The sequence below is a fragment of the Lynx rufus genome, unplaced genomic scaffold, assembly GCF_022079265.1.
Source record: "Lynx rufus isolate CCGP_SWC_20201006 ecotype Redwood Valley unplaced genomic scaffold, mLynRuf1.p SCAF_36, whole genome shotgun sequence".
Lineage (NCBI taxonomy): Eukaryota > Metazoa > Chordata > Mammalia > Carnivora > Felidae > Lynx > Lynx rufus.
This window is the reverse complement of record NW_025814852.1, coordinates 410815-659067: the sequence shown is the minus strand read 5'-3', so window position 1 is coordinate 659067 and position 248253 is coordinate 410815. Positions and strand designations below refer to the sequence as shown.

At 56.5% G+C, this 248253-nt stretch overlaps 10 protein-coding genes and 1 long non-coding RNA gene across 32 annotated transcripts; 4 read left to right on the top strand and 7 right to left on the bottom strand.

Moving 5' to 3' along the window:
* Positions 1-661: 661 nt before the first annotated feature.
* TOR4A (torsin family 4 member A) lies at positions 662-3364 on the top strand. Its single transcript, XM_047093862.1, has 2 exons — positions 662-1224; positions 1953-3364. The coding sequence occupies exon 2, from the start codon at positions 1990-1992 to the stop codon at positions 3238-3240; it is 1251 nt and encodes a 416-aa protein (XP_046949818.1). The 5' UTR covers positions 662-1224; positions 1953-1989; the 3' UTR covers positions 3241-3364.
* Positions 3365-20540: 17176 nt separating this feature from the next.
* On the top strand, positions 20541-22454 carry LOC124522351 (uncharacterized). The gene is made up of 2 exons (XR_006964761.1): positions 20541-20645; positions 22359-22454. It is a non-coding gene; the product is annotated as an uncharacterized LOC124522351 (long non-coding RNA).
* A 7314-nt stretch (positions 22455-29768) lies between these two features.
* On the bottom strand, positions 29769-30242 carry NRARP (NOTCH regulated ankyrin repeat protein). The gene has a single exon (XM_047093905.1). It carries the CDS (start codon positions 30229-30231, stop codon positions 29887-29889), a length of 345 nt encoding a protein of 114 aa, XP_046949861.1. The 5' UTR covers positions 30232-30242; the 3' UTR covers positions 29769-29886.
* A 5507-nt stretch (positions 30243-35749) lies between these two features.
* EXD3 (exonuclease 3'-5' domain containing 3) lies at positions 35750-121971 on the bottom strand. 6 transcript variants are annotated; one of them, XM_047093747.1, is made up of 23 exons: positions 121862-121971; positions 118067-118415; positions 101629-101744; positions 89309-89373; positions 83865-84038; positions 83354-83521; positions 77803-77856; positions 76749-76888; positions 74010-74107; positions 69367-69440; positions 69208-69246; positions 67230-67396; positions 66592-66715; positions 65950-66160; positions 65745-65854; positions 65117-65279; positions 64869-65035; positions 64249-64410; positions 52574-52627; positions 52206-52337; positions 38163-38256; positions 36402-36440; positions 35750-36096 (listed from the first exon to the last, which is right to left on the bottom strand). In XM_047093747.1, exons 3-23 carry the CDS (start codon positions 101729-101731, stop codon positions 35813-35815), a joined length of 2622 nt encoding a protein of 873 aa, XP_046949703.1. In that variant the 5' UTR covers positions 101732-101744; positions 118067-118415; positions 121862-121971; the 3' UTR covers positions 35750-35812. The 6 variants fall into 6 exon arrangements, with proteins under 6 accessions (XP_046949703.1, XP_046949702.1, XP_046949705.1 ...); XM_047093746.1 differs by lacking the exon at positions 121862-121971 and adding an exon at positions 120681-120802; XM_047093749.1 differs by lacking the exon at positions 121862-121971 and adding an exon at positions 120681-120802 and having other exon boundaries at positions 118067-118304.
* LOC124522325 (tigger transposable element-derived protein 1-like) lies at positions 111878-115273 on the bottom strand. Its single transcript, XM_047093701.1, has 2 exons — positions 113833-115273; positions 111878-111987 (listed from the first exon to the last, which is right to left on the bottom strand). Exons 1-2 carry the CDS (start codon positions 115271-115273, stop codon positions 111878-111880), a joined length of 1551 nt encoding a protein of 516 aa, XP_046949657.1.
* NOXA1 (NADPH oxidase activator 1) lies at positions 120953-132068 on the top strand. 2 transcript variants are annotated; one of them, XM_047093754.1, is made up of 14 exons: positions 120954-121412; positions 124350-124432; positions 125396-125504; positions 127071-127205; positions 127453-127560; positions 128513-128572; positions 128850-128893; positions 129398-129530; positions 130411-130639; positions 130835-130893; positions 131134-131288; positions 131445-131559; positions 131664-131778; positions 131867-132068. In XM_047093754.1, the coding sequence occupies exons 1-14, from the start codon at positions 121236-121238 to the stop codon at positions 131953-131955; spliced, it is 1611 nt and encodes a 536-aa protein (XP_046949710.1). In that variant the 5' UTR covers positions 120954-121235; the 3' UTR covers positions 131956-132068. The 2 variants fall into 2 exon arrangements, with proteins under 2 accessions (XP_046949709.1, XP_046949710.1); XM_047093753.1 differs by having other exon boundaries at positions 120953-121412; positions 131445-131960.
* Positions 132069-132547: 479 nt separating this feature from the next.
* Positions 132548-135710, bottom strand: ENTPD8 (ectonucleoside triphosphate diphosphohydrolase 8). Its single transcript, XM_047093682.1, is given in 10 exon segments — positions 132548-132739; positions 132823-132957; positions 133103-133213; positions 133461-133724; positions 133814-134044; positions 134140-134299; positions 134445-134595; positions 135223-135340; positions 135476-135593; positions 135685-135710. Coding segments are annotated over 10 exon segments (1506 nt in total).
* A 15960-nt stretch (positions 135711-151670) lies between these two features.
* Positions 151671-161220, bottom strand: NSMF (NMDA receptor synaptonuclear signaling and neuronal migration factor). Of its 13 annotated transcripts, XM_047093729.1 has the most exons (16): positions 161112-161220; positions 160609-160670; positions 159397-159903; positions 158138-158213; positions 157248-157253; positions 156857-156925; positions 155864-155916; positions 154991-155080; positions 154368-154492; positions 154071-154154; positions 153952-153985; positions 153778-153848; positions 153553-153632; positions 153259-153361; positions 152954-153029; positions 151671-152865 (listed from the first exon to the last, which is right to left on the bottom strand). In XM_047093729.1, the coding sequence occupies exons 1-16, from the start codon at positions 161180-161182 to the stop codon at positions 152768-152770; spliced, it is 1605 nt and encodes a 534-aa protein (XP_046949685.1). In that variant the 5' UTR covers positions 161183-161220; the 3' UTR covers positions 151671-152767. The 13 variants fall into 13 exon arrangements, with proteins under 13 accessions (XP_046949685.1, XP_046949691.1, XP_046949684.1 ...); XM_047093735.1 differs by lacking the exon at positions 154991-155080; XM_047093728.1 differs by lacking the exon at positions 157248-157253 and having other exon boundaries at positions 156857-156949.
* Positions 161221-162022: 802 nt separating this feature from the next.
* Positions 162023-226435, bottom strand: PNPLA7 (patatin like phospholipase domain containing 7). Of its 4 annotated transcripts, XM_047093721.1 has the most exons (36): positions 226348-226435; positions 224929-224960; positions 223185-223259; positions 222931-223018; positions 222405-222484; positions 221346-221437; positions 221025-221165; positions 220290-220449; positions 218203-218283; positions 215621-215749; positions 215139-215219; positions 213795-213921; positions 213129-213269; positions 208585-208685; positions 208321-208467; positions 199035-199112; positions 197992-198197; positions 196519-196650; positions 195345-195468; positions 194728-194841; positions 190641-190710; positions 186480-186629; positions 177834-177897; positions 177468-177636; positions 176252-176434; positions 175296-175414; positions 168510-168666; positions 166036-166152; positions 165781-165850; positions 164862-164978; positions 164184-164332; positions 163600-163752; positions 163372-163482; positions 162948-163032; positions 162625-162728; positions 162023-162453 (listed from the first exon to the last, which is right to left on the bottom strand). In XM_047093721.1, the coding sequence occupies exons 2-36, from the start codon at positions 224956-224958 to the stop codon at positions 162343-162345; spliced, it is 4056 nt and encodes a 1351-aa protein (XP_046949677.1). In that variant the 5' UTR covers positions 224959-224960; positions 226348-226435; the 3' UTR covers positions 162023-162342. The 4 variants fall into 4 exon arrangements, with proteins under 4 accessions (XP_046949677.1, XP_046949678.1, XP_046949679.1 ...); XM_047093723.1 differs by lacking the exons at positions 162023-162453; positions 162625-162728; positions 162948-163032 and having other exon boundaries at positions 163393-163482; positions 163668-163752; XM_047093722.1 differs by lacking the exons at positions 221346-221437; positions 222405-222484; positions 222931-223018; positions 223185-223259.
* A 199-nt stretch (positions 226436-226634) lies between these two features.
* On the top strand, positions 226635-227291 carry MRPL41 (mitochondrial ribosomal protein L41). The gene has a single exon (XM_047093812.1). It carries the CDS (start codon positions 226751-226753, stop codon positions 227156-227158), a length of 408 nt encoding a protein of 135 aa, XP_046949768.1. The 5' UTR covers positions 226635-226750; the 3' UTR covers positions 227159-227291.
* Positions 227292-228344: 1053 nt separating this feature from the next.
* On the bottom strand, positions 228345-247772 carry DPH7 (diphthamide biosynthesis 7). The gene is made up of 13 exons (XM_047093700.1): positions 247704-247772; positions 246069-246088; positions 245714-245882; positions 245329-245664; positions 244081-244214; positions 243613-243700; positions 241782-241873; positions 241202-241374; positions 236181-236285; positions 236008-236077; positions 235817-235882; positions 235167-235339; positions 228345-229020 (listed from the first exon to the last, which is right to left on the bottom strand). The coding sequence occupies exons 1-13, from the start codon at positions 247770-247772 to the stop codon at positions 228566-228568; spliced, it is 1950 nt and encodes a 649-aa protein (XP_046949656.1). The 3' UTR covers positions 228345-228565.
* Positions 247773-248253: the final 481 nt, after the last annotated feature.

Below are 248253 nucleotides of genomic sequence, written 5' to 3'. Positions count from 1 at the left end.
TGCCCCGCACGGAGGAGGGCAGCCGGTCCTGGGAGCCGGGCCCCAGGGCTGGATGGGCGGATGTAGAGAAGCAGTGACCCTGCCCGAGGGCACCAGACTGAAGGGCAGGCAGGAACATGCATCACCAGAGGCCTGGGAATCCCATATTCTGGAGACCATGGGAACTCTCCGGCCCATGACCAACACTTAGGGAGGGCTGCAGACGGGTCTGGGCCCAGGAGAGGTGCTTCTGGGCCTGGAAGGGCCCAGCTCCGCCCGTCAGAATGAGAAGAGCAGAAGGTCATTCAGGAAGGCCGACTGTGCAGAGATGGGACTAGGGCGGGGGGCAGGGCCACACAAGCCCCCACCTGCCACTTCTTTGCCTAAGTCCTTTGTTCTTGGTAAATTGTTGTTGGTAAATTTGCTCCCTGACCAGGACCCTGAGCTACACATGGGGGTCTAACCCCAGGGCTAGAATTTCTGTTCCAGTGTGTTATCCTTGGGATGGGAGGGCTCTAGGCTGGGGGGGGGGGTTGCAGGGGAAGAGGAGAGGGAGATGGGATGGAGCCCTAGTCCCTGGGAGGGGAGGAGGGGAGAACGAAATGACCCCAGGTTGGGGTCGGGAGGGGAGGGGAGGGGAGGGAGGTGGGGGAGAGGGGAATAGGAAGGGACTGGGGGCACCCAGCTGGGCAGAGGGGCCCGGCCCACCCTCTCTGCTCTTGCCCTACTCCGCTCCATGTGGGGGATCAGGTGCCAGTGCCCCTGGGGAGGCAGGGGTTCCTTGGAAGCTAGACTGAGATGCAGGAGTCCGTGGGATCTCTGGGGAGGGGATGCCCCAAGCCTTGCCAGGTGACCTGGGCCTGGACAGCCAGGAGGGCTGCAGGGCTGAGGAGGGTAGGTGACCTGATGGCCAGCCAGGGGACCTGGGCCAGCCAGCCAGGCTCTCCGTCTGGCGCCTCCATCCAGCCTAAGTCCCGCCCACTTGCCACACCCCTGACTCACTTCCTTTGCACAGAAGCGGAAACCTCCCCAGAGTTTCCTCCCGACCTAAGGCTCCCGGGACCTGCAGGTGCTGCTACCCCTCCAGGCCTGAACTTGCCAGCCAGGCCCCTGACCCCATCGGGACCCTCGACAGGAAGCTGGTATTTTCTGTGTCCTGAGTTGCGGCCTCAGCATCTGGCCTCTGCAGGGGGCTGCCCTTGGTGGGCTGGGGGCCAGCAGGAACTTAACCTGACTCAGCTGCAGGTATGGGGTGGGTTGGAGACCAGGGCATCAGTCCTTTCTTCAGCTCTGTCTCCTCAATGGCCCTTTTCCTCCTCTGGCTCTTGTCTCTGCACCCCACCCTACTAGTGTCTGGGGGTTCTCTGCTGCCACTCCATGTGTGTTCACTGGGGTGCAGGGAGGATCCCTGTTTTGGGGGTGTGGGGGGTGGGAGGCCTGGGCCCATTCTCAAAAGCAGAAGTTCCTGATCGACCCCCCCCCCCCAAGTGTTCTTAAGTGCACGGGGGAATGTCTCTGGATTCTGGCGGTGCCAGGGTCCCTGCTCCCCTTGGTTCCCACTTGGGATTCAGAGAGCCTCTGGCGCCTGGCAGGCCGAGCTGCGGGCGGGGCGGGCGGGCGGGAGGGAGGGAGGGATGGGCAGCGGGGCCGGGCCTTGACCCTTCTTTACCCCTAATCGGCGCCAGCTAGCACCGACTTCTCCAGGAAGCCGGGTGGTTGCCCGATAAGCTGCGCCCTCCCCGCGCCGCCACTTCCTCAAGGCCCGCGGCTGTTCCTGGGAGGACCCGAGAGATTTGCATGGGGCCCTGCGGGGAGCCGCTTCCTGGTCAGCCGGGCGAGGCCGGCACGAGGAGTCACCCTTCCCCCGCGCTCCGCACTCCCTGGGGACCTCCCAGAGGAGGGACGTCGCTCCAGGGAAGGGTCCCAGTCGGCCATGCCGACGTCTGGAGACCCTCCCCATCTTCCTGTTGCAGGGAGGGCGACCTGCATGCGGAGCGCCGCCCCTGCGCCATGGACAGCGGCCAGCCCAGTCTGGAGGCCGCGGGCCCCGGCGTCCCCCGCCCGAGCGTGATCGCGCCGCTGCGCGCAGTGGTCCGTCTGCGCCGCCGCGTGTGCCTCCTGCGCAAGCGGCGCCCCCAGCCGCCCGGCTCGGGGTCGGCTTCCGCGCCCGGGGCGCCGCACGCTGACCCGGACCAGCCCCGGTTCTTCACCTTCGACGGCCCGGAGCCGCCGTCCAGGACGCCGCGCAAGAGGCGCCGACGCAGTCGTGTGGTGCTCTACCCGGAGACCTCGCGCAAGTACCGGCCTCACGCAGAGCGCCGCAGCCGCGCGCAGCGCTGCCTCCTGCTGCTCGTGGCCATCGTGGGCTTCCAGGTGCTCAACGCCATCGAGAACCTGGACGATAACGCGCAGCGCTACGACCTCGACGGGCTGGAGAAGGCGCTGCAGCGCGCCGTGTTCGGGCAGCCGGCCGCCGTGGGGCGCATCGTGGCGCTGCTGCGGGACTACCTGGCCACGCACGTGCACAGCCGCCCGCTGCTTCTGGCGCTGCACGGGCCCAGCGGCGTGGGCAAGAGCCACGTGGGCCGCCTGCTGGCGCGCCACTTCCGCGCGGTGCTTGAGGACGGCGCGCTCGTGCTGCAGTACCACGCGCGGCACCACTGCCCCAAGGCGCGCGCTGCGCAGGACTGCCGTGAGGAGCTGGCCCGGCTGGTGGCCGGCGTGGTGGAGCGGGCCGAAGCGGAGGAGAAGACCCCGCTCGTGGTGCTGGATGAGGCGGAGCTCCTGCCCCTGGCGCTGCTGGACGAGCTGCACGGCTTCCTGCAGCCGCAGCGCGCCCACCACTTCCACAACGCCATCTACGTGCTCCTCAGCAGCGCGGGCGGCGCGGAAATCACGCGCTTCGTGCTGCAGAACGCGTCCCGCGCGCTGCCCCCGCGCCCCGACGGCGCCCGCGGTGTTCACGGCGACTGGGATGCGGTGGCCGCCGTGCGGGCCGAGGAGGAGCTGCGCGCCGGCCTGCGGGCGCTCCTGGTCCGCGAGCACCCGCTGTGGCAGGCCGCGGCCATCGTGCCCCTGCTGCTGCTGGACAAGAGGGCCGTGGTCAACTGCTTCCGGGACGAGATGGCCGGGGAGGGCTTCTTCCCGGAGCAGGCCCGGGCCGAGCTCCTGGCCGCGCAGCTCAAGTACTACCGCGTGGCTGGCCGCGAGTTCGCCGTCACTGGATGCAAGCAGGTGGTGGCCACCGTGAACCTCTTGTAGCAGGGGCCCGGCTGGACACGGCGGACGCTTGTGGGCACGAGGGGACATCTTGGGGACATCTCGGTCCCCAAGGGGACCCTGTGGATTTGCCTGAGGCCCCTAATAAATCTGTTTATAGCCCCCACCGCCCTCCCTAACCCGTGGTTCACGCTGGGAGGCTGGTGGGGGTGGCTCCGCTCCGAGCCCCCACTTCGAGTCACAGTTCCCCCATCAGTGCCCCCAGTCTGCCACCTCCCGGCCCTAGCCCACATTCCTAAGCACCTGCTGTGTGCCCCTCATCGCAGGCATCGGTACCGAGGCTGTATGGCCTCAGAGAAAGTAGCTCCCAGGGTCACCTAGTTGGTCCTCTGCGGCTGGATATGGCTGCCGCAGCCATCAGACACACACACACACACTCTCTCTCTCTCTCAGTCCGCGCGGCACCCCCCTCCCCACCCTGTGGGACCAAAGTCCTGGGTGCTTCTCCAGCCAGGAGAATGGCATGGACTCCCCGGATTTCTCCCGGACTCTGGGGCCCAGGAGCTCCCTGGGAGGCAATAGGGGGGATGGGAGTCCACACACAATGAATTGATCCATTGGAATCCCCTGAACGCTCTGGAAGGTGGGGGGGGATCTCGCGGTGCCAGCGGTAGATGGCAGGGCCCAAGTTGGGGGGGGGGCGCTGACTTCTCCGATCCCCCTGCCCTGGCCACCAACTGGCTTCAGGTCGGTGACTGGGGGAGGCCTGTAGGTAGAGATCCTTTAGACTCGACCGCAGAGGTTTCCAGACCCCTGTCGCTTTTCGGGCGCGGTGGGCGTTGTTTGTGCGCGCGGGGGGGGGGGTGCTCCTGGAGGGCGGCGGTCGCGTCCAAGCGACCCCCACTCGGTCTCGCAGCCCCGCGTCCCCCGCGCCCTGGGATGGCCTCAGTGCTGCCGCCCAGTGGCCGCTTGTGTCCGCCCGGGCCGCGGAGGTCGCGGGGGCGTGTCCCGCGTCTCCCTGTCGCCCGGGTCCCCGCAGCAGGCCCAGCTCATCCTGGAGGAGGGCACACACAGCCTGAGGGCCGGGGACACGTGCACACACGTCATCGGCGACCCCGGCCACGGCGAATCCCAAAGGGGGACCCGGGGCAGAGGGAAGGGCCCCGCAGAGGCGAAGCTCGAGTTGACTGGGCGCCGGGCTGTGCGGCACCCCCCCCCCCACCCCGCGTCAGAGCTCAGCATGACTTCTGAGGCCCGCAGACCTCAGAATCATCCCAGGCCAGCTCCCCAAGGGCCCCGCGTGGCGGGAGCCCCCTCACCGCCCATCCATTCTGGCCCTGGGGGCCGTCTGCGGCCCTGGGCCAAGGTCAGCCGGAGGAGGGGGCGGGGGGGGGGGCACGCTGGCCAGGTGCCGCAGACCTGTGGCCCCGCGCCCGGGAATCAAGGGCAGAATGGGGCCAGGCTGACCCGAGAGGCTCTGAGAACTGGCGGGAAGGGGGGAGGGGGGAGACATTTGGGAAGCTTTGTTCCCCAAGGGGGTTGGGGGGGGTGGCCAGCTCTGTCCACCAGACCCCACTTGCTGGGCAGCTGGGGACAGGAGCCCCATGTCTCTAAGGCCGAATATATGACAGGAGCCTGTGTCCAGTGCTGAGGTCCGAGGTCCCCCCTACGCTCCTGCTTCCCGTGGGAGGAAGCAGCGCCTACAACGCAGCGACAGACTTTGAACTTCTCGCGACTTTGTTTTGTGCCTTCTAGTTGTCCTGCCTTTTTACACCTCGTTTATTTTTATTTGGGGGCAGTGGTCCCCCTGAGCACACGCTGTCCCATCTGTGTCCTCTCACTCAACCCTCCATACCAGACATTATGTTTATGTTTACTCTTTGTTGATGTTTAAATTTTATTTTGTTGACTTATTTATAAACCAGCTCCCTCTTTTCTCCATGCTCTGTAATTCCCATTCTGTGATAAATGGGTTCCTGCCGGACTGTTTCCAGGATGAGGGTCAGCACCACACTGTCCGGTGGCCCGTTAGTCTTTGGAAGTCATGACAGCTGCCGGGACATCTTCTTTGAAGTTATTTGACTCCTTCTTGGGCTTTTTTCCTTAGAACTTGATGTTGTCAGATTCTTGGGGAAACCTTTTAGGATTTGACTGGAACTGCACTGATTTAGAGATCAGCTTGGGGAATGGTGATCCCGTGACAATGCCACGCTTTGTAGAAAGCCTGGCTTAACATATTTCAGTAGAGCTTTGTAACTTTCTGAGGACAGGTCTTGGTCATTTTTGTGAGATTTCTTTCTAAAAACCGTATCATTTTTGGTTGGTATTGTGAGGGATTAGTGTTGTATAATGCAACATGCATCTGGAAAAGTGTAGAAAGCAAAATATACATTCAAAGTTTTACCACAAAGCAAGCACCCATCCAGGTCAAGAAAAAGGACACAGCGAGGCTCCTAGAAACTCACCAGCTCCTCCTCCCCACCCCAGGCGATAAACACCCACCTTTCAACGTGATTACTGCCTTGTTTTCTTCATACTCGAACCACCTAACTTTACAACTCTAACCAGTCTGATTTGGTGGTTTTTTTTTTAATTTAAATGTTCTTATTTATTTTTCAGAGAGAGAGAGACAGAGCGCAAGTGGGGAGGGGCAGAGAGAGAGGGAGACACAGAATCCAAGGCTGCGAGCTGTCAGTGCAGAGCCCAACGTGGGGCTCGAACTCACAAACTGTGAGATCATGACCTGAGCCGCAGTTGGACAGTCAACCATCTGAGCCACCCAGGTGCCCCCGGGATGTCTTTTGAAGTGTAAAAGTTTTTAATTTTTATGAAGTCAAACTTACCAGGTGTTTTTTTTTTCATGGATTACAGCTTTGATGTCATATCTAAGAACTCCTTGCTTAACCCCAGATCATAAAGATTTTTCCCTATGCTTTATTCTACATGGTTTTAAGGTTTTAGCTCTTACATTTATTTAGGTCTATGAACCATTCTGAGCAAATTTTTTTTTTTTAATTTTTTTTTCAACGTTTATTTATTTTGGGGACAGAGAGAGACAGAGCATGAACGGGGGAGGGGCAGAGAGAGAGGGAGACACAGAATCGGAAACAGGCTCCAGGCTCCGAGCCATCAGCCCAGAGCCCGACGCGGGGCTCGAACTCCCGGACCGCGAGATCGTGACCTGGCTGAAGTCGGACGCTTAACCGACTGCGCCACCCAGGCGCCCCATGAGCAAATTTTTATGTATGGTGTGAGATGACGATGGCCCAGCACCACTTACTGAAAAGCCCGTGCTTCCCCTGGTACGTTGCCTCGGCACCTGCGGCAGTCAAGCCTCCACCAGAGCGCCGGCGAGCATCCGTGGGAGGCGTCTGTAAGGGCAAAGGCGGGCGACGACTCCGGCACCGCTTCCCAGAGGTGGAATTGGTTCTTCCCTGGAAGGCTCAGCTGTGCTAAGTCTTTTCAACAGACTGAATCAGGCCCACCCAGGTCACATGAGATCACTTCTTTTACATAAAGTCAACGTATTTTGGACTTTAATCTCATCTACAAAATGCCTTCACAACAACATTTAACTTAAAACTAGATTAAGTTTTGTTTGAGTAACGGGACTGTAGCCTCGCCAAGTTGACACAGAAAACATCATAACACCTTTGTCAAAAATTAATTGGGCACACGGGGCGCCTGGGTGGCGCAGTCGGTTAAGCGTCCGACTTCAGCCAGGTCACGATCTCGCGGTCCGGGAGTTCGAGCCCCGCGTCGGGCTCTGGGCTGATGGCTCAGAGCCTGGAGCCTGTTTCCGATTCTGTGTCTCCCTCTCTCTCTGCCCCTCCCCCGTTCATGCTCTGTCTCTCTCTGTCCCAAAAATAAATAAACGTTGAAAAAAAAAATTAAAAAAAAATTAATTGGGCACAAAAATGAGTGTTTATTTCTGGACTCTCAGTTCTTTTCTGTTGATCTAAGTGTCTGTGCTTATACCAGAATCACATTCTTTTGATTTCTGTAGATTTATAGTTAGTTTTGATACTGGAAAGTGTGAGTCTGTCAACTTTGTTCTTAGTTTTCAATATTGTTTTGGCTGGGTCCTTTGCCCTTCCAGATAAATTTTAAGATCAGATTGCCAATTTCTGAAAAAAACAAAAAACAAAAAACAAAAACCAATTTCTATAGTTTGATACAAATCGCATTGACTCTAGCGATCAGTTTGGGGAGGACTGCCATCTTGATAATATTGAAGCTTCCAGGCCATGGTCTTGGAGCCACTCAGGCTCCCGTCTTCAGTCCTCTCAGCACGATGGCGTGGTTTCCACGTAGTTTCCAGTGTGCAGGCCTTGCACTTCCTGTCTTCAGGGTATCCTGAGTACGTTATTCTTTTTGGTGTCATTGCCAATGGAATGGTGTTACTGTTCTTTTCAAGCTCTTCATTGATGGCATATAAAAATAAAATTGAATTTTGTTTAGTTTAGTTTTTTTTAATGTTTATTAATTTTTGAGAGAGAGAGACAGAGTGCTAGCGGGGGAGGGGCAGAGGGAGGGGGAGACACGGAATCGGAAGCAGGCTTCAGGCTCCGAGCTGTCAGCACAGAGCCCAATGTGGGGCTCGAACCCATGAACAGCGAGATCATGACCTGAACGGAAGTTGGACGCTTAACCAACTGAGCCCCCCAGGTACCCCCAAAATAAAATTGAATTTTGTGTATTGATCTTGGAGCCTATGACCCTGTGGAGTTTGTTTTTGTTTTTGCTTTTGTGTTGTTTGTGGATTTTTTTGGTACGGGTTCCTTTGGGTGCTCAACATATGGGACCACGTTTCTGCAAATAAAGGCAGGTTTACGTCTTCCTTCCCAATCTCTATGCCCTTTATTTCTGCTTCTTGCCTGATTGTACTGGCTGGAACTTCCTAGTACAATGTTGGCCAGAAGTGGCATTCCTGATCTTAGGGCAGAGCATCAAGTCTTTTGCTATTAAGTAGGATGTTAGCTGTAGAACTTTCTGTAGTGCTCTTTTTGGCATGGAACAGTCTCATTCTATCTGAGTGTTTAGAGTTTTTTTGAGTGAGTGTTGGATTTTGTCAAACGTTTACTTCACTTATTGAGAGGCTCATGCGGTTTATGTCCTTTATTCTATTTATTTTCGGATGTTAGACCAACCTTGAATTCCAGGGACAAATCCCATTTGGTCGTGGTATGTAAGCCTTTTTATACGCCGCTTGATTCGGTTTGCTAATATCTTGTTGAGGACTTATGCATCTGTGTTTATGAGGGGTATTGGTATGAAGTTTTGCTTTCTTGTGATGTCTTTGTCTGACTTTGGTATCAGTATAATTGCTAGTTTTCTGTTAATGCCATAACGAGTTGCCACAAACTCAGTGACTTGAGACAACACAAATGTATTCTCTTAGAGTTCTTCAGGTCATGAATCCAAATTGGGCCAGAGTAGGCTGAAATCAAGGTGTCAGCAACACTGCACTTCTTTCTGGAGGCTTCGGGAAAAGTTGCTTTCCTTGTGTCTTCTGGCTTCTATTTTTTAAAAATGTTTTAATTATTTTTGACAGAGGGAGCACAAGCAGGGGAGGGTCAGAGAGGGGGGGGACAGAGGAACTGAAATGGGCTCCACACTGACAAAAAATGAGCCCACGCGGGGCTCCAACACATGAACTGTAAGATCATGACCTGAGCCAGTAGGACACTTAACTGACTGAGCCACTCAGGTGCCCCTCAAGGTCTGTATTCTTTTTTTTTTTTTAATTTTTAATTTTTATTTATTTATTTATTTTTTTAATATATGAAATTTATTGTCAAATTGGTTTCCATACAACACCCAGTGCTCATCCCAAAAGGTGCCCTCCTCAATACCCATCACCCATCCTCCCCTCCCTCCCACCCCCCATCAACCCTCAGTTTGTTCTCAGTTTTTAACAGTCTCTTATGCTTTGGCTCTCTCCCACTCTAACCTCTTTTTTTTTTTTCCTTCCCCTCCCCCATGGTCTTCTGTTAAGTTTCTCAGGATCCACATAAAAGTGAAAAATTTGGTATCTGTCTTTCTCTATATGACTTATTTCACTTAGCATCACACTCTCCAGTTCCATCCATGTTGCTACAAAAGGCCATATTTTAATCTTTCTCATTGCCACGTAGTATTCCATTGTGTATATAAACCACAATTTCTTTATCCATCCATCAGTTGATGGACATTTAGGCTCTTTAGTAATTTGGCTATTGTTGAGAGTGCTGCTATGAACATTGGGGTACAAGTGCCCCTATGCATCAGTACTCCTGTATCCCTTGGGTAAATTCCTAGCAGTGCTATTGCTGGGTCATAGGGTAGATCTATTTTTAATTTTCCGAGGAACCTCCACACTGCTTTCCAGAGCAGCTGCACCAATTTGCATTCCCACCAACAGTGCAACAGGGTTCCCGTTTCTCCACATCCTCTCCAGCATCTATAGTCTCCTGATTTGTTCATTTTGGCCACTCTGACTGGCGTGAGGTGATACCTGAGTATGGTTTTGATTTGTATTTCCCTGATGAGGAGCAACGCTGAACATGTTTTCATGTGCCTGTTGGCCATCCGGATGTCTTCTTTAGAGAAGTGTCTATTCATGTTTTCTGCCCATTTCTTCACTGGGTTATTTGTTTTTCGGGTGTGGAGTTTGGTGAGCTCTTTATAGATTTTGGATACTAGCCCTTTGTCCGATATGTCATTTGCAAATATCTTTTCCCATTCCGTTGGTTGCCTTTTAGTTTTGTTGGTTGTTTCCTTTGCTGTGCAGAAGCTTTTTATCTTCATAAGGTCCCAGTAATTCACTTTTGCTTTTAATTCCCTTGCCTTTGGGGATGTGTCGAGTAAGAGATTGCTACGGCTGAGGTCAGAGAGGTCTTTTCCTGCTTTCTCCTCTAAGGTTTTGATGGTTTCCTGTCTCACATTCAGGTCCTTTATCCATTTTGAGTTTATTTTTGTGAATGGTGTGAGAAAGTGGTCTAGTTTCAACCTTCTGCATGTTGCTGTCCAGTTCTCCCAGCACCATTTGTTAAAGAGGCTGTCTTTTTTCCATTGGATGTTCTTTCCTGCTTTGTCAAAGATGAGTTGGCCATACGTTTGTGGGTCAAGGTCTATATTCTTAATTAAATATGCCAGTTCTGCGAGTCAGTTTTCATAATTCATGTTTTTCTAGGAATTTCCGGGAATTTATCCAATTCATGTAAATTGTCTAATTTTATTGACATAAAGTTTTTTTAGCATACCCTCATAATCCTTGTGAAAAAGATTGTTTCAGTTTGTGTTTATGACTTCTGTATGTACTCCCAGATTCTAGCCTTTCAGAGTCATTGAGCTATTTTAGGACTCTTTGTAAGTTGACATACATCTAAATTCTGTCTTTTCCGTTTCTTCAAAAACTGTAGGAAGTTTGATTCATATAACTTGACCACACTGAAGTGGTAGTTTACTTTGGGGCATATTGACATCTTGACAATATCACGTCTTCCAATCCATGAACATGGGATTTCTTTCCATTTATCTGGTACTTCTTTAATTTCTTTCAGCAGCATTTGTAGTTTTCAGCATATAAGTTCGATGGGTTTTGATGGATATGGAATTCTTGGTTGACAGTTTTCCTCTTGACACTTTAAAAATGTCATCCCACTAGGACACCTGGGTGGCTCAGTTGGTTAAGTGACTGATTTCAGCTCAGATCATGATCTCACAGTCCATGATTCGAGCCCCACGTCGGACTCTGTGCAGACAGCTCAGAGCCTGGAACCTGCTTCAGATTCTGTGTCTCCCGCTCTCTCTGCCCCTCCCTTGCTCATACTCTGTCTCTGTCTCTCAAAAATAAACATAAAAAAAATTTTTTTTTTAATGTCATCCCACTGCCTACAAGTTTTCATTGTTTCTGACAAGAAGTCAGCTGTCACCACACTACATCCCAGTACAGAAGCCCTTCCACTCTTGTTGCCTTCAGGTTTTCTTTTCGACTTTCAACGTCTTCTGTCTGATATGTCTAGGTGTGGATCTCGTTGAGCTTCTTTGATGTAAAGATTAATAGTTTGCATCTAGTTTGGGAATTTGGGGCTGTTGTTTCTTCAGATATTTTTTCTTCCTTTGTCTTTTACCTCTCTTTCTGGGACTCCCATTATATACATTTTTATATTCCTGATAATGTCTCACAGGTCTCTAAGGCTCTGTTTATTTTTCTTCATTCCTTTTTAGCTTCTTCAGAGTGGATAATTTCTATTGATCTGTCTTCAAGTTCGATGATTATTTCTTCTGGCTTTTCTTTCTTTCTTTTTTTAAATGTTTATTTTGAGAGAGAGACAGAGAGAGAGAGAGAGAGGAAGAGAGAGAAAAGGAGAGGGCAAGAATCCCAAGCAGGCTCTGCACTGTCAGCTTAGAGCCCAACATGGGGCTCGATCTCACAGACTGTGAGATCATGACCTGAGCTGACATCAAGAATTGGAACTGAGCTGACTGAGCCACCCAGGTGCCCCTCTTCTGGCTTTTCAAGTCTGCTGTTGATCCCCTCAAGTGGATGTTTTAAAAATAGACTTTATTGGGGCACCTGGGTGGCTCACTCAGTTAAGTGTCCAACTCTTGATTTCAGCTCAGGTCATGATCTCACGGTTCATGAGTTCGAGCCCCGCATCAAGCTCTGTGCTGACAGCTCAGAGCCTGGAGCCTGCTTTGGATTCTGTGTCTCCCTCTCTCTCTGCCCCTCCCCTGCTCACTGTCTGTCTTTCTCAAAAATAAACAAACATTAAAAAAATAAAAAATAAATAAACTTTTTTTTTTTTTTTACAGCAGCTGTAGGTTCACAGCAAAATTGGAAGAATGTGGAGATTTCCTGTGGAACTCCTGTCCTCCCAGCTGTGAACATCCCCACCAGAGTAGTGCATTTGTTACAATCGGTGAACCTACATTGACAAGTCATTATCACTCAGACTCCCTAGTTTACATTAGCGTTCACTCCTGATGTTGTAATTCTGTGGATTTGGACAAATTTATAATGATACATAGCCACCATTATCATAAAGAGTGTTTTCACTGTCCTTGAAATCTTCTGTACCCCACAGACTTATCCTCTTTCCCTCCTAACTTCTGGAAACCACTGGTCTTGTTGTTGTTCCTGTGTTTTGCCTTCTCTGGGATGTCATATCATCGGAAGCATGCAGTCAGTATGTCACCTTTTCAGATCGACTCACTTCACCTACCAACATGCATTTAAAGTTCCTTCGTGTGTATTTGCGGCTTAAGAGCTCATTTCCTTTTAGTGCTGAATAGCATTCCATTCTTTGGACGTACCACGGTTTATCCGTTTACCTACTGGAGGACACCCTGGTGGCTTTCAAGTTTTGGCAATTATGAATAAACTATGGATCAGGCTGCTACAAATGTATGGGTGCAGGTTTTTGTGTGGACGGAAGTTTTCATCTGGTTTGAGCAGACACGGAGGAGCTGCCGGGTCACATGGTAAGAGCAGGTTTAGTTTTGCTAGAAACCGCCCAAGTGTCATTTTTAGTGGCTGCACCGTGTTGCATGCCTGCCAGCGATGTGAGCTCCTGCTGGCCTGTGTCCTCGCCAGCATTTGACGTCAGGTTCCGGACTTTGCTCATTGCCATTGTGTGTAGTGGTGTCTTGCCTCATTTGCATTTCCCTGATGGCGTGTGATGTGGAGCCTTCTCCTGTGCTTACCGGCCATCCGTGTATCTTTATTCCGGCAGGTGTCAGCTCAGATCTTTTGCTCATTTTTTTTTTAACATTTTATTTATTTTTGGGACAGAGAGAGACAGAGCATGAACGGGGGAGGGGCAGAGAGAGGGGGAGACACAGAATGGAAGCAGGCTCCAGGCTCCGAGCCATCAGCCCAGAGCCCGACGCGGGGCTCGAACTCACGGACCGCGAGATCGTGACCTGGCTGAAGTCGGACGCTCAACCGACTGAGCCACCCAGGCGCCCCTCTTTTGCTCATTTTTTAATCAGGTTGTTTGTTTTCTTTTTTTTTTTTTTATTTTTTTCTTTTTTTTATTTTTAAAATTTTTTTTTTTTTAACGTTTATTTATTTTTGGGACAGAGAGAGACAGAGCATGAACGGGGGAGGGGCAGAGAGAGGGAGACACAGAATCGGAAGCAGGCTCCAGGCTCCGAGCCATCAGCCCAGAGCCTGACGCGGGGCTCGAACTCACGGACCGTGAGATCGTGACCTGAGCTGAAGTCGGATGCTTAACCGACTGAGCCACCCAGGCGCCCCAGGTTGTTTGTTTTCTTGTTGAGCTTTGAGAATTATTTTCTTTAACCTTTTAAAAATCATTAATTTTTTTGAGAGAGAGGGAGTGCAAGTGGGGGAGAGGGGCAGAGAGAGAGAGAGAGAGAGAGAAACTTAAGGAGGCTCCGTGCTCAGTGCTCAGCACAGACCCTGATGGGCTCCACCCCACGACCCTGGGATCACGACCTGAGCCGAAATCAAGAGTCGGATGCTCAACTGACTGAGTCACCCAGGTGCCCCAAGCTTTAAGAATTCTTTGTATGTTTTAGATAAGAGGCCTTTATCAGATGTGTCTTTTGCAAACGTGTCCCCTATCTGTGGCTTGTCTTCTCATTCCCTTGACATTGCCTTTTAAGAAGAGAGGTTGTTCATGTTAATGAAATCTAGCCAATCATTTCTTTCTTTCATGAAACGTGCCTTTGATTTTGTATCTTAGGGGTGCCTGGGTGGCTCAGTCAGTTAAGCGTCTGACTTCGGCTCAGGTCATGATCTCACAGACCGTGAGTTCGAGCCGCCCATCACACTCTATGCTGACAGTTCAGGGCCAGGAGCCAGCTTCGGATTCTGTGTCTCCCTCTCTCTCTGCCCCTCCCCCGCTCGCACTCTGTCTCTCTCTCTCTCTCAAAAACAAACATAAAACAAAGTCACTGCCAAACCCAAGCTCATCTAGATTTCCTCCTTGCAGAAGGTTTATAGTTTTGCATTTTGCATTAAGGTGATCCATTTTCGGTTTATTTTTATTTTTATTATTATTTTTTTTAATGTTTTTTTATTTATTTTTGGGATAGGGAGAGACAGAGCATGAACGGGGGAGGGGCAGAGAGAGAGGGAGACACAGAATCGGAAACAGGCTCCAGGCTCCGAGCCATCAGCCCAGAGCCTGACGCGGGGCTCGAACTCACGGACCGCGAGATCGTGACCTGGCTGAAGTCGGACGCTTAACCGACTGCGCCACCCAGGCGCCCCTCGGTTTATTTTTAATGAGGGGCATAAGGTCTGTTTCTGGATTAAGGTTTTGCGTGTGGACGTCCAGTCGTTTCAGCACCAGAATCTCCTGGACTTTTCATTCATTTGTTGTGCTTTTCAACTCCAGATGTTCCATTTAGTCCTCCTCCTCCCCCTCCTCCCCCTCCTCCCCCTCCTCCCCTCCTCCTCCTCCTCCTCCCCCTCCTCCCCTCCTCCCCCTCCTCCCCTTCCTTCTCCTCCCCCTCCTCCTCCTCCTCCTCCCCCTCCTCCCCCTCCTCCTCCTCCCCATCCCCTCCTCCCCCCTCCTTCTCTTCCCCCTCCCCCTCCCCCTCCTCCCCCTCCTCCTCTTCCCCCTCCCCTCCTCCCCTCCTCCCCCTCCTCCCCTTCCTTCTCCTCCCCCTCCTCCTCCTCCCCCTCCTCCCCTCCTCCTCCCCCTCCTCCCCCTCCTCCCCCTCCTCCCCTTCCTTCTCCTCCCCCTCCTCCTCCTCCTCCCCCTCCTCCCCCTCCTCCTCCCCCTCCTCCCCCTCCTCCTCCTCCTCCTCTCCCTCCTCCTCCTCCCCATCCCCTCCTCCCCCCCTCCTTCTCTTCCTCCTCCCCCTCCTCCTCCTCCCCATCCCCTCCTCCCCCCTCCTCCTCTTCCTCCTCCCCCTCCCCTCCTCCCCCTCCTACCCCCTCCTTCTCCTCTTCCTCTCCCCCCTCCCCCTCCCCCTCCTCCTCCTCCTCCCCCTCCTTCCCCTCCTCCTTCTTCTCTGTCTTCCAATTCTTTACTACAAAAAAAAAAACTATTGTTTTCAGTCTGTCTTGGAAGTTTTAGAGTCAAAGCATCTTCTCTTTTTGAAGAAGTGAAACGTTTTGCAGACAGAATGGAAAGTGATGGGAATCCACAGAGGAAATGGGAGGGGATCCTTTCCTTTGTGGATCAGATTGCATCTGGAAACATCAGTGGCTCGGATGAAGGAAGACATGGCAAGGTCCTCCTTAGAACGGCAGAGCGAGACAGGCTCTTGCAACCGTCAGAACGGGTGCATCTCGTTCTGTGATCGGAGCATCAACCAAACGGTTACCGGGCAGAAGACCCACTCCAGTCTCGTGTTTGGCCTCTTGCCACTTGAAAAGCAGTCCTTGAGAGACGAGTGGGAAAGGGAAGGTTGCTTTATTCAGGAAGCGGGCAACCTGGGAACGTGGCAGACCCACGCCCAAAGACCGTCTCCAACCGTCCAGGCGACGCTCGGGAAGGTGTGGCCAACGGTGAGGCGGCTGCACGCGGGAGAAGCTGGTGCTCGGCACTTAGTCATTTGTCGACGCGACTCCGAAAAGACTTGCTGGTGGCAGCGGTGGCTGCTTTCGGAAATGGTCAAGACGCGTCTTCTGGGAAAGTCTGGTCCTTCGTTCCTCACGGCCGGAGGTCTGCAGAACCCCGGGCGAAGCGGGTCAATTCTGCTACGGACTGTGGGGCTTCCGCCGGCAAAGCGAGGAGCGCCCAGCTGGGGGCCAGCTGGCCTGCCTTGGAAGCTGTCACAGATCCAACACGGGCGACGCTGGAGCGGAGCGTGCAACATCTCTCGCCCCAGACGACCTCTCGCGAAGCCTGACCGCCGCAGGCTGTCGCAGGGCCGGGCCGCCGTCTCCGTGCCAGTTCCAGATGGAGGACGTTCAGCGGTGAGCGGGGCAGCCACAGGCTTTCATGGGAGAACAGACGCCGTCCTTCCAGAAGGGGTCAGCACCGCTCAGGGAGAGAGGCTCACCGCTCGCCCGCACAGGAACCGCTCAGACTCCAGCCGCAGCCCGCTGCGCGTGGCTCTGGGTCTGGTCGGTGACCTTCTGCAGCTTCTGCTCTGAGACGCTCAGGAGAGAAGCCCGGGGTGCCCCGCGTCGGCTGACCACCTGGGTGTCTGAGCTGGGGCTCCACCCTCTTGCCGTGAGGCTGGCTGGGTCGCTGTAGTACCCCCGGATTTGCTTCTAAAAGTGATGGAATTGATGCACCTGAGAGAGTGTTGTGGGGACATTTTTCCAGGAATGTGCAAAATGCCCAGCACTTCTCTTTCAGAATGACCTTCAGAACCAGTGGCCCGTTCGTTTAAACACCTTCAGGGGCAGGAAGCTTCATCTTGTGAAGACGTGTTGTGCACGTGGTGAAATAACCCAGAGTCCCCCCAGGACCGAGTGGAGTGAGACGTTTTGGGACCAAGTCGTAAAGTTACGAGACTGATGTTCGCGAGTGTCTCAAAATGGTTTCGTTTACATCACTGGGACGCAAGTATCACTCACTTCTCGAGATGTCCCGATTCACGGAAGCACTGTGCTCTCCGTGTCCTGCTGTCCACTGCGTGCTGGGCCTTCTACAAAATACCGAGATGACATCCTGAATCCCAGACCCATGGCAGGAAGGCGCCAAGTGCCCCTTGTTAGATCTCTGTTTTTGTTAACAGTCTGCTTTACAACATCTCACATAGTTAAAAGACATTTTTTCAATGTTTATTTATTTATTTTGAGAGAGAGAAAGAGGGAGAGAGCGCAAGTTGCGGGGGCAGTGGAGAGAGTGAGGGGGAAAGAAAATCTCAGTGCAGTCAGCAGACAGCCTGATGCAGGTTCAAAATCACGAACCATGAGATCATGACCTGAGCCGAAATCAAGAGTTGGACACTTAACTGACTGAGCCACCCAGGGGCCCCTAAAAGATATTATATATATATATATTTTTTTTTTAATTTTTAAAAAGTTTATTTATTTATTTTGAGAGAGAGAGACAATGTACATGAGAGAGTGAGGAGCAGAGAGAGAGGAAGAGAGAGAGAAGTCCAAGCAGGCTCCACACTGTCAGCACATAGCCAGATGCAGGGTTCAAACTCAGGAACCGTGAGATCACGACCTGAGCGGAAATCAAGAGTCTGATGCTATAACTGACTGAGCCACCGAAGCACCCCTTAATTTTTTTAGATGTTTGTTTGTTTATTTTAAAAATATTTTAAATGTTTATTTATTTTTAAGAGAGAGAGAGAACACGCACAGGGGAGGGACAGAGAGAGAGGGAGACACAGAATCTGAAACAGGCTCCAGGCTCTGAGCTGTTGGCACAGGGCCCAATCACTCCAGGGCTTGAACTCACAAACTAGATCATGCATGACCTGAGCTGAAGGATGGAGCCACCCAGGTGCCCCTGGAAACTCTGTTTTTAGCATTTGAAGTAACCACCAAGCGATTTTCCAAACACACTGGCTGCTTGGAAGTCTATCTGCTAAATTCGACATCGGGACCCCCCTCACAGTTCTTACTGTGTTCACCGTGCGTGTGAATTGCACTTTCCTGTTTGTTTGCCTGTCTCCTAATATTTCCGTTTCAAACTGGACATTTTTGATAATACATTGTAGCCACGCTGGTTGATGATGGGACTTTTCCAGGTCACTTCAAAGGTGGCTGTCCCCCTCTGGCTGGTCCCACTCTGGTGTCAGTCCTGTGTGATGCAAACTGGGGACAGCCCCAGACCAAACACCACCGACTCCCACTTTCCTCTCAGAGATCTGAAGAAATGCTTCTCAATACCTTTTTTTTTTTTTTTTAAGATTTTATTTTTAAGTAATCTCTACAGCCAGCGTCGGGCTCGAACCTACAACCCTGAGATCGAGAGTCAATGCTCCACTGACTGAGCCAGCCGGGTACCCCTGCTTCTCAAAGTTTTTGATCAGTTTCCAGAGTCTAGAATTTTTGTTTTTATTGCTTTTTGAGGGACAGGATTTTTTGAGCTCCTCAGTCTACAATTCTGGAACTGTTGCCACCTTCTTCTTTTGTTTTGACTGTTGATTGAACTTTATTTATTTAAAAAAAATTTTTTTTCAACGTTTATTTATTTTTGGGACAGAGAGAGACAGAGCATGAATGGGGGAGGGGCAGAGAGAGAGGGAGACACAGAATCGGAAACAGGCTCCAGGCTCCGAGCCATCAGCCCAGAGCCCGACGCGGGGCTCGAACTCACGGACCGCGAGATTGTGACCTGGCTGAAGTCGGACGCTTAACCGACTGCGCCACCCAGGCGCCCCTGATTGAACTTTATATAAGTGGAACCACACGTTTTGTTTTGTGTCTGGCTTCTTTATTCAGAATTGTGTTTGTGAGACCCACCCCTGGTGCAGCTTGCACTCTAGTCTCCATTGTCCTTACTGCAAACACTTTGTTCTAGGAATCGACCGCGTTCTGTGGATGGATATTTGATCCGTTTTTATTATTTCACTATTTTTGCTATCGTGAGTAATGTTGCCTTAAATATTTTTGCACGTATCTCCCACATCTCTGGGCACAGGTGACTCCACAACAACTAGGGTACTGTTATGGGTTGAACTATGTCAGCTCCAAATTAATCTGGTGGAGTCTTGCCCCTCGGTACCTCCAGTCAGGTCTACTCGACCCCCACCCCCCCCGGGATTGATTTGTGTGTGTGGCACAACTTGGGGTCAAATTTTAATGTTTCTGTTTTCTTCAAGTACTGAGCCAGGGCAGCTGTCATCCGTAGTCAGGTCTCGCGTGTATGTGACCCTCTTTCCAGACCCCGTTCAACTGCCCTGCTCTGCGTGTGCGTTCTGTGCCAGCCTGCACGGCTGAGCTGGTGAGGCTCTGCACTGAGTCTTGTGTCCGGAGAGCGTGGTCCACGTTGTCCTGACCCTTCGCATTTTCAAAACAATTTTAGAGTCAGGCTGACAAATCCTTCCCCAAACTGTGGAGTTTTTTTTTTTTTTTAAATGTTTATTTATTTTTGAGAGAGAGAGAGCAAGCAGGGGAGGGGCAGAGAGAGAGAGGAAGACAGAATCCCAAGCAGGCTCTGCGCTGTCAGCGCAGAGTTCGATGTGGGGCTCGAACTCGAGAACAAGGAGGTCGTGACCTGAGCCAAAATCAAGAGTCGGATGCTTAGCCGACTGAGTCCCCAGGCGCCCCTGCACCGGGGAGGTTTTGATTCGAATCCCGCTGAATACGTATGTCTTCCTCAGTAGGAGCTTAGCGTTTAAAATACCTCTCAGCAATGATTTATAGTTTTGCACGTCGAGAGATTACACATTTTTCTTAGATTTCTTTCCGAGTCATTTATATGATGTGATACTATGATAGTTAAAAGATTTTTGGTCGGGGCGCCTGGGTGGCGCAGTCGGTTAAACGTCCGACTTCAGCCAGGTCACGATCTCGCGGTCTGTGAGTTCGAGCCCCGCGTCGGGCTCTGGGCTGATGGCTCGGAGCCTGGAGCCTGTTTCCGATTCTGTGTCTCCCTCTCTCTCTGCCCCTCCCCCGTTCATGCTCTGTCTCTCTCTGTCCCAAAAATAAAAAATAAAAAACGTTGAAAAAAAAATTTAAAAAAAAAAAATAAAAAAAAAAGATTTTGGTGTATATTTTCTAGTGTAAAAACAGACATATACTCATGAGTGCGTATCATGACTTGGTATTGTTACTTAAACATGTGATGACCGTTATTTTCTCATAGGTTTAAATATTGTTTCAAGACTCTTACGGAGTAACAGCACTGTATTATATGGCTGCACATCTTTCGTTGTTTTTATTGAAACTGAGGTATAATTAGCATATAGCCAGCCGTCAGGTCTCCAGTGTGCCTGCAGGTCTAGGAGCTGTGACAGGCTTGTACGTCTGTGGGACCCACACCCTTGTCAAGATAGAGAACATTCTCTGAAAGTTCCTTGAGTCTGTCCCACTCCGGAGAAGCCACTTTCCACCATAGGTCAGTATTAACCATTACGGAACTTCGCAGAAATGGAATTTTATAAAGTTTGCTCTTTATGTCCGGCTTCCTGTGTTGAGCTACTTTTTGTTGTTGTTGTTTTTATTTTTTATTATTTAAAAAAAAATTTTTTTTAATGTTTATTTATTTTTGAGACAGAGAGAGCATGAACCGGGGAGGGTCAGAGAGAGAGGGAGACACAGAATCTGAAACAGGTTCCAAGCTCTGAGCTGTCAGCACAGAGCCCGACGTGGGGCTCGAACTCACGGACCACGAGATCATGACCTGAGCTAAAGTCGGCCGCTTAACCGGCTGAGCCACCCAGGCACCCCTGTTGTTGTTGTTTTAAGGTAAGTTCCGCACCCAGCATGGAGACCAACTCGGCTCTTGAACTCACAACCCTGAAATCAAGACCTGAGCGAGATCAAGAGGCTTAACCGCTTCCCCAAGTGAGCCACCCAGGCGCCCCTGAGCTACTGGTTTTGGAGTCCGTCTACACTGTTGCAGGTACCAGTGGTGTGTTCGTTCTTACTGTGGAGTAGCGTCCCGTCACGTGAGTATCCTACCGTTTAAAAACTGGTTGATGGACGTTTGGATGGTTTGCGGTGTTTGGCCGAAGAGTGTAGCTTCTTTGGATATTCTTGTAGGTATTTGCGTCCACGTGTTTTTCTTTCTTTTGGGTCACAGGGTAGGCACGTATTTACCTCTGTGAGGAGCTGCCGGGCTGGTGTTCACGGCGGCTGTGCCTTTTTTACACCATTACACAGGCAGTGTAGACAGCGTCCAGTCGGCCCACACCCTCGCCAACACTGGGTGTTGTCAGGCTTTCACTTTCAGCCAATCCAGCTGCACGTAGTGCGTCTTGCTGTTTCAGTTCACGTTTCCCTGCTAACTGCAAGGCGGAGCCCTGGTCTGGCTTTGCCCGTTTTCAACCTTGGGGGCTTGCCTGGTTTGTAAGCGGCAGAAGTTCTGTATACGATCCGGGTGGGAGCTGTTTCCTGGGTGTGTACGCCGTAGGGTTTGTTCCCAACGTGTGGATTACATTTTTATTTTCCTGATAGTATTTGTTTTAATTTTTATTTTTGTTGATGTTTATTTATGTTTGAGAGAGAGAGAGAGTGCAAGTGGGGGAGGGGCAGAGAGAGGGAGACACAGAATCCGAGGCAGGCTCCGGGCTCCGAGCTGTCAGCACGGAGCCCCACGCGGGGCTCGAACCCACGGACCGTGAGATCATGACCTGAGCCGAAGGAGGACGCTCAACTGACTGAGCCACCCAGGCGCCCCCCCCCACCCCGTAACGATATTTTTAAAGTTTCATTTTCTAAACGTTAATGGATAGGATACAGAAACACAATTGATTTTTGTATACCGACTGTACCCCATGACTGGCAGTTCACATATCGGGCCCTGTGAAGTGGGTACACAGCTTACTCTTATCTCTGGCAAAGGAAGAGCCCTGGGTCTCAAGCCCACACTCTTCGGTGCGTTGAGACGCACATTGTCCTGGGTAAGGCTGGCTCTGTGGACCCTCTGGGGTTGGATTTTCAGTTCTTAGGGCTCCGTGTCCGGGAGGAGGAGACAAACTGTGACGGACACTGGCAATGCTGGGCCCGGGGCGGCGGCGGGGCGGGGGGGGGGGGGGTGCGGGGTGGGCCTGTGCCCACCCTCCTCAGGGTTTTCTGCGGTGTCCTTGTGATGCCAGCACCTTTTATTGAGGACAGTCATTCTGTCGACGAAAAATTACCGTTGAGAGCTATCCTGTGTTTGGTGTGTTACCAGCCAGAGTTTTCTAGTGGAAACACACACACACACACACACACACACAGAGAAAAAAAAGACCGACACCCATTATTGAAACATGCTGAGTTTCAAAAGCATTATGCCGAATGTCAGAAGCAACACCAAAAAAGTACATCCTGCACGAATCCTTTTCTATACGATTCTAGAACGGGCACAACTAATCCGTGGTGAGAGAAATCAGGTCGGCACGAATCTGGAGCTAGAGCTGGGGAGGAATTGACACGGGGTGGGGGGCATGGCAAAACTTTTTGGGGGTGATGGAAATACTGTATATTTTGATTATGGTATTAGTTATGTGGTGATGAACGTTGATCAGCACTTACCACACTGTAAATGGCTGTATTTTATTGTGTGTAAATTATACCACAATAAAGTTGATTTTTAGGAATATAAATGATAAACCTAACGATTTTCTTTCAGCTTCAAATAAAATGAAAAGAAGCCAACCACCCAAAGACATCAGAGGAAGCCTTGAGAAGGAGTATTTTATTAACAACATGGCCTTGAGAATTCAAAGTGCTGGGTTACTTATTACTTTCCTCCAAGATAAGGGGGAGGGGGGTTGAGGCGAAGAGAACCCGGAAGAAGGGCATGCGGGGCGGGGGCAAAGGGCTAAGTTACATCTACATACATTTCTGTTCGCTCTGGGCTGCGGGGAGCAGAGGCTTCCCGGGGCCCTTCCTGAGCCTTGAGAGCAGAAAGTAGTTTAATTTCCTGATGGCTGCACGGCCTCGGATCGCCCACCTGCTCCGGCGCGTGCTGCTTGCCGCGGAAAACAGGCCCAGATCCGCGCACGCACTGCGGCAGGAGGCCAGCCTCGCGCCTGTCCTCTTTCTCCCCGGGGGCGGAAGTCCCAGCGCAGCACGAGGCTGGTTTCTCCCGCGCTCAGGAGTGCCCCTCTGTTCTTTCTGCTCGGTCCATTGGTGGGTATTTTAATTCTTAGGACGGTTCGAAAGCACAGACTTCCAAACCTAAACTGTTGAGTGTGTTTGCAGACGGTTAGAACACGGCAGGGCAGAAAGCACAGACAATCCTGCCAGACAACTTGGGTGCCGACGTCTCCAAGGCAGGCACGGACTGCTACCTCCCCTCCCCTCCTCCAAATTAGCAGCCTTTCTTCCTCTAAGACCCCATCTTAACCTGGGCGACAGCGCTGAATAGAAACTACATTTCCCAGTCTCCTTTGCAGCGAGACTGGTCATGTGACTAGGTTTAGCCAATGAGACGTGAGCAGACGTGGCCGGAGCAACTCGTAGGAAGCGTGTCTGAAGAGAGGATCCGAATTCCAGTTCTTCCAGTGTGTCGGCTGGAATGTAGACTTGCTGGGCCGCCATTTGAGTCACGTGAACGATACGCCGCACAGCAGAACAATATCCGGGGAGCCTGGCCTCTAACAGCGCAGACCGGCCGGGGACCACCTACCCTGACTTCTCCTTTGAGAAATGCATCGTATTGTTTACACCACTGCTGTTTTGAATTTTGTCGTATCTTCTTGGAAAGCTTATGGGACGTTTTGGGCTTGGTTCCCTTAGGGGTTCTTGTCCACGGGGTACCAGTGAGGAGGCCCACAGACCTGCAGAGGTGGGTTGTATGCACTGGGGGAGCCCGCACCAGGTGTAAACCTGGTCTCCAGGCTCCAGCGCTGAGCGGGCGAGAGTTTGAGCAGAGAATTTCTTTCCTTGCACGTGCTCAGCTTAACCGCTTCCTTTGGAGTGGGGTGGGGAGGGGAGACAGCAGGAAGAGTCTGCAACTGCCAACGCCAGCCTCTACCCGACCACCAGAGCCTTGCCCACTTCCCAGCCCCCTCTGCTGAGGCTGCAGGCTCCGTGCGGTGATCTGGTACCCCGCCTCACCCAGCTCCATGCCTGGTCCTGTTGGTTCTGAGAGATGTGGCCTGCGGGTCCTGAAGTGTGACATGTGGTAGCCACAGGGCTTCCACAGATACTGGGTCCTGTGGACCATCCTTTCTTTGTGGCCCCAGCGCCCTGGAACGTCCTGTCTTCCCTATTCGGCCAAGTGGGAGGACGGGACACCACTGGCAAGCGCTTGATGAGGACCGCAACGGGCTCCCTTCCCCAGGCCCTGTGTCCTTCCCGGACTGCAGCAGCCAGCAGCCGCTATGGGGTCAACGCACCTGACCCATCCTCAGACCCGGGGTGGGCTCCAGGGTGTTCTCAGCAGGCGGGGAAGGCGTGCGTGCGCGCGGCGAAAGGCCGGCGGGCTTCGTGTCTCCCTCGGACGCTGGGACCCCCCAGGCTCGTGGGCGTAGTGCCCGCCGCGGCCTCAGGGCGGCAGCACAGCCCGCGTCGCGCGGCCCTGGGCCGGCGCCCCCGCTGGTGCCGAGCCCGCCCTGGGACAGCTACCGCGCGGGACGCGCCACGCGAGAGTTACCGGGGACGCTGCCCGCCGTCCCCACTCGCGGGTTCTCGCCCGAGGCGGGGGACGCGGTCGAGAACCGGCAGGGGCGCATCGGGCGCCAAGAGCCAGGCTCGCGGGGTCCTCCCACCCCTCGTAGCCTCTCGAACTCAGGGTGGACGGTGGTCAGGGTCCCCGTCTCCCTCTCCGCCCCTTCCCCAGTCTCAACGAGACCCGGGATCCTCACGCACCGCCTGTGGGGGGCTACCCCGTACCCCTCTCTGTGTCCAACCATCCATTCATGGGGTGGGGGGGGTGCCAGATCCCTTCCAGTGGGAAGCGCACTGCAGTCCCCCCCGTGCGCAGCAGTGTCTTCGGGACGCGGTGCCAGGCGCTGGGTAGGGGTGGGGGGGGGAACGACCTCCGAACGGTCCTAGGCCGTGACCCCAGAAAAGAGATGACAGCTGGTCTCTACCCCGCACATCCCGCGCCTGGAGAGTGGGTGCCCAGGGTGGGCTTTGAGTTGGGGGTGGCGGGGCAGCCCCCGTGCCCCCACCCTACTCCGGCCTTTGTGAGTGCCCACCCCCTCCCCCAGCCAGGGCCCCCACCGTCCATCGCATTCCCTCCCCCCCTCTCTGCCGAGCCCCCAGTCTCCTCACTCTGGTTTCCCCCACCCAAGCCCGTCCCCCCCCCCAGCCCGCCCCCCAGCTGCGCCATCCAGCGGGACTCCCCCACTGGCGCCTCTCTCTTGAGCTTCTGCTGCCCCCCCCGCCCCCACCTCCCGGGCCCCCCAGCCTCCCCTTGCCCGCCGGTCCCCCACCTCCCTCCGCCCTCATTAGCATAGCAGCTGCTCGCCGAGCGGGGACCCGCTCGGAGGAAAGGGCAGAGGCCTTGAGAATGAATGGGGGCCACAGCTTCGGAGGGGGCAAGAGAAGAAAGACAGACAGACGCGCAGAGGGACGGCCGACATACAGCCAAGCAGAAGAATGAGCCCGACGGAGGGGAGGGAGTGTTGAAGGGGGGCGGGGAGCCCAGGCCCCAGAGGCGGAGCGTGCAGGGGGAGAGGGGGCAGGGCGGCCTCCAGAGACCCCAGCCCCAGGAGGAGGCCTCGGGAGGAACTGTCTGGGAGGTTCCCAGACCTCCCAGGGCCCCCTGGCCTCCACGCCCTCACACCCCGGCCTCAGGCTTTGTTCCCAGCTGCCCCCTGTGCCTGGCACCCCCGCTCTTCCAACAGCTTCCAGGCGGACACCCGCCTCTTCTAGGCAGGCTCCTGTGAGGCGCTGGGAGGCACTTGGCCAAGCCAGCTGCCGGGCCCCTGTGCCATACCCGTCCTGTGCCACCCTCCGCTGAGCTGGGAGACGTTTGGGGGACACCGAGGGCAGCCCCTTCTCCTAACCCCCCTCCCTGGCCCTTGGCCCTTGGTCTGGCCTCCAGATCCTGCCCTCCCTCCTCTGGCGGGCTCTGTCCTGGCTCCCACGCCTGTTGACTTTAGACTTCACTCTTTCTGGCTGACCATTTTCCTGCATTTCCTGGTCTGTCTCTGGCATCCATTCCAACAGTAAACACTTCCTGTGTCTGGCCGGGGGCAGGTCAGGGAGACAGACAGTTGGACTGGAGCCGCCATCACTCCTGGCTGGGAGAGTGGGGCAGGCCCTGCCCCCGGACTCCTCCACCTTGGGTGTCCTGGGTGGTCCTGGCTGGGCCCCTCGCTGGTCTCCACGTGCATACCTGCAGAATCCTGGAGGCCAGGCGGAGAGGTCAGCTCTGACTTCTTTCCCACCCTGGCCACAAAGACACTTGAGAGGATGCTTCCACCCCTGAAGGCCCGCTGGGGGCGGAGGGGGACTCCCAGGTGACACCATTGGCCCACCCACGGCAGTTACTGCCAGTTCCTGAGCACAGAGGTCCTGGAGAACGAGCCGGCACTGCTCCGTTTGCTGGTTTGTTCACAGCTCTGACCTCGGACAGCAGAAGGAGAACTGCAGCTCGGGGTCTGCTTCCTAGGGCTCTGCCCAGCGAAAGGGCCATGGAATGCCCATGAGAGCCCTCACCAACAGCCAGGGTCCAGGCAGTGGGGCGGCGGGCACCTAGGGAAAGAGGCAGCCGAACCCCAGCAGGCCTCCCCCACAGCTGTGGTGCTGAGCAGGGCCTGGCCTCCTTTTTTGTCCTTGCTGGAGAGACAACCGTTCCTGTGAGCAGCGCGAAGCCTTTCTCAAAGGTGTCTCTCCAAGGGAGGACTTAAGGGAGCCGCAGACAGCCGCCGGCGGGTGCCCGGGAAGTGCCCCGGTGCCCACGCTCCACCGGCCGGTGGGCCTCTCCGCTGTGGGGCCTTAAGGGGATTGCAGGGACAGCGGCTCACTGGGAAGCAGACCCCTCCCCAGCAGCCTAGGCCAGGAACAAGCATCACTTGCTAGTTCTAAGCCAGCTTCCTCCCTCTGCCGTGGGGAATGGAGATACAGTCCCTCATGCCGCCCAGGGAGCGCCCAGGGCCTGGCTTCACGGTCCAGACACCCCAACCGAAGCCCGAGCTCTTGTAGCAGCTCTCCCTTTCGAGGCCTGGCAGCCCCAGCTGGCGTCCGCAGCCCCGCGTGCTCGCCAGCCCAGTGGACACCGCCTCCCCTGGGAGCTCACTGGCAACAAGTATTCCACTCACCTCTGCGGGTGCCCTGGTCTCTTGGCTGAGGGGAAGGTAAAGGCCGATTCAATCAACAGAAAAACGAGCTCAGGAAACCCTCAAGGGTCCAGCAGGGCAGGGTGTGCGAAGTAGGAACATGGAAGGCGCAGCCCCCAAAGCGTCCAGTTTGGACAGGGCAGTGTGTCTGTGGGGCGGGACGAGCGGAGCTGCGCCCACCTGCCGACAGGAAGCCCGAGCCCTTGGGCTGCCGTAGAGGGGTCTGGAAGCTCCGAGAAAAAGCTGTCACCTTGGAAGTCTTGAGCTGCCGGCTCCCCCTTCTCCTGGCAGGCTCCTCTTGCCCTGGTGTCCCTCCCCCCTTTCCCGTAAGGCCCCAGGGCCCCGAGGGCAGCTCGGGGATGTGCCAAGAGTCTCTGCTCCTCTAGTGGGTCCCAGCAGCAGACACCCTGCTCTGAGCTCTCCTCACGCACACAGGGACGCTGGCTGACACCAAGTCCAACTTGGGGTCTGCGCTCTTCGAGGACCGGCCGGCTCCAGGGGCTTCCCCAGCTCAGCTCCCAGATGCCACCAGGGGACGGAGAGGAGAAGCTGGCCTTTTACTTGTCAGGAGAGAGCAACTATGGTGTTCCCGCAAATTAAAAAAAATACCCGTTCTGCGCAGCAGGTGGTCCAGCATGAGCCCGCAGCAAAAGAAGGTGGTGGTGGGCAGGAGTGGGGCCTGGTCCTTCCCAGGACCTGTGGCACGTCAGGCTGGCTAGGGGTTGGGAAGAGCTTCGAGAACCTTCCATGCAAAAGGCCTCGGCTGCTTTGCCAGGGGGCAGAGGAAAAGGTTTGAGGGCTGGTTCTGGGTGCACTCAGGGTGGCCTAGGTCCCCCCCCCACCCCCCCACCGCCCCTGGCGGAAGAGGGTCCACCCCTGGCACCTCCTAAGTCCCGGTTTGCGGCCGACCAGTTCACCAGGCTGTCTTCAGGTGAAAACAAGCCAAGCTTTGTGTAGATGGCACCCACAACTAGCAGGTTGCAGCCTGACCCTCCTCCTGGGTGCCAAGACTAAGAAAAACCAACAAACTTTTTTTTTTAATAAAAAAAAATCAATGAAAAATTTATTCATAAATTTTTCATGCTGGGCTACAAGTCTATATCGTACACTCAGGAATGTGCTGCAGACTTTATCCAGTTAGAAGTGATCATACCAGGACCCACACACAGCTTCCATATAAGCCTAGAAAGTCTTAACATTAATTAACATAATTAAAAAGGTATTTGCATCTAGAAAAAATATACAGAAAAACTCCTTTTGGAGTAATCTGTGCCTCAGTTTCAATGTCTGCTTGTTTCACTGACATTATCAATATATTCTGCTCACACAAGGTTTTATAAAAAGCCCCAGATGACGCCCGAGTGTGACCGGCCGCGCGCAAAGGGCCTCCACCCACCTGTGTCCTCAAGCGCTCCCCATTTCTGCACGGAGGGTCAGCGGCACTTCTACCCAGGGGAAGCCTCATTTAAATTTGAATAATTCAGCCTCCCTTTTATTTCTCAGGATCAAAACAACAAGGGGTGTGGGGTTGCATAGAAAATAGGAACCTCGGAGACCAGGAAGGGCGCCTTTCGGGACCGAAAGTGACGCGGAAGCACCGCCTCCAGCCCAGGTCCCCGCGCGGCCCCTCCCCCCATGACAGGGTTTTTGGATTCGAATCGGGTCCTTGAAGCTCCGGGAGACTGAAGAAGGGGCCAAACAGTCCTTCAACTTACTCAGCAATTAGCACAAGAGATTCACAGTCTTATAGGTATTTTATAAAAATATAAATATGGGTACACTGTTGCCTTCACAACGCTGGATACAACGCCCTTTAAAATTGGGTTTATAACCAAGATTCAAAACATACACCTAAAACTTGGCTTAAAATATGTTAATATTTTATATTCTGTCATAAATGTTATGACATTCAAATGTGGCAAATCCATTTACTTTTTTAAAAAAGTGTGCGACCTACTAACTATAATAGAACTCACTAGGAAAGGTAGGACCCCTCCCGCCCCCATCACCGCCACACCCGAGCACCCGTGCTCCCGAGGAAACTTCGCAAAGCCAGCAGGTTCGGGGGATGGTGGCCTCTCTCACGGGAGAGGGGAGAGGGAGCCCCGGGGCTTCCCAAAATTGTGTGCCTGTGTGTCAGGAGGGAGAGGAGAGGGGGTACGGGGCGGGGGGGGGGGAGGAGGAGGAGGGGAGAGAGTGAGAAGCAGGGAGAGGGACCTGCACGGGAAAACCATCAGGCTGGGCGGTGTTTTCAGTGCAACCAAGAAATGACAGACTCAAGTTTTTAGTTTTAAGACTAAGAAAAAAAAAATGTATCTTCCCCCCTATAACCACATTGACCACGCACAATATTTTCCAAACAAAAAAATTCAGGCGCACAAACTTCACCCACAAATATACACACACATGATAAATAGTTTAGAACCCTAAGAACAGCGGAGCGTCTCCACCGTCGCGCGTCCGGGCCGGAAACGCCCCGCCGTGGCCCCTGGGCGACTGCGGGCTTCGGCCGCGGGTCCTGCGGGCGGCGGAGCGCCCCGAGCCCGGCGTCCCCGCCGCCCGCCTTCCACCTTCGGGAGAAAACATTTTGACCGGAGGATCCGGTGTCTCGGGACTCCAAACTTGCTGGTAGCGAGACTCAAATTTCAAAGGGGCTGCAGCCCGCGCCCCGCCCCCACCTCCCCCCCCCCCCCACCGCGAGGCGGAGGGCGGGGGCCGTGGGAAGCCCTCGGCCCGGGTCCGGGCGGCCGCGCGGGGGCGTCGACCCCTGGCAGCGGGCGCCGCGCGGCCCCCGTGGGCGCGGACGCGCGCGCCAGACTCGTTGTGGCCGCGGGGCCCGGGGGCCCGGTGCGCACCGAGGTAGTTGGCGGGAAGGTACAGCAGACGACACGCTCGAGGCCCGCGTCCGGGTCCGGGCGGGCATCACCGGCCGCTGCCCGCGTACTTGGCCTTGGTGATGAGATAGAGCACGATGTCCTGGTGGCCGCCGAACGCGGCGATGTGCAGCGCGCTCCAGCCGTCGCGGTTGGCCAGGCGGATGTCGGCGCCGAACTTGACCAGCAGCTTCACGAGCTCCAGGTTGCCGTCGATGACCGACTGGTGCAGCGCCGTCTGGCCCTCAGGCCCGAACGAGTTCACGTTGAACTCGCAGTTGGTCATGTTCTGCAGCAGCGACTGCAGCTCCTGCGTGTTGCCCTTGCGCACGGCCTCCTGGAAGATGCGCTGCGTCTGCGGCGCCGAGCAGGTGGACAGCTCGGCCTGGCTCATGCTGCCTCCGGGCGCGGGCCGCGGGCCGCGCCGGGGCTCAGCGCGGGCGGCGGCGGCGGCGGCTGCGGCGCGGGCCCCCGGCTGTCTCGGGGCGCGCCTCGGCGCATGGAGGGCGCGGCGCCCCCGGGCCCCGCACGCCGCCCCTGGGCGTTCCGGGCTCTGGGGGCCGGGGGCCGCCGCCGCGGGGCCCCCGCCGCATCCAGCCGCGCCCGGGCGAGCGGGCGACGGGGGCGGGCACTGCGCTCGCGGGGGCCGGCGGGCCCGGCGGCGGCGCCGCGCGTTCCGGGTCCCTGCTCGCTGCGGCTCCCACGCGGGTCCCACGCGCCTCCCCACGCGCAGCTACACTCGCCCGCCCGCCCGCCGCGCCGGGGCGCCTTTTACTCCCTTTATATTTGCATAACAATAGGGCGCCCGTGACGCGCGCGCCGGCGACCGGATGATTGGGCGGCGCCCACGTGGGGGCGGGGCGGGGGCGGGGCGTGCCTGGGCGGCAGCGCGCTTCGCGGCAGGGGGCGCTGGTCGCCGGCAGGGGGCCAGGTGGCCGTAGCGGGGGGTCCTTGCTCTCCGCACCCCCGGGCTCTCCGCATCTCCGCGGTCGTCCCGCCTACTCCCCTTTCTGCCACTCGGGGAATTCCAAGCTCCCTCCGCGGACAGACCCAGGCCCGATCCCCGGCCGAGCGCAACCCCGAGGTGCACCGAAGGGCGGCCTACCCGTGGTGGGGGTTCGCTGACATTTCAGACCCGGGAGGCCCGGGTAGAGAGCCCGGGTCTCACTCCGCGCTTCCGGAGCGCGGGCCGCAGACCCTCTGCGTTCCTCGCGGGCTGGGTGCGCAGCGACAAGACTGGCTCAGCCTGGCCCCCAGGACACGAAGTCCACGCGGGTGACGAGTCCACGAACAGCTCGGGCGTGTGACCTGGGCCACGCGGTCTTTCCTGAACGAGGGCTGCTCCTCTGGCGGCCTGGGTCACCCCGTGTTTTGCCCCCAACCTGACAAGCGTGAGGAGCCAAACCCTGAGGTCCCACCCTGACGAAGCAGGGTCTTTACAGGAGGAAGCTGGGGGCTGGAGGTGCTCAGAAGCCCCTCCAAGGCGGGGAGGTCAGTCGGCCGGACCTCAGGGCCTGCTTCCCTCTCCTGGGCCACCTCCATCAGCACGACTAGGGACAGGCAAGGCCTGGCCAGGTGAGCAGCCCCAGGTAGGGCACCAAGGACCGAAAGAAAGTCCAGAAATGACTCATTTCCAATCTGTAAACCCATTTTTTATTGACATTCTAATACTCCCGCCAGATTTCCTCACTAGGATTTTACAGTTTATAGCTGGGCTCTGGTGGCTGGAAATCGAGCAGGAATGACTCTCGGAGCAGTAGGCCCAGGGCAGCAGGGCAGCACACAGGAACTTCAATTCCTTCAGAAGCGGGCTGGAAATTCCCGAGGAGGCGGCCCTGGGCCTCAGCCCGGGAGTCCCCCCCTGTCAGGCCTTGTTTGGGGATGGGCTCCCTTGGGCACCTGCCTGGTGTGCCCCATGTTTGGAGACACATGTGGGTGGGTGTGTGCCCCCCATCTCGCTCTGTGCTCTGGAACGAGTCACAGCAGAATCACAGGAAAAACTGGGTAAGGCCACCCCAGGGCTGGCTGCCTCTGGCCAGCTGCCCTCGGACCTGACCGTTGTGGACTCTCTCGGGGTCCTCCTGGCAGCCAGAGCTCCCCGAGTCCCTCCCTCTGGTCTTCCCGAGGCTGGTGGTCCAGCTCTTCTGCTCAGTCTTGCTCCCGCCAGGAGCTCCCCACAGTGTAGGTGGGTAAGCCCTGGCCTGAGGCGGGAGTCCTGAACCAGGCCCTGTGCTAGGTTCAGCTGAGGTTGTGACCTGGTGGGGGTGGAGGTGGGTGCCGGTGTCAACAGCCCCTCCCTTGCCCCACTCATCTTGCCAGATGGGGTCCCTGGGCCCAGTAAGGGAGCCTGCTGGACTGTGAACCCCTCGAGGGCGGGGCCCTGACCACCTCCAGCACCCCCTTCCCTGCATCTTCCCAGCATCAGGGAAGAGGGCATAGGCCCTGTCCCCTGGGGCCTGTATTTACCTCTGGACACTGCCCAGGGCTATCCCCAGAAGGTGGGGGGTTCATAGGCCCCAGCGCAGGTGGGTTCAGGTCCCCTGACCTGAAGAAGGGCATCTGGAGACCCTGTAGGGCCCGGGAGCAGAGCCCGGGGGTGAAATGTCCCTTTGACACCCGCGCAGGCTTCAGGGTGGGCAGACAAAGGGGCCCTGTGAGCTCAGTGTGGGAATGCACGGCCACCACCATGGGCCATGAAATCGGTGGCTTGGGTGCCCCCGGCAGGGACAGAGCGGCCACAGGAGTCTAGCCTGATGTTGCCTCCTGCCCCACCCAGGGCTCCGCGTGAGGGTCAGACAGGTGTAGCCAGGCCTGCCACTGTGGGGTTCGGGTGACAGTCACACTATCTCTGGGGAGCCGATGGGATTCCCGTGGCCGTGCCGTGGCTGGGAGGGTATTTCTGGTCTGGGCCGCTGTGGTCCACACCCTGGGAGTTGCCCCATTTGAGGACAGGAGGGGAAGAGGGGCTTGCAGGGCACTGGCTCCCAGTAAGCTCTTCTTCGGTGTTTGCTGAAGGAATGGTCCAAAAGGAGGACATTTGTTCCAAATGCCTTGGAGGGAATGGGGAAGCCAGGCCCCGCCCTGCGGCCCAGAGAAGCCCCTCTCCGGTGTGGGTGGGGTTTCTTGGTGGTGTTGTATAGATAAGCAGTTCACTGGCTCTGAGTGAGAAACCCCTGACCTGGGGTCTGGGGGGACAGACTCGACCCTGACCATGCGGCAGGACCCCGTCCTTCTCCCCATTGGCTCCAAGGATGCTGGCCCAGGAGTGCCACCCTGAAGGGCCGTGGTGGGTGGAGGCCAGAGTTGGAGAGGGCCCCCTTCTTTCTCTGGGGACCCCCCTTCCTTTAGAGGCTCACAGCAGTGGGTGTTGGGGGGGGGAACAATGTGGGCAGGGGTGGAGCGGCCTGGGGAGCATTCTGGGATATGGGCTGGGAAGGTCTGGGTGGAGCGGCCTGGGGAGGACAGCGCAGAAGAGGCGGCTGGCCAGAGCTGGGCCAAGGCCTGCGGCCACCTTAAAGGCACTAGGCGGGGGAGGGAGGGTGAGCAGGCAGGCGGGCAGTGGGGGCGGGGCTTCCAGCTAATTCATTAAAATGTGTCGGGGAGCGTGGGAAAGAGGAGAGTGTTTCTTCCCAGCAGCCCAGACACCTGGTAGAAGGGCCGAGAGAGGATAGAGATCAAATAACAAACACTCAGCCCTCGGCCAGAGCGGAGGAAGGACGCCCGGGGCAGGAACTGTGGCAGACAATCACTGCGCGGCCGCTTAGGGCACGGCCTGGCACTAGGGCCGTAGCCCACCCTGTCGGCGTGGTGCCTGACCCCTAGCCTGGGAGGGGGCCTGAGGCAGTCCTGGGGCCTCAGAAGGCTTTTTGGGCTGACCTCCTGATGGCTCAGGACCAGGGGTCAGGGGCTGGGGCCTAGGATGGGGTTGCCGTGGGGCTGGGCTGGGCTGGCAGCGAGTACGTGAGCCTGGGAGGGTTTCTGGGGGGACACGGCCAGTCTGGGCAGCAGAGGGGTGGGGAGGTGGGAAGGCAGGCTGGACGGTACGCGTGTAGCTGTGAGGGGCACACTGGGAAAGAGGCCCCACGCAGTCGCCCTCTTCTCCCTCTAGAGGGTGCGCGGGGCAGTGGGGTGCTGGGGCCGGGCCTGCCTGGAGGGACAGGAAGGACACGTGGTCTCCTGTCTCCCCCGTGCTGGTCCCTGGCTCTGGCCTCCTTGTGTTGAGGACCAGCTGCAACCACCACCAGGGCCTTGGGTCAGAACAGAGTCTCCAGAGTCTTCAGGAAGCAGCTGGGTTGGGCAGTGGGGCCGGCACCCCTGGCGGTTTCCTCCTGACCTTACTAGGGGAGGAGCGTGGTCAGGGCTGCCTCCCAGGACAGGACGCGGGCCAGTGGTCTGGCTCTCGGAAGCAGCACCCCGATCACAGAAGGTCCCGAGCCCTGGTGGGGTGTCCGCTCGCCCCCACAGCCCCACGTGGCCCTCGGGCTCAGCAGTGACCGAAGGGTGGGGGAAGCCAGGGTTGCACGCTTGGCCCTGACACGGTGCCCCTGCTCAGCCCGGTCCTGTCCTGAGTCTCCGAGTCCCTCCCTCCATCTGTGCGGTAGCATCTGGTCCGGCTGGCCCCAAGGTTGCTTCGGGGCCGGGTGGGCCAGCGCCTGGCACGAGGTGGGCGTTTTCAGGGAAAGGAAATGATGGGCAGTGTGGCAGGATGGGTGCATGACGTTCAGCATGAGCCCCCAGCCTCATACTCTTGGGCCTGACCCCCAGCCCAGGCGGGGGCAGAGGTAGGCCTGGCACTGCCAGCACCCACCTGGTACCTGAGGCCGTCACACCTGGGCCTGCAGGTGCACCCGCTCCGGGCAGAGGCGGCAGCCCCGCCCCGCCTCCCCCCCCCCCCCCCCGGGCTCCCCGGCCCTGAGGCTTCCGCCTGGGTTCCCGGGCCAAATCTGAGCTGGTTTCCGCTCAAGGCAGGAAGGACAGGAAAGGGATGTGGGGGGTGGGGGGGGGCACATTCCTAGGGAGTGAGCCAGGAGGAGGCGGCCAGGGCAAGATGCAGTCTAGGCCCCTCTCCCCGCCCACCTGGCACCGGTGCCCGGGGCCCTCGGGTGCCGGCAACGGGCGCCTGCGCCTCAGTTTCCCAGAGAGTAGGTGGAGCAGTGGCTGTTTCCGGCAGTTGTGAGGGTGGACGCTCTCATGTGCAGGGCCCCCTTGTGGCTTCGGCTGCCACTCTGTTTCATGAGAGGAGGCCACCTCGACAGGGTTGGGGCGGGGGGAAGAAGCCATGTGGGGTCACACTCCGGCCGGTGAGGCGGCGAGGGCAACAGATGCAGAGGTGGGCCTCCCCTCCAGGCATGGCCCTCCAGACACAATGGATGCCCTCCTAGAGGGTGGCCGCCCTGCCTTTTGCACCACAGAGGGCTGGGCCCTGTTCCCCAGGAAGCCCCCCACCCCCACCCCCACCCCCACCCCCGCCACATCTGGCCTAAAGGGCCCTGGCCCTGCGGGGTCCCACCATCTACAGTCCCTGGAACTGGAGGCCTCCCCGAAGGTCTGAGGAGCCCAGGAAGGTGGGGCAGAGGGGGGTGGCATTTACCCACGCAGCAAAGGGAGTGGACCCCCAGTGCGTGGGGGGCCTGTGTGCCCCCGCCTCCCCCCCGCCCCACTGACGGGAGCCGCTTGGGTCCCAGCCCCGGGCCTTTGTGAAGGCCATTTCCTCTGCCAGGCGTGTCCTTCCCACTTTCCGTCGGCCTCATTCCCGAGTATCAGGCGGTTCTCAGCTCAGGGTCCGAGCATCCTGACCTTGTGCAAGAACTTTCATCCCTTCCACCCCGGTCCTAGCTCTGCACCTGGGGCTGGCGCCCAGGTGCATGCAATGAGTCCACGGCCACAGGTGCACCTAGGGCCAGGCCCAGGTGTGTGCAGCTCAGGACTTTTATTACTGTATTGCTGGCGGCGGGCGGGCCCGTGGGCCTGGGGGCTCAGCTCTGCTTCCAGGAGCTGGAGGCGCTGCTCAGGATCTGGCTGAATTGCGAGGTGACGCGGCACAGGTGGGAGCCCTCCCAGAAGACCTTGCCACAGCCAGAGCAGCAGTAGAAATGGCGTAGCCCCGGCCGCCGCAGCACGCCCTCCGGGACGCCTGCCAGCTGCAGCCGGGTGCCACTGGCCAGTGTGGCAGGCGCACCAGCCCGCAGGTCTGCGGCCTCCAGCCAGCGGCAAGGTGGGTCGTAGGTACAGCCCCCGGGGGCCTCCTCTGGGGCCGAGCCTGGAAAGGCGGGGGGTGGGCGGCCACTCTGAGCTCTCAGCCTTATGGTGGGGTGGGGTGGGGTGGGGTGGGGTGGGAGGGGCTGGGGAGATGGTCTCGCCTCCACCCTGTTCTTTCCGGTGCCTCTGCCCTACACTGCCTGGTCCCCCCAACGCTCTGCCTCATCTTACCCACGGACCCCTGGCCCTCTCTCCCCACTGGCCCTGCCCGCTACCCCTCGCCTAGGGCACGGGCCCATCCTCTCAGGGCAGTCCCCTCTCCTGGGCCAGGAACAAACCCTGTCAGTGGGTGGTCCCAGGGCTCACCTGCTTCCTGTATGTCCTCGCTCTGGGTGGCCTCATCACCTGGCAATCAAGTGAGGACATCAGGGACTGTCCTAAGGGTGGGTCCTGGCAGCCCCAGTGCCCACAATGCACCTCCAAGTGCCCAGCCTCTCCCCCCACCCTTAGCAGAAAGGGCAAAGGGTAGGGGGCTGAGGAGCTTTGGTGCCAGCCTGATCCCCTCCCATGGGAACTCACACCTTGGAATGTTCTTGGGGCTCAAAGGTCCTTGGGAAACAAGTTCTGGGCGTGAGATTGGCCGATTAGGGCACTGGGGGCCTGAGAACGGGCCGGTGGGGGCGGGGGCATCCCATTCGTGGCGATGAGAAGATAAGCCACTGCCAGGGCCTGTGTTTCATAGCAGCAGGGCCCAGGGGACCTGCTGGAGCTCAGGGCGACCTTCTGACTCTGCAAGAGGGTCCCTACCTCCGCTAAGAGCACAGGAGACTCCAGGGAGGTGGCCAGGCCTCGGGCTGCTGAGGGGCCAGTGCAGGCGTGAGGGCAGTGACGGCTGAGGAGTCCTAGCCGGGAGGCGGAAGAGTCCTACCCCTAATTTGCTTGGCAAACATCTCTCCACAGATGGCTCCAGATTAACTTTAGCCAGAGCCTGAATGGATGAGCACTCCCGCCGCCCCCCCCCCCCCCCCCCCGCCCCGCAACGCAATGAGGCCATGACCTCCATCTGGTCTCCCTATCTCGCCCTAGTCGGTCTGGCCTCAGCCTTTACCTGGAGGCCCACGAGATGCCAGCAGGCCCGCAGGAGGGCCACCCACCACCTCAGGACAGGCGTGGGCCTCTGGGCAGAGCGCTGGCGGCTCAGAGGAGCCGGGAGCCCAGTGGCGGGGCGGCTCTAGCAGAGGGCAGTGCTCGTACCCTGCTCCTCCCTTCCTGGGCCTTGAACATGTCAAGGCCACACTGTGGAGAGCTGAGAGCTGCTGGGGGCTGGACACGGGCCATCACGATGGCTCACCTGAGGAGCTCCAGCCCCAAACCTCAGGGGGTTTCGGAAGAACAAGAACACCCTCGTGGGGACATCACCGTCCGGGAGAGCCACGGCGAGCCGTGCAAAGGGACCTCAGAGGCACCCTAACCTCAGGCTGACCCCCCTGGAGAGGGCTCTAAGACAGTCTCCTATCCGTCCCATCCTTGCCCTCCCCTGAGGAGCACCCGGGAGCCTGGGGAGGAGCTGCGAGGCTCCCTCTGGTGCCCCTCTCTCTAGAGGGCGGGGGAGCCGGTGATAGGAATGGAAGGGCACACTCACTGCCCCAGCCAGCGACTGCAAAGTCTCCTTCCAGTTTCTGGTTTTACAAGGGTGGAAACTGAGGCTGGGTCCACGGTTGGGGGGGGGTGACATCTGGGGTTTGCCCTCCTTTCTGTCTATCCGGGATCGTCCGCCTTCAGATTGCTTAGCAGGTGCCAGTGTGCAGGCAAATGTGCATCTGTGCACGTGCACACGTGTGCACAAGTGTGTACAAACAGGTGCGTGCCGGCACACATGCCTGTGTGTGTGTGCACTCTGTGTGAAGGGCAGGGTGACCGGAGGGGGGGGGGACCCCACCCCAGAGGGGCCCTGAGTGTCTCAGCTTCCTGGCCTCCTGGGCCTGTAACCTTCGCGCAGCGTGGGCTCTGTCTTTCCACCGGCCCCTGGCCGGCACCTCCCTGGTCATCCCTGCAGTTTAACCCCACAACTGGGCCACTGTCCACAGAGCCCACAGAGCCCACGCCTAACCCCGTGGGGCAACATACCTGTGATGCTGGGGCCTTCCGGGCGGCTGCCGAGCCTCACCAGCTGCTTCATCATGTCCTTGGAGACCTTCAGGTACTGGTCACAGTTACAGGCCTGGGGACAGAGGGGGTGCTGAGGCCGGGTGAGGCTCTGCCCACCTCCCACCTCCCACCCCCAGCCTCAGGCTCCTTGCAGCTCTGGGTCTGGCTAGGGGCTTTCACAGAGACAAAAGCACACATCCCTTCCTCTCCTTGCAGGACAGGGCACACCTCCTCTTGGGGGCCCTCCAGCACGGCACTGGATCCTAGTGGGCCCTAGGCAGCCTCTTCTGGCTCACGAGACCCTGTGGGCCTCTGTCATCGCCTGGGCTGTCCGCCCCAGTCGCAGAGCCTCGAGGGCCCAACCAGGCCTGGGCATCCCTGGGCTCAGCATCAAAGGGTCAGGGTAAGAGGCTGGCAGCGGGCCCCTCAGCCAGGCCGTTTCAGTGTCCGTGTTTCTCGCGATGCCTGTTGCCTGACCCCGCCCCCCCCGCCCCCGGGGCACCACATCTACAAGGGATCAGGAGGGAAGCCACTTTTGCTTCCATTTGGGGTCCTTGTCTAGGACGTGCAATGGCTCTTGGAAGGCACTCAGCTCGGCCCTGCTGACCTTGCAGTGACACTGGGGGTGGGGGCAGGGGCTTCTGGGGCCCATCCTGTCCTCCCAACACAGCTGCCCCAGGGTTGCTTCATGATGGCCACTGGCTGACAGGGTGAAGGACCCCAGGGTCCCCATGATGAGGTAAGGAGGGCCCAAGGGAGAGTGAGAGGGGCCACTGGTTCCCAGGCAGGTGGGCACAGGTGCTCATGGACACGTGCACAGCCAGTCACAGCCCTTCCCCAAATCAGAGCGGCCTGTAAGAGGAGGATGAGCCTAGAGCAGGGCCTGAGGGTAGGAGGGGGCGTTCCGGGGCCACAGGGAGGAGGGGTCCATGATCTGTGCTCATGGGATCGCTCCCGGGCCCCTCCTGGAGGAGTCTGACCAGTGCCCTGAATGACACAGCTCCCAGGGGCGGGTGGGTAGGTGGCAGTCACCAGCCCCTGGAGCCTCAGGGTGTGCCCACGCCAGGGGCGGTGCCCCCTGCCCCCACACGCCCTTTTCCCATGGGCCTTTCGACACCATGAGTTTGCTGTACTGCATCCAGCATCGGGAGCCAGGGCCTGGGGGCGCCGGAGGGTGGGGCCACCTCTTCGGGGAGGCCTGGGTGGGGCTGGGGCAGGGCTGGTGCCAGCAGGACCCTTCCTCCTGCCTCTCTGGGGGGGTGCCTCCTGTCCCCCGGCCACCTCTCTGGCACGGGGAGTCTGCCGTGGGCCCTGGCCTCCCGGTCACAGACCCAGGGACCTTCCTGGGCAGGAGTGCAGGTGGAGCCCCGGCCGCAGGTCTAGCCTGTGGTCACTCCAGGTCCAGCTGGGGAAAGGGTGGTCGCTGCCCTGGGCTGCCCACCACAGAGAACCGCGTTCGCCCTCCTCCCCCCCGACCCAGGCCCCCCCAGGGGACGGAGCCTGTAGGTGTGAGAGGGATGCTGCATTAGTGGGAGGGGGTGGGAGCCTTCCCAGGACCTGGGCCTGATGCACACACCTGGGCGGGACTGCCAGCTCACGCTGAGTCACGGCACGAAGACAAACCACCGGTGCCATCCACAAGGACCTGGCCCCACCCTCGGGAACCACCGGTGCTGCTTTTCCCACGGCTGCTGCCCACTGCTGGGCCCTGCCGTCACCCCATAGGGCCCTGGGAGGCCCTGTCCCACCCCCACCCCCGGCTAGAAAAGCCGGTTCTACATGCTCACCCCCTCTCTGCCCTGTGCTCCCCATCTGCAGGAAGGACCAGCACCTAGCGGCTCCCTGTGTCTCCTGTCCCCGTCCCCTGCAAGGTCCACCTGCCTCACACAAGGCCGAGGCCCTGCTCTTTGGGGCCCATGGCCCAGCACCCTTCCTGACACCAAAGGGGGAGACGTTGCCTTTCCTTATGAAGAAAGGGGGCTTCTGAGGGGCTGAGTAACTTGCTTACAGGGCCCTCGGCTAGCGAGGACCCCACACCAGGGTCCTCACGCTGACCCTTAGGAGAGGGGGTATGTGCAGGTGGTGTCTGGGCCATGCCCACTCTCCCTTGGGGGACACACAAACCCGAGCCCTGGGATGCCAGTGGGCCTGGACAGACTGCAGTGGGGGTCCCGGGGAAGGCCCTGGACAGGGGCTGGGTGTATGGTCTTGAGAGTCCAGCCTGGTCTCTGTGTACCCCCATTTAGTCTGGGATTCTGAGGGCGGGGAGGGCCTCCAGCCCCAGAGCCTGGCTGGGCGGGCAGGGCCAGGTGAGTCGGGGGCTGGAGGGGCTGGGAAGGCTCGTGGCTTCCTGGTCCCAGGAGTCCACCTGCGTGCCCGGTCCCCACAGCTCTTATAGCTGCTTGGAGCCAACACGCACTTGCCGTGCTGTCCCAACTCAGGGCACTCTGTCCGCCTGGGGACTGTCTCGGCCAGAGACCTGAGCCCACAAGGGGGAGGTTGCCTCCCAGGGGCTGGGCTGCCAGCAGTGACTGGTCATCGGGACTGCTGGGGCCCACAGACCGGGAGTTAGGCAGACTTGACCTTTTGGTCCACCCTCTGCAGCCCCTTGCCCCTCCCTGGGGCCTGGGGAGGGCGGGAGAGGCCTGCTTTGGCCACTTCTCCAGGAGGCTCTGTTTTCTGGGCTTCTTGGGGGTGTGACGAGAGGCTATAGCAGGCACTTGGGACACCTGCCCGTTCCACTGAGGCTAAGACTTGGCAGGGGGGAGCTGGGGGGCTTTGAGGGGCCATGCCCAAGGGCAGGGCCTCCTCTCAGGTCTGAGCCCAGGATTCGCAGTCACACTCACCCAAGGAGTGGTCGTGGCCAGCAGAACCAAGAGCTGCGCAACAGGCAAGGTCACAGCAACTGTCCTGAAGTCTGCGTCCCTGGAAACGTCTGTGTTCCCACCTGCCCTGGGTGCAGGGCCACCCACACACACACAACCCTGGTCAGCACGCCTGCAGGTGTCTGCTGTGCACAACCAGCGGACAGCTGGCACACAGGTGTAGAGTGCAGAGGGGCACGCCCCAGCCAGGGCCACAGAACGGGCTGGGCAGGGCCAGCAGGCAGCTCGGAGGGGCCCTTGTACACGTTCCTCTCCAGAGGTGACCAGCCCTCCCTGGGCCCAGGACAGCACAGCCCTGTTGGTTGCTTGTAAACACCCTTGGGCCCCCATCAGCCTTGAGCCCCAGGCCTCAGCAAATGGGGGGTGGGTGTGAGGGAGAGAGGAGGGCGGGATAGAAGCCATACCTGGGACTCACCCGGGCACGGGGTATGAGAGAGAACACGTGTTCCTAAGGGTGCAGGGCCTGCCTAGGCTAGGAGCCCAGAGAAGGGACCCCCGCCCTAAGAAGGATGTGAGTGGGGCCTCCTGCCCAGCCAGCAGCCAGGTCCATGACCTGAGCTCCGCACCACAGGCTGGCTGCCTGGGGAGTTCACACCACCCTGCTTCCCCAGCTCGGTAGGCACTAGGCACCGCTGAGAGTTTTAGGCTCCAGCTGGGAAGTGGGCCCAGGCCACTTGGGTGCCCTCCTTCTGAGCAAGGGGCAGGCTTGTAGAAACCTCACTCCTGCCTGACGGCGAGTGCGGTCCAGGCTCCAAGCGGGGGCCCTGCCACACCCCTGCAGCCCCCACCCCCAGTGGGGGAGGGGGGAGTCATTCTGGAGCCCAGGCCCTGGAAGGCCAAGTTTGGGGATTTCTGACCCACAGGCAGGGCGGGTGGGGGCTGGGCTCAGAAGCTGTGGCATGTTCTAGAGTAATGGGCTATTTCTTGCTCATTTAGAGCAAATTGGAACAAGAGCGAAGCATAAAAAAGCAGAAGAAAAGAAACAGCACTTCGTCCCACCGCCTGGTGGGAAAAGCCAACGCGGCACTGAGAATGGTTTCCGGCACCTTCCTGAGCACATCTACACACGGCCAGCGTCTCGGATGCTCCGGTCAGGGTAGTGGGAGCCCTGGAGGGTCTCAACTTCAGGACACCAGCATCCCTGTTCCCAGGGTGCTTTTCTGCCCATTTGGTCCCTGCCAAGTGCCACCTCCCCCTACAGTCCACACTTGCTGTCCTGAGGCCTCCCCAGGCTGGCTCATCCACCGTGACCGCCCCCAGGGCCAGCCTAACAAATGGCGCCGGGTGCAGGGCCAGAGGGCTGGGATGAAAGGCCACTGGCCTGACACCTTGCCCGGACGGGGCGGGAACAAAGCCCCAGAGGAAGCGGTGAGGCCTGGGTCTGCTCCACACCTCACTCTCCCACACCATCCAGGCAGCACCTCGTGGGGCCCTGAGCCATCTGCCCCCAAAGGTGATGTGGCCCTGGAGCGGAGCACGACCGCTGGGGCTGGGGCCCTCTTCCAAGACAAGCACATCAGCCAGCTTTGCCCATGAGGACCCTGTTGGCCCCCGGCACGGGGTGTTGTCTGATTGCCCGGAGGAGACAGGACAAGGGGCCAGGAGGACAGAGCCCCCCTCCCTGCAGCTGGCCCACAGGGCATCTGTGAGATGTGACCCCATCCTGCTGGCCTGGGGCGAACGCTGGACAGAAGGGCCAGGACCCAGGCCCTGCAAGGAGCGCGCGGCTGGGGCTGATGCACAGGCCTGCATGGGAAGGTTTTCAAACCCAACCCTGGTGCTCTTCTGTCTGTGGGGCAGGCCCTCCTGCCGGTGGCCTCCAACCTGGATGTCTATGACCCGGGACAGCAGCCCTATAGGGGCCGTGCTCCAGCGCCAGCCCTGCCCCCAGGCCCGGGAAGGCCAGTTCCCATGGGCCCATTCCTTTGTAGGCTCAGGACAGTGTCTCCACAGACACAGCAGGGCCTGGGCACAGTCAGCATTGTGTGGGTTCCCTAGGGGGTCAGGAGCCACTGGCACTGGGGCGTGTGGGGTGCAGGAGTCCCCGAGGGGCTAGGACTGGGCACGTGTGTGAAGCTGGCGCCCTGCAGGTGTCTCTCTCTTAAGCATTCCGGCATGAAGGGCGCAAGAGCACTGAGGGTGTGTGTGCACGTGAGCAGCACAGAGGCATGAGCAGGAGTGAGTGTGGCTGGGTGTTCCAAGGTGTGGATGAGGGACCTGTGTGACGGGGCGTGTCAGGGCGAGTCACTTCACATGCCCCCTGACCCTGGAAGTGTGTCTGTGTACGAGCAGTCTGTAGACAGGGGCTTGTGTGCACCTCGCCAGGGAGTGCAGGAGGGGTGCTCCCGGGGGCCTCTATTTTCAGTGGCAGGAGACCTGAACATCCACCTCCCCCGGCAGGTGTGGAGGGGACAATGGCATCTGGGACTTTCCCGGCTGGCGACCGGCTCGTGGGGCACAGGCTCAGGCTGATGCCATCTTGTGCAGCCTTCTGAGGCCAGCACCCCGCGACTGGGGCCTTGGCCTCGGAGGCAGACGTGCGGCTGGCGCCTGGAGCCAGACACCCTCCCCGCCAGCCTCCTGCCGGGCCCACCTCCTGCTACAGGGACGGGAGGGCCTGCTGGACTCCCTGGGAGTGGACCCCCCCAGCTCCAGAGCTGCCCTCATGCCTGCAGTGGGTGAGGGCGGGCTGACGACTCACAGTGAGGGCCCCAGTAGCCACGGCTGGGGGCGGATACCCCTGAACCTGCAGCAGCACATGGCTGGTCTCTCTGACGGCGAGGGAGGGGGGAAAAGGGCGGTGGGTGGAATGGGCAGAGGGGCACAGCATGCGTGACAGCCAGAGCCTGCCCGAGCAGGAAGCCCTGCCCCGCCTAGGTGTACCCTGGCCAGGGAGGCTCGGGAGGGTCACAGCCCTTCCCCCAGGCCCCTCTGGGGCTTGCAGGCCGGAGCCCTGGGCAGTGGCCACACCTAGGACGGGCGGGTGGGCCTCCTACTTGGCTTCCACTCCCCACCCTGGGTGCCCGGGCTTCTGAAAAGCTCCTCCTCCAGCTGCACCAGCCACAGCCCAGGGCCCACTGGGGGGGGGGGACCCCCGTGCAGACCCCCTCGTGGGGGCAGTGAGGCCGACTCCGGCCCAGGCTATCTGAAGCTGGGTGGAATGGACCCCCTTGTTCCAGCTCACTTGGGTGGGCCAGGGCTGACCTTCATGGAGGCAAGCCAAGGTGAGCCAGGGGGCCCAGACTGGTAGCCAAGTCCTGCCCTGCTTCCTCAACCCTGATAGGACACAGTCACAGGCCCCCTCAGGCAGCCAGCGAGAATTTGGGCCCTGAATGCGAATTTCAGATCAAGTGTGGGATGGGATTACAGTTCTATGTGAGAAGGCATTCACTATTTTCTGCGTGGTCTGTATTTGTACTTCGTAAAACCAGTGACATAGTCTCTGCAGGGTATTAGGAGGAACCGAGGCCCCAGAACCTGCTCCCAGTCAGGGAGACCCTAATGAGGAGTGGGTGCTGTTGTCCCCACGCACAAGGCAGGGTTGGCCAGGGCCCCCTGGGTCGCTCCACGAGGTGTGGGGGGCCAGAGAGCACCTGCCCTAGGTTAAATCCAATACAATCTGGCCTCAGGCCCCGTGTGTGGGGTGCTGTCTGCCTCCCTTTGGCGACCTCAGCAACCCCTAGGCGGCACCCCCTCCAGTAACCCCCCCGCCAGGCGCACCCCCCCCCCATCCTGGGGCTCCCGGGCACCCCAGCGCGGCGGGCGCAGCGCGGCCCGTTCCCAGACGGGGGAGGGGCAGCGGGCCGTGAGAACCAGCCGGCGGCCGGGCCGCGTGGGAAAGCGGGAGGAGGGGCGGGCGGGGAGGGCGGGGCGCGCCTGGGAACGGCCCCCGCCCCCGGCCGGCCTTTGAAAGGGCCACTCAGGACACCCGGCCGAGATTCAAAAGCAAACGGTTGCGCCTGCCTTCCCGCGCCAGGACCCGGGGCCAGGGGGGCTGGGGTACCCCTCCCACCTAGGGCCAAGGGAGGCAACGGGGGCGGGGGGGGGCAGGCTAAGGAAGTTGGGGAGGGGCCCCGAGGCTGTGCCAGCCGGGATCAGCTCTGGTTGTCCCCCTTCAACAGACAAGTGGAGCCAAGTCCTCAGACAGCAGGCAGCGGCCTGGAAGGGAACTGGAGCCCTGAAGCCCGGGGTCTGAAGCTGTCTGAATGTCTGTGGGGCCTGCCTTTCACTCACAGCAGGCCTGCCCTACTGTGTTCCCAGCCAAGGGAGAGAGGAGCCCCCAAAGTACTCCTCCAAAGAGTGGTGATGCTCTAGAGATTGGGCTGGGGGCCTGGAGGCCTTCCTGGAGGAAGTGACAGACAACCGAGTGGGGAGGGTGGGAGATCAGGTGCCAAGGGGGCCACAGTACGATGGGCCCAGCACTGTGGGGGGCCAGCCTGAGTGGGGGCTGAGCCAGGGCAGGGGTCCCCTGGCCCTCTCCTCCCTGCCTCTTCCCAGGACCACTGAGTCAGGCTAAGAGAGGCGGCTCCTTCCACCACACCTATGCCTTGAAATGCGTTTTCCAAGATGAGGGGAGGAAGCAGCAGTCCTTGCTGGAGCCTGACTCCCCCCACTTCCCCGAAGGACCCTGCACCACCTAGTCCCCCACCTCAAGGGAGGAGTTCGGGCTTGGCCGAGCAGGCCTGTCTCCCTTTGTGGGGTTACTCTTCCAAGGCCCCTCCCTGTCCCTGGCTGGCTGGGGTCCCACCCAGCCCCCATCCTGCCAGAGCAGAGGGCCCTCCAGGCATGCTGCTCTGCCTCGGACGCCCCATCTGCCCTCAGTGACCTCTGGGGTCTACACTTGTCCTGAATGTGCTCCGCTCACAGCGGGCAGTGAGCAGGGCCCCCTGGGAGGGAGGGAGGAGGGGATATGCGCCACTCCCCAGCCTCAGCCAGGGAGGGAAGAGAGGCTGGGCCGGAGGGGGGGGGGGCAGTGCGGGTGACTCATGGATGTTCCTGCCCCCCTCCCCGCCCCCCCCTGCCCCCCCAGCGCCCTGTGCACCGGCCATCCAGCCATTGGTCCCTGCCTGGCAGACCCTGTTTTACCACCCGTGGGCCCTCCCCAGACCCAATCCATGGGTGCCCATGGCCTCCTCTCCCTGCAGCCCCAAGGGGGGCTGGCTGCCGCTGGCTCTACACCCCTGAGGCCAGCCAGGCCTTTCTTTCTGTATCTAGGGTTGAGTGGACAGTGGGTCCGCGCTCTCAGGCCTGCCGTCCCCATCCAGGCCCATGGCCACCCACCACGCAGCTCACTGCCCCCCTGGCTCTTGGGCCCCACTTCTGCTTTGGGGCTGGCAATCGTTCAAAAGGAAGAAGAGTGCCCACCTCCCCGGTCAGATGCCAGCCAGGCCCCCAGGCAAGGGTCAGTCCCCTGGAAGGGCCGTTGGGTCCCTGAGAAAGCAGCTGTGGGCAGTGTAAGGACACACAGGCAGGGCTGCTGCCAAGACAACTATTTGCGGACGCTGAGATGTGAATTTCACACGATTTAGCCGCAGGCTGCGGGGGTGCCGACACCAGGGGCAGGGTGTCTGTCTCAGCCTGCCGGTAACCCCGAAGCTGGCTGTGTGCGGCCTCGGTGTGCCTCAGTCCCTGAGCCCCAGGCTCCCTCGGCCGGTGTGGGGCTGTTCTGCCCTCCAGCCCGGAGGCCCGGCTGGTCACCAGGGGCTCTGCCCTCCCTCCATTTCTTCAGAGCCCGGTCCTCGGCCATGTCTGGCCAGTGGTTCTGGACAGCTCCGTGGCTGGGGGCTGCGCAGCGGGTGTGGAGGTGTGGAGCGGAGAGGGGGAAGGACCTAGGTCCTCAGAGACACGACCGTACCCCCAGACAGTGTGTCGTGGGCGCCAGGTGTGGTTTCACTGTCCGAGGTGTCTTAACTGGCCGCAGGCCCAAGACGACAGCACTGGGGGTGCCCCCGCGGCCAGCTGTGCCTGGCCCATCCTCCGGTACGTGTGGCCGCCAGCTGACCAGCGGAGGGACGCCCTGGCCCAGATGGCTAGGCCTGCACTGTCCTGCCTGAGGGGACCTCCCCACCGTCCTTGCCCCAGACTCCCAGGGGGTCTGTCTTTGGCCTGCACCAGCTCCTCAGGCCCAGGGCACACTGGCCTGACTCGGGGCCATGGATGCGTCTGTCCAGGCCACCAACAGTCCACATGCATGCTGAGTGTCCATGCACCTGTGGACACTGGATGAGCACATATGCCCCGTGGCCCTGTGTCCAGTGTGGCCCCCTCACAGCGTAGCCAGGCCAGCCTGTCACCCCTTCTGAAAGTGGACAGGACGTGGGCTCACTTTTCCATCAACATTCCGGGGGTCCAGCCAGAGAAGCCCCATCCAGATGGGCCTCCAGGTCGCTGGAGGGAAGGCCCATTAAGAAGCACGTGATCGCTGACGGCCGGGTCTTGGAGCACAGCCCACACAGACTGATGTGTGAAGGAGAGAGGGGCTGGGTACCCGGCTGGGCGCCTGGCGTGAGCCGGGCTGGGGGGACTCACACGTCAACCCTCCCGGACACTGGCCCAGAGGAGCCCTGGCAGGTCTCAAGGCCATGAGCACAGGACTGGCCCTAGGGCCTCCTCTCAGCCCAGGCCACTTCGCGGGGTGGCACAGGTGCCACTTGTGTGGCCGTGGAGGATGAGGGTCTCGTGGAGACGAAGCAGGCGGTGCTGACTGCTGGATGGGCCGGGGCCAGGGGGGCGACCCAGGAGTGCCAGGGCCCTTCCTAAAGCGGCTGGGGTCAGATCGGAGCCACCAGAAACTGGGGGCGGGGGGGGGGGGGCCCAGGCCATTGGGCCCGGGCCCTTAGTCCCCAGGGCCATCTGGTGGGAACTGAAGCTGGGCTCTGGCCGAGGACCAGGGCTTTTCTGGAAGGGAGGCAGGGCAGGGGGGTGGCCCTGCAGGCTGTGGGGCCTGGGCCCACCCTGTTGTCAGCCCCCAGGGACCGCACTGGGACATCACCCTGGCTAGCATCCCAAGGCTGGGGGCGCACTGGCCTTAATCCCTGCCAAAACCTGCCTGGTGGACCCCACTGTCCTTGAGGCCCCATGTCGGCACGGAAACCCGACGCCAGCTGCCCCCAACCCATCCTCCCCCAGAGCCCCCCGCTGCTCCCCCTGCCGCCTAGGAGCCGGCGGGCCAGGGTCTCTCCCTGTGCAGGGTGGTGGCCACCCCTCCTGCAGCCTTTGTGCCTGTGTGACCCTGGGGGCACGGAGTGTGGGAACGGGGCTGGGGGCCACGGGACACAAAGGCTGGGGAGGGGCGGGGTCAGCGGCCACTGCCCCTCTTCCTGTCGGTCCCTAGTCTGGTCGTCAGGAAAGAGGGAGGGTCTGCAGGAATGGGCTGGGCACAGGTGTCCCCGCTGCCCCAGGTTCTGGGCATGGGTGCTGGGAGGTGGCTGCCTGCAGTCCCCCTCACATCCCCAGGCCAGGGGAGCCCTCTGCTTGCATCCGTCCCCTGCCAGCCATCAGTCTGGGCCGGTGTCCACCTCCACCCCGGGGGCCCCCCGCCCAGCCCTGTTGTGTCCTGAGTGTCTGTGAGCCTGTAGCCTGAGGCCCGACCTCTTCTAGCTGCAGGCTCCTCTCTGGCCCAACACCCTCCGTCTCCTGGGGACCCTGTGGCCAGCACTGCCTGAGAGCTCCCCAAGGCAGGGTCACCGTCCTGCAGTGGCCTCTCCTCCCGGGTGCCCGCTTCCGGAGGCCAACGTCACTGACTCCTAGGACACGCCCTACTTGCACACGGGGACCACAGCCTGCTCCCCACCATAGCGGAGGGGGACCAGAGGGACAGTAAAAATAGACATTACACTTGGGCCATGTCAGGGGTTCCTGCTTACGCTTTTCTTTTTTTTTTTTTTAACTCCAATCTCTTTGATAAAATATTTTCCCATAGCGGACGGCACTGGGAACATCCATTTGGCGGATGTTCCTGACGGACGATCCCAGGCCCAGGTGGCCATTTTCAGGGGTCCATGACCCTGCCCGCCACAGGAGACCCACCACCGCCTCACCCGAGCCTCCCTGCCCACCTCTGGCCTCCACCACGTGGCTCCCTGTCCTCACGTGCAGATGCCCCAGAAAGTGGACCCTGTGCCCAAGGCACATGCCGAGTGTCAACACAGCTTGGAGGCAGGTGCTGGGCACTAGAGTGGGGCACGGCCATGGACCCCTGGCCGGGCACCTAGCCCAGGCCTGGACCAGCCCTCTCCCATTCTGACTTGCTTCCCGCCTTGGACCCTGATGCACCAGCCCAGAGAGTGGCCAGGCTCACTCTGGGAATGCCTGTGTGTCAAGTGGGTTTTCCCTCCGGGAATGGCACTAAAATAGCATAAGGAAGGAAAAGAAAATGGAAAGTCAGCCTGGCAGTGGGAGGTCTCCAGGGAGACAGCCAGCTCCAGCCCGGGCCGGGCGGCAGGGGCTCTGAGCCAGCGTCCAGGGTGCGCAGGCCCCACTGGAGCACAGGGCGGGGCCCTGAGGACAGAGGCCCTCCCTGGGTCAGTCCTGAGTGTGACGCTCCCTGCTGGTCAGCGGCCGGCACTTTCTCATGTCCAGACCGGCTCGAAAGCCAGTCTAGCCCATGGGGCCACGTGGAGCCAGCCTAGTGGCTTCGCTGAGCTTTGGGCCATCGCCTGGGAACGTCTGTGGGGCACCTCTTCGGGGCTTCTCGGTGCTTGCCACCCATCTACCTTGCCTGGCCCTGAGAACAGCGGGGCACTGGGTGGGGAGTAGGGGTGGCCAGTGTGCAGGATGGGGTGGTTGGGCGTTCCTGGCTGTTTCTCAGGCTAAGCTCCTGGGGTTCAGCTGGGAATGCCGTGGCGGAGGGGCTCCAGGAGCTCTGGGTGGGAATGTGGCCGGAGGCCTGCCCAGACCTGTGCTCACAATGACCGGGTATTTGGTCTGAGAACATGCGGGGGGACCCCGGCCTCAGGCCCAAGCATTAATACCACCAGCTCCCTGACACAGAGTAAGCTTAGTCCTCCCACCGCTTCCCCAGATGTCTCTGTGGTGACCATGGCCAGTTCCAAATTTAGAAATCCTGGCTTCTCAGAAACCCCTTTCTCTGCCCACTTGGCTCCATAAAGTTGGCCTTTCAGGCTCCTTGTGCACATTCCTGGACCCTCCCACACAGTTATCTGCCACCCAGGGAGGGTCCTGCCCTGGGGCACACCCAGCACACTTTCTTTTGGAGCTGAGCTCAGCTGGAGGCCACTGGCCAGCCTTGGAACCAGAAGCTCTCCGGGCCCTTTCTTGACAAAGGCCCATCAGGCGTCCACACGCAGCCTTACGCCTGTGCTCCTGCCTGCTGCCTGTCAGCCAGCGCCTGACTGCAGCCACACACAGGGGTCTCCGCCTGGGACGCCCCCTCCCGCTCCCCCCCCCCCCCCCGAGCCTGGGGTGGCTGCCCTCTGCTTCTTGGCCAGTGCAGTCACATGGCACCAAGTCGTGGACCCTGTCTGTCCTCCTCCCCAGCTAGTCTTGGCGGAATGCGTATATACCTCAAATAAGGACAGTGCTGGGCAGAGCTCCCGAGCCGAGGCTTCCCCTTCCCCATGCCCGTCCCCAACCTAGAGGGCCTGATGCGTGGGCCTCCAGACCAAGACCCCAGGGAGCCCAGACCCAGCACCTTCCCTCCCTGCTGGCCAGGGGCAAAGCCTGAAACCCGAGCCCACTTCTCACCTGCTACAGACGCCACCTCTCACCTGGGCTCCCTCCCCCCCCCCCCCCCCCCGCCACCTGCTGCAGCCAGAATAGGTCTTAGCACCTCTGTGCCCCCGGACGGTGTCCCCCCCGGTGGGTTGTCTTCTGTCCCTCTCTGGCCAGGGCACTTGCTGGTCCCCTATCAGGGCTGGTGCAACTCTGCCTCCCAGCCTTTGAACTGGCTCCATACTGCACCCACCCCACCTCCCTGGGGCACATTCTGCATCCTGCCCCTCGCACCTGGCAGGGCAGGGGGGCTCTACAACTGCCCAGGGCGGAGGGGCAGGTGGGGCCGTGGACACTCTTCCGTGTGCGGCTGCCCTCGGTGCCCTCGCAGGCCTGAAGGAGGTCAGCCTGCTCCCCAGCATGAGGCTTCCCGGGGCACCGGTGGGGGTTTCCTCCCAGCTACCCAACTTCCTGTTTTCTCAAGAAAACTTAGCAGCAGAGGCTCTGAAAAGCTCATTAAAATGCCTCCCAGGCATCCCGGACGTCCTGGGGTCTTTACAACACTTGTCGGCTTGAGCACAGACAAAGAGAGGCCGCAGACAAGGTTCCTGTCCTGCCAGAGCTCGCTGAAGGAAAAGGCCCCGCGGTGCACTTCCCGCCACTGGGATGACCGCAGTCATTTCTGGCAGGGCCGGGGACCCGGGGTCGGCACAGGCTGTACCTGAAGCTGGGTAGAGGGGGGTCCAGGACCTGAAGAAGGGCCTCCCTCCCTCCTGTCTCCCTCACACTCGGCTGCATGCCTGCCCTCAGGGTGCCCCATCTCCAGACACAGGCACACCAAGGTGGGATGATGTCCCATGAGCCTGGCTGGAGACCCTAACCCCTACCCCCCTGCGCTGCAGAGGTGAGGCCCAGTGTCCACCAAACAACTGGGCTTGGAGAGGTGCTCCTCACAGAGCTTCATCATGGCCCCAACTCCAAATATTCCGGGAATAGCCAGCACTCTGCACCAGGAGCCACTGAGGTGCACTAGGACTGTGCCCTGTGGGGACCCCATGCCTCAGTGCAGCCACGCCCCGGCCTGCACCACCTCCCCCTAAGCCAGATATGGGGGCTAGGACTCGGTGCACCCAGGCCGGCAGAGAAGGGAGAGGAGGGCGCCCCCTCCCTGGTCCGAATCGGCAGACAGGACCCAGGCCTCAGACCCCTCTCTGATCTTAACCCTAGACATGGCTTTCCCGACCCAGACCTTTCTAGACGTTAGAATGGACCCAGTGGCGCCCATCTGCCCCAGATGGGGTGGCGGCGGCGGCCGCTTGGAAGGGCACAAACGCCAAAGCACATGACCTCTGTTGTCTTGCCACCAGCCAGAGACACGCTGGGTCTCCTGTCACAGCAGTGGCTTCCTGACAGCCCTGGGGCTCACACACTGGCCCAAGGCAGGCCGGGGGCAGGTGGGACTCACCTGGCAGCGGCTGAAGATGTCTGCGTGGGTGACTCGAACGTTGAAATGCCTGAGCACGGCCTTGGCCTGTTGACGGGCCTTGAGGGAGCAGTCCACCCAGAGGCAGCGCCCAGCCCCGACCTGGGCCCGGAGCTGCACGGAAGCACAGCCGCTGAGCCGTGGGCACAGGACCCAGAGCCTCTCCAGGCCCACCTCCCCTCCCTGGGCTCCGGGGCCAAGGGCTCCTCCCCCCCAGCTCGTCCCCCCAAGTGGGACAGCCGTCAGCCCCCACTCCCACTAGCCCCCGCAGCGAGCAGACCCCGAGGGCGGTGGCCCAAGGGCCAGGCTGAGGCTCCCTTGGAAAGATGAGCCATCTTCAGGGCCCCCACCTTGTGGTATGGCAGCCCCGACGTCAAGATGATCCTTCCCTCCTGCCTGGCAACCTGTGGGGAGGCAGAGAGACAGGTGAGGGGCAGGCTGGTTCCAGGACAAGGGCTACTTCTGCCCCCCCCCCCCGCCCTGTCCGGCCTCTGCTGCCACCACCGCTCACCCACACCCCCACCCCCCACCCCGGCCCCCAGGCTGCCCGCCTGGGGCCTGCGCGGCCAGCAGAGTCCTGGTTCGCTGCCTCATCGTGCAGATCGGGTCTTAAAATCATGCAAACATTTTACATAATTGCAAACAAAATTTGAAATCAAAAAAGCAATCTCTAAAAATCCAAAGATGACGAGACCAATGAACTGCAGAGAAAGAAGTCTTCCAAGCGCCCTGAAAGTGCGGCGAACTGACCGCGCAGCTCCAGGCTGCCGTGCTAGCGGCCAGGGCGAAGACGCCAGGCACCGGTCCTGTCGCTGGTGCTGACTCTGGCGGCGTCCCTCGAAACGCTCGCTGCCAACAGTGCCAAAGACAGATGGCCGACGCTGGTGCTGAGCTGGGTCCGGGTGGGAGAAGGAAGGGTGAGCATGGGAACCAGGGAGGTGGCACCACGGCTTCAGGCCTGACGGGAGCTTTGGTACGAATTTCACACGTGCGTGTGCACGTGCGTGCCTGTGTGTGCGCACACATTGAAAAGCATTTCATCACTCTGTCTACCACAAAGGCCTCCAAATGAGAACAACCATGTAGCCAGGAGCAGCCTGTGCCCACACTGGTTTCCAAACAGGTGGAAAGGGAATCGGGCTTTTTTTGGAGAACTAGCTGACTCCAGGTCTGAGGCAGAAAATGCACACAGTGAGGCGGGCACATCTCGCCATGTCAGAAAGCAAAGAAGTCATCAAAGTCCACAAGTGCCACGTGAAAAGGACCGAGGACCCAAGGAAAGCTCTCACATGCCACAGGGGGGCAGGGCACCCATCAATGAGGTGACAGCAGCAATGCACAGAGACGTCAAACACGGCGATATTGATGGGTTTGGCACATTCTAAACAATCCCTAGTGATCTGTGAAGTGTGCAAGGGGCCAACGCAAAAATGTAAGAGTTAAAACTATAAAAATCTCTTTTTTTAAGTTCATTTGTTTATTTTGAGAGAGAGAGAGAGAGAGACAGCATGAGCAGGGGAGGGATCGAGAGGGGGTGTGGAGAGAGGGAGAGAATCCCAAGCAGGCTCCACGGTGCCAGCTGCGGAGCCCGATACGGGGCTCGAACTCACAAACCATGAGATCATGACCTGAGCTGAAACCAAGAGTTGGATGCTTAACCGACGGAGTCATGCAGGTGTCCCTAAAACTAAAAGAAAACTAAAAACTAAAAATCTTAAAAGAAAACGTGGTGTGGGAAATGCCATGGCATTGTATTTGGCAGTGATTTCTTGGCTATGGCACCAAAAGCAAGGCCGACAAAATTAAGAACAGAAAAATTGGACTTCATGGAAATTTAACACTTGCACATCATAGGACACTATCGAGAAAGTGAAGCGTGAGTGAAGATATTTGCAAATCATGTATCGGCTCTGGGATTAATATCCAGAACGTATAGAGAACTCCTACAAGTCAGCAACAAAAAAGCAAATAACCCAATTAAAAGTGGCCCAGGGGCTTAAACAGACATCTCTCCAAAGAAGACGTGCAGATGGCCAACAAGCACATGAGAAGACACTCAACGTCTTTAATCGTTAGAGAAATGCAAATGCAAACGACGAGATACGACTTCACACCCATTAGGGGAAATAAGTGTTAGTGAGGATGTAGAGAGGTTGGAGCCCTCATGCATGGCTGGTTGTAATAAAATGGTATATTCACCATGGAAAACAGTATGGCAGTGTCTCAAAAAGTTACACGTAGAATCATCATATGATCCAGCCATCCCGCTTCTAGGCACAGTCACACAGGAACTGGAAGCGGAAACTTGAACAGATACTTGGGACAGAAAGGTGCGCACTGGCATTACTCACAACAGCCAGAAGGTGGAAAGGACCCAAGCGTCCAGGTGAGTGGGCGCACGCGCACGCGCACACGCACACACACATACACACACGCGCACATGCGCGCGCACACACGCACACACGCTGGAATTTATTCAGCTTTAAGAAGGAAGGAAAGCCCAACACGCTACAATGTGGATGAACCCTGAAGACATTCTGCTCCGTGAAATCACCCAGACACAAAAAGGACAAATACTGTACGATTCTGCATATATCAGGTGTTCAGAAAAATCCAACTCATAGAGAAAGAAACTAGAATGGTGGGTCCCAGGGGCTGGGGGAGGGGGATGGAGAATGTTTAATGGGTACAAAGCCTTTCTTTAGGATGATGAAAAATTTCTGGAGCTAGATAGTGGTGAGGGTTACACAACACTATGAGTCCTTAATGTTACTAAGTGTACACTTAAGAATGGTTAAAATGATCAATGTTTTGTATATTTTACCCCAAAAAAGAAGAAAAAAAGTAATAAAGCGAGTGGTTACCTTGTAGTGATAACAAACGTACGTCTGTGTGATGAATAAAAAACAAAATAAACAAACACAACTGAAGTAAATATGAAGAAGGAAGCAAATGAATGGAAAGTTAAGAGAAAATATACAGACAAGGTATACGGAAATGACCAAGCATAGGGGCGCCCGGTGGCTCTGTCGGTTGAGTGTCTGACTTCGGCTCAGGTCATGATTTCACAGTCTGTGAGTTCAAGCCCCACGTTGGGCTCTGTGCTGACAGCTCAGAGCCTGGAGCCTGATTCTGTGTCTCCCCCTCTCTCTGCCCCTCCCCCGCTCATGCTTTCTCAAAAATAAATAAGCCTAAAAAAAAAAAGAAGAAAAGAAAAAAAAGAAATGACCAAGTACTGATGACAAACATCTCAACAGCAACGATGGACACCAAAAAACAATGGGCTATTTTCAAAGTTTGTCAAACTATAGTTATAAACCCAGAACACTCTCTTTCAGGAGAGAGGACATAGAGATTTTTCAGGGAAAAATAGCCCCAGTGAAATGATGTAGTAAAAGAAGTTCTTTTAGCAAGAAAGAGCTTGCTTTTTCTTGGAGCAAGTTCTGTTGTACAAGGGCACATGCACACAGCATAAACTCTACAAGCCATCAAATACACAAATATGACGTCTAATTAGAATCAAGAAAAACCACATTGTGTTAAAATATTGGAAAATAACAACAGGTAAGTTGGGAGGGAGAAAACCGACTTGATCTAAGATCCTCGTATTAACTTTAACCCTAGACAACGTTAACTCAGATATAAATGTTAAAATTTCTAGCATAATCTCTAAAAGAACAGAAATATAACTTATAGGGGCACCTGGGTGGCTCTGTTGGTGAGCGTCTGACTTGTGACTTTGGCTCAGGTCACGATCTCACGGTTCGTGACTTGGATCCCCAACTTGGGCTCTGCGCCGACATCGTGGAGCCTGCTTAGGATTCTCTCTCTCCTCTCTCTGCATCCCCCCCCCCCAAATAAATAAGAAATGGAATTTATAACTTTCAAACTAATAGAAAAATAGAACAAAGGTGAAAAGCTAAAAGAATGTTAAGAAACAAAGGGAAAAAAGAACAGAAGTAGAAGCAACAGAAAACAGAAGTTAGGGGAGCACAACTGAACCCAAAGGGTATTAGCAATTACATTAAACGCACACAGACTAACCTAATAATTTAAAAAGCAAAGATTGTCAGACTAGATTTTTTTTTCACATTTAGCTAGAAGCATCTTATAAGAAACGCATATAATACACCTAGTCAACAAGAGTAAAGGAAGGTTGAAAGTAAAAGGACTAGGAATGATATACAAATACTAACCAAAGAATACTGGAGAAATGACGTCAGTATTAGTTAAAATAGACTTTATGGCAAAGAGCATTAGTAGAGCCAAAGAGGTTTATTATTAGGTAATAATTGTAAAAGATTTCAAACAAGAAGATATAAGAAGTCTAAAAATTATATGCATATGCACCTAATAACATAATTTAAAAACATATAAAGCAAATGCTGACACAACTACAAGAAGAATTTGATGAACCCACCATCATAGGAGACTTCAGTACAGAGAATTAGGCAGAAAAATAATTGAGGTACAGATGATTTGAGAAATACATTAATTCAGTTTTATCTACTGAGTATGTGTATGTATGAGAGAGAGAGAGAGAGAGAGAGAGAGAGAAATGAGCATGATTAGAGGAGAATATGTATCCTTTTAAAACCCACATGGGGGGGCGCTTGGGTGGCTCAGTCAGTTGAGTGTCGGACTTTGGCTCAGGTCATGATCTCACGGTCAGTGAGTTAGGGTCCCGTGTCGGGCTCTGTGCTGACAGCTCAGAGCCTGGAGACTGATTCTGTGTCTCCCTCTCTCTCTGCCCCTCCCTGGCTCATGCTCTGTTCTCTCTCTCAAAAATGAATAAATGTTAAAAAAAACATTAAAAACAAAAACCCACATGGAACATTGATTAAAAAGATCGTCTACTTGGCTATATAAGGCAAGTCTTCACAAACATCTAAATTAGCACTATATAGACGATGCTCCTTGATTACTATTCAGTTAGGTTAGAAATCCATTTTAAAAAGAGAACTAAAAAGCTCTAAAACTCCAAGCTTTCTGAAATTAGAAAATAGTTTTCTAGAGGACTCTTGAGTCAAATAAGTAATTGTAACAGGCACTCAAAAATTATTACAACTATAGAATGAGAAAAGTACTACAGATCGAAACTGATGGAATGCAGTGGAAACGGTACTTCAAGAAAAAATTTATGGTCTTGAATGTTTACATCATCAAATTCAAAAGGCTGAAAGTTAAAGAGCTAAGGAGCACCCCACTTGGAAGTAACCCCAAGAAAGCAAAAGGAAGGAAACTATAAAGATAAGAATAGAAGTTAATGAGACAGAAAACAAGAATGAGATAGAAAGGGTCAACAAACCAGATACCAGTACTTTGAAAAGACTTATTAAGTTAACAAATCTCTGAAGATCAAGAGAAACGGAGGAGCGCGAGTGCCCGACGGTGAGACCGGAAGCGTGAGTGCTGCAGACACGGCGGGACTCACGCAGAGAACACCAACGACGGTGTGGTTCTGGGACACGGGGCGGGAGGGACACGTTCCAGAAAAAGATTAATTACCAAAAGTGACCCAAGAAGATGCAGACAACAGTCCTATAATTATTAACTAAGAAAGAATCAGCTCTAGAAACCCCTTCCCCTAACATGCCAGGCCCGGAAGCCTCGCAGGAAGTCAGCCAACATTGGAGGAGAAGAGAATTCAAATATGACTCCAAGCTGCAGAACGAGGGAAAACGCCTCCACGTGCTTACGAGGCCAGAAAAGAGGGCGACGAAAGGAGCAGTGCTGTGTCAGACGTGTTCCTGGGGGGACCCAAACTTCCCACATAAGACCTTCAAGCCGAGGCCAGCGGTATAGGAAAGGGTCACAAGCTGGGCCAAGACAGGTCCAGCCACGGAGGTTATCGCGGTTGCTGCAGAGGCAGCTTTCGGCAGATCCCCATCGCCTTCGTGACGGGAGGGCAGCCGGGCATCGGCTTCGTGCTGAAACAGCCCCTGGGCTTCGGAGGGCGCGGGGCAAAGAGGCTACCGCTTCTGCGCAAGTGAGCGAAGGATAGGAAAAGGGCAGAAGCCGAGGCTGAAAGGATTGGAGAGGGAGGAAGGACAGCTGTCCGTAGGCGGTGGGTCCGCAGGAGGCCCCGAGACCTGACCGCCGGCTCAGCAGAACTGAGGAGACTTTCAGCAGGCTTCTGGGTGTGACATCAATTCTTGGCAAAACCGCCAAGTTCCTTGGTGAGCTCCGCGGAGCGAGGCAATGGGGCTTGGTGGACAGGGCCGGAGCAGACAGGTGGGAGGCCGCCTCCCTCCCCTCACCTGACCGTCAGTGCAGTTCCAGGCTTTACCCGAGCGGCTGGGCTCACCCCACCTCCTGCCAAGGTGAAGAGCAAAGCCAGAGGGATGGAGACAGGGGAGACCTTTCCAGGGCAGGGTCCGCAAACCCCCCAGGCTCACTGGCTCACTAGAAGGACTCGTATGTGTTCTCGTTAATGGCAAAGACTGATTCTGGGGCAAGGATACGAAGCAAAACGAACACGTGAAAAGGCACACGGGCGAGGGGCTAGAGGCACGGGGTGCACCCAGCAGCAGGGGCACGCGGCAGGGAGAGCTGGCTGTCACGCAAAGCCGCAGGGGCTGTACTGGGGCCGGGTACACGGGCACCTCGGCCTGGCCTACGCCCAAACTGCCGACTCCCAGGGAGACGGGGGGGGGGGCGGGGGGGGTCCACATAGAACACACGCTGTGTGGACGCTGCAGGCACGGTGAGCCACCTTCAGCATTTCAGGAAAGTGCCGTATCGGCGAGGGAACGGTCTGCTGGCCAAGCGCTTCTGCACGGGCCTCTCGAAGGACGGCGTCAGGCCCGCTCCACCGACTTCCTCACCGAGCACGTCGTAGAGCTGGAGGCGGCAGCAGCTGGTGAACACAGCTTGGTCGGTAACCAGAGATCGGCGAATTAAAATACACGATACAGGTCCTCACACCGACAGGACGGGCGAGGACAGCTTGGTGCCAGTGGTGAACTTGGCTTGTTCCCACTCGCCCGTCCAGAGGCGCAGACCCTGGCTCTGCTGTCCCGCGATCTCAGGCCTGCGGCTTCTCCTGGGCAGATACGGAAGCTCTGCGGTCCCCCGTGCGGGCTGTGAACACGAAGTGTGAGGCCCACGCCCACTCCTTCCCTTCGCCACTTTGTCCGGCTGATTCCACGCGCTTGTTAGTTTGACTAAAACGTCCTGAGGCGTTCACCAGTCTCTTCTTCCGTAGGTATTTGGTAAGGATATCCAGGGCAGGCAAGATTTTGAGGGCCTTTTGCCACGTGATGCCACGGATTCCCAGCGACCTGTCTCCTGTGGGAGACCCTGCCTTTTAAGGTCGTCAGATTAGAGCACCGAGTTGGAAACCCCGGACCCCACTCAGAGGACCCCTCCTGAAGGCTGTGCTCTGGAACCACATCTGGCACCAGCGTCTGTAGGAGCTACGGTCGCCCGGAGGAGCAGCACCAGTCGGAGGCATAAACAAGGAACTGGCTCTCGCTCACGTGGCTGGCCAGGTGCACCTGAAGTCCACCGGGTGGCCCATCGGGGGCGGGTCACGAGCGGCAGGACACCACAGGCACAGCCCAGAGCTGTCACCGGTGGGTGGACTTCCTCCTCAAATTCCGGCTTCTGCCGAGGGAAGTCCTTCCCTGAGGACTCGGGCTTGGTGGGCGCCCTCATGCCCTCACGGCCCTCCATAGCCTTTTGTGAACTCAAACTCTGACCTCTTCTCCATGGCACCTGGCTTCCCCTCGGCCACCCTTTGGAAATCAATCACTTGATTTTAGCATCTTCCACGGTCCCACCAGACTGAGAAGCCCCCCCGACCCCGTCACCCAGTCTGGCTCCTCTTGGCTGAAGAGACCTTCTCCCAGCGGACCCTGTCCTCTCCCGCTTGACGAGAAGCAGCAGGAGGCCCCGGGATGTGCCCTGAGCACCTGCGCGGGGGCCTCAGGTCTGGGGGCCTGCCTGACCAGCGCAGGACACGGCGCCCCGTTCTCTGCAAGCACCCCGCCTGCCTGCAGGGAGGACGCCCCTCGTGCCCCGGGGCCCTCAGCAGCAGAGCCTCGTTTCCCTCCAAGAACGAGCTTGTCCGTGCACTAGCAGCACACGAGATGAGCGGTACAGGAGGCGGGACCTCGAGGACAACTGCCCGCATACAGAACACACAGTTCCCTCGTGGGAGTTCTGATGAGGAAACACACGGTCCGGAAAGGTCCACGGAGGAGGACGGAGAGCAGCCAAGGGACCCAGCAGCTCTCTCTGGAAAGTGCCCGAGGCCCTGCCCCCGCGAGACCATCACCTCCCAGAGCGTTTCTGGCAGCAGACAAGCAAAAGGGCGCGAAGCTTCCTACTCTGGAGGCCCTGAAAATGCAGAATCCAGTCACAGCTTTGATCAAAAGGCCTGCTGGGCAGAAATGAGTCAAAGGGACTTTGGAAACTGGATGGCTGACACGAGTCCACAGCAAGTACGACACCAGGGCAGGGTCCGGGTCTGGCTCACACCTCCGTCCACAGGTTTGCACCGCGGAGAAGGACCACCCACAAATGCCGCCTTCGCCAGGGTGGGCCGGGCATCTCCTCTCAACTGAAGTTGGTGCGTTTTTAGGTCTGAATCCCAGCCCCGGCCGGCCCAGCAGCACTGAGCGGACCCTGCTTCTGTCTCATGACCTTCAACGCCTTCTACCCGCAGTCCGCCAAGGCTGGCCAGGCTTCAACCCCGGTGCCCCAAACCGCCCTTGATTGCCAAGCTCCTTCCACGTCCGTCCATCCGTCTGTTCCGGCAGCGCCACACGCTCTGCCACCAGGACCTGAGCTCCCTCTCTTGTGCGGCCGGAACGTTTCCCCCAAGCACCACTCTGCAGAAGCTGGGTTGCGGCCGGGCTCTGGGGGCGGGGGCAGACCCACCGGGCAACACCACCCTGTGCCTTGACTCCAACTCCTGCCTCCTGTTTCTGCTCTGAAGGGCTCATGTGATGATGCTGGGCCCACCTGAGTGATTCGAAATACTCTCTTGATTACGGACTGATTGCAAGTTGATTAGTAAATTACATCTTTAAATCCTTTTGTCACACAATATAAAAAAGCACAGGTATAACAGGGGCGTTTAAGGAACACGGGAGCCAAACCCTGTCTCCCATTTGCTGGTGATCACACGCTCTCTGGGGGGCTGGTGGGAAGACACCGCCCCCCTGGCTCATGAATTCCTTGACCGATGACGTCCGGTCTGGAGTCCCCGAGAAGCCAGGCTGGCCACCCTGGTCTTGGCACCCCGCAGGCTAAAAGCAGCCGTAGCTGGGAAACAGGTGTTTTCTACAGGGACGGTGGCCAGGGCCAATACCAGGACAGGCCCCTGGGAGAAGTGGCCGATGAGGGGCCAGAGATGGGGGAGAGCGCCACCAACCCCTCACGAACGGCAGGGGCAGGCAGCCTGGGGCAGGCTCCATTCTTTTGGCCTCAGCTTCCTCATTGTGGGGGGGGGGGTGACACCAAGAATAGCCACCCACAAGTGCTGGATGCGTCGGGGGGCTGAGCCACGAATGGCCGGCCCTGCCTGGACCCAGTACATCATATACAGGCAACCATGGTGGCTGCTTGCTCTGGGGCTCCCGGGCCACAGACAGATTCCAGTGCTCTGACGTCTCAGGGCCGCCACGGGCTCCGTGCTGCAGCCATCCATCCAGTGAGCCTGGGGACCCGTTCCCAGAAGGACGTTTGCAAAGGCACAAAAGAAACCACGATTAACGGAAAACTACATTACAGCCACGTTTGTGCTCCCCTACAGCAGTGTGACCGGGAGCAGCCCAGGTGACCATCCATTCACACAGCAGGACACTATTTGGTCGTAGAAAGGAAGGAAGCAACGGCACATACAAGAACATAGATGAACCCGGAAAACGTGCCGAGTGAGCACAGCCAGACTCCAGAACAGCCTCCCCCGCCCCCTGGGAACAGACACGGGATGGCCAGACCCCCCGGGGACAGACACGGGATGGCCAGACCCCCCCGGGGACAGATACGGGATGGCCAGACCCCCCGGGGACAGACACGGGATGGCCAGACCCCCAGGGCCAGACACGGGATGGCCAGGGGCCAGGGGCCAGACACGGGATGGCCAGACCCCCAGGGCCAGACACGGGATGGCCAGGGGCCAGGGGCCAGACACAGGATGGCCAGACCCCCGGGGCCAGACACGGGATGGCCAGGGGCCAGGGGCCAGACACGGAATGGCCAGGGGCCAGGGGCCAGACACGGGATGGCCAGACCCCCCGGGGCCAGACACGGGATGGCCAGGGGCCAGGGGCCAGACACGGGATGGCCAGACCCCCGGGGCCAGACACGGGATGGCCAGACCCCCCGGGGACAGACACGGGATGGCCAGACCCCCAGGGCCAGACACGGGATGGCCAGGGGCCAGGGGCCAGACACGGGATGGCCAGACCCCCCGGGGCCAGACACGGAATGGCCAGGGGCCAGGGGCCAGACACGGGATGGCCAGACCCCCGGGGCCAGACACGGGATGGCCAGACCCCCCGGGGACAGACACGGGATGGCCAGACCCCCCGGGGACAGACACGGGATGGCCAGGGGCCAGGGGCCAGACACGGGATGGCCAGACCCCCGGGGCCAGACACGGGATGGCCAGACCCCCCGGGGCCAGACACGGAATGGCCAGGGGCCAGGGGCCAGACACGGGATGGCCAGACCCCCCGGGGACAGACATGGGATGGCCAGACCCCCCGGGGCCAGACACGGGATGGCCAGGGGCCAGGGGCCAGACACGGGATGGCCAGACCCCCGGGGCCAGACACGGGATGGCCAGACCCCCCGGGGACAGACACGGGATGGCCAGACCCCCAGGGCCAGACACGGGATGGCCAGGGGCCAGGGGCCAGACACGGGATGGCCAGACCCCCAGGGCCAGACACGGGATGGCCAGGGGCCAGGGGCCAGACACGGGATGGCCAGACCCCCGGGGCCAGACACGGGATGGCCAGACCCCCCGGGGCCAGACACGGAATGGCCAGGGGCCAGGGGCCAGACACGGGATGGCCAGACCCCCAGGGCCAGACACGGGATGGCCAGACCCCCCGGGGCCAGACACGGAATGGCCAGGGGCCAGGGGCCAGACACGGGATGGCCAGACCCCCAGGGCCAGACACGGGATGGCCAGGGGCCAGGGGCCAGACACGGGATGGCCAGACCCCCCGGGGACAGACACGGGATGGCCAGGGGCCAGGGGCCAGACACGGGATGGCCAGACCCCCGGGGCCAGACACGGGATGGCCAGGGGCCAGACACGGGATGGCCAGACCCCCCGGGGACAGACACGGGATGGCCAGGGGCCAGGGGCCAGACACGGGATGGCCAGACCCCCGGGGCCAGACACGGGATGGCCAGACCCCCCGGGGCCAGACACGGAATGGCCAGGGGCCAGGGGCCAGACACGGGATGGCCAGACCCCCAGGGCCAGACACGGGATGGCCAGGGGCCAGGGGTGGGGCTGGGGGGGGTGACAGTTGTGGTTCTGGTCCCACAACACTGTGGATGTACAAAAAGCCACTGAACTGTACGCTCTGATGGGTGAGTTGTGAGTTGAATTTTATCACCATGAACCTGTAGAAAAGATTTCCATCCAAGCGCCAGCCCCTGAATTCCAAGACCCCAGCTCAGGATTTCTCCACGGCCCCCGGGGCTGGTGTCCTCACAAGCAGGCTCCTGCCACAGCTGAGAGCGGAGCTCCTTCCTGGGTGGTGTTTCCAGGGGCCACAGGACAACGGGGTGGAGGTGGGGGCGAGACCACCGGGGTCTGCCTGGGTCAGGCCCACTCCCGCAGGAGCTGAGAGGGCTCCCGCCGGCAGACCCCAGGTGCCCGGCAGCCACAAACATCGCTGTCCTTGGAGACAGTGTCCCTGACAGGCCAGGGCTGGGTCTGTGCAGCAGGGGCATCACGGCAGCTTGAGACACAGCCCCTGCTCCCAGCGGACAGGGGGAGAGAGGGGCCCCGAGCCCCAGCTGGGTGGGCACGAAGCCCTGCCACGCTCACCTCAGCTGCCCTTCGGTGGTCCTCGTTGGTGCCCAGCACGCGCACGTCCGCGCCCAAGCAGCGGAGGCTCCTTGCCAGCCCCTGCAGCATGTTGTCGCACACCACGCGGAAGGCCCTGGCCGGGACCTCTGGAGCGGCGTCCTCGAGCTCGGCCACAGGCACCTGCAACACGGCCCTGCTCAGAGGCCGGTGGCGCCCCTGCCCCGCCCTGGACTCTGTAGGGAGTGAGAGCCCTGCGGGCCGAGTGGCCAGCTCTTTCTCAGCCTTTAGAAAGAGAATCGCGAGCAGTATGGCCTCCACGCAGAACACAGCAGACGGACACATTAACAAAACGATGCGAGATCGCTCGCACCGGGCCCAGGCAGGGCCTCCACACGTTTCCTGGGGTGGGGGCTCTGTGTACGACGCAGCAGGGCTCGGGGCTCGGGAGCCACACGGTTCACGCGAGACGCCGCCCTGGACCTTGGTGGGAGCACGTCAAGCCCGCTGACAGGAGAGCGATGGGAACCCCCCTCCTCCAGGACGCTGACGGGGCTCTGCTCCCCTCCCAGGCCTCCTTCCCCGTCTGGTCCTCCTCCCTGAGAACTCTTATGAAGGGGTCCCGGGGGGGCTTCACCCACCTGCCAAGGCAGGGCTGAGGCCTCCTGCAGGCGGGGCGGCTCCCGGGCCCCGGGTCTCTCACTGCACCCTGGCTGCAGGCTCCTGGCCAGGTCCTCAGACAGGGAGAAGCTGGCAGGCTCTCTGCTCAGCGCCTGGTGCACCTCCAGCAGGCAGTAGGCGTCAGCAGCTGGGGTTGGCATGGGTCGGCCTCAGCCTCCAGTGTGGGGGGCACAGGGGTGTGGGGTGTGGGGGAAGTAGGGGTGTGCACCTGCGTAAACCAGCTGCCCCTCGCTCAGCGGCCGCCGATCCCAGTTAGAGAGCTGCTGCGTCTTGTCGAGGGGCTTGCCCAGGACCTGCTGCACCAGGAGGCTGAGGCCCCGCAGCCCCCTGGCCTCATACGTGCCTCCAGCTGGCATGTTCACCACCCGCATCTGCCAAGACAGAGCCCCTCAGGGGTGAGCGGCCTGTGCGGGAGGAAGGACGGCCACCACGGTGCCAGGCGGCCCTGCCCTGGGGAAGGCCCTCGCCCTCCAGAGCCGCCAGTGCGTGGAAGGGAGGGCGTGGATGGCCAAGGCAGGCTGCGCGGGGGGGGGGGGGGGGGGGGGCCTCAGGTCAGCTCTGGGGATGACATCTTAGCCCCCAAGGGCGTGTGCTGAGAACTCAGAGGGGCCCAAAGCAGGGCTGGTTCTGGGGAAAGTGTGGGGACACGTGGTGACTCTCCCTCCTCGGCAGGGCCTGGTGACCTGTGGCCAACACAAAGGTGCTCTGAGGTCATGAGCTCATCCTGGCACACAGACACCCACCAGCCCACGTGAAGACCCCCAGCTGGTGCAGGGCATCGCTGTGCAGACGGCTCAGCAGAGAAAGGAGGGCCCCCCTGCCCCCCTCGAGCGGACCTGCCTGTGCACCCGCAGCAGGTCCAGGCCGCCCCACAGCTGCTTCTCCACGTGCGCCAGGGCCGGGCAGGAAGCACCCAGGCTCCGAAGGTCCCCCGCCAGCCCATAACCTGCAAGGAAGGCCGTCAGCGTGACAGGCACCCGAGGAAGGGGCCGGGGCCTTGCCCCAGCACCCTCCCCCTCGGGGGGCAGGGGCTTTGCTCACCCAGTTTCGTGATGGAGGGGTCCGAGAGCAGCCGGGACACCAGCCTGGAGAAGGCCTTCGACACCTGCCCTCCCGCTGGCCGCGAGAGCACAGGCAGGTCCAGCAGGAACACGCGGCCCTCCACTGCCAACTGCATGACTGATGCCTGGGGCCGGCCCCCCGTGCCAAACGAGGGTCTCCACTCCACGTCTACCCCGACCACCTGGCCGGGCTGCGGAGAGGGGCTGCTATGAGCAGGTGAGGCCCGCTGGGCTTGCAGGGCTGTGGCTGAGGGCTGGGAGGGTGCAGCTAGCCGGGCCCCCCCTGAGTGTGAGGTCCAGTTAAGGCAGCCTCTGTTGGGAGGGCTGACCAGCCCTGCGAGCTCCCACATGACCGGGGCCGCGCCTGGCCCCTGGCTTGCCCGCCATTCCACACAGAAGGGGTCAAAGGAACCTGGCAACCAGGCCGAGGGCCCGGCCACAGCGCAGGTCTGGAGCTGCTGCAGGTGAGGGGCCAGTGTCTCATGCTTGTGTTTTGGGCCCAGGGTCTTCCAAATGGGCTGGTATGGGTGCCCTGCTCTGCAGGGGTGTCTGGGGCGGGTGGGAAGGACAGCCAAGCCTGGGGGTCCATGGTGCGGACAGAGCCCCAGAGCTGGCCACCCACCTGCAGCAACGCCTCCTCGTGCCTGGCCAAGTCCTCCCAAGAGGCCAGGAAGTGGATGTCCTCCCTGGCGATGGGCAGCTGGTAGTAATCACCCTTCCTGTCCTCCAAAGGCACCCTGGCCACCCTGGAAGAAGCGGAGCAGTGGCACCCACCCCCCGCTCCGGGCCCCTGGGGCCGCACCCCACCCCACCCCAGCACCTCCTGGCCTGGCCGGGCCCAGAGTAGACCTCAGAGAGGAAGGGGAGCTACGAGGGCCGCTGGCGTCTGGGGGGGTCTTTGCGGTGTGCCCGCCTGTGCCCCTCCTCCCACACAGCTGCTCTCTCGGCCTTGCCCACCTGCCTCTGTCCCCCCTCCCCCCCCCAGCCAACAGACTGCCGCTTCCTCAGGCCCTTGGGGGTGTGGGGCCTGGTTGTGGGCTCCGGCCCCAGGGTCTGAGGCCGGTGCGGAGGGGTGCGGGCTCCTGGCTCATCTGCTCTGTGCGTGTCTGCGTTCTGGGAACAGGGGCATGTGCCCCCTCCTTGCTTTTCTGGTCTCACTCCCAAAGTGCTGGCATATGCGAGTCGTGGGATCACTTCCCAAGGGGTGGGGGCCCCAGGGCGTGCTCCGCTCACCAGCCTCCCAAGCCTGGGGGTGCTCACCTCTCCTGGAGTTCGAGCCGGCGGAGCTCGGCAGCCACTGTGGCTGGCAGCTGCTCCTCGGGCACTGAGAGGCCCAGGGCGCACTGCGCGGCCACGGCCTCGTTGCCGGGGGAGGCCAGCAGCCGCACTACCATCTCTTGGGGCCACTCTTCCCGGCCCACCAGGCCCTGGGGACAGATGGGATGGGCTGTGCTGCCCGGCTCTGCCCCGAGGGGGTGCAGACAGTCCCGCACCAGGCCCAGACCTGCCCCCGCAGACCCCAAGGCTCTGTGCTGACCGAGCTGTCGAGGACCTTCCACACGGTCAGGCTGGAGGGTCACCGTCCTGTGTCCGCAGCCCGGCCTGGCCCCCTGCGTCCGTCTCCCCATCTCCAATGCCCGGTCCCACCCTGCTGCTATCACCAGCACCTCCTCACCGGTCCTGCCCCCCCAACCTGACACCGGTACTGTCTTTCTAGAACATTGTCTCCACCCTTGCCTGGTGGGTTCTGCTCCCGACCCTGCGGCTGTCCAAGTCTGCCCCTCGGGCATCCTTGCCTTCACCCTTGGGCTGGCCAACATGCTCAGGGGAAGGAGGGCCATGGGACACCCCTGAATCCATGGTCCAGACAGTGGACGCGGACGGGCGGCCCTCAGAGGGGTAATGATGCTCCGGGGCCTCCCGAGGCGGCCTCTCCCACACCAGTGCCCAGCACAGGAGCACAGGACTCACGTAGCCCACGGGCAGCCCACCCAAGTCCGCTCAGCCTCGGGGCACCCAGGGTAAAGCCCAGGCACCCCACCCTCCCCAGAGTCTGAGCCTCTCACTCTCCGGATCTCTAGCCCCTGAGGCCTCTGTGCTCCCCAAGGAGCCTCTGCCGGCTGACAGGCAGGGCCCCTCCCAGACAACTCTGTCCCCCCAGCAGCCTCAGGCCATCCGCTTCCCGCAGGCCGCGGGTTCCCACGTGGACGACAATATGTGGAAACCCCTCCACATTCTTCAGGATGTCCGCTGCCCTTCCGGCTGCCTCGGCCTTGGCACCCAGGGGGGACCAGCCTTCCGGGCCTTCCCGGGGGTCCACGTTCCTCTCTGGTGACTCACCGCCCACCCCACACACCCATCACTGCAGGGGTGGCTCAGCGCTGCCCCCCACTGGATGCCACTCAGAACACCAGATGCTAGACCATTCATCAAGGAAGGAGGGCCCCCCCCCCACCCCGCTAACTGGTGCGTTGCTCCTGTGCTGCATCTGGGACCCCACACCCCCTACCTTCTTCCAAGGCTGCTTCGCCCAGGGCTGGGGATAGCGCTGTGCCCATGATGACCCACACTTCCAGCTCGGGCCTGAAGGACCCAGGCCGCTACATGGTCCTGTCTAGGCTGCTGTCCTGGCGGGCTCTGTAGCCCCCTGGGCCAGGAGTGGCCCTTGTATCACCCCATTGGGCAGTTGGGGGCTCATTCCTCACAAGGCCTCAGGGGGCAAAGAGCTGTGTGCAAGCCCAGCACTCAAGGATGGTCTAGAATATTCTCTCGGTGCACAAGTGGAATCTCCAGCAAACCTGACCTCCTCCATTGCCTGGCAGCTCCATGCTCCACCACCTAAAAGGGGCTCCAGGACCCCCAGCCGTTCTGGCCCTGCCTCACCTGGCGGGGTCCCCCTCAGCAGCTGCCTCTGGCACCCCACCTTCTGACAGGGGTGGGCAGACGTGAGTCCCTGTGTCTGGTTTCTCATCAAGGTGTGGGGTCTGTGCTGGGCGGGGAGAAGCCCCGTCCCTGCACCATCTGCTTCCGGCCCTGCGTGGACATGGGAAGAGCTGACCCGGTGTGTGGGCCTACACACCACATGCCTAGTCCATACGTGTGCACATAGCCTCTCAGGGTCACGTGCCCCTCTAGTCCTTGCCCAGGTCTCCAGTGAATGCCCACCCTGCACAGGGCTTCCAGGGGCTTCCAGAGCCTTCCAGACCCTTCCAGAGGCTTCCAGGGCCCCTGGACTCACCTGCACGTGGTCCACCCAGTTCTCCTGAGACATACTTCTCTGTAAAAGTAAGCATCAAGATAACCTTTTCTAGTTGCAGCTCTAGAAGCTGGGGAAGGAGAGCTCCCCCCACCCCCTGTCACGGGCCCAGGCTCAGGGCGCTAACCAGGGCACACGCACCTCCACAAACCGCTTGTAGCACAGGTAGCGCAGGGCGGCCAGGCGCTGCTGAGTGGCAGCGTTGGGACACAGAGCTGTTGAAAAAGCACAGAGCTCAGGGCAGGGCAGGGGCCGGGGGCCAGTGTGTAGGGGGCTTCTGCCCACTCCCCTCCACCCTTCACTGTCCCCACAGGTGCCCTCCCAGCCTTGAGCCTCGTTTGGGGTCTCCCAGACCCTCTGCATCAGGGGCTCTGAGGGACAGGAGCCCCATCTCTCCAGGCTTCTTGTCCTTCGTGTCCTTCTCCCACCAGAATGTGAGGAAGGGGCCATCTTGCTCACCTGTTTACAAACTGATGCTTACTTGTTGGCCTTACTTCCACATTTTGTTCAGAGCCCGCGGGGGCCCAGGAAGGGCCCCCTCCCACCCACCCATCCACCCGCCCCCCCCTCTGATGCTGGTCCTCCCTCTTGGGGCCAGCTGTCCTTGAAGCCTGGCAGTGCGCAGGGGATGCTGACCACAGAACCCTGCCCCTCCAGGTGGCGGCCTGGCCTTCTCAGGGCCCTGCACCCTCCGGAAGTGTGGCTGCGCCCGCAGCACCCCACTCCCAGCACTGGGGAGCGCCCTGTTACAGGGTCGCTGTCCAACCACAGCGGAGGTCAGTGCTGCCCAGAGGTTGGGGCCTGCAAGGGAGGGCCAGCAACTCCTCAGACAGGTGACGGGGTACCCCCTCCTCCTTCCTGCCCAGGCCGTGAGGGTTCCAGACCCCAGGAGGCTGCTAAGGAACCTGGGACAACACTGCCGAGTGAAGTGGACAAGGCCTGAGGAAGGGGGGGGGGGGACGAATGAGTGAGCTACTCAAGGAAAGAAGTGAATTTCTGCAGGCTCTGTCAGGACACAAAGTAACCATGTGTCCTTGCAGAGGCATCTGCAGACAGAGACTGGCTTTTCCAACATTTACACAATTTGAAGCATCATTTTGCCGGTGGGAAACTTTGTCCAAAAGCCTTGTGGATACGGTATCGTGTCCACAGATAGATTCCGGTGCAGCCTGGGCTGACTGGCTGGTCCAGACGCAGCACAAACCCTTAAAGGGGCGGGCACAGCTGAGCCAGGCCCAACCGCCTGCCACACCCCTGAGCACCTGCAGATACCACAAAACCCAAATACGACGCACACTGCAGCCTGCTGGTTCATCCGCGCAAGGACACCTTGGGGGGGCTCCACCCGGGACCCAGGCCTGGGGAGGGGTGGGCTGGTGGGGAGCTCAGGCTGGAGAGGCAAACAGAAGTCCCCGACCCTCCTTCTGCGTCTAACGTCAGCCCACGGAGGACATGGGGTCGGTCCTGTGGAGGCCACAGCTGTGACGGTGGACACGAGGATGGACTGCAGAGGGGCAAAGGGACAGTGACCGCAGCTGTGACCCTGAGGCCTCCTGGCTAAGACAGACCCCGCTGGGGAAGCAGCAGATGGGGCCTGGCAGCGGGTGGTCATGTGGAACAGGAGACCCGGAGGGGGTCTGTCCTCCCTGCCCCCAGCAGGCCAACGAGCGAGGCGCCCACGGAAAGCACCGGCTTGTCTACCCTGCCCTCTTGTCCAGCGGCCCCCCCACTGTGTGTGACTATGTGACTCGGCACATAGTCAGGGGGGAGTCCCCACTATGTAGGGGTGCCTAGCTGAGACCTGTGGGGGGGGGGATAGACCTCCAAGGGGGGCACATCCTGAACTGCGGGGGGCGCCAGGGTAAGGCTGGTCCAAGACCCCAAAGACCCCTCTGGCTCCAAGCCCTGGGCCCACTGTGGCCACGACCCGACCCGGAAGTGTGGGCCCTGTGGGTCAGTGAATGTCATGGCAGGGCTGCTGGTGGGGGGGGAGGAAGGCCTGCACCTCAGACCCAGCTGTGGTCTCCCACACAGCCTGCCCACCACCCCGGCCCTGTGGGCCTCACGCCCCACCCCCGCCCTGCCCCACACGGGCCTAAGTCCCGGGTGGGGAGAGCCTCTGCCGAGGCAGCAGGCGCAGCCCCCCACAGCAGCCAGCATCGACCCTGTGAGTGATTCCGTGCTGAGAGCCTCTCGGGCCCGTGTCCCTCACCCCGTGTGCACCCTGAGGGACGCCAGCAGGGCTCCCCGACACAGCGCCCAGGACAGGCATGCAGGTGACCTCAGAGGCCCCCTGCCAGGGACGGGGATCCCCATGGGGGGTCCACTCCTTAGCGCTCCAGTCCTGCAACTGCACCCCAGACCTCCCGGTCCCTCAGACCCCAGCATCCCCGGGGTCTGTGCTGCCGGGACCCTCCTTGGAGCTTCTGCACCTACAGCCCTTCTTTTGGTCTTCTTCTGCAACCTGAGGGTGGCTCCTTCCTAGGGCTGTGTCCCCTGGCGCCCCAGGGGTCCCAGCAGCTGGCCGGTCCTCCTAGACCTGCCTCGGCTGCTTCGGGCAGAGGCCCCCCAGCTACCGTCAGCACAGCCAGCAGCTCCTTGTCCCTAACTGACCCAGACTGACCGCACCACCAGCCTCCAGGCGACCACTTCTTGGTCCTCCCATCTCTTCACCTAGAGCCACCTGGGGGGCCGTGGACAATCACACATCAAAACCGCTTGGTGATGTGTTTCTGTCTGCAAAAGCCCCTAGTATCGCCCTCCTTTCTGGAGGCAATACTGCCTTCCGGAGGCACCTTTGTCCAGGGCCAGGGGATCTGCATAATTTCTCAAGGGTGTGAGGACAGAGAAGCCTGCAGGTGACTGAGACAGAAACCAGATGCTGACCAGAGATGGGGCTGAAACTTGGACACAGACCATAAAACACCTGTGAGCAAGACATTCGAAGGGAAAAAAGACAAAACTGGAAATATGTTCAAGTATCAAGAAACCACACAAAGTGAAAGAGCAGATCTGGAAAAGAACCAAAGTATGACTTCTGGAGCCACAGATACAACGATCAAAATGCAGTGTTTTGTAGTTTTTTGGACACAGAGGAGAAAATTAGTGATGCGGAAAAGAGCAGGAGTTGCCCGAGCTCATCATGAGCGAGACACAGGACAGTAACACTGCAGGGAAGGCAGGGTGACAAGATCACACACGGGGCCGGAGAACCAACAGCAACATCTGAGGACATAGTGACTTACAATTTTCCAGAACCAAGTGAAGACAGCAATCCACAGATTTAAAAAGCCCAACAAAAACCAAGCCAGATAAATACAAAGAGATCTATAACCACTCTCCTCACAGTGAGACTGCAGAACATCAAAGACAGAGGAGACAGAGAGAGAGAGAGAGAGAGAGAGAGCGAGAGAGAGATTGCTTTCAGAGAAAAGAAATTAGATTTCTTCATAACAACACATTTCAACCCAAAGGACTGACATCATACCAAGCATGATCTTTGATCATGATGAGATTAAGAGCCCGCACTAGAAAGATAACTAAAAGTGCCACATAGCTTTGAAATTAAGAGGTACAGTTCTAGGGGCGCCTGGGTGGCTCAGTCATGTGTCTGACTTTGGCTCAGGTCACGATCTCACCATGAGTGAATTCGAGCCTTGAATCCTGCTCTCTGCTCTCAGGACACATCCTCTGTCTCCTTCTCTCTCTGTCCTTCCCCTACTAGCTCTCTCTCTCTCAAAAATAAATAAACATTAGGGGCGCCTGGGTGGCTTGGTCGGTTAAGCGTCCGACTTCGGCTCACGGTCCGTGAGTTTGAGCCCCACGTCGGGCTCTGTGCTGACGGCTCAGAGCCTGGAGCCTGTTTCCGATTCTGTGTCTCCCTCTCTCTCTGCCCCTCCCCTGTTCATGCTCTGTCTCTCTCTGTCTCAAAAATAAATAAACATTAAAAAAAAATTAAAAAATAAATAAATAAACATTAAAAACAGAAGAAGAAATACATTTCTAATCAGCCCATGGGTAAAGAAAAAAACTATAATAAAAATTAGAAAATATCTTAAGCTGGACAATAATAGAACTAACATATGTTGAAACTTGAGGAATATTTTAAGAAGCAAGAAGGTTTAAAATCTAGTTTGGTGGGCTGGGGAGGGCAATGAACAAAGAGGGCCAAAAAGCCAAAAGCCACCACGTGGCCTCACATCAAACTAAAACTTAGCTTCTGTACAGCAAAGAAACAGTCGACAGAATGAAGAGGCAACCTACGGAGTGGAAGGAGATATTTGCAAACCACGCATCTGACAAGAGGCTAACGTTCAAAATATAGAAGGAACCCATGCAATTCAATAGCCAAAAATCCCAAATAACCAGATTTAAAAACGAGCAGAGGAACCGAATGGATGTTTTCCAAAGAAGACATCCAAACAGGTGTTGAATGAATGAAATGGTCCAAGGTACCACTAATCATCAGGGAAATGAAACTCCAAATTATGATGAGATACCACCTCACGTGCGCCAGAACGGCCATCAGCCATCATTGGACGAAAAGACAAGAACGGACAAGAAGGGGCGGGGGCAGGGAGGGGGCGGGGTGCAGCAAGGCCCCGCCTCCCAGGAGTCTACGCAGGCGGGCAAAGGGGCTTGCGGGCCTCAGGCTGCTGCTCGTGTCCAGGGCCTGCGACGGGCAGGCGGCAGGAAGCGGGGGGGGGGGGGGGAGGTCGGTGGACCCTGGTCAGCCTGAACCCCGCATCCGCCGGGCGCGCACAGGTTGTGGGGGCGGCACTCACCCGGGTCCAGGCCCAGCCGCTCCAGCTGGCCCAGGACCCGCCGACTTAGCACTCTGGGACTCAGCCTCTCCAGCCTCGAGGTCACCTGTGGGTGCTGCCTGCAGGGAGAGAAACACGGCTCCTGTCTGGCACTGCTTTAAGACTTTCGTTTTCATCTAAGTCACACACGCACAGTTTAAAACTCAGGTAGTTCTACAAGGTTTATGGAGAGAGCAGTCACCCTGTCACCCTGCCCCACTGCACACCAGACACACACATCACTTTTGTCGTGTTTCGTATTTGTCTCTGTGCTTACAAGCGACATACTTGTACGTGATCTCTTGGTTATTCAGTTTTAGGAGTTTGGTCTGCACATCTCACCACGGAAGGCTCTCCAGCCTCCCTCCCCACACAGTATCCAAGCCCTTACGTAGGGTCAGGACACCGTGTCTGCCATATCATGACCAGACGACCAGGCGAACACTGTCAGTGGCCAGGCCACACCCTCCTGTTCTCTCCAGGGTTAATACCTGTCTGCTGAGGTTGCTGACCCAGGCCCCCCCGCCTGCCTCGCCCTGTGCCCACAACTCGGTGGACACACCTCCGCACTCCCCCAGCTGACAGCTCAGCACACACCCGCAGAAGTTGCTAGAGCCGGTGTGCGCCTGAGCTCTGCCCCGCGCCGGCTTGAGGGTTCGGCTGAGCCGAGACCTTGGGGTCCGGGCAGGCGATGCTCCTGGAATCCCGCCTGATCCCTGCTCTTCCTGGGGTCTGCAGTGTGCGTCTCACCCATGCAGGCCGCCCCGCAGACCCGCTAAGCCGGGCGCCTCGGGACCGGGGTTCCCGTTACTTGGATGTCGGGCCTCCTTGACAAGATCTCTACTTTTTCTTTTAACCTTTTCTCTCTGATTTTCATACTGTTTATCTGTTTTGTACTTTTTCGAAGACATCTTCAAATTTATCTTCCAAACTTCTATTGTGCTTTTCACTTTGCTGTTAAATTTTTGATTGCAAAGAGTTCTGTTCTGTGTTCTGCAGGCACCTCGGCCCAGGGTCCCCAAGGACCGGCTGACCGCTGAGGGCCCTCCTCGGGCTCTGCGTTGGACCCCACATGCTCCTGGCGGCCACAGGTCAGCTTCCCAGCCTAAGTGCTCTACCTGACCACCTGCCACCAGCTCTTGGACCCCCTGCTGTCGCTGCCTCTCCTTCTCTTAAAATGTCTTCTTCATTTTGGGGCAGAGACACAATAATAAATGCTTGTATTTATCAGCCAGAAGCACTTTTTAAAACCTAGCGTTTATAGGGGCGCCTGGGGGCTCAGTCGGTTAAGCATCTGACTCTTGATCTCAGCTCGTCATGATCACGGTTCGTGAGCTAAAGCCCCACATCGGACTCTGTGCTGATGGTGCCAGACCTGCTTGTTATTCTTTCTCTCTCTCCCTCTCCCTCTCTGTCTCTGTCTCTCTCTCCCTCCCTTTCTCTAGGCCCTAGGAAAATTTTTTCTATTCTTTTTAAGTTTGTTTGTTTGTTTGTTTATTTATTTATTTATTTATTTATTTATTTATAAGAGAGAAAGAAGAATGGGGGGAGGGAGGGAGGGAGGGAATCCCAAGCAGGCTCCAAGCTGTCAGCACAGAGCCCAATGTGGGGCTCAAAGTCATGAACCGTGAGATCACGACCTGAGCTGAGATCTAGAGTTGGACTGAGCCACCCAGGTGTCTTAAGACCCAGGAAATTTTTTAAAAAATCATTGATTTAAACCAATATCCTCAACTAAATCCAGCCACACAGGGCCTTCCTCACTGTCCCACTGTCCATCCATGTACGTCCCTTCTCCACATGGGACTCTGGCCCCTGGCCCCACAGTATGTTCACTTATTTGCTCTGTGTCCCCCCACCCTTTTTTTAAAGTCATTGTTTATTGTTCAAGCCATCTTGTTTTTTAGTAATCTCCACGCCGAACGTGGGGCTCAAACTCATGGCCCCGGGATCAAGAGTCGCATGCTTCACTGACTGGGCCAGCTGGGCACCACTCTGTCACTTTTCAAATCCGTAATGACAGGGAGGAGAGCCAGCGCTGGACGAGCCCAGCCCGGGGCTGTATGGGTTTGCCTGCTTCCCAGCATTTAAGTCACACGACCCTTGAGACAGGCAAAATCAGTCCAGTTTTAGGGACAAGGAAAGAAACCCAGAAAGTGAAGTGACTTGCTCATAGGTCCAGGGAGGTCTGCCCCAGAGCCCAAGGTCTGGATCTCCAGCCGGGGAGTTCCAGGGCTGGGTAGTTCGTGGAGCCAGGATCAAGCCACTACTACCTGCGGATGGGCGGGCGGCTCAAGGAGCCTTCACAGACCTCCAGGAGCTGCTGCCCCCTGTGCCCCCCTCAACACGTGTGGCAAGAAGATGTTCTCCCGCCAGATGCCACCCCCGTGCCCCACACCCAGGCGACACCCTCACGTCACATATACAGGCACGTGGGCTATCCACATGGGCTCCACACCCGTCCCTGGCGATTTATCCCGCGAAGGGATGAAGGAATGAGTGAACGGATAAGCAGCATGACTTCCAGAACCAGGTAAGAAGTCATCCACCTGATGCGGAGGATTGTTTTTGTTCGCTCGAGGGCGGTAACCGTCTCTCACCTGGTCCCTGGCAGGCGTGGCCCCTCGCTGGCCGACCCGGCTGCGACTTGTGGGGGCCATGCGTGTGGCCTTCCCCTGTGCTTGCCCCCCTCACCCCACCCTGGGCCCCCGTGGGGCTCACCTGGCAACAACTCCGATGTCAAAGCCGGGCCGGCACCAGGAGTCCAGGAGGGCCAGCAGCCTCCTCTGGAGGTCCGGGAAGCCGGCCACATAACGCTCCACGAGGCTCACTCTGTCCTGGAGGAGCAGTGGGGTGCACATCTGCGGGGAAGCACGTCCTCAGGCCACAGCCCTGTGGGCACCTGGCACCTCCACCCCCAGCTGAGACCCCAGACTCACCTCCAACCCAGCCAAGAGTGTGAGTGACCCCACAGTGGCTCCTGGGGCACGATGCAGGCAGCCCAGCCCATGCCCTGTGCTTGAGCATCTCGCCCCCACACATGCAGGCCCCACAGCTCCCTGGGCTCTGTGGTCATTTTAATCTCCATTACAAAGGCCTGGAGGCCCCAAGAGGCAAGGGGAACCTGGGGAAGCTGTTTCTCCTGTCTTCACTGAACTGGGGGCGGGGGGCAGGAGGGAGGCCAACGTGGGCAGTAGCCCGATGGCCCAGAAATGCCTCCTCGTTGGCACAGATGGCATGCCTACTCCTAGTGCCCGCGAGTGCATGGGCCCATGAGAGCCCCAAGCTGAGCCCTCAGGGAACCTTGGAGGCAGCCCCTGATGGTGGCACTGGCCCTTTGGACACTCGGGCCCTCAACAAAGCCCCCTTCCAGTGGTCCCTACACTAGACCCCACCTCACCTCCTTTCCTCTCCATGTGACCACATAGGTCAGGCTGCCTGGAGCCCAGACTGGATGGGGTCCCATCAGCCAGGCTGGAACCATGGGGGTGGTCCTCACGGAGAGCTCCATTCCCGAGAGCCCCTCTGGCCACCACTTTCGGAGCATACCACACCTGAGCCCAATGACTGCCCTCCTGGGCACGCCCCTTGGGCCCTCCGAGTAGGGTCAGGTGGTCACATGCGACCCTTGCCCTCTAGCACCCCAGCCCCACCCTGTGAACAGCAGAGGCCAGGGCTCAGTGGTACAAGACCCTCCGCCTCCAGACCATGTTTCTGGAGACCTGGGTTTCATCCACGTTGGGACCTACAAAACTCACGTGAGAAAGACACTTACCTTTTCAACATCAAGTGCTGGCTGCAACTTCAGCCTGGAGCCCAGCATGACAGCCTGGCAATCAGAAATGGAGCAGGTTCCACAAAGTACACGGGCCCTGGTGGGGCATGGGCAGCGCCACGGTGGGGGGGCTCCCACCCTCTACACCTCTGTCACTGGGGCACAGGACAGGTCTGTTCAGGTCCAAGGGGCCTGGAACCCAGAAGCCTCCTGGCAGACAAGCACCCCTGCCCCCCCCCCCCGGCTGAGTCAGGTTCCACAAGAGGTGGGGCAGGTGGGAATGACCCATGGGCCCTACCAGGCTGGGGTGTGGCCTGCTGGATAGGGCATCAGGGTGGGTGCTGGGCCCAAGCGGCTCTGGCCAGGGGGTGCTGATGAGTGGATAGAGAACGAGGGGGGGCAGACAAGAAGTAGAAGTTTTGTCACCTACCCCCAGGCTCTGCTTCCACATACCCGCTCTCACATGCCCTGTACCTCCCACCAGCTGCCATCCCCCTGCAAGAGCCTGGCAGGCCAGTCACGGTGCTCACAGCCAGGGGCCAGGGTTGGTGACCCCTGCCTCTGTGCACCCTGAGGCCTGGGGGCCTGTGGCCCTGAAGTGCAGGGCCCTCTGAGCGCTTTCCACAAGGCATACTGTGTGTGCAATCCAAAACGACTAATGAGCGCAGGACTCTCTGTCCAAAAGGGCGGATTGGCCCCAGGACGAGAGGCCGGAGTAGGCCGTGGTGTGGCCTGAGTGTGTTGGGGGAAGCACAGAGCTGCCCCCTTGGGTCCACAGAAGAGAGGCTCTGAACCCACCGCTTCCTGGTGAGGGCGGGAGGGTAGTGGGCGCAGCTGAGAACCCTGCCCGCGGGCGGGCGGCCGACCGGCCGGCCGCAGGGACCCTCCTCCGACTCAGCATAGAGAACGCCCGGGGCCCTGAGCGCCCGCACGTAGCGCTGACCGGGCTGCTATTAATAATTTCCATACATCGCGCTCCCATTATGAGCAAAAATAACCGGCAGAGCAGCCGGGCGCCCCGCCCCACGCGGCTCACACAAAGGACCAAAATAGCGGCCTGGGAAAGGCTCGCTCCGGCCTCCGGCCGCGGACCGCGCGGGGCGGGGGCGCAGGGCCAGGGGCCTTTCCCTGCGCAGCGCTGACCCGGCGCCTCCACAGCCTGGCTGCTGTCCAGGAGCTCGGCCGCCAGGGCCCCGAGGGGCCCCGAGCGGGGGCAGGGGCGCAGGGGGCGCAGAGGGCGCAGGGGGAGGGGCCAGAGCTGGAGGAGGGACTCGAGGGGGGGGGCAGGGCCTGGGGAGGGGCTCAGGGCGGTGGGAGGGGTGCAGGTGCCTCCCGCCCACGGGGACCTTGTCTTTTCTGGATGGGAGGCCCCCTGAGAACCGAGGGAGCGCCAGGCCCCCACCCGGGAAGGCTAGCGTGCATATCCCGGTGGCCCCGCGCACCGAGCTCACAAACTGGGGTGGTCGCAACACTTCTTCCGCCGTCGACACCTGGACCTGCGCTCGGTCAGGCCTCGCCGCGGCCGAGAAGGGGCTGTGGGGAGGGATACCTGCGGGTCTGAGACCCTCCCATCCTCCAGACCGGGCCATGAGCCAGTGACCCTGGGAGAGGTGGGGGGGGGGCACGAGGCGAGGGGCAGGGGGCGGCAGAGATGCCCTCCTTCTCCCCTCACTACCTCTGCTGGGGTGTCGGCCCCCATCATCTGTGGCTCCTGCTCCTCTAGGGACAAGACTTCGTCTGTCTCTAGGCTCCAGCCCTCACTGGGGCCTGGGGGGGATCCTGAGCCCCCCACTCTCCAACAACCCCTCTGACTCCTGGGGTGAGGCCTCTGGCTTGGGAAGGGGGTAGCCTGGAACGGTGGTCTGGGTGTCAGGTCAGGCTGCCACGGGAGGCTGGGCGCTGCCCCTCACAGAAGCAGGAGCTTCGCCTTCCAGGGCAGCCTAGAGCCCTGAGGGTGCCCCCGCTGTGCCGGCAGGGCCTCCCTCCCCCCGAGGAGCCTGCGGTGCCAACCCCAACCCTCTCACCTGCCGCCTTGCCACCAGGGTCCTGGTCAGTGATGCCCACCGGCTGAGGTGGGGGGGGGGGGGGCGGTGCTCAGAGCCCAGCCCACCCATCCTAGGCAGGCAGCTCAGGCCTAACATGTGTGGCCGGGTGCACAGCCCACCTGGCCGCACAATGACACTGTCACACAGGGCTCAGAGTGCTCAGCATGGCCCCCCTCTGCTCCCTGGTTCCTCCCAAGCTCTCCTAGCACCCAGGGTGCCCTCTCTCAGCCACGTGGCCTCTGTGGAAGCTGCAGGGTATGGCCAGCGTGCCAGGGCTGGATGGCCGCAGACACCCACCCCCCAGGGACGGTTTGGGAGGTGCCCTCATTCTGCACCTGCACCTCTGTACCTGGAGGCTGGGTGGGGTGGCACAGGACAAGGAAAGGGGCAGCCGGGGGGTGTGGTCTCGGTGACCTGGCGGGGATGATTGACAGCAGGAAGCCCCCGGGGCCTGGCTTCTGTCTTGGGGCTTGGTCGGGGCGGGTGCTGTATGTAGTCCTTTCATTGCCATGAGGTGGGCTTAGCATCTGTCTCTGGTCATTTTTCTGTCTGAGCTTCTGCTGAGAGGACAGCACACCAAGCCGCCCATGGCCCGGTCACATGAGAGAGTGCAGGCACATCACCTGCTGACACAGGCACCTGTGACAGGGAAGGTGGGAGGGGCTGAGACCCCACGGAAGGAAACTGCGGAGGACCGGGCCCCTGGCGCCTCCCAGGCCTTCCTGGCCTCTGCATGGAGGCCTCTAAGAAGAGAGACGCCAGCTGAGTCAGGGCGAGGCTGTGGAAACCTCTGGCCAGACAGACTCCGGGACTGCTGCCTTTGGGGAAAACAACTCAGAAAACCCAGAGGGGCCGGGGTGGCCGCCGTGGGAGGAGCGTTCATGGGCCACCCCCCACCTCCTCCCGGCTGTCCACTCCATGGGGCTGGAGGCCGGGCAGGTGCCCAGGCAGCCAAGCCCAGACTCGGCAGCCTCAGACCCAGGACGGGCCTGCCTCCCACCTCCACAGCTCAGCTCGGGCCTGGAGCCAAGGGGCTTTTTTTTCTTCCCCCTGAAGCAAAGCTATCTTTTTACCTTGATAAGCTGTTTAAAAAATGTAAATAAAATAACTCAGTAGACAAAAGCGGGCATTCATCCCGCCTGGAGCCAGCCGCCGCCCTCGACATGAAATATCGGTGCACATTAAGTCGTGAGTCCCTGCTAATCCGAGCGGACAGGCCTGAATGCGGCCCCTTTCGCCGGGCGCGGCGGTGGGCACTGGAGCATGCACCGCCTGCCGGGCGGCCCCGCTTGGGGACAATGGCTTTTCTTCGCAGAAGGGGCCTGTGCGGGACAAGAGCCCCCTTTGTGTTGGGATTCCTGCCTTGGAGCGCGAGGGAGGCGCATTCAGCCGGCCCTAGACACTCTTTGAAAGGCTCGGGTGTAACAGAAGACACCGAAACACTAGCCTGCCTTCTGCCTCCCGCATTCTTGCAAGCCCAGCCGCCCATTCAGCCTGCGGAGAATGGCCCTGCGCCACAGGAGCGGAGCCCCAGCCACATTGTCCCTGGCGTGGCCATCTTGGTTTCTCAGCGCCCTTCACCAGCCTCGAGACAAGAGCCCAGGGCCGGGCATGACAGTCGCCAACACATGGCCCGCACCTCTGAGGGTGCAGGACTGGCGGTCCAGGTGAGGCCCAAATGGCAATGAGCCTCCTCACTGGGACTGGCCCCTCGGGGAGGAAGGCCCCCCGTGGGGCAGGTCTGGGGTCCTGCCTCGGTGCCCACCGAGGCATGGGGAGCAGCGCCCCTGGGCAGTGGGAGGGGTGAGCCAGGAGTGAGCCCCTGGACACCCCCGGGACTGGACCTGGGACACAGCAAGAGTGCCCCGCTGAGCTGGGCAGCCTAGGACTTCTCCCCACGTTGCGACCTTCACATCTCAGGGCACAGAGATGTCATGGGGGCCCCTGTGCCTGCAGCAACAGCTCAGAGCTGCGCCCCACCCCCACCATAGAGCCGCCCCTCCCTGCTCACCACAGACCCCCCACTCCTTACTACCTCATGCAGACCCAAGTCACTCCCAGTGCTCATGGCCAGCCTCCACCTCCTCTCGGAAACTTCTGGACTGAAATGAGAGCTGGCAGGGCTCATAAAGGAGACCCAACGAACCCACCAAGACCTCCAGAGCCCCACAAGCTCTGACCCAGAGACCTGCAGCTACTAAGCCCACGTTTCCACATTTGCTCTTTCTGACCCAGGCTTTCCCAGGATAAGGGAGCCATGACCCGTCCCAGGCATGGTCCCACGTCCCAAAGCATCACATGCGCTAGAGGACCCTCTGCTGTCATAACTGGTCACCTGTGCCCCAAAGTGCCAGTGCTGTGCCCTACGCGGAACTTCTGCAAAAAAACCCAAAACCATGAGCATCACGCTGAGGGGCTGGTCCTGGGAAACGCTGAAACAGGTAGGTTGGGGTCCTGCCCAGCCTAGTACCTGCAAGGAGCCAAAAGGACCCTCGGGGTGTCTGACCCTCACAGGGGCACCACCGCTGCGGGGACCTGGTCCAACAGAACGACAAATAGCAGGAGTTGTGCCACCCAGAGCGAGGCCCCTTCACTCCAGGGCAGGCCCCTTGACAGGTGCAAGGAGGTGGCAGACACAGCATGAGGGCTCTCAGGGGGCTCTTCCAGACCCCGCTGTTAGAATAGGAGCAAATCGGCCAGTCCCCAGGCCTGGTGTGGGTGTGGCCGTAGGACCCCCGACAAGGATACAAAGCCAGCAGCTGGAAGCGGCTGGGCCCAGAGGGAACTGTGCTGTTGGTCCCCAGGCCACATCACACCGAGGCCAAGAGACCTTGCGAGTGGGCCTGGGCAGAGGCAGGAGGGAGAAGGGGGAACCCTGTGGGGTCATGTGGGTGCTCCCTGGCAAAGCTCCCCGCTTGGGAGGCTCTGGGCTGGGAGGGTGTGGGAGGTCCAGCTGTCTGATCGAGGCTCGAGGGGTGGCAAGTGTGGGCAGAGGGACGCCCGCACCCCTGATCTTCTTAGCCCCCCCCGAGTGTTTCTGGGAATTGACATGTGAGACTGGACAGCAGCGGCTCAGGTAAGCGGTTCTGCCACAGGGCTTCCAGGCCAAAGCCAGGGTGTCCTTGGGCTGCTGACCACATTTGAGGACCCAGTGAACACCCAGGAGGAAGGACCCCAGGTGCCGCATCAGAGAGCCAGGGGTGGGGGGGGGGGGTGCTGCTCCCAGACTCTTTTCCAGCTTGGTGAGTGTGAGGGGCTCCTAGGTCCCCAGTGCATGGCACAGCCCCGAGCTGGGCTCCTGGGGTGGCTGATCCCTGAGACCCTCTGCTCCAGACCCAGAGTCCCCCTTGCAGCACTCCCATAGTGGAGGGGTGGAGAGGACACTCCCAGGGTGGACCCTGTGAGCCCCCTCAGCCCAGCTCTTGCCTGCTCCACTGACCCCACGTGCAGACCTGGCCCCTGAGCCCCTCCCTGCCAGCCCCGGTGTACATGGGGGTCACACTCACTTCTTTGAACTTGCCCTCCCGGTGGAGCTGGTGGATGTGAGTCAGCAGGGGGCTCCGGTCTGCGTCCTGCAGCTGGAAGATGCTGACCAGTGGCTCCACGAGACTAGGGGGGCTCCGGGCGAGGACCCTGACTGCACGGGCCTGTAGCTGTTGCAGCCTTGAGCTGTGCTGGGAGACCAGAGAGCCAGCCTCAGCCGGGGAGTGGGGGGCTGCAGCTGGAGCATGGTGCCAGGGTAGAAGTCCAGCACCTCAACCCTGTGCCTACGGTGGACAGTCCAGGCAGGCAAGGCCTGGGGGACAGGAGCACAGACGAGGGAGACGCGTGACTGTGGGGAAGCTGAGAGTCAAACCCACAGACCCGGGAGCACAGTCAGTCCGAAGGCAGCGGCCCCTGCCCACCAGGGGTGAACGAGCTCAGCGGGCCAGGTCAGGCAGGCGTGGAGCCCACCAGGCCGAGAGCTATGGAGGGGGTGGAAGGGGCGAGGCTGGTGGGGCCGTGGGCAGGGCTCACCTGGGCCGGCGCAGGGAGTGGCCGTGCCTGCAGCCAGCGGTGCAGCTCACAGACTACCCAGGCCTCCAGGGAGGGGCCCTTCCGCTGCCAGGCCTGGCTGCCTTCCAGCATGTCCAGGAGTCCGGTCAGTGGGTCATCCAGGGCAGCAAACCCCCGCCAGGCCTCTTCCCGGAGCTGCGGAGACACAGCACCTCACTGTCTCTTTGTTGAGCTCAAATCCTCCTGGTAAACCCTGCCCCGACCTGCGCGGCCCAGCATGTGGTCTGCTCAGAGGGGGGACTGGGGCTGGTCAGCACTGTCCTCCCATCCTCGGGGTCCTGTTCTGACCCGCCATGCCCCTGGCCCTGGGTGGCAGCCACCGTCCACACCGACGGTCCCGTAAAGACAGAGGGCATGTTCCCCGAGTCAGGCCAAGGGCGGCGGGACCCATCTGAGAGGCTCCGTTCATTCGGCTTCGCCCCAACTACTCGTGCGGCACGCCGAGGACCTGGCACTGGTCCTTCCGACACAGTGACTCCCTGGCGGGGCCAGCGAGCAACAGGAAACAGAAGAAAGAAGAGAAAAAGCCAAACTGGAAAAGGTCTTTGATTCACTTTTCTACCTCTTGCACTGCCAAAGGCTTGGAAACACGTATGAGCTGAAAAGAGAAACACCAGGAACACATGTGCTGTTCTCTCCCAAATGTGTCTTCAGGAGAACAGTGGTTCCTGATGGACTTTTAAGCAAGTGGGGTGTCGGGTGAGGGCCACACTGCACCCAGCCCTGGCTCTCCACTCTGCCTGACTCGGCCGTTCAGTCGTGAGACACCCTGCAGTCAAGAACTTGCTGCAACTACAGAGGCCTGTCTCGGGCCCCCCTCCAGGCAGAGCTGCAGGGTCAGGGTCTCGGCCGTGAGCTCAGGAAACAGACACCCGGACACCTGAGGCTACTCGTAAGCAGCCTGGAGGTGAGGCCCCGGCTGTCCTTGCAGACCTGCACACAGAGAGCACCCTGAGGACAGCCCGAAATACTGCCACTCTCTGGGATGCGCGGGCCACACGCCCGTCTCAAGGAGCCTGGGGGCACCTGCAGGGGCCACTGTCCCCCACCCTCCAGGAACGTGTGAAAGAAGACAGCTGAGGCCGAACCACCACCACTTTCTTGCTCATGGAAGGAAAGATCTAGAAGGATGCGGCCCTGGACTTTGGTCCTAACTTGTTCACGTGTGGTGCCCATTCAGGGCCCCCGAAGAACAGCTCCGAGAGGCTCCCAGAGCAAAGCAGGGAGGCCGTGTGGCCGGGGCCTGGGCTTACAGTCGCCAGCCAGTCAGCTCTTCCGCTCGCAAGGTGAGCTCAGGTAAACGCCTCGTCTCCTTTCTCCGCTGGGCAGTCTCTACCTGCCTGGCCCCTTGCCACCAGCCAGACAGAGGGTGTGCGGCGGCCAGCCCTGGGGCAGGGCAGGGGGCCAGAAGGAGGAACCAGGCGCAGGACCGACCTTCCAGCTCTGAGCTGGGTGCCTGCTGACCAGGCGCCACGAAAAGGAAGACTCTTCCAAGGGCACCACCACCCTTCCAGCCAGGTGTGGCTGCCCAGCCCCGGTAGGTTTCACAGACCCCTTCCCAGTAGGGTCGCTCCGTAGTCCACTGTTGGGGCCGGCTCCCTCCTTCGGGCTCACCCAGCTGCTCTTTGTGGTGGAACCTCGTGGTAGCCAGCCGAAGGGGAGTGAGCGGGCATGTCCTTCCACGATGGCCGCTGCCCATTGTTGGCACCCTGGGCCAAGGACTCTGCCCTCCGTGTCTGGGAGTTGGCTCTGTCCCTTCCCGTGAAAAGTGCCTGGGAGGGGCGCCTGGGTGGCTTGGTCAGTTAAGCGTCCGACTTCAGCTCAGGTCATGATCTCACGGTCCATGAGTTTGAGCCCCGCGTCGGGCTCTGTGCTGACGGCTCAGAGCCTGGAGCCTGTTTCCGATTCTGTGTCTCCCTCTCTCTCTGCCCCTCCCCTGTTCATGCTCTGTCTCTCTCTGTCTCAAAAATAAATAAACGTTTAAAAAATTTAAACAAAAAAAAAAAAAAAAAAGAAAAGTGCCTGGGAGCACTGTGGAGGTGACACTCACCTGCCCAGGTACCAAGCCCCACCGGGGGCTACAGGCCTCATTTATGCTGTGTCACCAGTGAGGGCCCAGGCACCTCCTTGCTGCACCCTGGCATCTCCCCTGGAGAGAGGAGGCCTTCTGGAAGCCCCCAGTGACCTCCCCAGGGTTCTGCTGGTCAAACTTGGTCCACAGACTCCTCCGCTGCCAGTGACTAAGCAACAGTGGAGGGGAAGTCACCAGGGAGGCACAGACCCCCTCTGCTGTTGGCCCCACGGCCCTTCCCACGCTTCTGCCCTGAGAGCATCTCGGGGCCAGGCTGGGCCAGAACCTCTCCTTGCAAGGCATCTCTTATGTCTGGAGCTCCGAGAGTCACCCACGTTGGCTGTGCGTGCCTTCCCCCACACGTGTGCCTCTGCTGTGCTCAGACAGCACCCAACAGCCCACAGGTCAAGGGGCCCACCCACAGAGCAGTGGGCAGCAGGCAGGGTGCAGAACTGGGGCATGGGCCACAGCCCTGGCATCCACGGTGTGGACGATGCTTCCCCAGGACACTTAGAGCAAACACCCACTTGGTTTGAATGTAATTTTAAGACCACAGTACTTGAGCAATCTGACTTGCTTACCAAAAATGAAATGCAGACTTTCCCCTCAAGCGTTTGGGTGAACTCAGGAAGCCAGGCAAGTCTCTCTCTGCAGACGCCCAGGAAAGGAGAGGCGTCTGTGGGAAAGGAGGCCTCTGAGGGCCCAGGGCTGTGCGGTCAGCACCCTCCACGGGGTGCCACAGGGAAAGGGTGGGCCGCTCCCAGTTCGGTGGGCTGCCTGGGCTCCAGGAGTCCCAGGAAGCCCCTCCAACACATGGGCCTCCACGTCACAAGGACCCGCATTGGTGACACCCGGCAGGAGCCGGCAGGAAAAAACACCATCGCTCCTTAACTACTTTGCAGACATACTTGGGCCTTCGCCACCAGGGGAAGAAGCTTCAGTAAGATGAGCCCACGTGAAACCCCACAAAGCACCCAGGGAACAGTCACCGTGAGTGACGGCCACGACACGACAGTGAGAGGTCTGAGAACAGGGACAGGAGGACACCCCCCAGGCTGGGGTCTGAGAGCCCTTCCCGCCCCTCTGGCCCCTGTGGCCTCCAGGGTGCCCCTCAGGTACTAGGTCCAGCACCCACGGGCCATCTGCCGCCCCTCGTCCTAGAGGATCTAAGCGTAGGCCCCAAGGCTCTGCTCCTGTGCTGGTCCCTCCTCGGCCTGGGTCCCGGGTCTCCTTCCCTCCTGCCCCCTGACCGCTGCCACCCGGCAGGGGCCTGTGCCCCGTCGTCACCGGCTTCTGTGCCCACATGGTCCTGGGGCTGGAGCGGCGCCAGAGCCCCTACGGACCTGTTCAAACAGGCAGGGCTGCCCGAGAACTTGAGTTTCTCACAAGCTCCCAGGTGCCTGCTGCCTGGGGGCCCTGCTCCAAGGAGTACCGTCCTTCCAGTTTGCTCACCCCTCCTGTGCTGGCCATCTCTCCTGCCGTCCCAACTCAGGGGGCTCTGAGGGCATCCCAACCCCACTGTCCGTCCCCCGCCCCAGGCCCCAGTCCACACCAGCCTGCCCCCTTCCTCTTTGTGCCACAAACCCTCACACGGTTCTCCAAGCCCAACCCCCAGTTTCCCTGTGCTGTTCTGTCGGGGACCCTGAAACTTCCCTGTGGTCAGCCAGGGGACAGCACGTGTCCCTCCAGCCAGGGGCTTTGGGAGCCGACGCAGTTCCCTGGCACATGCACAGCAGGCCTCGCTGGCACCAAAAATGAAAATTCACGGACGTGACCCTTCACAGACAGAAACGAGTAACGAAAGGTAAAACACACACCTGTGTTTGCTTGGAAATAAGTAACCTGCTGGCCGAATGAGACAACATAATGAAAATCAGAAAACAGGGAAGAGGGACAACGGGTTTCTCCACCTCAAAACTCGTGACCAAGGGAACTTGGAGGGAAACGCACCGCTGTGGGCGAGCGCCTGGGAAAGAAGGACCGGAGAGTAAGGACGGCGTCCGACAAGCGGTGGTGCCCAGCGGCACCAGCCACGCCCACACGCTGGCCACAGCGAAGACGCCAAAAGCGGAGCCCCGGGGGCAGCGGCTACAGCTCGAGCTGGGGGCTTGCACCGCCCCCCTCGGAAAGCCTGGCCAGCAGCCATGATGACACAGAAGAAACGGAAGCTTCCTGGGGAAATAAACCAGAAGCGAAACTCTGAACAGGCCTGGGTCCCCCGCCTCCCCGCCCCCTGCCCAAGACCCCCCGGGGAGGACTGTGCACTCTTCCCTCTCCCAGACTCTGGACGAACAAGTAATTCCTGTCTTCCGCCAGCTGCTCCAGGGACAGGAACGAAGGAACACCTTGTATGAGGTTAGTTCACCAGGAACAGACAGAGACAAAAACTCACAAACGCCACAGTGACCAGGGGAGACGCGTCCCAGACACGCGGGGGCGACTTGAGTTAGAGAATCTGTTCACCAGACAGCACGGTCGTGTTGCTTCAGTCTTGATCCCGAAGCCACCGTTACAAAATTGAAGAGAGCTTTTGACTTGCAGAAAACTTCGGATTCGTCCAGCTTGAACTGGCTGCTCGAAGCCTAAGCACTCGGCTCAGGAGTGGAGGAGCCCAGGCCTGTCCCCCGACACAGACATACGTGGTGGCCCCAGGAGTCTGGCTGACCCATTAGCCAGGGACAGGTCCTCCCGGCATCACCAAGCAAGCTGCGGGCCCGGGAGCACCCTAACCCTGGACAGCTCACAGACACGGCTCCCGCACGAGCCTGCGGCCCCTTCCTGCAGCACGCCTGCTCTGGACACCTGCCCCCGTGGGCCTGGCCCTCCTTGGGCGGCAGGAGGCAAGGCCGACACTAGACTCGGGCCTCACCCCTCCAGCCTTCACAGCAGTGACTTCTGTGTCCTCCCTGGGAACTAGGGCGACTTCACTCTTTTGCTGCCCCAGGGGAGCCAAGTACAGGGCACGGGGCCCGAGGGTCAGGCAGTCCCACTCCAGGGACAAAGCTACCCTCCAGGCACAGGCCACCACCAAGCAGCCTCCTTGCCAAGCCCACCGCCTCCTGCTGGACGACAGGCTGTCCCTGGGAGAGGAGGCCATGGGCGAGGCCGGTGTGAACCAGCGAGTACCCGGGCCCCACCCGGCACACAGGTGGTCATGGCCCACTGGGTCCCCTGTGCTGTGCGGAAGCCGAATGGTGGCCGCAGGCCCTTCCCTCCTGCTCTGAGCCCCAGGGGTCTGTGTCTACCGGTGTCTAGTGGGTGTCACCCCAAGCCCCAGCCCCCACGTGTCTGCCAGAACGTCCGGACAGGGCGGCCCACTGAGGTGCTCACTCACCTGCCGCAGCTCTCGCGTGGACCACAGTGTCTGCAGGGCCTGCCGGAACAGGAGTGGGTCCTGGCCTGGGGGGACGAGACAAGGGCTATGCAGAGTCCACCAACACGCCCCCGACCTTTGGTCGACGCCTGGGGGCTTCCCGCAGACGCCAGCCAGTGCCCGTGGACTCCGGCCAGAGCTCCCCACTGCCCTTCCCTGTGACGCCAGCCTGGCCATCCTGCGGTGCTCACTGGGATGGGCTTCTGCCCACAGCTTGGGGCAGCCCAGGCCTCATGTTTCAGCAAAATGGTGGGCTGCAGGTCTCAGACTGACCACACTGTGTGGGCAGGGAAGGGGCATCGGACCCCAGGGCCAAGCCCACAGCACTAACCATCAGGGCATGCCTGGTGGGCCACCGCGCCCCCACCCCTCCATGCCATGTCACAGCCCACGCCTGTCCACTGCCCACCAAGTGTGGCCTCCAGCCGCTGCTGAGACCCTAAAGTGGTCCCGGCCTCTGCCTCCCTTGGCTGCTCCCACGGCCCTGGCCCTCTCTTGCTTGCCCAAGTCTCCAGCCCCAGACCCTAGGCCCCGGGGAAGTTGGGGTCACCCTCATGCTGGAAAAGGGACTGTGCCCTCAGACCAGGTTTAAGGTCAAGGCCTGGGAAGGTGGCTGCCGCCTGCTCTCCACTTTGGGAAAGAAAGCGGCCTCTGAGTCACCCACAGCCACCAGCGCCCCCTGGCTGCCTCCGGAGGGCCCGCCCCACCTCTGCGGCTACTTGCCCTGGGCCTCAGGGCAGGGCCACCCTGCTCAGCCCTTCCTGGCTCCCCACGGCCTCACCACACGAGGCCGCGGAAACCCTTTTTCTCTGTGCAAAAGCTCTGCTGCCGACACCCAGTTGCCACTGACCCTGGCCTCCCCAGCCCCGCCAGAACCTTGCAGAGCACAGGGCCCAGAGGGGGCGCCTCGTTCTTTCCTCAAGAACCATCGAGGCCATGTGGCTCAGAGGTGGGGGGGGGGGTCACTAACAGATTCCATAGGTCAAATCAGGGGGCTCAAGAGCATGGGTGGCTCACCCGCAAATCTACCCAAGAATCAAAGAGACAAGAGCAACCCACCGGGCTCCTGCAGAAGACCAGACGTGGAAGGAAAGGCGGGGACACCTGAGCCCAGCCCTGGAGGGCTGCCCACCTGAGCACACAGACGCAGGGACCGGACAAGGCAACAGTGGTTAGACTCAGTGCACAGCACGGGAGGAGGGATACGCTGGGCGCACTCCAGAAAGCAAGGCTGATCGACCCATGGAGGGTCCACCGCTGTGGCTCGTTAATGGGACACGGGGAAACATTTCGTAAAACAAGCATTTCATAAGAGTAAATTCTATTCACGATTTAGGAAACAACTCTGCAACTAGACCACAGGCAACTTCATGACCCAGAAAGAAAGATGTTTATAAACAAAACCCCTCAGCAAACATAGAACTTAATGCTGAAAGCTGAAAGCAGGCCCCCAGCGACAGGGCCAACAGGAGGGCACCCACTGCCCATTCAGCACGGCCTGCAGGCCCCTGCCGGCTCAGCACGACACGAAGGAACAGTTGACGGCACAGAATTTGGAAAGGAAACAATAAAGTCAACACTACTCTGACAAACTCTGGTCTGTCCACAAGCGGAATACGACTCAGCGCTAGAAGAAATGAGCGGTCAAGCGAGAGAGGACACGGAGGGCCCTCAAACGCACACTCCTGAGCGGAGGAGGCCGTGTGAACAGGCCACACGCGGCAGGATCCCAGCCCTGCGACATTCGGGAAGAGGCACGGCCATGCAGGCAGTGACGCGACGCCGCGGGAGGCCGTCACAGTGGACGCGCGTCACCACCCACGTGTCCCAGCCCACGGAGCACCGCCGCCAGGAGGGCCCGAGTGCCCACGGGGGCTCTCGGCGATGGCGGCGTGTCAGTAGGGTTCATGAGGGCACCACACTGGCCGGGACGCGAGAGGCTGTGTGGGGCAGGGATATGGGAAATCTCTGTAACCTCCTGGATTTTGCTGTAACCCTAAAACTGCTCTAGAAAAAATAAAGTCTTTAAAAGTTAAAACAAAACAACAACAAGAAAAGACACTACTGCTCACTGAAAACATAATTTTGTGGAGAGCCCTGAAGAATCTGAAGAGGTTCCTCAGTGGACACGTTTCTGCACGGACCCTCACCACCAGGCCCACAGTAAAGTCCACTGTAAGCCAGCAAGTGGAGATGGGCGTCAGAAACAGTGGGGGCGCCTGGGGGGCTCAGTCAGTTGGGAGGCCAACTTCGGCTCGGGTCATGATCTCGGGGTTTGTGAGTTTGAGCCCCACGTGGGGCTCTGTGCTGACAGCTTGGAGCCTGGACCCTGCTTCCGATTCTGTGCCTCCCTCTCTCTCTGCCCCAACCCACACACATTCTGCCTCTCTCTCAAAAATAAATAAACATTAAAAAAAAAAAGAAAAGAAATTTCAAATAAAGGTGCTCCTGGGTGGCTCAGTCAGTTAAGCTCGGTTAAGTCCGACTTCGGCTCAGGTCATGATCTCGGGGTTTGTGGGTTCGAGCCCCGTGTCGGGCTCTGTGCTGACAGCTCAGAGCCTGGAGCCTATTTCAGATTCTGTGTCTCCCCCTCTCCCTACCCCTCCCCTGCTCACACTCTGTGTCTCTATCTCAATAATAAACGTTAAAAAAAAAAAAAAAGAAACAGTGACAATGGCCCCAAAAAATTCAGATTTCTTTGGATAACTCTAACAAACGAAATTCATGCGAAAAAGCCATAAAGCATCGAGAGTAAAATTAAAAGACCTATTGAAGAAGGGCCATCCCACACAATGGACAATGTGAAGTTGTCACCTGTCCCACAATTAACCATTCTGCTCCAGCCCAAACAGCGGGCTGGGTGTGTGTGTGTGTGTGTGTGTGTGTGTGTGTGTGTGTGTCCACCTGTCTTAACCATCCACCCAAATCACAGCGAGACGGGACTCCGACCCCACCCAGCCCCAAGCAGCACCCTAGCTAAGGCGAGCGGCACTGGCCCGGAGAGGGCAGGTGTGGACCAGTGTAAAGACCTCAAGTCAGAGCTGGGCACACACGGGACCCAATGTGTGACCACAGTGGCCCCAGGAACTGGGTAACCCTATTGAGAGGACCCTGGAGCATCTCCTGGCCTCACACCTACAGAAAATCCATCCCCCAGTTGTAGATCTGAACGTGAAAGATAAATAGGGCCTCTGGAGAACATCTTGATGACCTTGGGCTGGAGAGGTCTCCCAAAGAAGTCAATCACATAAAAGATTCCCACTGATCAGAAGGACCCTGCAGGAACTGGAAGACGGCTCTCCTGTCCGGCCTGGTCCTGCCCTCACCGGGGGCTGTCTAAGGGCACAGCCCTGCTCCAAGCTGCTTTCCCAGCACCTAAGACCTGGGCCCCACTGGGAGCTATGCCCTGGACATGCCCCCCGACTCGGCCCACACAGCTAGACCCTGCACACGGGCTGAGAGGCTACCATCGGTCCCTCCCAGGAAGGGAGCACATTTGACCATGCTCACGGCTGTGGTCTGGGCCTTGATGGGTGCTCCACAGTGACCTCGGTGCCAGGGCCAGGTGTGCACGGCCACCAGCTCAGAGTGGCCTCAGGGAGACCTCTGGAGGGGACCTGAGGCCGGTCTGGGTGGGGTGAGGCATGGCAAGGGCGTGGCCTGGGTGGGCGCGGAGTTATGGGCAAGATGCAGGCAGGGGGTCAGGGAGGTCCCCTAGGCTGAGGGGGGGCTCCCAGACTGACGCCCATCCAAAGACACAGAAAGGGAGGACTTGGGAGGTGTCTGTCTAAGGGGTTAGATAAGCAAGCTCAGTGTCACTCTGCAGAACCCAGGGAGGGGCCTGTGTCCCCACTGCCCTGGCCTAGGGATTTAGGCAGGAGGCTGGGGCCTAGGAGGGCACGTGGGGCCTGGTGCCGAGGGGCCTCTGCCCACAGCCTGCCATGACCTCCACCTCCCCACCCCAGGCCTGGATCCGGGACCCGAGACAGATGGCCTCCGGCCTATACCCGGCCCCTGACCCCATCCCAGGACCACGCAGGTGGGGGCAGGTGGGGGGCTGTATGCAGGGAAGACACTGAAAAGACACTCAATCCCCAGAGCCATACCTTCACCCCTGCTTCTCCCCGCCAGGGCACGTGGGCCTCACTGGCTGTCCTGGCCCCAGCCCTCCCACACACGTGCCTGGGGGCCACAGGGCAGCCAGGGGCTCGGGCAGAGGCACGGGATGGCCCACCTTCTGCCCTGCCCCCTCCCATCCCGCTTCCCCGGTGCCCACTGGACACCAAGAGCTACCGGCTACCTCCACTCGTGAGGTGGCCGACAGGAGGAAGAGGGATGCAGGGACAGGGACAGACAGGACAGACAGATGCCGCTTCATCTAAAAGGCCACTGAGTCTAAGCTACCTCAGTGGCCTTCGCTTTAAGAAACAGACGCATTCCAGAAAACGTGTTCAGCTGCCATGCCAGCTGCCAGGAAGACCCCTACTATTTTCTATCGCGAAGCTGGTGTTAAGGAATAAAATAAATAACGTGGGTGCTTTTTATCGCTGGAGTCGGGGAGAGGAAGTTCAGAAACCACAGCTGGGCGTGACTGAGCTGGGCCGCGGTCTCCGTGAAGCCACCTCTCCTCGGACACTCGGTCCTCCTCGGAAGTCAGGGACCTGAATACACAGCTGCGCTCGGGTCAGGGTCTGCAGAGCTCCAGTGCCCACCACGCCAAGCCCAGGCCCCGACCCCGACCACACCTGCCCTCTCTTCAGGTGGCCTGGAAGCCATCGGGTCATCGCGGTGTGCACCCCCGCCCCCAGGACGGCTGTCCTGACCCTGTCGGCCCTGAGAAAGGGCCACAGCATCAGGCCCCGTCACATCTGCAGACCTAGAACCACCTCACAAAGGCCTGTCTCTGGGAGGCCAGCCCGTCCCCTCACTGCCCACCACACCACCTGGTGCAGGTGCCGGCCCCCTCTGCGGCAATGTCCACGTGAGTGCTGGCGGCAGGCGACACCCCACCTCCCAGGATGGGGGCTCACGGTTCCTCTGCAAAGCTGGGGACTGCCACTCTCTCCAGTGCACCTGTCTGCCCCTCTCGGTCCCCGGTCCCAGGTTCCACGCTCGTCTGGGATGTGATGGTGGGCCCAGCCCCTCCCGAGCGGGCACCGCGAGGGCAGGCGCCAGGCCAAGAGAAAGGGCATTCCTCAAAGCTCCCAAATCCACACCTCCTGCCCGGCAGCCCCTCGGAGGCCCCCAACGGCACCCAAACCCCACGGGCAGGGTGAGCTCTCCGGTGGGGGCCGTCCCCATCTGGGAAGTGGGGCGAGAAGGCCTTGTTATCTTGCCTCCTCCAACAAGCCGTGGGCCCCCAAGACAGACCTCGCCTGTCCTCAGCACAGGGCCCCTAAGCGCGAGGCCGGCGAACAGCCGTGGAAGTCAGGACGAGCCAGGGCGTCCACACAGACGCAGGCTCTCGCTGTCTGCGACAAGACCACACAGCTTATGGGTCCACTCAGGTGAGCGTGTGATCCACACACAGAAACTACCAGGCTTCGAGGGCACATTAGAGAATCTGCTGGAAGAAAAGATCCTACTAACAACAGGGATTTAAAATGACGGCACAGGGGCGCCTGAGTGGCGCAGTCGGTTAAGCGTCCGACTTCGGCCAGGTCACGATCTCGCGGTCCGTGAGTTCGAGCCCCGCGTCAGGCTCTGGGCTGATGGCTCAGAGCCTGGAGCCTGTTTCCGATTGTGTGTCTCCCTCTCTCTCTGCCCCTCCCCCGTTCATGCTCTGTCTCTCTCTGTCCCAAAAATAAATAAACGTTGAAAAAAATAAAATAAAATAAAATAAAATAAAATAAAATAAAATAAAATAAAATAAAATAAAATGACGGCACAGTTACTTGTAAAAACAATGTGGAACTGGGCGCCTGGGTGGCTCCTGAGTTAAACATCTGACTCTTGGTTTCAGCTCAGGTCATGACCTCAGGGTTCCTGCGTCCGAGCTCCACGTCGGGCTCTGCGCTGACAGTGCGGAGCCTGCTTGGGATTTTCTCTCTGCCCTTTCCCTGCTCTCTCTCTCTTTCTCTCTCTCAATATAAATAACATTAAAAAAAAAAAAAAAACAACTGCGGAAAATCAATTTTTTAAAAAGCACATCTAAGAAGAAAAGACAGCTAGGAAGGCAAACCCTGTCCTTGAGGGGCGTTCCCTTTTTTATGGCTGCGTAGAAATTTACCCTAAACCGGTCATTTCTTACACTCACAGATCCCACAGGCCAGGAATGCTGGCACTGGGCTCTCAGAGAAAGGTCATTTTGATTTCGTCTGAATGGGGGGGGGCTGTGTCTGATCTGGGAGGGGCTGTATCTGATCCGGGGGTGGGGCTGTGTCTGATCTGGGGGGAGGCTGTGTCTGATGGGGGGGGGGGGCGCTGTGTCTGATCCAGGGGGTGCTGTGTCTGACCTAGGGGGTGCTGTGTCTGATCTGGGGGGAGGCTGTCTAATCCAGGGGGGGTTATGTCTGATCAGGGGGGCTGTGTCTGATCCAGGGGGTGCTGTGTCTGACCTAGGGGGTGCTGTGTCTGATCTGGGGGGAGGCTGTCTAATCCAGGGGGGGTTATGTCTGATCAGGGGGGCTGTGTCTGATCCAGGGGGTGCTGTGTCTGACCTAGGGGGTGCTGTGTCTGATCTGGGGGGAGGCTGTCTAATCCAGGGGGGGTTATGTCTGATCAGGGGGGCTGTGTCTGATCCAGGGGGTGCTGTGTCTGACCTAGGGGGTGCTGTGTCTGATCTGGGGGGAGGCTGTCTAATCCAGGGGGGGTTATGTCTGATCAGGGGGGCTGTGTCTGATCCAGGGGGTGCTGTGTCTGACCTAGGGGGTGCTGTGTCTGATCTGGGGGCGGGGCTGTGTCTGATCCGGGGAGGGGGGCTGTGTCTGATCCAGGGGGTGCTGTGTCTGACCTAGGGGGTGCTGTGTCTGATCTGGGGGGAGGCTGTCTGATGGGGGGGGCTATGTCTGATCAGGGGGGCTGTGTCTGATCCAGGGGGTGCTGTGTCTGACCTAGGGGGTGCTGTGTCTGATCTGGGGGGAGGCTGTCTGATCGGGGGGGGCTGTGTCTGATCTGGGGAGGGGGACTGTGTCTGATCCAGGGGGTGCTGTGTCTGACCTAGGGGGTGCTGTGTCTGATCCGGGGGCGGGGCTGTGTCTGATCTGGGGAGGGGGGCTGTGTCTGATCCAGGGGGTGCTGTGTCTGACCTAGGGGGTGCTGTGTCTGATCTGGGGGGAGGCTGTCTGATCCGGGGGGGGTTATGTCTGATCAGGGGTGCTGTGTCTGATCCGGGGGCGGGGCTGTGTCTGATCCGGGGAGGGGGGCTGTGTCTGATCCAGGGGGTGCTGTGTCTGACCTAGGGGGTGCTGTGTCTGATCTGGGGGGAGGCTGTCTGATCCGGGGGGGGGGTTATGTCTGATCAGGGGGGCTGTGTCTGATCCAGGGGGTGCTGTGCCTGACCTGGGGGTGCTGTGTCTGATCCGGGGGCGGGGCTGTGTCTGATCTGGGGAGGGGGGCTGTGTCTGATCCAGGGGGTGCTGTGTCTGACTTAGGGGGTGCTGTGTCTGATCTGGGGGGAGGCTGTCTGATCCAGGGGGGGTTATGTCTGATCAGGGGGGCTGTGTCTGATCCAGGGGGTGCTGTGTCTGACCTAGGGGGTGCTGTGTCTGATCTGGGGGGAGGCTGTCTGATCGGGGGGGGCTGTGTCTGATCTGGGGGGAGGCTGTCTGATGGGGGGGGCTATGTCTGATCAGGGGGGCTGTGTCTGATCCAGGGGGTGCTGTGTCTGACCTAGGGGGTGCTGTGTCTGATCTGGGGGGAGGCTGTCTGATCGGGGGGGGCTGTGTCTGATCTGGGGAGGGGGACTGTGTCTGATCCAGGGGGTGCTGTGTCTGACCTAGGGGGTGCTGTGTCTGATCCGGGGGCGGGGCTGTGTCTGATCTGGGGAGGGGGGCTGTGTCTGATCCAGGGGGTGCTGTGTCTGACCTAGGGGGTGCTGTGTCTGATCTGGGGGGAGGCTGTCTGATCCGGGGGGGGTTATGTCTGATCAGGGGTGCTGTGTCTGATCCGGGGGCGGGGCTGTGTCTGATCCGGGGAGGGGGGCTGTGTCTGATCCAGGGGGTGCTGTGTCTGACCTAGGGGGTGCTGTGTCTGATCTGGGGGGAGGCTGTCTGATCCGGGGGGGGGGGTTATGTCTGATCAGGGGGGCTGTGTCTGATCCAGGGGGTGCTGTGCCTGACCTGGGGGTGCTGTGTCTGATCCGGGGGCGGGGCTGTGTCTGATCTGGGGAGGGGGGCTGTGTCTGATCCAGGGGGTGCTGTGTCTGACTTAGGGGGTGCTGTGTCTGATCTGGGGGGAGGCTGTCTAATCCAGGGGGGGTTATGTCTGATCAGGGGGGCTGTGTCTGATCCAGGGGGTGCTGTGTCTGACCTAGGGGGTGCTGTGTCTGATCTGGGGGGAGGCTGTCTGATCGGGGGGGGCTGTGTCTGATCTGGGGAGGGGGACTGTGTCTGATCCAGGGGGTGCTGTGTCTGACCTAGGGGGTGCTGTGTCTGACCTGGGGGTGCTGTGTCTGATCCGGGGAGGGGGGCTGTGTCTGATCCAGGGGGTGCTGTGTCTGACCTAGGGGGTGCTGTGTCTGACCTGGGGGTGCTGTGTCTGATCCGGGGGCGGGGCTGTGTCTGATCTGGGGAGGGGGGCTGTGTCTGATCCAGGGGGTGCTGTGTCTGACCTAGGGGGTGCTGTGTCTGATCTGGGGGGAGGCTGTCTGATCCGGGGGGGGTTATGTCTGATCAGGGGTGCTGTGTCTGATCCGGGGGCGGGGCTGTGTCTGATCCGGGGAGGGGGGCTGTGTCTGATCCAGGGGGTGCTGTGTCTGACCTAGGGGGTGCTGTGTCTGATCTGGGGGGAGGCTGTCTGATCCGGGGGGGGGGTTATGTCTGATCAGGGGGGCTGTGTCTGATCCAGGGGGTGCTGTGCCTGACCTGGGGGTGCTGTGTCTGATCCGGGGGCGGGGCTGTGTCTGATCTGGGGAGGGGGGCTGTGTCTGATCCAGGGGGTGCTGTGTCTGACTTAGGGGGTGCTGTGTCTGATCTGGGGGGAGGCTGTCTGATCCAGGGGGGGTTATGTCTGATCAGGGGGGCTGTGTCTGATCCAGGGGGTGCTGTGTCTGACCTAGGGGGTGCTGTGTCTGATCTGGGGGGAGGCTGTCTGATCGGGGGGGGCTGTGTCTGATCTGGGGGGAGGCTGTCTGATGGGGGGGGCTATGTCTGATCAGGGGGGCTGTGTCTGATCCAGGGGGTGCTGTGTCTGACCTAGGGGGTGCTGTGTCTGATCTGGGGGGAGGCTGTCTGATCGGGGGGGGCTGTGTCTGATCTGGGGAGGGGGACTGTGTCTGATCCAGGGGGTGCTGTGTCTGACCTAGGGGGTGCTGTGTCTGATCCGGGGGCGGGGCTGTGTCTGATCTGGGGAGGGGGGCTGTGTCTGATCCAGGGGGTGCTGTGTCTGACCTAGGGGGTGCTGTGTCTGACCTGGGGGTGCTGTGTCTGATCTGGGGAGGGGGGCTGTGTCTGATCCAGGGGGTGCTGTGTCTGACCTAGGGGGTGCTGTGTCTGATCTGGGGGGAGGCTGTCTGATCGGGGGGGGCTATGTCTGATCAGGGGGGCTGTGTCTGATCCAGGGGGTGCTGTGTCTGACCTGGGGGTGCTGTGTCTGATCCGGGGGCGGGGCTGTGTCTGATCTGGGGAGGGGGGCTGTGTCTGATCCAGGGGGTGCTGTGTCTGACCTAGGGGGTGCTGTGTCTGATCTGGGGGGAGGCTGTCTGATCCGGGGGGGGTTATGTCTGATCAGGGGTGCTGTGTCTGATCCGGGGGCGGGGCTGTGTCTGATCCGGGGAGGGGGGCTGTGTCTGATCCAGGGGGTGCTGTGTCTGACCTAGGGGGTGCTGTGTCTGATCTGGGGGGAGGCTGTCTGATCCGGGGGGGGGTTATGTCTGATCAGGGGGGCTGTGTCTGATCCAGGGGGTGCTGTGCCTGACCTGGGGGTGCTGTGTCTGATCCGGGGGCGGGGCTGTGTCTGATCTGGGGAGGGGGGCTGTGTCTGATCCAGGGGGTGCTGTGTCTGACCTAGGGGGTGCTGTGTCTGATCTGGGGGGAGGCTGTCTAATCCAGGGGGGGTTATGTCTGATCAGGGGGGCTGTGTCTGATCTAGGGGGTGCTGTGTCTGACCTGGGGGTGCTGTGTCTGATCCGGGGGCGGGGCTGTGTCTGATCTGGGGAGGGGGGCTGTGTCTGATCCAGGGGGTGCTGTGTCTGACTTAGGGGGTGCTGTGTCTGATCTGGGGGGAGGCTGTCTGATCGGGGGGGGCTATGTCTGATCAGGGGGGCTGTGTCTGATCCAGGGGGTGCTGTGTCTGACCTGGGGGTGCTGTGTCTGATCCGGGGGCGGGGCTGTGTCTGATCTGGGGAGGGGGGCTGTGTCTGATCCAGGGGGTGCTGTGTCTGACTTAGGGGGTGCTGTGTCTGATCTGGGGGGAGGCTGTCTGATCGGGGGGGGGCTATGTCTGATCAGGGGGGCTGTGTCTGATCCAGGGGGTGCTGTGCCTGACCTGGGGGTGCTGTGTCTGATCCGGGGAGGGGGGCTGTGTCTGATCCAGGGGGTGCTGTGTCTGACCTGGGGGTGCTGTGTCTGATCCGGGGGCGGGGCTGTGTCTGATCCGGGGAGGGGTGCTGTGTCTGATCTGGGGGGAAGCTGTCTGATCGGGGGGGGGCTATGTCTGATCAGGGGGGCTGGGTCTGATCCAGGGGGTGCTGTGTCTGACCTAGGGGGTGCTGTGTCTGATCTGGGGGGAGGCTGTCTAATCCACGGGGGGTTATGTCTGATCAGGGGGGCTGTGTCTGATCTAGGGGGTGCTGTGTCTGACCTGGGGGTGCTGTGTCTGATCCGGGGGCGGGGCTGTGTCTGATCCGGGGAGGGGGGCTGTGTCTGATTCAGGGGGGCTGTCTGTTCTCAGGGTGGCCTGTCCCTCTGCTAGCTCCGGTAGACCAAGGGTGAGGCCTGCAAGACCCTGGATGGCAGGCGCTGCTCTGCATAGCCTCAGACTGAGGCCCAGGTGTGATGGCCGGGTGTCACGTCAGTGCAGGCCCCACCCTACATGCGCCCCAAGGGGATGGGCAGACACAGGAGGGCCTGACACACCACCCTGGGTGAGGCCCTGAGAGAAGGAGGGGCCGGAAGATTCCCTGTCCCAGACCCAGAGTCCCTGCCCCAGGCCCCGGGTCCCCCAGGCCCCAGGTCTCTGTCTCCCCCCAGACCCTGGGTCCCTATCCCACCAGAACCTGGGTCCTCGCTCCTGTCTCTGGTTGGCTCAATGGGCAGAGGTGACCCCCAAACTGATGACCCAGTTTGGAGGCTGCCGTGGGGAACATCTGGAGACCATGGCTGCCCCGAACAAAAGAGGCAAGCCGGACTCTCAGGGTGGAAATGAGAAAACAGCTCTTTGCTGACCGCATCCAGGGCCACCGAGCTGAAGATGCCTCCCTTCCCCACGGAGGAGCTTCCGTGCCCAAATAGGCCCCTCATCTCCGGTCAGGACCCGGGGCCAATGCCCTGCACTGTCCTCTTCCGCTTCCGCCCCTGGGCGCAGGGCAGGAATACCCCACGGGGCTTGGGGCTCCTGTGCTTGCAGCCTGGCCCGGGCCCCTGCTTTTCAGACACATCCCGGTCCCCTCCCCGCTCCTTCTTGGCAAGACGGATCAGACTCCCGTGTGTGGAGCCCAGAGACTGTGCATGTCGAGCCAGGACTCAGAGAGACAGCCGTCCTTCCCAAGTGCCCCCACACACGCCTGAGGGTCTGTCCAGTCCCGCAGTCCTCCTGGCAGCCCGCAAGCAGGTGGCCAGCACGCAGCCCGCCCTGGGACAACCAGGCCACGTGGCTTATCCTCGAGAGCCGGTGGCGCCCTTCCCAGCGCAAAGAGAGGCGCCTACCTGCAGCCCTCGAGACAGGACGGCGGCGCTGCCGTGCCGTGTCGCCTGCACGCTCGCACCCGCTCCCGGGGCGGCCTCGCACAAGGCCACAGCACGGGATGCCTTCCCCCAGGGCGCCTACCTGGTGCGCACACGTACCCCATCCCCGGACAGACCTCCCCCGCCACACCCGCTGCACGCGCACCCCACGCGCGCACCCACGCCTGGCCCTGCCAAATGCAGCCAGCCGGACTCAGGGCCGTAGGCGCGCAGACTCACCTGTGCAACGGCGCTCGCTGCCAGTGGAGTCGCCGGCGGGGTCTGTGTCTCCAGCGGCGGGGTCGCCGGCAGCGGGGTCGCCAGGAGGGTCTGCCGGGTCCATCCTCAAGGCGGCGCTGGGGAAGAAAGCGGGCAGCTTGAGGAGTGAGGAATCGGCGGAGAGAGACAAGTAGAACCGCACGCCAAGGGCCCGCCTCTGTGGTCAAGGTGCGGGGGCCCAGGCGCCCTCGGCTGCACCCGCCAGCTGGCCTCAGAGACGGGCTCGCCACGAGGACCCGGGAGCCAGCCCACACAGGCACACGCACCGCTAACTGACGCCGCCCGGCAGCAAGCCGTTACGTCCACGACGCACTTCTCCACGTTTCTGGAGATTAGCCTGTTCTCCCTCCTCTCCTCTGTGCCCAGGAGGCCTTATAAAGACTTCGTCTCCATTCACAGTCGTTCCTTTGCACCACAGTAACGCCTGCATGGCCTACCGCGTAAACCCCAAATCCTCACACGGGCACGGGAGAGGAGACCCACTGTGCTCCCTACTCCAAACTTCCTACCCAGAGGAGCTCTGCTAGCTATGCCCTTGGATACTTTCATTTATCTTTCTAAAGAATACGTTGGTGTGGTTATTCCTTCAGTTTCAGTCTTACCTGTGATGGACCAACCTCAAGGGAAGAATTCACTATCGTCCCCCAGCACCGCCTGCATACCCCACAACCTCCTGAAACGGTTCTGAGAGTCTTCCTTTGGCTCACTATTTATAGAAGACATGAGTACAACTATGTAAATACTATCCCCAGCTGAGCCACTCGTGGACTACGGTTATTTCTCCTTTCTTGCAGAGTTTGCTCCAGACTTCTGCTCTGGTCACGTGGGAGGGCTGGCGCTGACGCAGCCCTCTCACTGCAAACATCAACTGGACAACACAGTCGAGGCAGCTGATTCTGGACAACAGGCCACACACAACCGTGCTTCCTGACAGCAGGACAATGCCCGAGGAGGGCCCCAGGATGACCGCCTCCCACCGAGGGCAATCCCCCAGCCAAGACCACTGATCTGGAACCCAGGGAGCACAGCATTCCACCAAGTGGAGGAGGTGGCAGGCCATCTGCGGGGCAGCGCACCGGCAAGAGGGGCAGTTGAAGCAGCCGGGAGTGTGTACGAGCAATGCGCGATCCCCACGGCTCCCAGAAACAGTTGCCTCGGGGCTGAGACTGAAACAGAGACACTAGCAGTCAAGCAGTGCTAGACACATTAGACTCCAGCCCAGACAACGCTGCAGCATCTAGCCAAGACTCCAGAAAGGCCAGGCCTTGGTGCTATGCCTAGAGTGAGCCCCACTCCTGACCTGCCCTGCCAAAATCCAAAACCAAGCCCCAGTAAAATCCACAACGGAGCACTTTGCAGGTTGAGTCCCACCAACACAAAGACCCATCCTCACGAAATGCCAAGCCCTGCTCGCCTGTTCAAGGTAATCAACTAGAAATTAACTGCCTATTAGAACAAAGTTCAATGTTCTTCAGAGAAAGATAACAGAATCCAGAGTTGCTGCGATGCACCATTCACAATGTTCGGTACATGATATGAGAATCACAAGATCTACCCAGAAACAGGAAAATATGGCTCATAATCAAGGAGAAAACATTACAAAAAACAACAATAACGAAACAAACCCAAAAAATAGAAACCAACTCCACGTGGCTCAGATGTTGGATTTATCAAAGACTAACACAACTGTTGTAAGTGTATGCAAAGAATGAATGGAAAACATGTCCAAAAAGTTAAAGGAAAACATGGTCATAATGAGTAAACAGACAAGGGAAAATGGAAATTACCTGAAATTATATAAAGGAACTAAATGGCAATTCTCCGATAAAAAGTATAATAGCTGAAATGAAAAATCCACTGATTGGGCCTGACAGTGGATTGGAGATGGCAGATGAATCGGGGGATTTGAAGACAGATCACTAGAAATCATCCTACGTAAAAAATGGGGAAAGGGAATAGATCAAAGAACAAATTGCACTGCTGGATGCTCTACATTGCCATCATTAATGGGACTTTGACAAAATTCCGACACCTCTCTCCACATGTTTAAGCAATCCTGGAAGTCTATCACTTGTTCTTAAAGACATCCCTTCTCAAGCCTCTGTCCTCTGTCTCAGTCTGGACAGCCACTCTCCAGCCCTGTGCCATAGCTTCCACCCTGAGATTCCCATTCTCTTCCTCTCCCGGTGCCTCCTGCGTTTCTGGACTTCCAAGTCCTCACCTTCCCCAGTTTTCCTCTGGTTTTGAGGAGCACATTCTCCAGCATCTTCCTGAGAACAATCGCAAAGAAGCACATTTAACAAGGCTTTGGTTGTCTGCAAGAGTTTTCCCTGGGCCCTTGCTCCTGGCTGGAAGTCTGGCTGTGTGTGGGCGGCAGGTGATGGCGATGGCCCTCCACTGCCTTCTAACTCCCAGTGCCGGTGCCAAGAGGTCTGCAGCCACCCGACTCCCCACTGCATGCAGGACGCTTGTCTCCTCCTCCCGAGGCACCCTCCCTTCAAGCATCCAGGGTCTCAGCAGGATGGATGGGGTGGAGTCCATCGGGTACGCTTATGTCCCTCAGTTCTGGGACATGTCTTTTATTTTTCCTTGACAATGTCCTGGCCTCCCTGTCCTCCGTCCTGTCCCGGAAGTGCTCTTAGATACTGAGCTTCCTGGAAGAACCTCTATTTTTCTTATCTCTCCTCTTCTGTGCCTTTGGGGAAGGTTTCCTGAACTTTATTTTTTAAAATGCTCGTTGCATTATTCATTTCCGCTATCAAAATTTCATTAATCAAGAACTCTTTCTCCTCTCACCCCAGAGGACCTCATGACTCAGTCTTTGTTTTCATACACATTCTTCTGTATCGACGCCCTTTTTCCTGCTTACACAGTGACTGTCTTTCCTCTCAGAAGCTTTTCTCAAGCGTCTGGAGACCACTGCTCATATTCAAGAGTGAGGCACTGAACAGCCGCCCGGGGGCTGAGCAGAAGCCAGTCCTCGGTGCGGGTACACTGGGGGCCTGGGAGACCAGGGCCCAGAGGTCTCTCGCCTTAGCCGGTCTGTCAGGAGGGAATGCTCCCTCCTCACCTGCAGACGGGCACTCAGCTGCCACAGCCCAGGTCCCCGAGGTCAGGGTCTGACCCCTCCGCTTGAAAACACCCCCAAGACCCTGGTTCCAGTCTGGAGCCTCCCTGGGCTCGGGCCAGGATGGGGCCACCCCTCTGCCTCAGGCTCCAGCTTTCTCAGGCTGTTAGTCACCCTGCTTTCCATCTCCTCCCCTTGTCTTTTCCGTTAAGCATTTTTGCCTTTAGTAAAAAGGCAAAACTGTCCTTTTAAAATGCCTTTACCATCATTTTAATGGGCCTCAAAAGAGGCTGGGGTAGGCAGCCACCACCCAGTCTCTGTGGCTCTTGGCCGGCAGGCAGGCGTCTCTGCTATAAACCCAGCTCCTGCAGAGCTCACGCTCTGTTCACAGTGCTGCCATGTGTCTCACTACTCTCCTAAGTGTTGTCGCACCCAAGTCCATAAATGATGTCGGCCTGCACGGTTCTCTTCTTGGAACACCCGCCCCAGAGGTGTGCACATCTCCTACCACAGCTCAGATGAATGGATGCCCGGCCTGGGCTTCTCACCAGGAAAGAAAGGGAGAGACGGGACTACAGGAGGGGGTGGGCCTCACGGCGAGCTTACAACCCCACCCCACAGACTGGCCCACAGACTGGCCTCCAGGGGTGGGGGGATGCCTTTCCTAGGGTGGCCAAAGCAAAGCGCCACAAATGTATGGCTTAAACCACAGAAATCTAATCTCTCTCAGTTCTGGAAAAGGGAAGCCAGATATCAAGGTGTCGAGGCCTCTCTCCTGGGTGTGAACGCAGTCGCCTTCCCCCTGTGTCTTCCTTCTGTGCACGTCTGTGTCCTGATCTCTTCCCACAAGGACACCACTCAGAGTGGATGAGGGCCCACCCTAATGACTTCATTTCATCTTAATCAGCTCTGTCAAGATGCTGTCTCCAAACACGATCACATCCTGAGGTGCCGGGGTTTAGCACTTCAGCATATGAATTTTTAGGGGGACACAACTCAACCGTAACAGGGGGGCTAGACACCCCTGATGCTTCCCCACGTTTGGTTCCGAACCGGTCAGAGCACCCTCGGACACTAAGGGACCACATCCGGTCTGACCCTCCACCAGAGCCAGAGGGATTGCCGTTCATTTGCGTGTGAGAAAAAGGGGGTCATCTGGGACTAAACCTGGGTTTTCTTCCAGCTCTTTCCCTGCACCACTGTTCACTTTTATTTGTTTTTAACTGGCTTTTTACTATTTATAAAGGCAATTATGCATATTAGCAGAGTATTTGGAAAATGAAATAAGCTTGCAAATTTTGAAAAATTAATGCAAAGGAAAGCTATTAAAAGCTACAGTCGTGTGCTGTTCACCTCCTGGCCGTTGCCCCGCCGCTCCGGGTGCCAGCCTCCCTGCCGAGACACGTGGTCAGGGTCAGCGCTCCCGCCGCGTGCGGCAGCCCTCCTCCCCTCCTGGTGCTGGGTGCAGGATGGGCCCTCGTGCGGTGACAAGGAGGGACAGGCGCCTTCCTGCAGGTCGGGGTTGTGCCGAGTTACTGCGCCCCGACTCGCCACCCCTGCCACGCGCACTGCACACGCTGGGTACAGCACGCTCCAGACACAGGCTCCCACGCCCCGGGGCCCCTCCTTCTCCTCACAATAAACCATCCTGTCTCCTACCTAACTCAAGAAACAGAAGGACTCTCAGCAGGAAGACGCTTTAGGGACAGCTCTCACTTTAACATAGCACAATCATAATTTCTCTCTATTGTGGGTTTCCTCCTGGATCTTGTTCCGAAATCACGTTAAGGTAGCTCAAGTCCACAATAAACGCCAAATGTGCCAAACCAGAGGATCCTGAGGGCTCCGCTCCAGCCTGCAAGACCAAAGCGTCTCCCAGACGGCGGCCTACCCTTGCCCCTGCCCCACCTTGACCGTGGCCCACACCATGCCAGGCCCCGCCCACACCCCAGACCACCTTGACCCACCTCACACACCTGCCTGACCCTGGCCCTCGGCCCTCCCCCAGCCCTGCACCCCAACCCCCCTTCCCACACCTGGCCTTGCCCCTGACCCCGCCCCCAGACCCAACCCGCCCCCCAGACCTGCTGCCTGGAGGCTTCCTTCCTCCTGCACCACAGCAAGCAAGTCAGGGGGACAGAGACTCGTTCCCACAGCACACCCTCTTTGGCGGTCTCAGCCACCCCTGCACCTGCACCCCTGCACACTGGCCAGGCCCCATGGGGCACACGCACAGGTGCTCCTCCAGGCCCATGGCCAGGCTCTCCGCTGGAAGGACCAGCAGGAGCTGGGGGCTCTCCTCGTTGGTCTGCTCGTCTCACATGTAGCCAACATGCCACCTTCGTCCCTCACAGTCTTTCCCCCGTGACACCTGCCGGGTCCCAGTCTCCCGCCGACCCACCCGTCTGTTTACTGCTGTCCCTTTCCTGGGAGTCCCCACAAAGCTGGGTGCTGAGGGGGCAGTCCGGTGCCACAAGTGCCCTCGTGGGCTGTGCCAAGGAGACCTCTCAGGCCCCTGTGGCCTCAAGAGGGAGGAGAACTCTTGGGCCCAGCAGACGGCCCCCATGAGGGGAAGCTGGAGACCGTCCAGGTCCTGTGGGCCCCTCCCTGAGGAGGCACCAGGAGCCCCGCCCATTTCTTCCTCTGTTCAGTCCTTCAACCCTGGTTCCTCCCTGGGCCAACTTGGAGCAGCCTCCAGGCCTCAGCGAGGCCAAGGCCCTGGCCTGGCTTCTCCATGGTGTCAACACCATTGTTTAACGTTTCTAGAGCCCTTGACACTGCATGGCATGTGTAGCACATGTGCAGAAGGGCCTCTTAGGCAGGGTCCTTCCACACCACGTCCCCACCCAAGCAAGCAGCAAACCCCCAAGGGCAGTGTGAGCCCCTGGGGCCACATCCTGTGCCTGCATTTCCTGGACACAAGGATGGGGGTGGGGAGGAGCAAAGAGCATGATGTGGGGGGCGGGAGGTCCCCCCAGGGTACAGAGTTCTGGCTCAGCACCCTTTGTCCAGCATCCAAAAACACGGGGCCAAGCACCCACCACCTGCATGACCGAGAGCCATGTGGGTGGTTTAAATAAACCCCAAATGGTGGCTCCTCCCCCCGGCCTCTGTCTCTGGGCCGACTGCAGGCAGGTACCCTGTGCTGCCCTCTGAACTGCAGGCCACTCTGACAGCTGCTAGAAGGGTCTCAGAGGGAGGCCGAGGGCTTGCCACACGTCCTGTCTGAAGCCCTCCTTCAGGCACAGCCAGGCCCCCAGGCCACCCCCTCTCTTTGGCTATCCCCACCCTTGTGTGGTCTGAGGGGCTCCTCTTTAAAAAGGTAGAGCTGGGGCTCCTGGGTGTCTGAGTCAGTTGAGCATCCCACTCTTGATTTCAGCTCAGGTCACGACCCCAGGGACGTGGGATCCAGCCCCACACTGGGCTCTGCGCTCAACGTGGAGCCTGCTTGGGATTCTCTCTCTCTCCCTCTCCGCCCCTCCCCAACTCATCCCCCCCTCCACCTCTCAAATAAATTTAAAAAAAGGTGGAGCCCCAGTCCAATCAGAATTATAATAAAGACTAGCATCGGTGCAGGGCAAAGGTTCCTCTGACCCCTTCAGGTCAGGTCACCAGAGGAGGAAGCCTGTCCTGCAGACCAAGTGTGGTCCATCCATGCCTTGTGGTCAGGCTCTTTCCGCGCCGCCTACAGCACAAACTGCCATGACCCCGACGACCTCCTTTGCACTGCGGCCACCCGCTTCGCCGGTCAGCCCAGGAAGGAGGCAGGTGACCAAATGGCCCTTTTGAGGGAGGGGCCTTTTTCTAGTGGAGAAACCCCTACGACTCCAAGATTTGCCACAGGCTGTCTTCCCCTTTTCTCTAAGTAGCATAGCACCCAGCGTCTGGCCACCCAGAGGTGGGCAGTGGGCTCCGTTCACAGGCCAGTCCCAGGACAGGTAGACGGACCTACCCCCTCCTCCTGGAGAAAGGACCGAGGCCACAGAAACTCCGCTCAGCTCTCATTACACAACCTTTGTTCTGTTCCCGAGCCCTGGACAAAGTACAGCAACACACTGAAACCCATGTGCTTCTGAGAATGAAAACAGCTGGCAGAGAGCAAGTTCAAGTTCACCCCACGACAGACTTTTTTAATTGACCTCATTTTAAAGTGAAAATTAAAAACTCTGGAGTCCAAATCATCTTTAGCTGGAAATGCGGTTCTGGGTTTGCAACCCACACCACAACCAGCAGGCCTTCCCACGGACGGCCTGCCAGGAGCCCACTGGGGTGAGCGGCTCCTGGCAGTTTGAGAACTTCTGTTTAAAATGAACGGTCAAAATGTGCAACTCATTTAAGCACCATGTATTTTTCTGAAAGGCGGCTAACCTGAGCCAGGTTCTTGCTGGGTACCCTGCAGCACAACAAAACATCTGCCTCAAAGAACCCACTCACTCCAGAGGCCCTGCTCCCTGGCCCCTGCTCCACACCTGAGCGGGAAGCCCCTGGCCCAGCGGCAAGCCCGGCAGCAGGAGGGCGCGGGCCAGGTGGCCTCCTCCGGACAGCTGGCCCAGGAGAGCCTGCCTGACAGCCACACAGGCCCGCCAGGCCCCGCAGACGTGAAGCCGAATGAAGGAGCCACCCTTTTCCGTGGAGCCAGCCAGCCAGCAGGGGGAGCCCTCAGCCCTAGCGTTCTGCGCCGGCCGCACACCCAGCAGCGAGAGAGGCACCTGTGCGTGCGTGCACACTACTTTAGCTGGGGCTTCATCCACCCCTCAGCAGGAAGGACTCGGCCGAGGAGAAGCTGCCGGCACCCTGAGCCCTCCCTTCCTCCAAGCGGTTTCCCTTCCAAGCAGTGCCTCACAACCGTCTCCTTTTTCTCTGTAAAGTAACCTTCCTCTCCTTTGTTCTCCAGACTTGCCTGTGGCTTCGTCACGGCTTGCTCGTCCCGGATCGCAAAGCCTCTGCCTTTCCCGTGTGAGCCCATTCTGCTGGCAAAACGACTGACCGTCTAATTATCGGGGTCGACACAAGCCATGTCCAGTGTTTGCTACAGGTTCCCGATGCTCCAGGGCGCACTGACCGAGCAGGACCCAAGGCCTCCCGAAACCCTGCCCCTCGGCCACGCCCCAGCCACCCTCCCAGCAGTGTTGTCTCCTCCAGGCAGAGCCCGCTGGCATCCTGCACAGTTCAGGCTGGGGTCCCGGCCCAGCCGCACGGTGAAGTGGGCAGCCTGGGGCAAGCGAGGGCATGGGAACCACAGAGCGAGTGCGGCTGACACATGCACAGCCCCGGCCGTGACCTGGCTGTCTCGTCACCTCCACAGGAGGGAGAGCAGCGCGGGGCCCTGGCTTGCTCTGAGACGGGCCGGGAGGCACATTCTTCCGGCCGGTGGTCTCTCTGCATAGAGGCCACATGCGTGGGAGGGGCACGGCAGCAAAGCCTGAGACCTGGCTGGAAGCCCAGAGGGCCAGGCTCCTGGCCAGGACAGGACAGCATGGAGCAGACACTTCACGGTGTGTCCTGACCTAAAGCTGCCCTCCAAGCCTCCCAGAAAGGTGAGAAGTAAAGGAAAAGGTCAGAAGTTAAAAGAATCCGGAAGGACCTGCGTGGCTGGCTGAGAGTCCAAGGCGGCTGGCTACTGGCTTGAGCCTTCTGCCTGTCTGCCCCTCCGTCCCAGGAGAACAAGGCCAGGGGGCTTCCTGCGGCCACAGAGCACGATTCTCTCCACACTGTGGTCACTGAAGTGACTTTAGATGTCACCAAAGCACTCTCGTGTGAACGCCAAGTCATGGTCCCTTCACCGCTTTCCTATAATGCTTTCTGCAAACAGGCGGCACCGCGGTGTGGCCCCCTCTCCAGCTGAGTCCTGTGCCCTTTATCACAGGGGTGGCCGAGGCCGAGGAGGGGGTGACAACGGAGCTGCCAGCTCCCAGGCTCCACTGCCCGAGGCAGCCTCACTGCCGGGGGTGCCAGAGCCCTGGACTCCTCCTGGCGCCCCCTACACGGTGCCCAGCCCCCCACACGGCACCCAGCCTTCCCAGGCCCTATGGGTGGCAGCCCCCGCCCGTGTTACCCATAAGACATGCGGCAGGAATGCCGAGGGGCCGTCAGAGGGTCATCAGCTGGCACCAGCCCTGGAGCCCCCGAAGCCGTAGGCCTCATGGGGGAGGCCCCTGAGGCCCGGAGTCCCTGTCTCCTCCCAGCCCTGCCCCGCCCCCCACCCCCCACCCCCCACCCCCCACCATCCAGCAGGTCAGCTGCGCCCTACTTTTCAGTGCAAAATGTACCTGGCGTAAGGCATCAAATGTCTCTGTACTGATCTCTTATATCGATTACAGGTGGGAAGGGTGATATTCGGGGAACACTGGACTTAGGAAATGAAAATTAATTTCCTCTCCTGGGGCACCTGGGTGGCTCAGTCGGCTAAGTGTCTGCCTTCAGCTCAGGTCATGACCTCACGGTTCATGGGTTCAAGTCCCACGTCAGTGCAGAGCCCACTTAAGAGCCTCTGTCCCCCCCTTTCTCTGCCTCTCCTGCACCTGCACTCTCTCTGTCAAAAATAAACATTCAGAAAAATTAACTCCACCCCCCACTTTTTTTTATGTTTTTTAACAGAAGCTCTATGCCCAACGTGGGGCTTGAACTCACAACCCTGAGGTCAAGAAACTCATGCTCTACCAACTGAGCCAGCCAGGCTCCCTGGACCAGAAAATTTAAAAGCACACGTGTGATTCACACATTTCTGCTGGGTCTTCGTTGGGTAAGCAGCCGGCCAGACAACAGGGGACCTGGAGGTGCCTGGCCGCCTCCGCAGAGATGGGCACCGGGCCCAAAGGCACCACTCTGCACAACAGCATCGGGATTCAGCCTGCCGTCCCCAAATTCCAAATGCCAGTGGAGCTGGGGTCGCCACCCCAGACATGTTTGGGCGTCCAGCCTGGACCCTGAAAACAGGGGCCACTCAGGTCTGTTTTGTTAAAGGAGAATGCTAATTTGAAAGCCATTTCAATTCGTTTTCAACTGAATCAAATGTCTGGGCACACAGCTCAGTGATTTGTAAAAAGTTTTATTTATATGATACACATACTATGAAATCTACCCCTTTAAAGTGCACAACTCGGTGTTTTGGTATATTTAGGTAGGAGAAAACATCGCCGCTACCTAATGGCAGTACGTTTCCATCACCCCAGAAAGACCACCCATTAGCAGTCGCTCCCCATCGGCCCTCTCGGTGGCAACCACAAATCCACTTTCCGTCTCCTGGGATGTGCCTGTTTTAGACACTCAAAGAAAAGGGGTCATATGATACGCGGCCTTTTGCCTCTGGGTCCTGCAACCCAGCACGCTGCTCTCAAGGCTCATTCACGTTGTAGCACTGCTGGTACTTACTCCTTTTCACGGCTGAATAATATTCCACGGTACAGCCGGACCACACTCTTCTGTGGATGGACATCTGGGTTGTTTCCACCTTGTGGCTGCCGTGGACATTTGTGCACGGATGCTGTACGTGGAGGTGTGCCGTCACTTCTCTGAGAGTAGAGTTGCCGGGCTGAGCGGAGCTGGTTCGCTGGCTGAGAGGCGGCCGGACTGCTTCCCACCACAGCGCACGAGGGGCCCAATTTCCGCACATCCTTGCCAACGTTTGTTGGTGTCTCTTTTATTTTGTCCGTATCCGTGGGAGCGACTTTTTTTTTTTTTTTCAACGTTTATTTATTTTTGGGACAGAGAGAGACAGAGCATGAACGGGGGAGGGGCAGAGAGAGAAGGAGACACAGAATCGGAAACAGGCTCCAGGCTCTGAGCCATCAGCCGAGAGCCTGACGCGGGGCTCGAACTCACAGACCGCGAGATCGTGACCTGGCTGAAGTCGGACGCTTAACCGACTGCGCCACCCAGGCGCCCCAAGGGAGCGACTTTTAACTTACTGGTTTAACTTCAGGCCGTTCCTTTCTTTAAAAATTAAGACTGCCAATTTGAAATACAAGAAGGTAACTTTTCAGAGATACCGCGAGGGGTACAGGTAGAACTGCTGTTGTGTGCCTCTCTGGCCGCCGCCATGGCGGGTGCTGATTCTGGGCTGGAGCGGCGCCCTTCCGCACACTCACGACCATGTGCACATTGTCAAGACCGAGCGGGGTCTAGGCCTGCATTTGCAGCTCAGGGGGGAACCGGCCCCTCCAGAGTCCTAGCCGGGGGCCCTCACGAGAGGAGGCTCTTCGGGGACCCTTTCCCACGGGGCGCAGGCTGCGGCATGGCCCGGGGGCAGGGGGCAGAAATCACTGGCCCCAGAGTTCAGCTGGGCTTTCCAGCTCCACACCTGCTCTCGTGAGGGCCTCCTAATATCCAACAACGGGGTAGAAGTCCTATGAATGATGAATGGCTACTTAAAAAAGACATTTTACAAAAACATCTAATGTCACGGGAAACAAAGTCCTCACAATGTGCCCTAGCGTTGAACCTAACCGAGAGCAGCAATGTTACGGCGTGTGCCGCAGGACAGCCGGTGGTGTCAGCCCGGGACACGGCACGGACACGAAGGACATGTGGGCCCTGGCGGGGGGGGGGGAGGGGGGCGCCTGCCAGTTCTCTGTACAGGAACGCCTTGGTTTGCGAGCATAATTCGTTCCGGAAACATGCTTGTGATCCAAAGCACTTGTATATCAAAGTGAATTTCCCCATAAGAGATAATGGAAACGCAGATGATTCATTCCACCACTCAAAAGTGTTCGTATGAAATATAATACAAAACAATAAAGAAAATACAAAATATAAAGGAAAATCAACAAATTAACCTGCACTGACCTTTGAAAACCTTCGTGGCTGGTGTGAGGGAGACAAGAGAGAGGAGGGTTATTGGGTAGGACGACTTTCACCATCACTAACGGAATCACTGCTGTCTATTGGCTCCGTGGACTCTCTTTCTTTTCGTGCAACTTTAACAGGGAACCTATCCAATGACACTTGCTTTTGCCTCCGTTTGAGGATTTCACGGAAATGGGACATCGCATTGTCGTTAAACAGATTCATCGCTCGCACTGCTACAGCCTTATTCGGGTGGTGCTTTTCCACAAACTTCTGCACTGTTTCCCACATTTCACACATCTCCCTAATCTCACTTGAAGTGAGGGATTCCTCGGCCTTTTTCTCCCCTGCAGACGAGATCTCTCCCATAACCTCTTGCTGCTGCTTGCGATGCAGACCCATCAGTTCATCGGTGGTCGGCTCCTGGCCATGCTCCTCCACCAGCTCCTGACTGTCGTCCTCACTCACCTCCAGTCCCCTGGTCTTCCCCAAGGACACCGTTTCACCGACAACTGGCGGCTGCTGTTCATGAGCAAGCCCCTCTAAGTCAGGTCCAAGAACACAATCGGGCCACAGTTTTCTCCAAGCAGAATTGAGGGTTCTCTTGGTGACCCCATCCCAGGCTTTATCAATGATCTGGAGGCAGTTCACGATGTGGAAATGATTTTTCCAAAACTCTCGGAGGGTAAGGTTTGTTCCTTTGGTCACCTCAAAGCATTGCTGAAATAGTGCTTTGGTGTAAAGCTGTTTAAAGTTTGAAATGACCTGCTGATCCATGGGCTGGAGGACTGGAGTAGTGTTGGGAGGAAGGAACTTGACCTTAATGAACTCGAATTCCTCCAGCAGGTCGTCCTCAAAGCCTGGAGGATGAGCAGGGGCATCATCCATCACCAGCAAGGCTCTGAGCGGCAGATTCTTCTCTAAAAGGTATTTCTTCACTGCAGGACCGAAGGCCTCGTTGACCCACTCGACAAACAAGATACGAGTGACCCAAGCCTTGCTGTTGGACCTCCACATGACGTTTAACTGGCTCTTCTGCACCCTGCATTTCCTGAAGGCTCGTGGGTTCTCGGAATGATACACGAGCAGGGGCTTGACTTTGAAATCCCCACTCGCGTTAGCGCAAAACAAGAGGGTGAGACGGTCTTTCACGGGCCTGTGACCAGGCACTGCACTCTCTTCTTCCGTAATGTGCGTCCTCTTTGGCATCTCTTTCCAAAAGAGCCCCGTCTCATCGCAGTTAAAAACTTGCTCCGGCAGGTAACACTCGGAAGCCATGAGCTTCTGGAACTCGGTAGCAAACACCTCGGCTGCCTTAGCATCCGAACTCGCAGCCTCTCTGTGCCTCACAACACTACGGATGCCACTTCTCCTCTTAAAGTTATCAAACCATCCCCTGCTTGCTTTGAAGCCTTCTTCATTTTCTGTTGACGTACCTGGCAGTTTACTTACGAGGTCGGTGTACAAGGCCTTTGCCTTCTCGCAGATAAAGTTCTCGGTCACGGTGTCACCTGCCAGCCGTTTCTCATTTATCCAAACCAGAAGCAACTTCTCTACATCTTCCAGAACACGTGGCCGTTGCTTTGATATTCTCGTGACTCCTTTCGCTGCATCTAGCCCCCTTATTTCTTCTTTCTTCTTTAATATTGTGCAAATGGTTGACGTAGACTTCTTATAAAATCTTGCAATTTCGGCCACTCGCATCCCTCGTTCGTACTTCTCGACAATTTCCTTCTTGACTTCCACCGTGATCATCTCCTTCTTCCTGCCTTTCTTTTCAACCTTTCTCTGCATGGGGGCCATTGCAAACGTTCACACAGATGCTGATTACAGCACAGTATTAACAAACTCTTGTCATAGACTGTATTTAATGGAACCGGCAATAAGGCAGCAGAGGAAAGGGTCTCTATCTGCAGGCAGCCTGACCTAGAATGAAGCAAAGCATTCCTAAGCTTACTCTTGTCTGGAAAAGCAAAGGACTGTCCATTGGTGCTTTGAAGTGACAAAAATACACCAGTGCCAGCTGTGGGCACCTTGTAACATTCTGAAAAATCACGGATATCTGCCAAACACCACAGCCTGAGACCAAACATCCAAGCATGGAAGACGATCACCCACAATCCCACAGAGAGAGAGAGAGAGAGAGAGAGAGAGGGAGAGAGAGAAGAACCATTGGCTCAGTTGTGATCACGTGACGTTCGGCGTTCTGTACTACCTGTATTGCAAGACATGGCTCGTTTATCAAGTTAAAATTTGTTAGAAATGTTTGCTCATCTTGTGGAACACTCGCAGAACAAGTTACAATCCAAGGTTTTACTGTATTTTCTATTTTAACTTTTTTGTACTTGCTAAATATTCTACCATGAACACACTCCACTTTATATTCACAAAGAAAAGAAAACCACAAATGGTATCTTAAAAGTTAAAATAAACGATAAAGGAATCTTAGCTGCAGAAAGGAGACGGGGCCACCGTTCACTCCTCCATGAGCCCCCCCGACAGGCTGCAGGGGCGGTGGTCACTTCCCACTGGACACCAGGTCCTCTCCCCATGGCCCTCGCTCTGCTGGACGGCTTTAAGCCCTCACCACCGGTTATCTGCTGCTGGCAAACAGACGGCCACAAACTCAGTGGCTCAGAACAGAAAAAACATCCTGCCCTGGTCGCCAGGGGTCAGGCACTTGAAGCAGCCTGGCCCAGTGGCCCTGTGTGAGGGTCCCTGGCGGTCACAGCTGGAACAAGGCAGGGGCTGCGCTGTCTCAAGGCCCAGCTGGGGCCGGGGGCTCACGCAGGCTGGGAGCACACACCCGTGCGTGGCAGGAAGCTGCCAGCCCGGTGCCCGCGTGGCGGGAACTTTGCAGCCCGCTGCGTCCCTGCTGCTCACCACCTGCTCCGATTTTCTGTTTCTTCTCAGGTGTGTTTGCATAAGGCATCGATTTCTTGAGGTTTCCCATTTACGACCGTGGTGCCAGTGTGGACGCAGAACATCTGCGCTTCTCATTGAGCTTGAGTGTTGTCTCACGTCACTGGTTTCCCTCTATCTCGTCAGGAGTTTATTTCATTGTTTGTTTTTCAAGAACTAGTGTTTGGTCTTTCTGATTTTATTGTTTTAATTGAGACACTGACTTTATTTTTTTTTAATTTACTTTATTTTTAAGTAATCTCTACACCCAACACATGGCTCCAACTCACAACCCCGAGATGCAGCGTCGCACGCTCGGGCCAGCCGGGCGCCCCGTCTTACCAATTTTATACCTTCTGATTTGATTAATTAGTTAATTAATTAAGCTTTTCTCTTAATTAACTCCCTCTTCTTCCTTTTGGTTTCTTCCCTTTGCTTTTTACTCTTTTGGGCATGATTTCCTTCCTTTTGACTAAATACGGGCTCCTTGGATTTGCCTTTTCCTCCCAACGGCTCACAGGTATTCTGCTTCCTTCCGGCCTCCAGAGCTGCTGTGCTGGCCTGGCTCCCTCCTCCGCAAACGGCCGTCACTGCTCTCTGGGACCTCCTCAGACCGGCCCCTCATCCTCGGACTTCAGATTCAGCCCTGCATGTCTCAAGGTGTCATCCACTAGCTCATTCACCTACTTCCCGCACCATAAGCTCTTTCCTTCCTCACAGGCTGTTCTATCAGAGTCACGGGGCGTAACGTGACGGTGTCGGTCGGCCCGAGGGCTCTGAGCCTTGCCCCTTTCTCGCTTCCCCCGCAGACAGCGGGCCATGCCTTGCGGTGGCCATGACACAGGGTCCCCTACAGCTGCGAGACGGTCTCACGTGTGGCCTGGCCCAGACACCCACCGTGAAGGGCCGCGTGCAGAAACTGGCTCAGAGACCGGTGGCGGCTCGTTCTGAGTTTGAAACCACAAGGCGAGAAACCGGCACTGGCTTCAGCCTGAGAGTAGAGGGGCGCGTGAGGGCGCGTCGGTGCTGCCGGCCCAGGACTCCCATCGCCCAGAGGATGAGGGTCTGCCCAGCATGGAGTCCTGCAGGAGCGCGGACACGTTCCCTGTTCTACAGTCTCAACCGTGCACCTTAAAGGAGAGGAGTCTTGAGGCGCTTCCTGCGGGCACGGCTTCCCTGTCACACAGGCGGGCTCGGCCACCAAGAGGAGCACCCCGCAGCGGCCTGAGCTCTGCCTTCCTCGTCCCTCTGGTCTTCCTTCAACGTTTCCTGGGTGGTGGAGGGCGAGGTCCTCCGCGGAACTGGTGGCTTTGAGAGACGCGGTGCCCTGCGGCGGGTGCCTCCTCGCTGACCCCAGGAAGGGCCGGGTCTCAGGAAGCTGATCTCTAACACCACGCATTTCAATCACACCAAGACTATTTTTATTTCCTGAGGGAAAAATCTTATTTTTATTTCATTTTGTCTTGGAAAGTGCCCAGTTTTTAAAGGAAAAAAACAAACAAACCCGACTTCTTTGTATTGGGCTAAAACCAATTCCTGCCCGTTTCTTGGACATTCGTGCTCCAGAATTAACCACAGAGAAGCACTGCCCTCCTCTGCAAATAAGTTCCAGCACCATGCCGACCTCTATCTGAGTCATGCTCTTACCTGAGGAAATGGTTCCCTTTTCTGGACTCTTCTACTGAGGCAGGAACTGTGTGATCCACACAACCTTAGCGGGTCTGCCCGTAAAGCTGACAGGGAGGCAGCTGGTGGCGGCAGGAGCCTGGGCGGCCTCCCCTCCGATGCCACAGCCACTGCACGTCTGGGGAGGGTGCCAGGGCCCCCTGTAGAGGCCAGCTTCAGACCGGTCCTCAGGCCGCGGCCGCTCCAAACGCTGAAGCACCTACTTGGAACAGATTTTAGCAGATGTAAGTTTTCGAAACAACATGTCAGCAGCTGAATTTCAGAGCTGGAAGAATCTTAGGCTCAGTAATCACTCCAACTTTCAGGGCATCTGTAAAACAGAAAAACCTGTGATTGAATCCTTCTTTAAAAATGGTTTTAAATTAAGAATTTATTTTGAGATACACACGCAGTTCTGAGAGAAAGAGACATCTCATATACCCTTTATCCAGTTCTCAAGACGTTACCACAGTCAAAATCATAATGAGGGACTGACACCGACTCAGTCAAGATATAGAACGTTCCACCCCACAGGACCCCCCAGGGTTGCCCCTTTATAGCCGCCCCCACACCATTAATCTGTTAGCGGCCCCAAGCAACCACTAATCTCTCCGCTTATATCATTTGTCACCTCTAGAAACGTATACAAATGGAATCAAAGTATGCGATCTCTGCCCACTCAGCATGCCCCTGAGCCTCCTTCCCCGCAAGCTGTGTGTGCCCACGGCCCATCCCTCGTCCACGTGTGGGTGCGAGTCTGCCTAACCGTTCGCCCACTGGAGGACAGCTAGGTTGTTTCCAGTTTGGGGCTTCATGAACAGAGCTGCGGTGAATGTTAGGGTATGGTGACAGGCACAGGGAAGGGACTTTCTTCATTTTTTATTATGGAAATAGAGAAGTCGATAAAAGAGCGATGCGGCAGGTGCCCAAAGGCAATTCAAACAGTGGGACCACTGGGGAGCGAGGGCACAGAAAGGCCAGGCCAGAGCCCAGGGGAGGCAGGAGGGGCAGCCGGGGGGCTTGGGGGACCCGGGGGGGGTCATGTCCCTGAGGCCAGGCAATGAGTGGGGAGGATGAGCCATGCCCAGGGAGGAGGTTACTAGTGACCCTGACAGGTCTGCAGGAAGGCCACCCAGAGCCGGTGTGGGAGCAGCACGGTGGGAAAGGGAACCAGTGCTGCCGCCCACCTCCAGGGCCAGCAGGACGGGGAGCCTCGGCCCCCACTGGGGAGGAAGCAGGTCCTCGGGGGCACAGGTGCCCTTCCAAGCACATCACAGGCGATGTCTGTGAGTCGTCACAGCGCTCTGCCAGGCCAGGACTCAGCGCTCCCGTTCCTCAGGTAAGGAAGTCTATAGGGTCAGAGAGCTGGACCAGGATCACCCAGGGAGGAGACTCAGCCATAACCGAGCAGAGTGGCTCCCAGGTCACAGGACCCACAGGCCCGACGGGGGAGAGAGGATGGCCAACATGGAAGGCAAGTCAGGTCCCTGAGATACAGCTGAGTTCTGAGTTCTGACAGCCATCCAGGACCCGAGCCTCCCCTGGACCGTGGGGGCCAGGGTGTTCTCTTATGTGCATGAAAGGACAGAGCCTGTCTACGGGAGCATTTCTGGGGTTGGGTGTTGTGATGGCTCATTTTGTGTCACCCTGGCAAAGCCATGGTGTCCACATGTTTGGTCAAACACAGTCACAGGTTGCTGTGAAAGCATTTCTTACATGAAATCAACATGTACAACAGTAGACTTGTCCTAAAGCAGATGACCCTCCCTAACGTGGGTGGGCCTCATCCAGTCAGGGGAAGGCCTTAAGAGAACAGAGTGAACTCTGCCCCCAGACTCAAGTTGAACCCCGAGTTCTTCCCTGGCTCTCCCGCAGATTTTGGATTTTCCAGCCCCCACAGCTGCTTAAAGTCAATCCATCTCTCTGTACACCTGTTGGTTGTTTCTCTAACACAGGTGTGAAGGATGTGACAGCAGGTAAGACCTGTATGGGAGTGGCGGTAGGGACGGGTGCCCCCGAGAGGCTGGGGCCCCTGCAAGGAGAGGCTCCTGGCCCCGGAGGGCCTCCACTTTCTAGTGAATGAGATTGTGCAGGGCACAGGGCAGGGGCTCCACCTGCCACAGGGGTGGGTTGGGCTGGGTTGGTCCTGCCCTCTGAGCCTCCATCTGGGCCAGGGACAGGGAGCACAGGACCGACGGGCCCCAGAAGAGCCACTGGCACGTCACCACGACCTGGTTTTCCACGAGTGAGACTCGGGGCCTCCCCCCGACTTTCCCCCCGAAGTTGAGCGAGGGTGAGCGCGGGCCGCCGCCGCCGCGGGAGACCCCAGACCACCGTGGCCCGCCCCCGGCCCCAGGACCGGCCCCCGCGGCTCTCCCCTCCCAGCGGAGCCGGAACGACGACGCCTTCGCTCCTCGCAGACTCGGTCCGCGGGCTGGCGGGGCAGGGGCCGCAGCGGAGGGCCCACCCCCACCACCTTCAGGGCGGGCCAGGCCGCCGGCTCGGCCACAGCCCCGCTCGGCCCTGCCCTGCCTCCCCGCGCCCCTGCAGACCCCGAGACCGCCCCACCTCGGCCCGCGCCCCGGCGGTCTCTCACCTGAGCCCGCGGGGTCCGCCCGGAACCCTGGCCCGGCCGCGGCGGTAGCGGCAGGCCCGGACGGCTTTCCCCGGCGCACCGAGACCCACACTGCCGGAGGCGCGGCGGGCTGGGGAGAGCGAACTCGGGGAGCTCCGGACGGAAGTCCGGAGGGGCGCGGCATAAGCGGGGGGCGGGGCCGGATGCGGAGGGGCGGTCCCTGCGGGGCGGGGGCGGGGCCGTGGGGAGGGGCGGGGCTGGCTCGGGGAGGGGCGGGGCCGCTCTGCCGCGAGAGGGCGCTCTGGGCAGCGGGAGACGTGGCGCCCCCGCGGCTCGTGGACTCCGCGCTCTCCCAGCGCCGCGTCCCGCCCGGATACCCTGCCGGCCTCGGAGTGGGGGCCCCACATCCCCACGCTAGTCTCCCGACCCTGAAGGCCCTGCCTCGCGGCCCTCGGCCCGCAGTCGTCCCGCCGGACCCCTCGCGGGACCCCCACCGCCGCCGCCGGCCGCGCCCGCCGCGCTCCCGCCCGGAAGCGCGGACTTCCGCCGCACGGTCCCGCGGGTGTCCACGCCGCCATGCCCTCTCTCGCGGACCTGCTGCGGGAATGGGACCGGGGCGCGCAGGCCGTAGCGCGCGGGGACTGGGACTGTGCCCTGCGCCTCTTCTCGGGCTACCCGGAGCCGTCCGCCAGGATGTGCTTCAACGTGGGCTGCGTGCACCTGTTGGCCGGGGACCCGGAGGCCGCGCTGCGGGTGAGCCGGGGGCCTGACAGCCGGGCGCCCCCAGGGTTGGTCGCGGAGACCCCATCTCTTGGGGAGGCTGTTCTATGGCCCTGGGGAACCTTACTTACCTTGCTCCGGGTCAAGGAGCGGTGCGATAAAGACCCAGCTACAGGGATGAGCCCGGGGTCCCCCCCCCCCGCCCTTCTTCCTGATAGTCACCTGGGGATGTCCCCCCAGGGTTCCGCCTCAATGAACACCTGAAGCAGGTGGGAACTGTGTGATCGGGGGATCCCACCAGAACCGAGTCTGGGCCATGATGGAGGTGCTGGGCTCCCTCACCACCTCCACTAGGTGATGACCACGTGCCACACTCCCCAGTCAAGAAGAAAGGCCAGGGCTCTTGCTAGTGGTTCAGGTGCTCACGGTCTAACATATACGGAAGTAGGCTCGAGGCCGGATCTTGCTTGGAGGGGACTTACCTGCTTCCCGAGGTGTAGAGCTTAGAGCAGGGGACTTCATCAGATGCCTGGCAAGGAGATGAGGTCTGTCTCGTCTGATCTGAGTACTTCTGTTTCCCAATATGTCCCCCCAAACAGAAGCAAGACTCAAAAGTGCACACGGGCACACACACATACCTGCCTCTGCGGAGGGGGCAGCACCGAGCCACTCGCCGCCTTTTAAATGCTTTGTGTTCTTTAAAGTGATTCATGTTCCGCAAAAATCCAGCAGCACTCTACTCATTGTTCTGGTCCCCAAATCTCCCCAGTAAAAAGAAACAGGATCCTACAGTTGTGAAGACCATCAGTGACAGTTAGCTGGAAAATGACACAAATGAAAAGAGAATTAGGTATTGTAGGAGAGTGCCCATGTCAATATCTTATAAAATTCACCACAGGAGTTGGGCAGGGGCGGGCAGAACTGGGCAAATCTTACAAGGGATCTCCTCTGTCATTCCTTACATCTGCCTACAAATCTACAATTCTCAGGAACAATTTCAGTTTTAAAATGTTACCTAAGAACGGGAACACAATCGCTGACAGCAGGTAGTTCAACAGCGAATGGTAGGTGTGAGGCCAATCCAGTTATCACTTACTTACAAACTGTGATTTAACCAGACAGAGGGGCCAGAGGTGGTGAGCAGAAGAATACGGTATTAAATCCTCTACCCAACAGGAGAGGGAGGACTGTGGAAAGACAATAAAATTCAGTAATTAAAGCATGGGCACTTTAATTGGAAACGTGGAGATTTTTGAAAGCAGACGGAATTGCTGCAATGAATACAAGTGTCTCTGGGGAGCAGGGCAGGTGAGGAGGGGTGTAGAGAGGACTGTGGTCTGTTGATAGGAACCCGTGTGAGCCTGATTTGGTTGCTGTTCCTGGCAGGGTGGCAAACAAATGGACCTCTCTGGCACTGAGCGCCCCCCGCATCAGGGCCTCCGTGCATCCCTTCAACCTTAGGTCAAACCCAGGGCTGCACAAGCCCCCCATTTGGCCAGATTGTAAGAGCGTGAAGCCCCTCCGACTGATTGCCTGTGTCTAACTGATAGCCACTGTCCTCGTTAGGAACAGACGACGTCATATCTGAGTGAGGTGTAGGGAAGAGCTGTGCTTTACACACACACTAAAACTTTTGTTCTTTCTGATTCTAATAGATAAGGAGTGTGTCCTTTCATGAGAACTATCAGAAATAGGGTTGTCATGGACTCTGGGTCTGGAGTTCTTGTCCAGCAAGAAAGCAGACCCAGGATTCAAAGCGGGAGACGACTAACGTCCGGGAGAAGACAAGAGCCCCGAGTAAGGGTCTTTGCTCCGTTTTTATTAGGATCCGAAGGCTTACCAACATGGTGATGGACGTGCACAAAGGGACAATGAAACTGCGAACATTAACTCGTGGACCTGAGGGAAAGGGGGTCTTGAAGATATTCGGGGTTAGGGATTTGGGTTAACACAAAACAAAATCCTGGCTCCTAGCGGAAGGTTGTTTACAGCAGACTTGACTTGTTTACCTAAACTGGCCTAGGGGACCAGAAAGACTGAGCAGGCTACCTCTGGGTCAACAAGGCACCTTTCTTTTGCTAATTAGCTCTGCTCTGGGCAACTTCACCCGCAGCGACTATATCCCTATTTACCTGTTTACCTAATTTGGTCCTTCCTTCCTGTGAAAGCAGCTTTCTGCTATTAAACTAAGTTGGGGGGCTTTTCCACCCTGGATACCTAATGTTGTTCACCTCACTTTGGACGTTTTCATCCCGAGAGTCCCTCTTCCTGTGCCTTTGTCCTACACTGGGACCTTTGTCGCACTTTGCCTAATCTCCTTTACCCAAACTTGGGTGCGAACATCCTGTGGCTTTCTAGTTTCTCACGCCTTGTTAACCCATCCTGCAGGCTCAGGGAATTCTGAAGTTTATTCCCCACATAGGATTTAAGGTTTTTTTTAAGGTTTGTTTTTGAGACAGAGAAAGAGCATGGACGGGGGAGGGTTAGAGAGAGGGAGACACAGAATCCGAAGCAGGCTCCGGGCTCCGAGCTGTCAGCACAGAGCCCGACACGGGGCTCGAACTCACAAACCGTGAGATCATGACCTGAGCCGAAGCCGGACGCTTGACCGACTGAGGCACCCAGGCGCCCCTCCCCACGTAGGATTTTAAAAAGACAAAAATCTTGCATAACTGCATCCCCCAGAGGTAACCATCATTAATGTGCCACAGCGTTTCCTTTTTTTGTACCCCCTTGTCATTACGGTAAACAGACCGGACTGTGGCTGTGTTCTCTGCACCTCGGGAGCTCAGGCTGGTTTAGGTTGTGCCACTGAGGGAAACTGGATGGTGATGCCCTGCATGCAGGCTGTTGTGGGGCCCAGTGAAATTCCTTGGCCCCCCGTCACTGGTCATCTGTCTGGGCTGTATCTGTGACACAGGGGTGATGGGATTGCAGACCTTGGTGATCTGTGGGCATTTCTGTCCTCAGGCATTTGACCAAGCAGTGACCAAGGACACTTGTATGGCTGTGGGCTTCTTCCAGCGAGGAGTGGCCAGCTTCCAGCTGGAGAGGTGAGCACGGAGGTGTCTCGTTTCTTCTCTGAGGGCCCTTTGTCTCTGCAAAGTCCATTCTTGTGCTCCCCGCCTCCTCTCTCCCCATGGGGCACCTTCTCTTGCCCACCCCCTCCTCCATAGCTTCAGGGAAGCCTGGAGGAGGACACTGGTCACGCTGGAGGGGGACACAGGGAACAGCCACACGGTGAGCCCTGTCTCTGTGCTGAGGTTCACAGGGCGCTTTCACGGGCACCCCTTCCTTTGCTCCTCACCACATCTTTGCTGCAGCAGGGATGGCGTGATTACACCCATTCTGCAGATGAGGGAACTTAGAACAGGGCTGCAGGAATGGTGTGTCCCAGGGCAGGGAGGGGGTTGGGGTCCTCAATGCTCACCTGGGCTCTTTGCACTGTGGTCCTTCCCAGAGGAGGAAACATTCTGCAGGACAGGCCTGGCTTCCCCCTACCCCACCTAGCCCCAGGACAAGCCCCACGGCAGGCAGGCCCCATGCCAGGCGGGCAGGCTCTGGGGACAACCTCCTCCTCTCATGGGTCCAGGAGCCTCCTTGGAGGAGATGGGGATTCTAGTGGAGGCCAAGGAGTGTCCAGCCGGTCTCTGCGGCAGGAGGCCCACAGGGTCGGGGGTCCTATGAAGCAGGAGGGAAATGTGGAAGAGGGTCTGGGCTACAGACAGGGGCTCTAGGCGGCAGAGTGAGTGAGGTCCCCAGGAATCAGGACTGGATCAGAGCTGGCATCACCTCGCACCCCGGATGTGGTGCCCCCATGCCCCTCACAGCCAGTCTGTCCATGACCCGTGTGTTGGGACTTGAGGGCCCACCGTGTGCTGAGACCTGGGTGACCACCACTGCCCCCTAGCAGGTGTCCCTGGAGCTGGGGTGGTGGGGAGGCTGGGGCAGGGCTCGGCCCCTTTCCCTGCAGCCACTGAGGTCCCTCTCGCTGCTGGCTCCCCCACGGCCCACAGGTTCCAGGAGGCCCTGTGTGACTTCCGTCTGGCCCTGGCACAGCTGAGGGGTAACACCGCCATTGACTACACACAGCTGGGCCTGCGGTTCAAGCTGCATGCCTGGGAGGTGAGCTTGCACCGGGAAGTGTGGCCCGCTGGGGCTCTGGGGGTGCTGTCTGCAGGTGGCCCGGGTGGTCCCTCAGGCCCCGTCCTCTGGGTTCCATCCTCTTCTCAGTGTCACAGGTGGGGCCGTGTTGACCGAGGCTCCCTCTGGCCACTCTTAGGGTAGAAGAAGTTAGAGGCCACCAGGAGTGCTTTGCCCACGAGAAGGGCAGGGGAGGGGCAGAGAACAGACAGGTGAAAGGCAGGTGGGGTCAGGAAGCAGCACAGCTTGGCTCTCTGTGGCTGACACCAAGGAAGGGGAGTGGAGAGGACACCGCAGTGCTCCCGGAAACTGGCTGCCTTGCAGCCTTCCCCCAACAAGCGGTGTTGCAAGAAACAAGTCGTGGGAAAGCCCCTCCAGGTGGGGTCCCCTGGCCCAGGGCACTGAACAGTGCAGGGCGGTGGGGGGCGCGGGGAGGAATGGCCTGGCAGTGACCCCCACCTGGCCTCGTAACAGGAGTCTCCAGAGGGCGGCCAGCTGGCTCTGGGGGTGTGGTGTCACCTGGCAGGCCACGGGGACAGAGGGCCGCGCGGAGGGAGTGTGTTGGTTTCTCTTGACGTTGGGCCAAGTTGGGTGGCACTTGCTGCCTCGGTGGCAGCAGCAGGGGCTCAGTGGGGAGGTCGGCTCCCAGGAGCACCAGGCAACTTTGCTTCTGCCCTCGGTATGTCCGGCCGCGGCAGCCTTAACCCAACCCAAACTGTGTGTCAAACGTCTTGTGACACGGGGGTGGGGACGGGGACAGGACAGAGAAATGGGTTCCTTGGACGGCACCCCAGACTCATGCACTGACAGGGCAGCACACAGACGAAGGGGCCGCAAAAGGGGTTTGGCCAGATGCAGAATGGGGGAGAGGCAGGCAGAGAGGATGCTTCCCGCGCCCAGAAATCCGCCCCTGATTTTTGGAGCAGAGAAGCGCCAGAGCGATGAACCGCTCCGGATGGGGGGGTCTGGAGAGTGAGGCCTGCCCGGCAGAGCCCCGCACCGGCGCCGCCACGGACCGGCTGCCTAGCCCTGAGCCAGGCTCCTGGGCCAGAAGAGCCCTCGCTGTTGTGGCTCGGGCCGGGGGTGGGGTTGTGGGAGGGGCTGGGGTGGGGCGGGGTCAGCGGAGGGGCTGGGAGTGGGGGCGGGGGCGGGGGCTGGGGGCCGGGCAGGGGGCCGGGGGTGGAGCCAGGGGAGGGGCTGGGGTGGGGCCGGGAGAGGCGCCGGAGGGGAACTGGAGGTGAGGCCAGGAGAGGGGCTGGGGGTGGGACTGGAAGCCCAGGCCAGAACGGGAGGGGGTGGGGGGAAGGGCGGGGAGGTCCGGAATCCGGGCCGGAAGGTCTGATCTAGGAGTGAGACCTGGGAGGGGACCATGAGACTGGAGCTGGAGCTACATAGTGGCACTGAGGGCGAGGCCAGGAGAAAGGTCGGGGGTGGGACTGGGGGCACGCCCCGGGGTAGAATCTGGGGCAAAGGCGGGGGGAGGGGGGGGTTGAGACCCAAAGGCCGGAGGGGACTAAGGGAGGGAGTGGTCTGTCCCGTGGCTCCCAGGTGCTCTTCAACTTGGGGGCCGCACAGTGCCGCCTGGGTCTCTGGGCTGAGGCCACCCGCAGCCTAGAGGAAGCCCTTTCCAAGGGGTCAGAAGGGGCCCGAGACCACCTGTGCACTGCCCTGGACCAAGTGCAGGTGAGGGGGGGGGCAGGGAGGAAAGCAGGTCGTCCCCACCCCTTGGGGTTGTTGGTCCCATAGCCCACCGTGCAGGGCTCATATCTATACAGGCCCCCCAAGACTTTCTAGAGGGAGGTGGCCCATATGCCCAGGTGTGGGGGCTGGGGAAGGACTTCCCGCAGTCTGTGACAAGTGGGTGGAGGGGCCCCCTGAGACCACCGCCCTGGTCAGATGCTCAGGTCTTCGTTGGCCGGGCCCCCTCCAGAAACAGGTGCACCTGCAGCCTCGGCAGGGCCCCAGGGGTGAGGTCTTCCGGCCCCACAGGTGGCACCTGGAGCTCCTGGAACCAGTGGATTTCCTGGGCAAGGCCAAGGTAAGGGGGCAGCGTCTCGGTTCCCAGCCCAGGTGCTCAGGGGCCAGCAGCAGCCAGCAAGCTGGGGAGGGACCGGCCGCCCCCAAGCTGCAGACATACGGGAGCTTCCTAGGTCAGAAGCAGTGTCTCCGGGTGGAATTTACAGATCCCGGGCTCTTGGAACCAGGACACAGAGGCCACCAGAAGTTGGCTGCAGAGGAGGGAGCCCGTGCCTTTTTGACGGGGACCCCCGAGGCTCCCCCGCCTGCCTCCACTTCAGCCATGCTTTTCTGGCCTCAGAATCTCCTTGGCTCTGTCTGCCTGCATCTCTGCCCCGGACAGTGAGATCTCAGGGAGCCCCGAGGTAGGCTGGCCCGGGGCCACTTCATGCCTTCCCCGTGGTCAGGGCCGGCCAGCACCACCAGAATCACAGAACACTGGGGAACACAGGGAAATAACTCCTGTGCGCACAAGGAAAATTCACATTGACTTCAAGCTGGTGGCCCTTGGGTTAGCCCCGGCACCCCAAGGGCCGAGGTCACCAAGGGCCAGCGTGCTGCATGTGACCATGTTAAAAGTGCTGGCGAGGTCACCTGCCACAGACACCTCATGTTCGCAAACATCTGCTGGTGGGGGCCAGGCAGCTCTGAGCTGCGTTGATTTCAGTTTAGAGTCCACTTATCACAGTATAAGACCTCTAAGAAACAAAAATATTTCAAAAGTTGTACTAAAAACAAGTTGAAACTCTCAGCACAGATGTCTTCCTTTATCAGACGTGTTCTTCCTACCTTCCCAGCCCCCATGGTGGCAGTCTGGCAGCTTGGGTCAGGCCCCTGCCCAGCAGATGGGAGACTCAGGGGGTTGCGGTGGGTGGCAAGGGCTGGGAGCCAACGTCACAGAGCCCCCTGGGGGTTGGGGCTGGTGCCTGCTGACCCGGCTGTCCCCCTGCTGTCCCCCTGCTGTCCCTTACCAGGTGGTATCCTCTGCCTTCCCTGCCGACCGGCAGGAGGACATCCAGCCTCAGCAGCCCCAGGTGGGTGGTGGCCTGCCAGCCAGCCCGGCTTTCTCTGCCAGTTTGCAGGCCTGAGCCCTTCGCACCTTTTTACTGTTACGGGAGGAAAATGCTCTGGACCGTCCCCGGTGTTCCTCTGACCTGGAATCGGGAGTAGCAGGCCTATTCTGTGCGAGAGTCTATAAAAATCACGCAGTCTTGCTTGGGGGGGTGGGGAGGAGCATTGCTCGGCCTCCCCGCCCCGAACTCACCCACCGGGGTCTGCATCCTGAGAGAGGGTGGCATTCTGTGCCCACAGGTTCGGGGTGCAGGTGGCAGAGCCAGGCCTGGAGCCGCCCCACGGTAGGAAGGAGCGTCCCTCCTGTTGGGGCAGAGGCCCTGGTGGGAGGCCTGAGGCCGGAGCCCCCGTGCAGACCTGGCCAGGGGCCAGGACTGTCACACCCCCTTCCCAGAGTGGATGTGGCCGGAGCCCCTGATACCAGGGGAGGGGTGCCCCCCTCTCATAGAGCCGTCACTCTGGCCCTGGCGGGCACCAGAGGGGAGTTGAGACTGCGGTCATGATGACTCCAAGCAGCGCAAAAGCTCAGAGCCAAGGTGCCCAGGGAGGGTGCTGGCGGGACTGCAGGCTGGCGTGATTACACTTCCGGCATTGCCAGACTGGAGCCTCACGGATGGGGCTGTCCCCACTCGGGAGAGGGGCTGGTGCTCAAGGTTGCTCGATGTAGAGCCAGCCCCACGCCCTGGGGCCCTGCTCGGACCTAACCCTCATCTCCAGACTCCAGGCCCTCCTCAGGCTGTCCGGGAGGAAGTCCTGAGGTCAGGGCCCCCCCCCCCCCCTTCCCCTAGGGCTGCAGTCACCGGGGCCTGGAAAACCCGCACCGCCTGTGGTCCCAGGAGGCCCCCCGAGACAGAGACACAGGTCGGCCCCGGGCAGGCGGGGCAGGCTGACCACCATGCGCCCGTCCTCTCCGATGAACAGGTGGGTGACCCCGAGATGGGGAACAGCAGCCACAGCCAGGCGCTCTGCGGGTCTCGGGCGGGCGACCTCGTGCCCTGCTGGGGGACAGAGCCTTGGCTTTCTCTGTCGGGTCAGAGACAGGGCCGGAGCCAGACACCGGGGTCGGGGCGGGGGGGCCTGCTGATGGCCGTCCTCACCCGGCCGTAGGCCTTGGGGGGCCTGGCCTGCAGCCTGTGCATCTGGGTCTTGGGTCTTGCGCCATCCAGCCGTGGCCCTTGCCACCCCAGCCCTCCTTCCTGGACACGGGCTTCTCCCAGGCAGGTGCAGCCAGGAGGGGCGTGGCTGACCCCGTCCCGCACCAGCACCAGGACAGGGGCCTCCACGCACAGAGCAGGCGGTTGAACTGAACAGGCATTTTATCAAAGGACTTCGTGAGGGAATGTGCGGTCACTTCCCTTTCTTTTCCCTGGTGCTCAGCTGACTCAAGTTGAACGGACCTGTGCCCTTAGCGGTTATTCTCTGTCACAGCTGTGCTTTATTAACTTCCTGCATGCGGTTAAAGCTGCATTTACTAAGTTCATGGTACTTAGGGGTTTTAGGCCCTCGACCCTCCTGGCACAACAGCAGATAGCTTCTGAAGTGCGTTAACCAGCTGGTAAATACGCTGAAGTCCAAATGCTTCCTTTACCAATGAACTTCCAGACCCTCACCTGAAGTCAGAACGGAGTCAGGATGGCCTGGACCCCGGGCCTCTCTGGGGTGCCCTGCTGCCCCTGCAGCACATCCAGCATAGGGTGAGGTCCAGCTGGTCCCTGGCCTGGGTCCTCAGGCTCCACCTGGGACCACCTGGGGTGACGGCTTCATCCGCACTGATGTAAGGCAGCCTGTCTGTGGTCGCTAGGACTGTGGGGACCCGGTGCCTGCCCTGAACACACCCCAACACGGGTTGCATTTCTGGCTTGCTGGTGGTCAGCTGGTTCACAGGCCGTACGCCTCACCACTGGGCCTGCTTCCACAAGCCAGGGACGCTGCCCCAGCCCCAGGGCCCCCATCCCTGGCCCCTGCTCCAAGCCTGTGGCTTTCCCTGCAGAGGCCCAGTGTGGAACAAGTTGGCAAACAGGTTCCTCCAGGTAAGGGCTCCTGCGCTGCAGGCGGTGGGCAGGGACACTGGGGGAAGGGGGCAGGCATCTGGGGGTGTGGGGAGCAGCCTCTTTGTCCCCTAAGGAGGAGATTGGCTACCTGTGCTTCCCAGCGGGCGTGTGGTCCAGGCAGGTCCTCTGCTCCAAAATATTCCACCTGAGAAGCTGCTCTGTTAACCTCCACAGGGCTGCGGGTGGCAGGGGAGCCAGACCCCGGCCCTTCTGAAGACCCCTCTCATGCTGGGGTAAGAGCCTTGGTGTCACCCCCACTCTTCTGGTATTTGGGGCCCTGAGGCTAGGCCCCATCCCTTCAAATGGCCCTGGGGACCCCAGCTGATGAGCAACTTACAGGCCTGTAGCCCCGGCCCCCTGCCACCGTCTTTGTCCCCACCCTCAGCCCCAGCTCGAAGGCCACCCCAGTTGGGCCTTGTGCATGGAGATTTGGGGCTTTACAAGCTGACCACTGCCTTTCTGCCTTGTCCCAGGGAGTGGCCGTGGGGGACCCTGAGTCCTTGGTGACCCTCATAGTGCAGTGTGCCTTCACACTGGCCCTGAAGGTCCCAAGAGGAGCTGACCTGTCCAGCCTGCGGACCCTGCTGAGCCAGGCCCTCCCCCACCAGGCCCAGCACGGGCAGCTCAGGTGAGCCAGTCAGAGGTGGGACCTGAGGTCTCTGAGCCTGGCCCAGGGCAGAAGCCCCAGGGCAGGGGATGGAAGAGGGGCTGGAACATCTGTGCCCTGGCAGAAACCCCCCCTGCCCCCCCGCCCCCCCGCTCACTTGGAGGAGTTTCTCTGCAGTTACCAAGACCCCAGCAACGAGGGGCGCTGGGTCCCCCTTGCTAGGGAGGAGGTGCTACAGAGGGCCTGGCGGGACAAGGCGGCCAGCCCTGGGGTCCTGCGGCTCCAGTGCCGGGTGAGCCCCAGGAGAGCCCGGTGTGGGTCCCGGTGCGTGCGGGGCGGGGGAGGCCCTGGGGCCCTTTTGCAGCCGGCCCACCCTGGAGCCCTCCCCTGCCACAGGGAGCGGGCGGCCGGCCTGTCCTCTACCAGGTGGTGGCCCGGCACAGCTACTCTGCCCAGGGGCCTGAGGACCTGGAGTTACAGCCGGGGGACATCGTGGACGTCCTGTGTGAAGGTCAGTGGGGCGCTGGGGCCAAAGGGGTTTCTGTGAGCAGATACTATCTGATGTGCCCTAAGGAACACTGACATCCCCTCGCGTGCAGTGGACCCGGCCTGGTTGGAGGGCCACTGTGATGGCCGCATCGGCATTTTCCCCAAGTGCTTCGTGCTCCCAGCTGGACAGTACATGTGAGGAGCCCAACACCCCCACCTGGAGCCCCACATACCCCAAGCCCAGTGAGGAAATCAGCCCTAGGAAGTCCCGTGGCAAGAACGGTTTTAATAAAGCAGTCTTCCCCCCACTAAGGTGTGGTCTGTGTTCTTGGCTTGTCCACTGTGAGGGCCCGATGGAGGCTTTGAGGATGGGGGATGGGGCTGCTCCCAGAGAAGCCTAGGAGCCTGGATACCTCCCCTCAGGCTGAGTGATACCCCCGTTCGGGCCGGGCCCCTCTGCCAACCTCCTGAAGCCCTGCCAGCCTCTCCCAGGGAGCCGACCCCTTCTTCAGCAGTCACTCCCACGTCCGGGCTTGACTGGTCCCCATGTCCCGCTAACACTGAAGGTCACAGAGCCTTGGAATGCTGCAGGGGCCCCTGTGGCCTGGCATTTATCACCTGCCCCCCTGGGGAGGCCACAATACCTCCTGCATCCACGGGGGCCATCTGACCGTGGGGCCAGAGCCCACGGGCAAGGGGACCTGGCAGGGGTCAGGAGATCAGGGAGGCTCTGACCAGCTCAGACCGTGAGAGCTGAGCCCGTGCCTTCCGCCATCAGGCGGCCGCCCAGCTTAGCCCTGGGGCCAGAGGAGCTGGCCTGCCACAGCCCCCAGAGTAACCGCGAGAGTCAGCACGGCAAAGACGACCCCGGCCGCCCAGATGCCATAGCTCTGTGCCCGCCACTGGGCAGGCACCTCGGCGGGGATCATGCTGGTCAGGTTCAGCATGTAGCCCAGCGTCCAGCCCATCTCCGTGCCACCAGCCTGTGGGACACACGGGCTGCTCAGTGCCGTGGGCGGCTGCCCTGGAGCCCCTGACCCACCCTCGCCCTGGGCCAGGTGGTCACCTGCTTGCGGAACTCGATGCCAGGCCAAGTCTCCTCATTGAACCCGTAGCCCTCAAGCAGCAGCGTGAGAATATACAGCCCCGAGGTACAGTAGTCACGAAGCCAGCGGTCCTGCCCGGGCGAGCTGGCCTCCACCTGGGGGCCCGGGAGGTGAGGAGCCAGGTGGTGTCCCCACTCCCAGCCTCCCAGGGACAGGGTCCCACCAAGTCCCTGCCTGCTGAGGTCTGTGCCCGTGACAGCTGCAGCTCGGAGACCCAGGGCGGCTCCGGGATCCACCCACCTGCTTCCAGGACCTCTGGCAGAACTCCCAGATGGTGGCGTTGACAGTGGCCAGTGGCTGCTTGGAGGTGAGATTCAGGAAGTGGAAGGTGTAGTAGAAGTTCGAGAAGGCCTGGGGGCAGAGGGGGCTGATGAGCTGTGTGTCTTCCCTGGGCACTGGGGTGATGCCCGGTGGGCCCGGGTCAGAGGAGCCCTGGACAAACCGGGCAAAGTCCCCACCTGCCCCCATGCGGGGCCCCAGAGTTCCCAGGAGCCCGCCTGTGCAGGGCTCATCCTGGGCCCAGCTGGGGTCAGACCCCTGGGGCCCGGGGCCGTGGAAGGAGGCTGAGACCCTGGGGAGGACAGGGTAGGGAGCTCACATAGAACTGGCCCCGCACAGGGGGCTGGTAGACCCCATTGAAGGCACAGTGTCCTCGGCCCCGGCAGCTGGAGAAGTTGAAGAGGCCCCGGATGGCTGAGATACAAGCCCCGGGGTTCCCTGTCCCTTCCACAGTGAGGTTCCCGGCCGGCTCTGGAGGGGCTGCTGTGTGCACACAGGGGGACTCGTAGAGGGCGGCCGGGGACAGCGTGGCCCAGTAGCCGCTGTGGTAGCATGGGTGGCGGACCAGGGGGCCGGAGCTGCTCTGCGGGAGGGCAGGGAGGTGGCCTTGAGCCCAGCCCAGGGCCGCAGGCCGCCCCAGCTCGCCTCCCCCTCCTCTGTGGCCCAGCCGACCTGCACCAGCTGTGCCAGAAGCCTGCTCAGCATCTGGTCCCGCCCGAAACAGAGGTAGCTGTGGGTGTAGACACTGTGCTCAGACCCGTAGAGGCGGAAGGTGGTCTGGGTGCTCTTGTCCAGTATGGGGCCTCCAGGCACAAAGGTGATCTGGGTGGAGGCTCCACCCATGTCCAGGGCGCCCACCAGTGTCCCCTCCAGAGGCTGGATCCATTCTCCAGAGAAGGAGTACTGAGCACAGACAGGGGGCACTGAGTCCTGGGACCGGCCGCATTGACCCACCGCCCCTGGTCATCCAACCCCCACCCTCGGGCTGCACACAGCACCTTGACCAGCATGCCCAGGACGTAGTTAATGGTGATCCAACCTAAAGCACCCTCGTCCTGCCCGGCCAGAAGCTCAGCACCCCAGAAGTCCAGGGGGGACTTGCCCAGGACCTGGGTGACCGCCTCGAAGATGTCTCTTGCCTGAGAGCTATTCTTCCGGCTGGACAGAAAAGACCAGCAGCCCGAGCTGGCGGGAGACCCACGCCCACTCCACTCCGCGCGCTTGCCCAAGGCATTGACACCACCACGGCTCTCGGAGCTGTTCCTCACGGATGTGCCACAGGCCCCAAGTCAGCCCAGCTCACCTGAGTAGCCTCATGCCAGCCGTGGCCCCCAGGAACAGGGGCGTCTTCCGCTGCTGTGCCTCTGGGATCAGCGCCAGCGCTTCCTCCAGGCAGCCCTGCAGGCTCTCACCGGCTTGTGCAGGATTGGAGGCATAGGAGGAGATTCCAGGCCCTGAAACACAGCACCCCAGGACGAGGCTCCAGGCCTGAAGGCTGGGCTGGGCCGGAAGGGCCTGTGGGGAGTTGAACAGTGTCTCCGCCCCCCACCGCCCCCAAAAGGTATGCCCATGTCCTAACCACTGAGATCTTTGAGTGGGATTTTATTTGGAAAAGGGATCTTTGCAGATGTAATTAAGTTAAGGGTTTTAAGATGGGATCATTCTGGATTCCCAGGGTGGGCCCTAAATCCGATGACCCATATCCTCTAATTTAAAAAATTTTTTAACGTTTTATTTTTTGAGAGAGAGAGAGAGAGACAGAGCACAGGCAGGGGAGGGACAGAGAGAGGGAGACACAGAATCAGGCTCCAGGCTCTGAGCTGTCAGCACAGAGCCCGACGCAGGGCTTGAACTCACGAACCGGGAGATCGTGGCCTGAGCTGAAGTCGGACGCTTACCCGACTGAGCCACCCAGGCGACCCCTGATGACCCATTTCCTTCTAAGAGAGAGGAGAGGGAAGGTCAAGGCACATGAGGAGGAAGGCCACGTGAGGTTGGGGGGAGAGGTTGGAATGATGCGGCCACAGCCCAGGAGCCTCCAGAAGCTGGAAGAGGCAGGAAGGACCGGCCAGGCACTGTACCACTGCTGTGCAGGCACATGCAGGTTCTGGTCCAGTTCCGCACTGACCATCTGTGCCACTTGGGTAATTCACTCAACCTCTCTGAGCCACTTTTCCTGTAGGTTGATCTGCTGATTTGCTAGAGGATGTAAATGTGGCTCAGATGGCTCCGGCCTGTACCACCTCCCAACCCTCCGCCTCGCCGGGAATCCCTCCCAGACGGCAGCCGACAGCCGTGCACACCCGCCCGCTGTCCCCAGAGCTGCCTACTGACCTTTCGCCCGGCAGACCAGGGCCTGGCTGACCACGCCCGTGTCGTTCTCCTTGTCTGCTGGCCACCGGTACACAAAGAGGGACGTGTGGGAGGACCCCGCGTCAAACACAATCCCAAACTGAGAGTGACAACAAGGTCAGGAGGGCGTGGGGCCAGCGCCCAGCCCAGCCCAGCCCAACCTCCCCGCTGCTCGGGGTCTGGGGGCCTACCTTGGTGTCTACGGGCAGGAGGACATCAGTGGCCTCCACCAGGATGAGAATGAGCGTGGTGAGGCCCGAGGCCACTGCCGCCCCGAGCAGTGCCGTGAGAACCCGCGGCTTCCAGGTCAGCCCCATCAGGGCAGGGCAGGGCCGGGCTGGGCTGGCACCTGCGGGTGTGGGCAGCAGTGGGCACCGGACGCCCCTTGCCGCAGACACTGCTGCCCTGGAGAGCCACCCCGTCCTCCCTGGGGCTCAGCACGTCTGAGCTCAGTCAGTGGGCAGAGCTGAAGACCACACCACAGGAGCCGGGCCTGCCCAGGAGTGCTGTGGAGCCAGGGTCCAGCCTGGGACATACAGTGCTGATGGGGTCCAGAAGAGCCCCTTTCTTTCTTCTTCTTTTCAGACAGAGAGAGCGAGAGAGGGGGGCAGAGAGCGAGGGGGGGCAGAGAGAGAGCGAGGGGGGCAGAGAGAGAGAGAGAGAGAGAGCGAGGGGGCAGAGAGAGAGTGAGGGGGGCGGGGGGGGCAGAGAGCGAGGGGGGCAGAGAGAGAGAGAGAGAGAGAGAGAGAGAGCGAGGGGGGCATAGAGTGAGGGGGGCAGAGGGGGGGGCAGAGAGCGAGGGGGGCAGAGAGAGAGCGAGGGGGGCAGAGAGAGAGAGAGAGAGAGCGAGAGAGGGGGGCAGAGGGGGGGACAGAGAGACAGAGAGAGAGAGAGAGAGCGAGGGGGGCATAGAGTGAGGGGGGCAGAGAGCGAGGGGGGCAGAGAGAGAGCGAGGGGGGCAGAGAGAGAGAGAGAGAGAGCGAGAGAGGGGGGCATACAGTGAGGGGGGCAGAGAGCGAGGGGGGCAGAGAGCGAGGGGGGCAGAGAGAGAGCGAGGGGGGCAGAGAGAGAGAGAGAGAGAGAGCGAGAGAGGGGGGCAGAGGGGGGGGCAGAGAGACAGAGAGAGAGAAAGCGAGGGGGGCATAGAGTGAGGGGGGCAGAAGGGGGGGCAGAGAGCGAGGGGGGCAGAGAGGGGGGGCAGAGAGAGAGAGCGAGGGGGCAGAGAGAGAGTGAGGGGGGCGGGGGGGGCAGAGAGCGAGGGGGGCAGAGAGAGAGCGAGGGGGGCAGAGAGAGAGAGAGCGAGAGAGGGGGGCAGAGGGGGGGCAGAGAGACAGAGAGAGAGAGAGAGAGCGAGGGGGGCATAGAGTGAGGGGGGCAGAAGGGGGGGCAGAGAGCGAGGGGGGCAGAGAGAGAGGGGGGCAGAGAGAGAGAGCGAGGGGGCAGAGAGAGAGTGAGGGGGGCGGGGGGGCAGAGAGCGAGGGGGGCAGAGAGAGAGAGAGAGAGAGAGCGAGGGGGGCATAGAGTGAGGGGGGCAGAGAGCGAGGGGGGCAGAGAGAGAGCAAGGGGGGCAGAGAGAGAGAGAGAGAGAGAGAGAGAGGGGCAGAGAGAGAGGGGGGGCAGAGAGAGAGAGAGAGCGAGGGGGCAGAGAGAGAGAGAGAGCGAGAGAGGGGGGCAGAGGGGGGGGGCAGAGAGACAGAGAGAGAGAGAGAGAGCGAGGGGGGCATAGAGTGAGGGGGGCAGAGAGCGAGGGGGGCAGAGAGAGAGCGAGGGGGGCAGAGAGAGAGAGAGAGAGCGAGGGGGGCATAGAGTGAGGGGGGCAGAAGGGGGGGCAGAGAGCGAGGGGGGCAGAGAGAGAGGGGGGGCAGAGAGAGAGAGCGAGGGGGCAGAGAGAGAGTGAGGGGGGCGGGGGGGGCAGAGAGCGAGGGGGGCAGAGAGAGAGCGAGGGGGGCAGAGAGAGAGAGAGAGAGAGAGAGCGAGAGAGGGGGGCAGAGGGGGGGGGCAGAGAGACAGAGAGAGAGAGAGAGAGAGAGAGAGCGAGGGGGGCATAGAGTGAGGGGGGCAGAGGGGGGGGCAGAGAGCGAGGGGGCAGAGAGAGAGCGAGGGGGGCAGAGAGAGAGAGAGAGAGAGCGAGAGAGGGGGGCAGAGGGGGGGGCAGAGAGACAGAGAGAGAGCGAGGGGGGCATAGAGTGAGGGGGGCAGAGAGCGAGGGGGGCAGAGAGAGAGCGAGGGGGGCAGAGAGAGAGAGAGAGAGAGAGAGAGCGAGGGGGGCATAGAGTGAGGGGGGCAGAGAGCGAGGGGGGCAGAGAGCGAGGGGGGCAGAGAGAGAGCGAGGGGGGCAGAGAGAGAGAGAGAGAGAGAGAGCGAGAGAGGGGGGCAGAGGGGGGGGGCAGAGAGACAGAGAGAGAGAAAGCGAGGGGGGCATAGAGTGAGGGGGGCAGAAGGGGGGGCAGAGAGCGAGGGGGGCAGAGAGAGGGGGGGGCAGAGAGAGAGAGCGAGGGGGCAGAGAGAGAGTGAGGGGGGCGGGGGGGCAGAGAGCGAGGGGGGCAGAGAGAGAGAGAGAGAGCGAGAGAGGGGGGCAGAGGGGGGGGCAGAGAGACAGAGAGAGAGAGAGAGAGCGAGGGGGGCATAGAGTGAGGGGGGCAGAAGGGGGGGCAGAGAGCGAGGGGGGCAGAGAGAGAGGGGGGGCAGAGAGAGAGAGCGAGGGGGCAGAGAGAGAGTGAGGGGGGCGGGGGGGGCAGAGAGCGAGGGGGGCAGAGAGAGAGCGAGGGGGGCAGAGAGCGAGGGGGGCAGAGAGAGAGAGAGAGAGAGAATCCCAAGCAGGCTCCATGCTCAGTGTGGAGCCCAACTTGGGGCTCGAGATCCTACGGCCCTGGGATCATGACCTGAGCTAAAATCAAGAGTCAGACGCTTGATCAACTGAGCCCCCAGGCGCCCTCACTCTCCCCACCCTCCCGGGAGGAGCCCCAGTTCTGAAGGTCAGCTCCAGACTGACCTTGGGGGACCCAGGACCCTGCCTCCTCCCCCCCCCGCCTCCTCTCTGCAGCCCTCTCCCCGGGCCTCCCCCCAGGGTAGGATCTTCACTCTGGGAGCCCTGAGGTCGGCCCTGAACCAGGTGAGGACAGGGGACCAGCTAGACATATAACTGCTCCCAAGCAGCCTCCCTTGTGCCCTAATGAGTGAGGTCGGCAGGGCCCCAAGGAGCACATTTTCTTGAAAGGAACTTGAGATCAGGGAGTTCCGAACAAAGACGTTGGTTTCTATTCGAAAACCGACCGTTGCCTTCTCTCATCTGATTTGGAAGCTCTGCATTTGGCTCCACACCCCGCCCCGGGCAGCTGGCCGAGGCTGAGCCTGGAGTGCAGTTTGCACAGGGCCGAGGTGCCCAGCTCAGTGGCCTTGGCCCCTGCAGGACCCTCCCCGGGCCCCAAGCGTCCCCAAGCCGGGCCATACACACAGGACTGCCGGGAGCCTCGGCCCCGCTGGTGCCTCCGTCCAAAGGAGACAGCCCAGAGATTCCTGTGATTTTGTATCACACTGTGTCTCACAAAAGCGTAAACATCCCTCATGTGCTTATTTCAAATGGAGTGACAGGCAGGGGTGATGATGCCATTGTCTTGGGGCTCCGGCCCCCCCCCCCCCCGCGGCGTGGGACAGGCTGTGTGGATTAGGGACCCATTTGAAGGTGGGAAGATGGGGGTTCGGGGTTGGTGAGGCCCAGAGGGGACCCAGCCTGTGTCCCCAAACCAGAACCTGGGTCACAGGCCACATCACACAAACAGGTGACAGGTAGGACCCGGGGACACTGGGACCCCACCTCATATCTCACCTCCAAGGGATACAGCAATCTGAGACTCCTCAGCTTGAGTCCCCGATGAGTGGGCAAAGAGGATGGGCAGACTCCCCCACAGTCAGAACACCCTCCCTCAGGACTGGTTGCCCCCCCCCCCCACCGACCGGAACAGCCCTCCTCAGACCGGGACAGCTCTCCCCAGACCAGAACAGCACCCCCTAGACTAGGATAGCCCCCCAGACCCAGACAGCACCCCCAGCCCAGCACAGCCCCCTCACCTGGGCTGTTGGAGAGCTGGCTGCCGCAAGGAGGAAGCAGGCTGCTGTCTCTCGGGCACCTGCTGGGTGCGGTCCCGCCTCTCTCTTTCCCTCAGCTAGTCACCGCCCACCTCTGCTTGGACCTCACCAGGCAGGTGACAGAGCTGCGAACTCTGTCCACTGGGGGCTGGTGCCACCCACCCCCAGATCACAGACTGGGCAACAGAGGCTCCGTGGGGTTGAACTCAGCCCCTGCTGGGGGTTAATCCCCCACTACTTAGGGTCACACTCCACACACCAATCCCCCACCCCATCACCCAGGGTCGTACCCTCACCTGCTGCCTAGAGTTCTCCTGCCCCACCTGCCGCATTTGGTGACCACCCAGGTGGGCCCCCACCCCTCCCTGGAGGTGCTCAGACTTTGCCCTCTAACCTCACCCTCCCCCAGTGGGAGGCCCGGTGCCTCCGCTCAGGCTAAGGGCAGGTCAGTCAGGTGACCCAGGGCTTGACCAGAGCAAAGGCCAGAGGCCCGGCTAGCTTGTGGTCCAGGAAGGAGGGAGATTCAGCTTCTCGGCAATGTTTTTGTTTGGTGATTTCAAGCATACAATAACATTACCCCACTTTTGTGCACACGTGTGGGCTCACGGGAGCACTGCCACAGTCGGACTCACCAGGCACCCCTCCTCTGCCCCTCCAGGGTCACGCCCTGGCCCCAGCCCAGCCCAGACCCACCAACTGGCTCCTGTCACAGTTCTGTCTCCTGGCCACAGGGGTAGGTGTGAGGCCTGAGGCCCAGCAGCCACCATGGGCTCTGAGGTCCCTGCTCTGTGCCTGAGTCAGTCTGCATAGACAGGCTGCAGTTTGCATGGCCTGCCCCCGTGGAAGGCGCGAGGCATCCGGGGAGTTTCCACTCTGGTGAAGAGCCGCCACGGATCCTGGTGCCTGAGTCTCACCCAGGAGACCGCTGCCGAGCCTGTGGCTGAGTCACGCCTCACTTAGTTCCAAATTGCCTGTTTCCAGAGCCAGGTCCAGGTTCTTTGCACCCCGCCTTCCCGCCAGCATTTGGAGCCAATGTTTTATTGTAGCCGATCTGATGCATGCACCCTGGCTGTGATGCTGAACACCTTTCCACGCACGGATTTGCACACATATATCCTCTCTGATGGTGTCATGTCTTTTGCCCATTTTGAAACTGAATTGTTTGATCTCTTCCTGTTAAGTTTAAAGAGTTCTTTATATACTCTCCGTCTACCCCTTTGTCTTTGTCACGGATATGGTTTGCAAGTTTTTTCTCCCCGTCTGTGGGTGGGTCGTCTTTTCGTTTTCTTAATAGTGTATTTCACAGAGCAACATTTTGAATTCCTGATGCAATCCAGTTTATCAGTGTGTTCTCCGGGGGTGGCACCTTGCACGTCATTACTGGGGACTTCTCATCTACCAGATCTTCAAGATTTCTTTTTCCTAAAGGCCTTATAGTTTCATGATGGGTGTTTAGAGCCCTGGTCCAGTTAAACTTTGTGTAAGATGTGCCGCTTAGGCTGAGGACCACGGCCTTCCTTGTGGACAACTGATCACTCCAGACACATCTGGGGAAAGGACCATCCTTTCTGTATGAACCCTTGTTCACCTTTGTGCGAATAGCTACGCTTGTTTCTGGGGCTGTCCTGTGTCCCCATGCCCCCACTTCTGTGCTGGCCACTACAGTCTGCAGGGGGTCTCAGTGCCATGTGTGAGGAGCCCCCCCTCCCATTTTCTTCTTCCTTTTAACTACCGCTGTAGCTCCTCTGTGTTTCTGACATCTTTACAAGTTTGAGTCTTTCAATCCACGAGCACAATTTCTCTTCTATTTATTTAGAATTTACATCTTTAAAAAGTTTTCTTTTGTCTGAATTTTCCGGTTTTCAGAACAATGATCTAGTACCTATGGGCTTTTTATTTATTTATTTATTGTTTGTTTGTTTGTTTGTTTGTTTATTTTTGAGAGAGACAGAGACAGAATGCGAGTGGGTTAGGGGCAGAGAGAGAGGGAGACACGGAATCTGAAGCAGGTTCCAGGCTCCAAGCTGTCAGCACAGAGCCTGATGTGGGGCTCGAACCCACGAACTGTGAGATCATGACCTGAGCTGTAGTTGGACGCTCAACCAACTGAGCCACCCAGGCGCCCCAGTATCTGTGGGCTTTTTAAATTCCACTTCTTTAAACAAAACCAAGCCAAACACTTTACCCATGTCTCCCGCTCTCTACCCCCATCTCTTGCAACCACTATTCTGTTCTCTGTATCCATGAGTTTGGCTTTGTGGTGCTGGTTGGGTCCCATATGTAAGGGGTCACATGGTCTTTGTCACACTCCATCTACCTCGTTTCACTGAGCAGAATCCCCCCGACATCCATCCATGTTGTTCCAAATGCAAGATTTCATTCTTTTTAAAAATTTTTAAAGTTTATTTATTTATTTTGACAGAGAGAGACAGAGAGAGAGAGAGAGAGAGAGAGAGAGAGAGAGATAACAAGTGGGGGAGAGGCAGAGAGAAAAGGAGAGACAGAATCCCAAGCAGGCTTCACCCATCAGCATAGAGCCCCATGCAGGGCTCGAACTCACAAACTACAAGATCATGACCTAAGACCAAGAGTCAACGCTTAATTGACTGTGCCACGAGGTCCCCAAGATTTCATTCTTTTTGATGGCTGAGTGATATTCCATTATATACAACTCGCATACATCCCATATTTTCTATATCCATTCATCCACTGATGGACACTTAGGTTTTGTCTAAGTATCTTGGCTATTATAAATATTGTTTCAAGGGGTGCCTGCATGGCTCAGTCGGTTAAGAGTCTGACTTTGGCTCAGGTCATGACCTCACAGTGCGTGAGCTCGAGTGCCATGTTGACTCTGTGCTGACAGCTCAGAGCCTGGAGCCTGCTTCGGGTTCTGGGTCTCCCTCTCTCTCTGCCTGACATAGACTCTAAGTCTAAAGTTCTTTCTTGTCCAGCAGGAGAGCGGACACAGGATTAAAAGTGAGAGATGGCTAATGTCTGGGAAAAGACAAGGGCCCCAAGTAAGGGTCCTTGCTCTGTTTTTATTAGGATCAGAAGGCTTACAGATATGGTGATGGACGTGCGCAAAGAGACAATAAATCTGTGAACATTAACTCATGGACGTGAGGGAAAGGGGGTCTTGAAGATATTTGGGGTTAGGGGTTTGGGTTAACACAAAACAAAATCCTGGCACCGGGTGGATGGGCAGATGGTTGTTAACAGCAGACAGGAGTTGCCGAGTCTGTTTGTCTTAGCTGGCCTAGGGGATGAGACAGAGTACGTAACCTCAGGGTCAACAAGGCACCTTTCTTTGTTAACCAGCTCCACTCTGGGCAGCTTCACCTGCTGCGTCTATAGCCCTATTTACCTGTTTACCTAATTTGGTCCTTCCTTCCTGTGAAAGCAGCTTTCTGCTATAATACAAACTTAAGGAGCGCTTCTGCCCAGAATACCTAATCTTGTTTATTTCATATACCCTCGTTCTATACTGGGGCCTCTGCCCCGCCTATTATTTACCTAAACTTGTTTACCCAAACTTGGGTGTGAGCATCCTATGGCTTTGTAATTCTTCACACCTTGTTAACCCATCAGTGCAGGCTCAGGGAATTCCGAAGTTTATTCCCCACATCTGCCCCTCCCCCACTCATGCTCTGTCTCTTTCTCTCTCTCAAAAAGAAATAAACTTTTAAAAACCTTCTGAAATAAATAAATAATGTTTCAGAGACCATCAGGGTGCATATATCTTTTCGAATTAGTGTTTTGGTCATCTTCAGATAAATACCCAGAAGTGGGAGTGCTGGATCATGTGGTAGTTCTATTTTTAACTTTTTGAGGAACCTCCATACTGTTCTCCAGAGTGGCTGCACCAGTTTGCATCCCCACCAACAGTGCATGAGGATTCCTTTTTCTTGTTTCTCATGTTGTTGATTTTATTTTATTTTATTTTTAATTTTTTTTAACGTTTTTTATTTATTTTTGAGACAGGGAGAGACAGAGCATGAACAGGGGAGGGTCACAGAGAGGGAGACACAGAATCCGAAACAGGCTCCAGGCTCTGAGCTGTCAGCGCAGAGCCCGACGCGGGGCTCAAACTCACGGACCTCGAGATCATGACCTGAGCCAAAGTCAGCCGCTTAACCAACTGAGCCACCCAGGCGCCCCGTCATGTTGTTGATTTTAGACATTCTGACAGGTGTGAGGGGTTATCTCATTGTGGTTTGGATTTGTGTTTCCCTGACGATGAATGATGCTGAGCATCTTTCCATGTGTCTGTTGGCCACCTGTATGTCTGCTTTGGAGAAACATCTATTTGGATATTTTGCTTATTTTTTAATCAGCTTATTTAGTTTTTTGCTATTGAGTTGCATGAGTTCCTTACATATTTTGGATATTAGCCACTTTCAGATATATGAGTATTTTCTTTCATTCAGCAGGTTGCCTTTTCATTGTGTTAATGGTTTCCTTTGTTGTGCAGACGATTTTTAGTTTGACGTTGTCCCAATATTTTATTTTTGCTGTTGTTGTTTTTGCTTTTGGTGTCAGATTCAAAAACTCATCACCAAGGGGCCCCTGGGTGGTTCAGTCAGTTAAGCATCTGACTTCAGCTCAGGTCATGATCTGGTGTGTGGTGGGATCAAGCCCCATGTCAGGCTCGCTGCTGTCAGCACAGAGCCCTCTTCGGATCCTCTGCCTACTTTGCCTCTGCCTCTCCCCCACTCACACACACTCTCTCAAAAATAAATAAACATTTTTAAAAAATTATCACCAAGACCTATATCAAGGAGCTTCTAACCTATTTTCTTCTAGGAGTTTCATGGTTTCAGATCTTACATTCAAGTCTAATCCATTTTGTGTATGGCGGAAGATAGTGTCCAGTTTCCTTCTTTTGCATGGTGCTGCCCAATTTTCCCAACACCATTTATTGAAGAGGCTGTCCTTTCTCCATTGAATATTCCTGCCTCCTCAGTTGTAAATTAATTGACCGTACATGCGTGGGTTTATTCCTGAGCTCTCTGTTCTGTTCTATGTGTCTGTTTTTATGCCAATACCATAATGTTTTAATCACTATAACTTTGTAAAATAGTTTGAACTCAAGGAGCATGATGCCTACAGCTTTGTTCTTCCTCAGGATTGCTTTGGCTGTTTCAGGTCTTCTGTGGTTCCCTATGCATATTAGGGTTGTTTGTTCTAGTTCTGTAAAAAATACCATTGGGGGTTTGATAGAGATTGCATTGAATCTGTAGATTGTTTGGGGTGGTATGGACATCTTAACAATATTAATTCTTCCAATCAATGGGCATGAAATACCTTTCCATTCATTTGTATCTTCTTCAACCCCTTTCATCAATGTCTTATAGTTTTCAATACGTAGGTCTTTCACCTCCTTGGTTAAATGTATCCCTAGGTATTTTATTCTTTTTGGTGCAATTGTAACTGGGATTATTTCTTCATTTCTCTTTCTGATAATGGTTCATTAGTGTAAAGAAATACAACAGATTTTTGTGTATTGATTTTGTATCCTGCAAGTTTATTGAATTTGTTTATTCTGTTTTTTTTTTTTTGATGGAGCCTTTAAGGTTTTCTAGACATATCATGTCATCTTCAAATAGTGACAGTTCTACTTCTTCCTCTCCAATTTAGAATTCTTTTATTTCTTTTTCTTGCCTAATTGCTCTGGTTAAGACTTCCAGTACTGTGTCGAATACAAGCGGCAAAGTAGACATTCTTGTCTCATTCCTGATCTTAGAGGAAAAGCTTTCAACTTTTCAGCATTGAGTATGATATTAGCTGTGCATTTGTCATGTACAGACTTTATTATGTTGAAGTACATTCTCTCTATATTTGCTTTATTAAGTTTTTATCATAAATGGATGTTAAACCTTGTCAAATCATTTTTCTGCATCTATTGAGATGATCATACGATTTTTATCCTTCATTTTATTTTATTATTATTTTTTTAATGTTTATTTATTTTTGAGACAGAGAGAGCCAGAGCATGAACGAGGGAGGGTCAGAGGGAGAGGGAGACACAGCATCTGAAGCAGGCTCTAGGCTCTGAGCTGTCAGCACAGAGTCCGATGCGGACCTCGAACTGAGACCATGAGATCATGACCTGAGCTGAAGTCGGTCGCCTAACCGACTGAGCCACCCAGGCGCCCCTATCCTTCATTTTATTAATGTGGTGTATCACACTGACTGATTTGTGGATGTTCAACCATCCTGCATCCCTGGAGTAAATCTCATTTGATCACAGTGCATTATCTTTTTTATGTATTGTTGAATTTGGATCATGAATATTTTGTTGAGGATTTTTGCATCTATGTTCATCAGGGAGATATATATATATATATATATATATATATATATATATATATATATATAAAGATGGTGGCATCCTTACCTGGTTTTGGTATCAGGATAATGCTAGCCTCATAAAATGTTTGGAAGAGTTCCCTCCTCTTCTGTTTTTTGGAAGAATTTGAGAAAGATTGGTATTTATTCTCTTTTGGACGTTTGGCAGAATTCACCAGTAAAGCCACCTGGTCTTGGACTTCTTGCCGGGATATTTTGATGACTGATTCAATCTCCTTGCTGTTAATCAGTCTGTTTAGATTTTCCGTTAATTTTCCATTGAATCCAGTGATTCAGTCTTGGTAGGTTTTATGTTTCTAGGAATGTATCCATTTCTTCTGGCTGTCCAATTTGTTGGTGTAGAACTGGTAATGGTGGCCTCTTATGATCTTTTGTATTTCTTTGTCATTTGTTAATTCCTCCTCTTTCATTTCTGATTTTATTTGAGCTCTCTTTTTTTTTCTTGGTAAACGTAGCTATAGGTTATTAATTTTGCTTAACTTTTCAAAGAACCAGCTCTTAGTTTCATTGATCTTTTCTGTAGTCTTTTTAGTCACTGTCTCATTTATTTCTGCTCTGATCTTTGCTATTTCCTTCTTTCTACTAACTTTGGGCTTCATTTGTTCTTTTTCCTAGTTCCTTGAGGTATAAAGTTAGGTTGTTTATTTGAGACTTTTCTTGTTTTTTTGAGGTAGGCATTTATTACTATGAACTTTCCTCTTAGAACTGCTTTTGCTGAATCCCATAGATTTTGGTACATTGTATTTCCCTTTTTATTTGTCACAAGGTATTTTTTTTTTTAATTTCTCCTTTGATTTCTTCTTTGACCTATTGGTTGTTCAGTAGCATGTTGTTTAATCTCCACATATTTGTGAATTTTCCAGTTTTTTTGTGTAATTAATTTCTAGTTTCATACCATTGTGGTCGGAAAAGATGCTTGATACGATTTCAATCCTCTTCCATTTATTAAGACTTTTTTCATGACATGTGATCTGTCCTGGAGAATGTTCCATGTGCTCCTGAGAAGAGTGTGTGGTCCTTTGCTGGTGGGCTGTTCTGTGTCCATCTGTTAAGCCCATCTGGTTTAAGGTACTGTTTATAGCCCATGTTTCCTTATTGATTTTCTGTCTAGATGATCTATCCTTTGATGAAAGTGGGGTGTTAAAGTTCCCTACTATTTTTGTATTGCTGCTTATTTCTCCCTTTAGGTCTGCTAATATTTGCTTTATACATTTAGGTGCTTCTGTGTTGGGTGCATAAATATTTAGGGTTATTATATCCTCTTGTAGGACTGATTCCTTTATCATTATCACTTCTTTGTCTTTTATCACAGTTTTTGTCTTGTATTTTATAGTACATGTTTTGTTGGGTTTATACCTAAATATTTCCTTTTGGGTTATTACAGGTTGTATTACTTTTAAATTCCATATTCAATTGTTATTAATAGTAAATAGAAATACAGTTGGTTTTTGTGTGTTGATCTGTATCCTCCTACCTTGCTAACACTCACTTATTAGTTCTAAGAATTTGTGTATAGATTCCCCGGAATTTTTGACATAGACAGTTGTGTTGCCTGTTAACAGTAATAGTTTCATTTCCTCCTCTCCAATATGCATGCCTTTTATTTCCCTGTCTTGCCTTGTTGCAGTGGCTAAGATTTCTAGTTGCATATTGGGTAGGAGTTGGGAGAGTGGACATCTTTGCCTTGTTCCCAGTCTTAAGGAAAAGCATTCAGTCATTTACCATTGAGCATGGTGTTAGTTGTAGGTGTGATGTAAGTGTTACATAGATGCCCTTCTTCAGGTTGGGGAAGTTCCCTTCTAGTTTGCTAGACAAGTTTTCTTCATAAACGAATGTTGCATTTTGTCAAATGCTTTTTCCTTATCCATTAATATGTTCATGTGATTTTTCTTTAAACTCTCGACATAATGCATTACATTGGTTGACTTTCTTGAATCCTAAACCGGTTTTATAGTCTCAGAGGAAACTGTAGTTGGTTGTGGTGCATTCTTTTCTTTATATATTAGTGGATTTGATTTGCTAACATAGTCTTCATTATTTGTGGATCTTGTGTTTGCAATTTTGCCTACTAACCAAATTTTTTTGGTGATCTCCAAATCAGTACTTGCATGGTCATTCAACGGATGTGTGCAGGGCAGCAAAACACCCGAGTGCCAGACATGCATTTTCTCAGCTGAGGTTGAAGAAAGCAACCTTCTTGTTTCAGCCTTCTTGTTTCCACATCCTGGAAACTGTTTCTTTTTCAGAGCCCATGCAGTGCTGTGTTTTTGCACTTTTGTGCTTTGTCTTGGTGATTTCTGTTTAGAACGGTGCCAAAGTGCTGCTCGGTGTTGCTAAGTGCTGGGGCCTTTTCCCTGCTGGCCAATATTCCCATGGCTCTCCAGGTGCCAACCAGTTCTGGTTTGTGACATTTTGAATACTAGTCTGTGAGCCTGGGGTCTGGCCCCCATCCTGTGGACAATGCTGGGGTTTTAGCTGTGGCCTCGGTGGCTCTAGTCCCAGGTCATCCCCTTTTCTTTCACTATGTCGTCTGTTTGGCTTTGCTGTGCCTCCAGTCTGGGAGCGGGCCAGTCTGCTGCTCAGGCACGGGTTACGGTTCATTCTACATGGGCCTGGGTGCAGGGCTAGGGCCTCATAAACACCTTTCCAGGCGGTTTCCCGGTGCTTTCTTGCCCTTGCCTCCAGGCTCCCCACTGGGTCCCTCTTCCTGGCCCTGTGGCAAGCTCCTCCTGCACCAGGCCAGTGTGTCCAGCATATCCAGCCTGCGTGGCTGTCTTCCTTGAGCTTGCAGACAGACCCTGACCCTGTCTGGCTGACAGGTGCATGGGGTGGGACCAGTGGGGGCACTTCCCACAGTGGCTGACAATCTCCCCCGACCCTGGTTTCCGGAGACCACTCAACGGGAAATGCAAGTACCAATCTGTTCTCTAGGGTGCACAGACTTAGTAAAAGGAGCTGTGGGCACAAAGTGTCCCTTCTGGAAGCAGGGGGCAAATGGTGGTGCGAAATGTGAGTTTCCTTCTACGGGTGAGGGAGCATTGGAAGGTTCTGGATGAGGCAGATGTGCCCCCTATGTTGCGGCAGAGGAGTGAGGACGGAGGCTGCCTGGCCCGCCCTGCCATTTGCAGGGGCAGGTGTCAGGTCCTCTCTCCTCTGCCAGGAGTGAGCGGCCACACCTTCCTTCACAGCCTGTAGTTACACCATCTCTCTAGATGAGGAGGATCTCACCTCGCTGTGACTGGAGACACTCCCCCACCCACCCTGTTGGCTGACCATGCCCCAGTTCTGTCCTCCAGGGCCCTCGTCTGGGGCTGAGGAGTGCCAAAGGATAGCCATTCGGGATTGTGGGGGCTAGCCTGGACATGCAGGCTGGGCCACCCACACCATGTGAGTGAGCTCCAGACAGGGCAGTGTGGGGGACACGGGGCAGGCTGGGACGACTCTGCCCATGCCGATTGGAGACACGGGTGTTCAGGCCTGGCCTTCTGAGTAATTATGAAGGTGTATGTGTCACCATCAGCATTCACTTACCTACTCGCTTTATTTATTTTAATGTTTATTTATTTTGAGAGACAGAGAGAGAGAGAGAGAGAGAGAGAGCGAGCACGAGCAGGGGAGGGTCAGAGAGAGAGGGAGACACAGAATCCGAAGCAGGCTCCAGGCTCTGAGCTGTCAGCACAGAGCCCGACACGGGGCTCGAAATCACGGTCCATGAGATCGTGACCTGAGCTGAAGTCAGATGCTCAACCGACTGAGCCACCTAGGCGCCCCATAAAGTTTATTTATTCTTTTAGAGAGACAGAATGCACAGGGGAGGGGCAGAGAGAGGGGGAGAGACAGAATCCCAAGCAGGCTCTGAATTGTCGGCGCAAAGCCCCATTCAGGGCTCGAACCCATGCACTGTGAGACTGTGACCTGAGCTGAAATCAAGAGCCCCTGTCCTTTTCTTATTAATACTTAAAAACTTCTTACAGGTCGGGGCACCTGGGTAGCTCAGTCGGTTAAGCATCCGACTTGGGCTCAGGTCACGGTCTCGCGGTTCATGGGTTTGAGCCCCGCGTTAGGCTCTGTGCCGACAGCTCGCAGCCCGGAGCCTGCTTCGGATTCTGCCTCTCCCTCTCTCTCTGCCCCTCCCCTGCTTACACTCTGTCTCTCAAAAATGAATAAATGTTAAAAAAAACTTTTTTTTTTTTCTACTTTAGGGAAGAACTTCCTACATGGCAAGGCCCTAAGTTCCATCGCTGCCTCCAGTGCTGGGGCAGGTGGGTCAGCAGCACGGCCTCAGCCCCACGTCCGCTACCACCTTCCCTGCTTGTGCTTCCCTAAAACGCGTGTCCGCGTTGTACTGGGCACCTCCCCCATCTGACATCCTTCCCTCCGTGCTTCTCCGTGGCCACAGGCGAGGAACAGAAGCTCGGGAGCCAGGTGCAAGGCCGCGCGCCTCCCGCCGGCAGATGTCCCTGCCTTCCCCACCACAGCCGTCCCTAAGAGGCGTGTGGGGAGGACAACCTGCGGGAGCAGCCCGGACCTGCAGATGCAGGGCCCCGTCAGGGGCCAGGGGAGGGGCAGGGGCCCGTGACAAAGCTTCCAGCTGGTCTCGGACGAGGGCCGCGGCGGCACAGCAGACGCGCCTTCTGCGCACACGGTGGGCAGGCAGGTGGGTCATCTGGGGACGGCCAGCCTCACGGCCTGCACACGGAGGGCAAAGCCCACGGAGAGTGATTCTGGCAGCACCACGTGGACTCCAGGTGTGAGGAGTAGGGGAGACGCGCCACGGCTCAGGAACCGAGAGCACAAAGGACTCCCGACTGACCCGTGACTCTGTAGTCAGCGACCCAGTACGTGAGAGCGTGTGGACAGGCATCTGGAATCTAGTCTACGCACCTACAGCGTGTCCGTCCACGTTGGTGCCAACACCTCCGCTGCCCTCCATAGCCCTGCGTGGGAGACCGTGCACGCACCTGGAGGCTCCAGGGCCGTGTGCCCCCAGAGCTGGCACGCCCACCCCAGGAAGCGCCGCTGGGCCCCAGGTTCTCAACATCCCGGGCCGCAAGCCTCCCAGCCTCTGCCCATGCCGTCCGCCGGTGGCCTCCTGTCCCCTCCAGCCCTTGCTGGCGTGGACACACCCAGCTGGCACCTGCCGCTCCATCCCTGGGCCACAGGACCAGGAGCCACCAGGCAGCCAGGCTGGCCATAGCCACAGCCTGGCTAGGTCCAGCAGCAGCTTTGCCACTGGGGGGAAAGCAGCATTAGGCACATCTGGGGATGACAGAGAAGAAGACTGGCCAGCTGGTCCCGTGGTCACTTCTTGGCATCCTGCTGCAGCCACGCTGCTGACCACACGCGGAGAGTGGCCTGAGGGGGATGGGTGGCCCTCCGCCCAGTGCCTGGGGGTAGTGACAGAGGAGGCAGGGCACAGGAGTGTCTCTGTTTGCACCTCCTGATCCTTCTCAAACCTTTTCCAGGAGCACAGCCCCTGCCCCCCCAGCGGCCATCTCAAGAACCTTGCTTTTCTCCATTCTCCCCCTCCTCTGGCTGCCAGACCCTCTTCTGGAGTGTGCCCTTGGCAAGGAGGTCTAGCGGCCCCACCCAGCCCTGTCAGTCCAGGCAGAGGTGTGCGGGCAGCCACCACAGCAGCAACCTTGGACCAGCAGACCCAGAAGCTCCTGGGCGCGGGGAGGTAAGGGACAGGGCTGACAGAGGAGACCCAGGCGGTGGCCGCAGCAGAGGGTCAGGTTTAATGGTCACTCTAAGGGATATCGTACATCATTCAGAGCCCAGCACATGCCCTTGCCCCCTCCCTTAGCTGAGGGCACAGCCAGGTGTCCTCAGACCCAGGCTCTGCAAAGGGGTCCTGCCCCTGAGCCCCAGCTATATACAAGAGCCGGCCCCACTGGGCCCCAGCAAGGCCACAGCCCAGAGTCCACCGTCTGCTCAGCGCTGCTGCGGGGTCCAGGCACCCACTGCAGTGTGCGGCGGGGTTCTCACTCAGCGGGGCCCAGCCCCACTTGCCCCTGCCAAACCCTTTGTGCTGGGAGAAGCCTCCAGACCAAGGCTGGCAAAAGCTGAACGCACCGCGGCATCAGAGGGCCAGGCGGGTGCTGGAGGACGGGGAGCAGGCAGGGCCCGGCTCAACCCAGAGCCTCCTGAGAGAAGGGAGGTGTGTCACCTCCCCCCTGCCCCGCGGCTTCCCAGGCACCCCTGCTAGGCCAGTACGGCTGAGGTCAGAGGAAGCAGTGGGTGGCAAGAGGGAACAAGCAAAGACCATCAGGGACTCGGCCAAGGCCGCAGCCGGGCCGGGCAGCCAGGCGACACCGCCCCCACGGACGGGCCACCCTGGTGCTGGTGATCAAATACGGCAGGGCTGGGGGGCTGGGGGCAGACAAGGTCCTGAACACACACTGGGCTAGGTTGTCTACACCGTAACTGGTAACATAGCACTTAACTATTCAACTAGTAATGCTGCTTCCCTTTGAATTGTTTTGGGGGTGTGAAAATTGCACTTATTTCTATGAACCCGCTAAGAGGAGCCACCCCAGTGCTGCACCCTCTGCACGAGGCCTAGGCCCTGTCAGCGCCTGGCCGCTGAGCAACCCCTGGCCACATGGGGTGAGGCTCGTCCCGGGGCCCCGGGGGCTGTGACCTCTGGCCTGTGGTGCAGTGAGGACCAGACCCGCGGGTGGGAACCTGAGCGACATCTGAGGGTGCCCTGAAGCGGCTGTGAAGACTGGGACCGCGTGGTCCTGGGCGGCCCACAGCACGTGGCCCAGCCCCAGCCACCGGTCCAAGGAAGCAGCCAGGCGGTGGCCGTGGCCCTCACAGGACATCCTCAAAGTCCAGCAGCTTCGAGTGCTGGCGGCTCTTCCACAGGCGGTACAGCCGGAAGTCAAAGTAGGTCTCTATCATCTGCTTCCCTGGGGCCAAAGGAGAGGGTGGCTAGGCCTCAGGCCTCTACCTCCTGGACCCCGCCCCTCAGGCCGGGAGCCAGCCTGCGAAACTCACCTTGGGCCGACAGCTCCAGGGGGGACTCAAAGGTGACCCTGTAAGGGGTCATGAGGGTCCTGAGGTTCTGGAACAGCTGAAAGAGCGGGGCAGGGCCATGAGTTCAGGGTAGGGGAAGGGGGGTGGTGAACGGTGTTGGGGGGAAGCAGGAATTCTCTACCACCGACAGGGGCTCATGCATAGGTGGTTCTGGGGGGTTAAGGAAGAGAGAAAGGGAACAGAAGAAAAAGTGGGAGGTTCTGTCAAGTCTTTTACTGGATCTGGGGTCTCCAGAAAACTGGAGCAGGGCTTGGGGGTTCCTGTACCTTCTCCCCATTCGGGTTTCCCAGAATGTAGCAGCCCATGATGTGGACGACGTTCGGCTCTGGGTTCACTTTGCTCATCAGGCGGCTCAAGCGCTTCCAGAAGCTGGTGGGGGAGGGGTGGGTCACAAGTGGTCTCCAGCCCAGGCCCCCAGGTGCAAGGAGGGGCAGGCCAGAGGCCAGGGCAGGGCTCCAGAGACGGAGCATCACAGGGAGGGTCTGTGGGGATGGGCTGTGTGGGTGGACGTTGCCTCCAGCCCCTCTGCCCAGCCCCCGCGTGCAGCCCTGCCCACTCACTGGATCATGTCCTCCTCCTTCTCTACTTTGGCAAAGGTGGCCACCTTGTTCTTGAGCAGGTACAGGTGTCCTGGGCCACCCTGTAAGAAACTGCAATTGGCCGCGTGGGGCATACACAGGGCGTCCATCCACCGTCCCCATACATGCACGCACTCACACACGTCTGCACGAAGCCTGCATTCTCAATACCCCCCACCCCCACGGCAGAAAGGGACTGAGTCCTACCTGGCAGAAAATCAGCATCTTCCAGATCTTGGCCCCTTTGTGATAGATGTTCAGCTTTTTCTCTATTTCCTCTATGGAGGGAGGAGTGTGAGCACGGCCCTCCAAAGCCCCCCATGGCCCATAGGTAAGCCCCCAGACCCAGGATCAGAAGACAGGGGATTGGAGGACACATACCCAGGATGTCCTCAAAAGTCGCATGCTCGTGGTCCTGAAACAGACACGGGCCACACTCTCAGAGTCCCTCTTGGGCAGCAGTCCAACCCAGAACCAGGGGCCGGGGGAGGGTCACTCACATAGAGGATGGGGATGATGGACGGGTCATCTCTGCGGATGATAGTCGGGATGTACTCGGCTTTGGGCACCTTGGAGGAGATGAGCTGGAGACAGCACGGGGAGCTGCTCAGGGCCCAGCCACCTTGGAGCCAACGGGCAGTGGGAGGCCCCATGAGGTTGTCCCCCACTGCCAGGCAGCCTGTAGTGGCCGCATCATCTCCAGGCAGAGCCATTGGGCTCCTGGAGGAAAAGGGACCTCCCCCCTCCAGCCCAGGACAGGCTGGAATAGGAATAGCATAAAGACGGCCCGACCTCACCATGACCTTGGGGGGCACAAAGCCCTCTGTGTCACAGGCCACCGCCTCCAAGCCCTTCTCGGTCTCCCAGTCCAGATCCTCAAAGGCCTCGCCCAGGGTGCAGTGTGAGCTCTGCAGGTCACTACCTGAGGGGCAGGATGGGTCACCAGGACTGTGGACCACCTCCAGCCCCAGCCGTGGTCCACAGACACGGGTGGCAGACAGAACCCGCGATAAATGGTCCTGGAGGGCCCTCCAGGCCGGCGAGAAACCCAGGGTGGGTGACAGAGACCAACACTGGCCACCACCAGCCTGGCGAGACTGGCCGCTGCCACCAGAGCTGCTGCGCTGTTGACCTCCGTGCAAGGGTCAGCTCCAGCCAGGGCACTGCAGCCTCTCAGACCTCTAGAGTCGGTGAAGCACACACGCGCCCCCGCCCAACACTGCCGTAGCCGTTAGTTAACCCTGCCCACGAGGTCGGAGGTGCCAGGCGCCCCCGCCTCACAGATGGGTAAACTGAGGCTCAGAGAGCAGAAGCGCGGAAGCCTAGCTGCCCGGGCAGGAGGCCCGCCCTGCGGAGCGCGGGGACTGGGGGACTAGGGGAACCTCTGAGGCAGGTGGGCCGGCCTGCGCCGGGCACCTACTGTCTCGGGAGTCGTGGGAAGTGTCGGCTTTCATGGGGGTGGGGTCGCTCCAGGACCGGCTGAAGCTCCGCTCGCGCCGCTCGGCGAACGCTGCAGTGAGAGCAAAGCCGCGTCAGCGGGCGGGGGCGGGAGGGGCACAGCCTGAGGGGACTCCAGACACAAGGGACTGCAGACTTGGGAAAGCCAGGGGGAGAGTCCTCGAGCTCCTGACGGCGGGGAGGTCGGAGGACATCAGTTGGGCCACCCGGGACCGAGTCAGGTGGGGCAGGACTAGGGGGTGGTGCCTAATGACGCCAATTGGGGCGAGGGGACAAGAGTGGCGAGTGGGACCTGGGGCGGGGCGGGGCCAGAGCCAGAGGTTCTGAGGCGGGGTTAGGGGCGGAGCCTGGGCAAAGCCATCGGTTCCGCTGGGGGGGGGGGGACGGGGGGGGGCGGAGCTGGAGCCAAGTGTTCTGGGGTGGAGGTGGGGGCGGAGCCTGGGCGAGGCCAGAACCAGAGGTTCTGAGCCGGGGGCTAGGGGCGGGGCCTGAGCCAGGTGTTCTGGGGGGAGGGGCTGGGGGCGGGGCCTGGGGCGGGGCGAACGGTTCTGGGGCGAGGTCTGAGCCAGGAGGGGGGCTAGGGGCAGAGCCAGGCGTTCTGAGGTGGGGTTGCGTGCTGGACCTGAGGCGGAGCCTGAGTCAGGGAGTCCTCAGCAGGACTAGGGGCGGGGCCAGAGTCTAGGGTTTCTTGGCGGGCCTGGGGCGGTAGGAAGAAGGCCGTGGGGTTGGAATGGGGATCTGGGAACTTGGGTCTTTCCGGTGTAGCGAGCAGCCTGCGAAGCCCCAGCCGGCCAAGAGCAGCGCCACCCCCTCGCCCTCCCGCCCAGGGTCTTACTCTGGGCCTTCACCCTCCGGCTGCCGACCATGCGCAGGTGTTTGCGGAAGTTCCTGGGGAAGAAACACCGGTGGCTGGTGAGGACCGCGAAAGGGGGGTGGGAGGCGGACGGATCCCCCATGCTGCCTGCTCGCCACTCTTCCCCCAGCAGCCGGACCTGACATGGCCTGCCTTCGCCCTTTTAGGTGATAAATGCCCTCCTGGCGCCCCTACGCTCTCCCACTCACCCACCGTCCACCCAGTCCCTCTCCTGCTGACACCTTTCCAGGGCTCCCCTTTGCTGCCAGGACAGAGGCACAATGATCACGCCTTCTCTTGCGGTCACCCCCCTCTTCCCCGTCCCCGTCCCCCCCCCCTCCCCATGCAGGACCACTCCCTTGGTGGCTCCCCAGCATTCAGGCACCCACCTCCACTGCCCACCGTTAATTCCCTCTTTGGGCCCAGGCATACTCTGGACCCCATCAGCCCCCCCTCTTCCAGGTGGTCAAGGGCTCCTGCTTCCTGTGCTCTCGGGCCAGGGAAGCGCAACTGTCCGCACCGACCCCAGGTAGGTTTGGGGCCTGCAGACACTCCCTCCCCTGCCCTTCTGTCCCTGGGCCACCTCAGAGACAGGTCTTTGCCCCCAAATCTGTGCCCCGCCAGGGTCCAGTGTCCAAGATGGACAAGGTTTCTGGTCACGTCTCTGAGGTGGGGCATGGGGAGCGTAAGCTTTGCTGCTGACCCCACAGCTCTGGGGTTCAAGGGCCAGAAAGAGACACGGGTGAGCTAGCTGGCTGCAGTTCAACTGGCAATGTACCCCCAAAACACACCAAAACACAGGCCTGGGGAGCCCAGGTCACATGACCTCTCCTGCCTGCAGCGTCCCCAGAGCAGGGCCAGGCCAGTGGTCGCCACCGCCCTTCCCCCATCAGGTCTGCGAGGGCCCAGTGGGCCCAGGCCAGACCAGCACAGACAAGAGACGGACTCTGGTGGCGAGTGGCTGGCAGGCCCTACCTCTGGATTACAGACGCGGAATCATTCTCCCGTTTCCGGCGCTTCCTCTCCGCGTAGCCCCTGAACACCCTGGGAAACCACCACGAGTCAGCACTGCCCTTGGCCGCAGGTAGGTAGGAGGGACCGAGACGTGGGGACAGAAGCGTGAGCACAGGGCCTGGAGGGGCATCCAGAGCGCAGGGCCGGGCAGAAGGGTCCTGGCCTGCCTCACCCTGTCCTCGGCCCGGCTCTTGGCAGGCCCTGCTGTGGCCTTGGTGCTGGGACACAGCACTCCCTCACAGTCAAGGCCCAGGTCCCTGGCCTGTCCAAACCTATTTGGGGGTGGGGGGGTGGGGGGTCCCCCAGGGACAACCACCATGCCCTTAGGCTCAGGGTCCCGCAGAGTACTTACGAGATGCTGGAGGTGCGGCGGGAAGGGGCAGCGTAAGAAAGAAGACATAGTAAGCCACGACCCCCTCAGCTTGTAAATTCCCAGTCGTTTCCCTTCTTGTCATGGACTCCAGGGGTCCCTCACAGGCACTCCAGGCACTAGCAAGGCACTAGCAGTGCTGTGGTAAGCCCATGAAAGGGCAGTGGACACTGAGGTCACTGGCCCGTGCCACCAAGTGCTGTGACGTGGTTGGGCTCGCACAGAGGCCTGTTTCTGCTGGGCCTGGGCCTGGCAGCAAAGATGGCAGTCCCCAGCCAGCCTGAGGGCAGGGGTGGGTTCCCCAGGGTAGCACGAGGGGCGGAAGCTTCCTCAGTGTGGGGGACACTGCGGCAAAGGGTGCCTCCCGGGAAGGAACGCTATATCAGAAAACAAACCCAGATATGTGTCACAGGTAGAGAAGAGCAGGCCCCTGCAGGGGACTCCTGACTTGTGATCCCTTGAGGCTCACACAGAGTACGCAAGTAAGCTGCTGTTTGGGAAGCTGAGGTGGGGCCGTGGCCTGGAAGAACCGCCCGAGTGGTGACTACATCAGCCTCAGCCCCGGGGCCAGGTCCGCAGAGGACCATGAGGGACAGGGGAGGGCTAGGAGATAGAGGGCAGGGCAGTGGGCAAGGGAGGAGTGGGAAGGGAGGGGGCATGGGAGGGGCAGTGGAGGGTGGGAGTGGGGGGGAAGAGCGGCCAGCGCTGCCTTCCTCGAGACTGATGTCACATCTGGCAGCCCTGGTGGGACATGGGCATGTGGGGTCGCTCAGAAATAGCCACCCAGGTGGGCCCCGAGGGCAGGAGAGGGTCTGGCAGTAGTTCCTGAGCACCACCCCTCACAGCGGGCACGTATCAGGTACACGACTCACGCTTGCATAGTTGTGGTTGCTGTCTGGAAGCTGAAGAGGTTTTCCTTGGGGAACCAGGTACGGATGGGGACGTCATCTGGAAGACAAAGGAAGTGGCTAGGGTGGCCTGGGAGTTCCTAAAGCCTTTACCCCCTTCTGCCAGGGAAGGCAATGCTTCTGCCAAAGCCAGTGGAGGAAAGGCACCAGGGTCCCCTAACCCTCTCCCAGGTGGGCGGAGGCTGGCACAGGCCGTAAGGCAACATGTGCCCGCTTAGCTGTTCGAGCCAAGACAGCTCAGCGGCTTCGTGACAGTTTGTCTTTGCTTAGCTCTCCCTTTGGTGGCCTACAGTTGAAGAGCGGTCCTTTGAAAGCACAGCCTGTGTCCAGGGTGCCCAGAGAAAAGGGTTCACTTTGTTCCCCTTCGGAGAGAAGCAGGGCAGGGACGATGGTTGCAGCCTCCCTTTGTCTGCATCCTGCACACTCCACTCCCTTGGACCCTGCCAGGAGAGTGAGGCGGAGCCCTCAGGCAGCATGGAGATGGTCTTGCTGAGGGCTGCCCCCTCCAGCTCCGAGACAAGGTGGATGAAAGTCTGCTCTACCCCCCTGAGAGTTGCCCTGACCCCCACCCCAGCCCCTGAGCTGTGTTCATCAGAGGAGTGTGAGGTCATGGAGCTGAAGTGCCCACACCGCGGGCCTGTGCCCCGATGCCCAAGCAGGTTGTTGACTTGGAAGCCCAGGGGGTGTCCTGGGACGACGTGGGTGCTCAGCTAGTAAGGACTCTGCTTTTTAGAAGTGCCCTCAGATTCAAGAGGCACGGGGCTGCTCAAGTGTCCCAGAGAGGCCTCTTCTAGACATAGTAGGCCTTCAGGGCTCACCAGCCACCCACACAGCTCAACAATCCTTGGGAGGCTCCCAATGGGCTGGCCAGGCCCCAGATAGATATGTGCTTCCTGGGGTGAATGAGAACTCCATTTGCTGGGACCCAGGGCAGGGACTATTTCCCAGGATTTCCCAAAGGCAGACCCATCTTCTAATTAAGCCATGTTTTCTGCCTGCTCAATCTTTAAGATTCTCCTGCCCCCCGCCCCCCTCCTCCGGGAAGCACGCCTTGATTGATTTGGTGCTGGCAGGGCCAAAACCAACTACGAGGGCTGACATGTGGCGGGGGAGATAGCAGCAGGAGGCTACCTGCATGCCACGACCTGGGCACCCTCCACCTGTCCAAGGCTCAGCTTACCACCCTGCCCCACAGCCTGCCCATTCCTCAACGAGCCCCTCACCAGACACACGATCGACACTGTACATCCTCTCCAGCTTCTTGCGGCGGCTGGTGGCCTCCGGCAGAGGTGGCTGGTCCAGCGCAAAGGCCCGAGGGGAAGGGCTGGGACCAGGGGCCAGCTGGGCGCACCCGGGACATTCCTTGGAGCCCTGGCGGCTGCCTGCCCAGCTCTGGCAGGGCCTGCTGACGTCCTCGCGGCTGCCCCCTGGGCTGGCACGCAGGGGCTGGCTGTGGTGGTGGGGGTGCCGCTCCCGCTGCCGCCGCCCCTTCACCACAGCCAGCTCGATGGCCTCGGCCTCGGGACTGGGCAGCAGGGCAGGCTCCCCGGAGATGGTGTACACGCGGGGCTGGGGGCCCTCAGCGGTCGGTTTTCCACCGATGACCTCCTCTGAGAGACTGCCCTCATAGCGGCCGTTGGAGACGAGGGAGAGGCGGCGCTTGTTCTGGGGGGCTGGCTGCATCTCGGGGGACCCGTCGTGGCCAGAGTAGGCATCAGCCAGCAGGTGGTCTGGGAGAGAGGCAGCAGGTGAACTGAAGCCCTCCTGGCCCTGCCCCCCCTTCTCCTGGTGCCGTGAGGGCAAAGAACACCCAGCGAATGCCTGGCTCGGATGGGGGGGGGGCAGGCAGAGGCTGCCCCCCAGCCCCGGTGACCACATCCTAAGCCCCTGGTATCTCCAGAAAAGGTGTTTGCAAGCTGCGCACTCCTCTTAGAGGCTCCCACCCTCCTCCTACCTGGGCCCTGAGCTCTGGGTGTGCGTGCGTGGGGGCGACAGGCTAGACTACCTGTGGGTGACGGTGGGGGGTGGACAGGAATAAACAGGCCACCTCCCAGCCTGCCACTGCACTCGTGTGCCCAGTGCCAATTTCTCCCCTCCCCCCCACCAGCTGGCCCCCAGAGACAGCGGTGCCAGCCCTGGGGGTGCCAGGAGGCCTGTTGCCATGCCAACGGCCCAGGCTGGGTGGGTGCCATGGTGATGAGTGACTCCAAGCTCCTTCTGGGGCTCTGGGCCAGGGAGGGCAGGGGGCGTGAGGAAGCCAGCCCAGCAGAGCAGCTGCTGCCCGCTCACACCCCACAGTCTCCACAGCCTGCGGGCCGGGCCTGGGCTGCTGGAGCAGGGGACAGCAGGGGACAGCAGGGGACCCCACCTAGGTCGTGGGGGTGCGGTGGGGCTGCGAACCGACCCCGCCCCGGTACCTCTTCGAATGCCCCTACCTGCACCGTTCCGATTCTCAGGGTGACTCTGGGACAGGTACTCGCCAAATGCTCGGGCTGCTCTGAAGGGTGGACAGCGGGGTGCGCTGTCAGTGCACACAGACCACTCTGGACTCTGCTCAGATGAGAACCTGGGGTCCCCACCCCCACTCAGACCTTGGGCACCGGTAAGGGAGGGGCCGGGGTCACCCATGGCAGACAGTGCCCTCCCACCCCAGAAAGCCCAGGGCTAGCAGGTCGCAGTTCCGGGGGCCTTGGGTCCCAGTGCAACGTGGCCGGGGCCCTGGCCTGCTTTCTGTCCAGCCCCCGTCACTGTGTGTGTGTGTTGGGGGGGGGGCGGGGGGGTCGTGAGGTCGGGCATCTCAGCCGCAGCTGTCTCCGGGAGGGGAGCCGCACAAGGTGGGGGTGGGAGCGGGGGAGGGAGACTCGGCGAGAAGCCCCGCCACGGGGGAGGGGGCCGGGGGCGGGCGCTGAGCCCCGGCGGCCGGCCCCGCCGCACTCACCGCACTTTGGCCGCCACCGAGGACATGGCCTCGCTCCTCAGCGCCCTCCTCCGGGAGGCGGCGGCGCCCATGGTCGCGGCGGCGGCGGCGCATCCCCCGGCCTCAGAGCGCGCCCCGCGCCCGCCGCCTCCGCCGGGGGAGCCGCGCCACGCCGGGACTCGGGCTCGGGCCCCGCATGGCCCGCGCTGGGCCCTCCGCGAGTCCCGCCGCACCGGGAGAGCGCGGCAGGGGCCGGGGGCGGGGGCTCCGCCCACCGCGACGTCACGGACGGGGCGAGGCCAGGGGCTCCGCCCACCGCGACGTCAGGCCTGGGGGCGGCTGCCCGTGACGTCGGGGCCTGGCCGGGTCGTCAGGAGGGGACCGGGGCGGTGGCTCCGCCCACCGTGCCGGGCGAGGGGGCGGGGTTGGGACGGGGTGCGGAGAAACTGAGGCCAGCGGTCACCCGACTGCAAGGTCCTGGGCCCTCGGGTCAGGGTTCTCGGTGCCCCTCACAGGTCTGCACGGGTTGCGGACCCCAAAGTGACAGCGCCAGAGCGCTCTCTCCTTTTCTACAAAAGGACTCCCGGGCGCCGTTTAACGATCTGAGAAAGTGTGGGCGGCGTACAACCTCGGAGCGCGGCTCGTGTACTGCGTGGGAAGACGCCCGCGGGAGAGATCTGGAGGGGGCTCATTCTTGGTTCGGGGGCCCATTGGCTCCACGCCAGACCCTGGGCGCCCTGCCTGCCTGGCTAGTTGTTGCCCTGCGGTCTCAAGCCCCAGCAGAGGGGTGCCTGGGGTCCCTACATGACGACTTCACACCCAACCTGGCCTCGGGGACGTGGCCCTCACGGCAGATCAGTGGTGCAGCCGGAGGCTGCTCTCTGGCTCCGGTCAGGCGCATCGTGCCACGGGGACGTTGGCAAACGGACGTGTCCACGCACAAGCAGATCTACCTTTATTGGCACATCAGGCCCTGATGCTTCAGGGGCTCCAACATCTCTCAAGAGGCCTCAAGGAGCCCCTAGGACTGCTGTGTGTGCAGGGGTGCCAGGACCGAGTGCTCCACCAGCAGCTGCCAGAGACCTGCCCCCGCCGCCCCCCACCCCCCACCCCAAACACATACAGGTTGGGTCCGGCACAGATGAAGCTGGACCGATGGTGCACAGGGCACTGGGCCCCAGCCCGGTGGGGAAGAGCCCCCAGGAACTCTAGGAGCCAGGTCTCTGAGAAAGGCCACCAGCAGAGGCGGACTCTAGGGCGCATCAGAGTGAGGGGCTCCACCCATCTTCGTCAGCATGTCAACAGCAGGGCAGTTTGGGGAAGCCAGACTGGGGTACCGATGCCGAAGTGAGGGTTCGTCCTCCTAGAATCAAACCGCACACCGTGCGGGTGGGGGTGAGCCCAAAGGGCTGACCCAGGGCCAGGTCTCTGTGGCTCTGCGCTGCAGGGCAGCAGGGAGCGAGCAGCTGGCCTGCTTGGAGCCCTCGGAGCTGCCTCAGCTGAGGGGCACCACAGGCAGGTCTAGGCAGCTCACCGAGTCGGAGCCCAAGTGGGCCGGGGCGCTCTGGAAGTCAGCATACGTGTCCTTGGAGCCATCTGGTAGCTCCTCCTCATACTCCGTCTGGTAGTCAGACTCGTCTGGGCGGAAGGGAGGGCCGTGTTGGTCCCCTCTCAAGAGCAGGGGCCATGCCACGGTGGCACAAGCCCCTACCGGCCACTCATCAGGCTCATCAGGTCCAGGGGCTGCTAGAGGGAGCCCGGTGACCAGGGCGGCTTGCTGGGCACACCAAGGGTCAGAAGGAGATGTTGCCACCCCCCCCCCCCCGCGGCTGTGCATGTCCCGGGCGGCCAACTCACCGTCCACTGTGGCTACTTTGGCAGGCTCAATGCGTGACACAATCTCAGCAAGGTCCGTGAAGGAGGCATTGGGGCAGGTGAGGACCTGGAGGGCCGAGGTGGAAGAGACATCTCTGTGACCCTCTATGGCCCTAGTTTGCCAAGGTGCCCAAGTGAACCCCTGGAGTTGGGGCAGGGGCCTAAGCAAGCCCCCATCCCCTTCAACCGTGAGTACCAGAAGAGTAGAGAGCCAGAGTGGGGCAAAAAGAGGGGATGCTGAGGCAGAGGCCAAGAGTTCACCCCCACGGGGTCACACCCCTGCCCTGCCTTCTGGCCCCGGAGCAGCTGAGGGGGTGTGCCACGGTCCTGCAGAGTGCAGGGAGTTCTGCACCTCTCGGGCCCACTGAGGCGGGAAGGGAAGGAGGGTGCGAGCTCTGGCACTCACATCACACGCCTTCATCTTGCTCGTTCCCTGCCGGTCCTGTAGCATCTTTTCCAGCACACCACTTCGACCCCAGATGTCAAACACTGTCCGCCCGTGCTGATACCCCACTTCCTGCACACACACCAGGAGCCCCCACTTCTAAGCTCTCAGAAGTGAGGGCAGGGAGGCTGGGGAGGGGGCAGGCAGACACTGGACCCCGCCGACCCTCCGCACCCCAGCTGCACTCACGCAAATCTCGTTGAACTTGCCAAAGTCCAGAGTACCGTAGCTGTCGATGGGGGGGCGCAGGTACTCACAGTACTCACTGTTCTTCACCATCTCCAGCTGCCGGACGCAGCACACATAGGCCAGGCGTGTCTGGATCTCCGCCATGTTCAACACCTGCTGCCATCAGAGCACCTGAGCAAGGCTCTGCGGTCCCCACATGGCCCCATGCGGGCACAGCTGCCTGGGTCTTGAGCCCTGACCCTCTCCCTCCCCTCCCCAAGGGGATACACATCCCTGCTAGGCCTGGGAGGGCAGGTGCCCAGCCAGGGGTCCTGGAGATGTATCCTGACAGCGTGTGGAGCCTCTGGGCCTGTCCCCTTTCCCCAGAGCTGGTCCAGGCAGGATCCTTGGCAAGGACAGTGAGCAAGCTCCGTTGGCCTCGGGGCCTGGAATGCACTACAACCCTCCCCCGCCCACAGGAGGCATTTGGGCAGCAGCACACCGCCCATCTTGGGGCCAGTGGTATGAGAGCATGGAGAGACTTCAAGGGAAGCTACAGAGGAGCACCTGATGACCTGGGCACTGTGCAGAGCTATGCCCCCCACCTTGACTTTTGTGGCCAAGGGGTTCCAGCGCTTCCACAGCAGCCACCACCCAGACAGCGCGTCGCCATAGTTGGTGAGGTCCGTCTCATCCTGGCTGCCCACATCAATGGCAATCACCACCTTTGCCCCCATAGACCTGGCCACATCCGCTGGGGAGAAGACAGCCTTGGTCACCACCCAGGACAGGCACATAGAGCCCCGGGTGGGAACAGGGCTTGGGAGGGACGGGGAGAGAGCCTGCACAGCACTGGGAGCCAGAGGGTCTCCCCCTTGGGCCTGTAGAGAGGCAGCCTAGTGCACAGAACTGTCCAACAGGTGACAGGTGTGCCCAGGGGAGGGGCCTCACCCACAACAGACCTGGCACTTTCTGGCTGTTAGTTCTGACTGTGGGCACAGATGGGACATAATTGCTCTCAGCTCCTCTACTTGGCCCTTGTTCTGAGTGCTGCTGAGCCGACAAACAGGGCCATATGCTGGGAGCACACGGTGCCTGAGCTAGTGTGCACGAGGGCGTGCGTCTGTGTGTGTGCCTGGACGTGTTCCCCGGACTCCGGGAGCACCTATAACCCCCCACCCCCTGCTCCAGGGAACACTGAGGAAAACGTGCCACTGGCCTTCCCGGGAGTGGAGGGGGCTGAGGCAGGGGTGGGGGCAGCCCCTCCCCACCCACTGCAGCACCTGGGAGGTTGTTGATGTAGCCCCCGTCCATCAGCAGGTGTCCGTCTTTGGGGTCGCAGAGGGGAGGCAGGTAGCCTGACAGAGACATGCTGGCACGCACGTACCTCCACAGGGAGCCTGGGGGAGAGTCGGGGGGCTGGGGGAGAGGTCACCAGGGCCTGTGGCAGGGGAGCTTCGCACTGCCCACGGTGGGTTCCTGCCCTGGACCCTCAGCTCAGAGCCCTGCTAGCGTTTGGGTCCTGAAGTCTGCACGTCTGGCTCTGGCGGATGGCCGCAGGCCTGAAGACAGACACCCCTCCTGTTCTTTCTCCTCCACAAGGGAGGCCAGGCTGGCTCTGCAGTCTTTCCACGTTCCACTGTGTGAGCCACGTCGTCCCACTCACCTCCAGAGAGACACATGCCATCAGCTCACAAACCGCTCTGCCCAGGAAAAGGGCCCTCAGCTGCCACCCATGCATCGGCCTTCTCGTGGTCCCCAGCCCGAGCAGTCTACCACTACCTCCCGATTCGAACTCATAAAAACACATGCCCTGCATGTGCCCTTCATAACACCCCACGGCCCAAGCAGGCCCTTCACCCCACTCCTCTCTGCTCCCAGTTCACAAAGTTTTCTCCACCTTTCTGTGTCCAGTTTGGACTTCTCAGTGTTTTTAGGCTCTTGGTTATGTCCCTCCCCGTTTCCTTCACGCTCACAGCAGGATCACCTCTGTGTTCAGATCTCCCTGAGTGTCTTGCCTCCTCCAGGTCATCTTGGTGCTTCGTCCAGTTCAAGGAGCTGCCACGCCCTCTACCTGCAACCCGCCCCCCCTGGAGGTGCTCTTTCAATGTCCCTCCCCTGACCACTCTGCCCTGAGTGGGGGGCTGTGCCCTGTGCATGCCTGAGCCCGTATCAAGGGGCACCCAAGGAGGAGGTGCTCACCGTCCGTGTGGACCCGCATAGCAGAGGCTGTGATGTCTGTGGTGATGGTAAAGTAGGGGATCCATAGGTCCTGCAAGGCGGGGGGGGGGGGGACAGGACTTAGGACATCCTCCCTGACGGCCAGCTCCCTGACCCTGTAGGCCCAGGGGCTTGAGGGGATGAGGAGGACGCCAAGCACCCGGACACAAGTCAGGCTCAGGCTGGCCGTAGGCTCCAGCTGAGGCACCCCAGGGTGGTCCCTGCTTTGGGGGGCACCTCGATCTGCCGGTCCTTGAAGACGCTACAGATGCTGCTATTGAAGCCGGCCCCCGAGAACATGGAGGTGATGGGGTAGGTCAGGTCCAGCACAGTCTTCACCATCGACGTCATGTCCTGAGTGGATGGGGCACACGTGACACCCCTGCAGAGGATGAGGGGCTCACACCCCGCCCCCACCTGCTGGCGTGGGTGGCAAGGGGATCCCACAGGACCCAGCCAGGAGCCCAAATCCAGAAAAGGGAGCAGGGACACAGCACACGTCTGTGCTTCCTGCAAACAGAACAAGGGTGTCTGGGAAGCGTCCTGAGGAGTCCCCCAGGGGGAGAGAATTCCGGGGCCTGAGCAGCAGGGCCTGGAGGTCCCGTGAGGGTGCCTGCTGGCACCTGCTCAGGAGGCCGAGCTGAGGACGAAGCTCCATCCAGGACCCACACTGGCAGGTGAGTGGCAGGGACCGCTACCCCCTGAGGTCCCCAAAGGCAGTAACACCCGACCCGTCAAGATTTCTCCAGGAGGGGGAGCCGCCCTGCCCTAGAATGCTCAGGGTTGACCCTCACATTCCAGCATGGCAGGCCCTACAACAGGGTCCCGGAGACAGGGCCCTGTTGAGGGTCCTCTCTGCTGAAGGCCCCCCACCCTCCCTCTCTTGTGGGACTGAAGCTCATCCTTCCTCAGTGAGGACGTGGGCCTCTTAGACCTGCGAGGAGGACACGTGACTGACCAGGCAGCACTGGCCTTGCCCCAAGAATGCCTGGGTTCAAGGTTATCTACCTTCTTAAGAGTCAGGGATAGAGAGGAAAGGTCCTCCCTGCCTCTGTGTGGACAGAAACAGATGGAAAAGCCTAAAACAGAGGCCACACAAGGGGTGGGCCCCCAGGTGAGGGGGAGCTGCCCCCCAGTGTGTTCACACTGAGATGAACAGAGTTCAAACAGAGGGAACCCGTGTGCTCCTAGAGGAAAGGGACCCAGAAGCACAGGACACCCCAGGGTCCTCCCTGGTTAGCAAGGCCTCACTCCTGAAGAAGCCCCTGCCTAGCACCAGAGAGCCTGCAGAGTCAAGCCTGGCGGCCCCCACAGTCACATCCCCTCAGCACGGCAGGAGGCCAAGGGCCCACGCAGACAGGCAGGACAGAGGCCATCCTGGATGGGATCCATTCTGCCCTGCCGTGCAGAGTCCCACAGCCCATTGCTCACCGAGGACGACAAGGGCATCAAGCCCAAAGCTCCCTGGCCAGTCCCACACCTGCACTGGGCCAGCAGAGGTGGGGAAGGGAGGTGTCCTCCTGGCCTGTGAGCAGACCCTCCACTGAGGCTGAAGCACACTGTGCCCACACCCACTGTTCTCAGAGGCCATCCTTAGTGACGAGCTGTGTTTGCTCCTGGACCTCTCCTTGGAGCGGCCCACTGAGGGGTGTCTGGGGTGGCTCATTTCAGGGAAAGAGGGCTCTCTGGAACAGAGTTGGGGCCACATGGATGGGGCAGATAGCCTTCTCTGACACCTTCTGCCATAGAAGATGAATAATTTTCTTTTCTTTTTTAAAAGGAGAACTTGAACACTTTTGACCCCACTCATGGGGCTCTGTGCCGCCCCAGGAAAGCAAGTGGAACTGTGACAAGGGCAAACGGCATCTGTACCTTCAGGACAGGGGTGAGTCGGCCTCCCCACCAGGCTCCAGTCTGCCCACGGGAGCTGCTGCAGCGAGCTCGCTTATAGTGCGGGCTTTTTGGCCTGCATCCATCACCCGGCCAGCTATTAGCAATTTTTTCTTATTTTCTATCTTCCTGATGCCCTGGCATGTGGGGTCTCACAGACCCGGGGAGAGGCTGTCCCCTCGCAGGGCTAGCCAATCCTTAGAGACAGCAGAAGCCTCGCCCGCTGGGAGCGTCTCTCCTGCAAACCGAGCGATCCAGAGCCCACACCCCCCGGCCCCCTTTCTATGTCACACTCTCACACCAGGTCAATAATCCTCCGCCTGAATCAACCCAGGCCCAGGCACCAGACAACTGGGGACGGCCCCTACACGGCAAGCCCACTGGAATTATTCCAAAAGCCCATCTGAAGCTGTTTACCCTGCCCTCCCTTGCCTTTCCCACAGAAACCCCCATAAAGGCTCTGGCCTCAGCCTTCCCCCTGCTCCTCTCCGCCGCCTCGCAGGCATGGGTGCTCCCATGTGGTCCTGTAGGGTGGGCAACTACAGGTAACATTAAACTTTTCTTCCGGTGGTGCTGACCTCTCTGTGTTGTCTTCAGTCACCTTTATAAATTAAGACCAGGCACCAACCAGAGCCAAACCTCCCAACACTGATGTCCTTATCTCTTTTGTGCTCCCCATTCCCTCACCATCCTGTAAACCCCAATCTGAGGCCAGAGCCCTGCAGAGTGTGATCAGGGGCCAAAGGTCCCAATGCCCTCCCGCCCTCCACAGCACCACAGGGACCTGGTGCTGAGCTCCAGGGAGGGCAGAGACCCCTCACCTCAGCCCACTGCTTGGCCCGGATCCGTATCTGGCTGTAGTTCCGTTCCTCGGAGTATAGGGCGCCCATGAAGGCCCCGATGGACGTCCCTCCAACCATGTCCACAGGGATGCCACACTCCGTCAGGGCCCGGATGATGCCAACCTGGGCACAGCCTCTACATCAAGCAGGAGCACAGAGCAGAAGTAAGCACTGTTGCCAGGAACAGCACCTGCCGTGTGCTGGCAAAAGGACCCAGAGACAGTCATCCCCATCTACCTCCTCCTCCTCAGTGCCTGCCTCAAAGACATGGCCCCAAAGAGGGGCTGCGGCCATTACCGGGATGTCTCTCAGAGCCTCAGCAGTTGTGAAGCAGACACAACGCAGGCTCTACAACCACCATGATTAGAGTCCCAGGGGCCAAAAGCGGCAAGCAGCCTACGTGTGTGATGGGTGAGGGAGTAAGCAAAGTGTGGCATGCACGTACAAGGGATGTTGCTTGGCCTTAAGAAGGAAGAAAATTCTAACACATGGATGAACTTGAGGACCCTGCGCTAAGTGAATGAAGCCAGACACAGAAGGACAAGGTCTCTCCTCACATGAGGGACCTGGAGGGGTCAAGATCACAGATACAGAGAGCGGAGGCTGGGGACTGGGGGTGGGGGGTGTGGGGGCAGGCTAGGGTGTAACAGGGACAGAGGTTCAGTTTGGGAAGATGGAAACGGTCCAGAGCTGAGTAGTGATGGTTGCACAATATCGTGAATGTACTTCATGCAGCTAAATTTCACATTCAAAAATATTTATAGTGGGAAATTTTGTGGCATGCATATTTAATTTTTTTTAATGTGTATTCATTTTTGAGAAAGAGAGAGAGAGAGAGAACAAGCAGGGGAGGGTCAGAGAGGGAGACACAGACTCTGAAGCAGGCTCCAGGCTCTGAGCTGTCAGCACAGAGCCCGACGTGGGGCTTGAACCCACGGACGGCGAGATCGTGACCTGAGCTGAAGTCGGACGCTTAGCCGACTGAGCCATGCAGGCGCCCCACATGCTTATTTTAACACAATTAAAACAAAATTTAATATCACCACAAAAAAATTAAATATTCAGGTATCAGGCTAAAAAATTTTCAAGAAATTGAAGACAAGATTGATAATTTGGCACAGAACTGGAAACTATAGGATAGAGCCAACCACCACTTTACAAGTGGAAAATACAGTGTCTGAGATAAAGACCTCACTCAGCAGGTTAAGCAGCAGACCAGGCTCACTGGAGACCCATGAAGCATGGAGATGGCACAAGAAAATCCTGAGTCCCAGGACACCCCAGAACGGACATGGAGACCGCTCCTTAGAACAGACGTATGGGAGCCTAGAGCATGTGTGGGATCCGGCAGAGGAGTCCAGAAAGAGAAGGGGATGGGCGGAAACGTCTGGACAGAGGGTGGTCTGGTGCAGCCCAGGAGGGCTGGCCTCTCCGTCCTGAGGTCACAACACAACATCTACAACCCCTAACTTAGGAAAAAAAGAACAGTTTAAATCAAACAAGTCAAATTACGGAAATAATAAAGGTAAGAGCAGAAATTGATGAGAGAGAAAAACAAAAGACTCAGTAGAGAGGACCAACAAAGCTAACAAATGGTGCTCGGAGAGGACCAACTCCCGGCCCCTCCTGCGAGAAAAGGAAAGGCAGGGAGGGGGTGTCAGGAGTGAGAAAGGGCGCATCTGCAGAGATGCTTCAGTTACAAAAGTGAGAAGTAGGTGTGAACCTCGTGCCTAAGTAGGAAAATTCAGATAAAATGGACATATTCCTAGAACGACATACTGTGCCAAACTGACAAGAGAATCTGAATTGTACTATAACCATCAATATAACCGAACCTTTCCTTTTTAAATCTCCACAAAGAAGACTGTATGTCCAGATGGTTTTACTAGTGAGTGCTACTGAACGTATAAGGAAGAGTAACACAAATTTCACATAAAACTTCCCGGAGAATAGGAAAAGAAGAGGCACTTCCCAACTCCACTCTGAAGCCAGCAAGCACACCCACGTGCAGCCCAACCTCACACAGATTCAAAGGGAGTCCAGCAGTGGGCAACACGTCATGGGCCAACAGGTCTACCCTCAGAAGACATCAGTTTTTATTTAAAGATCAATGCAATTCACCACATTAACAGAATAAAGGAGAAAAATTACACGATCGTCTCGACAGAAACACAATAACAACCATCCATGATACACACTCAGGAAACTAAGAAAAGAAGGGCGCTTCCTCCATCTGACACAGGGCACCACAGACACCACAGCCGAGATGACACTCAATGATGACAGTGAATGCTCTCCCTCCCATGGGCGACAGGACAAGACATGTGTGCCCCACTTCCACTCGACACTGTACTGCAAAGTCTAACCGGTGCAACAAGCCAAGAAGAAGAAACAAAAGACATATACATATTTTGGAAAGAAAGACAAAAACTGGCTTTATTCTCAGAAGATATAACTATGCATATAGGAAATGCAAAAATAAAAATAAAAAAGTCATTAGAATAAGTGAATTTAGCACGGCTATAAGATACAGAGCATCAATTTACAAATATCAGTTGTATTTCCATATACTGGCAACAAACACTTTGAAAGTGAAATTTAAAAGAAAACATTTACAACAGGAAAAAACTCCCATAAAATACTTAGCTGATTCTAAAAATTTATATGGAAAAGCAAAGGACCTAGAAGGGCCAAAAGCAATTTTGAAAAAAACAGAACTCGGGAATTTGCAGTGTCTGATGTTAAGATTTACCATAAAGCTGTGGCAGTGGTGTCGTGAAGGACAGACACGACAGAGCCCACATGCTCTGGTGGGGGACACAGCAGCCACGGGGGAGGGACAGTCTACAACCAAGGGTGCTGGCTCAGCTGGATGACCACATGAGGAGAACAGAGCCTTGACCGCACAAGACGTGTCAGGTGGTTCACAGACCTGAATGCACAAGCTGGAGTCACAGAGCTTCTAGAAGAAGGCAGAATGCCTTTGTGACCTTAGGATAGACAAGAACTCTCAGAAGCCCAGCAGACCAGAAGCAGTAACCATAAAAAATGGAAAATCACGCCTCATAAAAATTAAAAACTATTCATCGAAAAATACCATTGAGAAAACGAAAAGTCAAAGATTGAGAGACAGAATTACTACTAGATATTATCTGGCAAAAGACCTGTATTCAGATTATATAAATAATTCCTCTGAATCAATAACAAAAGACAAACCACCAGTTAAACGTGGATAAGAATGTAAACACTACTTTACAAAATGAGATACACAAAGGGCCAGCGAGCACGTGACCTCATTAGGCCCCAGGGAGATCACCAGATGCCCCCACACACCCTTTAGAACAATTCAAAATGAGGTTAATACCAAGGGTTGGCAAAAATGTGGGAACCTGAACTTCAAACACTGTTGGTGGGGGGTGTAAAACGGCACAATGTCCCCCATGACCAGGTAGCTCCACTCCTAGGTATTTGCCCGAGAGAAAAGAACATACATGCACAAAAAGATTTGTACAAGAACAGTTACAGCTGTTTTCTCCATAACAACCCAAGCCAAAAAATAACCCAAGTGCCCATCAACAGGAGGAGCGGGGTAAGCGAAGCGTGGCAGACCACGGAATACGCTTAGCAGTGCTGCCGATGTGGCCTGGAGCACACGGACAACCTCACACGCTGGGCCCAGTGTGCGACACAAGCCAGTGCAAACAGAAAAGCTAAGGAAGCCAGTGGAACACCTGCATGAATATTCTCAGAGAAATTCAGTATTCCACTAGTGGAAGAAGGAGAGAAAACTATGGAGAAAGCACTGAGACATTAGAAATATTTTAGCAGAATAGAGCAATCAGAAGATCCATCTGAGAAAAACCATCTAGAAAGTAGGACAAAAAGGCAGGGATGGAAAATGAGGGAGAGGGAAGACCTGGCTTCTGATCATCAGGAGCTCCTGGAAGAGAGGACAGAGTGGGAGAACAGAAAACACGCCCCAGAGCTGAAGTTCACGATTTCCAAATCTGGAAGGGCCTGCTGGGGCCCACCCAGCCCAGTGGATGAACACACTGCCTCCAAGGCACACCAAGTCCCTTCGAGGACCGAAATGAAAAGACTCCCCCCGTGGCTTCCAGAGGGGAAGCAGACCTCACAAATAAAGTGGGACTGGGCATCTCAACAGCGACACTGGAAGCTAGAAAGACAATGGCAGCACCCCCTTAGAAATTCTCAGGGAAAATTGCTTCCATGTTGGATTCCACACCCAGACTGTCATCAAGGACATTTTCTGCTGCACAGAGTCTTAAAACTTTTACTTCCCAGATGTCTTCTCTTAAGGAAGTGTCTAGAGTATGAACGCTACCCAAATCAGGAATATGTCAAGAAAGAGGAAGGCATGGACTCCAGGAAATGGAGTTGAATGTGGAAGAGAGACCAAGAAGTTCCCAGGATAACAGTTGAGGGAAACTCCAAGACAACGTTACGGGCAGAGCCCAGAGGCGCTGGGAGACCTGGAGGGCGTGGCTCCCACACACGGTGAAGCAGAGGCCACCCGAGATGGCGAGCAAGCTGACAGGAGGCTGATGCTCCGGAGCAGTGTCTGGGCACCAATTAACGACACCCAGGAAACAGAAAATGGCAATTGCAACAATTATTAACTCCAAGGAAGGAAATACAGCCGTACTATGCAATGTGGTGTGACTGAGCCCTGAATAAGCACCACGTCATAGTAATAGAAATGGTGACAACTAGCTTGACTGGCATGGGAACCACACTGGGAACTGAGTGGTGAGGAGGGAGACAGACAGAAGACAGGTGATGGATGGATGGACAGATGGACAGATGGACGGCCGATGACAGACAGATGAATGAAGGACAGACAGATAAACTCTGTGTATGGTGGGGGGATGGGTTAGGAGCTCAATAATCTAAAACTGAAAGAACAGAATGGCTATGCTGTTGAGAAATGCAGACGAGCAGAGAGATGACTATGCTCCAAGTGATCTTCTCTGGGATGTCTCTGGGTTTGGTCCCGGGCGAGACAGCAGACGATGGCCTCAAGGCAATGGCCACGTGGCTATAAACTAAGTATTATTTTGACGAAAACTAAATTTTCATTGAAAATGCTGCTGATCGTGGCGCCTGGGTGGCTCAGTCGGTCGAGCTTCTGGCTCTGGGTTTTTCGGCTCAGGTCACGATCTGGCAGTTCACGGGACTGAGCCCCATGTCAGGCTCTGCAACGATGGTGCAGAGCCTGCTTGGGATTCTCTCTCTGACCCTTCCCTGCTCCCACGCACAGACGTGTGTTCGCTCTCTCTCAAACTAAATAAACTTAGGAGAAAAAAAAAAATTTTAAATGCCACTGATCACATCATCCTGGCCTACAAACCAGGTCCAAGTCTGGGTCAGCTCTGGGCCACCTCACTGTCCTAGTCCCACAGGAAGTAGCCTGGGTCTTGCCTTCCATCAGGCAATGTTAGGTAAATCACCTCATTCTCCAGGCTGACTGGCTCAGCTTTCAAGCAAAAGCACGGCACCAGAGGGTGCTCGGATTGTGCCGCATCACTCGGGGCAGGCCAAGTCTGGGGGTGAGCAGGACACCCTCCGAGCGAGGTGGCGACTCCCCATGCCGGGGTGAGCAGGGGTGGGGTCTGTGTGTCTACCCACCCTCCTGTCAGGAAGGGTCTCAGGCCAGACGCCAGGCCTCAGAGGTTTCCAGGTGGAAAGTGCACACAGTGGGCTTGGACTTCTCCTCTGCATTATCCCGATCTTTTCTAGAGAAGAGAGTCTGGGTCTCCCTTGACCTTGAGGCTGGACGGCATCTCTGACTTTAATTCGCCAGGTGTGAGCACAGGTCTGGCTCCACAGGCAGGAGACAAAACTTTGGAGAGTACCCCCTAAGGGGGGATACTCCTAAGAGGTTTTAATGTTTCCGAGCCCCCCCCCCCCGCCCCTCCTCCAGCTCACTCTGAAAGGGATGTCCTTGGAACCAGGAGGTGCTGAGCCAGGCACCTTCTCCAGGGCCCACGGGAGAGAGGCCAGCAGCACCAGCAGGGCTGGGGGGTGGGGTGTATGTATAGTGCTCAGGAGGCCCTGCGCACCTCATTCGGCCAGAGCAGGGGGGAAGCGTGAGGGACTCCACCCCACAGGGCACCCCCAGCACAGGTGTCGTGGGAGGCACTGCTCGCACCTCCTCACTGTGTCCTGGGGCTCCACGTCTGTTCCAGGTGTGTATGCCTCTTTAAATTCAGGAGGAAGGAGGCGTGTGCCACAATGACAAACACAGGGTAGCAGTTATTTGGGTTAAAAGTCCTGTAAGGAACTGATCAGCCCTCAGAACTGAAGAACGCTGTGCTACGTTTGCAAGCACACCAGGACATTGGTCTATAAAGTATGTATTAAAATGGAAAGAAACTCACCTGCAGCCCAATGGGAAGACTGGCAAAGGACAAGAACAGAGTTCTCAGAGGAAGCGTGAATGGCTAACAGATACGCAGACACTTCTAGCAAAGACAATCAGAACAAATCTACTGCACTGGCAAACGTTAAAACCTGGGGGTGCCTATGGGAAGCACTGCTTGGCAATGTGCACCCAGGGGCTGAAACATGCTTGGTCATGCACTGGGCCTATCTATGGGGACTGCTTCTGGGACCAGCTCAGAGGCCTCTTGGTCAGCATTAGAGTGCGCGTGCACACGTGCGCGCGCGCGCGCACACACACACACACACACACACACACACGCAGCTGTGGGTGGGATGGGGTGGGATGCGGTGGGGACTCACCTTGCTCCTCCGCCCCCAAGCACCAGGGCGATGGCGTTGCCAGTCAGCACCCGAGCCAGGCGGGAGAAGTCCGAGTGCCGATCTGGGGGCCTCTGGAAGACTCGCTCGTACATCTCCACCTGGGAGAGGGGTCAGCAGACGGGGAGGGCTAGGCCAAGTTCCACACACTGTGACCTGACCGGCGTGGCCTCCTCGACTCCTGACCCAAAGCCCTCTCCAGGACACAGCAGGGTCTGTCTGATACTGATGCTGACAGCACCTTGGTGCCTAGGCGTGCCTGGGAAGAGGACCTCACAGGGCACATGGGTGAGGGGACAGTGTGGGCAGACGGACTACATACCCACGGGTCCAGCAGGAGACCACAGAGCCCCAGGAGAGCTGTACCAAGAGGGATACCAAGCCCAAACCCCAGCTAAGACCCTGCCAGCCACCAGGGTGGAGGGTGCTCCAGGGCACAGGCTCCCGGGCACAGCCGCCACTGTCAGGACACTGTTCACGGAGTTGTGGGGCCAGATAGGCTGTGGAGTGTGGGCAGCCTGTGGGGCCCCAGCCCCGCAAAGCCCCCAGGGCTGAGGAGGCTCTCTCCTCCCCCTTGGCAGTCCCTGGTGACCTCTCCCCCAGCCCCCCGACTCTCCCCCAGGCTCCCTGTGGAGGTATGTGCGTGCCAGCATGTCTCTGTCAGGCTACGTGCCTCCCCTCTGCGACCCCAAAGACGGACACCTGCTGATGGACGGGGGCTGCATCAACAACCTCCCCGGTGCTGCCCCCAAAGATCAACTCAAGCAAACGTAAGCTTACAGAGAAGCAAGCTCCCCTTATCAGCACCCCAGCGACCTCAGACTACAGAGACCCAGAGAGGGAGCGAGAAGGAAATGAGCCTGGCAATCACAAGTCAGGAAGGCTGTGTTCTGGAGGCCAGGAGTTCCCGTCAGTCCAGCCCAGCGCCCAGGCCTCACCAGCTTGGGCAGGCTTCTCCGGGAGAAGACGCGGCGCGGGCAGCACAGGTGCAGGTGGCCGGAGCACCAGCTGCGCATGTTCAGCCACTCCACGGTGCGGGAGGGTGCCGGCCCCTCCTCCCGGTGCAGCAGGACCAGCTGCTTCTGGGCTCGTACGGCCGTGCTCTCCAGCATCCGCTCCAGCTGCAGGAGGGCAGAGCCTGAGGCCTCGGCGGGACAGAGGCCCCGCTCTGGGACAGAGGCCGCCGCACACGGGCAGGAGGGTTGAGGGCAGGGCCTTGGCAGGTGACACCCTGGTTCTGTGAGCCGGCTCAGCCGTGGTGTGAGCTGCCCTTCGGCTGTCGAAGCTGTGACCCAGGGGTCTGCCCGGCCATATGCCTGATGCATGCTGAGCTAGGTAAGGGTGGCCACAGGGAGCTCTGGGGTGTACAGGAAGGGAGAGGCCGCCCCCCGTCCGTTTTCCTAACACCTCCTCCGCATGTGCACACACTGTGACCTTCTCAAATGATGTGTCCGCAAACACTCCCTGCATCTCTCCCTGCAGAAGAGGAGCCCGCTTCAGAGATGGGTAATTTTTAGCTGCCCTGGGATCAGAGAGGAAGGAGATGGGGAATGTGTGCTAAGGGAAGGCAAGCCTACACTTCATACCCTTGAAGCTGGAAACAAAGTGGGCTGGCGACGTAACTTCACAGCTGAGAACAGATGGTGGGGTACTCACAAATAGGAAACTAAACAGCCACAGAACCCAGTGAAACAATATGGATAAATCTTAAACACCTAAGTGTTGAGGGAAAAAGGACATTTCACAGTGATATAAAATAGGGCACTATTTATATCAGATGTAGATCTGTGAAGCTGTGCTGTATACCTCATAGTAAAACTCAGGACACTCAACTTCACAAGAGGCCACCTGCGGACCACTTCAGGGCGCCTGCCCTGCTTTGTGCTAAAACCACCACCACAGGTGAAGACAGCAAAACGTTTCAAATCATGAAGAGAAGCTATAAGGGTGTCGGCTTTTATTAGGTCTTTTCCTGGGTTCTTGAAATATTTCATTCCAAGGAAAAGACAGAGAAACAGGGCTGTGAGGAGAGCGGCCCCTGACCAGAACCTGGCCCGCCTGCAGCCCTCCCTCCACCACCCCTGTCCTTGCCACCCTGCCCACCGGCAGCCCCGCCCACAGAGGCCCCACCCCCTGGCAGCCCCAACCGGTTACCTCGCCCACAGCGGGCTCCTGCTCTCCCAGGCCCACGATGAGGATGCAGTCGGCTTGCCGGATGCAGCGCTGGGTCCACGGTGTGAGCGTGCTGTCCGCCTGGTAGAGCACGATGCGGTGGATGTCCTCCTGCTGCCCCAGCCAGCTGGACAGCCGGTACTCGTGGATACTGGAAGGCACGGTCATGGTGGGGTGCAGGTGCCAGGGCACGTGTGGACACGGGGGTGTACGGTTGCAGGGGTTGCAGATGCGAGGGACACAAACACCAGGGGACGTGGGGGATGCAGATGCCAGGCTGTGTTTGGACCTGCTGCGAGCAAGAAGCTAGGGTCGGCCAGACTGTTTTCCACACAGAGGCTGGTATACCTGTCCAGAGCAGCAGAGCCAAGGCGCTGTTTGATGTTGTCACTGGTCAGCAGGAGGACAGGGCCTGAAAACACACACATAAATTACAGAAAGCTGTCCTGGCAGCCCACCTCCCCACAGATGAGAGCACCCACTCCCTCCCTAGAAGTCCGGTCTTCTTGAGAACAATGAGAAGCCTTTCTTCTTTCAAAGAGGAAGTGCCTGTATCTGGGCGACACTTCTCTCTGTGCACAGAGGAGACCCTCTGGACGGCTGAGATCACCCGGTGTAGGAGTAGGTGCTGAGCAGAGGAGCTCGGAGGGCTGTGCCAGCTCAAGAGCTCAGCAGGTGGCAGCGGGGGGCTCTCTGAACCTTACTCTGCAACACTGATACTGTGTGTGTGTGTGTGTGTGTGTGTGTGTGTGTGTGTGTGTGTGTGTGTGTGTGTGAGTGCTGGGGGCAGGGGAAGCACAGTTTGTAAAACGCAAGATAATATAATTCCCCAAATCCACATGAGTGAGGTTGGCTGAATTCCAATATGGTGTGGCGGTGTATTCACGCATGTGGAGATGCTTCTTTTCACATTTTGTTGTCTCTGAAATCAGCATGCATCTTTCACCTACGATGTCTACGTGGACAGGTGTCAGGGCCCACCCGACCAGGAGGGCCAGCATCAGGGTCCGCAGAAAGGTCACCAGGGGCTCACATGCACTGGGAGCTGCAGATGAGCACCCACAACCCAGGGATGGAGAAGACCCAGGAGTCCTGAGGGCTTTCTTCTCATTCCTGTGCTTGTACAGAGCTCTCCAAGAGCAGACAGTTAAAGGTGAGAGCTAAGAAATCACCGCATCGTATTTTAACTGGCAGCATCTGCTCTCCTAGAGGCACCCAAAATAGGGGGGTGTGTCCTACGATGATGGTGTCCCTACTGAGATATGGCTATCTGGTATGAGCCATGGGCACACATGGACAGCTCGGACTCAAGTGACAGAAACTTGCTGGTGTAGGGAAGCTCCTCCTCTCAGGGGCTTGGGGTGAGGGAGCGGGTCAGGTTGGGGGCCTGCACTCCTGCTACCAGCTCTAGTTGGTCACCTGCACGGGCTGGATGGAGGAGGGGAGACCTCTTGGGGCTGGGCTGCGTCACGTGCCTGCAAGGGTGGGCCCTGCTGTGCGCACTGCAGCGACACGTCTTGACCGCCTCCTGGACAGGCAGGATGTGAGGTGACGCGCAGGCTGTGTCTGGCTGCAGGAACACTGAAGAGCCCAGCCCTGAGGCCCTCCAGGGACCCCAGGCTGGGCTCTGCCTGCCCACTAGTGCATGTCTCCTTGTAGACACCCCTGCCTGGACTCAGGGGGCTCTGAGGAGACCCTGGCCTCCCACAGCACAGGCTATGGCTACGGCCAGTCAGGAGTGTGGTGACCGACCCTGTCCCTGGGAGGGGTCTGCTTATGGCCAGGCAGTGGGCAGGTCCAGGAAAGGGAGGGGAAACAGGGTGGTTCATCTGCACTTGCGTCTGTGGCTCTGTGGGGCACAGCTGAAGTGGGCATCCAGCCAGACTGCTGCTCCCCCTCTGGCCTGGACAGTCACTGCTGGCCTGGCTACTGGACAGCCTTCTTCCCAAACACTGGAAGCTGAGGAAATGAAAACCTCCAAGTGCTAGAAGAAAATGGCCATCAGCCTAGAATCTTCCTCCAGAAGAGAAGGCAGCCTACACAAGCCTGGGCACCTGACTTCTGGCAAAGGTGTCAGCACAGCAACGGGCCAAGTTCAGTCTCTCTAAAGGAGGGTTCTGGGTCGCTGAAGACAAAGTGAATCTTGACTTCTATCTTGTATTATAACCCAGAGCAACCCTAAATGGATTGTGAACTGAAAAGGAAAGGTAAAGCCGTGAAGTGTTTAGAAGAACATCTTCATGATTTGGGGGCAGGATGAAATTCCTTCGGTAAAACACAAAAAAACAGTAACAATATAAGAAAAAAATTGGGGCGAAGGAAACAATCAGCAAAACTAAAAGGCAACTGACGGAATGGGAGAAGATATTTGTAAATGATATATCAGATAAAGGGTTAGTATCCAAAATCTGTAAAGAACTTATCAAACTCAACACCCAAAAAACAAATAATCCAGTGAAGAAATGGGCAAAAGACATGAATAGTTACTTCTCCAAAGGAGACATCCAGATGGTCAACCGACACATGAAAAAATGCTCGACATCACTCATCATCAGGGAAATACACATCAAAACCACAAGGAGATACCACCTCACACCTGTCAGAATGGCTCACATTAACAACTCAGGCAACAACAGATGTTGGCGAGGATGCAGAGAAAGAGGATCTCTTTTGCATTGTTGGTGGCAACGCAAGCTGGTGCAGCCACTCTGGAAAACAGTCTGGAGGTTCCTCAAAAAACTAAAAATAGAACTACCCTATGACCCAGAAATTGCCTTACTAGGTATTTATCCAAGGGATACAGGTGTGCTGTTTCGAAGGGGCACATGCACCCCCATGTTTATAGCAGCGCTATCGACAATAGCCAAAGTCTGGAAAGAGCCCACATGTCCATCGATGGATGAATGGATAAAGAAGATGTGGTATATAGATACAATGGAGTATCACTCGGCAATCAAAAAGAATGAAATCCTGCCATTCGCAACTACATGGATGGAACTAGAGAATATTATGCTAAGCAAAATTAGTCAGTTAGAGAAAGACAAATATCATATGACTTCACTCGTATGAGGACTTTAAGATACAAAACAGATGAACATAAGGGAAGGGAAGCAAAAATAATAAACAGGGAGGGGGACAAAACATAAGAGACTCTTAAATAGAGAGAACAAACAGAGGGTTACTGGAGGGGTTGTGGGAGGGGGGGATGGGCTAAATGGGTAAGGGGCATTAAGGAATCTACTCCTGAAATCACTGTTGCACTATTTAACTAACTTGGATGTAAATTACAAAAATAAATTAAATAAAAAATTTTTTTAAAAAAGAAAATTTGGGGGTGCCTGGGTGGCTCAGTCGGTTAAGCGTCCAACTTTGGCTCAGGTCATGATCTCACAGCTCGTGGGTTCAAACCTGCTTAGGGCTCTGGGCTGACAGCTGGGAGCCTGGAGCCTGCTTCGGATTCTCTGTCTCTCTCTCTCTCTCTGCCCCTCCCCTGCTCACACTCTGTCTCTGTCTCTCTCTCTCACAAATAAATAAACATTGAAAAAAAAATTTTTTTAAGAAACAATGTGGTAAATTGGTCTGCATTAGAATTAAGAACTCCTGTTTGTCAAAAGACATCATTAAACGAATAAAAAAGCAAGCCACAGACGGGAAAAGATACCTGCAATATTAGCATCCAAAAAAGGAACTGTACTGAGATTACACAAAAAAATACCCATCAACAAGGAAAAGATGGCAACCCAATAAAGATACTGGGTGACTTGATAGGCACTTACAGAAGAGGGTGTCTCCATGGCCAATAAACAAACTTCTCAGTCAGTGGGAAATACAAATTAAAGCCGTAACGAGACACCACCGCACACTCACCAAAGGGCACAGAGGCAAGACTAACCACCCAGAAGAACAGACCACACACCTTCCCAGAACATTCTCCAGGACTTTATCCACGGGCGCCTGGCTGGCCCAGTCGGTGGAGTGTGCGACTCTTGATCTCAAGGTTGTGAGTTCGATCCCCACGTCGAGCATGGAGCTTACTTAAACAACAATAACAACAAAAAACTCCACAACATTCTCTAGGACACACTGTATGTGAGGCCACAAAACAAGTCTTAGTAAACTTTAAGACTGAATCCTACAAGTATCTTTTCTAGTCACAATGGTATGAAACTAGAAATTAGTAACAGGAGAACCAGAAGATTCACAAATATGTGGAGATTAGAAAACAGTTCTGAACTACCCACAGGTCCAAGAAGAAACTGCAGAAGAGATTAGAAAAATACCCTGGGACCAGTGAAAACACAAACACAACATTCCAAACTCCAGGGGCAGCTCACCAGGAAAGAAGAGGGGACCCAAAACTATAAATGTACAAATGCACAGATCAAGGACCTAACATTATACCGTGGGAGAGTACCAACTAAACCCAGAGCAGACAGAGGAATGAAATAAGAGATTAGAACAGAGATAAATAAAAAGAATAGAAACACAATAGAGAAAATCAATGAAACCAGAAGTCTTTTTTTGAGAGAATCAACAAAACTGACAAACCTTTAGCTAGACGAATAAAGGAAAAAAAAGAGAAGAAATCACTAAAATCACTAAAATCAGAAATGACAGCAGGGGGACATTACTGATTTTACAGAAATAAAAAGAAGCAGGGGCTCCCAGCTGGCTTGGTTGGTGGAACGTGCGACTCTTGATCTCCAGGTTGTGTGTTCAAGCCCCACGCTGGGTGTAGAGATTACTCAAAAGTAAAATCTTAAAAAAATTAAAAAACAGCTATTAATGGAAAGAAACTTCCTCAGTATATTAAAGGCCATACATATAAACCTGAGCTGACATCACACCAGTGGCATGAGAAAGCTTTCCCCTAAGACCAGGAACAAGAAAGGGCGACCGCTCTCACCACTTCTACTCAACGTTGTGCTGGAAGTCCCAGCCAGAGCAGTTAGGTGAAAAAAAAGATATAAAAGGCATCAAAATTGGAAAAGAACAGGTAACGTTATCTTAGCTCAGAAACAACATGATCTTATATGCAGAACATCCTAAAAAGTCCACCCAAAACCGTTACAACTAATAAGAGAAGCAGCAGGACACAAAAACAACACACAAAAGTCAGTTCTCTTCCTATACAGTGACAGAGGTTAAGGAAGAGGTTAAGAAAACAATTCCATTTACAGCAGGATCAAAAAGAGTAAAACGCTGGGCACCTGGGTGGCTCAGTTGGTTAAGCGTCCAACTTCGGCTCAGGTCATGCTTTCACAGTTCATGAGTTCGAGCCCCACATTGGGCTCTGTGCTGACAGCTCAGAGCCTGGAGCCTGCCTTGGATTCTGTGTGTCCCTCTCTCTCTGCCCTGTCCCCCATTTATATTCTGTCTCTCAAAATTAAATAAATGTTAAAAAAATTTAAGTAAAATATTAGGAATAAACTTAAACTTGTACACTGAAAACCACAAAACATTGCTGAAAGAGATTAAAGAATTGACTTACGAACACGGGAACATGTCCTGTGTTCATGGGCTGGACGAGTGAATATTGTCACAATGCCAGTACCGCCCAGAGTGAACCACAGATCCAGCGCAATCCCTGTCAGAATCCCAACGAGTTTCTCACAGAAATAGAAAAGCGCGTCCTGAAACTCCTACGGATCTCAAGGGACCCTGAACAGCCAAAACAACCCTGCAAAAGAACACAGCTGGAGGCCACCTGCGTGGCTCAGGTGTGTTAAGCATCCAACTTCCGCTCAGATCATGATTTCACGGTTCCTGAGTTTGAGCCCCACATCGAGTGAGTTCAAGCCCCACTTCTCTCTTTCTCTGTCTCTCTGCCCCTCACTCACTTGCACTCTCTTTCTCTCTCTGCCCCTCACTCACTTACGCCCTCTCTTTCTGTCAAAGGAAAAATAAAAAAGGAACAAAGCACACTTCCTGACTTCAAAACCTACTACAGAGCTACCGTAATCAACACAGCGCGGTGCTGGTGTGAAGACAGAATGGCCCAGAAACGAACCCTCACATGGATAAAATGATTTTCAGGAGGGTGCCAAGACCACTCAATGGAAGAATGGAGTTTTTCAACAAATGATGGTGGGGCAACTGGATATCCATAAGCAAAAAATTAAACCTCTACCTAAACTTCACACCTTTTACAAAAATTAGCTCCAAAACAGATCACAAATTTAAACGTAAAACTTTTGTAAGCCTTTTGGCTTTTTTTTTAAGTTTATTTATTTATTTTTGAGAGAGAGAGAGACAGAGAGCACGAAGGGGATAGAAGCAGAGAGACAGAATCCCAAGCAGGCTCCATGCTGTCAGCACAGAGCCAGACACGGGGCTTGAACCCACAGACCATGATATCATGACCCGAGCTGAGATCAAGTCGATGCTTAACTGACTGAGCCACCTAGGTGCCCCAGCTTCAAGTCTTTTGAAAAGACACAGGAGAGACTCTAGGCCCTAGGGCTAGGTGCAGAATTTTTAGAAATGATACTGGAAACATAGTCCATAAAAGAAAAACACTGATAAACTGGACTTCATCAAAATTGACAGTTCTGCCTGTGAAAGCAGAGACGGCAGCAGAGGAGGGAGCAGCGCATCTGCAAACCACAGACCCAGCAAAGGACCCGTATCTGGAGTCCATAACGAATTCTCAAAACCTAGGGTACCTGGGTGGCTCAGTTGGTTGAGCGTCCTGCTTAGGGCTCAGGTCATGATCTCACGGTTCCTCAGTTCAAGCCCCATGTTGGGCTCTGTGCTGACAGCTCAGAGCCCGGAGCCTGCTTCAGATTCTGTGTCTCCCTCTCTCTCTGCCCCTCCCCTGCTTGTGCTCTTTCTCTTTCTCAAAAATAAATAAACATTCGAAAGAATTCTCAAAACTCAACAGTAAGAAAATAACTCACTCAAAAAGGAGCAAAAGATAAGAAGTTATGAACAGATACTTGAGCAGAGAGGACCCACACATGGTAAGGAAGCATAGGAAGAGACACTGAGGGTCGTGAACCACTAGAGAACCCAAATGGAAACCGTGATGTGCTCTCACTACCCACCCATCAGAGCAGCAGCAATAAAAACCAACGGCAGCTCCCAGGGCTGGCAAGGACGAGGAAGAGCAGCCTTCTAGAAGGGTCAGCAGCTCTTCAGGACTGCACACACATCTATCACACTCACCACATGCCGAGACGTCTTTCCAGAGAAATGGAAACTCACAAGTATACAAAATCCTTGACACAAAAGGTCACAGAGCTTTATTCACAAAACCCCCAAACCAGAAGAAACCCAAATATCCTTCAACAGGTGAAGCAACCAAGTACATTCAGGCTATCTCTCCACAGTGAAAGGGAGCAAACTACTGACAGGTGGCACCATCTGAGCCGAGAGAGCCAGTGTCCCAAGGTCATCTGCGTAGGACTCCATTTTTATGATACTCTCAGAATGATGAAACAACAGAAGCTGCCAGAGCAGAGCTGTGGAGGGGCAAGGGGTGGGGGTCTGTACCCGGAAGGGCAGGGGATGGTGTTGGTGAGAGTCCATCTGGAGGGGTGTGGGGGTGTCTGTACCTGGAGGGGCAGCAGGGGGCGGGAGGGGTCTGTACCTGGAGGTGGCAGCAGGAACACATGGGAGCCACAGTGGCACAGAGCACATGCACCCATGCATACACATGTCACAACCAGTGACACCTGAAGGCCCACAGACCCCACAGATGTCTATCTCCTTATCCTGACTGGGTGCGACAGTTACATAACCTGGGGGAATGGTACATGGTCCTCTCTACTATCCGCAACTTCCTCGGAATCTGTAATTATTACAAAATAAAGTTTTTGTTTTTGTCTTTGTTTTTAAGAAAGGGAATAAGCTTTTAGGAAAGCAAGACATCCCTGCTATACAACTTGGAGATGCTCTGTGTGCCCCGGACAATGTGTGCAACGCCAACAGGAGATGAATGGGATTCCCCACATCTGGAGTATTTGTTACGAAACAAAGATCAAGACTGACATGGCAATGAGTGCCTTCTGTATTTTAAAATTTTGTCTTCAGAATAAGTTTTAAGTACTTATAGTAGATTCTTCCAACTTTAGTAATCTTTTTTATTTGGTATTTATTTAATGCTTTCTATTATCAAATGTCTACACCGAGTAGAGAACCTTTCTCACGTTGTTTCATGACAGTGATCTAATGCTCACTGCATTTATTCTCATGTCATTCTTTAAAAGACAACCCCGGGGCACCTGGGTGGCTCAGTGGGTTAAGCATCCGACTTTAGCTCAGGTCATGATCTCACACTTCATGATTTCAAGCCCTGTGTCGGGCTCTGCGGTGACAGCTCAGAACCCACCTCAGATCCTCTGTCCCCCTCTCTCTCTGCGCCTCCGCCCATCCCCGCTTGTGTTCTTCCAAAAATAAAATTAAAATTAAAAAATAATTAAAAAAAAAAAAGACAACCCCTGAAATTTTCAGCATTACCGTGTATCACAGAAAATCGATTTACTATTACTATAGTTACTCACAATTATATGAAAACTTATAAATAAAGTGTTAAGAATACATAACACTGTATGACTTGGGGAGTTCCTAAGAGTTCTCAGGAATTTCAACTCCTTGTTTTTGAATTCTAAAGTTTAACAGCCGTCAGCAATCTGGAAACACTACCCCAAGCTCCCTGACCTCAACTGAGGGCATTTTCCACGCTGTCAGCCAGCTCCTGCAGCCACAGAGTCCCCTCCGCACAGGGAGCCCCCAACCATGCTGGAGGAGCAGCTGCAAGGGGCGGGTGACACAGGCTCCCGTGACACAGCGTCTGCCATCGAGACCCTCAGAAAACTCCTGGTGGATGCTCTTCCGCTCCCGTCCTCTCCCGAGCACCCCCTCCCCGCACCCCCAGCCCAAGGCTTAGCGTTGAGGACAACACTAACTGCACTTGCAGAAGGAACCAGAAGGACCAAGGAGTAAGAAGAGGAGGGCTTGAGCAGATCCCAGGTAGCCCCGGGCAGGACTCACCGATGGCACCGAGGGCGTGCTTGAGCTCCAGGGCAAAGGCGGTGAGGGGCACATCCTCCGACACAGGCATGACCGCCACCGTGGAGAGGTTGCTGGCAGGGTTCCCCGAGTCCCACTTGCTGCCTGCAGTGTGTAGCCCAAACTGGTGACCTGCAAAACACAGGGTCGTGAGTAGGCCTGAGGGGCTGGGCGGCTCCCGGGCAGTCTGGAGGTGTGCCTAAATTGTTTCTAGATGGCACCAGGGCACGGGGGCCTGGGAGAGAGGAAGGGGCACCGGGGCTTGCTCCAGGCCCACACAGTCCGAGCTTCTCCTGCCCACCCGAGGACCACCCTACCTCTCCGCTGGAGTACCAGACCACACCGCGAGCACCTTGCGTTTCACACACACAAGCCTCAGGGGAGACGGAGAAGACCGACACAGCACACAGGAGAAAGCATGAGGCCCGGAGTTAAAATGCTCTGCCACGTGAGGCCCACCTCCTGCAGTAAGATCGACTGGGGGCAGGGGTGGGGGAGGGGGAGGGGGTGGACAGGCCAGTGTAGGTAGAACTTCCGGTCCCTGAGGCCACGGACTCTCTGTCCTCCAGACGTGCCTCCCTGGGGCCCCCGCGGCGGCAGGGAAGGAGGCAGCAGATGTGCTGACCCACAAGGTCATTAGTCTGAGGGTCTCTGGAAGTTTATTTCCAACAACAGTCACTACACGGCCAACGGCGCCTCCTATTTTCACGGAGGCAGCCAAGGGGGCGGCCTCTCCCTCCCGCCAGCCACATCCCAGGCAGACTCTGGCCTCCCACAGACCGGACACGCGAGGGCTCTCTTGCCGGCTCCCTGACTGCTTGTTGCCCAGCCAGCTGCCTGCCACGCCCCGACCCCTGACGTGCACAGCCAAGCGTCGGCACAGGCCACACCAGAGGGCCCAGCTCCTCCAAAGCAGAGTCCATTTCTGACTCTGCTCGTCTTGCCCCGGGTGAGGAGTGGTGGTTCAGGAGCAGCGGAGTGTGGGTCCTGGCACGGCCTGACCCAGAAGCCAGAGCGAGGGGATGTAGGACAGCAGAGAGAGGGGGCGGCTCAGAGCTAATCTGGGGCAGGGAAACACAAGGGCTGCGAGCTGGTCACTGTTTGCACACAGGGTGGCAGAGAGGCCCCTTTGTGCCAGTTTCCCCGAAGCTTCTCCTCTGGGAAGCCCCCTCCTCTGTGTCTTTCCCAGCAACCTCTGACATCAGCATCCTCTGTCTGAGGCAGAACCAAAGGGGACCCTCTCGCTAGCTTCGCGTGGCCTTCTCTGCCTCCACCTGAGGCACCGGGAGGTCCTGGTTCCGGCTGAAAGGGAGACGAGCAGGATGCCCCACCTGCCTGCCCCAACAGTTACAAGGAGGCTGAGAAGGGTGCAGAGAGCAGGGCCCACTGGCTGGGTCCCGGACCCCTGGGAACCACCTCCCCAGCGCCACCAAAGCTGTGGCGTCCCTGCCGCTCCCCACCTCCCCAGCCAGGCAGGGTCCATCCATCCCTCCCAGCCAGGTGCTGCCTCCAGGGGTGTTTCCCAGGGCCCCTGGCACTACGCAAACACCTGCCTGGGGCCACACACACAGTGGGCTGGAGCCCTCCAACTCTCCACACCCTGCACTGGCAAGTAGGGGTGCACGCCCACCAGAGCGGGGAAATCACAGAGAGAAGAGGGGTGGAGAAGGAAATCTCTAAAGCTAGCGTGAAGTCCTGGGCTCACCGCCAAGTGGCCTACGCACAAAGCCAGCCAGAATCGCACAGCAGAGGCTCTGAGAACAGAATATAGTACAGAACAGCAGCCAGCCTGCCTCCACAGCGGCTCTGGGGAGCACACGAGTAGGGCAGACCGCAGTAACAGCGCAAAGGCCCGGAGAATTAAATTAACATTCCAACTGCCAGGGCCAGGACGTGCTCTGCGAACATAAGCACGCCGACAGTCTGTTATAACAGAAGATTTAAATGAGAACCAGCGTGTCATGACATCACGCCCAAAATACAGGATATAATCCAAAATAACCAGGTTTACCAAAAGCCAGGAAAATCTCACCTGCAACATCAACAGACAAAAGTGACAACATGTCATGGAATTTGGAATTACTTGACAAGGATGATAAAGCGGTGATCACAACCAGCTACAAACAGCAATCGCGACCAGTAACACCGATGCAGAAATATAATGACTGAAATAAAAAACTCTCTGGATGGGCTTAAAAGCAGAATCAGGAAGACAGAGGAAAGAGCCAATGACCTTGAGGAAAGATCACAAGAAACTATTCAATCTGAACACTGGAAGAAGGAAAAAACCCCACCATGCCCAAGAGACCTCTGGGACAATAACAGAAGGTCTAGCATTTGTGTCCGTGGATTTCTGGAAGAGCAGAAAGAGTAAAGAGCTGAAAGAACATTCGAAGAAATAAAGACTGAAAACCTTCCAAGTCTGGTAAAAGATATAAATCTGTAGATTCAAGAAGATGAGCATTTGGTTTCTAAAAATTAAGGACAAAGACAAAGGCTTGAACACAGCCAGAGAGAAAGGACGGTGTAGAGATGTGGGAACAAGTCACATCTGGGCTTCGCAGCAGAAGCCGTGGCGGCCGGAGGACGGCACAGCCCCCAGGGGCCGTCAGCACGGTGGCACATCCAGCAAACCAGCCTTCAGGATGAAGGTGAAGGAGGGTCTCAAGACGAAGGGAAGCTGCGAGAGTACGCAGCCAGCAGACCTGCCCTGAAAGGACCATCACGAAAGGCACTTCTTCAGACAGAAGGGAAGGGACACCAGGATGAAGAGTGACAGAGTGGGAAATATTCTAGATGATTCTCCTCTCGAGCTTCAAGATCATGTTTGACGGCCGAAAGCCAAAATTACAGCACCGCGTGAGGGGCTTCAACGTGTGCAGAACAAGGGAGAATGATGAGACCGGAGCGGAGGTGAGGCCCCTGCAGCCCACCCTCGGGGACAGCGTGTTGGTACTAGATGGCCGGACGGGAAGGGGCGGGAACCGCAAGCCCACAGCAACTGCTGAAGATGTGGTATGAGGTCGCACCCCAGAACCACGACCGATGAATAGGAACGGATTACTCAAAAAGGCTGAAGGGGCTCAAAAGAAGACAGAAGGAGGCATCCAAGTAACAAGACAATGAGAGGGGAGAGCAGAGAACAAATAATAAAATGACAGGTATAAATCCTAATGTGAGTAAATGTATTAAAGGCAGACGGTCTATACACAAATAAAAAGAAGCTGTCAGAAGGGGTGACAAACACAGAACCCAACTATGTGCCTCCTACAGGAAACCTGCTTCCCACCTAACTGTACAGGTGCTTGGAGGGGAGACAGACAGACACACGCCTCCTGTGTCCACCCTGGACCGTGCAGTGGGACCGCATTGGAAATAGGGTCTTGGCAGATGCAGTTGGTGGAGATGAGCTGTGCTGGACTCGGGTGGCCCCGCCCTGCTCTGCTGTCCCCCCCAGCACATTTGTGCACCTCCATCCTTCCACAAGATGCAGTACTGTGCCCAGGTCACCGCACCGGGTGGGGGCGGGGGGAGGACATAGTCCTGGCACAGGAGACAGAGCTAGGGAGGTGTGGGGCGAGTCAGGGGATTCAAGTGAAGTGGGAAAGGGGAGCTGAGGAGCAGAGGGCACTGGGGTGGCCAGGTGGGTGCAGGGGTCTGATGAGGGGGCTCTGGCAGAGGGGCTGCAGGCCAAGGGGGCAGCAGGTGGTCCCAAAATAGTGAGGAGGAACCAGTTGCTGTTGAACAGGACAGGGGATCTAGCAAGTATTTAAAAGCGCACATTCTCAGAATTAGAACCAGAACAGAACACATAAGCTGGCAGGAAAAGTCCCAGCATCAGAGAATTGTTTCACCTGCTCAGACAGGCCAGACTCCCTCAAGCACCTGCCCCAGTGCTGGGTTCAGATCCGTGCCATCCAGTGGCCAAAAAACAGGGGAGGCCCCAGGGCTTCCCTACCATGCTGCCTGCTGCCAGTACCCATATCAGCAAACCCCAGCGCCTTCCCCACCAGCTCAGAGCTGCCCCACCCTGGCCACCACACCCCTCCTGCCACCCCTTCTCCCCTCGCTTCCCCCCACTCCCTCCAGGCAGGGCTCCAGTGAGGTAGGCAGGGCTCCCAGGAGCCAGGCCCAAGGACATACCAGAAGCAGTTCCCTGTTGGAGGCTGCCCAGAATCTTCTCACCCAAGAGATGAATCAGCCGAGTCACAACCTGGGGGCAGAGAAAGAAAGGAGACCACACATTTAAACCAAGAAGCGAAGCACCTTGGATCCACATTTTCAAAATCACTACTTCTGTAAACCCCTCTGGGCTGTGGGCTGTGGGTAGTGTGGCTGGCTGGCTGGTCACCTGCAGGTAGGACCTAACTCTATAGGGTGCCTTCGTAGAGTCCACTGCAGGCAGCAGGTGTGAGGGGCACATGCCCTGTAACCTGGAGCCTGTCCCAGAGTCTCCTTTTACTTCCAGGGCACGAGAGCACCAGAGAAAGCCACAGCCACCTCCACAGGCGGGCCAGGAAGGGCTTCCATAGAGCCAAGGGCTCACTGTGTGCTCCTGAGCGGGCCAGACCTGGGCAGGACACGGGATGAGTATGACATGGCATCCAGGAAGTATTACATGGCTACGTCAATGCTAAATGTTATAGACAAAGTATTTAAGGTTGGAATGCCAAGATATTTACAATTTACTCATACATACTTTCATATAAAGTCAGATGTTTTCATTGCTAGGGTTTACACTACGCAGGCGGCCTGCCACCGTAGCTCCTAGATGCAGTCCAGGGCCACTGTGTAAAGAGAAGCTGCCGTCAGCTTCAGTAAAACCTAAATTATATCAGAAAGCAAGCTGAAGACACTGATGAGGTCCCTTGGATGCTGCCTGTCTGCTGTCCTCTGCCTCTCCAGGCCTCAGCCTCTGGTTTGCTTTCTGACCGTCTACAGCCCTGAGCTCTGGGGCTGCCCCTGGAAGGAGCCGGCTGAGACCTTAGGCTCCAGTAACCAACAGCCCTGGAAAACCAACTCAGAGAGCCTCTCTCACCCCCACGATGCTGGAGTCAAAGACTCATGCACGAGGCAAGTGAAACTGTCCACATTTTAAGGCGTGAGACAAAAAACAGTTTGAGCAGTGGTCCAAAAGAGAAACTAAAAAGGAGTCTGGCTTGTATATAAGTAATCTAGCAACAAACTGTTACTTGGAGCTAATTTTAAAACCACACATTATTGTGGAAAATTTCACGATACACAAGGGCGAACCCCACCCTCCATCACCCAGCCACAATCAGTTCACACACACACCTGAAAAGGTTTGAAGCCAATCCCAAACACAGCATTTTATCCATTAAGATTTGAATCTGTATCTCTAAAAGAGCCTTTAAAAACATACACATGGTATAATTATCACAGTTACAAATTTATAATAATTCTCATTAAGGCTAATTTAAAAAGCGATCATTTCTACAGCAAGTGAAAAAGGTTCAAAATAAGCCCATGAACATACGAAAAGGTGCTCAACATCTTTGGTCATCAGGGAAATTCTAAGCACAAGGAGAGCCATTTCCTGTGGAACGAACGAGTGCAGCCACCAAGTGCTGACGCCTGGTGACAGGCTGCGTGCTGCTGGGGCCATGAACTGGTACAACCACACGGGCAACCACATCCAACATATGTCTACCCTCTGACCCGGCAATGCCAGTGTCAAGTGGTTCCGAAGAGAAACGAAACACGTGCCATGAAAATATTTCCAGAACAGCCTCAAGCTGGGAACAACCAAATATCCATCAACAGGACAGATGAGTGCACCCTGGAGCGGGGTGGGACACTGCTTTGCAGCAAAAAGTACATGTCAACAGGACACAGACCTCAGACACCACACCGGGCAACAGAAGCCGGACAGAACACACTTCGTTTACACAAAATCCAAGCACAGACGCAGAGAGGACGGTGGTGGTGGGTGGCGTGCTGGCAGCAGCCGCCCCACGGGGCCGAGTGGCCAGCGGTCCCCTGTGTTGGAGGGCACCAAGCAAGCAAGCCCGGGATCTAGGCCAGGCCAGTGCCTATGGGAGAGGACACACGGTGGTAGTCAGCCCAGGAGCAGCCAGCGTGTGATGGAGAAGCATCGGGACGCACCACGAGCTCCTGGGAGCTGCACATGGGTAAAGTCTGTGGGCCCCCAGGGGAGTGGGTGTGAGCAGAGGGTCTTTCTATGGGCCCACCAGGGAGCAGCCCTGCAGAACAGGAAGCAGCTGGCTCCCCCTTGCTCCCAGTGATCGTGGCCGCTGGTGGCACACGTACTGGCCCTGGCCACCACCACCACTGTTCTGCCATTCACAGGGGTCTCCTGGTGCTTAGATCAAGGCCCTCAGACTTGGGCCCAGATCCTCCCACAGATCAAGGGCTTGCAGAAGTGCTGAGGGAGGGAAGATGTGGGCGTCAGCCGCGGGCAGGTGCAGGGGGAAGTAGAAGAACTGCGGGGGTGGGCAGCGGCTTGGTGTGGGGTAATGCTCTGCGGTGGTGGGGGGTCCTCGAGGGAGGAGCTGCACACACTCCTAAACAAACAGCTCAAGACAGGAGCAGATGTTCTCACTGCTGGAGAGGGAGAGGCTGGCACGGAAAGGGAAGACCCTGGAGCTCCGGCAGAGTGACCAAGGGCTCTCTTGGTCCAAGGGCACATGGCACAACAGGACTAAGGGGTCCCCAGAGACCAAATCTGGGACACGAACAGCCAAATGAAAGATGACAGTAAAAGATTACGAACTATCTAAACGGAGCCAGAATATACAGTGGCATGCCAAGGGGGTGCAGTGCCTCCCCCAGCCAGCTCTGTGTGCCCACAGGAAAAGGTCCTGCTGGGCAGGTGGTCCCCGGCTGCTTCCCCAGGGAAGGCACCCTAAACTGTTCACAGAAAGACATCCATTCCCTCGTTTCCAACTGGGAAAGACTCACCCTATCCCACGTAGGACACAGCAGGGCCACGTCCTAGGTGCTCTCAGCTGCTGGAACCAGGAGGCTGCCCTGGGCTGCGCGGGCCCCACACGTGCACACAGTTCCTCATGTGGCTGTGCTGGTCTCAACTCACATGCTCCAGCCCACCTTGTAAACCCTCCACTTTTCCACAAACAAGATACCTGTTTGCTGCAAATCCAACTTTTACTCCTTTCCCAAACTTAGGCCAATTGTTTCATTTTTTTCAACCTTTTCTGTCAGGTGACGAGGGGCTTATCTTGTTTTGGACTTGGGTGTTCTGGAATAAAGGTTTCTTCACTTCCATTTTATTTAGAGGGTTTACTACCCGTGGCTGAATTTTGTCAAAAGCCCTGATATAATCGTAAGGGGAAGACTTCCTTTTGACTTTTTCCCATAATTAATTACATTTTAATAGTTTCTCAACATTAGGCTAACATTCCTTAAACAGGCCCTAATCAAATACATATATTTTATAGGTGATTTGCTCACATTTAGAGTATTTGTAGCACTCAGAGAAATGACTGAAAGTTTTCTGCATTTTTATCAAGTTTTGGTGCTAAAGTGAAAATAACTTTGTCAAATAAACTTGCTCTGTTCCAGAGCAGAGATGTCTGCACGAAACGCGCACACGGCGCTGATGAGGAAAGAACAGGCCATCTCTTCCTCCTGCAGCGGCTCTGCTCCCGATCCTCCTCCAAACCCCCAGTCCGAGGCCCTCCCATTTCCCAGGCCGCACACTTACTGCTTCTAAGCAGGGAGACGAAAACCAGCCATTCCATCCGGCCCAGGAGCAGAACAGACTCCCCTCCGTCCACTGCCTGGACCAATGGCCACTCGCCCAAGCCTGAATCTGCCTTGTCCAAAGTCCGAGTCCACTTTTCCCAAGAAGCACAGCAAGAAAGCCCCCACCGCGAAAACCACACTTGCATCACGCCTGTTCCTGCCTGTCGTGAGATCCCTCACTGGTTTTCAGTATCACCTGTGACGTGGCTCATCTTGTGGGAGGTGCCAGGTGGCTTCACTCGTTGAGTTCCCGTGTACCCCTCCCACCTCCTGGCAACACCCAAGCCACCTGCCCCAAGGCACTTATCCCCACCTGCTGGTCCATACTGACACCTCCTTGAAAACGGGCAACGAGCCTGCTTCAGGTCACTTCGATCTGTACCCACTCTGGTACTCAGAAGGACGCAGCCCAGTGTCTAGTAATCCCGAGTTCATGGTCTGGATGTCCTGCTTTCCTAAGGCAGCCCGGAACAGGAGTGCTTACCTGCGGGTACCTGCGCTTGATGGATGTCAGGGCTCCCGCCGGAAGCTTGGCCAGCTCTGAGTCCCGAACGGCATGCACTGTGGTCGCCCTGGCCTGGTGGGTGAGCGTCTCCACCTGAGGAAGAGAAGCCGGGGAGGTGCTCACGCCCTCCAGCCCTGTAGGCCCAGCCAGCCACACTCTGAACGCAACCACAGGCAGAGCACGTGGTGGCCCTTCTGCAGTGCGGCATACAGGCGGGAAACGGGAGGAAAAGGGGCTCGTCCAGCCACCCCTGAAGTGCTGGAGGAGCGTCAGTGACAGCCTGAGACAGGGTGAGCGTCCAGCAGTACTGGAACCTGCCTGAGGCCAAAGGGGCCGGGCATCCCGCAGGGCCTCATCCTACACAAGGTTCTCAGAGGGGCTCCCAGCTCCACCCGGCCAGCTGTCCTCTCTGGAGACCTTGGGGGATGACCGTTCCAAGCCCTGGTGCTGCAGCCTGGGTGAGAGCGAGCACGCCGGCCCCCAGGAAAGGCATGCCCCACATGAGGTCACTTGGAGGGCCCCCTCCCCACACCCAGGTAAGGAGCCAGGAGTCACCCTGGAGCAGGGCCTGGTGGGGACAGGGAATCTGGCCCTACCACACCGATGAGGTCTCCGCGGCCATACTCCCCCGCCAGGCGCTTTTTGCCATCATCCTTGCGGATCACAGAGCGTAGCCGGCCACTGAGGACGATGTAGGTGCAGTCTGACCTGTCTCCCTGCCTGCGGGGACAGACACCGATGGAGCAGATGGGGCAAGGTCGGGAAGCCCTCTACCATTTGAGGTGGCAAATAAACCAATTAATTAAAAAAATATAATCTCACTAAATTTTTTTTGGTTGGGAAAATACAGTTATTTTCCATCAAAAAATACATACGCTAACATATAAAGGGCTTATTGTGATTTTTAAGCAAATAATCATTCGGGGCACTTGGGCAGCTCAGTTGGTTAAGCATCTGACTCTTGATTTCGGCTCAGGTCATGGTCTGGCAGTACCGTTGGCGAGTTCGAGCCCGTGTCAGGCTCTGCGCTGACGGCGTGGAGCCTGCTTGGGATTCTGTCTTTCTCTCTCTCTCTGCCCCTTCCCCGCTCACGTTCTCCCTCTCAAATAAACTTCAATAAATACATCAAAAAATACATAAGTATTTTAAATGTTGTTGACTTTAATTTTCTTTTTTTTTTTTTTTATTTTTTTTTTCAACGTTTATTTATTTTTGGGACGGAGAGAGACAGAGCATGAACGGGGGAGGGGCAGAGAGAGAGGGAGACACAGAATCGGAAACAGGCTCCAGGCTCTGAGCCATCAGCCCAGAGCCTGACGCGGGGCTCGAACTCACGGACCGCGAGATCGTGACCTGGCCGAAGTCGGACGCTTAACCGACTGCGCCACCAGGCGCCCCTAATTTTCAATACCATAAAAACCAGATAGCAACAGCCCATGTCTGTGTGAAACTCTGGACACAGCGCTGCTGCGACGTGGAGCTAAGAGGCCAGACGCTCAGCACACGAGCACCTTCACACAGGCTGTGCTAACCTCCCATCTGCTGGGCCATCTTAAAGGAGAGCCTGCATTTGCATACGTTGATAGGGAAAGATGCCCATGAAAAAGTGTGTGTGTGTGTGTGTGCGTGTCTGAGTGTGTGCACACGCACACCGTGGGAGGAGGGCCAGGAAGCACATGGGTGTGGGGACCTCAGGGAGCAGAGCCAGAGGAGTTGGTCTTCCCAGTGGAGACACTGCAGGTGACAGACCTGCATGCCTACGGGCCCCACCTGTACACTGCACGCCCGGCCTCCACCTCCATCCAGTCCAGCGCGAAGTCGATCTGCCGCACGAAGGACGACACCCGCTTGACGACGGTGTGCGCCACGCCCAGGACCACCGTTGGCTGCTTCCGCATGATTCTGCCAAGCCCGCCCAGAGTCACTCCTGCTCCAGCAAGGCCTACAGCCAACCCTTCCGGTGCTACCCCCTTCCCTCCAGGCCACAGCACTTGGAGCTGGCGGGACCTGTACCCACACTTATCAAATGGTGATGCCACGTAGCAGGTGACAGGGACACAGGCCCAGGGCTAGGACAGAGCTCAGCAACCACTCAGCCACCTGCTCCGATGTGGTCTGCGCACGCCCCGCAGCCGCCAGCAGCTTTGGGAGAGTCTGTGGAGGCCCCTGCCAGCTGCCATCGCCCCCACAGATGTGCTCCGAGTACAGGCCTCATTTGACGTCTCACCCCAGCAGTGGGATGCAATGTGCCATGAAGACCAGAGTGGGTGTGGAAAAAGGGCTGAGTGGGGGCACAAGAGTGAGGGTGAGGCTGAGAGGTCAGAGGGCAGCGGCCACGCAGGACCTTGGGAACGCTCTGGGTCGATTCTGGGCGTGACAGAGTAATTGGCAGGCTCTGGCCGGCAGGAACACAACAGACCCAATTCCCTGGTCGCCGTGTGTGAACCGGCTGCTGGGGACGAGGGCAGCAGCAGGGTATCCCCTATACTGTGAAGGCTTCTAGAAGGAGCAGCAAGGGCACGGTTAGCTCAGGCGCGGCAGGCTGGGGCAACTCCAAAACTCTGCCCGAGCAAGCGGCAGATAGAGTCACAAGTTACAGAGAAGAGAAAAATGGGAGCAGGAGAAAACTGGGGGGAAATCGGCAGTTCGGTTTCGGACAATGATTGAGGAAGCCCCTGAGGCACTGCAGGGGGTGGTCAGCACATCAGGCCGACACAGGGGCCAGGAGGGGAGTTTGGTGGGAGCCGTGAATTTAGTACATAAAGGCCCAGGGTTAGATGAGCTCTCTCAGGACATGAGTCAGACGATGTGTGCAGGGCGGGAGCTGCCTACGACACACACCGTGAGCCCACAACACACACACACACACACAGGGGTGACGATCAGGCTCCCTCAACAGGCTGAGGACACCTCTGGGCCTGGAGGGGCTGGACGGGGTGGACAAGGGTCTAGGTCCAGGCTTATGGATGATCTGGACTGTCTTCCTGAAGAGGACCCGAAGCTCTCTGGGCCTCCAGAGGCAGGGAGCATGGTGGCCACCCCACAGGGTGACAAGCCCTTCCTGCTACTTCACCCCACTGACCTCACCTTTCTCCCTGGAACTCCTGTCTCCTTGGGTGTGATTAGGGCTAGAGGCAGGGCCCCGAGAGGTGCCTGACGTGGGCCCCACAACAGCCACCCGCACAGGAGCCACCCAGGCCGGCCTGGCCTCACGTGGCAGGTCGAGGCCCAGCGGGGACTCACTCGTAGAAGTGGGCCTTGGAGATGGAGAGAAAGCTGCAGTCCCTGTTGGCCTTGATGGTGAAGATGAGGGGCTCTCCCGTGAGCACTGCCAGCTGGCCCACCATCTCCCCCGGGCGCACCACGAATAGGCAGGTGTCCTCCTCACTGTCAATCTTCCGCTGGTACACATGCAGCAGCCCCGAGACCACAAAGAGGATGTTCACGTCCTAACCAAACAAGGGGTATGGGCTGGAGACCCCTGGGTCCAGGCAGTCAGCGCAGCAGCACCATGGGGGCTCTGCGCGGCGGGGCCAGGGGGCGGCCCAGGAACTGCACGCTTCTCCTCTGCCTGTGCTGTCTCATGTCACTGTTCCTGGGCACAGGCTCGTGCTGCCTAGGAGCTCTGTCCCCCAAGTCCTGCCCCTGGGTCTTCAGCCGGCTGTGGTCACCTGGGCCCGTGTAGTGACGCTCCAGCAGATACACGGGCACAAGGGTGGAGGGCCCATGCTCGGTCTGCTCTCCCAGCAAAAAACACCTGTTTCACCAAAGCTGCTCTAAGAGCACACTAAACAAAACACCTTCTGGCATGCTGGTGCAGGGGCCACAGAAGACCCAACTCCTACAAAGAGGGACACCCAGACCACCCAGCAGCAAGAGAGACGAGCTCCCAGGAGGGCAGATGCCATGGAGATGATCCCTGCCTGCCCAGCACAACAAGGCTTTCAGAATCAGAAATTAGGTTCATTTATTTAGAAAAATGTATTTTTCATCTGTATTTGGACTTAGGAATTGAGAAAACAAAAGCATGTCCTCTGCACCTAGGAGCTCAGTAATGACCCTCACACATACGCAAGCACGTGTGCGTCTGTGAGTGTGCACACGCACCCACCCCCACAAACAGGGCGGGCTCAGTGATTCACAACATGGCTGCAGACACCTCCACAAGCCCCAGGGGAAGAGCGCCCTCAGGAACAGTGACAACAGACCCTGCATCCTGTCCAGCACTGGCTACAGCACTGGGCAGCCCTGGTGGCCACTCCCTCCGACCATGGCCTTTTGCTCACCTGGTCTCCCTGCCTCGACACCACCGTGCCTCCCGGAACATGGAGAAGCGTCACCCGGCCATCCAAGAGCGAGGAGTCCTGAAAATAGGAATGCAAGTACCAACACAAGAGAGCACGGACACTGTCTGAGGACGGCTGCCAAGGCGGACCCTGCACAGCCACCCGCATCACACTGGTACCATCAGCACAGGACTTCAGACATCAGACATGGAGCCCCCTTGCCTTGTGAACTTGACCTCCAGGAGCCCAGCTGGGCTCTCATAGGAAATACCCGAAAAGAGTGCCCTAAATGCCTTTAGGCCTCCAGTAGCGGGAGGGACAGGATATTGTAAAATACTCCAGAGGCTTATGTGCTCTTCACAGGCCTGCCCGCAGGGGAAACTGCTTCAGCACAGCCTGACCTGCTGGGGCTTCATCAGGGCTTAGCTGGCCAGAGGAAGGGGAGTGCCCAGCCCCAGCCCACGTCAGCCATCTTGTGTTCCCTAAAGGGTTGGGGGTGACCCTGAGACGCACTGGGAGACTCCAACGCAGAGGCACAGGCCCCACTGAACACAGACCACACGGGACCCATGGCCCTCCCCTCCCTTCCCCTCCCCACCCCTCCCTATATCACTCAAGAACTACTGACAAGAGTTCCTTTTCTTTTATCATTAATTATACCTTTAATATAATAAAAGTTATTAAAAGCAGCAACTGAAAACCATCAATCTTTTCAAAGGTGCACAGGGTTACTGTAAGGTCAGGTGGCAGCACAGCTACTCTCTGGTATGAATGAGATGCTGGGGTGCGGAGTCAGGGTGGCCTTGCTAGGCCCTGTGCTGACTTCCCAAGTGAGGAAGACACCCCCTTCCCCTCTTCCAGCCAGAGGCTCCCTGGAGCCTGCGCAGAGAAGGTGCAGGTGCACTGTGGCAGGCCTTGACCCCCTATGCTTTCTCAGAAGCCTAGAAAGCAGGCCTGGGGCGGGGGGTGGGGGGGTTGCTGTGCCCCCTGAAGCCAGGCAGGAAGCCACAAATTGGAGCCCAGGTCCCACACCCTGCCAGGCTGGGCTGCAGTGGCAGCAGCTATGGGGCTGAGAAGGGAGAAAACCAGCCCAGCTGCACCTCCTGGATCTGCCAGGGGAGCAGAGGGAAACTGCAGCTCCTCTGACGCGGGACATCACATCCAGCCATCAAGAAAAAACCACGAGGCACACGCAAAGGCAAAAACAGAGTCTGAAGAGACAGAGTAGCATCAGAACCAGACTCAGACCTGGAGAGGTGTTGGAATTATCAGAGTAGAATTTTAAACAACTGCGCTTAATATACGCTAAGGGCTCTGTGGATCAAGTAGGCGGCACGCGAGAACACATGGGCAGTGTAAGCACAGACGGAGAAATCTCGAGAAGCAAAGAGAAAAGCTGGAGATAAAGACAGTATGGCAGAAAGGAGCCCTCTGATGGGCTCATTAGCAGACTGGACTCACTGAGCAAAGAATCTTGACACTTAAGGACACAGCAACAGAAACTCCAAAAGTGAAACTCAAGCAAACAAGCAAAACTGTAAACACAGAACAGGATCCCCAAGGGCTGTGAGACAACGACAAAGGTGTGACACACATGTGAAGGGAAGGCTAGGAGGAGGAGGAGGAAGAGAGAAAGACACAAAAGAAATAACTGAAACAATAATGACTGAGAATTCCCCCAAATGAATGTCAGACACCAAACCACAGACCAGGAAGTCAGAGAACACCACACCCAGGCATACAGATCATTTCAAAGCGCAGAAGGTCCAAGACAAACGAGGGTCCTGAAAGCAGTCGGAGGGAAGAGGTGCCTGGGGGTCTCAGTCAGTTTAGTGTCCAACTCTTAGTTTCAGGTCAGGTCACGATCTCACAGTTTGTGGGTTTGAGCCCCGTGTCAGGGATTGGGATTCTCTCTCTCTCCCTCTCTCTCTGTCTCCAGTTCGCTCACCCTGTCTCTCTCTCAAAATAAATAAATAAACAAACTTGGAGGAAAAAAAAAAAAAGAAGCTGGAGAGAAGAAACACCTGAGCTACGGAGGAACAAAGGATTACATCTAACTTCTCGGAAATGAACATGAGCAAGACAAAAGTAAGTCAAATATTGAAAGTGTTGAGAGAAAAAAACAGAGAAAACCTGGAATTCTGCACCCACTGGAATTGCCCTTCAGACATGAGGGGGTGATGAAGATGCTGCCTGACACGCACAAGGGGGACTCTGTTGCCAGCAGACCTGCCTGGAGACATGTTGAAAGAAGTTCTTCAGAGAGAAGGAAAACGATACAGGTCAGAACCTCGGATCGACATGATGAAAAGAGCACTGGAGAAGACACGTAAGTGAAGGGAAAATAAAAACTTTTATTGTTCTTATTCTTTTTTTTTTAAGATTTAAAAAAAATTATTTAATGTTTATTTACTTTTGAGACAGAGAGAGACAGAGCATGAGCAGGGGAGGGGCAGAGAGACAGGGAGACAGAATCCAAAGCAAGCTCCAGGCTCTGAGCTGTCAGCGCACAGCCAGATGCAGAGCTCGAACTCACGAGCCACGAGATCATGACCTGAGCCGAAGTCGGACGCTTAACCGACTGAGCCACTCAGGGGCCCCAAGATTTTATTTTTAGGTAATCTCTATACCTAGCATGGGGCTCGAACTCATGACCCTGAGATTAAGAGGTGAATGCTCCACGGACTGAGCCTCATAGTTCTTATTCTTTTTTTTTTTTTTTAACGTTTATTTATTTTTGAGACAGAGAGAGACAGAGCATGAATGGGGGAGGGGCACAGAGAGAGGGAGACACAGAATCGGAAGCAGGCTCCAGGCTCTGAGCCATCAGCCCAGAGCCCGACGCGGGGCTCGAACTCACGGACCGCGAGATCGTGACCTGAGTTGAAGTCGGACGCTTAACCGACTGAGCCACCCAGGTGCCCCTCATAGTTCTTATTCTTAATTGATCTAACAGGTAAATCTCTTCAAAATGGTAACAGCAATAGCAACAACGTACCTGGTTATGCATGCCATGATGCTCCAAGTGGTGGCCAGTTAGGGTTACCTGGTTCTAAGCTCTCACACTCTACAAGGCAGTATTGTGTTTAAAAGGAGAACTCAGAAGCTGTCAGAAGCCAGGGCCAGAGACCAATATATATATTTCTTATGATGTCAGGGTAATTTGAAAGTAGACTAGGGTTAAATGCAAATATATACTGCAAGTTTAGGGCAACCACTAAAAAAGTAAAAAAGAAATATAAAACAGATAAGCCAAAAAAGGAGGAAAAACAGATGATACAAAACGCATAATAATCACAAAAAGCAAAAAACAAGAAAAATGAGGGCAACAAATAGGAAACAGTAAACAATGTGGTAGGTAATAACCCAACTCTATCAGTAATCATTTACACATTAACGGTCTGAATGCACCAATTAAAAGACAAAGGTTGTTGGCACGAAAACAGACACTCAGACACTGGAACAGAATGCAGAACCCATAAACGGACCCACAAACGTATGGCTGACTAATCTTTGACAAAGCAGGAAAGAACATCCAATGGAATAAAGACAATCTCCTCAGCAAGTGGTGCTGGGAAAACTGGACAGCAACATGCAGAAAAATGAACCTGGACCACTTTCTTACACCATACACAAAAATAAACTCAAAATGGATGAAAGACCTAAAATTAAGACAGGAAGCCATCAAAATCTAGAGGAGAAGGCAGCAAAAACCTCTTTGACCTCGGCCGCGGCAACTTCTTACTCGACACATCTCCGGAGACAAGGGAAACAAAAGCAGAAAGGAACTATTGGGACCTCATCAAAATAAAATGCTTTTGCACAGCGAAGGAAACAATCAGCAAAACTAAAAGGCAACTGACGGAATGGGAGAAGATATTTGTAAATGATATATCAGATAAAGGGTTAGTATCCAAAATCTGTAAAGAACTTATCAAACTTAAACACCCAAAAAACAAATAATCCAGTGAAGAAATGGGCAAAAGACATGAATAGTTACTTCTCCAAAGAAGACATCCAGATGGTCAACCGACACATGAAAAAATGCTCGACATCACTCATCATCAGGGAAATACACATCAAAACCACAAGGAGATACCACCTCACACCTGTCAGAATGGCTCACATTAACAACTCAGGCAACAACAGATGTTGGCAAGGATGCAGAGAAAGAGGCTCTCTTTTGCACTGTTGGTGGCAACGCAAGCTGGTGCAGCCACTCTGGAAAACAGTCTGGAGGTTCCTCAAAAAACTAAAAATAGGGGCGCCTGGATGGCTCAGTTGGTTAAGTGTCCGACTTTGGCTCAGGTCATGATCTCGCGGTTTGTGAGTTCGAGCCCCGCATTGGGCTCTGTGCTGACAGCTCAGAGCCTGGAGCCTGCTTCGGATTCTGTGTCTCCCTCTCTCTCTGCCCCTTCCTGGTTCATGCTCTATCTCTCTCTGTCTCAAAAATAAACAAAACATTAAAAAAAAATTAAAAAAAAAACAACTAAAAATAGAACTATCCTATGATCCAGAAATTGCCCTACTAGGTATTTATCCAAGGGATACAGGTGTACTGTTTCGAAGGGGCACATGCACCCCTATGTTTATAGAAGTGCTATCGACAATAGCCAAAGTATGGAAAGAGCCCAAATGTCCATTGACAGATGAATGGATAAAGATGTGGTATATATACACGATGGAGTATTACTCGGCAATCAAAAAGAACGAAAGCTTGCCATTTGCAGCTACGTGGATAGAACTAGAGAGTATTATGCTAAGTGAAATGAGCCAGTCAGAAAAGACAAATATCATATGACTTCACTCAGATGAGGAATTTGAGATACAAAACAGATGAACATAAAGGAAAGGAAGCAAAAATAAAAATAAGGAGGGGGGGACAAAACATAAGATACTCTTAAATACAGAGAACAAACTGAGGGTTGTGGGAGGGGTTGTGGGTGGGCAGATGGGCTAAATGGGTAAGGGCATTAAGGAAAACACCTGTTGGCATGAGCACTGGGAGTTATACGTAGGGGATGAATCATTGGTATCTACTCCCGAAATCATTATTGCACTATAAGCTAACTAACTTTGATGTAAATTAAAAATTAACTAATTAATTTTAAAAAATAAACTAGGGGTAAGGCAGAAAAAAAAAAGACAAAGGTTGTCAGATTAACTACAAAAACAAGACCCAACTATATGTTGTTTACAAGAAATCCACTTTAGGGGCACCTGGGTGGCTCAGTTGGTTAAGCCTTTGACTTCGGCCCAGGTCATGGTCTCACGGTTCGTGAGTTTGAGACCCACATCGGGCTCTGTGCTGACAGCTCAGAGCCTGGAGCCTGCTTCAGATTCTGTCTCTCTCTCTCTCTCTCTCTCTCTCTCTCTCTCTCTGCCCCTCCTTAGCTCATGCTCGCTCTCTGTGTCAAAAATAAATAAACTTAAAAAAAACCCACTTTAAATGTAAAGACACACATGGATTAAAAGTAGATGAATAGAGAAAACAAAACAAAGCAGAATCAGCTATATTGATTTCAGAGGATGAAGCAGACTTCTCAGAAGGAAGATTACCAGGGATAACGACGGACATTTCTCAATGATAAAGGGGTCAATTTTTTTTAAGTTTATTTATTTATTTTGAGAGAAACAGAGACAGCAAGAGATGGGGAGAGGCAGAGAGAGAGAGGGAGAGAGAGAACCCCATGCAGACTCTGCACTGTCAGCACAGAGCCCAATGTGGGGCTTGAAATCACGAAACTGTGAGATCATGACCTGAGGCAAAATCAATCTGCTTTAACCAACTGAGCCACCCTGGTGCCTCTAAAGGGGTCAATTCTTGAAGGTGTATCAACCCTATACATGAGGTGCGCACCTAACAACAGAACGTTAAAGTGCATGAGACACAAACAGAACCGCAGGAGAAACAGACAAATCCGCTATTATAGATGGAGACTCAGCCCTCTCTGTCAGAAATGCAGACCCAGCTAGCAGAAAATCCGTAAAGACGCGGCTGAGCTCAACAGAATCATCCAACAACTGGGCATAATTTATCATCTATATTACTTCATACAAAAAAGCAGAATACAGTCTTCCCACATGGAACATTCACAAAGATAGCCTATACCTTGGGGATAAACCACATCTTCATAAATTTAAGGAAATACAAATGATACAAAGTCTGCTCTCAGAGCACAATAAAGTGAGAAATCATAACAGAAAGATAACTGGAAGAGCCAAAAATACTTGGAAATTACATAACACACCTCTTTTTTTGAGAGAGAGAGTGTGTGCTCACGGGCAAGAGCAGGGGAGGGGCTGAGGGAGAGGGACAGAAGAGAGCCTTAAGCAGGCTCCACGGTCAGCATGGAGCGCGACCATGAAATCATGACCTGAGCTACCCAAATGCCCCTAAACAACACATTTCTAAACAACACATGGGTTAAATAAGAAATCTCAAGAGAAATTTTATTTAAAAAATTGTTTTTAATGTTTATTTATTTTTGAAAGAGACAGAGAGAAAGCAGAAGAAGGGCAGAGAGCGAGGGAGACACAGAATCCAAAGCAGGCTCCAGGCTCCAAGCTGTCAGCACAGAGCCCAATGTGGGACTTGAACTCATGAACCGTGAGATCATGACCTGAGCTGAAGTTGGATGCTCAACCAGCTGAGGCATGCAGGCGCCCTCAAGAGAAATTTTAAACAAATTTTTAACTAAATGAAAATGAAAACACAACTCAAAATTTGTGGGATCCAGCAAAAGCAGCATTTAGACAGAAACTTATAGCACTGATTGCATAAATCAGAAAAGATCCAATATCAATAATCTAAGCTTCCACCTTATAAAATTAGGGGAGGGGCTCCTGGGTGGCAACTTCCGCTCAGGTCATGATCTTGTGATCCATGAGTTTGAGTTCTGCACTGGACTCTGTGCTGACAGCTTGGAGCCTGGAGCCTGCTTTAGATTCTGTGTGTCTCTGTCTCTCTCTGCCCCTCCCCTGCTCACACTCTGTCTCTCTCTCAAAAATAAATACACATTAAAAACATAATAATAAAATAAAATAAAATAAGGGGAAAAAGGTAAATTAGAAGTAGGCAGAAGAAAAGAAATAATAAAAATTAGAGCAGGGGCGCCTGGGTGGCTCAGTTAAGCGTCTGACTTCGGCTAGACCATGACCTCGCGGTGTGTGGGTCTGAGCCCCGCGTTGGGCTCTGTGCTGACAGCTCGGAGCCTGGAGCCTGCTTCAAATTCTGTGTCTCCCTCTCTCTCTGCCCTTCCCCTGCTCATACTCTGCCTCTCTCTGTCTCTCAAAAATAAATAAATGTTAAAAAATTTTTTTTAAATAAAAAATTAGAGCAGAAATCAATAAAATTGAGAACAGGAAATCAATAGGGAGAATCAACAAAATCAAAAGCCAATTCTTTGAAAAAATCAACAAAATTGATAAGCCTATAGCCGACTAAGAAAAAAAAGAAAGAGAACACAAATTATTACTATCAGAAATGAAAGAAGGGACATCACTACAGATAACCAGCAAAGTAAAAGGATAATATAGGAATACTATGAACAATCTATGTTCAACAATTTAATAACCTAGATGAAATGAGCCTAGTCCTTGAAAGACACAATCCACCAAAATTCACACAAGAGACTACCTGAATAAGCCTATATCTATTAAGAAATTGAGTCAGCAATTAATAACTTTCCAAAACAGAATGCACCAGGCCCAGATGGGTTCACTGGTAGATTCTGCCAGATATTTAAGGAAGAAATTACACTAATTCTCTACAATCTCTTTCAGAAAATTGAAGCAGAGGGAATTCTTAGCTTATTCTATGAGGCCAGCATTTCCCAAACACCAAAACCAGACAAAGACAATACAATAAAACTATAGACCTGTATCTCTCATGAATACAGATGCAAAATTTCTCAACAAAGCATTAGCAAATCAAATCCAACAACATAAGAATTATACGCAACAAACAAGTGGGATCTGTCCCAGGTATGCAAGGCTGGTCCAACACTTGAAAAATCAATTAATGGGGGGCGCCTGGGTGGCTCAGTCGGTTGAGCGTCCGACTGTGGCTCAGGTCATGATCTCGCGGTTTGTGAGTTCGAGCCCCATGTTGGGCTCTGTGCTGACAGCTCAGAGCCTGGAGCCTGCTTCGGATTCTGTGTGTGTGTGTGTGTGTGTGTGTGTGTGTGTGTGTGTGTCTCTCCCCCACTCACACCCTGTCTCTCTCTCCTTCAACAATAAACATTAAAAAACAGGTTTTTTTTAAAAAAAATAAAAAATCAGTTCAATGTAATTCATCCCGTCAACAGACCAAAAAAAAAAAAAACCACATGGTCATATCAACAGATACAGAATAAGCATTTTTTTTTTAAGTAGGTTCCATGCCCAGTGTGGAGCCCAACATGGGGCTTGAACTCACGACCCTAAGATCAAGATCTGAGCTGAGATCAAAAGCTGGATGCTTAACCGACCAAACCTCCCGGGTGCCCCCAAAAATAAAATCTTAAAAAACAATAAAATAAGAAAAATTAAAAGCCATGTTCATTGTGCCTTATTTGTCTGAAACGGAAAAGTCTGAAAATCCCGACTGCTGTCATGCATGCAGGGTCACAGGAGCCCTTGTCACTGATCTGGGCAAGTGGTGATATATACCCCCTGGGACACAGACACATGAGTGTGTGTCCCTCCACAGCACGGATGTGCTGTGATATGAGAGATAGATATGCACAGCACATTCCCATGCTGGCCCGAGCCAGAGACAGCAGTGATGGGGCCTCCAGGACTGACAACCGTGTGGGCAGGTCACAGGCACAAAGCTGAGCAAGTGTCAGTAGGCCCAGAGGACACACAGGAGGAGTCACGCACATCAAGTCCACACACAGGCGCAAGGCAGTGGTCTTCCCGGGGAGCCGGGGGTTGCAGCCACTGAGGGCACACAGCTGGTTTCGGGACCAGTAGTTTGGTCCCTTATGTGGTGGCTCCATGGGCACCCACTCTCTTCTGTATACAAGGTATTCACAACTCTTTAACCCTTAGATGGCATCCAAAGTTTACAGAGCACACAGGACTCACAGCCCGCGGAGGAGGGCAAGGATATACTGAGAAAGTGCCAGGGAGAGGGTCTGCGAAGCCACCAGCACAATAACTCCATCCTGGGACGCACTGCCCCAAAGGCGTGGGTCTTTAGGACAATGTGCAGGAGTCATCACCCACCTGTCCCACCAGAGACTGCACATGTCTCCATGCTCACCCAAGCCAGAGACAGGACAGGAGGGTGGCCACTTACGTCCAGCTTCATCAGGGTGAGCAGGTCCTTCTTGGCGGCTCTGAAGATAGCATCTGTGTTCCTGCTGGAGACAGTCTCATCTAAGTTAGTCTCTGAGTAGTGGAAGACCGCAGAGGGAGTGTCTGCAACAATCACGTTCTTCTTGGACTTGAGAAGAACAGAGGCAGCATGATCAGAGGGGTGTGGCAGGGGAAGGGTCCCCGCAGGACACACTACAGCCAAGGAGCACCAAAGCCAGAGAGGGGAAAGAGGGTCCCCACCCACCTTGCTGGCCACAGAGCTCCCAAGGCGTTCTTCTGCATGGAGAAGGACCCTGGCACGGTCACATGCCATCCTCAGGTCTGAGGTTGCACCTGCTGTGCCCCCTACAAATGGAGGGAAGACTGAGGACACTAAGGACCAGCCTGGGCACGTGGGTCCATATGCACTCACCGAAGGCCGGCTGAGCTCTCCTTGAAGCCTGAGGAATACAGACCCTGGTAGATAAAACCACTGGAGCACAAAGTCACTGTGCTTTCATGCTCTCCTGTGACCCACAACCAACTTTTATTTTGTTTTTTAAATTAAAAAAATTTGGTCGGGGGGGGCGCCTAGGTGGCTCAGTAGGTTAAGTGCCCGATTTCAGCTCAGGTCATGATCTCACAGCTCATGAGTTCCAGCCCTGCATCAGGCTCTGTGCTGACAGCTCAGAGCCTGCTTTGGATTCTGTGACTGTCTCCGTGCCCCTACCCCACTTGTGCTCTCTCTCAAAACTAAACATTAGAAGAAAAAATTTTTTTATTTTTAAGATTTTATTTTTAAGTCATCTGTATACCCAACGTGGGCTCAAACTTATGACCCCGAGATTAAGAGTCACACACTCCACTGACTGAGCCAGCCAGGTACCCCCACAACCAACTTTTAATCATAACTATTTTTGCTCAGTCTGAGATACTGTGTATTTATAGTACTTACTGTAATACTGTTATGTTATTATTTAACAACATATTAACATTTTATATATTAACATATTATTGTTTTATTATTAAGTCAAGGTATTGTGATACCAATATCTATTTTACAAATAAAACCCAACCATACTCGGGGCGCCTGGGTGGCGCAGTCGGTTAAGCGTCCGACTTCAGCCAGGTCACGATCTCGCGGTCCGTGAGTTCGAGCCCCGCGTCGGGCTCTGGGCTGATGGCTCGGAGCCTGGAGCCTGTTTCCGATGCTGTGTCTCCCTCTCTCTCTGCCCCTCCCCCGTTCATGCTCTGTCTCTCTCTGTCCCAAAAATAAAAAATAAACGTTGAAAAAAAACCCAACCATACTCCCCGTAACGGATACACGCATATATCAAAGGTTACACATTTTTGTAGGATGCTATTCTCCTAGTTTATACACATCACGTGTTATATACTATATACAAGACAGTTGACAAAACTTAAGATTCTGATCAGTGTCTCTGATCTTTGCAGACACATGTCCTCTAAGAGGGCATTATTTTTCTGGACCAGAGGAAAGGTATTGGGACCTGCATGGGTGTTAACCAGACATGTTAATGGAACTAGATAATTCAGAGTCAAACTTTATTATTTGTGGACTGCTATTATTTTCAGTTATCTAGCACTTAAGCTTCTTTTGAAAAAATTTGCTAAACACATTTTTAAAAAATACAGCAGGTCAGCTGAATAGCTGGAAAAAAAGTGTATCATGACCCCCGCTCACTTTAGACAAAAGAACCGATCCTAGAAGGATAAATATGAATGGTAAAATGTTAAATCTTATAGGCAGATTTCCTAAATAGGACACAAATAATAATCACAAAAGAAAAAAATTGATAAATTGGACTCTATGAAATTTAAAAACTTCTATTCATTAAAAGACACCATTAAGAGGGTGAAAAGAGCACAAAATATTTTCAATACCTATATCTAACAGAGACTATCTAAAGAAGTCCTATTAATCAGCAATGAGACGAATGACACCCTAAGAGGAAAATGGACAAAAGACAATGGCAGCCCACTCCCCATGGAAACGGAAAGTGCTGGGGCTTAAGAGTCATCAGGAGGCTGGAGGTGCAGCCACAGAGAGACCCACTGTGGCCCAGGGGGTCAGGTGAAGAAGACAGGACGGCGCAAGAGCAGGAGGTTTCCCGGAAGATGGTGCGACCTGTCGGCGGCACAGACACCCAAGGCCAAGAGCACCTGAGGGGAAGGAGGCTCCACACTGGACAGCACAGCCTTGGGAGGGCAGTGGAAGCACGAACTGGGACCGACACTCAGAAAAGCGTGGGCAGCGCCTCCGAGTCAATCGTGTGCACTTTATGAGCCAGCGGTTTCAACAGGAACACATACGTGTGTGTTCAACAGACACACATGCAGCGTATTCACACAATGAATCTCTATCCATCAACGAGAACAGGTGCGTCTTGCTCCACACAACACGCATGGATGTCAGACGAAAGCTGAGAAGCAGCCTGACTGCTGGGACTCAGAAGGGCACAGCCTAACTTCACCACTGGTAACCGTGGCACCTGCTTTTTGCACCTGGGTGCCGGCCTCACGAGTGAGTTCAGTTTGTGAAAAATCATAAGCTGTCCATTTACGATTTACACCTTCTGTATTCCTATTATACAACCATAAGCAGTTAATGCAAATTGAGAACACCTTGGTATCCACGAAGAAACAGGCAAAGAGAACACAAAGGAATACCTAAAAACACAAGAGAACCTAAAAAGTAGATCCTAGTAATGAAATATCCAGAACAGGCAAACCCAAGAGACAGAAAGCAGATCAGTGGTTGCCCGGGGCTGGTGCAGGGGGTGACGGCTGATGAGGACACGGCGTTTCCACCGTCTGACAAAACGTTCTGGGAACAGACAGTAGTGATGGATGTAAAATTTTGTGAATATACTAATAAACTGTACACTTTAAAAGGGTGAACTGGGGGGGTGCCAGCTGGTTAATCGTCCGGCTCTTGACTTCAGCTCAGGTCATGATCTCACAGTTCATGAGTTTGAGCCCCGCATTGGGCTCCACGCTGACAGTGCAGAGCCTGCTTGGGATTCTCTCTCCTTCTCTCTGCCCCTTCCCTGCTTGTGCTCTCTCTCTCTCTCTCTCCCTCAAATAAATAAGCTTTAAAAAATAAAGAAATTAAGTAAATAAATAAAAATTTTTTAATGTTTTATTTATTTTTGAGAGAGAGAGAGAGAATAAACAGGGGAAGGACAGAGAGAAAGGGAGACACAGAATCCAAGAAGCAGGCTCCAGGCTCTGAGCTGTCAGCACAGGGCCCGATATGGGGCTCAAACTTGTGAACCACGAGATCATGACCTGAGCCGAAGTCAGATGCCCAACCAACTGAGCTACCCAGGGGCCCCTAAGTAAATAAATACATAAATAAAAGGGTGAACTAAGGGCACCTGGATGGCTTAGTCAGTTAAGCATCTGACCCTTGATATTGGCTTAGGTCATGATCTGGAAGTTGGTTGTGAGTTCGAGCTCCTCATTGGGCTTTGTGCTGAGCATGGAGCCTGCTTGGGATTCTTCCCCCACTCCAAACCCTCCCCACTCTGTCTCAAAAAAAAATAATAATAAACATTTTTTTTAAAAAGGGTGGACTTAATGGTATGTGAATCATAGCTCCAAAAATCTATTACTAAACAAACAAAAAATTCCACGTAGAGTCAGAAACTTGATACCAAATGAACATGGCACCAAAGGAAAAAAAAAGCAACAGATAAATGAAAGATCTTAACGGCGCTGTGTAAATTATCAGTATACAAAGTAAGAAAAGACCTAATTTCTTACTTCAAACACATACAAGTAGGAAGTGCAAATGAATGAGACCTCAGGGAAGGGAAAACCACAGAGCTAGCAGAAAAGGATCTAGACAAATGCACTTACAACCCAGTGAATGAGCAAAGAATAAGGAAGGCCCCAAACACAAATCACAAGGTGTGCAACGGCTGCTTTTCAATAAATGAACATCAAGGATTCCTGCTCCACAATGGTCCACAAGGCTGGGCGTTGTAACAGACGGACACGGACAAAAGACATCTGAACAATTACAAATGGTGGGAGGTCTCAATCCAGAGCATATACAGAATTAATGCAAATCAACAAGGCAGACTCAGGAAACCCTGCAGAAAACGAGCAGAGAATATAAACAGACAATTCTTAAAGGGGTACCCAGATAGCTCTCAAATACACCAGATGATGAAACCTGCCGGCAACCCACAAAATGCACATAAAAACGAAACAAACTTTCTAACGAACATAAGAGCAAAATTAGAAGGTGGTAAGGAATGAGCTAGTCTGTGAAGGCTGCCGGACGGGATGAGAGAATCCCTGGCCCAACCGCCAGGATGCGCTGGGAGCCTATCCACACAGAGGCCAAGTCCCTGTGGGGAAGGTGCCCCAGAGAGGGGCAGAGAGCTGCTGGGAAAGCACAGCAGAGACAGACTGGGGACGAGCTGGCAGGGACAGCTCCTGGAGAGCTCTGCGTGCGTGGAAGCAGACCCAGTGGCAGCTGAGGGGCCAGAGGGCCTAGGAAGTCTATTTCAGCAGGGGACGCAGCCTGATGGTGTGCACAGGGAACAAAGGATGGTGCTGGAGCAGATGCTCCTGCAGCGGCCGGGCACAGCCTCGGGGGTGAGAACACGGGGAGCACAGAAGTGGCGCAGTGTGGAGAGGAGCCCACAGGATGCCTGGGGCACCAAGACAATCACCACCGCATCAAATCAAGGCTGAGTGCGTGCACAGGGTTCTCTGGGCCTGAGGGCTTGCCCACCCATCAACGCTCCAAGGTCAGGGTACCCAATGCCTTACCTGGTGGAGCAAAAGGGGCCTGGTCACCTGCCTGGGCCTTGCCGAGCTCATCCAGGATCTCTTCGTGAACAGAAGGCAGCGGGAAGGACTGGCTCCTCTTCAGCAGAGGCCCAGGGGCTGCTGCACGGCTGCCCCCTCGATCTGCCGGGAGGAGACGGGTGGGAAGCAAGGCCTCTGTTCCCACAGCAGTGCACAAATCACGTCTCAAGGGCCTCTGACCACACCCTCACCACCTACACGTGCCTGGCCCTTCCCAGGGACCGTTTTAGTCCAGCGCACTGGCATGAGCCTGGCACGCTTCGGTGCTCCACCGGACCCTCAGGTGAGTTTATACAAAGCCACCTTCCAGGAAGGACCCCGCGCAGCACAGCTTGATTTTACTAGTCTGTTAGCCATTTGTTTACACACGAGCTGGTGACCTGTCCTACATCTGTTAGCATGGCTGCACGTTATACTGTCACCCTGGAGGTGACCCCCAGCCAAGATGCTTCAATGGACAGTCTCTTGCCCCAGATGTAGGCCCCTCTCAAGGGCTAGAGCGACATGAAGTTTGGAATCTGCTCCCCGAACGGCTGTCTCCTGGACAGCCAAGTCCTCCCACAGAGACAGGGGTGAGGGGAGGAAAGGAGGCCCGACACAGGCTGGAGGCCAGGCCAGGGCCAGTACCTGGATCGCAGGACTCCTGGGGCCGGAGGGGCCTCTCAAGACGATCCTCAGAGCCACAGCACACCTGCCTCTTGGCCTTGCCAGCAGCCACGCTGGCCACAGACACCAGGGGGATGGCCTGGCTCTCCTGGGGCGTGAGAAAGAAGCAGGTGTTCCAGCGGTACCCTGGGCTAGTACTCTCCGCAGCCACACTTAGGGGGATGAGAAGAGTGGTGACCAGTGGAGAGACTAGCTGTGTGCTTACGGCAACAAAGGCCCAGCCTGCTTTATCCTGGCAACTCCGTCAAGTTTAAATGGTGGTCCACACTGTCAGAAACCTTAATGCCCTTCATTAAGATGGAAAGTAATATTGGGGCACCTGGATGGCTCAGTCAAACATCCGACTCTTGATCTCGGCTCAGGTCATGATCTCACAGTTCGTGAGTTCGAGCCCCGCATCGGGCCCTGTGCCGACAGCTCAGAGCCTAGAGCCTGCTTTGGACCCTGTGTCTCCCTCTCTCTCTGCCCCTCCCCTGCTTACACTCTCTCTCAAAAAATTAACATTAAAAATTTGTTTTAAAAAATGACGGACAGTAATGTAGAAAACAAAAGATTGGGGCACCTGGGTGGTCATGATTTCAAGGTTCATGAGTTTGAGCCCCCACATCGGGTTCTCTGCTCTCAATGCAGAGCCTGCTTCAGATCCTCTGTCCACCCCCACCCCCCTCCCACTCGCGTGTGTGCGTGCACACTCTCTAATAAACATTTTTTTTAAATCTTAAGTTAAAAAAAAAAAAAAAGGATATGTCCTAAAATACCAGTAAAAGAAGATGGTAAAACCTAATGCCCATCAAAACTAGAGACAACACCCAAGTGTAACACTGACCCCAATAATTAGAGGTCAGCATCCAGCCCCCTCCAACCAGGGCCTCGGAGGGTCTCATCTACTGCTCACAGCAGCTCCGGGTGGAGTGAGCTGACCCTTCTCACAGCCATCAGCTCAACCCCATGGCGGGAGGGACCCCAGAGTGCAGGAGGTGGCCGCCTCCGCCGGGTGGGCAGGCAGCGCAGCTGTGTGCGCCAAGTGAGCAACAGGAAAGGGGAAATGAGGTCACAGAGCAAGGTGACCAAAGGGGCCACATTCAGGCCAAACTGCAGGCTGTTCTGGGAGGGGTATCAGAGCAGGAGTCCCATCCCCCAAACCCCATGGGTGGGCAGGGTTCTCGGCAGGAACTCTCGGGACACTCAAGCCCCCGACTCATCTACCAGCATCTGCTTTAAGGCAGAGGAGTAAACCTTTCAAAGCCCAGGGTCCTGGCCACAAGGATGGGGTGGGGGGCGGGGGCGAGGCGAGGCTGCACTTACAGGGTTGAAGAGCTCTGTGGTCAGGCCCAGGTAGTTGTGCAGAGCCAGAAAGGTGACCCTCTGCAGCCGCACCATGATGATCTGTGAGGGGACAGCCAGCAGTGCCAAGCCCGGAGCCTCCTCAGACCCCTGCGCCCCTCACCACCCTCCCAGGCATGAACCCGAGGTTCTGACAACCCCCAACGGCCACCTAAGATATTGACACTAGGGACGTAAGGACTCTCTGCATTATGTGTGCAAGTTTTTGGTAAATCTTTAAGATTACTTCAAAACGAGTTTAATAATAAAAAAAGAACCCTCTTGGGGGCTGGTAGGAGTTCCGAGGACCTCTGTGAGGTCATGAATGTTAACTTTTATTGTAAAATATGTATTACAAAACTTCCAAAAAGCCACCTTAATCCTTTCTACACCCACTCGGGATGCGCCTTCATGTGCGCGCAGTGGCTCCCAGGCCAGAAAGGGGGACTGCAAAAGCGACCCACCTGCACTACCCTCACCAGGGTTTCAGGATACTTCTCAAAAACTCCTTGAAAAGCCACTGCTGGGAGCCGGAGGACGGTGGAAGGGACGGCCGCGCGGGCGGACACGGTTTTGTATGGAGCAGTGTGGCCCTGCAAGGACAGCGAGGTCAGGCCGCTCCCAGCACCCTGTCTCCAGAAGGGGCGAGATGCCAGCACCTTGCCCCACACGGGACACCCACGAGGGCCCTGAGGAGCCTTGCCCTGCACGGGAAGCAGATGGCCAGCGGGCTCCAAGCACCAACCACCTCAGAGGAGCCGGCTGGCACTACAGAGAAACCCGTTTTTCTGGCGAGGATGCCACCCTCTGCTGGCACCAGCCTATCCTTCCACTGTTGCTTCCTGGCAACCCCTGGGATTTTCTCTGTCCTGATGGCTTTGCCTTTGTCAAAAGGTCACATAAATGGAACCACACAGGTCTGGCTCCTCTCACAGAGACGGCAGCTGGAGGCCCGCCATGCTGTTCACACACCAGCAGTGGCACTCTTCATGGCTGAGAACGGGGTTATTTTATGGATGCTTCACAGTGTCCTTACCACCCAGCAGCTGAAGGGCACTGGGCCTGTTTCCAGTTTGGGGCAATTATAAATAAGCTGTTATAAATGTTCACGCACCGGATTTTGTGCAAACAGTTTTCATTTCTCTTGCTAAATATCCAGGAGTGGGACTTCTGGGCCATGCGGTCTACGCATCTTTAACTTTCAAGAAACTACCATGCTGTTTCCACAGTGGCTGCACCACTTGCATGCCTCCCTTCCCCCCGCCCTGCCACGGATGAGTCTCAGCGGCCCACACGTACACCACATCTACACCGCCAGGGTTGAATGGTCAGGAACTTGGCTGGTCTGGGTCCCTGGTTTCGGGGGGAGCCCCTCAACCCTTGTAAGTCCTCACATGTTAGCAATGTCTGTGTTACCAGGGTGGGCCCAGCAGTCTCTGGAGGGAGCTGAGTGTAACTGGAAGTTTGCTCACAATGGGGGAGCGGGCTAGTCCCGACCTCCTAACCAAGCCCTGTACATCGGGAACTCTGGGCATGTGGTTCTCAAATGCTCTAAGTGAGTTCTGGGACTCAGCTCTTCTCCTTGGAATCATTTCTGCTCATTTCACATCCTTTACAGAAAGAAAACTGTGCACCTTACAGATTCCAACACACCAGCCAGAGCCCTACACAGCCATATGGGGCCTGTCCTGCACGTCTGGGTAGCCTCTCCCAGCACAAGGCTCCAGGCAGAGGCTGCCCCCAGCTGGCCTTCCAAGGCAGGTCTGCCTTGCTCAGAGGTAGTGTCCCTCTCAGCCCTGGCCAAGCATCTAGTGAAGGCACACCAGGTCCTGGGGCCAGAGCAAGATGCCGGAGTCCTATCCATGCCTCCACCCCAGGCCCCACCACAGCTCAAAACATGTCTGTGCCAGCCTAACAGGGATGGGTGAAAACAATGGGCACCCTCAAAGTCTCTGGAGTTTATCACCCCCTTGTGCACAAGAACTCAAGAATTGGATCAGAGGACACCCACCAAGGGCTCCGCCCACCATGTGAGTGTCACACAAGTACATAGGTTCCTGGCCCCACACGGATGCATCCTTGCCAAGGTCTGCTGAACTGCTCTAGAGACTCCTCTGTGCAGTTTCCGGGGAAACTGAGGTATAAGCTGCCTCAGTGCATAGCTAAAAGTGAAAGCAGAAAGTATAACTTCGAAGGTAAGGTGACAATCACATGCCACCTTTTGAGCTACACAGGTGTGTGCATTATCTAAGCTCAGGTAGCAGACACCTAAGATTTGCTTCATTGTATGAAGACTTTACTCGTGAGAAAAAGAAAATTAAACATTAAATTCTAGCTAATGAGATGGGAATAGTCATGCTGAGCTGAGACTTTTTGAAGCTGGTGATGCACACACGATTAATTTTACGATTCTGTCTACTTTTGAATATGTTTCAAGTGTACCATGATAAAAAGTTTAAAAATCCCAAGATAACATGAAATGTTATCTTTTAATTGACTGGACTGGCAAAGATCAAACATGAGATGGCTCCCTAGCTAGTGGGGTGAGGACACAGGTGTCCTCCCGCAGGACCGTGGCTCAGGCGTGTGGGGGGTGCACTCTCACACCTGGGAAGTCTCTGCTAGGGATTTATCTTGCAAATTGATCCTCAAACATATGGAGTGGTGTGCACACAAAACCAGTCAACAGCAGGAGATTGGGAACAACAGAGAGACACCCGTTACCACAGAAGATCCATGGGAGGGCCCTCCTAGGAAGGGGCCTTGGGGCCTAAAGGGTGAGAGGAAGTGTTTTCACTCACAACATTTGTGCCTTTTGCATCTCAGACCACGTGTATATAACAATAATCATTTAAGAGACAGCCAAAACCCGTGAGCAAATGCCCAGCTCTCCTTCAACACACAGTTAAAGCTGCTCTCCCACACACCCTTGCCCTGCTAGGGGTCCCTCCCGTCCTAGGCCAGCCCCTTGCCACTGGGGAGAACTGGACTCGGCAGTGAGGGACATGCTGTCCAGGTGACTTCCGGGTAGACCCAGGAGACTCACAGTGATGACATCCAGGATGCTGAGGAGACTGTGGACGCTGTCTCCAGCCAGAACCTCCTTGACCGCCACCTCGGTGCCATCCTGCACTCAGGAAACAGAGCAGAGTCATCCCCTGACAGGTGGCTCAGCCCAGCCCAGGCCAGCTGGGCAACTCAGCCTCCACTGTTGCCTGTCCCGAGGGTTAGGCTGTGCCCTACTTGACCTTCAGGAATTAGAGGTGGAATAAGCTCCAAAGCAGAGGACAGAAAAAACAAAGATGAGTTAAGAGCAATCAGGAAGCTCGGCCTGGGCGTGGCCCTTCAACCCAGGGCATATTCTAACTAGGAGGACTTAGATTGAATTTCATAAAACCTAAGTGAGTGTGCTGGCCCAAACAAAAAGTTCTAAGGACTAAATTCGGTTGTTACTGGCATAAATAATAGCATTTTGATGTGTTTTTCCACTGGATTAAAAGAGAAAGAAAAGCAGGTGCTTATTTATTTATTTATTTATTTTTTAATTTTTTTTTTTAACATTTATTTTTATTTTTGAGACAGAGAGAGACAGAGCATGAATAGGGGAGGGGCAGAGAGAGAGGGAGACATAGAATCCGAAACAGGCTCCAGGCTCTGAGCTGTCAGCACAGAGCCCGACGCGGGGCTCGAACTCACGGACTGTGAGATCATGACCTGAGCCGAGGTCGGACGCTCAACCGACTGAGCCACCCAGGCGCCCCAACGGGTGCTTATTTAATACAGGAACTTCTCAGCTTCACCCAGGAAATTCCTTTTTGAACTTGTTCAAACTTGGCCCTGGTCACCCTCCAAGAACCCTTCCTTCTGGCCCAAAGTCACATTTTCAGGAAAGGCCTGCTAGCTGGGAAACAATAACCCTGGATGCTGATGGCCCAAATGGGAGGAAACTAGACAAAGACCATTTCTTCTCTCATCATCCCATCAAGTCCAGTGTGGGATGAAGCCACACACACACACAGTAATTTTGCCCGGACAACATCGTATCTAGAAACCCGAAGAATATGTGGGATCCATTCTGGGTCAGGGCCCACCCCAGGGTCCTGGCAGGTGGGGACTTCCCTAAGGTCAGGGGCCACTTTGTGCAGACTGGGGCTCACTGAGTGTCTGCTTCAACAATAACAAGCAGTGGGAAGCCTGGGTCACTCCCCTGGGCAAATCAAAGGATACATTCTGCTGGAGAGCAAGACTTCCACAGGCTTGATTGGCCTGGAAGTTGCTCCCTGGGACGTCTGATTCATGGGTGTAATTAACAGAGGCAGGAAGCAAGTATTGCGTTTCCAGCTGAATTAATACCTTAATTATTTTCTTACAGTTAAAATCATTCACAACAGGCAAGGGTACAACTGATGGTGGCAGGTCAACACCCAACTGCTGAGGGTGTTCTCGGGAAACTGGAGAGACATCTCAAAAGGCTTAGAACTGGTAAAAGGCAGAAAACCACCGAATGCCACTGAGCCCACTAACCCATGGGTACCCCCACATGCATGAGTGAAGGTAACGTACCAACACTGAAGGGCAGCTGTGTGCCAATGCCGGGACCAAAGTGTGCCATTTTCCCCAAAGAACTGAAACTTAAAATGTTATACTAACTTTTCAATATAAAACTTAAAAAAATGTTTTCAGGGGCGCCTGGGTGGCGCAGTCGGTTAAGCGTCCGACTTCAGCCAGGTCACGATCTCGCGGTCCGTGAGTTCGAGCCCCGCGTCAGGCTCTGGGCTGATGGCTCAGAGCCTGGAGCCTGTTTCCGATTCTGTGTCTCCCTCTCTCTCTGCCCCTCCCCCGTTCATGCTCTGTCTCTCTCTGTCCCAAAAATAAATAAACGTTGAAAAAAAAAATTAAAAAAAAAATGTTTTCAATGGCAGACGTCTAAGTAAAAACACAACATGAGCGCCTGGCTGGCTCAGTCGGTAGAGCATGCAACTCTTGATTTCAGGGTTGTGAGTTCAAGCCCCATGTTGGGTGTAGAACTTACTCAAAAAAGAAACACAACAAACAACATACACAACAGACCCACACCCTCCACCTTGCTCTGCACTCCCTTGGGCCATCCACACACGTGACAGGCGCTCTTACCGCGTCCTGGATGCAGACTTCCAGGCGCCCATCCTGCACTACATAGATGCTGGTGTCTGGTTCCCCCGGCTGAAAGACGTGCTCCCCTTCGAGCAGCTGTACAAAGATCATGTGTTTGCAAAGTTCCAGGAACAGTGGCTTCTCAAAGTGGCCCAGGACCCTGTAAGAACCATAGCACATGTGGGACACCTTCTGGAAAGGAGAGAAGGAAGGACAGCATTTCAAAGAGGCTGATGCAAATACAGCCACTGCCACAGGCACTGCTGGTCAGACCCACAGGGCTAGAGTTCACAGAGAAGCAGACCCTGCAGCACTGGCCACCTGGAGTCACTGTCAGGACAGAAGCTTACACTTCGGGAATTCCCATAAACTGCTTTCCCGTCAGCTCGAAGAACTCTTGAGCCACGACTATGAATCTGAACCAGAGACACAAACAAAAGCAGGTGGACGGGACACCCCTCCTGGATGGTGAAGCGCCACTAGAAAGAATGGGGTTTCTGGGCAGAGATGGAAGGGAACCCAGACTTGCAGCTTTGATCCAGCCACACACTTCCCATAGCTGCTCTGAGTTTCCTCACGAAGACAGAAATGCTGATTAGTAAACAAATACTAAACTAAACAGGAAAGAGCTGTGAGAGGCCGTGCGGGCGGCCAGGGAAGGTAAACTTAGCTCGGGCAGTCCTAGGGAGCACAGCCCCAGGCCTCCTACAGCCTCCTTCACCTGGCTGGTCTCACCTCACATTCTTCAGCATGTACAAAACTTCTGATGGCAGGTGAGAATTCTTCACGTCAAACTCTGTGAGATCCGCCTCCAGCAGGGAGGGTGGTGGCTCCTTTGGCTGCAGGGTTGGGTATTCCTTCTTGAAACGCAGAATCCTACAAAGCAGAGATACGTGCCTCTGGAGCAGAAGCCCAAAGGGGTTCGAAGCAGATGGCAGGAGTACTGCAAACCCAGAGGCAGGGAAGCCATAGGCAGCAGCGATGGCCAGCAGGCTCACCAGGGCCCGCCAGGGAGGCCAGCTGGGGCACGTGTGGTCTCAAGGACATTCCCAGTACCTCTTGGCCAAAGACAGCACTTTGGTCCTCTTCCTTGCCCGCTGCCGGGGGGCAGCCGTGCTCCCCACAAGAGTGTGGGGCAGCGTGGTCACCTGCAAGGTGAAGGGAAAGGCCGAGTCCTGACCCTGTGACCTACTGGACCCAGCCTCAGCCTCAGGGGTCAACCTCAGGGGTCAACCGCAGCCCTCAGGAGCTGGGATGCCTGCAGGTGTGACAGCAGCTCCCAGGGTCTTTCCCTGCCTGCCCCACCTGCCCCACTTGCCCTGGGCACAGGGAACCATCCCTGGTGCCGTTGACGATGAAGTGCCACCTGGCCGTATCACCAAACAGCCAGCATTCTCAGAGTGCTGGATCCTCAGGCCTGTGTTCCCTCTGCCTGCAAAGCTGACACTCAGCCTCCCCTCTGTCACGCTGGCACAGCAGCCCCTTTCGACAGCCTTTTAAAAGCTGGCCCTATCCCGTTCAGGCTCTAGGCCAGCATCATGGCCTGCAAGCAGCACCAGTGTGTCTTTGTTTCATGGCCAGGAGAACAGGAGGTCCACCTAAGGACTCACATGGCTTCTTGTGTGGTATTTTGAGTTTGCTACAAAGAACATGAATTAACTGCTTATTCAGAACAAGTAACAAATCGGGACTATTTTAAAATACCAGGAGTTATTTTAAACACCCATTTCAAGTACACTAAGCCTCTGAGAAGTGTGGGGTCCCTCCTGCCCTCAGGGGAGTGGAAGAGACCGGGGGTGACCAGGCAGGGCTCCACCAGACTGAGAAGTGAGGCCTCCTAGCTTCCAAATCTTGGCAGGACCCCCAATTTCAGCACCATGGCCAGAACCCTGTGTGTCCACGCACCCCAGAATATTCCTGAAAGAGACCCTGTCCTCTTTTCTAGCTGAGACGAATGTGCACCTCAAAGGGCCAATGAGCCCTCCGTCTCTGCTCTGGCCAACAGTCTCTGAACGTTAGGAGGACCCCACAATGTGGCATGAGGGCAGCTGCAGGCTGTTGGGGCCCCCACTGCACTGGAGCCTGTAGGAACACAGGACCTGCGGCACAAGTTACCTTCCTCATGATCTTCCTGCCGTAAAACATCACTTTGTCTCTCTTTCGGAATCTGTACTGCGGAGTGGGCTGTACCTGTCCTGCAAGGGGAGCAGAGGGGTCTCCTGAGCCACGGCTGGGACACAGGCAGGCAGGAAGGCTCTGCCAAGCAGCCCGTAGGGCACACACACCGAGCCTATCCTGCCCCTGCTACGGTTTATGGTGTCAGGGAATGGCACCCAGCGTCTGGGGCCCAGGCTGGCACAGACTGGATCACAGGGAACAGGACTCGCAGCCCTTCATACCCAGTGAAATGGAAGGGCATTCAGAAAAGGGTCTCTGCGAGCCGAGAAAGCTGGGAACATACTCAAATCCCATAGGTCTGGCGTGTACAGCCTCAGGCCAGCAATTCCCACCAAAAGCCACCACAGGCTTGAGGGCTGCTCCTAGAAGCTCACAACAGGGGTTAGGTCACCGAACCTTCCCCCACTCTCCCAAGCCCTTGTCCCTTCCCCATAGAGGTGGATATCTGAAGTAAGATACTCACGGAATCGGTTAACTCTCCTATACACAAAAAAGACGGTGATGCCAACAAGGGCGAGGGCCAGGAGGGCTCCGATCACAATCCCCACGAGCTGGGTGAGATCACAGACAGACAGAGCGCCTGTCAGCAAGGCTGCCACAGAGCCCCTCCCTACCCCGGCAACAGGCTGGGACGGAGGTGACAGGAGCAGCCAGGAGCGAAGCAAGCCCACAAATCCCAGCGCCCACCCGTCACCAGGAGGCACGTAAGGCGGTTACCATGGTAGACTGTGACCGCTCCTCCGTCAACTGCAGCCCCCAGGACTGCAGGACAGGACCCAGACAAAAGCCAGCCTGGAAGGGAACACTGTGGTCACGAAGGGCCAACACAGGCATGGCCCTGGCTTCCCAGGGTCGCAAGAATAAAGCTGCTGGTTAGAAGGGCAGTCAGCAGCCCTGGGAGAAGTGATCTTCTGGGCTGCTGAGGTCCTCCGAGCGCACCTGCTCAGCACAGAGAGAGAAACCCGACCTCCAAGGCCACCCGTGGGATGGCTGGGCAGGGCCAGCAGCTGTGCCATGTGGAATCCTCAATCTTCAGCTTTTCAGTTCCTCAGATGCAAGTCTAGAGGAGCAAACCCGGCTAGCCACCAGGGGTGCACCCCACAACACCGTGTGCTGCCAGCCACGTGCCAGGGCACATCGAAGCCTGCACCGCAGCGATGTTGAGCAACCCCAAGGAGCCACCTGGATTCTGAGAACACGGCATATCAGCTCATAGCAGAGAAAGGTTATTTACCAGCACCGACCACTCCCCAAGAAGGAGATTTTAGGGGCTTCTGAAGTCCAGACCCAAGGGAGGGAGGAGGAAGAGAAAAGTGAGCACAGGAGGGTGAGTGGGCAGATGGCTGGGGCCACCTACCTGGAGGGTACTGGCTGATTCCCCCAAAATGATGAAGATGAAAACAAGCAAGAGAAACCAGTGAAACAAGCAGCCACTGTGCATTTCTCCTGGTGCCCACACACCTCCTCCCAAGAGGCCAGGAAGAGGAGAGGGCAGGGAGCCCCTGTTAATCCTCTCTAGTTTCTACACAAGTGCCAAGAACTAAAGCAGAAGCCAGCATTAGACACCAGAAAACCCAGTGAAATGGAAGGACATTCAGAAAGGGGTCTCAAAAGCAGAATGTCGGTTGCCTCAAGGCAGAGTAAGTGTCCAGAAAACCATGTTTTTGAACTTGGTTCAGGAGGCAAATGGAAGCTGTGGGAGTTTTTTGCTTCAGAGCTGAGGCACCCAGCCTCTCCTGGCCTCAACTGTGCTCAGCTCTCAACATGACAGCACTCACAACCACACCCTTCACTAAGTGTGTCCCTTAGAGCTCAACCACCGCTTTGGGGACAACCAGGGATATCCACAGAAAGGGTCACACAGGTGTCCCATAATCTAGTTATATAACTTCGTATGGTTGAGCATCTCAGGCTTTCGTGGTTGTTTTAATGTATCTAGTTTTCTGTTTCAGGAATAGAGAAAGGCCTTTGTGATGTAGCTACAAATGTTCCACTAAGGAAAAGACTCCCATCAAAACAAGAAGTCTGGGGCACCTGGGTGGCTCAGTCAGTTAAGCATCTGACTTCAGCTGAGATCATGATCTCACAGTTCATGGGTTCAAGCCCCACGTCAGGCTCTGTGCTAACAGCTCAGAGCCTGGAGCCTCTTTGGATTCTGTGTCTTCCCCTCTCTCTACAACTCCCTCACTCACACACTCACTCTCTCTCTTTCTCTCTGAAAAATAAACATTAAAAAAAAATTTTTTAAACAAACAAGCAGAAGTCCTAAGGGGGAGCAGGAACTGAGTTTTGACCTCAGAGAAGAAGTGGCCTCAAGATCCAACAAGGAGACAGAGGGGCCCAGACCACCTCTCCCACATTTAGCCAACTTCAAGGAGCTGCCCACAGAGCAAATGCAGAAACACCCCTAATTGGGAATTTTGAGGCTCTGATTCATCCCCGGAACCATCTAGTTCCATACCTCTGGGCTGGCATCTTCCTCTTGCTTCATGGCTAAAAATGAAAAAAACAGTCAAGGTGAAAAGAAGCACTGGTTCAGGGCAAATGTTCCCTCAACTCACGCTCATGGGGCAGAGCAATGCTTTCAGCCTTTTCTCCTGGGTTCCTCTTCTCCTTAAATTATGTCTTCACTGAAAGGAAAACCCTGGTGGAAAGCTGTGTTCTCCAAGAAGAGAAACACCAGAGCCACTTCCCTCTCTGTAAACAGCTCTCCCATGGCTGCCCAGGAACCCGGAACCGCAGCCAAGTCCTACTCCTCTCCCAGCTGGTCAAGGGCAGGTGTGGGCAGCTCAGCCAAGGCCTAGTGCAGCCAGGAGCTCCCAGTGCCTGGGCGATGAGGCTGTGGCTGGGGGGTGAGGTAGGGGTGTGTGGGGCCAGGCCAGGCAGCAGACTGTGAGAACACCTAGTGGCCTGTGTCAGGGGATTTCCTATCCGGTGTGGTTGACCTCAAGGTGGGTGTGTTGGGTCCAGGAGATGATGAATTGAGGACCTGCCTGGTTCACTTTCCCCCTGTCTAGAGGTGAGGAGCCAGGTCTGGGGCCTTCACCTTGTGGCTCCCAGACCCCTTAGAAAAGCAGCAACAAGGGAGGATTTATCTCTTCCAAAATCCCACCCAGAGAAATCAGGATGCAGAAGGCAGATGCAAGGTCATAGCCCACTTTCTCCTGGGTCAAATGTCCTGTGTCCTCTGCCACCACATGGAGAACCCTTCCTTCTCAGTCTCCTGAAAGGCCAGCAGCGCCCTTGACCCCAGCTCTGTGGTCTGCTAGTGCCCTGACCAGGCAGTCTCCCCACGCACCCCACCCTGCACATTTGAGGTGGGGTAGAGCTCATGGCCCCCAGCGCGTGCTAGGGAGGCAAAGTGGAAGCCATTGCTTCTCCATCTGGGACAGCACAGAGCCAGAGGGAAGGGGCGCAAGTGGGCTGCAGGGTTGGGAAACGGCAGGTTAGGAGGCACCGGGGTTAGTGGCCGTCCAGGTTGGGGGTGTCATTTTGGAGGGTCATCAGGTTGGGTAACCTCGGGGTTAACAGGCGTTGGGGTTGACGGGTGTCGGGGTGAAGGGGGCGTCGAGGTTGGGGGCTCGGGGTTGAAGGCCGTTGGAGTTGGGCGGCTTGGGTTGACAGGCAGCGGGGTGGGGACTCAGGGTTGGGGGACCTCGGATTTGGGGGCTCGGGGTTGACCGGAGTCGGGGTTGGAAGCGGTGGTTAGTGTCCGGACGACCGAGAGGACACGGCTCCGCCTCCCACAGGCGGCTCACCGCGCAGCGCAGGGCCGCGCGGGCCTGTGGGGCGGTGTGCGTCCGTCACCGGGCGGGGCAGCTAATGGCTACCCTTTCTCTCGGGACCCGCCAGAACCTCAGGGCGCTCTGCGGGGACTCACCGGGACCGCGCGCGCCCGACGCCCGCGCTCCCGTCACTACCCCCCACCGCCGGGCCGCCGACGTCCGCGCTCCCGTCACTACCCCGCCGCCGGACCGCCGACGTCCGCGCTCCCGCCGCCCCGCCGCGGACGCCGGACCTCCACGCGCATTGGCCGGGGCCTGGAGGTCCCGCCCACTCGCAGGGTGGAGGCTGCGCATTGGGCCTAGTGCAGCCAATCGGAGCTGCTTTGCTGCGGCGCAGAGGCCTGACGGCGCCGGAAGCCGCGCGGACTGCCGGAAGTCATCCACGGGAGCCGGAAGCTGAGTGCCGTGCGGCAGAGACCCGCAAGAGTTCGCCTGGCGGCGGCCTCGTACGCGTGAACTGGCTCGGAGGACGCGCGCATCCTGCAGGACCCACCCAGCATGGGCCTCCTGAGCGGGGCGGCCCGCATCGTGGTGCGGGGCGCCGACCGCATGAGTAGGTGGACCAGCAAGCGGGGCCCACGTACCTTCTATAAGAGCCGTGGTACCAAGGGCACCGGCGTGCACGCCCGCGACGGGAAGTTCGTGCAGGTCAAGGAAATGGTCCCGGAGCTGGTGGTGCCCGAGCTGGCTGGCTTCAAGCTCAAGCCCTATGTGAACTACCGCGTCCCGGCGGGCACAGACGTGCCGCTGACGGCCGAGCAGCTGTTCCGGGAGGCAGTGGCACCTGCTATCGAGAAGGACTACAGGGACGGCACTTTCGACCCGGAGCAGCTGGACAAGTACGGCTTTGAGCCCACGCAGGAAGGCAAGCTCTTCCAGCTGTACCCCAAGAACTTCCCGCGCTAGGAGCCGAGGAGTGGCAGCCGCTGGGTGTGCCTGTGGACTGCGTCCGGCCATCGCCCCGACCGCTGGTCCCGGGGTGGGCGAGCGGGGAGGCATTTCCTTCGTTTTGTTCCTATTAAAGACCTTAGCTACCGTCCGGTGTTGGTTTTGGCATCTGATCATTGTGAGATGAAAGGGTGCGGCATGATAGATCCAGGTGTAGTGAGCGAGGCAGAGCTCGCACAGAGGCCCTGTTCCCGGTGAAACTGGAAGCACTGTCTTTCCAACCAAAAAGTTCTGGGGAGGTAGGCCAAGGGCGAGAAGACACGGAAGGAGAATTCACAAGGCACATGGTGCCACATGACAACACTGGTTATCTGTCCCCCCAGATTCTTCACTCCCGAAACCAGTCAGCATATTCTTTATGGGTTGAAAAACAACTATTCTGGGGGCAAAACCTCCCGTAGTCTACAGTCTCCCCTCTGGGTTCCCCCGTTTCAGTGCATAGTCCCTGAAGTCTTACGTATTCTGCTTCATATTTAATTGACCCTTAGTTAAATACCATTAACAAACTCTTAAGGAGGGTTCAAATTCTTGTGTTGAAATAAATGCACCATTAGCTGGGAAATGATCATTTTTACAGAGTAATTTCTTACATGTTCTGACCCTATATTTTCATCAGAAAATAAAGACTAGAAGTGTGTGTTTTCTGACTCTGATCACCTACAACAGAATATTGGTAGAAATTTGACAAATTCTACACTAGCCTGCACTTCAACTCCTGTTCCTTCCAGAGAGACAAGAATGAACTATGGGAGTCAGATGAGTCACAAACCCAGTTATGTTCTTGGAGTTTGTATGTGTCCAAGCTTCGGAAGCTACTCAGGTTACTAACACCACGATGGGGAACATTTCAGGTTTATGACACGCTAAGGCAATTCAATGTGTGTAGGCTTCCTTTTGTTTATCTGCATAGGAGGCTAATACAAGCACTTCTGGTGCCATGATAAGGTGATCTTTGTTTTTTTTAAAGTTTGTTTATTGAGAGAGACTGCATGTGAATGGGGGATGGGCATACAAAGAGAGAGGAAGAGAGACAATCCCAAGCAGGCTCCTCGCCATCAGCACAGAGCCCGATGTGGGGTTTGAACTCACAAACCTGTGGGATCGTGACCCGAGCCAAAGTTAAAACACTTAACCAACTGAGCCACCCAGGCGCCCCTGATAAGGTTTATTTAAGAGAAGCCAATAGCTTTTTTGACTGTTTACACTGTGGACATAAGGTACACTGAGCCCTATACAGTCACCTGTGGAGACTACAATAGGAATCTCAATGAGACGGTCTGACAGCAGTTCACTCACAAAGTCGCACTCTGGGCTTTCTTTGTGGAGATGGTCTTTGACTTCAAGCCAAGCAACCTCTTCCCCAGCTCAGATGTTTTCCCACTTCCAGAGGTGAAGGATATGATCATAAAAGGAGCAAGTGGTTAGGAAGCTGATGTCAAAGTTCGCTGCTTCCAGATAGAGGTCAGAGTCACAAACCTTGGTCCCTGCAGTGTGCAGCTGGCTGTCACTCTTCATCATGTCCTCTGAGAGTGCCTGGACAGAAGTCCTCGGTTTGCTTCCGCTCTGAAGTATGGTATGACCTTCTTCATCATTCTCTGCTAAATGATCGTAAGACGGTGCTGGTGACTGGTGCACAGCCTTCAGGTTTGAGAGATGTGCTTCTTTGGCTCCTGAGTTGCTGCAGGGAGAGGAACCTGAGCAGCATGACTGGCAGGTCTGTAATGGATTGTGGACGTACAGCCAGGACCAGTCGGCTCCATACACCAATGAGTTGGGCAACGTGTGGGATGCAGAGACTGTGCAGGCTTCCTGCTTCTCCTCTGGAATGAGACAGAATACAGGAAATGTGACGTTACCCAGGCTGATCTCATCACTACCAAATGATGGCCCCTACCCACTCTCAAAGGGAGACTTTGCTAAAAGCAGTCACTCATTTGTCAGCAACCATTGTGCACGATGCAAAGGAATCCTTGAGACGTGGAGAGATGAGAAGAAAACAGACCTTCATCTTGCAGTGAGTACACTGTGGTGCCTAACAAAGGAATCGGCCTGGCTACAGAAGCACAAGGGTGACAGTGCCTTTCCAAGTTGGAGGACTTGGCAAAAGCTTCAGTTAAGACTTCAGAGCAGAGGACAAAGCAGTTAGCCAGATGGGAGAGACAGGGACGCATGAGAAACAGAGAACAAGCGTGTGTAAGGTAACAGGACACATCTGGGGAACCACAAACAAGTAGATGTGGCAGAAACGCCATCGGGGAGTGGCGACACGTGTCTGGAGGGTCAAAACCATACAGAATTCAGCGTGCTCTGTAAAGTCTGGATTTGAGCTTGGAAAGGACTCATTGAAGTTTACGTGGTTTTCCTTCTGGTGAGTTGCTATAGCAACTTTGAGGGTGGAGGACAAGACTGGAAAGAGGTTCAGCTGTGGAAGGTTTGAAAGCAATATTCGACCAGAAAAAGAAATGACAAGGTGTTGCCAAAGCTGAGGTAATCTAGGGTCCAGGGCAAGGCCAAGCATGGCAAGAGCAGTCATAAAAAACTGGTGGCCAGTGACCTGGGGATGTGAACTTAGAAAACTGTCACCAGGTGAAAGGCCTGTTGGCCATTCAGGTCTTTAGTAAGCCTGGACAGCTACACACTCTGAAAGGGGTGCCACTGATGCCTCCCAAGTGCAAGGGTCCAGGCCAGAGCCATCAGAAGTGCAATCAGAGGGGCGCCTGTGGGGCTTAGTCAGTTAAGTGTCTGATTCTAGATTTCAGGTCAGGTCATGACCTCACGGTTCATGAGTTTGAACCCCCTGTTGGGCCTGCGCTAACAGTGTGGAGCCTGCTTGGGACTCTCTTTCTTCCTCTCCCTCTTTCCCTACCCCGCTTGTGCTCTCTCTCTCAAAATAAATAAATAAAACTTAAAACAAGAAAAAAAGGAAGAATAACTGCAATCAAAATGAGCAGTGATGAAGAAAGGCCAAGAAGTGTAGACCAGGTCAGTGCTGGAACCAGGAAACGCTGAGAGTGCCACCAGAGCACAGGAGATCCTACTCCCGAAGCCAGGGCTTTGCCTGGACAGAAGAGGCTCCAGAGAGGAACCAGATGCCGAACGTCCCCAGACAGCCAGAAAGGCACTCAGGCAACACGAGCAAGGGAGGGAGCGCCCCAGACCATCACTGTCCCTCCATGGTAGCCTGGATGGGACTCGGAGACAGGGCCACAGGGCTTTCCCAGCCAGGACCCCGTTCCGGGCCCCAAGTCAAACAATAACAAAGAGCATACCTCCTACCCAAGTGCACACAGAATATTAACAGAACATCATGTTAAGCAACAAAGAATCAAAAAGTTCCACAAAGGAGAAATAGTACAAGCAAGCAACACTCTCTGATCATAATGCAATAAAAACTAAAACTAACACAAAGGGACAAAAAAGTCCTTCTACCTAAAAAATTTAAAACCTCCTACGAAACCACACTTGGGCAAAAGGGAAAGTATGAACTCAAGTCACAGAATTTCTTTTGAAAAATGAGATCATTACATCTCACAACCTAAAAATATGCTTGAATCAGAGAACATTTCAGACACAAGAACACTTAATGCAGGGGTGCCTGGATGTCTCAGTCGGTTAAGCGTCCAACTCTTGGTTTCAGCTCAGCTCATGATCTCATGGTTTGTGGGATCGAGCCCCAAGTCAGGCTCTTCACTGACAGCTCAGAGTCTGCTTGAGATTCTCTCTCTGCCCCTCCCCTGCTCGCATACACAAGCACTCTAAATAAATCAATAAACTTAAGAAAAAAAAAAGCTTAATACAAACACAATAATAAAGAAAAGTGAACTGTACTCCCAACTCAAAATGCTAGAAAAAGGAGACAAAGGGTAACAAACATAACAGGAGAAACTGATGAGACAGAGAACAGAAAAACAACACAACTGTAACAAAAAGCCAAAATCCTACTTTTTTTTTAATGTTTATTTTTGAGAGAGAGAGAATAAGTAGGGGAGGGGCAAAGAAAGAGGAGGACAGAGGATCCGAAGTGGGCTCCATGCTGACAGCGGAGAGCCTGATGTAGGGCTTAAATTCAAACTGTGAGATCATAACCTGAGCTGAAGTCAGACACTCAACCCACTGATCCAACAGGCTCCCCCCACCCCACCTTTTTTTAAATGTTTCAATATCTTCCTTCCTTCCTTCCTTCCTTCTTTCCTTCCTTCCTCCCTCCCTCCCTCCCTCTCTTTCTTTCTTTCTTTCTTTCTTTCTTTCTTTTTCTTTCTATAAAAATCCAATAACTTTTTTCTGGGACAAGATAAATTAATGTCAAGTTCAAATACAAGAATAGTTAGGAAATCCTTAAAAAGGAAAAGTGAAGGTGCCAGTAACCCTGCTATTACAAAGACACCACCAAGCCTCCACAATCACAGCAGTGGGTGCAGACACATGAAGAGACATCCAATGGGACTCGAAAGACAAAAAAAAAAAAAAAAAAAAAAAAAGCCATGAAAGTACGGAACACAAGAAGAGTGGCATCTTGATTCACTGGAGGTAGATGGACTTTCTAATAAATGGTGCTGGGATAGCTGCTTGCACCACATACAACAGAGACCAAAGTTCTAACTAAATACATGGCGCTACAAGTACTAGAAGAAAACACTGGTAAATTCTTTTACAACCTGAGTGTGAAAGGGGAAAAGCTTTTTAACACTAATATTCAAAATGTAGAAGATTCAGTGGAAAAAAATATCTATAAATGTGATTACATTAAAAAACGCCGTTGGGGCACCTGGCTGGCTCAGTTGGTAGAGCAGGCAACTCCATCTCGGGGGCGTGAGTTCAAGCCCCACGTTGGGCATAGAGATTATGTGTTTAAGAAAAAAAAAAAAAGCGCCTTTTGCTTGGGGGGAGGAGTGGACACCAGAGGCAAAAATGAGACAATAAAGCAAGAGAATATATTTCCAATGTATATCAGAGGTAAGGAGCTAATACACTAATATATGAGAACTCTGTAAAATCAAGGGGGAAAAAGACAAGAAACCAGAAAGAAAAATTGGCAAAAGATGGACAAAGAGAATTTATAAAAACAGAAACATGGGGGCACCTCAGTGGCTCAGTCTGTTGGGCATCCGATTTTGGCTCATGTCGTGATCTCACGGTTCGGAAGATCAAGCCCTGCATTCAGCTCTGTGCTGACAATGCAGAGCCTGCTCTGGATCCTCTGTCTCCCTCTCTCTGCCCCTCCCCAGCTTGTGCTTGGTCTCTCTCTCCAAAATAAACATTAAAAAAAAAAAAAAAAAAAAACCTGTGTAAAATAAATAAATAATTTTTTTTTAAATTTTTTTTTTTCAACGTTTTTTATTTATTTTTGGGACAGAGAGAGACAGAGCATGAACGGGGGAGGGGCAGAGAGAGAGGGAGACACAGAATCGGAAACAGGCTCCAGGCTCTGAGCCATCAGCCCAGAGCCCGACGCGGGGCTCGAACTCCCGGACCGCGAGATCGTGACCTGGCTGAAGTCGGACGCTCAACCGACTGCGCCACCCAGGCGCCCCAATAAGTAAATAATTTTTAAAAAAGGAAACAAATAAACCTAATTGTATTTCAAATAAATAAAAACCCACTTCCAAGTAACCTTTGAACACAGCACTCTGACAATATCAAATCAATCTCACAAAAAAGAGCTGTAAGAGCATTCTGAGTTCCCTTCACAGGTTTGTCTTAGGTGCAGCACAGTAACAACTCTGTGAGGTGAAGCGTGTAAGTAAGAGCTTGCTGGGAGCAACTTTTCACTGGAGAAGGGAAACACCATGGAATAGGGATATGCATACATACATGTGGACACACACATAGACACACAAGCACACATGGTTATGTAACCATATATACACACAAACGTATCCACACATGTATAACCACACACATGTACACGTTATACGTAAACATACACATACATATGTATGTGTGCGCGCACGCGCGCGCGCACACACACACACACACACACACACACACACACGGCCATACACAACACCTTAGTAGCTGTAAGACCAACTAATGACCAGATCTTGGATTCTAAACACACTCGCCACTAAGAGGACCCAGGACACCCTGAAGAAATAGCTGATTCCAGGTATGGGAGAGGCAAAATACAAAATGAATGTGAAATGTTTTGTGCCAAAAAGCGAGGAAGTACTCAAAAATCAATAGGGACATGTGAAAAGGACACAGGAGACAGCTTAAGGGGTTTTCATGGGAAAAGTCTAGGACAATGAGAACATTGTAATGAACGATGACTATAATAGATTATGACCCACTGAATGACATAAAAATGCATGAATCTATATGGTTAATAAACACAGATATATGGGAGAAAAGTGAATGCTGATTTTAAAATGTACAGAGTATGATAATAGTTACAAAATCACCATTTTGCAATTATAGTAATAATTTCATTCAGGGAAGACTCATTAATGGATTTGAGTGGAAGTCTGATGAGGAATAAAAAGGTTCACTCTAACCACAGGCTAGTTATTATTAATCACACAGGGGAAAACAGTATTTTTACAGCAGAGAAACCCAGGGGAGACCTTAACCAAGTGACCAAATTAACATCAGCAGTGAAAGGGCAAAGTGGCATCCTGTGCCTCCTGACGAAACGCATTAAAGAAGGCAGAATGTCACTTCCATAATGTTCCTGACAAAGAGCCACGACCCAGTACAGGAGACGCACTGCAGACTCCAGGCCATCAACAGACTGAGAGCAAAAGGCAGTGCAGTCGCAGCGCGCAGAGCAGCCAGAGAGAACGAGAATGGCTCTGAGGACACCAGACGGCGCAGACCCTCAAACACAGTTACTGGAAATAAGTAAGGACCCTGACAATGAAGAGAGTCTATACATTAGGGAAATGCAAACGTTATAGCCATCACACACACCTAACAGAACCCCACGATACACGAGGCAAAAACGGACAGAAATGAGGAAGGACGCGATACATCCGTAACAGTAGGGGACTTCACTACCCCACCTTCAATAATGAACAACCAGGGCACCTGGCCGGCTCAGCCGGTGGAGCCTGTGACTCTCGATCCTGGGGTTGTGGGTCCGAGCCCCACACTGGGTGTAGAGATGATTTAAAAGAGCAACCAGACAGAAAACCCAGAGAACACGGGAACAGGGCACTCCACCCACAGCTGCGGAGAACTCTCTTCTCAAAAGCCCGTGGGGCACTCTCTGGGACCAACCACGTCTGAGGCCACAAGACAAGCCTCAGTAAACTTAGAATATAATTAGAAATCAGGAACAGGAAAAAATTCAGGACAGCACAAAAATGTGGAAACTAAGCAACACACTGATGGACAACCAATGAGTCAATGAGGAAACCACGAGGGAAATGAGGAAGCACCCTGAGGTGAATGAAAAGACTCCGCACCCCAAAAGTGAAGGGGCACAGCGAAAGCAGCAAATACGTGAGAAAAGAGACCTCACGGGGCTTTCAGCTGAGAACAGGGCAGCGCACCTGTGCCCCTGCAGAACAGGAAGTCCTGGGGCGTGGCCCAGCACACAGGAGACAGGCCTGCAGAGCGGAGAGGTGGTGCCTTAATCACTTCTTTGTATAGATGAGGAGGGAGGTGGAGTCACGAAGGGAGAATGAGGAGGGAAAGGGGGCGTTGGGCGTTTGCGAAGAGAGAAGAAAACGTGCAACGGTCCTGACAGCGAAGACTTACTGGCCAGAGAAAGGCGGTGGTGGGCCTGGCGGTTCCCAGGCCCTCCCGCAGCACGAACTCAGAGTGAGGCCCGCAGGGCTGCCCTTTCCCTCCAGCCACCTTCTGGGGCTCAGGCCCAAGTCTGAGCTGGGTCTGACCAGTGCTGGGTTCTGCTCACAGAGCGTGAGCAAGGCAGCGTGAGCAGAAGTGAAGCACTGGCAGAGCAAGGGGGCAGGAAACTGGGAAGCCCCACCCCAGGCCTGACTGCCCCAAGCCCCCTACTCACCTATTGCCTTTTGGCAGTTGAAGATCTTAAAGCCACCGTGCATACACGCTGCCAGGAGCAGGTGGTGGTGGAAAGGATGCCACTTGAGCCGCCACACTCCGCCCCCCGCGGACATGTCTGCAAAAGGCCGCTTCATGTTCCGAGTGTCCCACAGTAGAATGTGTTCGTCGTAGCTGAAAGCCATCCAGCGCAGGGATCGTGCAGGAAAGTCAATGCCCACTTATTCCCTAGGTGGCAGGGGGGACATCTCCCAAGCAGGCCCATCCCATTCATTCCTCTAGGACAAAGTTCCTTTTCCCCAGCCCAGATACCTACACTTTGGTTTAAGAGTTGGTCCAACTGGGGGCGTCTGGGTGGCTCAGTCGGTTAAATGTCTGATTTCGGCTCAGGTCACGATCTCATGGTTCAGGGGATCGAACCCCACATCAGGGACTGTGCGACAGCACAGAGCCTGCTTGGGATCCTCTGTCTCCCTCTCTCTCTGGCCCTCCCCCCGCGTGCACACATGTGCGCTCTCTCTCTCTCTCTCAAAAACAAATAAGTAAACATTAAGAGTTGGTCCAATTAAAAACTGCAACGGTCAACGTGAGAAAATGAAGGAAAAGATGCAAGATGGACGGACCCCTGTGCACAAACCCTAAGAGACTCACCTTCCCGTGGCCAGGATGTTCTCCCGATGGGGACTGCTGCGGATGCTGCACACACCCATGGAGTGCCTACAGGCGAAGTGCAAGGTTTGAGCGAGTGCGCACACAGGGACACGTCTCTGGTGGAAAGTCCGCGGAGGAGGGCTGGGAGGGCTGGTGGTACATGCCTAGGGCCGGCCCCTTGATGAATTTACCTCTCGCTAGTGAACACAGATGTGCCAGGTGTCCTGGTGTCCCAGCCTTTCAGAAGACCATCGTCCCCACCTGTGTGGAAACAGAAACGCCCACTGACCGTGGCACTGACGACAGGAAGCAGCCGCTTCTCAGGGAGGGAATGTATGCCTGTGAGGAAATCCCCGTGAAGGACTTTTCCTGGGTGGTTTCAGGTTGGCACCAGGCAGAAGAGCTCCAGAAACAGCACCCCAGAAAGAGGCCTGTGCTGTGACTGTGTCTTCACACTTGAGGAGGGCACCTGCAGGGAAGACAGGAAAGGCTGATGAGCTCAGCCTACAGGAATGAAAGGGAAGGACAAGAAGTCAGGGGAAGAATTTTCAGGTCACATGTGGCTAAAGTGCCTTCTGTTCAGGCTCCAGCAACCAATGCTCCTAGCTGCCACAAACCAGAGCTGCCTTATCAAGGAACTCAGAACAGGATCTATATGCAGGAGGCAGCAAACACGAGCATTTTTTTTAAATGTTTATTTTTTGAGAGAGACACACAGAGTGCAAGTTGGGGAGGGGCAGAGAGAGAGGGAGACACAGAATCCGAAGCAGGCTCCGGGCTCTGAGTTGTCAGCACGGAGCCCAATGTGGGGCTTGAACTCACGAACAGTGAGATCAGACCTGAGCTGAAGTTGGGCGCTCAACTGACTGGGCCATCCAGGGGCCCAACACAAGCACTTCTTAAGGTTCTGGAACCTTCAGCACACCTCCATTTATCTTAAAGTCCCCTGGGGCACCTGCGTGGCTGAGTCGGTTGAGTGTCCGACTTCGGCTCAGGTCATGAACTTTTGGTTCGTGAGTTCGAACCCTGAGTCGGGCTCTGTGCTGACAGCTCACAGCCTGGAGTCTGCTTCGGATTCTGTGTCTCCCTCTCTCTCTCTCTCTGTTCCTCCCCTGATCATGCTCTCTGTCTCTCTCTCAAAAATAAAGAATAAAAAAAAAAATTTTTTTTTAAAGGGAAGTACATTTTGTAACCTTACAGTAAAAGGACCTCTGTGCTTATCTTAGGGAATCTGAAAAAACAGGAAGGGTAGCAACAAGACAGCAACAAGATATAGTGTGATGGTGGCTATCTTGAAGGAAGGGGAGAAAGGCTGAAAAGCAGGGCCCACAGGGAGGATGAAGAGCAAAAGAAAAACACCTAGGTCTGACCACTCCGTCCATCTGTCTGTCCGTCCATCCATCCACTCAACCGTGTATCGTTCCTTATACCCACCCACCACCTAGCCACCTTTGCTCCACTCCGCCCATCCAACACATGTTCACTGAGCACACTGCAGATCCCTAGGACAGACAGAAGGGATACAGGAGGAACACGACCTACAGCTACGCAGACCAATAGAACCGGTCCAGCCAGGCAGGACACCTGCAGGTGAGCCTCCAATCTGAGCTGCCGTCCTGTGGCAAATTTGCAGAGAAAGCTGGTACTGGCTTCTTTACACGCTGGTCTGTCTCACACCCCACATCCATCCACCAGGACATCCTGACAAGCCACCTTCACACATACAACCAAAGTCCTACCACCTTTCCCTCGCGTGCACTGCTCCCAACTCAGTCTGAGGCCTTCTTGCCACCACCTGTATGGCAGGTCCCCAGGCTCTGCCCTTGTCTCCTTGCAGTCTATACTCGACACATCAGGAAAAAAGATCGCCTTCTGTTCTGCAACATTAAGTCAGAAAACGTCACCCCTCTGCTCAACATCCTGCTATGGCTTCTGTTGCAGTCTGAGCCAAAGCCAAAGTCCATCCTGAGGCCCGCAAGGCCACGTGAACTTTGATCTCACCTTCTGTTCTGCCACCTGCCATTCTGGCCACACAGCCACTTGCTGTCCTCATGCAGCAGGCTCACTCCTGCCCTACCTCTGCCCACCATGACCATGCTCTGTAACAGGACAGGCTGTACCTGCCCGCAGCACCCCAATCCCCCAGTCACAGCCCACCAAAGCACTTCTCGCCTCTGAGCCACTGTGCCCTCTCTTCACTCATTCTGTGTCATGCTTTGTGACCACTGCCCGTCTCCTCTCTGTGTAAGTTCAGGGAAAGCAGGGCTTCTGTCTGTCTCGTTAGCTCATGTGTCTCTGGCACCTATAGCGGCGCATGGCACATATTAGATGCTCAACAAACGTTCACTGAATAAACGACTTGGTGCTGAATTACAACATCACAGCCTCCACTATGCTTGGCTCTGAATTAGCTGAGTCTCAAGGTAGAACTAACCCAAGAATGAGAAGACCTCAAGAAATTAAACCTCTATTGTTGTCACTGAGACTGTTCACAGTGTGACAGCAAAAAACGCAGAAAGGACCCAGCTGTCAGGGGAAGATGAGCATCAGACACAATGAGGATGAGCCCAAACAGCAACAAGGGGTCGAACCGGGCCAGTACCTCCGGGATAGGATTTTAAGCTGAGCCCTGCTAGAAAAGCAGAACAAACCGGTGGTCCAACACGGAGATTGGGGAAAAAAGAACAGTTCGGTTAAGCGTGGAGATTGGAGAGAACACTGAACGGGTGAGGAAAAAGCCATCACTCAAAGCTGGCTGGAGAGGTAGGCAGGGACCCGATATGCAAAGCCACAATGTCGCTGGGGGGATTGCACCAAGAATTCTGGAGAGAAGCTGCAAAGGGTTTAACCACGAGTGAAGTGTGGTAACGTTTGCATGTTTGTAGCTTTTTTTTTTTATTTGTTTGTTTTAAGTTTTTGAGAAACACAGGGAGACAGCGCGTAAACAGGGCAGGGGCAGAGAGAGGGAGGCACAGAATACAAAGCAGGGTCCAGGCTGAGGTGTCTGCACAGAGCCCGATGTGGGTCTCGAAGCATGAAGCGAGAGATCATGATCTGAGCTGAAGTCAGAGGCTCAACTGAGTGAGCCACTCAGACACCCCAAGTTCGCATGTTTTAACATTTTTTTTTTTCAACGTTTACTTATTTTTGGGACAGAGAGAGACAGAGCATGAACGGGGGAGGGGCAGAGAGAGAGGGAGACACAGAATCGGAAACAGGCTCCAGGCTCTGAACCATCAGCCCAGAGCCTGACGCGGGGCTCGAACTCACGGACCGCGAGATCGTGACCTGGCTGAAGTCGGACGCTTAACCGACTGCGCCACCCAGGCGCCCCCCAAGTTCGCATGTTTTAAAACAATCGCTCTAGCTACAGTGTGGAGGCAGGATTAGAAAGGCTCAAGAATGAATGCAGGGCCATCCTTCAGGGCTCTGCCGGGAGATGAGACAGTGCCCCCAACAGGTGGCAAGAGAAAGAGATGGCCAATTCTGAGATGCTTGGAAGATCATTAGGACTCCCACTTCTGGAAGGGGTGAGGGGACGCTGGTGTCTGATTTGGACAGCCAGACCCTGCCCTGGGGTCGGGACATTCGGTAGGAGCTGTGTGCAACAGGACAACACAGGGACAATGGCCTGAGCCAGGATCCACATGTGAAATGCCCAGGAAGCATCCTTTTTTTTTCTTAACGTTATTTTTTTTTTTCATTTTCTTAAACATTTTATTTATTTTTGAGAAAGACAGAAACAGAATGCGAGCAGGTTAGGGGCAGAGAGAGAGGGAGACAATCCGAGGCAGGCTCCAGGCTCCGAGCTGTCAGCACAGAGGCCGACGCGCAGCTTGAACTCACAAGCTGTGAGATCGGGACCTGAGCCAAAGTCGGACGCTCAACCGACTGAACCACCCAGGCACCCCATCTTAATGTTTATCTATCTTTGAAAGAGATAGTGTGTGAGACAGTGAGAGCACTCATGAGCAGGAGAGGGGCAGAGACAGAGAATCCCAAGCAGGCTCCATGCTGTCAGTGCAAAGCTTGACGCAGGGCTCGATCTCAGTAACCATGAGATCATGACCTGAGCTGAAGTTGCCCCCCATCCCCCCCACCCCGGAAGCATCCTTGCAGAGTGCTTGGTAGCTGGCAAGATAAAGGCATCAAGAGCTCAGGGGGAAGAAAGGTCTAGGGCACCCGGCTGGCTCAGTCTGAAGAGTGTGTAACTTGATCTCAGGGTCATGAGTTCAAACCCCATGCTAGGTGCAGAAATTACTCAAAATAAATTAGTAAAATTTCCTTGAGACAAAGAAAGAAGCAAGAAAGAAAGAAAGCAAACAAGCAAAAAAGGTCTGCTTAAGCAACCAGAATGCAATGGTTTCTGGAAGAGAGAGCAGCTGGAATCAAAAGAGCAACAACGCAGAGCGACAAGAGCACCCAGACAGGCCAGAGGACAAGGAACACTTTCAAGCAGAGGGAAAGGAGCCAGCAAAGGAATGAGAAGCAATCAGAAAGAAGAGGGAAGCCCGGGATAACGCAGAGAAAAGACTGCACCGGGAGGAGGCCGGCGTGGGAGCATTGCTGAGAGGTACTCCCTGGACCAGGCACCGTGGCCGCCACTGAGGACCTCCCCAAGAGTGCTTCTGGCGGAGCGGGGTGGGCCACGGAGCTTCCGGACAGTCTAACAGAACGTCCCTGACCTCACGACTCACTGTACGGCTCAGCACACCACCAGCAACTAGACGCAAAAGGAAACGAGGGTCAGATCTTTTCTTTGCCTCTCTGCAAATCCAGCGACTCCCCTTCTGTCTTCTCTCAGAGGCCAATGCCCCCTGCCCCTCAACCCCCATCTCCCAAGAGTCCTCACCACCTAGGGAAGAGAGGCTGCTCAGCTACCTGGCTCCTGCAAATGTCAGGTGTGTTCATTTCTCGTCCTCACATCAGCACCCCCAATACATACCACTCACAATGTCAGGAAATCAATCCTACCCCTCTCAGGCTTTTCTTTGGGAAGGTAAACTGGACCCAAGAGAGGAGTGACAGCCTGAAATCCAACGTGACAAGGCCAACACTGGACCCAGAAATGGCAATGGAAAATGTGGGAACCCTGGATTTTTTCGGAGCAGGAGCAAACACGGCAGGAGGCAGGGCTCCGGCTGCTCCAACACTGGGGGGGGGGGCAGTGTCCCCCAACGCCATGCAATGCCCACGGCCAGGTGTGCTTTGTTTTCTAAGGAATAGCTAAGTGTTGAGTACCAACTAACAGCTTTTGCCCCAGAAAATACATTCTCCACAAAGGGTTTTCACGATCCCAACATGTCCAGAGTCACAGCCCTGACCTGGGCCTCACCTGCTCACTCCCTCCCTCCTAGGATCGATCCCCAGGGGAGAAGTACCAACCTGAATAAACGATTTCTGTCTGCCAGTAATTGAAAGCCGCAATCCAGGCCTCAAAGTGATGGGCTTGCCACATGGCCACCTCCTGCAGCCCAGGCCCCTCCTCATTCACCTCTAGCAGGTAGAGCTGCCCCTTGGAGTCACTGCTAATGATTCTCAAGGGCTGGTCACTGGCCCTAGACACAGAGAACCAATGGAGAAACCCAGCTGAATTGATTCATTGACCCAAACTCATCACCCACTTCTGGTCCCCGACTGGTGGCATCCCGAGACGTGTCATGGGAGAGGCTGTCCATGGGCCTGATGCACGGATTTGCCTGTTAACAGGTTTGGGCATCTGGCCGAAATCAAAACTAGCACATAACTTGTCAAAATAAACCCATGTCAGCTTCTCTTGATGAAAACACTGTCTCTTTTACCTAAAAGGATGAATTGTTTCTTTTCAGATGAGCACCAGTAATGACATTCCTGAGTCTAGGAAGCCACAATCAAGGCTGGTGCAAGGTTTCAACTCTCCCTCGCACGAAAAGAGCAACGAATGCTCAGAGGAAAGACGGGATCCCTCACCAACACCGGCTCTTACCTTCCAATTTTCCCAGCGGACCAATCCAGAGACAAGGCCAGACACTGCTTCTCCAGGGCAAAGCTGGAAAACGGCTGCAGTGTGCACGCATTCTAGTGGAGAGAAAACGCTATCAGAAGGAAACAGCCCAGAACCTTGGAAAGACTACTCCTGTAGTTCAGGTAGCCATCATTCCCTCATCGCCTACTAGGTGAACAAAACGGGTCAGTCCCTCATTCACGGCAGAATTAGAAGACACCGGACAACTGGCTCCTGCCCTCCAGGAGCTGACGCACCTGCAGAAGGGCTTTCCCACATGTGACCTTGGGGGAAGCTGATCTGTTTTTCAGACCCCCTTGCTGTCCATGCATTCCTAGACATAACCACACTGCCTATGCAGACTCCAAGAAGCACCCCTGGGACACACTCTCCATCTCTTCAGGCCTCAAGGGATGCTGGCATATTCTCTCTCCAGGGACAGAGACAGCTGGCTCTTTCCTCCAGTTTCCTTTTCAGAAGCCACAACTAGCCATTAAATGCTATTTCTCTTTCCTATGACCTATGTAAGCTTTTTTTTTATTACCTAAGTATCTGAACAGTGCTTAACTCCATCAAAAGGCTCCTAGCAGGCTGCTTCCTCAGTGTCCTCTCTGGGGTTTATCTACTCTTGCTCAGAATCCCGGTTGATGGGCCCACAGTCTTCCTCGGACGTTTCCTCCCTCACTCCTGAGATAGGGCAGCTGCCCTCAGCTGGCCGGCGAGGTCCATTATACACACGCCCTCAGCTGCCATAAATCCAACAGCAAGTGGACCCGTTCCAGTCCCACCTACACCCCTGGACCAGTGTGTCCCTCTCACTAAGTCAGGGCTCGGTCTTGTGGGCTGTTTACTTCCCTGTTCTCTCCCTCTTCCAACAATCAGATGCAGTCATTTTGCAAACATGTGGTGCTGATCAATACCAAATGCTCTGAAAAAGTCACATAGAAAACTGCCTTCCTAATTATGGCTGAGAAACACCACTTTCACATAAGAAATTCACGGCCATTCTTGGCCCCAGCATCATCAACCTAAGAATGCTGGTCCACCTTTCCTTACAGAGGAACTTTCAGATCCACTGACAGGTAAATAAATACCCTGTCACTTCAGCCCTTCTGCTGGTGACACATAAATGGATCTCTTCTCAAATTCAGATGCAGAACCCAATAATTTAAAATAGATTGCATAGTAATTTAGAGTGTTATGTGACAGAGGCACCTGGATGGCTCAGTCAGTTAAGCTTCTGACTCTTGATTTCAGCTCCAGGTCATGATCTCACAGTTTCTAGGATCGGGCCCTGCATCAGGATTCACACTGACATCGTGGAGCCTGCTTGGGGTTCTCTCTCTCCCTCTCTCTCTGCCCCCTCCCCCCACTCATGTTCCCATATGCCCTCTCTCAAAACAAATAAGTCAGCATTTTTTAAAAAAATAGAATGTTTTATTTTTTTTTTTTTTAAAATTTTTTTTTTTTCAACGTTTATTTATTTTTGGGACAGAGAGAGACAGAGTATGAACGGGGGAGGGGCAGAGAGAGAGGGAGACACAGAATCGGAAACAGGCTCCAGGCTCTGAGCCATCAGCCCAGAGCCCAACGCGGGGCTCGAACTCACGGACCGCGAGATCGTGACCTGGCTGAAGTCGGACGCTTAACCGACTGCGCCACCCAGGCGCCCCAAAAATAGAATGTTTTATACGATTTGCCATTGAACGGAAACCATCCCACAAAAAGGGTTCTATCAGCACAACCTCCTGCCCAAACCCTCTCCATTCAGATTCTTTCCACCCCCCAAAAACTCCTCGCTCTAGTCACTGACCTCAGATCCCACCAAGCGGAGCAGTTCTATGGACCCACCAGCATCTGCCACACCCAAGAGGGCATGGCCGGCCACCAGCACATGGCACCTGAGGAGAGAATTCACATGTCAGTCAGAACACGGGATATGCCCAGAACACAGGTTAGCATTATGCACCTCAGTAACTTACTAAATTTCAATTCCAAAACCATGTTGTAGCCTACAGTTCTGTTCCAAGATTCCCCAGCTTACGAATCAGAAAACTAGCATCACTTCCCAGACTGATACCAACCCTAGGACTCAGAAATGAAAAGAGCCCAAGTCTCTAGTAGCCTCCAAATGCCAACAGGTGGGCAGGACAATAAAGAAATGAACCCAAAGTTCAGACATTTCCCCATCTTACCGAATGCTGACAGGCATCAGTCTCCCCTGATTAAATGAACAAATACTCGACAAGTCCCAGACAGGAGGAATTGTTATCAGTTATACCATTTCATGTCCAAGATTGCAGAAGTATCTCTTCTTTGGATCTCAAGCAGGGGGCAAGCAGAGCTGTCTGCATTGAGACGATACAAGTAGAGACGACCTAAACGGCTTGGAGGCTCGTCAGGGTCAAGTCCACTCTACAAAAAAATGCAGACGTGCTCTATGATTACCCTAATAGATATCGAGGAACCCAAGGGATGGGAAAAGGAATCAAGGGAAAGAAAAGGCTTGACGAGGCTCTGGAACTCGGCCTCAAAGCAGCACCTCTGATTTTCTGAGCTGGAAAAAATGTCTCTTCTTTTGTACATGATTAACGGATAAATAGATAAACTCTGCTAGACTCAATACAGAACGCTTTTTTTTTTTTAATTTTTTAATGTTTATTTACTTTTGAAGGAGAGAGAGACTGAGTGTGAGTGGGGGGGGGGGAGGGCAGAGAGAGAGGGAGACACAGAATCTGAAGCAGGCGCCAGGCTCTGACCTGTCAGCACAGAGCCTGACGCGGGGCTCGAACCCACAAACCGCAAGATCATGACCTGAGCCGAAGTCGGACGCTCAACCGACTGAGCCACCCAGGCGCCCCCAGAATGCTTTTTTTGTAAAGTTTTATTTAAGCAATCTCTACACCGACGTGGGGCTCAATTAAACTCATGACTCCGAGATCAAGCGTCGCATGCTCTTCGGACTGAGCCAGCCAGGTGCCCCTACAATGCTCCTTCTAGGTGAGCTAACAGGGACGAGCTATGGTTAGGGTCACCACAGGACCCAGTCTGCCCGGAAGCGTCCTGACCTAGGCCTGTTGCTGGAGTGCCAGTTCTCATGCTTAGTAGTGTTCTGGTTTGGATCTGAATAGATGCCATCAAGAGATTAGGTACGGCTCCTTCCAATTCCCGTTTTTCTTTCTATTCTAGGCTTCATTCATAAGCTTGAGCCACGCCTGCATATGGGGTACATTTTACTTTCAAGATGCCCATTCTAACCTACCTTCTGGCCACAACGCAAACGTCACATCTTCATCTCCTGTGTGACTCCACAGCCTTTTCTGTTCCTGCCTCCCCCACAACAGGCCAGACACGTCTCAACATTTGCGGTCGGCTCTGCCTCTCTGAAGTATTTTCTCGTCCTTCCTGAGACCTCTCCTAAAAGAGAGTTTGACTCTGGGGCCTTAGCTACTCGAGAAACGCCATTTGGGGAGCGCGGACCTAGAAAGCCGCGGCCGAGACCGCCTGCGGCCGGGAGGACACCACACACCTTGCTCTCGGGGTCCGCGGGCTGGTCCTCTGGCTTCCGCAGCTGGTAGGTGCCGCAGACCAGCAAGTGCCTGCGGCCTTCCAGCGGGCACCATTCCACCGAGTCCGCGGTGTATTCCGTGTCCACCACCTGCAGCAGCCGCACGCGACCTTCCGTCGCCCGGAAGTCAGACAAGGACGCAGCAGCGTCCAAGGCTGCGGGAACCGGGCAGCGTGGGAGGGGTGACGAGGCCAGATTGGGAGCGGGGTCGGGGCTGAGGTCGACGGTGAGGGCGGGCTCAGAGTCAAGACTAAAGACCGCGTCGGTGAAGAGATGCTCCCGCAGCCGGTCCTTTTTCTACTTCCGCAGTCCCCTCCTTCCCTTTCCTGGGGCGTCGGGGCGGGACTTCCGGCCGCCGATTGCCGCCGCGCGTGAGGGTGGCCTCCGGCGCCTCCCGCCGCCCGGCGGACTTCCGCGGCCCCCACGTGCCGGGGCTCGCATCTTGCCCTGGCGGGGAGACGTGGGCATCTGGGCGGGCAGTGGTGTCCCCTTCGGAGTCCCCGAAGATCTGGGCTCTGAAGGAGAGCGGGGGGCGGGACGCAGAGGAAGAGAAAACGGGCATGAAAGTGGGGGTAAGCTAAGGACCTAGACATTCAGGGAGCCCAATCCAGGGTCAGTCCTAAAAGGGCTGCGTCCTGCCAGCCCCGTGCCCCTCATGTCCATCCTAGAGGGCTGCCGGTAGGCCATGAAGTGCGGCGCACCCGTGGATGCCAAGTCCCGCCTGCCAGGACAGCACAGGAGGAGACAGGGCGGACTGAGATGGTGGGTAGGTAGGTAGACAGCCTCGTGGCGCCAGCGGCAGGGGTCTGTCAGCCACTCACAATGTACAGGCCACCCAGCACTGCCATGATCTCACTTGGGACACGGAGTAGATGCGGCTGCCATTCAAGAAAATTAATATATTCTACAGAATAGATTTGGGGAAGGCAAGTTTTGGACACTGTTAAGGATGGATTGTGTCTGCCCCAAAAGATACATTGAAGTCCTATCCCACAGCACCACAGAATGTGACCTTTGGAAACAGGGCCTTTACAGAGGTAATCCAGTTAAAACGAGGTCATTACGGTGAGCCCTAGTCCAATATGACTGGTGTCTTTATGAAAAGGTGATTTGGTCTCCCAGGGACAGAGACCCACAGAAAAAAGATAACGTAAAAACAGAGGATTGGAGGGGCGCCTGGGTGGCGCAGTCGGTTAAGCGTCCGACTTCAGCCAGGTCACGATCTCGCGGTCCGTGAGTTCGAGCCCCGCGTCGGGCTCTGGGCTGATGGCTCAGAGCCTGGAGCCTGTTTCCGATTCTGTGTCTCCCTCTCTCTCTGCCCCTCCCCCGTTCACGCTCTGTCTCTCTCTGTCCCAAAAATAAATAAACGTTGAAAAAAAAAAATTAAAAAAAAAAAAAAAGAGGATTGGTATGTTGCATCCACAAGGCAAGGGAGGCCTCAAACTGCCAGAAGGCAGGAGAGGCCTGAAACAGGCACACCTTCCCGTGCCTCTTCAGAGGGATCATGGTCCCGCCAACACACCCATCTGGCACTTCCCACCTCCACAACAGGGATGATACATTGTTGTCTGAAGCCATCTGCTGAATGCTAACTTGTTATGATAGCTCCAGGTAGCTGGACGAGCTGACATTGAAATCCACGTAGATACCTGGGTACCCAGCCTGTGGTTTTCAAGTAGGGCTATGGCTAGATATACAGCTGCGAGTCAGCAGCTCAGGTGGCAGCTGAAGCAGAGAAGCAGAAAAGGTTGGTCAGAAAGCAACAGGACTTTCCAAAATAGCTGAACCACACATTTGTATCTGCTACCAGGAAGGGTCAAGGGGCACCTGGCTGGCTCAGTCAGTAAAATACGCAACTCTTGACTTCGGGGTCATGAGCTTGAGCCCCACACTGGGTGTAGACACTACTTAAAAAAAAAAAATCTTTAGGGGGAAAAATAAGGTCAAGTCACCCAGCCCCACACACTACAACTCAAACAAGCCCCCACACTAACCATCTGAATGCTAACATTTCATAGGCACCCTAAGAGGTGTGACCGCAAAGATCAAGAGGTTGGGGCCATCAGAGGAGAAAAGAAACCAGGGGCTGCCATCAGAGAAGGGACAAGGGAAGCAAACAGGGATAAAAACTGTCTGTGGGTCCTACAGCACCTTCACAATAGTGTCCACTCCAGGGAGCCACTGCAGTGACTCGAGCAAAGGGAAGGAGCCACTACACGGGCAACTCTAGAACCCTTACAGCCACCTTCTAAGCTCTAGCCCTTCACCAGCACAGACTTGAGGGGTCTCTAACACACGGTACAGGGGCACAGCCCAATTGGACGGGGATCAGCTACCAGCAGCAGCACCTGCTCAAAGCAGCTACGCTGCACGATCCCCAGACCAATGCTATTCCGATGAGCCATGCGACGTGGAAGACACCAACCGTGTATCAGGACCTAGTGTGGTGTCCTACAGGTCTGCTGAGAGACCCTGGGCACTTCAATTTCAATGTAATTTTCTGGCAAGTAGCCAGGATAATGACCTCAGGATAATGTGTGCTGGTCAGGGAATGCAGACAGGCTGAAGTGCCGGGTCATGAAGGACAGAGGCAAAAACCACAGCCTGTGGTCTTTTGCCTCCTCTTCCCAGGAGCCTTTTTGTCTGAAAGCACACTGCCTGAGCACACTCAAGGCCTTGTGCCTGGAAGACCACCCAAACCCCAACATGCCAACATACCTGGGTTCCCCCCACCCAAACGGTCCAGACCAGAGCTGGCCTCTGGAAGAAGGAATTACACCAGCCCTGGGAATGTCCCAAGGGCTCCAGCCAACTGCTGTCTGTAGGACTGATGATCTCTCAGGATCATACATATCCCCCTCCACAAAAGGTTTCTGAGCCCCCATT

Excerpts from the sequence above, each read along its gene's own strand:
- NOXA1 (XM_047093753.1), top strand. The coding sequence starts at position 121,236 with ATGCCCTCTCTCGCGGACCTGCTGCGGGAATGGGACCGGGGCGCGCAG. Across the intron at positions 125,505-127,070 it reads TCAAGCTGCATGCCTGGGAG|GTGCTCTTCAACTTGGGGGC; the intron begins GTGAGCTTGCAC and ends CGTGGCTCCCAG. Across the intron at positions 131,289-131,444 it reads GCCCAGCACGGGCAGCTCAG|TTACCAAGACCCCAGCAACG; the intron begins GTGAGCCAGTCA and ends GTTTCTCTGCAG.
- MRPL41 (XM_047093812.1), top strand. The coding sequence starts at position 226,751 with ATGGGCCTCCTGAGCGGGGCGGCCCGCATCGTGGTGCGGGGCGCCGAC.
- DPH7 (XM_047093700.1), bottom strand. The coding sequence starts at position 247,772 with ATGGCTCATCGGAATAGCATTGGTCTGGGGATCGTGCAGCGTAGCTGC. Across the intron at positions 245,665-245,713 it reads GCGGCAATCGGCGGCCGGAA|AAAAAGGACCGGCTGCGGGA; the intron begins GTCCCGCCCCGA and ends CTGCGGAAGTAG. Across the intron at positions 235,340-235,816 it reads AACATCCTGGCCACGGGAAG|CTACGACGAACACATTCTAC; the intron begins GTGAGTCTCTTA and ends GATGGCTTTCAG.
- NRARP (XM_047093905.1), bottom strand. The coding sequence starts at position 30,231 with ATGAGCCAGGCCGAGCTGTCCACCTGCTCGGCGCCGCAGACGCAGCGC.
- EXD3 (XM_047093747.1), bottom strand. The coding sequence starts at position 101,731 with ATGGACCCGGCAGACCCTCCTGGCGACCCCGCTGCCGGCGACCCCGCC. Across the intron at positions 74,108-76,748 it reads GACATCGGAGTTGTTGCCAG|GCAGCACCCACAGGTGACCT; the intron begins GTGAGCCCCACG and ends CTCTCCCTGCAG. Across the intron at positions 66,716-67,229 it reads CGGCTCGAACTCCAGGAGAG|GGTGGCCAGGGTGCCTTTGG; the intron begins GTGAGCACCCCC and ends CGCTTCTTCCAG.
- LOC124522325 (XM_047093701.1), bottom strand. The coding sequence starts at position 115,273 with ATGATCACGGTGGAAGTCAAGAAGGAAATTGTCGAGAAGTACGAACGA. Across the intron at positions 111,988-113,832 it reads CGAGGAATCCCTCACTTCAA|GCACATCCCAGGAGACGGAA; the intron begins GTGAGATTAGGG and ends TGTCTAAAACAG.
- NSMF (XM_047093725.1), bottom strand. The coding sequence starts at position 160,801 with ATGGGTGACCCCGGCCCCTCCCTTACCGGTGCCCAAGGTCTGAGTGGG. Across the intron at positions 154,493-154,990 it reads TTCCCACGACTCCCGAGACA|GTAGTGACCTGCAGAGCTCA; the intron begins GTAGGTGCCCGG and ends CCTGCCCCTCAG. Across the intron at positions 153,633-153,777 it reads AGATGCTGATTTTCTGCCAG|GGTGGCCCAGGACACCTGTA; the intron begins GTAGGACTCAGT and ends AGTTTCTTACAG.
- TOR4A (XM_047093862.1), top strand. The coding sequence starts at position 1,990 with ATGGACAGCGGCCAGCCCAGTCTGGAGGCCGCGGGCCCCGGCGTCCCC.
- PNPLA7 (XM_047093721.1), bottom strand. The coding sequence starts at position 224,958 with ATGAAGCAAGAGGAAGATGCCAGCCCAGAG. Across the intron at positions 215,750-218,202 it reads GCATCCTGGATGTCATCACT|GGCCACACTGCTCCATACAA; the intron begins GTGAGTCTCCTG and ends CTGTCCTTGCAG. Across the intron at positions 176,435-177,467 it reads AGGAGCCCGCTGTGGGCGAG|CTGGAGCGGATGCTGGAGAG; the intron begins GTAACCGGTTGG and ends GCCCTCCTGCAG.